Consider the following 288,358-nt stretch of genomic DNA (forward strand, 5'->3'; position numbering starts at 1 on the left):
CACTGACTACAGTAAATAATGTAGCCAACAGATGCACAGTTACATTTCACATTTGTTTACTTTCACTGTTCACAACCCCCCAATAAAACACAGTTATATATGGCCAGTGCTGTATTGTTTAGCTTTCAATAAGCCTCATTAATAGATTGCAGGTGAACATCCACATACTGCTACAATAGTTTACTACTGAATATCTACAATTAGTAAAAACCAACCTAACAACATAGTTCTTGAAGAATAACAAGCTACTTATGGAACAGACACTGTCATTGTTTTAACACATGGCCTCATTGTGTTACACTTATTTCACGGATGCTTTGTTGTTGATCTAACCAACACGGTTCCTCATCTGAAACTCAACTGTGGACTGACTATCTCCGCACCAAAACTCAAGCCCTTATATATCCTGACAATAACAGGTGCTGAAACTACACATTGTTTGAAGTTAAATTTATAGAAATTACAATTAAAACTTAACTCATTCGAAACTGAATACATCGAAAAACTGGTTCTTTTTACCATTTTCTTCTGCTACACGGGTTAAGCCAAATTAATTTTTTAAATCATGAAATTAATATATATAGTAACACAAGCAAGGGCTGGCTTTGCTAATATGTTTTGCACTAGGGCCAAGTAGATACTTTATGAATATTATTAGTTGTCCCTCCAAATGTTTATAATTAGACAGAATTTATATTTGTTTATAATTCAACAATAGAATTTAAGTTATGAAACAATTACTGTTTCACCCTATAACAAAAGATACTAACTAGGAATAGTCGAAATAAATTAAAAATCAATTACATACATAAAACTAAGCACAAAATTAGATTTGGTGTTATATTCTTTAAAACTGAGGGTCAACCTTTCTATTTTATGGAAATGCGGATTATACTCACGCCTGTTAATAGTAAATAGTGAAAAATTAAAAAAAATTTAAGGATGCAGATGGCAAAACAAGTGGGGAAGTAAAAATATCCCAGCTTGCTTCGTCACAATTCATGGTGTCGATTCCCTCCAGCACTATGTCAGACATTAGTCGAGTCCACACCATGTCGTGTTGTGACACTTCTGTGTGCTCACGGGGGTCCTGTACAATATTAGGCAGGTGTACCAGTTTCTTTGGCTCTTCAGGGTAGTTCAGTATAGCTATATTAATATGTGAGATACGTATAAATTTGTTTTAGTTTGGAAGTAATATGATGGCACACATAGATAACAGCATGACCGTGCAAGAGTTAATGCAGTCAGTTTTACAACAGTTAGCTCACTTGAATACTACAGTTATGGATATAAATGCATTTTCACACAGGTAGAAAACAGATTGATGCAAATTAACAACAGCCTAATGAATTTGGGAACACGATTTAATGCATTCACTACCCAATTTAACAGCAAGAGATATGTGTTGGAAACAAGATTGAACATGGGTTTCGATCATGTTTCCAAAATAGATAGGCACTTCGAAATAATGGAAACAAAACAAGATGGACCTTAGAGCATGTACACACTATCAAAGCAGAAAATGACAAATTAGCAAGGATAATTGAGAAATTAGAAAAGGAAGTGACGAATACAAAACACTGTTATAAACTTACACTAAGTAAAAATATTGACGTTTTGTCTGTAATAATTAACGAATTGGAACCAAGGACACAAAAATTGGAATTTAGTAAGGATGTACATTGTACACAATTGGTAGACAATAAATCAACCTCTGGAAAGACTACATCTGCAGTGTCGGGAACACCCAACTTTTCACAATAATGAAATTTTACGTTCAAACACAAAGTCAGTGATACATAACTCTCTGAGCTTGGGGAAGACAAAGAAAGAACTAAGAAAAAGAAGTAGAAGACTTGTTATTAAAGAACAGGACAGTAACTAATAACTGCAATGACTTCACCACAACACTAAGCAAAGGATTAAATCATAAATTCTCCTGAGTTTTCACCTTCGTGTGATATTCACCCCGTTTTCTTTCTAATGTCATTTTAGAGAATGTTACCTGATTCCCAATCAGATTTTAATCAGATATGATTTGCGATAAGTCATTTGACAGGTGATGCTGCACAGTGGGGTATGTTAAGCTAGAAGAATTCACAGCCTACAGTGATATCAAAACAACATTTAAGTCAAGGTACAGGAGTGAGGTAGCCCAAAAAGAAATTGAGATTAGAACTTTTAGCATCGAAACCATACAATAGTAGTTCACGGAATGGGTAAAGAGATTTTGTGGAATAGCATCTTAGCAAAGCAAAATATCTAGACAATTCCATAAGAGAGGAACATTTATTATAAGTCATCATTAGCCGATTACTATGGTGTGTAAGGGACAAATTGTTAGGGAAGTATTGGGAAAAAGTGAACAACTTATTGGAATATCTATAAAAAGTGCAACAGTGAAAGGCAATCAGAAAAAATGGCATACGAGCAGCAATACCAACACTAATAATCAACAGAGTAATGTTAACAGAGGATCTCGATCCACTAGTGCTAAGACTGGAGGAAAGAGGGTACACAATGGACATGATTGTAACCATACAGGGGACAGTAACAGAAATGGGAACAATAACAGATTTAACAGCACAAATATGACAGAGAGGGAAAATTAATACACTTCCAGGCAGATGTTCAGTCCTCTGAAACAGCTGAAAACCAGCCACAACAAATCTATTCTAGCTTCATTAGGTATGATTACAAGCAGAGTTTCACAGATGTCTTACTACATGAAGAAAATGTTGTTGTTGTTGTGGTCTTCAGTCCTGGAACAGGTTTGATGCAGCTCTCCATGCTACTCTATCCTGTGCAAGCATCTTCATCTCCCAGTACTTACTGCAACCTACATCCTTCTGAATCTCGTTAGTGTATTCATCTCTTCATCTCCCTCTATGATTTTTACCCTCCACGCTGCCCTCCAATGCTAAATTTGTGATCCCTTGATGCCTCAGAACATGTCCTACCAACTAGTCCCTTCTTCTTGTCAAGTTGTGCCACAAACTCCTCTTCTCCCAAATTCTATTCAATACCTCCTCATTAGTTATGTGATCTACCCATCTAATCTTCAGCATTCTTCTGTAGCACCACATTTCGAAAGCTTCTATTCTCTTCTTGTCCAAACTATTTATCGTCCATGTTTCACTTCCACACATGGCTACATTCCATACAAATATTTTCAGGACCGACTTTCTGAGATTTAAATCTATACTCGATGTTAACAAATTTCTCTTCTTCAGAAACACTTTCCTTGCCATTGCCAGTCTACATTTTATATCCTCTCTACTTCGACCATCATCAGTTATTTTGCTACCCAAATAGCAATACTCCTTTACTACTTTAAATGACTCATTTCCTAATCTAATTCCCTCAGCATCACCTGACTTAATTCGACTACATTCCATTATACTCATTTTGCTTTTGTTGATGTTCATCTTATACCCTCCTTTCAAAACACTGTCCATCCCGTTCAACTGCTCTTCCAAGTCCTTTGCTGTCTCTGACAGAATTACAAAGTCATCGGCAAACCTTAAAGTTTTTATTTCTTCTCCATGGATTTTAAAACCTACTCCAAACTTTTCTTTTGTTTCCTTTATTGCTTGCTCAATATACAGATTGAATAAAATCAGGGATAGGCTACAACCCTGTCTCACTCCCTTCCCAACCACTGCTTCCCTTTCATGTCCCTCGACTCTTATAACTGCCATCTGCTTTCTGTATAAGTTGTAAATAGCCTTTCGCTCTCTCTATTTTACCTCTGCCACCTCCAGAATTTGAAATAGAGTATTCCAATCAACATTGTCAAAAGCTATCTCTAAGTCTACAAATGCTAGAAACGTAGGTTTGCCTTTCCTTAATCTTTCTTCTAAGATAAGTCGTAGGGTCAGTATTGCCTCACGTATTCCAACATTTCTACAGAATCCAAACAGATCTTCCCCGAGGTCGGCTTCTATCAGTCTTTCCATTCGTCTGTAAAGAATTCGCGTTAGTATTTTGCAGCTGTGACTTATTAAACTGATAGTTCGGTAATTTTCACATCTGTCGACACCTGCTTATTTTGGGATTGGAATTATTATATTCTTCTTGAAGTCTGAGGGAATTTCGCCTGTGTCATACATCTTGCTCACCAGATGGTAGAGTTTTGTCAGAACTGGCTCTCCCAAAGACGTCAGTAGTTCTAATGGAATGTTGTCTACTCCCGGGTCCTTGTTTCGACTCGGGTCTTTCAGTGCTCTGTCAAACTCTTCACGCAGTATCATATCTCCCATTTCATCTTCATCTAAATCCTCTTCCATTTCCATAATATTGTCCTCAAGTACATTGCCTGTGTATAGACCCTCTATATACTCCTTCGACCTTTCTGCTTTTCCTTCTTTGCTTAGAACTGGGTTTCCATCAAAGCTTTTGATATTCATACAAGTGGTTCTCTTTTCTTCAAAGGTCTCTTTAATTTTCCTGTAGGCAGTATCTATCTTACTCCTAGTGAGATAAGCCTCTACATCCTTACATTTGTCCTCTAGCCATGCCTGCTTAGCCATTTTGCACTTCCTGTCGATCTCATTTTTGAGTCGTTTGTATTCCTTTTTGCCTGCTGCATTTACTGCATTTTATATTTTCTCCTTTCATCAATTAAATTCAATATTTCTTGTGTTACCCAAGGGTTTCTACTAGCCCTTGTCTTTTTACCTGTTTGATCCTCTGCTGCCTTCACTATTTCATCCCTCAAAGCTACCATTTCTTCTTCTACAGTATTTCTTTCCCCCATTCCTGTCAATTGTTCCCTTATGCTCTCCCTGAAACTCTGTACAACCTCTAGTTCTTTCAGTTTATCCAGGTCCCATCTCCTTAAATTCCCACCTTTTTGCAGTTTCTGCAGTTTTAATCTACAGTTCATAACCAGTAGATTGTGGTCAGAGTCCACATTTGCCCCTGGAAATGTCTTACAATTTAAAACCTGGTTCCTAAATCTCTGTCTTACCATTATATAATGTATCTGATACCTTTTAGTATCTCCGGGACTCTTCCATGTATACAACCTTCTTTTATGGTTCTTGAACCAAGTGTTAGCTATGATTAAGTTATGCTCTGCGCAAAATTCTACGAGGTGGCTTCCTCTTTCATTTCTTAGCCCCAATCCATATTCACCTACTACGTTTCCTTCTCTTCCTTTTCCTACTGGCGAATTCCAGTCACCCATGACTATTAAATTTTCATCTCCCTTCACTACCTGAATAATTTCTTTCATCTCATCATACATTTCACCAATTTCTTCATTATCTGCAGAGCTAGTTGGCATATAAACTTGTACTGCTGTAGTAGACGTAGGCTTCGTATCTATCTTGGCGACAATAATGCGTTCACTATACTGTTTGTAGTAGCTTACCCGTACTCCTATTTTTTTATTCATTGTTAAACCTACTCCTGCATTACCCCTATTTGATTTTGTATTTATAACCCTGTATTCACTTGACTGAAAGTCTTGTTCCTCTTGCCACCGAACTTCACTAATTCTCACTATATCTAATTTTAACCTATCCATTTCCCTTTTTAAATTTTCTAACCTACCTGCCCAATTAAAGGATCTGACATTCCACGCTCCGATCCGTAGAACGTCAGTTTTCTTTCTCCTGATAATGACGTCCTATTGAGTAGTTCCCGCCCAGAGATCCGAATGGGGGACTATTTTACCTCCGGAATATTTTACCCAAGAGGACGCCATCATCATTTAATCATACAGTAAAGCTGCATGCTCTCGGGAAAAGTTATGGCTGTAGTTTCCCCTTGCTTTCAGCCGTTCGCAGTACCAGAACAGCAAGGCCGTTTTGGTTAGTGTTACAAGGCCAGATCAGTCAATCATCCAGACTGTTGCCCCTGCAACTACTGAAAAGACTGCTGCCCCTCTTCAGGAACCACATGTTTGTCTGGCCTCTCAATAGATACCCCTCCATTGTGGTTGCACCTATGGTACGGCTATCTTTATCGTTGAGGCAGGCAAGCCTCCCCACCAACGGCAAGGTCCATGGTTCATGGGGGGGATGAACAAAATACACAAACAAAAGAATATATGAAACCAAAATTGACTTGCATTGTAAATAACATAATCGTGGAAGTTATTTTAGACACTGGTAGTGACAGATCAGTAAAAGAACACTGTTTCTTACAGCAATATAATTTGTTAAATGCGTTCCCTCAGGTACTGTCACAGGAATACAGATAACAGGTATGACAAGCAAAGCAGTATATGCAGAACTGTTTATCGAATTCACATTAAAAACCCACACATTTCAAAAAGCAATGTTTGTAGTGGGAAGTTCAACTTCACCTACGATTTTAGACATAGACTGGTTGTCGGACAAGAAAGTATCGTTAAACTTCCAACAGGTTAGCAACCTTCCCATGCGGGGAACAAGACGACTTGGCTGTCATTCATTTCGAGCAAAGCAACACAAGGAGATTAGGACTCGCTTTATAGATAAAAACTACATTAGAACAGAATGGCAGGTACCAATTAGGGGCAGACATGATACAAGGGAATGAAGCAGACATAATTAATAACATAAACAAATCACAGAATCTACACATTAAAAAAAGGAAGATACAACTTCTTTATTATGTAGACATGTAAAGTATTTTCAACATGCCCAGGTGTTATAAAGACTTCATTTGTAGATTGAAGATTAAACCACATAATCCATTTAATGTGAGACCCTACTCCATACCAGTACTGATGATGCCACTAGTGCAAAAAAACTGAAAGAATGTTACAATGGAATATTATAGAAATGTCTGACAGCTGTTATAACAATCCATTAGTTGTTGTTACAAAACCAGATGGTAATGTACGTATAGTGTTGGATGCACAAACTGTAAATAGAAAATAGAGCCAGAGAGAGACAGACCCCCTATAATAGAGGAACTGCTTGCGAAGTTTGAAAGAGTAAAATACATCATCACTATGGATCTGATGTTGAGTTATTGGCAGATTGTCCTCTACAAAGATTCACAGAAGTATATAGCATTCCTGTTTGAAGGAAGGTCATATCAACTCAAAGTGCTACCATTTGGCCTAAATGTATCAGTCTCAGTTTTCATAAGAGCTCTGGAAAGAGCAATGGGAAACCAGCTTAGAAGTAAAGTATTGTTATATGTTGATGACAGGTTGTAATATAAATACTAACAAAGAGATAGAGAGGCTGGCCACCACTTACCCCAGCTCAGTACAGCCGATAGATACACAAAACAGAAAATTTTTATCCTAGCTTTCGGAACTCTGTTCCTTCGTCAGGGAGGAGAGAGGGGGAAAAAAGGGGGAAGAAGGGAAAGTGGATTCAGTTACTCACAACGCACGTTATGAAGCAACAGGGGAAAGGTAAACAGGGAGGGTAGCAAAGAAGGAGGCATGGGTGTCAGAGGGAAGCCAAAGATATTCTATTGTAAGTACTGTGCCAGCATCAAACCAAAGAGGATGCATACAGAAGTGAAGAGGTATATAGTATAAAGATAAACACAACTATGTAAGATGAAAAGATGTGTGAATGGCTAAAGACGAGAGGGAAAGAGGAGAAGACTGAAGAGTAAATGGGAGTGAGGTTGGTTAACGTAGGTTCAGTCCAGGGGGATGGCGGGATGGAAGGATGTGTTGGAGTGCAAGTTCCCATCTCCGCAATTCCAAGGGACTGGTGTTGGGATGGGAGAAGCCAAATGGCACGTACGGTGTAGCAGGCTCCTAGGTCCCTAGAATTATGCTGGAGGGCATGCTCTGCTACCGGCTATTTGACATCTCCTAGGCGGACAGTTCGTCTGTGCCCGTTCATGCGCTTAGCCAGTTTAGTTGTCATCATACCAATGTAAAAGGCTGTGCAGGCATGTCAGCTGATAAATGACATGTGTTGTTTCACATGTGGCCCTGCCTTGAGTTGTTTATGTTTTACCAGCAGCAGAACTGGAGTAGGTGGTTGTGGGGGGATGCATGAGGCAGGTTTTGCAGTGGGGTCGGTTAGAGGGGGAGGAACCGCTGGGTAGAGAAGGTGGTCTGGGAATATTGTAGGGTTTGACAAGGATGTATTCAAGGCCAGGATAATATTGGGTGACAAGGGGGATGCTTCTGTGTGGTCTGGGGTAGGAACATTATTGTTGGATGGGGAAGAATGTATTGCTTGGGAGATCTGTTTGTGGACAAGGTCTGCAGAATAGTTGCGGTAGAGGAAAGCACTGGTTAGGTTATTGGTGTAATTGTTGAGGATTTTGTCACTGGAGCAGATACGTTTGCCACGAATACCTAGGCTGTAGGGAAGGGAGCGTTTGATGTGGAATGGATGGCAGCTATCAAAGTGAAGGTACTGCTGCTTGTTTGTGGGTTTGATATGGACAGAGGTGTGGATGTGAGCATCAACAAGATGAAGGTCAACATCCAGGAAGGTGGCTTGGGTTGTGAAGAAGGACCAGGTGAAATTCAGATTTGAAAATGAGTTGAGGTTATGGAGGAAATTAAGGAGTGTTTCTTCACCATGAGTCCAGACCACAAAGATGTCATCTATAAACCAATACCAGGCCAGGGGAAGCAGCTGTTGGGTCTTCAGGAAAGCCTCTTCCACGTGGCCCATGAAGAGGTTGGCATAGGACGGAGCCATCCTGGTTCCCATGGCCGTTCCCCTGATTTGTTTGTAGGTCTGGCCTTCAAAAGTGAAGTAATTATGGGTGAGGATGAGGTTGGTAAGTTTGATAAGAATCACATTACCAACTTCATTTCATGTACTGAACTTATGAACAGGGGTCGACAAGAGGTTTGTGAACTGACACCACTTATTGCTCGAACCGCCCGTTTCTGAGCCAAAAATATCCTTTTAGAATGGGAAGAGTTACCCCAAAATATAATACCATATGACACAAACGAATGAAAATAAGCAAGGTAGACTGATTCTTGTGTCGAATGATCACTCGCTTCTGATGCCGTTCGAATAGTAAAAATGGCAGTATTAAGTCTTTGAACAAGATCCCGAACGTGGGCTTTCCATGACAGCTTACTATCTATCTAAACACCTAGAAATTTGAACTGTTCAGTATCACTAGTCATATGCCCATTCTGTGAAATTAAAATGTCAGGTTTTGTTGAATTATGTGTTAGAAACTGCAAAAACTGAGTCTTACTGTGATTTAGTGTCAGTTTATCCTCTACAAGCCATGAACTTACGTCATGTACTGCACTATTTGAAACCAAGCCAACGTTGCACACAACATCCTTTACTACGAAGCTAGTGTCATCAGCAAACAGAAATATTTTAGAGTTTCCAGTAATACTGGAGGGCATATCATTTATATAAATAAGGAACAGGAGTGGCCCCAACACCGATCTCTGCCCCCCCCCCCCCCACCCCTCGCACTTGACAGTACCCCACTCAGACCCCACATCACAGCCATTATCAACAATGTGAATAATTACCTTTTGCTGCCTGTTGCTAAAGTAACCAATGGTGAGCTACTCCTTGTATTCTGTAATGGTCCAACTTCTGGGCAACATTTTGTGATCAACAGAATCAAATACCTTAGTTAAATAAAAAAAAAAAGTCGAGCATTCGAAACCTTTTGTTTAGCACATCCCGTACATCAGAGAGAAAAGAGAATCTAGCATTTTCAGTTGTTAAATGACTTGTGTAAAGCCGAACCGTACATTTGATAGCAAATCATGTGATATGAAATGATCAATTATCCTTACATACACAGCCTTTTGAATAACTTTTGCAAACACTGATGGCATAGAAATAGGTCTAAAATTATCTACATTATCCCTTTCTCCCTTTTTATAAAGCAGCTTTACTACTCAGGAAACTGATCATTCCTAAAGGAAAAACTACAATTATGGCTAAATACAGGGCTAACATGTACAGCACAGTACTTTAATATTCTGCTAGACACTGCATCATAACCACGAGAGTCCTTAGTCATCAGTGATTTAATTATTGACTCAATCTCCCAATTTTGCACAATATACATATCTTTTCAAAATCGTTTTGCAATTTATATTCATCTTCTGATGATTTCACTAGACGATAAACGACAGCATCACCTGCAAACAACCTAAGACGGCTGCTCAGATTGTCTCCTAAATTATTTATAACAGCAGAGGGCCTATAACACTACCTTGGGGAATGCCAGCAATCACTTCTGTTTTACTCAATGACTTTCCATCAGTTATTAGGAACTGTGACCTGTCTGACAACAAATCACAAATCCAGTCACATATCTGAGATAATATTCCATAAGCTCGCAATTTCACTACAAGCCACTTGTCAACTTGTGCAGTACAATGTCAAAAGCCTTCTGGAAATCTAGAAATACGGAATCAATTTGAAATCCCTTGTCAATAGCACTCAACACTTCGTGTGAGCAAAGAGCCAGTTGTATGTTGCAAGAACAACGTTTTCTAAATCTGTGTTGACTGTGTATCAATAGACCATTTTCTTTGAGGTAATTCACACTGGTTTATTATAGGTGGAAACTACTTAGTACCCAAACACTTGGTTATTTATAAGGGGCATCAGGTATGAGGGTATGAGATTTTCCAAATATTTTGTAGCCAAAGTTTGGAAATAAATAATTTCACTGAGTGGAAGTGAAATCTCATACTAATTTTGAACATAAATGAACGAGCTTTTTTAGCAGAATTATATGTATTTTTGTCATCCAGAATAATCAATCAGAATATGAAATTCTAATCACTTTGTAAGAAGATTTATTAGGGGGCAAGTCGTGTTTTGCGTTTTTTTTTTTTATTTGAATGAGGTATTCCGCTGGTCTTTGTGCCACTCCAAGAGTGTTGAAGATGTATTTGGACTCTTGACAGGCAAAACAGTCAAAGGCAGCAAAGAGTCTTCTGCCAAAATACCAATGACCAGAAGTTTATATCAACAATGTATATATGTATGTTATCAAAAAACATCTGTTATTCATAATCCAGAAGGTCTACTGCAACATAATACTTACCATCTAATACTGGAGTTACCAAGTCTTGGTTTTCAGTAAAAAATAAGTTATGGTACAGTTAAGAAGAATATTTAATAAGTTTGCAGATGACTCCTGGCTGAAGATCACAACAAGGTACCTTAAAATATAAATGAACCCTCACAAGATAAATTCTTAAACAGAATTAAGACCAGCGATGAAACTTGGGTTTGTCATGTCACTCCAAAATAAAAACAACAGAGGATGGAATGGAAGCAGCACTCTCACAATCCCTCAAAAACCAAAAATTCAAAGCAACATTGTCAGCACAAAAAATCATGTGCATAGTGTTCTGGGACAGACAGAGCATTCTGCTAGTTGAGTTCCTTCTCAAAGATGAAATCATCAAAGTGGTAAGATACTACGAAACACTGAGAAAATGTCAGTGCACAATTCAAAACAAAAGACATGGAATTCTCAGTCAAGGCATTGTGTTGTTTCAAGTAACACAGTGCCCATTCTGTTGACATCACTCAAAACCCTATTCAGTTGGGAGCAGTTTGATCGTCCACCATATACAGCCCTGATCTCACACCTTCTGACTGCCACTTACTCTTGAACTTTAAGCATGATTCTGGAGGAAGGCACTTGGACACAATGACAATGCAAAAAACAGTGTTCAGCAGTGAAGACGACATAGAAAAGTTGGTCTCTCACTATGACAAATATCTGAAGAATGGTGGCAACTGCGTAGAAAAATATTTTAAGAAATGCTCTTCTTGTGAAAATAAATTTTGGTTTGGAAAATCTTTCTATGAGTTTTTTCGCCGTAAAAACACTTAGTGTCCCAACATGCCCAATATTCAACAGTTTCTCTTCATTTTCACAACACCGATGACCCTTTTTTTTCCATCAACATCAAATGTGCAATTTCCCTGTTCCCTTGCACAGCTGATAATTTGAAGTTTAAATTTCACTGTGTAACAAGCATGCTCCTTTCCCATTGTCACAAACCAAATGATCAAATTTGGGCACTACTTCTTCAGAAGATACCATGGTATAATATTGTTGCTCTGCATTGCTCAATTGTTATGTATGGTTGCCAACATTATTCAGTGATTTCCTGTTGCAGAGCATACTCTGCAATATGACAGTCGAGATCTTGGTGCCTGTTTTACCATAAGTGCCACCTGGATTTTTCACATAGACACCAGTTTCTCACAACTCCGCAGGTGAGAACTGACATTACAACATGTCCTTGGTTCTTGCCACCCATGTGGCCTTAATTTACATTAATTTCTTAGGCCTCAGCATTTCTTCACAGTAACTATCCTTTTTTCCACTCCCTTTTAGTTTTCTATGTCTTTCATTTTCTGACTTTTCTATTGCCCCCCCCCCCCCCCCCCCCACCTCTATCACATATAATGCATTTAGCTTTTTGCTCTTATTAACTCATGCACAATGTTTTGGCAGTAATCTCTGTCTTGTGTAGTATCCTATCTTCCACCATTAAGCTCTCAGGTTTTCAGATCTCATCTGGTGCAGTCGCCAACACTTCCTTCTTCTTTAACCCTTCTGCCAGAAGGAGGAACCACTGGTTCCAAAAGCTTGCAAAATTTAAATAACTTTGTATGTGTTCTCCTGCTACCGTTTGATGAGTAGATTTTTTTACCTATACAATTACATTACACTTTAATTTAGTGTCTGTCTGCATCATGTACTGTTTGTCCCGGATGAGTTGACAATTCGCACGGTGGCTGTTGGCAATGGCAAGAGGGGCATTTTGCCTGCCTAGGGGAAAGGAGCGATGAGAGGAAGACAGCACTGGCTGCTTGCCATAGCCCTGGCACCGTTACCCTTAACAATGTGCAGCTTTCGAGACTAGGGGCAGCTTAATGTTGGCAGTGCTCTGAGATAAATGAATGTCACATATTTGTGTCCACGTGATAAGTCAGCCTTAGTTATGCAGAATTTGATGAAAGGGTGGCAAAACATGCAACTAAAAGCACTGTCTAAGTGCACTTTTTCATAAATTTAGTAGTGCAACCTACATTCAAGGTTCACTTTTTACTGTAATCTCACAGCAAAAGTTTAGATTCAACCTATAGCTCCATGGGGCCTATATTCATGCAAATATGATAAGCAGCTAGTTACACAAAGATACATAGCATGCACAGAATAGGCTAGCATGGAGAGCTGCATTAAACCAGTCTTTGGAATGAAAACCACAATGCCACCACTTAAGAGTCATATATTACATACAGTATTATGATGACATGCCAAGAGATACTCCTCATCTTTGCTAGACACAGGCTAATAATTTAATTATGTGTGCAGGTAGTTAAGTTATTTTACAACTGTAGATTTCTTATCTCATTTTTTAATCCCAAAATAACTGGATCATCTTCAGTATAGTTTCCTGTACTGAGAAGTGTGTCCATCTCTTCTATTAGTCTTGAAGCATCACGCTGCACATCTTCGTGACAACTTATAAAGGTTGTAGGTGACTTCTGGTGCTGTGGAGTAAAGATGTTGTACATATTACTTTCAAATTACACATAAGGTAAGACATAATGGTTACACATGGGGATGCAAAACATCTATTTTCTGTCTAGCAGTGAAGTGCAGCATGTGGTGATTTAATTTACATAGATGCTGTTTGTATATATTCCTTGTATCAGTTATATTCATTTAGTCAATTCAGTTAGTTGTATTTATATATTCTGTGAGTTTCTTAATTATTTAGTTAGGCAAAGTGATAGGTAAGCTTAGGCAAAGTGTAGCTAAGCTCACTACATCATAAGAAAATGTGCATGTCATAGTGAAAACATAAACCTTCTGAGATATATACAAGAAAATGTCATTAAAAAAGTCAATGTTTTATCAGTATCTACATAACCTACACCAAGAGTAATAACATGACAACTTCATAACAAATTTCATTATGTTTATCAATAGAATATGTTTCCATGGTGTAAAACCTTTGCTAATTATGGAACATGGAGAAAAAGATCCCAGGAGCTGTGAAAAAAGATACTTTGAGACTGACATTAGATCTTTATCTCCATTACCTGTCAGCCAGTTCTATAATAAATCAAGCTTAAAGCTTTCTGCAGTAGTTGTGCTATACAATGTGAAATTTCTGTTGAAATTCATGTACCAATTCTTGAATTATATGTGAAAATGTTTGAGATGTAGAACTGGTGCTTTCCAATGCATCTTGTGAAAGAAAATATCTGTCTCTCACAAATAACACACCTAACCTTTTTTTAATTAAGAAAAGGTCTTAATTTCTTTGGGGTAGCTGCTCTATATTGTGCTGGAAATCTTACTGACATCCATTTAGGAGTAGATAGTGGATGTTAATGCATTTAGACATTCTGGTTGACAGGCATTTCATTCATTTTTGAAATTAATTTCCGGACTGCGGATTACTTGACATCAGCGGTTATACGGATCTACTATCCCAATGCCGACATATGAAAATTTGTGCCCGACTGGGACTCAAACCTAGATTTCCCGCTTATTGTGAGTGTTCACCTTAACCGGATCAGCTATCCATGAACATTCCCCAGACTGAGAGAAGCTTTCATATCGCACTGCCTACAGCCTCATATTGTAGTCTACTTAATTCACCATCTGGGTTAGCAGGTCTATACCTAATACAGCTGATGTCAAGGAATTCACAGAAAGTGAATTACGAGGCTCATCCACAAAATAAGTTCCATTTCTATTTCTATCCGTGGCAGCGATACGATCGCAGTTCCGAGCATGCACGGCAGTTACTCTGACTCAAGGAGAAGACATGTGCATCATTTTCAGATCACTGCTGCCAATGTGTGCTTTACAGTGCTTCTTTATAATGTCAGCCGTAATCGAAAATGCTGCCACATGTGAAAGAAAGTTAAAGAAAGTCTGTTAATTATTGTTCAGTGCTGTATTAAGTAGAACGTTGTGTCGCACAGTTTGCAAAACATTGAAACAGCAAAGTTAGAGGAGTAGTGCATCTGCATTCAGTTTTGCATGAAACTCAAGAAAACTTTTACAGAGACACACCAAATGATGCACAAAGCCTACAGTGATGAGTGCTGAAGCCCTACTCGGTGTCAGATGGTTGACATGGTTTAAAACTGACCAGACAGAAGTTAAAGATGATCCTCATTCAGGATACCCTTCGATGTCTACTGACTACGCTCATGACAGGAACATCAACGAAATTGTGCGTGCCAATCGAAGAATGACTGACTGAGATATTGTAGAAGAATGTAACATTTCAGTTGGATCATGTCATGAAATCCTGACACTGCATCTTGGAATGCATCGTGTTGCCGCCAAGTTCATCCCACGGCTCATGAACCAAGACCAGAAAGACCTTCGCCTCGCAATCTGTGAAAAGCAAATTATATGTTCTTTAAGAAAATCATAATTGGTGATGAGACATGGGTCTATAGTTATAATGTTGAGAACAAGGTTCAATCTTCACAATGGGTAGCAAAGGTTCTCCAAAACTAAAAAAGTTCATCAGGTCAGGTCAAATGTCAAAGTCATGCTGACAGTTTTCTTTGACTCTGAAAGATTAGTTCATCATGAATTCATGCCACACGACAACTGTTAATCAATGGTACTATTGGGACGTGTCGGGACTCCTGCAAGAAAATGTGAAAAGGAAACAGCCTGAAATGTGGTGAGTCAATTCATGGTTCTTGCATCACGATATCGAACCTGCACATTCAGCCCTTTTGATGAGCGACTATTGCATAAAAAATGAAATCATTGTGGAGCCTCATCCTCCATACTCACCAGACCTGGCCCTTCCAGACTTTTCTTTATTTCCAAAGTTCAGAACCCCATTGAAAAGACGAGGATTTGCAATGGTACGTGAGAGGAAAAAAATCTGCAGACGCTGCTTCGCGTGATTCAGCAAGAGGCATTCCAAGACTACTTCCAGAAGTGAAAATGGCACTGGGAGCAGTGTATCAATTGTGGAGAAGAGTATTTCAAAGGAGACCATGCACAATAACTAAAAAGCAAGCACAGAAAAATTTTGTGGACAAAGTTACGGAATTTTTTCAACCGACTTTGTATAATGCAATTCTCAGGATAGCCCTCAAAAATTAGAGGCATATGGTCATTGCAGGTTATAGCTGCTCACATTATGCTGCCCATAGTGTCTCTGTATGTTCCTGCCTGACACCCTTCAGTTAATGCTTCTCTACCAACATCAAGCTAGAGTCTGCTCTAGCTGTGAAACATAAGTACTCCCTTTGTCACAACAGTTCCAGGACAGTTTTTTTTTTGCAATACAAAAAGGAACAGGTGTTTTTATGTTACCTGGTATGTGTGCCTCCACAAAATGACCTCGGCCATGGTTCGAGGCAAACTCACTAGATGGCAGGGCTATGCTTAGCAACACACTGTTTGGGATTTTGGTGCATTAGTTACGTTGACACAACGGATGCTGATTGTGAGCACAGAGATAACATCAAGTTCTGTTTTAAGCTGAGGAAAACCCCAAGTAAAATGTAGACAATGAATAAGTGAGAAAAAGCAGGCGAGGTACTTTCAAGAAGTCATGTTTTTGAGCGAAGCAAAAGATTTCATGAAGGTAGAGATTCAGTGAAACGTGATCCCAGAGCAGGTCAAACATCTACAGCACATACAGATGCAAACACGGAGCATATAAGGCAGTTAGCGGAAGAAGACCTTCATGTAACTGTGCGTGTGATATAAGAAAAATTTAAATAGAATTGTGATGTGAGTCTTAAGAATATAAGCAAAGACTTACAGAAACAGTAGCTTAAGGCAAAACTCCTCCCTCACACATTAAAAGACGAACATGAAGAGGAGAGACAAAGAATTTCTGCAGAGCTACTGGATAGAGTCAGACAGACATGATCCCAAATTTCTGGCAAAGATTATTGCTGGAGATGAAAGTTGGTGCTACCAGTATAATCCTCACTCGAAGCATCAATGTACTGAATGGCAGAGTCACGGATCACAAACCCCGAAAAATGTCTAATGACAACCTTTGCGAACAAAGACAATGTTGACTGCATTAATGTTGACTGCATTCTTTGATAACAAAGGATTAGTTCACCATGAGTATGGTCCTCCAGGTCATACAGTGAACCAAACTCTTTACATCGAAGTCTTGAAACATTTGTGACAAGCAATTCTACATCACCGTGCTGATTTGTGACAAACTCAGGACTGGTTCTTACTGCACAACAATGCAAGAACCCATGCTGCTTTATATATTACCAAGTACCTGGCCAGACATTCTGATATTAACATTCCACATCTGCTGTATTAGCCCAACCTCTTGCCAGACAATTTTCTCATGTTTCCGTGAGTGAAAATGCAACTGAAAAGAAAGCTCCATCAAGATATTGCATATATCCAACACACTGTGACAAACTAGCTTACAAGCATTACAGTAGAAAATTTCCCTGCTTGCTTCCAGTACCTCTAGAAATGTTGGAAAATGTGTGCGGATGGCCAAGGGGACTACTTTGATAGGAGCTACCATCATTACTTGGTAAGTGCTATTTCCTATTTTTTTTTTTTTTAAATAGTCTGTCCTGGAACTTTTCTGACAAAGGAAGAATTTGTCATTCATCTTTTCGGCCATGCATATCAGTTCACCAAAGGAGGCATGTTCTGTGGTGAAAAGATTCAAGAGGAAGCCTGGGCAGTGGCACCCTTGTATGTAGCTCTGGATCCTGATAGTCCTATTTTGTGCTGCAACTGACATGTGACCCACAGGTTCTTATCTGATATGCTGGTTCAGGTGCGCTCTGGTATACTTTTGTCATCCGGAGCCAGGATGGCAAGCAAGTATACATTCCCTTGACCACAGCTTCATCATTGATAATCGACTGACCTCTTGCATCCAGTATGCTGATAAATTCTTAGGGCAGATCATTTTACATCTAACTAGCTCATACTGAAGTTAAATTAACCACACGAACAGAGCTTGTCGACACTTCTCTGGCGTGTCTGCAAAGTTTACTGACCTGGTACAATCTCTAAAATAGATCAGCTTTTCAGCAAGTTGCGTATAAATACACTTCTCTGGTGTGTCTGGAAAGTTTACTGATCCGGTGTAATCTCTAAAATAGATCAGCTTTTCAGCAAGTTGCATAGAAATGTCATGGGCACAGTGTTTTAATAGTCAGTATAAAGGTTCTCAGTTCACAGAATGATATTTGTTCTTGGAAAATGTATCAGATACAGGGAACAGAATGTAATGCAAAAGTTCAACATAGACGCTCCGTTGCAGTAAAAAAGGTAGTTGTTTAGTTACATTAAACTTACAGTTACGACTATACTGTTGAATACTCACAACAGGAATGGAAAGTCGTGGTGCAGCTGCAATGAGATCTTGATCCTTTTGCAAATCTTGCATTTCCCGGTGTAACAGTTGCTCCAAGCTGAAACAAGTGGAATATTACAAGAAACACACATGATTATGCCACCAAAACTTGGTAAAGAACTGATGCATTAAGAGACAAAGTAGCCAGTAAACTGAAAGAATTGCAAGGTAATGGTGTAATTGCTCCCATTCAAGCTAATCAATGGGCAAGTCCTCTTGTTTTGTTGCCTAAGCCTTCTGGTCGCATTCGCATTTGTGTTGACTTCAAGTGTACTGTCAACCCACTGACAATAGTTGAGACTTATCTGTTAGCTCACTCTGAGGAACTCATGGACAGGTTTGGTACAGGATGTTGCTTCTGTAAGATAGATTTGCAGGATGCCTACTTGCAAATTCCATTGGCTGAAGAATCACAGAAAGTGTTTGTTGTAAATACACACTTAGGACTGTTGAAGTATTTGCATTTGCCCTTTGGCAGTGCTTCCACACCAACCATTTTTCATTGTTACTTGGGATAGCTGACTGCGGAAGTACCATTTTGTTCAAACTACCTTGACGATATTGTCATCTCAGGTTGTACACCAAAGGAACACATTGCCAATTTGCATACCGTTTTTTCAAGTGTTGTCAGAAGCAGGACTCAAGTGTCATCTTCAAAAGTGTGACTATTTCCGTCAAGTGATAAATAGTCAAGGCATGCACCCCCTCCAATCTCATTTGCTTGCAATCCGTGACCAGCCTGTTCCTCGCAATGTGTCTGAACTGCAGTCAGTATTAGGCAAAATAATATACTGTAAGGGTCTATGGGTTGCACGCAGCCATACGGTACGGACACGCGCTCACCAGCCAGCCTGTCTGGAATGCTGACAATTTGCTTGGTCAGTAGACGCGCATCCGGCCGCACTGCGATGGAGAGTACGCGACTGGCTGCAGTCCACAGTGCAGCCTCGGGTGTGAGTATGCCTCTTTTCTTAGCTCACCATGGAGCCTTTCGATACGAACGTAATTAGCCGGTGTTAGGATATCAGACACAGTGATGATGGGTGCGCATAGCATGCATGTTTTATAATCCGCCTTTGTTAATAAAACTGTTTAAACTTACTTCTCATGTTCGCGTATTGCCGTACCTCAAGGACCCACCACTTACAAATCCTGACAAAATATTCATGTAGTCATTATCTGGGGCAACAACACACACAAACTACCCCCTTATAGAAGTGGTGTCAGCATGGGGATAATTATGGAAAATCTACAATCCTGAAGAGGTGCAGTACAACATGAACTTCGAGCAGCAGCAGTGTGAACATTTTCCGACTATGCGGGGACATCCAACGCTGGAATTCAGATTGGTCTACTCCAGTTCGGCTAGAATACGAAAGGCAGTGATGGATTTTTATTTTACATTTGAGTGACTCATTGGCGTTAAATTAGACAAAATGTCGCAATCCAGTCAGAGTAACGTTGTCGATCTACAAACTCTTATTAATGAACTGAAAGAAGATATTTGGCAGTTAAAAGCAGAAAGAAGTGATCGCAACATTCCGAGAGACTTGTCGAATGATAGTTCATGCAGTACAAGTACAACTACGATAAAGAATTTTTCATTATTGCCATCAGTACCAGTGCTTAGGGAAAACCCAAAGATGATGTGAAAGTGTTTTTTCATAAACTTGAAGGTGCCACCCTGTTAGGATCATGGGCAGATTCCGATAAGCTAGTGGTTGCCAAATTAAGAATTCAGGGAGCAGCACAAGATTTCATTTGCGCGGAGCCTACTTGCGTAAAAACAGAAGATTACAATGAGTTTAGAACGATTGTTGTTCAGAGATTTAACAGAGATTTAAACGTAAAAATGCGATCCGATTTTACAGAGAGCAGCTTAACAGTTTGCGAATGCGACGAGACGAATCTATCAAGCAGTTTGCTGACAGAATTCGAAACATCAATGCTCAAACGTACGAGTTAGTAAAAGATGAAAATGATAATCGCATTCAGTTGTTCAAAGCCAACCAGAGAGCCTTGGACACATTCATTCATGGGTTGCACGGAGAGGAAGTAAGCGAAGCTGTTTGATTGGCATGATGTAAAACATTTCAGGAAGCAGTAGAATCAGCTGTTGGTTTCGCTGAAGCACTAAGACGACCGAATGAGATGCAGAAACAAGAACACAGAGTTTTCAACAGAACAGTAACAATGCTACAGATGCAAAAAGCCGGGTCACAAGGATAAGGATTGTAAAGAGAATCAAGAGAATCGAATCGACTATCATTCGGGATGCAGGGTCATGTTTCGAGAGATTGTCGCAACAAGAAGAAAGGTAATGTGAACAACAGACAATCTGCCAGATCTTTAAACGAGTATGGGGATGTATAGGCCACCACTCCATCTGCCCCTTGCCAGAGAAAGTGATTCCTGTTAGTTCCAGCAAAAATCAGACTGAAAATGACTTCGTGATAGGTGCTGTATATTATGGGAGAAACATCAAACTACTTATTGACACAGGAGCACAGACCTCATTAATGTCGCTTTGCATAGATAAACAGGATAAATTGAAACTGCCGTTAATAAAAGTGCGAGGGTTAAACGGAGGAAGGCTACATAACTATGGAGAAGTTGATGTAGAATTCATTCTTGGTCAAGGCCAAGATAAAGGTGAAAATAAAGATAAACACACAGCAAGGGTGCAAGTAGTTTCAAATAACGAAACACGTTACGGTGGTGTACTTGGATTTGATTTCTTGTCCGCTAACGAGGCAGAGATATTTGTCGCAGAACGAAGGATCGGACTAGGCCATAGCAACTACAGCCTAGGAAATCGTTCTTCAGATCATACTCAAAGGAGCAGCAATACTGACGTCATGGGAATGGGCCACACAAATGATGGATCAGTTCACACTGTCTGAGTCGATGTTCAAATTGATCAGCCTCAGCAAATTCCCAAGGGAGCAGGAAAGACAATCTACGTTGAAGTTAAGTCACCCTGATGCAAGGAAGGAACTTTGTTATTAATTGAGCAATCCCAGAAAAGTGAGTTATTGGATACAAAGCATTGTTATGTTGTTAGACGTGTGGGTTTTGTACAATGGTGAGACAGGATGTCGCAAAAGTCCCGGTTACAATAACAAATATGAGCAATGAGGATGTTGTTTTGCCACGAGGAACGAAAGTTGCTGAAGTGTCAAGCGTAAGTAAAAGTGACGAAATACAGATTCCAGATGAGTAACAAATGCTGCAGTTATAAACACATATTTTTGTAATAGTACCGCAAAATTGCAATGAGGAGATGAAGTTAATAATGAACTGAAGCACAAGATTTCGAAAAAGATACAGCATTTGACGGCTGATGAACAGAAGATTTTCGCGCCTGTTTTGTTGGAGTATGCAGACTTATTCCGAGAACACACAAATTTACCTGTCACTCATTTAGTTCAGCATCGTATTCATACAGGGACTGCAGCCCCAATCACACAGAAACCTTACAAAATACCATTCAGTCAAAGAGAGTTAGTAGAAGACATGGTTAAAGAACAATTAGAAGCCGGAATTATAAAACCAAGAGATCCTTCAGACCCACCATGGCGTTCGCCTCTTGTAATTGTAAAGAAGAAATCAATTTCTGGAGAACCACAGTTCCGCTTTTGTGTTGATTACCGATCTTTGAATGCTGTGACCACACCCTACATTTACCCCTTACCAAATTTAGTGGAAACCTTGGATTATTTGGGCAGATGTCGAATTTTTTCAGTATGTGATTTAACAAGTGGTTATCACCAGTTAACACTGCATCCAGATGATCAAGCAAAAACTTCATTTGTAACCGCAACAGGAGTATACAAGTATCTTCGTATGCCATTTGGACTTTGTAATGCTCCAGCTACATTTCAACGCCTTCAGTTTTACGAGGGCTCACCCCAAAACAAGCACTTTTTTACCTTGATGATGTAATAATTTTTGGTGAAAACATGAAGCAGCATACTGAGAGACTACAAGCTGTTTTTGAGCATATAAGGAGCGCAAACCTGTATTTATCAATAGATAAATGTCATTTTGCACAAAGTACAGTTAACTATCTTGGTCATGTTATAACCAGTGAAGGTGTTTGACCTGATCCAAAATTAATTGAAGATATAAAGAATTTTCTTGAGCCACAGAATTTGAAAGAACTACAATCATTCTTGGGATTGTCAAATTTCTACAGACGACTTATAGCTGGTTATGCGAATATAGCACATCCAATGACACAGCTACTGAAGAAAGGAGCAACATTTAATTGGTCAACAGAATGCAAAAAGGCAATGCAAGAATTTAAAACTGCTCTAACCACAGCCCCAGTGTTAGCCTATCTGGACCGATCTGGTAAACAACATGTGAATGCTGATGCAATGAGTCGAAAAGTCAATGTTTGTGTTACAATAAGTCAAGAAGAAGAGTTAAAGGCAGCTCAAGAAGAAGATCCACAATGCAAATTATGGAAAAATGATCAATGCTTTGTCGAAATAGATGGCTCTGAGCACTATGGGACTTAACATCTATGGTCATCAGTCCCCTGAAATAGATGGATTATTGTACAAAATCACTAGTAAAGGAAACCGCCTAGTTATTACAGAAAGCATGAAAGAGCAAATCAAGGGAGAGCTACATGATTCTTTATTATGAGGACAGTGCGGGAAAAAAGCAACAAACATTAAAATAGCTAAAATGTTTTGGTGGCTGAGCTGCAAAGCTGACGTTTTTGAGTTTGTTTCACAATGTGATTCCTGTAACAGACAGAATAATGTAGAAAAAGTAGAACTGCCAGAAACAAGTGAACCATTTGAACAAGTAGGACTAGATGTCGTAGGACCATTGCCTAAGACTAAAGATGGAAACAAATGCATATTGACAATGTTAGATCATTTCTCTAGATACCTTCTCACGATACCAATACCTGATCAGAGCACTGAGACTATAGCTAAAGTTTTTGTAAAAGAATGGATTCTTAAGTCTGGATCACCATTAAGTATAATTAGTGATCAAGGAACGATTTTTATGAGTGAATTGCTTAAACAGACTTATAAGCTCATGTAAATAACTCAGTTAAGGATTACACCAGCACACCCTGAAGGAAATGGAAGAGTTGAGCGAGTCTACAGAACAATTATTAAAATGGTCAGCCATTACGTGAGCAGCAAAACACGACAATTGGGATGTTTGTTTACCGTACTTGGTAAGTTGTTACAATGCCAAAATGCACATCTCAACTGGCCTAAGTCCATATGAGATTGTCTATGGAAGAAGAATACATTCACCCTTGGACTTTGCATGATCGACTGCTGGAATCAGCAATGAACACGTAAGGGATCTAGCACGCAAGCTAAAGGAAGCACAGAGGGGAGTGAAACAGTGGAATCATCAATCCTTTCTTCAACAAGCAAGACAACATGACCGCCAAGCAACAGTGCCACAGTATCGAGTTGGAGATCTTGTGTATCTGAGCAATGTGATGTTAAAGAAGAGTCACGTCAAAAAGTTTAAGACTTTTAAAAAGGACCATATCCAATCTTGGAGATGTTGCTAGTCACTCTTAAGCCCCAGCTGCCCTTTCGTTTGATTGTCATTCATGTCAATCGTGTAAAGGCATTTCTGGGTAGATTTCCTGTAGTATCGCAAGACGATGAGGACTGACCGAGAGACAGACCAACTGTTCTCAAACCCAGGAAGCAAGAATCACGAGGTCGCAGTCCAGATTTCGAGGCGAGGCATTGCCACGTTCCAAGCAATCCTGTTCCAGACACCCCTACAATCTGCGTAAACATGTGTAGTGTATGAGAGTGCAATGCGTGTGTTTATTTCAGCCATGTGCTTATGTGAATGTGTTGTGAAAATTTAGTATTGAAGCTATTACACGAGTGCAGAAGTAGAGCTAAACCTTTTATTCCACAGGTTACCGCAAGCAATTCATTTATTTTACGTTCATGGTTAACTCTAGTATTCAGAACTAATTAATCATGTTCGTTTTTATTCTAATGCTTGCTATGATAGCGTATTCTACTAATGCTGTAGTAACAGTACCACAGAATACAGGTGTTTTGTTTGATCAGACATGGTAGTTTCAACAACTAATACAAAACTTGTCCTCAAGTACAATCTGAGTGAAGTCCAGCAAGAGTTCAATTCTGTAAAGAATCAAATTGACATAAATTGTTCTGTTAAGGGTAATGATACAATTTTGGAAATGGGTACATCTTGGTATAATAACTGGATCACAGCCAAAATGTAGGTAGAGTCTACATTTGCTAATTATGAACAAGAGATTTACTGTTTTTTAAAGTTTTTCCCACACAAAACTTTAATTAGGCATAAACATGCCTGGTTTGATTTTGAAGGGAGTATCCTTCGTACTGTATTTGGTACTTTAACTAGTCAAGATCTGGAAGTTAAAGGCAAAATATTAGCTCTTGAACAATAGTCCAGTACAGATTCAACTGACCTCTCTAATGAAATTATCGTATTAAAGAATATGCAAAGAACCATTACTAACCACAGTTTTCATTGAACAGATTGTAAAGCAATTTATCTCACATTTCCACGTACTTCGTAACGAAACAAATGCAAATATCCAAGAACTATTCCAGGGATTAAATGCTGTGAGTGCACACTTAGATTTAAACACTCTTCTGTTAAGGATTACTGATAGTTTACCAAATGCTAGAATTGATGCCCTTAACTTAAGAACAGTCTTAAAAAGTAGTTCAAATGATTGTTTGAGCAGTGTGCTACTACATTCAGAACAATTTTTACAGGTCCTACAATCAATTGAACGAAAGCTAGATGCAACATATACTGTGATTTACCCTAGAATTTTAAGGCATCTTTATCAACCATTTCTTAACGATGTTCTGAAGGTATAATTTTCTCATTTAACTCCACCCTTGATGTCACATTTACATGTAAAAACTATGATACACCTGAGCTACCCTTTACCCTAAAATTGAACAATAGTGGATTAATCTTGAATGCCACACATTGTGATTTATCACGTGAACTATTTGATATGCCTAGTATATTGCCAACTACATTTCATGCAACTGGACTTTTGCCATTAACTAGAATGTTATCTGTTTATTACAATGATTCATACATATTAACATATGGAAAGCATTCCTGATCAATTTTTTCTGAAGACAATAATTTAATTACAGACATCCATGAAAATGTAATCTCTTCAAATAATGAGTTAAATTTCATTGAAGCAGCAAATAGAATTAAGTCCTTCGATTCCTCCAGTAATATTATTGCATACTTGATTGTCAGTATTGTGTTTTTATTGCTTTTATTAATTTGTCTTTTGTCAACAGCATTTGTCATGTATGAAATTGTCATCTTGAAGGCATGCCTCTCTGTACCGAACATTACTTTGTTTGCAAATGATACACTTATTGCAATGCCTTCTGATGCCACAAATGGCAAAATAGATTCGTAATGCCCAGGAGGTCGCTTTGAGCCACCTATGGTTGCTCTTTTTCTCTGGGGAGAGTGATGTAAGGGTCTACGGGTTGTACGCAGTCATACGGTACGGACACGCGCTCACCGGCCGGCCTGTCTGTCTGGAATGCTGACAATTTGCTTGGTCAGTAGACAGGCATCCGGCCGCACTGCGATGGAGAGTACACGACTGGCCGCCATCCGCAGTGTGCAGTATTAACTAGCGCGGCCTTGGGCATGAGTATGTCTCTTTTCTTAGCTCACCATGGAGCCTTTCGATACGACCGTAATTAGCTGGTGTTAGGATGTCAGACACAGTGATGATGGGTGCGTGTAGCATGCGTGTTTTATAATCCGCCTTTGTCAATAAAACTGTTTAAACTACTTCTCGCGTTCGCGTATTGCCATACCTCAAGGACCCACCGCTTACAAATCATGACAACATATTCATGTTATCATCATCCGGGGCAACAACACACACTAAACCCCCTTATAATACTAAATGCCGCACAAATTGCGGTTCCATTGCATCACTTGCATCACAAAAATTTACCTTTTGTGTGGACTAAAGACTGTCATGACACATTTCAAAAACTCAAAAATGTTTTACATAATGACAGACGTTTAGTGCCAAGCCGGTAGTTTTGCAAGTCAACGCTTTTTCTGACAGAATCAGCATTGTGCTTCTGCACAGAATTGGTCCACAAGACAGTCCCAGTGCTTTTGCTTCAATGTTGTTAACTCAAACTCCATGCAGTTATTCTCAAATAGGAAAAGAAGCTCTCGCTATGTGTATGGTGTAACAAAATTCCATCACTATTTGTGTGGTTGCAGGTTCTATTTAGTGACAGGTCACAAGCTTTTGCAGTATTTGTTTCATCTGTCAAAGATGGTTCCTACATGCACTGTTCAAGAATTGCAACGTTGTGCTTTGTTGTATCAGTATGAAATTGTGTACATACCTACAGCAAAACATGACAATGTAGATGCCCTACCTTGGCCCAGACTCTGGTTTTGATGAATCTGCCGCATCTTGTTGCCAAATCGATGCGCAGGACTCTGAATTGCTGGACTCTTTTCCCTTGCACTACAGAGAAATTGCACAGGCCATGGAAGCAGACCCAGATCTCAAGATTTTGTTGCATTACATTTACACATTTGGCCTATTCATTGAACAGTATCCAGAACTCAGCTGTGTACCGATATTTTGCTCTTCAGCATAACCTTACAATTCAACAGGGTAACAGGGTGTGTTTCTAGTTCAAAATGACAGTGGACAGTCATGTGTGCTTACTCCCATAGTGTTGCAAAAGGATATGTTGTGATTGCTCCACCAAGGACATTAGGGACTTGTTCGCACTATTAGCGCGATGGCTCTATACCTGGCAGGGCATGGACGCCCACGCTGAACAGATGATTTCACAGTGCCTCGCATGCGAGGAAAACCAATCCACTCCACCACAGACATTCACAGCTTGGCCTAAGACTCAATCACTATGGCAACGAGTGCACACTGACTTTGCAGGACCATTTTGGAATGCTTGTTGGCTCATAGTGGTAGACTCTTTTAGCAAGTTTCCACTTGCGGTGCCTATGAACTCTACCATGTCATGTAGCACTTTCAAGTGTTGTCCTCCATATTTCGCATAGAAGGTTTGCCAGAAGTAGTTGTGTTGGACAACAGGCCACAGTTTATGTCGCATGATTTTGAATAGTTTTGTGAACGATATGGCATTCGTCATCTAACAATTGCTCGTTTCAGCCGCAGTCCAATGGAAAAGCAGAACACTTTGTACGTACTTTTAAGCAAAGATGGCCAAGCTTCACACCACCCACACACAGAAACAAGTGCTGCAACTCCTTCTCACCACTCATCACCCCCACCCATGAGACGGACCATCACTGGCAGAATTTCTGCATGGCCGCCGCCACCAGATGCTGCTACACTTGCTACACCCATCACAGCATCCGGTGCTGCCAATGGTCCACAGATATCGCTTTGCACCATGCGATCTTTTTAGTTTCATGGTTTATGGCAACTGAGCGCACAAAGAAAGAGGTGTGATCCAGGAATGCATTGGCTCTTCTATGTATTTGATTGCAGGTCCTGATGGTTTGCAGTGTTGCCACCACAACCAAATTCGCATATGTCATTTGCCCCCCCCCCCCCCTATTCTGCTACTTTTCTCTCCCCCCCCCCCCTCCCTCCCCCAGGTTCATGGCCTCATGGGACTGCACAGCATTTGCACCAGGGCACCCAAGGAAGAGTGGATGGACAATGTGTCCCTCACTCCCGCTGTCCTTGCTCAAAGACCCGATGGACCTGGACCCACCATCGCTGTTGCCGTCATCACCCCACAACACTCCCTCAGGCCTTGACACATGCCCTGGCAGCAGCTTTCTGGAAAATCGTCCTGTTGTCTCACAAGCCAGATGGCGGGGTGCAGATAGGAGTACACCATCCTCCACAGTCGCAGCTCCCGGCTCATCTCTACGTCCATCGTCCTGCCTCCCTCCACGTTGTCATTCAGAGTCTCCCTACACGACAATGGTGCGGCATTTCCAGGCGGAGGAATGTGCTGACATAAGCTGTTGCCAGCACACTGGTTGGGAAAGAGTTTGCAAGATTGATCACGGGCACTGGATCAAGCATGCCTATCACAAGAGGGGCCAAAGACAGACTCGCAAACAATGCGCTGCTACCACCCTCTTGACCACAAGTATTTAGATTGCTGCCGCGGACCACAACGCCCACTCACCCAGTCTCAGTCAAACAGTCTCAAAAGCCAAATCAGTCTCAGTTACTAGTTCAGTCACTATTCTAGTCGGTATCTGTCAGTTCAAGTCAACGGCTACGAGAGTGTAGTGCTTATAGCGGGACTTGTACTTTACCAGCAGTGAGGCCAACGTGGACTATTACGGAAGAGCTTGTACCACAACACCTGGAATAGCTTAAAGATAACTAGCTTTCTGTTCTGGTACATAAAGAACCCTATAAACACACGTGTTGTAGAAAGAGAATACCAGCCACCAAACAACGTCCTCTCCCTTGCTTCCCCTGGTACAAGACTGTACAGTGGCAACAGCGACACAAAAAATACACTCCTGGAAATGGAAAAAAGAACACATTGACACCGGTGTGTCAGACCCACCATACTTGCTCCGGACACTGCGAGAGGGCTGTACAAGCAATAATCACACGCACGGCACAGCGGACACACCAGGTACCGCGGTGTTGGCCGTCGAATGGCGCTAGCTGCGCAGCATTTGTGCACCGCCGCCGTCAGTGTCAGCCAGTTTGCCGTGGCTTACGGAGCTCCATCGCAGTCTTTAACACTGGTAGCATGCCGCGACAGCGTGGACGTGAACCGTATGTGCAGTTGACGGACTTTGAGCGAGGGCGTATAGTGGGCATGCGGGAGGCCGGGTGGACGTACCGCCGAATTGCTCAACACGTGGGGCGTGAGGTCTCCACAGTACATCGATGTTGTCGCCAGTGGTCGGCGGAAGGTGCACGTGCCCGTCGACCTGGGACCGGACCGCAGCGACGCACGGATGCACGCCAAGACCGTAGGATCCTACGCAGTGCCGTAGGGGACCGCACCGCCACTTCCCAGCAAATTAGGGACACTGTTGCTCCTGGGATATCGGCGAGGACCATTCGCAACCGTCTCCATGAAGCTGGGCTACGGTCCCGCACACCGTTAGGCCGTCTTCCGCTCATGCCCCAACATCGTGCAGCCCGCCTCCAGGGGTGTCGCGACAGGCGTGAATGGAGGGACGAATGGAGACGTGTCGTTTTCAGCGATGAGAGTCGCCTCTGCCTTGGTGCCAATGATGGTCGTATGCGTGTTTGGCGCCGTGCAGGTGAGCGCCACAATCAGGACTGCATACGACCGAGGCACACAGGGCCAACACCCGGCATCATGGTGTGGGGAGCGATCTCCTACACTGGCCGTACACCACTGGTGATCGTCGAGGGGACACTGAATAGTGCACGGTACATCCAAACCGTCATCGAACCCATCGTTCTACCATTCCTAGACCGGCAAGGGAACTTGCTGTTCCAACAGGACAATGCACGTCCGCATGTATCCCGTGCCACCCAACGTGCTCTAGAAGGTGTAAGTCAACTACCCTGGCCAGCAAGATCTCCGGATCTGTCCCCCATTGAGCATGTTTGGGACTGGATGAAGCATCGTCTCACGCGGTCTGCACGTCCAGCACAAACGCTGGTCCAACTGAGGCGCCAGGTGGAAATGGCATGGCAAGCCGTTCCACAGGACTACATCCAGCATCTCTACGATCGTCTCCATGGGAGAATAGCAGCCTGCATAGCTGCGAAAGGTGGATATACACTGTACTAGTGCCGACAATGTGCATGCTCTGTTGCCTGTGTCTATGTGCCTGTGGTTCTGTCAGTGTGATCATGTGATGTATCTGACCCCAGGAATGTGTCAATAAAGTTTCCCCTTCCTGGGACAATGAATTCACGGTGTTCTTATTTCAATTTCCAGGAGTGTAGATTATTTTGTCATTTGCCTTTTAACTGATACATCAATATTTTCAAGTATTTACACTGTATGATAGATAAATAAAAAGTAATTTAAATCCCATGTGCAAAAATGAGAATGATAAGACAAAAAAATTAGAGCAATTATAAAAGTTAATTCAATGATTAAAATGATGTGGAAAGGAATACAAATATCAAAAATTGCATTTACACCAATTAACTAAATAAAAGTAATGATTAATGTTTTTTTTATAAAAAGTGGAAAAAAATAATAATCTCAAAGCACCTGACAGGATTCAAATCCATCACCTTAAGTATGTCAGAAATATATCTTAACCACTACACTGTGCCACTAACCTGGATAATTCTGTAATTTTTAAGGCTCTAGAGCATCACATGAAATCCTTTTTCATCCATTACTCACAAATGAGGGCCCACTTGGGTGAATGGCTGGGACTCTAACTGACAACCACCACCACCATATAGATGGTTTCAAAAAGTCAGTCCCATCCCTGGGGACCTCTCATTTAAGACTGAGTACCATTAATGAAAGTTATGTTGAGTCACCACCTCAACAATGAATTAAAAGCTGTATCTAATATTTACATGCAAATGAATCACTACTCTTCAAATACAGGAAGCAGTGTGTAATTGACAGACAAATTGAAAAGAGGGAAAAAATGTGCCAGTGGACTTGTTTATTTTCACACTGTTTTCAAGATGAAGACTTTACCTTTGTGCAAGTGATTTTTATATTCTGTGGTGAATTTTTCTGGACAGTGGAGCAGCATCACTAAGGAATTTTAATGTTAAAGTATATCTGGGACAGGGATATTGGTTCTGCTTTCACAGTAGCTAACGAAACTGAGGAACTGCCTAGGTTTATTCAGTATTCAGGCAATCTTAACTGCACTAAGCTATGTTTAGCCCACCCAGCTAGCTGCGCAGTCTAATGCACTGCTTCCCAAGCAGGAAGGTGTGCCGGTCCCCAGCCACGAATCCGCCCAGCGGATTAGTGTCGAAATCCAGTTTGCTAGCCAGCCTGTGGATGGTTTTTAAGGTGGTTTTCCATCTACCTCAGTGAATGCAGGTTGTTTCCCCTTACTCTGCCTCAGTTACACTGTGTTGGTGATTGCTGCACAAACACCATTACCACATATGCGTACACCATAATTATTCTACCACGCAAACATTTGGGTTTACACTTGTCTGGTATGAGAAGCTCCCAGAAGAGGGGGTTCCACTGGAGGCCAAACCACACAATAACCCTCGGTTTGGTGTGGGGTGGCAGTGGGGTGGGTGGACTGCTGTGGCCTGTTGTGGGGTTGTGAACTACTGAGGGCTATGGCGGGATGAGGCTCTCCGTCATTTCTAGGTTCCCGGTTTAATACAATACAATACAAGCTATGTTTTCATTTCTCTAATTTTTAATTACGTGATTAAGGCCATCATGTCTTGTGTGTTTCAAGCTGAACAGATATAAAATTTTAATTTTAATTAAAATGATGTGTGGCCATAATATTTTGTGTGTTTCATGCTAAACAATATATACAATATACATTTAAATTTGCCACGGTGACAACTACATTTATTTATTTGTTTCCACAAACTTATTTATTCACTTTTTTGCAACATATACTAAATTTTATGTGTGTAATTGGAGATTGCCAATAAAGACTATTTTAGACAGCCCATGCTGCAAAAGTATAGCAATTTATGATCCACCCCTAAGACTATAGAGCCACACCTTGTCATCAGGGTCATCCACTAGCCTGAACTGCAATAAATTTCTATAATCAGTTTCAGAACATTGACATATATTTCTCAAAACAGAGGGGTAAGCTTGCAGTTTGTCACGACGTGAAAGTTTCAGTGTTAGACAGCAGTTTACAGATTACTTCGCAAGTGAGGGTTTGCTCTTCTGGCAATACAATCTACACTTACACATATACTCTGCAAACCACTGTGAAGGACATGGCTGCTGCACATAGTGTGGTGCTACATTAGTGATTGTTCCAGTTCCAATCATGTATGTAGCACAGGAAGAAGGACAGCTTAATTATCTCTACATTCTTCACTTAATACTGGAACTTGATAAGTAGCCTGTCTTCACAAGTTTGACAATTTGGGGTTTTCAACATTTCCGTAATGCTCTCCTATGGTTTTCTGGTTGGTTGATTTGGGAGGAGGGGACCAAACGGTGAGGTCATCGGTCCCAATGGATTAGGGAAGGTTGGGGAAGCAAGTTGGTCAGGTCCTTTCAAAGGAACCATTGTGGCATTTGCCTGAAGCGATTTAGGGAAATCATGGAAAACCGAAATCAGGATGGCCAGACATGGGTTTGAACCATTGTCCTCCCGAGTGTGAATCCAGTGTGCTAACCACTGCACCACCTCACTTGGTATGCTTTTCCTTGAGTCAAACATATGGCCATATGTGTTGGCCTTCCTTGTTCAAGTTTAATGTCATCTTTTAGTCCTATCTGTTATGGGTTGCACGAACTTGAGAATTATTCTATGATGGGATGCACAAGTAATTTATCAACAGTCTCATTTGTGGACAGACTGCATTTTCGCAGAATCCTTCCAATGACCCAGAATGTGCCATGTGCTTTATCCATGATGAGCTTGTGTGATTATTTCATTTAATATCCCCCATGGACCAAGGACCTCGCTGAGGTGGGGTGCCCTGAGAGCCTCTGCAACACAGATAGCCATATCCCAGGTGCAACCACAATGGAGGGATATCTGTGGAGAGGCCAGACAAATACATGGTTCCTGAAGTCGAGCAGCAGCCTTTTTAGTAGTTGCAGGGGCAACAGCCTGGACAATTGACTGATCCGATCTTGTAACATTAGCCAATGTGGGCTTGCTCTGCTGGTTCTGCAAGCAGCTGAAAGTAATAGGAAACTAAAGCCATGATTTCTCCTGAGGGCATGCAGCTCTTCCGTACAGTTAGATGATGATGGCATCCTTTTGGGTAAAGTATTTCAGAGATACTACTCAGGATGATATTAATATCAGGAAAAGCAAAATGCATTCTACAGATCAGAGCGTGGAATGTCACATCCCTTAATCAGGTAGGAAGGCCAGGGAATTTAAAAGGGGAAATGGATAGGTTGAAGTTAAATATAGTGGGAATTAGTAAACTGCAGTGTCAGAAAGAGCAGGACTTCTGGTCAGGTGAGTACACGGTTATAAATACAAAATAAAATATGGGTATTACCAGAGTTCCCAAAAGTTAACGAATAAGAAAGTAGGAATATGGGTAAGACACTGTGAACAGCATAGTGAACTTATAGACACAAAGTCAAAACTCACCACAGCAGTACAAACTTACTACTCTATGAAAACTAGCTCCACAGATGTGGAGATATTGAAAGACTGTATTATGAAATAAAAGAAATCATTCAGATAGTTATGGAAGATGAAATTTTAAGGTAATGCACGAGTGGAATGTGACACTGGGGAAAGGAAGGGAAGGAAACGTAGTAACAGAACATGGACTGAGGGAAAGGAATGAATGAGGGAGCTTCCTGGTAGAATTTTGCACAGCACATGAATTAACCACTGCTAACACTTGGTTTAAGAATCATAAAAGATGGTTTTGTAAATGCAAGAGACCTACGGATAGTGAAAGGTTTCTGACTGAGTAACAGTAGACAGAGATTTCCTAACCAGATTTTAAACTGTGACATTTCCAATGGCAGATATGCACTCTGACCCTAATTTACTGGTTATGAACTGTAAGTTAGAACTTAAGAAATTTCAAACAGGTAGGAAATTAAGGAGATGGTACTTAGATGAAAGAACCAAAGATTGCTGAGAGTTTCAGAGAGAGCACTAGGCAATGCTTGACTGAAGCACAGGAAGGGAATACAGTACAAGAATAATGGGTAACTTTGGCACATGAAATAGCGAGAGCCATGAAGGATCAAACAGGTAAAAGGAAATAGAAATGAGCGTATGGCATTGTTGGCTGGGAGGTCCCATTCAGGGAAGTTTGGCCACCAAGTGCAAGTTTTATTTCATTCAACGCCACATTGGGCGACTTGCGCACCAGTGATGAGGATGAAATGATGATGAGGATGAAATGATGACGAGGACAACACAACACCCAGTCCACAAGTGGAGAAAATCTCCAACCTGGCTGGGAATCGAACAAAGGCTCACTTGCATGGGAGGCATGCACATTACCACCCAACTAACCAGGCAGACAGGTGAAAGGACAAGACCTAGTATAAATCCTTGAATGACACGGGAGATATTTAATTTAAATAGTGAAAGGAAAAAAAATAATTAAAATGCAGCAAAAGAAAAAGGCAAAAGAGAAAACAGTCACCTGAGAAAATGAGACTGACAGAAAGTGCAAACTGGCTATGCAGGAATGGCTAGAGGAGAAATAAAGAACTTTAGAGGCATATACAGATAGAGGAAAGACAGATGCCATCAACATGAAGATTAAACAGACCTTCAAAGAAAAGAGAAGCAACTGTGTGACAATCAAGGGCTCAGATGGAAAGTGAGTACTAAACAACTGTGGCATCGATAGGTTGTATCGGCCACGATTAACACCATCTTTGGACTCTGATTCCTCTGCTGAGCCTCCATGTTAGTTTTTAGTTCTGTTCTGTATCTCAAGCTGTGTACATATATATGACTTCCTGCAAAATATATCTCTATGTGGAATTTAATGGGGATAGTTATTGCATTCAACCGATAATCATATCCTGTTCCCATACTGGTGACCCTGAAGTTTCTACGTCTTCCGCGATTTCCGCACCGGGTGTTGTAAATCAACAGGTTATGCGCATAACGCCATGACTACCTCACCCAATGCTTTGTTCGGAGATTTGGAAGCACAACAACAATCACCGGACGTCTTCATTCCTTTGCCAACAACCGGTTCTACATTAATTCATAGTAATTTGTGATCTCCAGCCACGTTAACTTCAAACTTTGTCGCTCTACAACGGTCGAGTGCTACGCCGCTAACACAAACAATGGACTTGGGTTTCATGTCGCCAGACTGTGCTCGCCAACATGTGAAGTGTGATGTGAATAATACTCAGAACTGTGTACCTAATGATTGATTGTATAATGCTCAAAGTGATCTACATTTGCACACATACTCTGACTCTCAACGGACCGCAACAACAGTTACTGTTGTGCCGTGTGCAGCACTGCCATTATTGCAAAATGCATCCAGCCACTATCAAACATGACCTGTTCCAGTTTTGCCTCATTGGCAAACTAATCAAGAACATTTTAGCGCACAAAACTCTCTGTGCTCACTTAAGAAGAACTTAAACTTTGCAGGACCTAAAAGATGTAGAGTCCTGCAGGGAACCTCATAGGCGTCCCCTTACATTGCACTCCATCCACTTGTCCGCCCGGCTGTTTATACGTGAGTGACATTTCGTCACAGCCCGTTTTCCTAGTCGACACAGATACTGACATGTCTATCATACCTACTTCGATGGCTCTCCCCCCATCTTTTCACTGACGAGGTCACTTCTGCGAGCTGTCAACGCATCAATGTTACAAACCTCAGGCTCTGTCAAGGTTCGGTGCACCTATCTCCTTCTCTGTGTTTTCCGTGGACTTTCTACATTGCCAACATTGATGAACTAATTCTCGCTACAGATTTTTTGTCCCATTACAAACTCTCCCTGAATGTGGTTCAGGGCTCAGTGTTACACCATCCCACTAACACTCAAATACTGTGCTCTCACACTTATGTTCCACGTTCTTTTTCTCTCACGACATGTGAGTTAGTACGCAAGTGCTCCGCCCTCGCGGGCGACATTGTGACCTGCGTCACTAACCTACCGTCAGAATATGACTTGGCAGCACAACTCCATTGGGGAGGACAACGGTTCAATCCCGTCTCCAGCCTTCCTGATTTAGGTTTTCCGTGATTTCCCTAAATCGTTTCAGGCAAATGCCGGGATGGTTCCTTTGAAAGGGCACGGCCTATTTCCTTCCTAATCCTTCCCTAACCCGAGCTTGTGCTCCGTTTCTAATGACCTCGATGTCGACGGGACGTTAAACACTAATGACCACCACCACCACCACAACTGCATTGGGAAAACGAAGAGCTGAAACAATGAATAGCACACACTTACAACGAGATTGTCACAACTCGTACCTCACTGCTGAAACTGCAGTCCACAGTGCCGCCACCTAACTTGTTTCTCCAGCAGTCACCAGCTCAGACACTCAGCAGGTTAGTTCAAAAACATTAATTGCATGTGACGATTCACATCTGGTAGACACTGCACCCCTGACGCGCTCGCCATGTCCAGTGTCATGCATTTCAAACAGTGCGTGATAGGATCACACACACCGCACAGGCAGCCATCCAGTCTGTTGATAAACATTCCCCCTCTCTCGCGCGTTAACCATGTGACTCGGCGGCCATCGCTGTTCCCCATGCAACACCAACGCCCCTCTCACCCGCGCCAGTTACCCAAGGCAAGGCTGACAACAGACAGTCACTGTGCATCCCTACCCACTCCGTGCTGCGTGCGCAGCCGACCTCTCCAAACAAGCACACGCCGCACTCACATAATAGGCATGTGACATTCGTGCTGCCTTTTACCACCCGCGCTAACGGTTACGCCTCGTCATGCCCCGCTCGTCCAAAAGCTTCACGTCAGGACAGTGCTCAGTCTCATGTGCAGTTCTCAGTTTCTTCCATCACTGACGGAACAACACACACAAGATAATTACCACTGCTGGCCCTCCTATTAGGCACAGGGTTAGACGCCTCAACCCCATTAAGTGGGGCGTGGGCCGGTAGCAAATTAACGAACTTTTGGAGGCAGGTATTCTACAGCGGTTGGACGGCAATTGGTTTTCACTGATTCACCTCGTCCCAAAACATGATGGTTCTTTTCAAATGTGCGGTGATTACAGACACTTAAACGCTCATACCATCATAGACAATTACCCCGTGCCGAACATAAACGATTTCACTCATATGTTATCGGACGCCACAATCTTCAGTGTGACTGACTGTAAACATGCCTATCACCCGATCCCCATAGCGATGGAAGACATTCCAACGATAGCTATTATCACGCCGCTTGGTTTGTTCTAATACAACTTCATGCCATTCGGCCTGAAAAATGCGGCACAAACATGTCAACGTGTCATCAATTCAATCTTACGACAGTTCAAGTTTTGGTTTGCATACCTAGATGACATACTTATTTTCAGCAACTCGGCTGAGGAACACAAAAATCATTTATACAAGGTCCTCCAGACCTTGAACTTGAGGTCAACAAGGACAAATTCCAATTGCGCCAGTCTTCTGTCACATTTTTGGGTTACACTGTCTCCACAGATGGAATACTGCCTTCCAAATCCCAATAAATTACTACATTGGCATCTGCCTTCTGCTGCTGCCGTGCAGGCCCCACTGACACAATCGCTGTTGGGCAAACAGACTTCAGGCCTTAAACCAGTTTGCTGGACTGAACCTATGCTGGAGGCCTTCAAGGCTCTAAAAACTTCCTTAGCTCACACTGTGACACTCACCCATCCCGACCGGTTGGCCCAGTTGTTCATCACTACGGACACCAGCGATATCGCGGTGGGGGCACTACTACAGCAACGCAAGGGCAACATGGTTTATCCCCTTCATTTCTTCTCTAAAAAACTGTCTACAGCTCAGAAGAAATATTCCACTTTTGACAGGGAACTTCTGGTGGTCTATGAAGCCGTCAAACACCTTCGCCCTGACGTCGAGGGTTGCTTTTTCTTCATTCTCACCAATGGCAAACTACTAGCAAACACTTTCTGCAACCCTTCCGAGGACCCATCCCCTCGTCGTTTCCACCACTTTGATTTAGTCTCTCAATTCACAACAGACATTCGCTACATCAAAGGCACGGAAAACATCCCCGCTGATTTTTTCTCGCGGATCAATACTGTCTCTCGCATTATCGACTTATCCAACCTGGCCGCTCTCCAGGCCTCTGACCGGGAATCTCAAGCTCTCCTCATGGATCCTCAAACATCTCTTGAGTTTACCAACGCCAAGTCCCCCAGCATTTTGGATGAGGTGTGGTGCAATTCTTCAACTAGCACCCTGCGGCCGTTGCTCCTGCCCACATTGCACCGGCAAGCCTTCGACGCCTTGCATAACCTCACTCACCCTGGTGTCTGTGCCACTACATGGCTCATATCTGAGTGTTTCGTTTGGAAAAATATTCAACAGGACTGTCAGACCTGGGCACACAGCTGCGTCCCCTGTCAACGCAACAAAATCGGCCACCACACCACGCCTCCACAAGGCAAGTTCGGCATTCCGCACGGATGATTTTGTCATGTGCATATCAACCTTATCAGTCCACTACCACTGTCGGAGGGCCACAGAAATATTCTCTCCATAATCGACAGCATGTCTCGCTGGGTGGAAGCTGTTCCTTTACCCAACATCACTGCTGAAACCATGACCAAGGGTTTCGTGTCCTCATGGATTGCCAGGTTCGGTTGCCCAACTACCATCACCACTGACCAAGATCGCCAGTTTGAGTCTGCCCTGTTCACCATTTTATGTAACATCTGTGGCATTTTGATTCATACAACAGCCTAGCACCCAAAAATCAATGGGTTAGTTGAACGGTGGCACCGCACCCTCAAAACTGCCCTCAGGTGCCACGACTGCCTGTGGTCTGAGGCGCTTCCATGGGTGTTACTCGGTCTCCGTTCGACCTTTAAACCAGACTTACAGGGAACCATCTCTGAATTCATTTTCGGGGAGAACCCAGTCCTACCAGGGGAACTTATCCTGCCTCAAGCACCCGAGTATATTCCCCCGCTCCCCAGATTTCATTAGTCGCATGCGCCCTCACTTCAAACATGCATGGCTACACCTGCCTATCAGCCATTCCCCACCAGACACTTACGTGCCAACCGCACTCAACACTTGCTCCCATGTTATGCTCAGGGATGATTCTGTTAGACAACCCTTGCAATCACCCTACCTTGGCCCCTTTAAAGTACTCCAGCGTGGCGAGACATCATTTGACATTATGGTTAAAGATCGTCCTCAAACGGTTTCATTGCACAGGTTCAAACCTGCTTTTGTGGACTCCGAAGCCCCTCTGACATCTCAGTTAGACCCTCCTCACGGCTTCTCCACTGCGGAGCCTGAAAATGCTTTGTCTCATCCCATGGTGCTGTTTCCTCTAACCCATGATTCAGCGTCACCATTCGCAAGTTCTCCAGGCACGTCGCCATCCACCCCATGTGCAGGTTTCGCAGCCACTTCACCATCTGTGGAGACTCAGTCTCCCGCACTCAACCTGTGCTGCAACGTGCCACCACACCGCGTGGACGACGTGTCATTCGTCACCTTCAATGACCGAGTGCTCGTGCTCCTAACAGACACTGCGGCCTCGCCATCCAACACGCAGTTAAATGTCAGTGTCATGCATAGCATGTCTCTCCCCCGCGAGTGCGACCCGTCAGAAATGCGCATGTTCATCTCATCGGATGGCTCGATCTGCATACGGGGTGGACATGCCTGCACCATGCCGCAGGCTGTTCCACATGCCTGCTCTCTGGCCGGTTGACACATCGTCCGTCCCTGATGGTTAATCGACTACGAGGTGGACCTGCCTCCAGTCACTCCACCTCCGCACCTTGCCTCGACCGAGGTGGGAATCCCGGCCGTGCGCCTGCTGACCCGTACGACTACTACCGACGCCCACATGACCTCCGCTCAAGCCTCACTGGTAGTAATCCGTACTGGGTCCGTAATGAGAGGGGGGGTAGGGGGGGTTGTGTGGCATTGATAGGTCGTATTGACCACAATTAACACCATCTTTGGACTCTGATTGCTCTGCCGAGCCTCCATGTTCGTTTTTAGTTCTATTCTGTACCTCAAGCTGTGTACATATATATGACTTACTGCAAAATATATCTCTATGTGGAATCACTGCATTCAACCGATACATCTACATCTACATCTACATTTATACTCCGCAAGTCACCCAACGGTGTGTGGCGGAGGGCACTTTACGTGCCACTGTCATTACCTCCTTTTCCTGTTCCAGTCGCGTATGGTTCGCGAGAAGAACAACTGCTGGAACACCCCCGTGCATGCTCGAATCTCTCTAATTTTACATTCATGATCTCCTCGGGAGGTATAAGTAGGGGGAAGCAATATATTCGATACCTCATCCAGAAACGCACCCTCTCAAAACCTGCACAGCAAGCTACACCACGATGCAGAGCGCCTTTCTTGCAGAGTCTGCCACTTGAGTTTGCTAAACATATCCGTAACGCTATCACGCTTACCAAATAACCCTGTGACGAAACGCGCCACTCTTCTTTGGATCTTCTCTATCTCCTCCATCAACCCGACCTGGTAGGGATCCCACACTAATGAGCAATACTCAAGTATAGGTCGAACAAGTGTTTTGTAAGCCACCTCCTTTGTTAAGGACTACATTTTCTAAGGACTCTCCCAATGAATCTCAACTTGGTACCCACCTTACCAACAATTAATTTTATATGATCATTCCACTTCAAATCGTTCCGCACGCATACTCCCAGATATTTTACAGAAGTAACTGCTACCAGTGTTTGTTCTGCTATCACATAATCATACAATAAAGGATCCTTCTTTCTATGTATTTGCAATACATTACATTTGCCTATGTTAAGGGTCAGTTGCCACTCCCTGCACCAAGTGCTTATCTGCTGCAGATCTTCCTGCATTTCGCTGCAATTTTCTAATGCTGCAACTTCTCTGTATACTACAGCATCATCCGCGAAAAGCCGCATGGAACTTCCGACACTATCTACTAGGTCATTTATATATATTGTGAAAAACAATGGTCCCATAACAGTCCCCTGTGGCATGCCAGAGGTTACCTTAACGTCTGTAGACGTCTCTCCATTGAGAACAACATGCTGTGTTCTGTTTGCTAAAAACTCTTCAATCCAGCCACACAGCTGGTCTGATATTCCGTAGGCTCTTACTTTGTTTATCAGGCGACAGTGCGGAACTGTATCGAATGCCTTCCGGAATTCAAGGAAAACAGCATTTACCTGGGAGCCTGCATGTAATATTTTCTGGGTCTCATGAACAAATAAAGCGAGTTGGGTCTCACACGATCGCTGTTTCCGGAATCCATGTTGATTCCTACAAAGTAGATTCTATGTTTCCAGGAACGACATGATACGTGAACAATCGTATCCTGTTCCCACACAATGAAAGAAAAGCTCCTGAAAATTGGAATGAATATATATAGAAGTCTACAAGTGAAATGAACTTGAAGCCAATATTAAAGAAAGGGAAGAGGAAGATGAGATAGGAGATATGATACTGCAAGAAGAATCTGCCAGAGCACTGATATATCTAAGTCAAAACAAGGACCCTGGAGCAGACAACATTCTCTAACAGTTATTGAGATCGTTGGGAGATCCAGCCATGACAAAACTATTCCACATGGTGTGCAAGATGTATGAGACAGGCAAAATACTTCCAGACTTCAAGAACTATGTAAGCATTGGAATTCCAATTCCAAAGAGAGCAGGTGTGAGTATTAACAAATTATCAGTTTAACAGCTCATGGCTGAAAATAATGACACAAATTGTTTACAGAAGAATAGAGAAACTGGTAGAAGTCAACCTCAGAGAAGACCACTTTGGGGTTCCAGAGAAATGTAGGAACATGTGAGGCAACACAGACTCTACTACTTATGTTAGAACAGGTTAAAGAAAGACAAATGTACACTTACACAGGGTGTATACAAGGACAAGGAAAAAAAATTCCCGGATTTCCCGGTTAAAAACACACTCCCTCCCGGGTGAAAAAACACTCTTTCCGTGTTAAGTGACAGTATACTATTCCTTGGAACTGTAAAACTAATCAATCCTTTGAATGGTTATGGTTTTATACACTGGTGTAGAATTTCTGAGCCCTTTTGAAAACGAAACACAGAAAAAAGACCATTTACGCTGCATATTTTCGTATTACGAAAGTATAAATTCGTATTCCACCAAACACCGCATGTTACTTTCCGAAGCATTGAAATTGAGATTGCGATGCGCTTTTGTAAGCCAGTCATAGCTCATGTCACGTGATTTCGCCAGCCAATACAGCGGATATTCAGAGCTTAGGACACATGATGTAGTCAGCCAATAGCATTACCATTGTTAAGTAGCGCGTGCACACAATAGGAAAAGTGTGGTGTACATTAATATGCATAGTGTTGCTACAAGAAAAGCAGAGCTTTCACATATAATATTGGTCTCTACGATTAATAAGCTGCAAGAGAAGTTAAACTTTCACGTATAATGTTGATCTCTTTTTGCGACTGTTAGACTTTATGATACATCACACAGATGTCCCAGTAAAAGTTTTAATACCGACATAAATGTCTGATATTCTGGGCTCGAAATTTTTTCTGTATGGTCGTCCTCAAGTACTTGATTTTTAAACAAGAGTCAAACGCTCTGTGATTTAAGAAATTCATTGCACATTCTCGCACTTCGTTCATCTTGCATAAAAGGAAATTTACTTTGAAAGTAATGCTTTTCAATCAATCATTTGCAATATTTTCCTGGGACCTGTTAGAAAGAGGTTCGTTTCAGCAGTTGCAGAGAGCACCAGATAACAGGCATCACCGCGCTTGCGCAGCTATGATGACACAGTAAGCCTGTATGTTCGTACATGTAAAACATTAAACGATCTTACGTTATGTCATAAAAGAAACAAGGCATCAGAGGAATTCCGTGAACCATAGTAAAACGCATAATTCAGCTTAAAGTCCACATTCGTATGTCCAGATTCGGTTGTAAATTTTCTTGGAGTACCAGTACTGTATTGCCTCATTTTTTGTTTTTTATTGTGGCATAATGCCATACGTGCTATAAGTTGAAAACATGCTCTTCTGAAATACAGCAAACACTTGAAACTACCCAACAGTGTGGAATTGAACACTTCGTTTCAAATAAATTAACTGACTCAGCGGAAAAGATTAATAAAGCCATATTTCTTTAGCAAACCGACAAAAATAACTTCATAGATCTCCAAGGCGATTAATGCCTGACTGAAATTGCCTCCCGAGGCAGATACCCCGGTTTGCTCCCAGTGAATATGGCAGCTTGCGCGTGCCAGTAAAATTTTTCCAGGTAGCATATTGCTGCTTGCTTTTACAGCTAACAGCCAAACTTTTGTAGCCAGAAGCGGGAGAAGGTACATGCACGACACAACTGCGCATGCGCATGGGTCCGCTCGCAACTGCTCACATGAATCTAATGTAAACAGTTTTGACGTCATGCTCATCGGAGGCAATTCGTTGTTATGAAGCATTGCATAGTCTTCCTAAAGCTTTTGACACATTTTTCTACTGGCAGACACTTGTATGAGCACTGTGTTATGTTGTGTACATGGCACATTTCCTTTGCAACTTAAGTTTTACTTTAGTTTTTTTCTCTCGTTCTTGTTTTATTGCTGTAGTATTATTCTGCAGTAGCGGGATGCAGTAATATACTTTGTTAGAGTATTATTTCATACCAGTCAAAAGTCCAAAAAATTAACTGAAAACTAAAACAAAACAAAAATATCCCAGAATTCTAAAAAATTCCCGGGCTTTTCCCGGTTTTCTCCCAGATGAAAAATTCCCTCGTTTTTCCCGGATCTCCCGGTTGTCCCGGGTCGTATACACCGTTATAGCATTTGTAGACTGAAAGAAAGATTTTGACAATGTAGACTGGAATACACTCTTTGAAATTCTTAAGGTACCACGGATAAAAACAGGGAGCAAAATGCTATTTAAAACTTGTACAGGAACTAGATGGCAGTTATAAGAGTCGAGAGGCATGAAAGGAAAGCAGTGGTTGAGACGGCAATTATGAAGTTTGTACCCATCTCCAATGTTATTAAGCCTTTATATTGAGCATGCAGTAAAGGAAACCAAAGAAAAATTTGGCGAAGCAATTAAAGCTCAGTGAGGATAAATAAATACTTTGAGGCTTGCTGGTGACATTGTAATTCTGTTAGAGACAGCAAAGGGCCTGGAAGAGCAGTTGAATAGAATGAGTAATGTAGATGGGTTTTGCTATTTGGCAGTAAAATTGATGATGATCGCACTAAAGAGTAAACAAAATGCAGAAAAGTTAAGCCTTGAAATAATTTCTAGAAAGAGGAATTAGTTAACACTGTACATAAATTTAAATTTAAGGTGGTGGTGGTGGTGGTGGTAGTAGTAGTAGTAGTAGTAGTAGTAGTAGTAGCAGCAGCAGCAGCTTTATTCCTCCGTAGATCTCTTTTTATAAGGATATAGGTCATGTCAAAGTATTTACAAATTTATATAATAGAGGGAAACATTCCACGTGGGAAAAATCTATCTAAAAACCAAGATGATGTAACTTACCAAACGAAAGCGTTGGTATGTTGATAGACACACAAACAGACACAAACACACACGCACAAAATTCAAGCTTTCGCAACCAACAGTTGCTTCATCAGGAAAGTGGGAAGGAGAGGGAAAGACGAAAGGATGTGGGTTTTAAGGGAGAGGGTAAGGAGTCATTCCAATCCCCGGGAGCGGGAAGACATACCTTAGGGCGAAAAAAGGACAGGTATACACTCTCACACACACACACACACACACACACACACATGCATCCGCATATATACAGACACTACCAGACACATGTAAAGGCAAAGAGTTTGGGCAGAGATGTCAGTCGAGGCGGAAGTACAGAGGCAAAGATGTTGTTGAATGACAGGTGAGGTATGAGCAGCAGCAACTTGAAATTAGCAGATGCTGAGGTCTGGTGGGTAGCAGGAAGAGAGGAGATATTGAAGGGCAAGTTCCCATCTCCAGAGTTCTGATAGGTTGGTGTTAGTGGGAAGTATCCACATAACCCAGACGGTGCAACACTGTGCCAAGATGTGCTGGCCGTGCACCAAGGCATGTTTAGCCACAGGGTGATCCTCATTACCAACAAACACTGTCTGCCTGTGTCCATTCACGAGAATGGACAGTTTGTTGCTGGTCATTCCCACATAGAAAGCTTCACAGTGTAGGCAGGTCAGTTGGTAAATCACTTGGGTGCTTTCACATGTGGCTCTACCTTTGATCGTGTACACCTTCCGGGTTACAGGACTGGAGAAGTGGTGGTGGGAGGGTGCATGGGACAGGTTTTACACCGGGGACAGTTACAAGGGTAGGAGCCAGAGGGTAGGGAAGGTGGTTTGGGGATTTCATAGGGATGAACCAAGAGGTTACGAAGTGCAGATGGATATGTGTGTGTGTGTGTGTGTGTGTGTGTGTGTGTGTGCGCGCGAGTGTATACCTGTCCTTTTTTCCCCCTAAGGTAAGTCTTTCCGCTCCCGGGATAGGAATGACTCCTTACCCTCTCCCTTAAAACCCACATCCTTTCGTCTTTCCCTCTCCTTCCCTCTTTCCTGATGAAGCAACCGTGGGTTGTGAAAGCTTGAATTTTTTGTGTGTGTTTGTGTCTGTTTGTGTGTCTATCAACATACCAACACTTTCGTTTGGTAAGTTACATCATCTTTGTTTTTAGATATATTTACAAATTTAGATCAATTTAAAATAAGCTAATTCATACACACATATATTTACAGACTTCTAGTTAGACACAATCATTAGATTTGCTCCTGGTATACAATACTTTTTTTACAAATTACTTATTAAATAATGTAATGCCACACTGTTCACCCATATCTCACTATCACTGTCAGTCACTGCACACACTATACACACACTGTTTCATAACACCTCACTCACTACACCCACCCACCCACACACACACACACACACACACACACACACACTGGTGATCTCTGGGACATTTTCTGTACTGCAACTTCCTATTTGCTATCCTGAAAAACTGAGACAGCAGCCCTCCATAATGAGTGAGATGTTGAGCTCAGAAAGAGGAAGAGGTGTTAGTATTATGCTAAGCGTAGCTTGGGGGTAAGTATTTCTAGAAAGGAAAAAAGAAGGAAAAAACATAAAGTGAAAGTGTGATGTGGAATGTTGGATATTTTATAATCATTATTATTATTATTATTATTTATCTGTATAACATTTTTTTATCAAACACCTACTCTGTTTTAGCTAAGTAATCCTTCAATGTATAAAATGTATTGCATAACAGGTACTATTTAGCTGCCTTTTTAAATAAGTGTATTTTTGCAATCTCTTTAATCTCTTTTGGTAATTTATTGTACAGTTTATTCCTTGGTAGAAAATGCTGTTTTGAGTTTTATGTTTATTTTTTCTTGGTAAATGTAAGTTGAGTCTATCTCTTGTTGCATGGTCATGGACAGAGCTGTTTATGCAGTAATTATCAGCACTATTTTTGATGTGTACAGCTGACTGGTAAATGTATTCACATAGAGCAGTTAAAGTCCCCAGTGTTTTGAACAGATCTTTACAATGAGCTCAAGTAGAATTTTTAGTTATTATTCTTATGGCTCTTTTCTGGAGTTTGAAAATTGTGTTCATATTTTGTGCATTTGTTCCCCAAAAATGAATGCCATAGCTAAGAATTGAGAGTACATATGAATAATATGTAACTAAAAGACACTGCATGTTACACACTGATGATAGGATTCTAAGGGCATAACATGCTGATGACATTCTGTTTGCAAATACCTTTGTGTGTTCACACCACTTCAACTGCAAATCAATATTCATTCCTAGAAATTTTGTATTTGTTACATAGTCTATAGAGGTGCCATCTACATTTAATTTAGCATTGTCATTTTTCCTCTTCAAACTGAAATTCATGTCATTTAGTTTTCTTTATGTTCAATGTCACTTTATTGCTTATTGATCAATCATAAACTTCCTTTAGAGTTTCATTTGACTTCTCAGCAAGAAGTTCTCTAGTTTCCTCAGTGACTATAACACTGCTGTCATCAGGAAAGAGAATTTTTTCACCATGAGTAACACTACTGGGAAAGTCATTGATGTATATCAGGAACAGTATTGGTCCTAATATGCTACCTTGCGGAACCCCTACATTATTGTTTTTTGGTTCTGATAAGTGTTTTACTAGATGTTTAGATCTATTTGAAGTATGTGTTATCTCTGCTCTTTGTACCCTATCTGTTAGGTATGATCGAAACCAGTCATTAGCTACCCCTCCTATTCCTAATTGTGGACGACTGTATCAAATACCTTAGAAAGATCCAAAAGTATGCCTGTGACACACTCATCTTTATCAAGAGCATCAAGTACAACTTTTGTGAATTCTACCATGGCTGACTCCACATTTTTGCCACTTCGGACACCAAACTGTGATTCGCTTAAAAGTTTGTATTTATTCAGGTAATTCATTAATCTGTCTTTCATAATTGCTTCTACTATTTTTGAGAATGGTGACAGCAGGGAAATTGGCTGGTAATTTTCTATGTCTTCTGCATTACCTTTCTTAAGCAAAGGTACAACTCTTAGCTGTTTTAACTGCTCTGGAAATGTCCCTGATGTGAAGGATTCGTTTACTATGTTTGTTAAGGGGCCTTATGTAATTCCTATGCATTGTTTCAGTACACAAATTGGTACTTCATCTAAGCCTGCTGACTTTTTATTTTTTAGTTTTTGAACAGTGTTATTGACTTCCTGCTCTGTGGTTAGAAGTAACATCATTGTATTTAGTGCAACATTATTTATAGGTGTTATATTTGTTTTGGGGAATTTTTGCTGTAATTTCTCTGCAATACTTGAAAAATGCTCATCTCATAGTTTGCTAAGTCTTGTGGATCATTCATTACCTTATCCTTCTCCCTTGGCAGTATCTTATTCTGCATTTGTTTGCCTCTCCCCATTTCCTTTTATATAACATCCCAGACTGCTTTACTTTTATTCTCTGCATTATACATTATTTTGTTGTTAAATGACTTTTTTGTAGCAATCAGCACTTTCCTATAGATATTTTAGTATCTATGACAGAAATTTAAGAATTCTGGATCATTGCGAATATTCTTCATGGAACTGAGGTGTTTAAGTGTTTGGGAGGACTTCTTAATACCTGCTGTTATCCATCTGTTTTTGTGAGATGTTGATACAGACATGCATACTTTTGGAAATGCCTTTTCAAAGTTCAATTTAAATAAGGTGGAGAATTTAGAGAATTTCGTATTCACATTGGTTTCCCTATACACTTCATCCCAGCTTTGTTTTGCTAGTTCTTTTGAAAAATCTTTTATTCTTATTTCTGATAGATGTCGTTTGTAGGCTTGTAGTTTAGGGAATGATTCAATGCCTGATTTTACTGTTGTTATTTAACAGAGATGATCTGATAGTCCGAGACCTTTGACAGCTACATCATATTTTTCCCTATCCATATTTGTGGCCACATGGTCAATCACTGATGAAGTCATCGTAGTAATCCTTGTTGCACTATTGACCAATAGGGACATGCCAAAACTTTGAAGGATGTTTATGAAGGTGCTGCTGGATTCATTTACGATATTAGTGTTGATGTTAATGTCCCCACACAGAATTATGCTGACCTTTGCACTTGAGACTTTATCTAGAACTTCTGTTAATTTATTACACACTACCACTGAAAGATCTATACACAGACAAAATGATTAATTTCTTGGTAATATCAAGCCCTGTTAATTCAACAGCTGGTATTTCAAAGTGTTTGTCTTCACTTACTGTACTGAGGTCACCTCTTGATTTGAACTGTGTTCCTTTTCTGATATAAATGCATGGTCCTCCACCTCTTGAAGTAATTCTGCAGTAAGTGTTTGCCTTTTCATACAACGATAATACTACATGTTGGATTTCTGTGTCTCTACACCAGTGCTCCGTAATACAAACTACTGTGCAGTTCAAAGGCTGGAGCTCAACTTCTTTATTTATTTTTTATTGCAGTTTTGATGGAGGGTTGTTAAGTCTGTGAAATGTCCCGTGTTACTCTTTCCAGTGGTTTGTTTTTCTTTGTGACATCTGGTATATGTGATATTTGAGGTGTTAAAATCTGTCTTGCGAGTGATTGTTTCAGTATTTTTTAAAGTGCTGGAGATACTCTTTAGGCAGGGCAACCTATTGTCTGGATTTATCCTAAAAAAAACCTACTTTTCCTACCTATGACAACAAGTATTTGACCATGTGTGGCCCAGGATCCACCCCCTATATTTTCATGAATCAGCTGTACCAATCTTCCCTTCCCAGTCCTGTTTAGGTGTGGGCCACGTCTAGTGAAACCCCATCTGTTGATATTCCAGACGGGCACCAGGGAAACATGAGCAAAGTTGGCTGTCCTCAGAGCCATCCCTAACCCCACATTGATTCACCTCACATGACCATCAAGGTGTGGTCATCATGATGCCAGAACAGCTCAACAAAGTGTACGTTGGTGCCATAAGTCAGGGAAGATATCCTGTCCAGGTCACCACCTATGTCATCTGCCCTATCAATGTCCAAACTGTTTCCTGCCCCACCCACTATCACTACATGGTCCTCTTTTGTAAAGTCCTTACATAAAGACCCTAGGTCCTCTATTACATGACTTAGCCCTGCATTTGGCTTGAAGATACTGGTGGCCTGGTACACTGCCCCTAAACTTTCCTGTAACTGAGGGCCTACACCTCGCCCATGGCTACTACCTAGCAGCACACTTTCTTCTTCCTAAGACTTTGTACATTTCTAGGCTTCTTGGCCTCGGTTGAAGTGTGCTACACAGTTCCTGCTCCTCGTTCTACCTGAGGTTCTTCTCCACTTAACTCTGGCAGTGGTAGATATCTGTTTTTGGTGTTGATGATAAAACTGTCAGATCACATCTCTTTCTTCCTTTCCTCCTACCAGCTGCCAGTTCCCAACCACCCTCCTCCCCCCTATCTCCTTTGATCCTTATCAGTTCCTTCCTTGCTTCCTCAAACTCCGCCTGAAGGGAACAGATTTTCCTTTCCTGTTCCGCAATCAAAAAGTTCCTACGTTCCTACTGCATAATCTGCTGTTCTCCCAACATTCTACCCACTGCATCCCCCCCCCAATCACAGTGAAAATATTTCCTACAAGATTGGCAACAAATCCCTCTAATCACTACCCTATAACAGCTCCCACATTTCTCACTCATGGTCAGTTTCAAAAGAATAATTAAGTTTAAAGAATGTTTTAAATTTGTCAAGGATGCGAGATTGGTTGTGTGTAAACAACAAACAACACAAAGGTCTTATGTGTGGTGGTTGTTGTTTTTGTACTGATTTAGAAATACAATGACAGAAGAATGAATTTGTAATTAATTTGCTTTTAGAGAATTTACCTTATCAGGCATGTTTAGTCAGGTTTTTAAACGTTTATAACTCGGAAAATTTAGGCCTAGATCGCATCTATCTAACTAGTAAACAATATGAAATGTGTTCGTTAAATACAATTTAGAAATGTTAGCCTTTTCTGAAGTTATTTGTCGGTAGTGAAATGTGGACAATAAGCAGTTTAGACACGAAGACAACAGAAGCTTTTAAAATGTGGTGTTACAGAAGAATGCTGAAGATTAGATGGATAGGCCGTGTAACTAATGAGGAGGCACTGAACTGTGCACAGAAAAGAAATTTATGGCACAACGTATTTAAAAGATTGGTCAGTTGGTAGGACATATCCTGAGGCACCAAGGAATAGCCAATTTCTCAATGGAAGAAAGAGCGGGGGGTAAACGTTGCAGAGGAAGACCAAGGGATGAATACAGTATGCAAGTTCAAACTGACGCAGACTGTAGTTGTCATGCAGATATGAAGACTTTTCGCATGACAATAGAATGGAGAACTGCATCAAACCAGTCATCAGATTGCAGACCACAACAACAACATCCTTACAAACTGTTACACGTACGTATTTGTATGGGTTGACTGCCTCCAATCACGACAACAATACTGCATTCATGTCTGCATTTTGTGAAGAGTATAGTTTTAGATTTCTGAACATTTAAAACAAGTTGCCAGTTTATGAACCACTTGGAAATCTTATCGACCTCTGACTGCATTCACATCTTTTTTTCAGATAGTATGTCATTTCAGATAATTGTATCATCTGCAAAATGTTACCATTAATATTGTCTGGCAGGTCATTTATACATATATTGTGAACAATAAGGTCTCTACAAACTTCTCTGGGGCACTCCTGATGTTCTACATCTACATTTACACTCCGCAAGCCACCCAACGGTGTGTGGCGGAGGGCACTTTACGTGCCACTGTCATTACCTCCCTTTCCTGTTCCAGTCACGTATGGTTCGCGGGAAGAACGACTGTCTGAAAGCCTCCGTGCGCGCTCTAATCTCTCTAATTTTACATTCGTGATCTCCTCGGGCAGTATAAGTAGGGGGAAGCAATATATTCGATACCTCATCCAGAAACGCACCCTCTCGAAACCTGGCGAGCAAGCTACACTGCGATGCAGAGCGCCTCTCTTGCAGAGTCTGCCACTTGAGTTTATTAAACATCTCCGTAATGCTATCACGGTTACCAAATAACCCTGTGACGAAACGCGCTGCTCTTCTTTGGATCTTCTCTATCTCCTCCGTCAAACCGATCTGGTACGGATCCCACGCTGATGAGCAATACTCAAGTATAGGTCGAACGAGTGTTTTGTAAGCCACCTCCTTTGTTGATGGACTACATTTTCTAAGGACTCTCCCAATGAATCTCAACTTGGTACCCGCCTTACCAACAATTAATTTTATATGGTCATTCCACTTCAAATCGTTCCGCACGCATACTCCCAGATATTTTACAGAAGTAAGTGCTACCAGTGTTTGTTCCGCTATCATATAAGAAGTATGTTACTTCTATACCTCCAACTCTCCACCTGAGACAACATGCTGCATCCTCACTACTAAGAAATCCACAATCCAGTCACTAATTTTGTTTGATATCCCACATAATTATACTTTTGTTAATAATCATTTGTATGGCAAAAGGTCAAATGCTTGCTGAAAGTCAAGAAATACTTCATCCACCTGATTCCTTTAATCTAAGGCCTTCAGTACATTGTCTGATAAAAGATGAGTTTTCATGATCCAAGTTTTCAGAATCCATCTTGGTTGGCATGGAGGAGGCCACCCTGTTCGATATATCTCATTATGTTTAAGCACACAATATGTTCTGATATTCTAAAACAGAATGAGAATGAAACAGGATGGCAGTTTGTTTCACAGAGTGTACAGTTCAGAAATGAGAGGTCGTTCAACCCGGTATCTATAGAGCACTTCAGAGAAAGCTTAAGAAATGTTAATTGGGGAGATGTATATAATGAGCCAAATTCTAATGATAAATGCAACATATTTCTTGATAAAGTTATATCCCTTTTTGAAAATTGTTTCCCAAAGAAAATTACTAAATGTAACACCACATACTTTTCAAAGAAACCTTGGATTACTACAGGTATTAAAGTGTCTTCAGAAAGAAAAAGAAAACTGTGTGAGACAACAAGAACTAGTAAAGATCCAGAAGTAGTTTTACACTATAAAAATTATTGTAACATACTGAGAAAAGTTGTAAGGAAAACAATAAATATGTATGTTATAGAAGAAATTAACAACTCTGGCAATAAAATCAAATCAATATGGAATGTTGTTAGAAGGGAGACAGAAAAAGTAACCACTGGGAGTAGGTAGTATTACTATTAAGGAGAACGAGACCATCCTAACCAACAGTACACTAGTAGCTAATGTATTTAACAACCATTTCTTAAGTGAAGGAGAAAAAATTGGTGAGAACTGTTCAAAAGAAAAAGCCAGGCAGTGCATGGAAGAGTCTGTTCTGAAAAAAATTTGTCCGATTAAGTTTCATCTAACAAACTCTTGTGAAATAAGGAAAATTATTAAATCTTTGAAAAATAAATGTTCTGTTGGAGTAGATGACATCTCTAATAAGATATTAAAACAATGTGGAGCAATTATAGCTGATGTTCTGAGTCACATATGTAATGCATCACTAACTCAAGGTATTTTCCCAGCTACTTAGTAAATCACAATTCAGGTTTCAGAAATGCTGTTCCACTGAGACAGCAATATACAATTTCACTATCCACATAAGAGTCTTTAAATAGTAAAATGTCACCAACAGGAATTTTCTGTGACTTGTCCAAAGCATTTGATTGTGTGAACCATGACTTCATGTTACAGAAATTACAATTCTATGGTATCAATAGAATAGTATATGACTGGTTTAAGTCATACCTGCAGAACAGGAAGCAAAACGTTTCCTTATATGGGTCAAGTGATTTAAATAAGTTTGCTACTTCAGCTAACTGGGGTGAAATTACATTAGGTGTTCCACAAGGTTCAATCATTGGTCCCCTTTTGTTCTTGATATATGCGAACGACCTCCCTTCCTATCTGAAAGAGGAAGCTGAACTGACACCATTTGTTGATGATACTAGCATAATTATCAATCCAGTACAAGAAACTCCAATTGAAAATGATACAAATAAGGTCCTTGGAAAAGTCATTAATTGGTTTTCTGCAAATGGGCTTGCTCTAAACTTTGAAAAAACACAATACATCCAATTTTCTGCTGCAAAAAGTACAGTTCCTTCAATAAATATAACACATCAACAGAATTCAGTAGACAGGATAGAGCATACAAAGTTTTTGGGTGTACACATAGATGAGAATCTTAGTTGGAAAATTCATATTTTGGATCTTCTAAAGTGACTAGGTTCAGCAACTTTTGCAATCAGAATAAATGCCAATTTTGAGGATACACAAATTAGTGAGCTAACATACTTTCACTCTCTGATGTCATATGGAATAATATTTTGGGGTAACTCAACATTTAGACAAAAAGTATTCATTGCTCAAAAGAAAGTGGTTAGAATAATGTGTGGGGTTCACAGTCGCACATCTTGTAGGCATCTTTTTAAAAGATTGGGAAGTCTTACAACAGCCTCACAGTACATTTACTTTCTAATGAAATTTGTTCTCAACAACATGGAGCAGTTTTAAAACAACAGTGACATTCATGATTATAATACCAGAAAAAAAAAGACTTACACTATCCTTTACTCAACCTATCTTTGGCACAGAAAGGGGTAAAATATGATGCTATAAAATTTTTTGACAAATTACCAGATGAAATAAAATGTCTGGCAGACAGCAGTAATAGCTTCAAAAATAAATTGAAATCATATCTCCTTGACAACTACTTCTATACCATAGATGAATTCTTGAACAAGAATAAATATAACTATAAATACAGTATATGCATTTTGTGCCGTTTAAGGGAATGGGGTAAATAATAGAAATATTAATCTTTAACTCTGTATTGTTTGACTTACCAAACGAAAGCGCTGGCAGGTCGATAGACACACAAACAATCACAAACATACACACAAAAATCAAGCTTTCGCAACCAACGGTTGCTTCATCAGGAAAGAGTAAAGGAGAGGGAAAGACAAAAGGATGTGGGTTTTAAGGGAGAGGGTAAGGAGTCATTCCAATCCCGGGAGCGGAAAGACTTACCTTAGGGGGAAAAAGGACAGGTATACACTCGCACACACACACATATCCATCCGCACATACACACACAAGCAGACATTTACAAATTAGAACAGCATGCCACCCTCCACCTTAAAAAACTATCCAATCTCCTGGTTTCCCACCTCCGGAAAGGCAACTCACTCACCCTTCACAACCTTTCCAGCAAACCTCAACCTCCTCTCATTGCACACAAACCCAGTCTCTCCCATCTACTCAATCTCCCACTTCCAGCTCCACCCCCTCCAAAACCTCAAAATTCCAATCAACACAATCAGGAACCACAACACCCTAATTCAGTAGTTAACCTTTCCTCCAAACCTCTCTCCCAATCCAAAACCTCTGTCCTATCCAAAGGCCTCACCTTCAGCCCCACTCCCAGATTCAACCAAACAGCCCTCGTCAAAGATTTACTGTCCTACACTCGTACTCTCTGCTGTGAATATCACTTTGCCACGAAGAAAAACAATCCTAATCCTACTCCTAATGATCCAACTCCCCAAGACACTATCCAAATTGAACCCTGCCTGGAACAGTTCCGTCCTCCGTCACAGCGGGACCCACCTCCTCTTCCTCAAAATCACCCCCTCCAAACCTTCCAGGAATTTCTGACTTCCAGCCTTGCCTCTCAATCCTTCATAAAAAACCTTAATCCTACTCCCAACATCACCACTGCTGAAGCCCAAGCTATCCGTGATCTGAAGGCTGACCGTTCCATCGTCATTCTTCCGGCGGACACGGGTTCCACGACAGTGGTACTTGATCATCGGGAGTATGTGGCTGAGGGACTGCGTCAGCTTTCACACAACACCACATACAAAGTTTGCCAAGGTAATCCCATTCCTGAAGTCCAGGCGGAGCTTCAAGGAATCCTCAGAACCTTAGGCCCCCTACAAAACCTTTCACCTGACTCCATCAACCTCCTGACCCCACCGACACCTCGCACCCCTACCTTCTACCTTCTTCCTAAAATTCACAAACCCAATCATCCCGGCCGCCCCATTGTAGCTGGTTACCAAGCCCCCACAGAACGTATCTCTGCCTACATAGATCAACACCTTCAACCCATTACATGCAGTCTCCCATCCTTCATCAAAGACACCAACCACTTTCTTGAACGCCTGGAATCCTCACCCAGTCTGTTACTCCTGGAAACCATCCTTGTAACCATTGATGCCACTTCCTTATACACAAATATTCCCCACGTCCAGGGCCTCGCTGCGATGGAGCACTTCCTTTCACGCCAATCACCTGCCACCCTACCTAAAACCTCTTTCCTCATTACCTTAGCCAGCTTCATCCTGACACACAACTTCTTCACTTTGAAGGCCAGACATACCAACAATTAAAGGGAACAGCCATGGGTACCAGGATGGCCCCCTCGTACGCCAACCTATTCATGGGTCACTTAGAGGAAGCCTTCTTGATTACCCAGGCCTGCAAACCCAAAGTTTGGTACAAATTTATTAATGACATCTTCATGATCTGGACTCACAGTGAAGAAGAACTCCAGAATTTCCTCTCCAACCTCAACTCCTTTGGTTCCATCAGATTCACCTGGCCCTACTCTAAATCCCATGCCACTTTCCTTGATGTTGACCTCCACCTGTCCAATGGCCAGCTTCACACGTCCGTCCACATCAAACCCACCAACAAGCAACAGTACTTCCATTATGACATCTGCCACCCATTCCACATCAAACGGTTCCTCCCCTACAGCCTAGGTCTTCGTGGCAAACGAATCTGCTCCAGTCTGGAATCCCTGAACCATTACACCAACAACTTGAAAACAGCTTTCGCATCCCGCAACTACCCTCCCAACCTGGTACAGAAGCAAATAACCAGAGCCACTTCCTCATCCCTTCAAACCCAGAACCTCCCACAGAAGAACCCCAAAAGTGCCCCATTTGTGACAGGATACTTTCCGGGACTGGATCAGACTCTGAATGTGGGTCTCCAGCAGGGATACGACTTCCTCAAATCCTGCCCTGAAATGAGATCCATCCTTCATGAAATCCTCCCCACTCCACCAAGAGTGTCCTTCCGCCGTCCACCTAACCTTCGTAACCTCTTAGTTCATCCCTATGAAATCCCCAAACCACCTTCCATACCCTCTGGCTCCTACCCTTGTAATTGGCTCCGGTGTAAAACCTGTCCCATGCACCCTCCCACCACCACCTACTCCAGTCCTGTAACCCGGAAGGTGTACACGATCAAAGGCAGAGCCACGTGTGAAAGCACCCACGTGATTTACCAACTAACCTGCCTACACTGTGAAGCTTTCTATGTGGGAATGACCAGCAACAAACTGTCCATTCACATGACTGGACACAGGCAGACAGTGTTTGTTGATAATGAGGATCACCCTGTGGCTAAACATGCCTTGGTGCACGGCCAGCACATCTTGACACAGTGTTATACCATCCGGGTTATCTGGATACTTCCCACTAACACCAACCTGTCAGAACTCCGTAGATGGGAACTTGCCCTTCAGTATATCCTCTCTTCTCGTTATCCGCCAGGCCTCAACCTCCGCTAATTTCAAGTTGCCGCCACTCATACCTCACCTGTCTTTCAACAACATCTTTGCCTCTTTACTTCCACCTCGACTGACATCTCTGCCCAAACTCTTTGCTTTTACAAATGTCTGCTTGTGTCTGTGTATGTGCGGATGGATATGTGTGTGTGAGCGAGTGTATACCTGTCCTTTTTCCCCCTAAGGTAAGTCTTTCCGCTCCCGGGATTGGAATGACTCCTTACCCTCTCCCTTAAAACCCAAATCCTTTTGTCTTTCCCTCTCCTTTACTCTTTCCTGATGAAGCAACCGTTTGTTGCGAAAGCTTGAATTTTGTGTGTATGTTTGTGTTTGTTCGTGACATATACAGAGACAAGCAGACATATTAAAAGGCACACACACACACACACATATATATATATATATATATATATATATATATATATATATATATATATATATATATATATATATATCTTGTTTCATAAGTGCATTTCTTGTGCACTTGACACATTCCATATTATAATGGCTACCGTACTGTGTGACTGATCAATGGAACACGCAACCAACCAACTAACTCACTCACTTCTGCTACCGTTCTTGTAGACAATTGTGCCCTATGGCGTCTTCCAATCACTGGGCAGTTTTTTGTTTAAGTGAGCTATGGTGTATCATGGTTAAAATGGGAGCTAACTCAGCTGCAAATTCTATATATAATCTGACAGAGATGCTATCCAAACCTGTAGCCTTTCTTAATTTTAGTGATTTTTGTTATTTCTCAACATTACTGACACTAGGCCTAACATCCTTCTGTCTCATCAAATAAATAAATGCAGAAAATTAATATTTGTGATTACAACAAACAATTATTCAAGTTGTACAGTGTAACTGACTTGTTTCATTTAGACAGTTCATTTCATAAAATACTTGTCTGTCTTATTTTACATTCCTCGTACTCTTGACACCGTAAATCACACAGACACTGTTGTTATAAGTGACTCACTGTACTCCTGATTTCTTGTGATACACAACTCATGGAAAGACTTCCTTCAAAGCTTCATTTGCACAGTCACAGCATTATGCAACGGTCCAGTGCTGCTGCATCAAGACTGCACATCTGCTGTGTATTGAATCCTAAAGTCAAAATTTACACATGCAGTTTGATAGCCACTGTTGCATCGGAGAGGGAGTTGCATTGCAGCTGGAGGCAAGAGTCCTGTATTATGAGATGCACCTTTAGACCACAGCATTGGGAGACGTGTCTGAGACTGTATGAGTTGGGTGTATGTCTACTAGCTTTGAAGAAATACTTTGTCCAAAAGCTAAGTGATTTTCTCTCTTTTCAATGCGGACGTCAGATGCTCAGAACCTACTCTATTTGGCAAAGAGAGATATATGTCCATACACATTCTATATTAAATTCTGAATTTTCCATTAATATAAAAACTAGAGCTGTAAGCATGTGGAGTTCAAGCACTACAAAAATACAAAGGGATGAATACAGTAAGCTAGTTCAAATTGACACAGACTGCAGAAGTTAAGCAAGGATGAAGAGGTTTTCATAGGATAGACCAGCATGGAGAACTGCATCAAACCAGTCATCAGACAGAAGACCACAACAACAACATCCTTACAAATTGTTACACGTACGCATTTTTACGAGTCAAGTGCCTCCAATCATGACTCAACAATATTGCAATCACGTCTGCATTTTGTGAAGAGATAAGAATGTAAGAATCATTTAAAGCCATTTCTTGAAACTTTTTAAATAGACTTTCTCAGGATAATCAAATACGGTCCAGAAGCTCCGTGGCCGGCTGCAAAGAGTAATGTAGCTTTGTATTGTTGAAAAACAAATGGAGTGACTCGAGATAATGACTGTTTAGTAGACGTTGAACTGCTGTTGTTTGTACGTGGACTGGACGGGGATTGTCAGCCACGATAAAAGCTTATGTATTAATTGTGTTCAAAACTGATTCTGGGTGCCCGGAAATGTGTGGGCTTACGTCATAAAGTTTAGTCTTTTCTTTTTCTTTTTTTTTTTTTTTTTTTTTTTTACCAAGTGGAAATAAATATGTTCTGAAGCATTGAATGATATTCCAAGAGTAGCATATTTTTTAAATAAGAAGAGAGAGAGAGAGAGAGAGAGAGGGAGAGAGAGAGAGAGAGGGAGAGAGAGAGAGAGAGAGAGAGCGAGAGAGTGAAAATTTCCCCTTCCTAGCAGTGATATCTTCAGAGAAGCGTCCGGTGCTAGCAGAAGACATTGGCGCTGCAAGAAAAGCAGAACCAGCATTCTTCAACAAGCAAGTCCACGAAAACGCTTAACGTTACACTGGGCCACCGCAACACACTCCCACAGATTAAACAAATCTGTGCTCATTCATGCTTCCCTGCTCTGTATACGTTCAATATCCCCTGTCAGTCCTATCTGGTAAGGGTCCCACATACTTGAGCGAAATTCCAGAAATGGTCACACAAGTGTTTTGTAAGTAATCCCCTTTTTAGATTGATTGCACTTCCGCAGTATTCTACCAATAAACTGAAGACTAACAAAGGCTTTACCCATGACTGAACCTACATGATCATTCTTCTTCATATCCCTACAAAGTGTTACACCCAGGTATTTGTACGAGTTGGCTGATTCAATCAGTGACTCACTAATATGATAGTCATAGGATACTATGTTATTTCATTTAGTGAAATGAAAAATTTTACATTTCTGAAAGCAAGTTGCTCATCTCTGCACCACTTTGAAATCTTATCAAGAACTGACTAGATAACTGCATCTGCAAAAAGCCTGATTTTACTATTCTTATTGTCTGCAAGGCTATTAATATACAACATGAACAGCAAGAGTTCCAACACACTTCCGAAGTTACTTCTACATCTGGTGATGACTCTCCATCCAAGATGACATGTTGCATCCTACCTACCAAAAAGTCCTCAATCCAGTCACAAATTTCACTTGATAGCCCACACAACCATGCTTTTGACAATAAGCACAGGTGTATACTGAGTCAAATTCTTTTCAGAAATCAAGAAATACAGCATCTACCTGATTGCCTTGAACCAAAGCTATCAGTAAGTCATGTGAGAAAAATGTGGCTTGGGATCCACATGATTGATGTTTTTGAAATCCATGCTGGCTGACACTGAAGAGGTCATTCTGTTCAAGATACCTCATTATGTTTAAGCTCAGAATATGTTCTAAGATTCTACAATAAATCGATGTCAAGGATACTGGACAGTAGTTTTGCGGATCACTTTTACTACCCTACTTGCAGACAGGTGTATCCTTTTTCCAAGAACTGGGCAAATTTTTTGGTTTGAGGGATCTACAATAGGGCTAACTCAGCCACAAACACAGATATGACAGGGATTCCATCGGGCCCTGGAGCTTTGTTCAGTTTTAATGATTTTAGCTGTTTCTCAGCACCACCAACACTAGTAGTTATTTCATTCACTTTTTCATTGGTACAAGGATTAAATTGGGCCAATTCTCCTGGGTTTTCCTTTGTAAAGGAACATTCGAAAATGCAGTTAAGGGTTTCAGTTTTGCTTTGCTACCCTCAATTTTAGTTCCTGTCTCATTCACTATGGACTGGACACTAACTTTGGTTCCACTAAAGACCTCTACATATGACCAGAATTTCTTTGGATTTCATAAAACATCACTTGATAATATGCTGCTACACTAGTCACTGAAGGCATCATACATTGTTCTCTTGACAGCCAAATGTGTTTCATTCAGCATCTCTCCATCTATAGCTCTACGCTTTGTTTTATAAGTATTATGCAGTAATCTCTGTTTCTTCAGTAGTTTCTTTACAGTGACTGTATACCATGGAGGTTCCCTCTCACTTGAACTGTTCTATCGGGTATATATCTGTCCAGTGCGTGGCCAACTATTCTTTTCAACTTGAACCAGAGTTCCTCTACATGCTCATGCCCTGTGCTGAAAGTTTTGAGTTCCTCATTGAGATATGACACTACTGACTTTTTATCTACTTTACTGAACATATACATCTTTCTGCTTGTTTAGGTTGTCCTTCGCAGTTTGGTGATAATTGTTGCCATAACTGCGTCATGGTCACTGATTCCAGTTTTGATGTGGACATCCTCAAAGACGTCAGGTCTATTTGACACCATTAGATCCAATATATTTACATCATGAGTGGGGTTCATAACTATCTTGTTGGATGATTAAAGTCTCACCAATGATTACAGTATGATTGGGGAACTTACAAACAGCTGAACTGAGATTTTCCATAAAGTTTTCGGTTACATCAGGATATGAATCTGTTGGGTGACAGAAGGACTCAATTATCATTATGCCCACCCCTGATACTGAGTTTTGCCCAAACAATCTCAGATGCACCTTGAGTTTCTGTCTTGGTGAATTTGAGTTTCTTGCTTACTGTGACAAATACATTACCTCTATTTCCCATTTGCCTATCCTTTAGATATACACTTAAATTTCCCCAAAAATCTCACTGCTACCCATTTCAGGTTTCAGCAAGCTTTCTGTGTCTAGTATTATGTGAGCTTCATTGCTTTTCATGAGTACTTCAAATTCTGACACTTTGTTGGGAGTGCTTTGGCAAATTACCATTAGGATTTTAATACTCTCACCTGTGGGAGGCATTTCTTTCAATCTCTCACTGATACTTCGGGGTTTCCTACAGCTATTGTTATCTGGATTGGATGAAGAGTCATCTAATCTAAGAAAAATCCTTGTGTGAACCCCACACACAGTCATCTACCCAAGTAGCAGCCTCAGATATGTAGTGCACACCAGCTTAGGGGGACCCTACAGTAATCAACTCTATGGCACAACTCCAGGAAGTTTCAGTCTAGCTTGTCACAGAACTTTTGAAGTCTTTGGTTCAGTCCTTCCACTCAACTCAGAACCAAAGGGCCACAATCAGTTCTGGGGATAATGTTGCAAATTGTGTGTTTCGTTGAAACTCCATGCACAAGGCTGGTCATCTCGACCTTCTCTGTCAGTCACTGGAATGACCCAAAAATGATCTTGGAGAGCAGGCAACAGGCATCATTTGGTCCAGTTGGTTGCTGCCATTTCCCTAAGGGTACCATCATTCGCCGTACATTTGAACTGCTGACAATTAATAGACCCCTATCCTTTTACAACTGCCTCCTTCTGACACTGGACAAAACAGGTTTCTCCAAAACAGGTGAAGTGAGTCCCACTGGCTCAGTTTCTGTCAAAGACAGCACCTCAGACTTGTTGGTTTTGGGATTGGTACAACACCCTGAGTCCTTCCTGGTCCCCATCCACTCTTTACAGGATGCCTAGATCTGCCACTGAAATGCCACTTGCACTCAAGCGGATGTATAATGACAGATCCGGTACTTTCTGCAGAGGAGACAGGATCCATGAGAGAGGATAGTACCTGAGATACCTCAGGTACAGCTAACACAAGTACATGACACTTGGGAGTTCTTCCAACACACCAGCAGCAGCTGAGAACCATTTGACAGTAGTCATGGTGATTTCCAGCTGCTTACAAACATCAGTCATCTCATGCCATGTTCAAGAACAGCACTCACAATGGGGCTGCAATTTGGCTGGTGCAACGTCTTTATAAGGCAGTGAACAAATAACTTTAAATTAAGCCCATTGATTATCTTTTAATTTGTTGTGCTAAAAAGTTGGTAATTTTCTATAAGAATTGAAGCAAATATACCAAATGAGATTTCTATTAATGCAACACAAAAACCTGTGGTGAAAACTAGCAGTGTCATGAAACATTTTGAGATTAATTATAGTTATTTGCAAACTCGAAAACAGAGTTAATTTATGATAAATGCAGATAATACACAGGGCTACTCCTCTTTAGGGGAAAACTAGATGTAACACAATATGTTAGTTAGAAAATCTGCTACAGTAACTATATCATAATCTCTGATTTGCTAAAAATTGCTTGTAGTTTATGCAAAGGACAATGTTAGCTTGCAAAAATTCCCAAAACACACACTTACTTATGTCAATATACAATGAAATTTAGGTGTGATGCATTCTTTGGGAGAACCACAAATGCTGATTTGCTACGAAATAAATTACATACCCACAACTCTCAGACCGATGACTTACAAAAATACAATTTTGCAAACATCCAAAAATTCTCAAGATAACCTGCTTTTTCACATAACTGTACAATGAAATTAGAGAACAATGATTTTGAATGGGGATATGCCTACTGTTCTCAAAAATTTTAAAAGAGCACAATTAAGTTTAAGCCTACAATTAATGATAACAGTACGAGTTTATCGCCCACTCAAGAATGTTTGATATTTTACAATGTATCACAGAACAAATTACACACGGGTATTGATACAATCAATGAAAGATATGCAGAAACAATGCGAACAGTAAAATATGCAAATCTACAACTTTCAAGTTGGCACGTGAACCTGTACATGCAGTCTTACGAAAAAGGAATATGAAAAATCTGTGCAATATGCACTTTTCAGTTAACTGATTCTGTAAACACTTCTACACTGGCATGCCAAAGACAAACACTGCAGCTTGAGTTCATCTCAATCAAAATTGCTAAAATGTGCAGCACCAACAAAGCACATCTTCTGCCTGTTGCAGCTAAGAATTGATTTATGAGTGCACCAAGTACATTCACAGTGCTAAGGCCTGAACAACTGGCCAACTTACAGATGAAAATACCCACATTCCAGTGACACCACTCACTTCACACACAATGTTTTCCCATTATCACCATCTGATATGAAAGAGATGAATGGGCAACTGTGCTAAAATAATGATTATAAAGTGTGTGATCTTACTCTGCTCCAAATGATAAAACAGATACTCTAAAGCAGTGGTAGCCAACCCAGTCCCTACCGCCCACTAATGGGCAACCTAGTTTTCATGTTGGGTACTACGGGTTTAAAAAAAAATTTTCATTACTTTGTCATAAAATTTTGAAATAAAGTATTTGGTAAGTAACTGTTATATGCTGTAACCTGATGTAACTCTTCATTATAAATGTTATAATGTAAAGTTACTTCCCTACTTTATAAACAGTCCTGTCACATGAAGGTGACCACCACCTATGTTTGACATCAACGTGCAATAACCACTCAAAGACAGCAGATGGCAGAACTAGCAGGGGAAGGTATATTAAGGGTGTCAGGTGGGAGGCAGATGCAGAGTGTATGGGTGAACAGACTTGCAACTGCTGAGCAGCTGATCACCCAGATGAACAAAGGGGCTACCAACAGTGTCTCCTCAATATCCGTTCAGAGAATGTTGTTCCATATGAGCCTCCACAGCAGGTGCCTATTTCACAAATCGATGTGACCACTGTTCAGTGGTAATGAAGGCTGGAATTTGAATGCCAATACCACAAATGGGTGTCCACAGAGTGGCAACAGGTGAATTTTTCTGATGAATTACATTTTATGTTCCATCGAAATGAAACATCTGAAATCAAACACCCTGCAACAATCACTGGATGGGTCCAGGCCGAGCAGGGAGTGTTATGGTCTGGAGTATGTTTTTGTGGCATTCCATGGGTGATCTTGTCATTCTGGATGGCACAATGGATCAACACAAGTCTGCATCTACCATTGGGGAGCATGTCCACCCCTACATGAAGTTTCTTTTTTCCTCAGCAGGATCATATCTTCCAGCAGGACAATACAATACGTCACACAGCTCACAGTGTGTATGTGTGGTTTGAAGAGCACCACAGTGAGTTTATCACACACCTCTGACCACCACACTCTTCAAATTTAAACCAAATCGAGAATTTGTGGGACCACCTCAATTGGGATCTTCGCACCATGAGTTCTTATCAGAGAAACATAGTGCAGCTGGCCATGGCACTGGAGTCAGGATGGTTCCATATCCCTGTTGAACCTTAAAGAACCTCACTCTCTCTCTCTTCCTGCACTGCAAAAGGTTTTTATTCAGACTTTCGGCAGATAGTCACATTAATGTGACTGGACATTGTATATCACCATTAATGTGGAACCAGTGGGCAGTTAGAAAATTTTTCTACTAACAGACATTATAAAATGGTTGGCAGGCAACAAAGGTTGACACCACTGCAACAAACTCTTTCCAAGTTGAAACTTAGACAGAATCACGAAAACTGATTTATTTGTACACAGAAATACCAGAAACATACAATACCACTGAAGATTCATTGAAAACATGTGTTAAATATGGTAACAACTTGTAATATGAAAACCACAATATATATATTGTTTCTTTGTGATCTACAACTGATCTATGATTGTGTCCAAATGAGTAACACATAAAGTGACAATTTAAATGCAGGAAAAATGTTAATTCATAGAAAACTGCTTCTTTTAAGTCAACATATTGCGAGCATTCTATGGCTGATGCCACTTCTCGCTTCCCACATTCCACAGCCCCTGATCATGCCAATCTCCTCCTTGTAGTCCTCGTGCTACCGTCGTGTCCCATTCATCTCAACCCTAGCTCTCCTAGGTTGCCCACACTTCCGTCTTTCTGCTGGGGCACAAGGCCACACTTTCTTTGGCTACTGCCTAATGTCCGTTCTTCCAAGATGTCCAGTCATTTTAGACATTCCACCTCTATAGAGTCTATTACTGATTTATCAACACTCTTAGCCACTCTTATGTTAGTATCTGGCGCATAGTCCAGCTTGGAAATGCCACAACTTTGCCTCCAAAAGTCAATATCTAGTGCAAGCAACTTGCTTCTCTGGAGCTTATTTATTACCGATGTTTCTGCTCTGTTCATAGTGATGTTTTCAACAACTGAACAATACATCACTTTTAGGTACATAGTTAATATGTCCACTAAAAAGTTTATTCCAGTCACAACTGATATCACAGAAGAATTATATCCATCTGTACATGACACTAACATGGCTGGTACATTTATATGCTTGTGAAGCCTGCACAACTTCAGCAAGAACTGAAGATGCAACTTGCACCTTCGAGAGGAAGATAATTCAAAAGATCTATGGATCCGTCTACAATACCATTAAAGGTAAATGGGAACAAAAAATGAATGAAGGCCTATACCAGTAGTTTGAAATTCCACACACTGACCGAATATTAGGGCACAAGAGGCTACAGTGGTTTCATCCATCAAACTGATAGATCACTCCCATACCAAGTCCTTGATTCTCAACCTGCTGGAAAATGCCCTAGGGGACACCCAGGGACCTGATGGAAGGATTGAGTACTAACAAGTGGAACCAAAGGCAGTGGAAGACGAAGCCAAAGTCCAGCAATGATGGACTACCATCTGTAGTAGGTAACTCCTCTGTTGCAACAGACTGACCTCCTTTTTTGTTGTGCTTTTTATGATGTGTTTTTTTATGATTTTTTATAGTGTGCTGCTTTCTTTTTCTTTTTGAAGTGTGGTTATTTCTTTTGTTTTTCATCTGTAGGCCTTGAAGGTCCATTAATGCCATAAATGATAATGATGGTGATGGTGATGAATGAGAAATACAAAGTGCAATAAAAAGCAAATGATACTGCTTCATTACTAAGGTACTATCTGTCCTGTGTAATAGTACAACTGGATTTTAATCTTGAACTGTATACTTAGGCTGTGACAACTTTCACTGAAACAGATCAACTCACTGGCTTTAAATGAACGATTTACTACAGAAGTATTCTTGAATTCTGCAAGGAAAAAGTGCAGCACTAAAACAAATATCCCTGAGAAACCCCATTCTCTCACAAATATTGACCAAAAAATATACAATTCACTCAAAATCTGAAGAACAATGCAGCGAGGGAAGCTTTCTATATAATAGCGAGATAACCACAAAACCCCCAATTGTATATCTGCTGTAGGCTGTTATACCACCAGATAGTACAATAGAATTTTTTAACATAAATAAATATGCCATTATACAAAAGCCTCCCATGTATCACCATCTAATGTAGAGTCAGTACATATCCCTGAGTCAAGAAAGTTATTAATCATTGTCCAGTGTGGGTTCAGGAGACATTACTCAACACTCGACAACCTAAGTCATAGTTTATTATGTACTCAGGTGTCTTCACTGTACAGATGAAAAGAACCACATTATGAAAACTTTGTGTGGTACGTGGCAGCCCTTCTTTGATTTTCAACAGGGAGAACAACTGGATAAAAAGTTCTCATTTAACTTGCCACTTTAAATTCAGATAAAATCCCAAGCTTTTGATGACTGCCTCAGTAACCATCATCAGGGGCTAACTATGACCGTTGTGAAACTGGCAAAGATCCCACTTCTATTTCCAAAGAACAGTATCTGCAAGTGCACAGTTCCATGTGTTGCTAAGTGTATGGTCAGTGTCTCTATTGAAGTTGTTCTCACACACAGTTCAATTTACACTGCTTCCCTAATCACAAAGTCCCAATTCGTAAACTGACATATGGCCAGGAGAATGGTGTGCTGACCCCATGGCCCTCCATATCCACATCCACATCCACATCCACATCCAGATCCAGTGACGGCTGTGAGCTGAGGATGATATGGCGGCCAGCCGGTGCTGTCGAGCCTTCATGGCCTATTTGGGTGGAGTTTAGTTTAGTTCCAGTAGTTCAAAGTGTGAACTAGAAATATTGTATGTTCAAATACAATCTCGTGTTTATTTATTAGAGTGAGATAAGCCATTGCTGATTTTTCAGAATTTTTGTATTTTAGCTGTCGTTCAACACAGCAATCGACAATAGTCTGTACAGACTATCCAACGCAACTGCTGCCATACTCAAAAAAGAGTACAAGGGGTATTCGTAAAGTAATTTCTGATCAGCCGCGAAATGGGAACCACTGTGAAGCTCAAAAATGTTTTATTTGAAACAGTTAGCTACAAGTTCCAGCATCTTATCTATATAGTCACCACTCCAACTTAGACTTTAGTTGTAGCATTGTACCAGCTTTCCAATACTCTCATCGTAGAAGGCAGCCACCAGTGCTTTCTGCTACTTCTCTATACTGGTCTACAGTTCGCTGTCTGTGCCAAAATGTTCTCTTCATAACCAGTGGTTCATGTGAGCATAGATGAAATTCACAGGGCTGTATTGTGGGTGATCAAACACTTCCTATAAAAAATGCTGCAGGAGCATCTTCATTGCCCTGCAGAATACAGCTTAGAATTGTCTCGTAGAAGGAAACACATGACAGTTATGTTATGTGCGCTGCACAGATTCAGGTAAAATTTCTCACGTGGCTGTCGTACCTAGTGGGAAACACTATTTTCTAGGCATCTTTACATGCTCACTGTGCGTTCAGAACTCAAAAGAGCAATGTGATATATTCAATGGGTGTACTAGAGATGCTGACCAACAAATACGTGCAAAGCTTCATCAGATTTTCACAGTGGTTTCCATTTTGCAACGAACTGAAACTTACTTTCTGAATAGCCCACACATTATAAATCCCTGGTACTCTGAGGCCAAGATTGGCTTTAACAAGTTACAATTGGCTTTCCTACAACTCTGTCATGATGAGGGAGTCATACTAAAGTTCACAGTGGTCAAACACCACATAAGAACTACTGCAGTGAACCAGATTTTATAGAAGACAAGCGATGCTACAGTTAAGGTGCGGATATGTCATACAAGATAGGAATTGGATGCAAATACTCATTTGTTATTTAGATGTCCCCAATTTCTGTCAGCAGATCACTAATCATGGGACTGGGAATGGCTACTACTAGTGTTGTTTAAATTGCAGCCTACTGACACTAGGTGCCAGTTTAGACTGTAACATATTAATAATGAGTTACACAACTCTTCAAAAGCCAAGGTGGCAGGACACTTCAGTAAAAACAGTCTTTGGTAAATCAAACCATACAGACCTAGTCCATGATAAGAAGTAAAAATTCCATTATTGGTGTTTAAAGGCTATTTACCTTGTCTCCAGCTTTCAAAATTTTTTCATTCTTAAACTTACATTGGACCAAGCTCGTGTCAGTCTCATGTAGGTGCAGGTCCTGATACAGTAAAAATCTGCTTGACAGTATCTTTAGGTTCACAGAGATCCACAACCCTTACAAAAAGCTCATTATTCTGAAAGTGGCAACTTTCACAGTACACAAAATGAACTACAGAAACTATCTTGTAAAAATGCAATATACTTAACATTTTCTAATGAATATTTGCATTCTCCCAAAATTAAAATAAATTTAAAGGTAATTCAACTGAAGTGGACAGCAAATAAAAATGTCAAAATAGTTTTTCTTATGAAATATCAAAACTGTAGATTTATGGTGTGTTTAAGGAGGCATTTACCACAAATGGTTCTTGAACACCAAGAACTTCTCCTTGTGTAAGAAATGAATTTCATTGAACAGGAGCTGACAGAGACAATATTCACATTAAAAACATGTATTTCATTACAAATTCTCAGCCTGAAAACAACACATCGGATGGCTCTTACCCCAGGGCTTTAAGTTCCTCCTTATTGTGTTTCATCTGTGATTGTATTTCTTCCCTGTGTTCATGGAGCAGTAAGGCCAGCTCTTCTTTAAAAAACTTTTTTGCACGGAGGGCATCTTGATATTTGGCTTCCATTTCCTTCTGAAATGTGAACAAAACATGATATTTAAAAAAAACTTAATCTTTACCAATTTCTCATTCTGAATGTCATATGAATACAAACTTACAAGTTCTGCTACTATGTTTGAGGTTTCACCACTGGGATTAAATATTAAGATTGTATCTTTCAATTTATTAAGTTCTTCCTCAAGACTTTGGTTTTTCTGTTTCAATGTGGCCTTTTCTTTCTCCCATTCCTGTCTTGCAAGTTCGTGACTGGTTCGCTAAAAATCACACCAATCAGGGCATTGCAAGAATTTCACAAATATTCCTTTTTTTTAACTTCAAAGAATTGAAAATAAAATACTTACCTCAATTTTCAGTTCATCTTGAGTTTTTCTGTACATTTCCTTTAATTCTTGCAGCTGAAAAGAAAATCAGTGTTGGTAACAATAGAGCCAACTTACAAAAAAACAGATTACACACTTTTGGTAACAAAACAAAAGCAGTTTTTGTCACTGCCCACGAGAGTAGCACAATTCCAGTTATTTTTAAAGGTCGTTATGTCTGGCACCAAAATTACTTATAAAAGGAATGATGGATTACAGAATGCTGTAAAATAATAACACACGAAAAGTATTCTACATATACGGATTCTACGTATACAGATCTTCTACCTGGAGATACTGTGCTACATTTTTTTCTGGTTCCAATGAAATGACCATACTAAAATGCTGCAGCTCTCTGTAACCTGCAGAGGACAAGACACAGAATGTATAGTACATTATGCCCAACAATGCATACCAGGAAGACTTGATGCTAGCCCTTGCATTTCATATGTTGTTTTACGAGATACCCAACATTTCAGTTTGTTTAGAATCTAATAGCTTTGTAGACCAGTCCACGCATGTGATTTCTCTTGCATGTTCCTCATATCAAGCAGTGGCTTAGCCCGATAGTCAGATGAATTGCCATTTGGAAGTCAAAGATTCTTAAGATCATACTAGCAGAAGCGTAGATATCCACAGTACCACCCTTGTCAGACAGGCCTGAATGGAGGAGCCAGTCAAAGTATGTCTCACAACGATCTGTCCAATGCTAGACCAAGTCCTATTATCCTCACTGGGGTGTAACTTTTGAGCCATGGTGAAGGCAACCATCTAAGCAACAGCCCCTTACAGAAAACAAACAGGTCAGATGGCTTCAAACTGGCAGCACCAACCTCTGACAACCTTAGCTAGGGCACTATGAATTAAGATAGATTACTACTCATTACATAGGTCATGGGGTCCCGCATTCAATTCCCAGCAGGGAACGTTTTGAAACAGTTCTTTTAGTGGTACCCACACAAACATATCCACACCTGTTTCAAAACGTTTAGAAGAGCACAACAGCAATTGTAGAAGAGGAGAAACAGAACGATCAGCTGTTGCAGAGTATGCTTTCCAGCCAAGTAACCACCATATTCGTTTCGTGGAGACGCAAGTACTAGCGGCCACAAGCGGATATTACAAAAGGCTCTACAGGGAGGCAATCGAAATCGCCAAACACCCTAATAATTTCAAGCAAAAGGAGGAGGGCATGAAGTTAAATGGTATATGGATGCTGGTGTTGAAGAAGATGTGTACCACCCGTCCACTACTGGGTGATGGCAATGGCGATCGACGGCAGCGGACAGCGGCCAATTGCACTGACGTTTTCAAAACACATGACGTCACGCCTCGGCACGGGAGCGCATGAGCACGGAATTTAGCGGCAGTCAGTAGCGAGCCAGTGGGTGTGTTGGACCTTCAATCGAGCTACAGACACCCTTGAAGATGTCCTCTGCAGACGGGGACGAAACGTTGGGAATTGACAGAGAATTCATCAACCGACCACGGCATAACAGCCCGGATAATTATAATGGACATGACATTTCTGGCCATGAAAGTCTACATCTTAGTATCATGCTGCCTCTATAGCCATTCATAATTGCAAAAGCATTGCCAGTGCAAGATTCTGTGCATGAACTGACCTCCCATTATATCCCATAAATGTTCAGTGGGAGTCTTTTCAGGTGATCTGTGTGGCCAAATCATTTGCTTGTATTGTCCAGAGTGTTCTTCAAACCAATTGCTCACAGTTGTGGCCTGGTGACATGGCAGATTGTCATCCATAAAAATTTCATCATCGTATGGGAACATAAAATCCAAAATCCATGAATGGCTGCAAATGGTCACCATGTAACCAAACATAACCATTTCCAGTCAATGATCAGCTTTGTTGGACCAGAGGACCCAGTGTGTTCCATGTAAATGCAGCCCACATCATTATGGAGCCACCACCAGCTTGACAGTGCCTTGTTGGCAACTTGGATCCATGGTCATGGAGTCAGTGGCACACTCAAACCCTACATCAGCTTTTATCAACTGAAATCAGGATTCATCTGATCAGGTCACAGTTTTCCCATTGTCTATGGTCTAACTGATATGGTCACAATCCCCGGGGGAGGCACTGCAGACGATGTGTGGTTGGCAAAGACACTTGCATCGGTCATCTGCTACTATAGACCGTTAATGCCAAATTTTGCTGCACTGGCCAAATGGATATGTTTACTGTATGTCCCACATCGATTTCTGTGGTAATCTCATGCAGTGTTGTTTGTCGTTATCAAAAACAACTCTAGGCAAATGAAGCTGCTCTTGGTCATTAAGTGAAGGCCATCGGCCATTATGTTGCCTGTGGTGATAGGTAATGACTGAAATTTGGTGATCTTGGCACACTCTTGATTCTGTGGATCTCGGAATACTGAATTGCCTAACGCTTTCCAAAATGGAATGTCCCATGCGTCCAGCTCGAACTATCATTCCACGTTCAAAATTTGTAATTCCCATAGTGTGGCCATAATAACATCAGAAATCTTTTGACATAAATTACCTAAGTACAAATGACAGCTCTGCCAAGGCACTACCCTTTTTTACCTTGTGAACATGATACTACTGCCACATGTATATGTGTGTATTCCTACCCCATAACTCTTGTCACCTCAGTGAACCCCCCACCATAGCTGATTACTGTGTTCCAGCTGAAAGAACCTCCTCTCTAGTTGATAAACACTTCAAATCAATTGTTCATACCCCAGCCCCTCATATTAAAATTATGAAACACATCCTACACTGAGTCTCAACTATCCCCACCCAATTACCACCTAGATCACTACTTGTAAGTGTTGATATCACCTCCCTAAACACCAACATCCCCTATACCCATGGTCTTGCTGTTATCAAACACTACACCCCCCAACATCCTTCCAACTCCAAAACTCACCACCTCATTCCTTAGACTTCTAATTACATCCTCATATGTAACTATCTCTCCTTTGAGGGAAAGATAACAGACAAATCCATAACAGAGCTATGGCCACCTGCATAGTACCCTCCTACACCAATATGTTTATGTTATATCTGGAACAAACCTTCCTTGCCTCCCAAAACCTCTTGTCTAGTTCACTGATGATATGATATATACATGATATGAACCCAGGGCCGAGATACCCTATCTTCATCCCTCTCACATCAGTGTCTTATCTCCCATTTGCTTCATCTGGTCCTCCTCAGCCCAGTCTGCCACCTTCCTGGACATTGACCTACCCTCTCTGACGGCTCCATCCACACTTCTGTCCATATCAAGTACCTTACCCATCAACAGTACCTGAATTTTGACAACTGTCATCCCTTCCACACGAAAAATCCACTCCCCTATAGTCTTTTCCACCCACGGACAGTGTGTCTGCAATGACAAAAATTCCCTTGCCAGTATGTTGACAGTCTAAAATTCCCTTGCCAGTATGTTGACAGTCTCAGTAAGGCCTTCACTGACAGGTAATATCCTCCATATCTAATAAGCAAACAGACTTCCTTCACCGTATCCTCACACATCCACACTCCTCCCTGAACTAGCTGCAAAAGAGCAACCTCCTCTTCATCCAATACCATCTTGGCTTGGAACAACGGAACCATAGCCTTTTACTTACTGTGTATATACAGTATAGTAGGAAGAATACATGATTAAATTTGTAGGGGATTAGGGGATGTACAAGGTGCAGAATTTAGTACACAAAGTTGACACCTCTGGCAGCAACAATGACTCTAACCCAGCTGATCAAGCCAAACTGAGTTTGGATTCAGATACGGGTAGGTCATTTCATGCTCCTTCAACTCTATGCCAGAATTCATCAACTGCTGTGGCTGGCAAGTAATCACGTGCCAATCTCTTGGTAATACGTGACCAGGAGTTTTCAATGGGTGACAGAAACAGAAAACAAACTGACAAGGACAACAGCGCAGGTTAGGAGAAATATGTGGTCTTGTGTTATTTTGTTGGAAGATAATGTCACAGAGACCTGGAAGACAGTGCACATCATTGACCATAACAATCAGAAAAGCAACAGGTGGTGTCCAAAGGTCAGCACCAGAATGGTCACCTTGTGTACCCAGTTGCACCACATCACCACCATCCAAGTGCTGGACCTGTATGCCAATGACAAATGGAATGTGACAACATTTGTTTTCCTCGGATGCATCCACTGTGATGCAGTATGCAGAACTAAGGTATCTGAAAAGATGAAATGGTGCCAATGTTGTTGTTTGGTGCACCACTCTTGGCACCTCAGTTCTTGGTGGTCTATTGAGCGAAGTCACAACAACCACCCATGATACTGTCAGCACACTGACCATGTTGATACCTGCCTTGCTGCAAACAAGCCCATTTCTTGGCCAAGGTATGTGCCATGTTTGCACAGCTGAGCAGACAAAAATACTTTGGTCCTCTCTAGTGCTAGTTGTGTAGGGCCATGGTCCTATGACATTTGAATTCTAACACACATGCTGGTAGGCATTTCTCCTTCTTACACAAACAACTGACATCCAAATATCATTTCTGAATGACAAACCCACCGTGTAATCTTTCCTTAAGTACAGAATGTAGATGGTGTCACTCCTACCCACTATGTGCAGCTGTGCAGAAATGCTGATGAACATTTGCTCCATGCCACCTTCACAATGTTGCAATTTTAATAGCCAGCAGCATAAATAAGAGTATCAATTATACAGAAGGATCTGATTCACACTGTGAGATTTAAGATTTACAAGACTGCAAGAACTGTTTGTGACCACAAATTGTGAGGCTGCATAAAATATTTTTTAATAATTCTAATGAAAAATGGAATTCAAAGCACGTTTATGATTATTAATTATTATAAAAATGTAATTAGTACGCAGGTCTGTTTAAGAAAAATATTGAGTCACATTACCACAAGGCACATTTACATACACAACATCCTAACAAGTGAATAGCAAATAATCCAAATACGAAAAAAATGATCTCATTTTTGGTAAGCTGTAAAGGGTATTTACGTAACTCAAATTCACCACCTGAGACAACCAAAGAAAAACCATGAAGAAGATAAAAGAAAGGAAAATACAAGAGAATGGAAATTTCGGAAAGATTACATACTGTCATCTAGACTCTGAGGGGATTTGCATCCAAAAAAAGTGGAACTAAAAAGAAAAGCAATACTGAAGAAAGGGACCATATCACTCAGTCATTACAAAAACAAAGAAGAAACTTCAAAGAATGTATGAAATTTATAAGTACATAATGATTTATAGTGGTGTTACACAGAAAGCACACCCAAAAGCAGGAATTGCCACATTCATTCATTAAGGCTGAAACTGAGGATTCAAAATTACCACTTCCTTAAGGGGAGCCATATCTAGGACAGCGAGACTAAGTGGAGTTGCCAGAAAGAAATATTGACTCTTTAACAGAGTGTGTGCTGATATGAAACTTCCTGGAAGATTAAAACAGTGTGTCACACTCAGACTCGAAATAGAGTTACCTGCTCATATAAAAAATTTTCTCCTGAAGAAGGAAATAAAGAAAAAGTTGAAAAGTTTTATCAATAACTATATAACACACTGATGAAATTAATAAAAATAATCATATGTAATAAGTTTAAAGCAAGAGTAAGTAACACCATAACACAATGAGTTATCACTTCATTTGGGGGATGAGACAGAAATAATAATTCAGACAAAGTAATTTACCTGCAAAAACAAATTTAAAAATTACAAAGTTTTTCTTTAAAAATACACATTGTGTGCATAAGCCCTTGGTAAAACAATAATCAGATAAGAATAACAAATAGCTTGGGACTGAGAGGGGAACAGTAAGAATTAATATGATATGTAAATAGAAACAAATGAAGCACTACAATGGCCTATGGTACCAACAGAGAGAATAGGAAGACTTGTCTGAAGAAGGAGATGAACTTCAGACCCAAATTAGAACAAATGAGATTTCAACAGAGAGCCCTGTGTGTTAAAGCACACGCTTCTGGGACGAGGAGACTCAACTGCCTCAGTCTGAATCTGCCCGACAGATGTGGTTGATGCGCCAGTCAGCCTGGATGTCGTTTTTAGAGTGTTTCCTCTCATCCAACTAGGTGACATACACAAGCCATATCCAGCCTCAGATACATGCTAGGCAAACATTCAGAAAATTTCCTCATGCTTGCACATGGAATTTACTCTATGTGCAGACAAGTAGGATTCACTGATTCTATTCTGAGTGGGGGGAATAGGAAACTGATCTTAGATTCTTGATCTTGAACCCACAATCAGCAGCAACAATAAAAGAGCTTCAAAAATATGAAAAACCAATTATGTGAAATAAAGGAAAGGCAACCACTCACTTGCTGCTGACTGACATGTGGCACATAGAAACATGCAACAGAAAACTATTTACATTAGCTTTTCAGCTCTTGATTTTCTCTATTCGAAGTACACATATTCACACACACACAACCACACAGATACCCAAATGCAAACATCTGTGGGCACAGCATGACTGACTACTTATCACTGATAACAGTTGCCTGGGCAGTTGGAGGTGAGGCAGGAATAGGGAAAGGATGCACGAGGCTTGGAGGGGGTAGTGGGATAGGGTGAGGCAAATGAGTCAGTATGGCACAACAAGATGAAGGCAGCTCAGGAGTTAGGGTGTATAAGAAACAGGAAGAGAGGGGGGAGGGGAAAAGGGAGGAGATGAAAGGAGAAGAAGGTGGAGATGAAGAGGGAGGAAGGGAGAGAGGGAAGAGAGAAAGAAGGGAAAAGGGAAGGTGAGGCAGTGGGAAACAGTCAGGCAGGGATTTAGGTCAGGAGGATTGTGAGAGCTAAGGATATGCTGGAAATTCCGACCTGCTTACAAATAACATACTGGAATTCAGCTGGGTGATGTCGTCGACAACCACCGATATTTTGGCAGGAACACACCCTGCCATTTTCAAGGCAAAACAGCAGCAGGTAAGCACTGTGCAAGCAAATTTAAAACCTCAGTCTTCATTGAAAATCTGTAAAGGTAACACACAGACACACTGTAAACAATAGTGCCATCACAAACTGAAAATGGCCGACATCAGCAGTTACTGGTAGAGACAGAAATAATTAATGGGTAAAGTAGCATAAACTCTGTCTCTCTGTTTTTTGACAAATGAGAGAGCATGATTCCATACAGAAATCAATCAAAAACCACCTTCTCTATTTATAAGGTTACTTGCTAATTTAATTTTACAGCTTCCTTAATAACATTACCCCAATAGCTGTAAGTGCATGCTAGAGTCTTCATGTTGTTATATTCCATAGGATAACTGGTGCCAAGACAATGTTCTGCAATGGCAGATTTGCCCAGCTACTGTAACCGTGTGCTGCTTATGCTTCGTACACAAGTTCTCCACAGTGCTGATAGTCTGACTGATACATGACATGCCACAACTGCAAAGAATATGGTAGACACCCACCTTACGCAAACTAGGATAATTCTTTACACAACCAAAAAGATGGTGGTCGAAAAACACACTTCATGTTTCTGCAAAATATGACCAATCCTGTTTGAAATGCTCCCTGCAGAAGGCAAAAACGTCATAGACTTTGGTGCCACCTTGGTATAATTGTCATTCACCCAGTGCACAGCTGGTCAATAACACAACACACATCTACTCTGTCTTTCGTTATAACCATTCTGATGAAAGGTAACTTTGTGATGGGCTAACTTGGCTGACAAGCTCTCAGGGTCCAGGACAACATTAGCCCTTTGAGCCAAGGTATAAAATACCCCTTCACGCTAAGCTGGATGGTGACAACTATCAGCCCGCAGATACAAGTCTGTGTGAGTAGGCTTCCTTTAAATGACATGCCTCAATGTACCATTCACTTTGCTCCTGACCAGCACATTGAGGAAGGGAAGACAGCCATCCTTTTCCACCTTCATCATGAAACAAATATTCAGGTTGGTTGAATTAAGATGTTCTAAAAAGCCATTCAAAGTCTCACTGCCATGACGCCAAACAACAAAACTATCTTCTACATACCTGAAAAAACATGCAGGTTTCAAAGCCACCAACTCAATGACTCCAAGGCATGTTCCTCGAAATCTTCTGTAAACAAATTGGCAATAATAAGTGACAATAGGCTTCCCACCGCAACTCTATCTGTCTGCTTGTAGTACTGGTCATTCAATGAAGTAAGTGGACGTCAACACATGTTAAAACAAGTTCATTAATACCCTCAATCGACTTAATGAATCAGACAGAGAGATACAAGTGAAGAGAGAGACCACATCAAAAGTTACTAGAATATCGGAGTCATTCAAATGAATCCTCTCTAATTGACATAAGATATCCACTGAGTTCTTAATATGGTGCTCACGCCAACTTACTATAGGCCGCAACAGAGTAGCAAGGTGTTTTGCTACACAATGCGCCAAAGCACCAATGTTACTCACAATTGAAGGAAGAGGAACCCCTTGCTTGTGGACCTTAGGGAGGCCATGTAACCTAGGGGGAACAGTACAATAAGAACTGAGATTCTCAATAATCTTCTGCAATAAGGAACTTTTCTTCAGATAGCTGTTAATTCTTCTCTCAATACTGTTTGTGCGGTCAGCACCGATCCTGTGATAACTGAATCACACAGTAAACACTGCATCTTTTGTCCAAAACAACAATGTCAGTGCCACTGCGTGTGTGTGTGTGTGTGTGTGTGTGTGTGTGTGTGTGTGTGTGTGTTTGTTTTTTATCTTTACGGAGATTCTCTGAAAACCGAGGTTTTACATTTGCTTGCTCAGTGCTTATAATGCTTACTTTCCTTGAAAATGGCATAGTGTGCTCCTGTCAAAATATTGGTAGTTATTGATGACGTCACCCGGTTGCAGTCCTATAAGTTATTTGAACACTGTATATGCCAGGAGAAATTAAGGTCCTCCTGCGTCCAGTGTATGCTTGATGGTTCACAATTCTTGAAAATAGAAGAAAGTGTGAAAGGAAGGGAAGTGTAAACCATTCAAAAAATCTTGAGAAAGGACAATCTAGTATGATTACCTCACTTTTTTTTATAATTCCTAAGAAAAAGCAGTCCAAAAATATTCTGTTATCTTTTTCCAGTACTAATCTGTAGAATTTCATTAGTTGTAAAAATGTGATATATATTTTGTTTGTGGATGATGATACCAACACTGAATTACCAATATATGAGCATGCATTAATAAACTTGTATGACTGAAAAGAAGGCCATATTCCATCCATGATCATAATAGAGAAATTTATTACGGTCTACACTGGCCTTTTTGGCAGAACATTACCAAAAATAAAAACAATTCATTTGTGCCATATTTGTTTATTGAAGTAATTTGTCATCTTTTAATCAACTTTTAAAAATATTTTATCACCTTTCTCACCTTTTCAAGTGCCACTATGGCTCCTCACCCTGTATCATGCACCCATCTACACACAGTACCTCTGCTTTGACAGCTGCACATGTTCCATGTCAGAAGCCTCTGCCTTACTGCTCCCAAGGACACTACATCTGTAGCGGAAAGCAGGAGCTATAGAAATTTACCGATAACCTTGCAAGAGCCTTTATTGACATACAGTATCCTATCCAGCTCATCTATAAACAGATCTCCCCACCTATGACACAAAGAACCCTGATAACCAGTCACCAACCAACACACCTCTGATAACCCTGTATCACCCAGACCTTGAAAAACTCAACCACGTCCTTTGCCAGGGCTTCAATTACCTCTCATCATGCCCTGAGATGAGGGATGTCTCCATCACCCAAAGTTGTGTCCCATCACCAAAGTTGTCTTCTGCCACTCAGCCAACCTACAGAATATCCTTACGCACCCCTATTACAATCCTACTCCCAACCCTGCATACCATGTGTCATTACCTTTTGGTCGACCCAGCTGCAAGACCTGTCCCCTATACCAAACCACCATCTCCTTCCAAGGCCAGTATGATTCATTTCCTACCTTACAAAAGGCAGGGCCACATGTGAAAACAGCCATGTTATGTATCAGCTATGCTGCAATTACTCTTCCTCCCCCTATGTGGCCATTCTCCCTCTCTCTTTCACTCTCCTCGCCCTCCCTCTTTTCCTTCTCTCCCCCCTCTACCCTTCTCTCACCCCTCTACCCCTCCCTTTCTTCTTCCCCCCCTTTCCCGTCTCTCCCCTTTTTCTACCTCTCTCCCACTCTCCCTTTCTCTCCTCCCCTCTTCCCCCCATTTTCCCCTCCTCATTCCACCTTCTTCTCCTTTCCTCCCCTCCCCTCCATTTTCTCCTCTTACTCCCTCTCCCTACCTCTTATATGCTCCACCCTCTGAAGTCCTTTCATCTTGTTGTGCAGACGCTAAGTCATCTGTGGAAAGACCTTCCTCACACTATCTTACTACCCCCTTCTTGCCTTTTGCGTCTTTCTCTGCCTCCTCCCCACCTCCATCTGCCCAGGCAACCACTATTGATAATTCTGTGGGTATGGGTGTGTGCTTTTGGATGTATGTGTTGTTGTGTGTATGAATGTGTGAACTTCTACTAGAGAAAGAGAAAGAGCTTGAAAGCTATTATAAGTAGTTTTCTGTTGTGTATTTCTATGCGAGACATAAGTCAACTATAGGTCAGTGGTTGTCTTTCCTTTATTAATGTATTTTTCCATCCAGGGATTTCCATTCTTGAAAAACAAATTAAAAAACAGAAAGTAACTGAAGCAGATGACATAAATGCAGAATATATAAATAATAGTTCAGGGTTTATTACAAATGCAAATTATAGAGTTACAGTTCCTTTGTGGTCCTGTAAGTCTTTTTTGCAACACCTCTGGCAATGTTGTGCTACAGTGAAAAATGGAAAGTTGCATTATGCCAGAATGAGATTTTCACTCTGCAGCGGAGTGTGCGCTGATATGAAACTTCCTGGCAGATTAAAACTGTGTGCCCGACCGAGACTCGAACTTGGGACCTTTGCCTTTCGCGGGCACGTGCTCTACCAATGAGCTACCGAAGCACGACTCACGCCCGGTACTCACAGCTTTACTTCTGCCAGCTCAATGGTAGAGCACGTGCCCGCGAAAGGCAAAGGTCCCGAGTTCGAGTCTCGGTCGGGCACACAGTTTTAATCTGCCAGGAAGTTTCATATCAGCGCACACTCCGCTGCAGAGTGAAAATCTCATTCTGGAAACATCCCCCAGGCTGTGGCTAAGCCATGTCTCCGCAATATCCTTTCTTTCAGAAGTGCTAGTTCTGCAAGGTTCGCAGTAGAGCTTCTGTAAAGTTTGGAAGGTAGGAGACGAGGTACTGGCAGAAGTAAAGCTGTGAGTACCGGGCGTGAGTCGTGCTTCGGTAGCTCAATGGTAGAGCACGTGCCCGCGAAAGGCAAAGGTCCCGAGTTCGAGTCTCGGTCGGGCACACAGTTTTAATCTGCCAGGAAGTTTCAGTTGCATTATGGTTTGCATTCATCTTAAGCTACACACCAGGCAATAAATGACTTTGCTGACCAGTTTTCAAGTCAGAGGGTGGCAAGATTATACCATCTTGTGTCCACAAAAGTTGTCATATTTATGAAAGCATTTTTTAAATTGATCTCATTTTATCTAATGAATTTACTTATGAAACAAAATTTATAAAATTATTTTGTAACATATAATATTCCAATTGAATGTAAAGTATATATTTAGATAAATCTTGTGGCTTACTTGAATTTCTTCTTCCCTGGCTCGTGTACACTGTCCATAAAGTTCGGTAGCTGAGACTTCTAGCGACTGTGCTAAAGCACTAAATTTCTGTATGTTACTGTTAATAGCTTTTTCAAGTTCTTCCTTTTTTAATTCCCAGTTTGCTGATAAAACAGTCAAATAATAATTTTCTTTCCTCTGTAGCTGAAAGTATATTAACTACATGAATATGAATAGTCAATAAGAAAAGTTAATTTAAATACAATATATAAAGCTCAAACCTGCTCCCTAAAAATTTCTTTCTGTTTTGCTTTCCATTCTTCCAATTCCTTCACAGCTTTTGAGGTCAACTGGTTATTACACACCAATGGGCTCATACCCTGCTCTATAACATAAAAGGTTACAAAACTGTATATTGTCAATAGCCGTTGTTAATTTATGAAGTAAGATAATGTTTGTACATCTATTTGGTACATGAAATAGTCAATGATTTTAATAAATTCCTCCACTCTTTACTTTTTTAAAAGTCTGTATGATGTATTTAAGACCGTTTTCTCAGAGATTAAATAATACAATGCTGCTTTACATATACAAGCAACATGATAATCATTTGATAATACTTGCAGAATATTCCATCAGCTCTTGGAGAAACATAGACATATTAAAAACTGAATACACAGTATTGATATTCCACATACTATTAAATAGATGTTACTGCGGAACATTAAAACTGTGTATTCAAGTTATTAATAAGAGAACCACATTTCTTTGTTAGTTTACAGCCATGGTTTGGATTTGCCTGGGATATGGCCCAGCAACACTGCAGCAAGACAGCCCAGCACGTGTGCTTACAAACGGGTTAGGTGACAGCAAATGGCAGGTAAAGCCCACGAGTTAGGGGAGACTTGTGCACCAATGATACTTTCCAGCTACTTAATATAACTTGGAAATATATGAAAAATACTGAAACTGAGTCTAGTGGTGACTCAAAAAATATGAAGATATCAAACTGTGGAGTGTGAGTCCACAAGTACATTGCAGCTTTGCACTTTCTCTATATCTTCTAGTGCACAGCTTTTCATTAACTATGATTTAACAAACATTTTAAATTAAACTAGTGACAAATCAATGTAGCTACATTCTTCATATATATGTCAAATTGAAGCTCATGTATACGGCAAACAGAAAAAAAAAAAGAAACTTGCTTTATCTGAAACTCAAATGATACAAGAGTAACAACAATAGTAATTAATACAATTCAATCAAATGAACCCAAACTCCTGGTAATCTGCAGAAACTCAAAGCATGATGTCAGCATGTGCCCCTCATAGCATTAACCTTTCCTTTAATATGTTCAGCAACGTTAGTTATAACTAACATTTGTGTGGGATACCATGTGCAGGGAAATTGTCCTAGAGAAACCAAACATTTTTGGCATGAGCAATTTGCAAGCTCTTTCGTACAATGCAACATGATTTCACTAGTGCTGTGTTTAATACAGAGTATTCTAGTGATCCAGGTGTGTTATCTCTATCTGTCGCTTACTACCAGCTTAATATCCCACTTCCTTCATTGGTCGCTCCATGTCATCCGCAAATGCACACAAATTGGTCTCCAAACACAATTGTGTTTACTGCACAGTGACAATATGGCCATTGTACACCACAACACTGGCAATGTACCTACATCAATGGCCACAGCACATTGGAATACCATGCAAGATCAGTGTGAACAGTGTGTGAATCCAACCGTGGAAACTGAGTGCGTGAATAATCTGTTTTCAATATCAGTAGCCAATAGTGGTACGCCACTGCAACAATGGAGGCATATGATGAACCTCTTAACCGACTTAAATCCAACAAATTCCATAGACACCTTCTAGTGCCTTCTCGATTCTAATTATCTCTGCAGTGCCATGTTCGTCTCATCCCTGTCTTCCATACTGGACTACATATTGGCCATGCAACAACCAACTATGCATGAACGATCAGCAATCATCTTGCCTCACACACTTCACAGACATAGTGTGACCACTGGTAAACTGGCATCTTCAGGTGCTGCTCAGCTCGAAGTACCACTTTTCGATGCCAAGCTTTTGGTTCACGATCATTGAGTGCATTTTTCAGACAACTGGCATTTTTGATGCCCAACTGAAGTATATGCATCTGATCGGCTACCTGGCAGGCCACTGGGAATCAGTTGACAATATCATCAAATTGCCTCCAGCAGAAAATAGATACAAGACGGCCAAGGTGGTGCTGTTACAGAGACAATCATGCATGGCAAACAGCATTGTCAAGAGATCATGTACGAGATCAAATTGGGTGATAGTACACTGTCACATCTTTGGCGCTACCTCTGTACCTCGGCCGATCCAGCTCTTATATCGGACGCCACGCTGTGCGTCCTGTGGTTGATCACACTACCGACAGACCTAAAGCCCACCATGATCCCTAATGAGACAGCCAAAAGACAGCTGATACAATGTTCACTGTCATTCACCATAGCCAAAAAGCAACAGCATCCCAAGATTTGACTCGGCAGTGTATGTGGCAAACCTCACTCACACACCGCATGAACACAGCCAATGAGACACAAAGGGCCATGATCATGGCAGACCGCAACACTCATCGCTGCCTGCACAGCAGTGCACATCCACACCCACAGCTACACAGAGCAAAAACGTCATGCAACCCATCCCAGCTCCAGGACCTGCTCTCTGCTGCCAAGGGGTGGAGCAGTTAAAAGTATTTTGCCTCCCCTTTGAATGTGAATGTAATATTTTAGCTTCTGAAATAAACAGCTACAACAATGGACAGTTTTATGCAATAATTGATTGTTAACATTCTTTCATCATTTCAGTTTATTTCATCAGTGAAGTTACATGTTTCGCTTTGCAGTCTGCAAAACAACTTGCTTGACAGCAGAAAGAATTGAAAATGTGGAAGCATACGCAAAAACAGGTTCGATTAAGGAAACTCATGAAATTTTCAGAGTCAAGTATCCAGATAGAGGACTCCCAGCAAAGAGAGCAATACAGAATATGTATAAAAACTGGTGCACCAACAGATCTGTGCAAAATGTAAAATGACAATGAATTCCTTCAGTTCACACGCCAGAAGTTATTGCAGATATTCGTCAAAGAAATATTCAGAACCCAAAGAAGTCTGCATGTAGACTGGCCCAAAAGGTGTATGTAAGGAGGAGGATTTATCAGTTAATATTAAAAAGTCTTAATTTGAAGTCATTTCAAGTGATGATTGTGCAGGGATTATGAGAGGATGACAGTCTGAAATGTGTAGCTTATAGCACATGACTTTTGCATAACATCAATGATGATTTGTTAGACTTTTTCCATTACATTGTGAGTGATGACATGGTTTCTTCCTTCTGGTCATGTTAATTCAATGACCACAAGGTACTGTGCAAAGGAGGACCCTAACACTGTGTGTCAGCAACCACTCCATGATAAAAAAAAATCAGAATTTGGTGTAGTATAACAGGAACATGTATCACTGGACTGATATTTTTTGACACTGTCCTCAACACAGCTGCATATATGGAAATTTTTGATAAATTTTGTGCTCAACTCACTGAATATGAAAGACCATACTGCTTTTTCCTGCAAAGATGGGGCAACATGCCACACATCTTAAGGTATTCCTGGAATGAGTCCATGATGTCTTCAATGAGGAACGAACTGTCAGAAAACATTGATGGCCTCCACGTTTGCTGCATCTAATGACATTTGATTTTTTTCATGTGAGGACACTTGAAGAGCGAGGTCTATGAAACAAGTCCACCCAAAATACAGGAACAGAAAGACAACATTGCCATGAAGTTGCCGCCATTGACACCCGAACTTTACGCTGGGTGTATCTGAATGTGCATAGACATGCACAGCTGTGTATTGATGTTGTTGGAAGTCACTATCAACATCTTCTATAAATGTTTTTTTTTCACAGTATTTTTCATTGCAAAAAAATGGTACATCCATCTCAGCTCTTCATTTCTGTAATTTCACTGCACTTCCTTTACAAATACATTGGCTACTTTTATCCTGATCACCCTGCATCATACACAATTTGGCAACAAAGCATGCAGACTCCGTGAGTGGGTTGCAGTAGGCACTCCAGCCCATGACACCTCACCAAGTTACCTCCAAACCACTAAATACCTAACAAACCCACCTCCACTGTTGCTCATGGATGTCTCTTCACCTTGGGCAAAGCATCAAACCAATGTCTACTAACAGACATGGCCTCTGATGTTAGCTCACTTCCACTCTCATCTGTTTCAACTTTTGAGCCTACAACCGCCCTCACACTCCAGGATACCAATGACACCAACATTTGTCTATACGGCACAGTCACATGCACTGTGCACCTGTCAGGCACACCCTGTATCCATAGGCAATCGGAATTGACTTTTTATGACATCACCAGCTGACCCTGATGTCTTAGAGCCCATGCATATTCACCACATCTCAGGCAACTGATTGCAAGTTACCTCCACATCTTCCATGCCTTCACAATCAGTGCCCCCTGTTCCCCTCCTAAAACGCAATGCCCATGACATTCTCTGCAAATGTGGCCAACTTTCAGAGAACATGCTCCACACACATCGACCATCGACGCTATACTGCTTGTAATGTGTGGATGCAATAACTCCATACCGAAAACGATGAGCTTCAATGTCGCATCACTGCTGCCTCCTGCCTCTGTGGCCCTAGCAGCAACACGAACAGCTCTGCATGGCAGGCAACAAACAGCTGGACATGGCCCCACACCCTCACATGGGCAAGACCCTCCCCCCTCCCCCCCCCTCCCCACTCCAGCACACATCATGCCAATACAGACGCCACTGGCTGCTGAAAACCATCCCAAAGTCAGCAAACTGCAGTGTCTGTTAACAGTGCTCCTGACCTCACGTATATGTTCATGTACCCGTACTGTTCGTGATGGAACCATGGATCACATAATGACCATGGATGGACCCCCAGTTCGACACAATCCACACGGTTAGTCCCAGCAGATTTACAATTTGTTGAAGTTGTAGTTAAATAACTCCTTCAGGCAGTAGTTGTTTGCCCGTCAGACAATCCTTGGGCCTCCAGAATCTAGATCAATCCTAAGAAAAAATGGCCCTACCAGATTTTGTGGTGATAACAGAGTCCCCAATTCTCGAACAGCACATGGCAGCTACCCCAATCCCAACATACAAGACTTTGTGCACACCCTCAAAGGTGCTAAAATTATCAGCACAATTGACTGCAAGTGTGCCCACCTGCAAATATCTATGGACCCCAATCACATCCAAAAGACTGCCATTTTAACTCCATTCAGACTGTTTGAGTATCTCTTTATGCCATAAGGGCCTTAGCCACATTGCCCGAGAGTCATTAACAAGATGAAATCACAACTTCAGCAGACGGAAGGCACTCTTAATGCCAATGGCATCAAACTGACAACTGAATGTGTGCTGCTGGTGTGGAACCTTCCTCACTTAGAAACATTTCACTACCTGTGACAATTCCTCAGGATTCTGAACTTTTACCGTCGAAACCTCTCACAGACATCAAAGTTGCAGATTCTGCTAACAAATGCACTGAAAGGCAAAGACAAACTCAGGAAAAAGAAAATTATCCTGACCCCAAGAAATGATTCAAGAGTATGCCATGCCAAAAATTGCAGGGTTCAAAGAGTTATGTTGGCACACCCACAACCAGAGGTGCAACTGACACTTACAATGGACACAAGCAACACAACAAATGTAGCAATTCTTCACCAGATTAATAATGGTGTGCCACAACTACTTTGATTTTTCTCTGCGAAACTCTCGGACATGCAATACAAAAGGTCAGCACTCAACTGCAAGCTGCTCACAGTTTACTCCTCTGTGCATTATTTCAATGAAGACGTCAAAGTTCATCATGTAACAATATTCACAGATCATGGTCAACACCATTTGCAATCTGTCCACAGATGCTAGCCCCTAAATTTCCATCACTTGGATTTTATTGGACAACACACAACCATCATCCGACAAGTGCATGGAGCCGATAATATCATCACCAATTATTTCTCACATATTTCTGAAATCTCTCTGTAATGCAACTACGAACAAATGGCACAAGCTGAAATCTCCCTGTAATACAACAATGAACGAGTGGCACAAGAACAAACAAATGATCTCACCATCACTCAACTAGTCACTGATGGATATATGAGCCTTCAGACTAAACTATGCAATTTGCCTTCAGTGACCACCACGTTACTCTGTGATGTGTCAGGAGGGAAAGCATGGCCACTGGTACCCCTCAACATGTGATGCAAAGTATTTGACAGACTTCACAACCTCAATCACCCTGGTGCCAGGTAATGACACAGCTCATAACAGACCACTTTGTGTGGTCTAATGTAAAACATGACTCACCACTGGGCACAATGCTGTTTACCCTGAAACTTCCTGGCAGATTAAAACTGGGTGCTGGACCGAGACAAGAACTCGGGAGTCTCGGTCCAGCCTACAGTTTTAATCTGCCAGGAAGTTTCATATCAGCGCACACTCCACCGCAAAGTGAAAATCTCATTCTGTTTACCCTGCCAACAAAGAAAAACTGGGCAACACACTTCAACCTATAATAGGCAACTTTCCCATCTCGATAGCACGTTTCAAAACATCCACACTGACATCACTGGGCCATTGCCTGAGTGCAAAGGATTCTGTTATATTCTCTCTCCCATTGATAAAATGACTCACTGGGCGGAGGCAGGCCCCTTCACGATATCACAGAAGACACCATCGCATGGGCTTTAGTAGAACTACAGATTGTGTCCTTTGGCGTACCTGACCATATTAAGACCAACTTGGGCAGACAGATTGAGTCAGCCATTTTCAACGCTCATTGCTGCCTCTGTGGAACTGTTCACATATGCACCACTGCTTACCTCTCACAAAGCAATGGTTTGGTGGAGAGGGAGCATAGAACAATGAAAGTGGTGCTCATGTGCCCCAACGGTTCACGGACCGAGGTACTTCCATGGGTCCTACTAGGCATACAGATTGTGTATGACGATGATACTTGCCAAAACAGTGTATGCACAATCCCTTGCACTCCCTGCTGATTATACTCTGTCCACAACCAACATCGAAGAGTTCACTCTTCCTCAATTGGTATGACATTTCAAAAATCACATCCACCACACATGGATCACTCTACTGTCACCATACTCCACATCAAAGGAACTTATTCCTAGAGGTCTTGAACAATGTCACCAACTGATGTTCCATGATGACATCATATGTCCCACATTGCACCTTTCTTATTCAGAACCCTACAAAGTGCTGAAATGTGGAACCCATATCTTCAACATTTTTATTAATGACAAACCAACTCTTGTCTCCCTTAACCACCTCAAAGCAGCATGGATACTGCAAAACAGACCTCCTCCACTGTTGGTGAACCATGGCGATCCTCACCTCTGCAATTAGAACACCAACACACACAGCTCAACAATTCATCTGCCATGTGAGCTACGCGACAATGCTGCATCTCCACATGAGCCAACCAACCTGCCCACACCTCCAATGTCACCTGCCATATATGGTCCAATGGACTTACTCATTGTCATAACACTTTTGAGTATTGTGTTTTTCTTATGACTGAAGGACATTAGTTTGGCGTATGTGATCGTATATTCATGACAATAGTTTGCGAATAATGATGCAGTATAAATGAGGCAATTTAACTGTACAGTTTCATCAAAATTTTTACTTTGATAGCACAGCTGGGTTTGCTGAATTGCTGGGGACTCTGCCAAATAGTTCACTATTTTACACAACTTAACTGCACTTGCTACAGTTTTCATCATTCAACTTGAGGGAGAACAGACTTGCTTTTAATATACTCTTGTAAGGCCATCATCATATTTTTGTGACCTTTCATTTTAAACTCATCACTGAAATTACTACGTTATTCAGTCATCTTTTCCATTTACTTCCCCCATTCTATTTAGAGGGTTTTATCAATTATTTATTTATTTATTTATTTACATTATTGCCTAACTTAAGTTATGTATGATCGGTGCTTGCTATAAAATCTTTTGATTAAGCAGTGGGTGCTGTTAAGAAGGTAAAAAGTGTAGCACCATTCATTCCACCCATCAGTCCACTCATACCTTGCCATAGTAAACTGCATCTAACGTGAAAACTGAAATTTCTGTCACAACCAGGGCTCAGCTACTGAACACTACCAATGTCACTCAATGTATTATCTATGTTTACAACACATGTACACGTTAGTTCTTCGATCATAGGGATAACACCATGGCAAAGAAACAGGGCAGAAGACTATGGATGACACCTCATCAGGGTATGTTATTGTGTCTGTTGTGGTCTTCAGTCTAAAGACAGATGCTAGTCTAACCTGGAAGCCTCTTCAGTTGTGCAAAATTACGGCAACCTAAATCAATTGGAACCTACTTACTGAGACTGGGAAAATACCCCCAGATTTCAAGAAGAAAGTGATAATTCCAATCCTGAGGACCATCCTAGTAACAGGGGTGAATAATGCAGAACCATCATATCGATGTCTTTGTTGCAAAAAAAACTAACACAAATTGTTTATAGAAGCATGGCTGCTTCACCGTTTTTGCCATCTGGATCCTTCCCACTAAGCAACAGGTTTTCTTAACTATGTAGATAGGAGCTATTCTTGTGACACATCCTTGATTCCTGTAATCCTCCTGGTCTCTGTCTCTATTAGCCCCTGCCCTATGACCCTAACTTCACTCATCCTATACCCACACTATCTTCTCCTGTCTCCTCTTCCACTGCTGACAACATTTACCAATCCACTCCTCCATATCACCATCACTGTGCTCTACACAAATTAATTGCTTCTAGTGCCCGTGTTGCACTCCTATCCCATGCACCCACTGCCTCTCTTTCTCACATTCCTATCTTGTGCACTTCCTGCCTTGCACCAAGCCATTAGCACCCTTTCCCCTTCTCCACTGCTCCCTCCCACTTCTCACTCCCCCCCGCCCCGCCCCCAACCCCCCACCACATGCACAATCACACTCCAGTCAAGCTGCAGAGCTAAGGACCCTAGTTGTTGACAGCCTTTAATACCCCTGGACTTTGTTTTACTAGTCTGTCAGTAGCATGAGACAAATTTTTATCACTTTAAGCTGATGATTTTCATGGTATTCTGATATCTGCATATATTCACATGGCATCAGTGATTCACATTTTTAATCTTTTGGTGCTAATGTACACTGTTAGTATAAAACAAGATAAAGTGGTCATCAACCTGAAGGTTGATCTGAACACCACACTGCTTTAATAGGTATGTTCCTACAGGAGGCAGTATGCCATAGCCTTCCTCTGACCTCTGAATTGGCTTCACCAGGCAGTTACAGGGGACCTATACTTTTAACATGGACTTCGAACCATGATGTAAACTCAGCATTTTTCAAATTAATAAACACTGCTGCAGGTGAAAGAAGTGATAAGTGACAGATTAAAAATCCTAGATGTGACCAGGGATCAAACTGGTGACCTCTGAATTTGTAGTCCGCAACTTTAACATTAACACTGATCAGCTGAGACACCCACTGTTTGTATGTTGCACACTAAAGGATTCAACCAAGCAGAAGTAAAAAAGAATGCAGCTTTTCAAGTTTTTACCTAACGAAGTATATTTAGCTTTCACATCCATGGGCAGCTGAAGACCATAATCCTTGAGTGCCACTGAGACTGTCAAAATGCCAACAATTTCACCCTTGTTCAGTGCTGATATTAATGCAGATGACGTAGAGAGCTTCTGTAAAAAATTATCAACAATGTAGCATTATCATGAATACAATAGAAACAAAATTAAAAGTTTACAGAATGAGATTTCTGAAACTACCTCTTTGTTTAAGAACAAGAGTGCCACATCTAATTGTGCTTCCGCAAATTTAATATTTTCTCCATTTATCTTATTGTAAATTGATATTGTTGGTGGTTCCGTCAGAAGCTGCTTATCAATCTCCTGAACAGGTGCTTCAAAATGCATTTTGCACCCAAAGCCTTGTAAATGTATATATTTGTTCATTTCATGTACACAAATTTCATCAAGAGCAGTTGTTAAAATTTGTGCCTTTGAGTGGTTAAATCTGTAAAAACACACTCATAAATGTTTAACTTCAAGTTACAGCTTTCATCTCTAACTGTGGAATAAATACATAAGATATTCCCTGAATTCAAAGTTTTATCTAGTAGCAATGGCATATTCTGATTTCATCAAACTAAATATTTATCAATATCAATGGAAACTTACATAAAAAAGAAATTTTCCTGTGGTGGATACTTGTAAAAAATGATCTCTTGTAACTCTATCTGCAGGCAGTAGATATGATATGGCTCAACATTATCACTTGTTTTGACAGACCAGCAGAAACTTCCAGGTCCCACAGCTGTGTTCAGAGTGCCTGGAGTTGGTGTAATAAAATCATCATTAATTTCAGCAGTCTTTTCCATGAGTGACAAATCTGGTATATTAACACTGGTTGCAACATCCTTAAGTTCAAGAGTTTCAACTGGTAGTTTTTTCCGTGGTGTTCTAGCTAGCTCTGTATCTTCAGTGTTCAGTAACAAAACTTCTCCACCTGTGCCAAGATATTTTAGTTTCACCAAAATATCAACAAATGGTTCATGTGCAACTTCCTGTGGCACTTCTGTGGCTGATGTACATAAAATGCAATGCTTCTTACGTTTTACACACTTGCTGAATGATTCATTATTAAATTCTAGTATTCTGTCAGCAGGAATGAGCGCAGAGAGATCGACATCTGAAGAAGCACATTCTTTTTCCCCTTTCATCAGGCATATTTTCATAACAGGTTTACTTAAAAAATAGTTCTGTAATATTTTTAGAGAACTTCTGATGCGAAAAACGCTTCTCTCTTTCATTGTAACAACTGGTTCAGATATGTTTACTAATGGATTTGTCCTTACTGTTACTCCCAACACATTAAAACTAAAGTGCATTTCTGCTGAATTCTGATCTTCTGTATCAGTTACAAGCTGAAACAGAAAAATAAACTAACTTATATGCACAAAATCACTTAATTATCACCAAGAACAAAATTATGTACTTTATCCACATGACAATAAACAAGCATCTGTTGTGTGCAATAGCAACAAGAAATCAATAAATGTGTGATTCACCCAGTACCAAATTGTGCCTGCAATGTAATTGAACAGAATATAAGTGAAACAGTTTTATGTCCAGAATGAATCTTTCAGTTTGTAGTGGAGTTAGGCAAAACTGGCACTTATATAAATAAATACTAAAATTGCACACAGAGTCAAAATGAAGCATAATATACAATTGTCTGTAATAAATGACACTTTTTTTTAGTTATTTAAACCACATAACATGACTCTTTCTAATTTTTGTCTTAGTTACAGTGAAACACTACAATCTACATATTTGCTGTCTTAATAGAAAATTTTATGTGAAAAGAGTCTCAGCATAATTTGACTCAACAGCACTTTCTGCACTGAATATAGCTGTAACGAGTTTTCTTCATGATAAGTAATCTAGCAATGAGGTGTCAGTTGTGGTAAACAATATCGCAAGTTGTTGTTGTTGTTGTTGTTGTGGTCTTCAGTCCTGAGACTGGTTTGATGCAGCTCTCCTTGCTACTCTATCCTGTGCAAGCTTCTTCATCTCCCAGTAAGAACTGCAGCCTATATCCTTCTGAATCTGCTTAGTGTATTCATCTCTTGGTCTCCCTCTATGATTTTTACCCTCCACGCTGCCTTCCAATACTAAATTGGTAATCCCTTGATGCCTCAGAACATGTCCTACCAACCGATCATTCCTTCTAGTCAAGTTGTGCCACAAACTCCTCTTCTCCCTAATCCTATATTATACCTCCTCATTAGTTATGTGATCTACCCATCTAGTCTTCAGCATTCTTCTGTAGCACCACATTTCGAAAGCTTCTATTCTCTTCTTGTCCAAACCATTTATCGTCCATGATTCACTTCCATACATGGCAACACTCCATGCAAATACTTTCAGAGACAACTTCCTGACACTTAAATCAATACTCGATGTTAACAAATTTCTCTACTTCAGAAACGCTTTCCTTGCCATTGCCAGCCTACATTTTATATCCTCTCTACTTCGACCATCATCAGTTATTTTGCTCCCCAAACAGCAAAACTCCTTTACTACTTTAAGTGTCTCATTTCCTAATCTAATTCCCTCAGCATCACCTGGCTTAATTCGACTACATTCCATTATCCTCATTTTGCTTTTGTTGATGTTCATCTTATACCTCCCTTCAAGACACTGTCCATTCCATTCAACTGCTCTTCCAAGTCCTTTGCTGTCTCTGACAGAATTACAATGCCATCGGCGAACCTTACAGTTTTTATTTCTTCTCAATGGATTTTAATACCTACTCCAAATTTTTCTTTTGTTTCCTTTACTGCTTGCTCAATATACAGATTGAATAACATCGGGGAGAGGCTACAACCCTGTCTCACTCCCTTCCCAACCACTGCTTCCCTTTCGTGTCCCTCGACCCTTATAACTGCCATCTGGTTTCTGTACAAATTGTAAATAGCCTTTCGCTCTCTGTATTTTACCCCTGCCACCTTCAGAATTTGAAAGAGAGTATTCCAGTCAACATTGTCAAAAGCTTTCTCCAAGTCTACAAACGCTAGAAACGTAGGTTTGCCTTTTCTTAATCTAGCTTCTAAGGTAAGTCGTAGGGTCAGTATTGCCTCACGTGTTCCAGCATTTCTACGGAATCTAAACTGATCTTCCCTGAGGTCGGCTTCTACAGTTTTTCCATTTGTCTTGAAAGAATTCACGTTAGTATTTTGCAGCTGTGACTTATTAAACTGATAGTTCGGTAATTTTCACATCTGTCAACACCTGCTTATTTTGGGATTGGAATTATTATATTCTTCTTGAAGTCTGAGGGTATTTTGCCTGTCTCATACATTTTGCTCATCAGATGGTATAATTTTGTCAGGACTGGCTCTCCAAAGGCCGTCAGTAGTTCTAATGAAATGTTATCTACTCCCGGGGCCTTGTTTCGACTTAGGTCTTTCAGTGCTCTATCAAACTCTTCATGCAGTATCATATCTCCCATTTCATCTTCATCTACATCCTCTTCCCTTTCTATAACATTGCCCTCAAGTACATTGCCCTTGTATAGTCCATCTATATACTCCTTTCACCTTTCTCTTTCCATCCTTTGCTTAGAACTAGGTTTCCATCTGAGCTCTTGATATTCATACAAGTGGTTCTCTTTTCTCCAAAGGTCTCTTTAATTTTCCTGTAGGCAGTATCTATCTTGGCCCTAGTGAGATAAGCCTCTACATCCTTACATTTGTCCTCTAGCCATGCCTGCTTAGCCATTTTGCACTTCCTGCCGATCTCATTTTTGAGACATTTGTATTCCTTTTTGCCTGCTTCATTTATTGCATTTTTATATTTTCTCCTTTCATCAATTAAATTCAGTATTTCTTCCGTCACCCAAGGGTTTCTACTAGCCCTCATCTTTTTCCCTACTTGATCATCTGCTGCCTTCACTACTTCATCCCTCAAAGCTACCCATTCTTCTTCTACTGTATTTCTTTCCCCCATTCTTGTCAATTGTTCCCTTATGCTCTCCCTGAAACTCTGTACAACCTCTGGTTTAGTCAGTTTATCCAGGTCCCATCTCCTTAAATTCCCACCTTTTAGCAGTTTCTTCAGTTTTAATCTACAGTTCATAACCAATAGATTGTGGTCAGAGTCCACATCTGCCCCTGGAAATGTCTTACAATTTAAAATCTGGTTCCTAAATCTCTGTCTTGCCATTATATAATATATCTGACACCTGTCAGTATCTCTAGGCTTCTTCCAGGTATACAAGAAGTAAGTGACAGCAATTATTATCAATCCAAAGTATGAAAACAATCAATGTTGTTTCCAAAGCCATGCAGGTTTCAATTTGTTTTATCATGATTTTCTTTGCATTAGAAGGTCTCTTCATTGATATACTGCCAGTGGACTATTTTGATAGGAAGAAATAACACTTTTCACAACACCAGGTCAGTTGATGGTCCAGTTTTGAGCTCTTCTGTGCATCCACTTGCACTAACCATAAATAGCTAGTGAGATTTAGTATCTTTCTGGTAACCTAGCCATGAGGAATGCTGTATCACAACAGTTGCTCTCCTCCACATTTCACCATAGCTACACTCAGTGCACGACTGTTTTTTGACAGTGAAATGTGTTCTTATTTTGCAACAAGTGTCAATGAAACTGATTAGCTCCACGTTAAATTGATGAATAGTGAAAGGAATAAACACAAAAGTTTTGTGTACTCAATAGGATCCTACCACGAAGGCTACCACCCCTACCTGAATATATTTGGTAAGTACACAAATCTGCAGCAATACTCACATGTGAGATTTTTATTCTCACAGGTGACAAGAACATACCCATAAACTGATCACTCACTTTCATCAAGCTAACTGATTTTAATTAAACTAGTCACGGAGTATAGACACATCTCTATGTTGAATGACACGTATGCACAAATACTGTACAGCACAACAAATAGTTCTTTAGTAACATGAATAGTCCCTCTTCTTTTATTTTTAGATACTCATTGTTCAGTCATGAAGAAAATGACGATTATGGTGGTAGAACTGTTTCAGAGCATGGGGTCAAGATCTTCAGTGAAAATAGTGAAACCTGATGAGACTACTGTGGTTAAAAATGACTAAATACATTGAAAAGTTTTACTACAGTAAAAAAAATTATCACCCTAAAACATCTTACACAACAACCAGAAACAGAATCTCTCTGCTTTCCCCTCCCCTCCCCTCACACAAACAAACTAAACTTACCATATCTCCATATCTCAGTTCTCTAAACAAACTGAGATAAAACTAGGCTTACTATATGTCTGGCCTAATACCGGTCAGTCCTTGTTTTTTAGTGTTGCCTGCGGTTTGAGAATTTTATGACTGGCGAGAAATTTTTTAATTTTTTTATTTAGATCTATATGTTCAACATCACATTTTTAAACAGTAGCAGTAAAGACCATGCCTCTGTCAGTGAAACTTTGAGCAAGCACTGATGTCAGTGGAGAGGTATAGCTATCAGTTCTGCCATAACTTTCCACTTAATGTTATCATCTGGCAACACAACGGCAGCAATTATGTTTTTTTCATGTGTGAAGTAACTCATCTACCCTTTTTTGATCACCTTATCTCTGTTTGTTTTTTGTTTCATCATTTAGCAGTGCACAAAAGAAAGTGTTTAATGTTAACCTGCAACAGAATACAAACTTCTGAAATTGTGTAATGACAGTAACAATAAACGTGTTTATTGCACACTCTGCAATGGAGAATTTTCTGTTGCACATAAAACAACAGGTGATATTAAAGACCATATTAATACTATTTAAGCTAATGCTCCACCAAAGATACATGATTTTATTAAAGCCAAAGACAGAGATTGTGATGTGGAGTGTGCTGTTAAAAAGGCTACATTTAAGTATCACATTGCCGGATACAAACTCAGTTTGAAAATATCAGACTGCACATATAAACTGGTTAAAAAGCCAAATGACCCAATATTTTCATCTGCTAGAACCAAAACCAAAGCAAGTATTGTTACTGTTATTTTGCCATTCATATCTGATAATATGTTGTGTTCTTTGGAAAGCTTAAATTATGTAACAGTATTTGTATTTGTATGTTTATTGATCCACTCAATCATTCAATGTACAGAAGTGTATGACATGGCATGGGCATGACATGGGTATGACATGGGTATGACATGGCATGGCATATGTTGTGTTCTTTGGAAAGCTTACATTATGTAACAGTATTTGTATTTGTATGTTTATTGATCCACTCAATCATTCAATGTACAGAAGTGTACGACATGACATGGGACAAGCCAATCAAATGATATGAGAACATACACGTATGTAGGTACAGCACTGTCTCTTATAGTATAACTAATATATTAAATATATTACATATATATCTAAAAACAAAGATGATGTGACTTACCAAATGAAAGTGCTGGCAGGTCGACAGACACACAAACAAACACAAACATACACACAAAATTCAAGCTTTCGCAACAAACTGTTGCCTCATCAGGAAAGAGGGAAGGAGAGGGGAAGACGAAAGGAAGTGGTTTTAAAGGAGAGGGTAAGGAGTCATTCCAATCCCGGGAGCGGAAAGACTTACCTTAGGGGGAAAAAAGAACAGGTATACACTCGCACACACGCACATATCCATCCACACATACAGACACAAGCAGACATATTTAAATATGTCTGCTTGTGTCTGTATGTGTGGATGGATATGTGCGTGTGTGCGAGTGTATACCTGTCCTTTTTTCCCCCTAAGGTAAGTCTTTCCGCTCCCGGGATTGGAATGACTCCTTACCCTCTCCTTTAAAACCACTTCCTTTCGTCTTCCCCTCTCCTTCCCTCTTTCCTGATGAGGCAACAGTTTGTTGCGAAAGCTTGAATTTTGTGTGTATGTTTGTGTTTGTTTGTGTGTCTGTCGACCTGCCAGCACTTTCATTTGGTAAGTCACATCATCTTTGTTTTTAGATATATATTTCCTACGTGGAATGTTTCCCTCTATTATAACCATATCAAATATATTACATACGTATTTATAATAATACCAGGGTAAGAACAAGTTCAAATAATAATACTGGCCATAATCAACCATCAAAAGTTTATTAATGGACAAAAGGTTATTTTTAATGAAACAATTTGATTTTGAAACATAATAAAAATGTATAATTTAATTTACGATAGAACACATTCGAGAAAGTCTTGTATGCTGTAAAAGCAATGCTTTGTTATGAGTGCTCTTAAGATTTTTTAAAATTTTGTTGATCTTGAATACTTTCTACTTGGGAGATGGTTGTAGAGTTTGATTCCCATATGTTTAACACTGTTACTATACAGTTTGGTAGAATGGGGAGCTAGTCTTTACAATTTTTTTGACCTTGTGTCATGAAGGTGGCTGTCCAGTCTCCTGTGCAATCTGTTGATGTTTTGTTTAATAAAACAGAGAAGTTCAAATATATATTGGCTAGACAAAGGCAAAATGTTTAATTTTTTAAAGAGCAGTTTACATTTTCTCTTTCCTTTCCATTCAGGATTATTCTGACTCCTTTTTCATCATCATCATCATCATCATCATCATCATCCATCCCTCACTGAGTGGAGCATAAAGCAAACTGCTTAGCCTGGAAATGATCATGTCAATGTGGCTTTTCTATGTGAATGTATCAGTGATGTCAATCCCTAAGAACTTTGTTTCACTGACAAATACTACATTGCTGCCACTTTGTGTTACTGTTGGAACCTGGGGAGTTCTGATGTGAATGGTGTGGAATGTTGGGCATACCGTCCTTTTTCCATTTAGAAGTAGTCTATTTTATGCAAGCCTTGAGTCTAGTTGGCTTGTATTTCTATAAACTGCTGACTGAAGAGATTCAACTCATTTCGATATAAGGATATTTGTATTATCAGTGAAGAGAAATACTTTGCTAGTGGCTAAGTGGAAGGGAGGTCATTTATATAAGTAGAAATAACAAAGGATCTAGAACACAACCCTGTATGTGACTTGTATAGATGAGTGCACCCCATTTAGAATCCTGATTGCTTGAATTTATTTGTACGAATGTTCTGTGCTCAGTCTTTAATATAGTTGCTGAGCCAGCCGTGGATAGTTCCCCTTATCCCACACGAATGCAACTTTTGCAACAGTATGTTGTGATTTGACAACAAGATGTATAGTAGTATCAAGAAATCCCTAGAGTGCATCAGTAGTGGTTTTATTTTCTTGGAACCCATACCGAGCAGAAGAAAGAATGTTATTTTTTCTAGTAAATGATTTTAGTCTGGCATCCACTGCATATTCCAATATACGGACAGCTCAAACAGAAGAGAAGTAAAACTTGTAGCCACTGTTGTAAGATATTTCAGTCTGGAGAAGGAAATTTAAGTTAACCTTTTACATTTTGCCAAAGTGTCATGTGAAACTGCTCAAATTATGACTTAATAACTTTTGCAGTGTGTGAAAAAATACAAACTCAAAGAAAAGTTGCTTTGTTAAACCACTAATAATATTAACAGTCATTTTAGTGATGTGAAAAGAAAGGGGAATGAAAAAGTGTCCAGAAAAGTTCAAAGTGGTTTAAGTAATTTCAAAAATGTGCCCAGCATTGGACCTAAGAAAATATGATATTATGTCCTGGGTTGAACCCAAAAGAAATATGGCAAGCCTATATAAAACACAAAAAACAAAGCTCAAAGATAATGGTATTAAACTGTTACCGCAGATATAGATGACTGGCTGATTATGAAACTAAAAATGGATGAACAAGTCACTATAGAACATACTAAACCCTCAAATCTAAGAGTTTGGGCTAGAATTTGAAAAATTTAAAAACTATTGAAACACATCCCACACACAGCTTGTCATCAGCTAAAATATACTGCTGCACTTTCAAAAGAATATGAAATGTACTCTTTTAAAATGTGACATATTTAAATAAGATCACCAGACATAATAGTAGCAACCTCCTTAAAAGAGCCTACTGGTCACTTTGCAGTGTAGGAATGGTGCAGAACTAGTACCAGGATGCCATGCAAAACTCCACCAGTGACATAGCTCACGGCAGTGGAACGATGTGTATGTGCCAGTCAGTCATATGGAATCAGTGAAGTAAGATGGGTTGACATGAGGACGTGCCAGAAAGACACAAAGGAGCTGTCATGTTAGGCCATGTTCATGACCACATTGAGAATGAAATTACCTGATATGATGGTGTATCAATATCGACAGTCCAACACAAATGTGAAGTAATGGCATTGTACAAACAAGTCATCTTAGTTGTGCCATCACATCAGGCACAAAATATCATTGGGATACGTACATTTTCGTCTTCTGTGTTATGTTGTTTATGAAACTTCCTGGCAGATTAAAACTGTGTGCCGGACCGAGACTCGAACTCAGAACCTTTGCCTTTCGCGGGCAAGTGCTCTACCAACTGAGCTACCCAAGCACGACTCACGCCCCGTCCTCACAGCCTTACTTCCGCCAGTACCTCGCCTCCTACCTTCTATGTTGTTTATTTTCTACATGCTCTCAAGATGTTTGGGTCAAAAAGGACTCAGTTTTTTTCTGTCTCCTGTAGGTATACTTTTACACTTTTGTGTACTGAAATCATAAATAAAGCTATAATTTAGATAGTTTAAAACAAACTGGGTAACAGAATAGCACAATAATACAATAATAAAATATTAACCCTTTCTCTGCAACAAATGTGCTCTTTGCATTTCATGCTGAGATAGCTCTTGTTGTGGATGTACTGTTCACCAAATCCTGGTGCCTGTGCTGAGAGATGGTGTTCCAGCCAATATGAAATACTTCTCATCCTATTTTTCAAAAACTACTAGGTGAAAAAAAATTGATTTTTGCACATCTTACGATTTGACATCTGCATCTGAATAAAGAACTCAATTTCTTTTCATTGTCCATCATACTTACTGCTCTGCATCAAATTAAGTAAAACATTGCATGAAATTTTGAAGAGTTCACAGAGGTACAAATGCACTGACAAAACTTTACATATGGTCAGTTTTGGCTCATGCAGTGCAGTAAATGAAACATAGGTAAGCTATCAAAATATCATTTAAAATTGAGAGCAGAATGGTATCTCATTCTGTTCTTGAGTTATTGGGTTTGATAACGGATGGATGGTCAGACACGACGCGCCCAGTTCCATCCATGCGGACATGCCGGCTGCTATGAAATACTAATCATCCATTTATCCATTTCAAAGAAAACTATTAGGTGAAAAAAAAACTGATTTTTCCTATCTTACAGTCTGATATCTTCACTTGATACAGGACTTAATTGCTTTTAATTACACGCTATAGTTACAGTGCTGCATTAAATTAAGTAAAACGTTACACCCGATTTTAAAAATCTTGTAGAGGTAAAAATGCATTGTGTATGGTTGATCTACATCTATATATCTACGTCTACATATATACTCTGCTAGCCACCAAGCGGTGTGTGGCGGAGGGCACAATTCGTGCCAAAGTCATATTTTCCCCCCTCTGTTCCACTCGCGGATCGCGGGAGGGAAAAACGACTGTCTGAACACCTCAGTACGAGCTCTAATTTCCCTTATCTTTCAATGGTGATCATAGCGTGATTTGAAAGTTGGTGGTAATAATATATGCTCTGCATCCTCGGTGAAGATCGGATTTTGGAATTTAGTGAGCAGCCCCTTCCGTTTAGTGTGCTGTCTATCTGCAAGTGTGTCCCACTTCAAACTTTCTATGAGATTTGTAATGCTCTTGTGATGGCTAAATGTACCAGTCACAAATCTTGCCACTCTTCTTTGGACCTTCTCATTATCTTGAATCAGACCCAACTGGTAAGGGCCCCATAGAGATGAACAATGCTCCAAGACTAGATGAACTAACGTAATGTAAGCTATTTCCTTTCTTGAAGGACTGCATCGCTTCAGGATTCTACCAATAAACTGCAATCTAGAGTTTGCCTTACCTGTTACTTGTGCAATCTGATCATTTCATTTTAGATCGATTCGAAAAGTCACACCCATATACTTGACGGATGTTACCGCTTCCAAAGACTGGGCATTTATTTTGTACTTGTACATTAATGGGGATTTTTGCCTTGTTATATGCAGTAGGTTACATTTACTAATATTGGGAGATAACTGCCAGTCACTACACCAAGCATTTATTTTCTGCAAATCCTCACTGATTTGATCACAACTTTCGTGTGATATTAGTTTACTGTAGACTACAGCATCATCGGCAGTCTAATGCCGCTGGCAATGCTATCAACCAGATCGTTTATGTAAATCATAAAAAGCAGTGGACTGATTACGCTGCCCTGGGGCACACCTGAAGTTACGCTTGTTTCTGTTGAAGTCACCCCATTCAGGACAACATACTGCTCCCTGTCTGTTAGAAAACTTTCTATCCAACTGCGTATGTCATCGGATAGACCGTAAGCACGCACTTTTTGGAGCAAGCGACATTGCAGAACTGAGTCGAACACCTTTCAAAAGTCAAGGAATATGGCATCAACCTGGGAGATGGTATCTAGAGTCTGTTGTATATTATGCACAAAGAGGGCCAGCTGTGTCTCGCATGACCGCTGTTTCCTAAAATCGTGCTCGTTTCTGCAGATGAGCTTCTCACAAGGGAACCTCCCCATCGCACCCCCCTCAGATTTAGTTATAAGTTGGCACAGTGGACAGTCCTTGAAAAACTGAACACAGATCACTCGAGAAAACAGGAAGAAGTTGTGTGGAACTATGAAAAAAATAAGCAAAACATACAAACTGAGTAGTCCATGCACAAGATAGGCAACATCAAGGATAGTGTGAGCTCAGGAGCACCATGGTCTCGTGGTTAGCATCTGCGGAACGAGAGGTCCTTGGTTCAAGTCTTCCCTCAAGTGAAAAGTTTACTTTCTTTATTTTCTCGCAAAGTTATGATCTGTCCGTTCGCTCATTGATGTTTCTGTTCACTGTAATAAGTTTAGTGCCTGTGTTTTGCGACTGCACCGCAAAACCGTGCGATTAGGAGACGAAAGGACGTGCCTCTCCAATGGGAACCGAAAACATTTGATCGCAAGGTCATAGGTCAACTGATTCCTCCACAGGAAAACACGTCTAATATATTCTATACGACACTGGTGACGGCATGTGCGTCACATGACAGGAATATAATATTTTGGAGAGTGAAGTTGATTATGTGTGAGTGCTTGAACTTTGATAATTGACACACGATCACGTAAACAATACTGCTCTATGTACCTGTGCAGCTTCATAAAATCACAGAATCTTTTCACAAAGTATTTCACTTGCCAAAAACCAAACACATCTAACGGTTGCACAAGAGGTGTACAACCTGGAGGAATGGTAAACACGTTATACCATACAATATGCTCTGAACAAAGCAGGATTTCTTTTACCTACATTTTATTTATGTTTGCAGGAAAAAAATGGTGTATTTGGACCGCAAGTTCAGCAACAGGTGAATAGGGTACTTGCAGGCATTGTACAATTTTAGTGTGGGAGTAGACGTGTTTACCATTCCTCCAGGTTGTACACCTCTTGTGCAACCGTTAGATGTGTTTGGTTTTTGGCAAGTGAAATACTTTGTGAAAAGATTCTATGATTTTGCAAAGCTGCACAGGTACATAGAGCAGTATTGTTTACATGATCGTGTGTCAATTATCAAAGAATCGGAAACTTCCTTAAGGGATCGAACAATTGTCGAACATTTGTATGACTATTTCCTACATTTGTTGATAAACAGTATGTGTGGTGATGATGATACCTTGCTGTTTGCAGCTGGTCTACAGTACATTCTGTGTCGCCTTCTCCAACTAACGATAACGTGCAAATCGAATTCATTTCATAGTTAAAACTGGACTGATCTGTGTTGATAATATATGCGTCTTCATACTGTTGGAATCTGACATTAGTTTCTGTAACAAACATCTTGGAACACTCTAAAAGTTCTTCCAGTTTATTCGAGTAGTTCTTACTTACATATTTCGTAATCTTCCTGCTCGTAATTTTGTATTTTCTTTTGAACATGACAAGCCAATGAGATGAAGCCTTGAAGTCCAGGCCGATTTGTTTAGCGTAATGCAATCCCCAAATCTGTAAGATTGTATCATGCACTGCACTTAATTCATTTCTGGCTTTAATAAATTGTTGGTATACATGGTTTTCTAGTTCACTGAACTTCTATCTTCGAATTCCACCTCGTTCCATGACTTCTTTGCAATATTTAATTGTGCTTTTCTTCTCCATCCCTTTAAATTTCTTAAATTTATTTGTTACTTCACTCCATAATCTATATTTGCGTCTTTAAATTGGTTTGGACAGTACCCTGTATTGGAGCATTTCCTACATGTAACCCAAAGAAATACCATCAGATTGAAGTCGCAGTATTTCCTCTTTGTGTTCTTCATACAGATCGTCAACAATCTCATCATCTGGTACATACAACCCCGCAGCAATCAGCAAGGTATCATCATCACCACACGTACTGTTTATCAACAAATGTAGGAAATAGTCATACAAATGTTCGACAATCGTTCGATCCCTTAAGGAACTTTCCGATTCCTTACAGTTTGGGAAATATTCATTGACCTTGTTATTGAAGTCGCGAGCTATATTTGCTGGATTCATATTGCCCATGGAATACATCTCACGTATTTAATGCACTCTTGTCCAAAGTAGCGAACAGTCAACTGCCAGCCAGGGAGCCTCATTAGCAGGAATACTCTCTCTATCCTTGATGTTGCATATCTTGGGCATGGACTACTCACTTTGTGTATTTTGCTTATTTTTTTCATAGTTCCATACAACTTCTTCCTGTTTTCTTGAGTGATCTGTGTTCAGTTTTTCAAGGCCTACCCACTGTGCCAACTTATAACTAAATCTGAGGGGGGTGTGATGGGGATGTTCCCTTGTCAGAGTCTAGAAAGGTCATTATGTCTGAACACAAAATATGTTCCATGATTCAACAACAAATTGATGTCAGTGAAACTGGCCGGTAATTATGTGCATCCGATTTTCTACCCTTTTCATAGATTGCTATGACCTGGGCCTTCTTCCAGTCCCATGGAACTTTCCACTGTTCAATGATCTCTGACAGAAATGGATAAGAATGGTGGTAGCATAGTCAACATATAATCTTACGGGGATACCATCTGGGCCAGATGCCTTCCTGGCGGCAAAGGATCTTAACTGTTTTACAATCCCAGATACTATGTCAGCCATCTTTGCATTTGTTCGATAATTGAAAGGGGGAATGGTGCTGCAGTCCTCTACTGTAAACAAGTTCTTGAAAGCTAGGTTTAGAATTTTGGCCTTCTGTTTATCATCATCAGTTACATCACCCGTACTGTCAGCAAGAGAAGGTATTGAATTATTTGTAGCGTTCATAGATTTTACATATGACCCAAATTTTTTGGGGTTATTTTTAGAATCTGCAGATAAAATATTGCTTTCAAATTCATTAAAAGAATCTATCATTGTCCTTCTGACAGCTGCTTTCATTTCACACAATTTCTGTTTGTCAGCAGGGCAGTGACTATGTTTAAAACGACTGTGCAAAATTCTCTGCTTTCTCAGCAACTTCCTAATATGTTTGTTGTACCAAGGTGGATCCATTCCCTTCCCTATATTTTTGCTAGGCACATACTTCTCTAGCACATGGTGGACAATACCCTTAAATTCTAACCAAAGATGCTTAATATCTTTGTGTCCCACAGTGAATGCTTGGAGCTGACAATGAAGATATTCATTAATGACACTTTTATTTGCTTTCCCAAACAAGAAAACTCTATGCTGTTGCTTTGGTGTTTTTTTCAAGTACCACTGACATAGAAGCCACAATGACATTATGGTCGCTAATACCTTCTCCTAGATAAACTTTCTCAAAAATATCAGGTCTGTTTGTCGCCAAGATATCTAACATGTTCCAATCTCGAATTGGTTTTCTAACCAATTGCTCAAGGTTGTATGTTGAGAGTGCTCCTAGAATAACTTCACACGAATCTTTGCTTCTGCCCCCTGTGATAAACATGTAATTTTCCCCGTCAATTGATGCCAGATTAAAGTCTCCACCTATAACTAATGGATAATTTGGATATTTATTTCCTATGTACTCAAGTCTTTCCCTGAAACGTTCTGTGACATCTGTTGCGGATGCTGGTGGTCTATAAAAACATCCTAATACAATGGTCAGTCCCTGTCTGATTGACAGCTTTATCCAGACTATTTCACGGTCCAACCCAGTATCGACCTCCACTGCGTTTAAACAGCTTTTAATTGCAATGAACACACCACCTCCCATAGCATCAGTCCTATCCTTCCTAAACATTGTCCAATCCAAGTTCAAAATTTCACTGCTTTTTATGTCTGGTTTCAACCAGCTTTCAGTACCTAACACAATATTGGCATCACTACTGTTTATTTCAGAGAGTAACTCGAGGATCTTGCTACAGACACTTCGACAATTTACTAACATGAGATTAAGCATATTTAAATCCTTTGGAATGAACTGCTTAGGCGAACTAACAATTTTTACAGTTGGCGCACCCACATCACTGACATGAAATGGTAATTTTTCAGGCCAACGGTTTGCTTCCCGTGGGGAGGGACCTAATCTAAAAAAAAACCATGTGCATGCCACAAGTACTGTGCTACCCATGTAGCTGCTTCCTGTGTTGATTTTAGTTCATACAATGCTGTGAATGAAATGTAGATAAGATATCAAACTTTTATTTAAAACTGCGGAAAGAAGGCTATCTCATTTCTTCTTGAGTTATTGGGTTTAATGTCTGAAGGATGGTCATGCGCAACATGCCTATTCACATCCTTGCACATCACAAATCCTGTGATCATAACAACCTTCATATCTTGTAAATGATTCAAGATAATGAAACAAGGTTTTCTGCAAATAATAACATGCTATGAGGAACATATGTTGTATGATAAAAACTTGGAACTTTTTTTATTCACAGAGATATGGAAGTAACTCATTTGCAGTTGTGAGAGGTTGCCGGCTCAGGATGCACTTAAGATGTCCGTAGTAGTTACGGAAACCCAAGCAGTGTGTGTTTACATGTCCACAACACATGAGGATGGCCGTAGCAAGATGTGTATACATGTATACATGCCCACAGCAATGAAAGTGTTAAAATGATATGTGTCAAGTTGCAGACAACCACAGTTAAATGACTCTCACATAACTCTTTTGGTCACAGCTTTCATCAGTAAAATACTCACACACACACACACACACACACACACACACACACACACACACACACACACACACACACACACACACACCTCAACTCCAGCATCCCCGGCCTGAGATGTTGGAGTTGGCAGTCGTGTGTGTGCAAGGTGTGCTTGCTTGCTTGTGTGTGTGTGTGTGTGTGTGTGTGTGTGTGTGTGTGTGTGTGTGTGTGTCTGTGTGTGTGTTGTCTGCAATTTGACGTGTCTTCTTTAGAGCAAGTAGCAATCTGTCTTTTCCTGCATTGTTGATATTCCTATCTGGGGTTTCCATTGTTTGAAAATGATACATGTGTTGATTTTATTATTCTATGCCTAACCTTAACTAAAATGTTTTACATGTGTGTGTAAGATGTTTCTTGCAAGTGAATTTTTACACATAGCACAGTTCACTGAACTTCGTTATTAGTTTGTCCACATAGACGACATCTGCATCTCTTCTTACTCCTCGAATCATTTTCTTCCAATGTGGAGTGTGCATGTGCATACATAATTATTACATCATCATATACTATGCAGCATAGGATTGTTTAAAATTTTGATTATCATATACCAACTGACACTTGTGAGTCAGCTCTTTGAGATGCTATGCAGCATATGATCGATGCGACTTCTTGCAACAATGAAAAAAATGCAAGCCTAGCTGCTACAAAATGTGCTTGCTGCTTTAATGTTTAGGGAGCAAACTATGGATTTTAGACAAACCCAAGCACTCAAGTTTATCAAGACGACATAATTTTTGTAGAAGACACAATATTTTGAGGGTTAGTAGCTATCAGAAAAGCACTCTGTTTAGCAATGTCGGTATGCTACTCGCTTGGAAGTGGAGCTGTAGATGGCTGCAGTGTAAGTCCCAGTCTTTGACTTCTGGATGAAATGGCATAAAAGGTGGTGATGGTCATGGGATGCTGTTCTAGCTTCATGAGTTGCAGCAATACAAGCTGCTGCTGTTGCTCCAGAATTGCCTTTTGAAATTGCAGCTGTTACTTTCATTGTTCTTGTTGTGCCTGCTGTTGCATTTGAAGTTGCAGCTGTTACTCCGTAGTTTCATGAGTTCAAGATTCATGATCACTGATACTCTGTTTTCCTCACACATGTGCTAAGTTTGAATCCCTGTCACCAATATTACACCTGCTATGGTGCAACACACTCTTTATTGCACATAAAATATTGGTACACTAAAAAGTAGATACACTGTAATCACTGGATAGTACACAATTCTAGTCCACACTAGGTCATTGTAAATTGTCAAATACACCAACAAAATAAACTAGATTGTCCACAGCAAACAAATCTGTCAATAATCTGTAGTATAGCAATAAAAAACATAGTCCAGCTGAAATCCACCATACAACCAAGTCATGAAAGAATAGTGCAAGCGAATTGGAGACTTTAACACAGTGGAATTTGATGTGCCTTGCATTCAACTGGGAGCACGGTTTTATCTCTGGCTGGATGTCAGCAGCCAGGTCCTTGTGACATCCTGGCACCTCGTACTGGATGCTAATAGTGGACATAGCAGGGTACTAACCTCACTATCAAATAAAAGAGAAACAGAAACTATTGCAGGCTGTATTAAAATGTAATTCATGACCTAACATTCCTCTATGACAACAGAAACAAAGCAACTCATTCCCTAAAAAAATTCTTAAAATGGAAGTCAAAACTGGCATCCAAGTACCTTATATAAAGATTCAGCACATGGGAAATAGTTTTGCAGTATCTTGATGGACTACTCAGTTTGCCAAAATATCCGAAGTACCTCACTCAAATACCTAGGAGTAATTATCTAATCTTCAGGATTAAATCTTGAACCAAACAGAGAGATAACCTCTGCATTACAAAATGCCTACAAAACCATTTGAAACAGATAACAAAAATCATTATCTAAGAATGCAAAACTAAGACATTAAAACACATTAATCATGTCACAAGGATTACAAAAATGGGTAATCTTAATGAATAGAGGCCGATCAAGGCACAGAAAAGCAAGAAAGAAAAATTCCAATGAAAATACGAGGGTCATTTCAAAAACCATGGCAAATATTTTATGTCTCAAAAATGGCAAAACAAATTAAAAAATTCCAAATATGCAAATGGAGGGTTGGGTTGTTGGGGGGAAGAGACCAAACAGCGAGGTCATCGGCCTCATCGGATTAGGGAAGGATGGGGAAGGAAGTCAGCTATGCCCCTTCAAAGGAACCATCCCAGCACTTGCCTGGAGCAATTTAGGGAAATCACGGAAAACCTAAATCAGGATGGCCAGACACGGGATTGAACCGTCATCCTCCCGAATGCGAGTCCAGTGTGCTACCACTGCACCACTTTGCTCGGTATGCAAATGGAAAGTTAGTTCATATGTAAATATTGTGTGTAGGAAGATGTATGAACACACACACACACTTCCATAAAGATATAGCATGAGAAAAATGATGAAACAAGTTTGATCTTTTGAAATGTGTCTTATTGTCATTTGCAACGGTATACAATAGTACAGGGCAGGAACATGAACCTGTGACATCTCAGAGTCCCTCAAAATAATCTCCCAACAAATCCGTCACACACTGCCAATGCTGTAGAAGATGCTGAATACCCATGGCCTCACCACGAGTGAATCATCGCATCTCACATGTCATTGTTGTGGCAATGTTGTCATGTTTGAAAGTGTTTTCCACACAATGGCTCTTTCAGTTTTGGTATAAGGTCATAATCACAAGGTGATAAATCTGGTGAATATGGTGGATGATCCAGTACTTCTCATCCTCATCGCTTGAGCACATTCCACACACACATTGCTGTATGTGCTCTCATGTTGTCCTGAAGAATTAATGCATTGTGTAGCCATTCAGGACATTTCTCCTGAATAGCCTGTCATAGGTTTCATTGCAGGGAAGTGCAGCAGTAGTACAGTGCATTAACAGTTTGTCCACGTGGAACAAAATGGCACAAAAACCACTCCTCTAATGTCACAAGCTATAATGACCATTAACTTCACAGAAGAGCACTGTGATGAAATTTCTGTCTGTGTGGTGAACCTGGATGACACCATTAAGGAACTGGTGTTTCAGTTCTGGCTGATAGGCTCTGGCCCAGAATTCATCCATGGTGATGATTCTTGCAAGCATATTGTCTCTCTCCTCCTCACAATGTGCTAGATCCACATGAGAAGTTTTGTAATGTTTTCACTTTTCTACTTCACATAGTGCATGAGACACCCACTTTATAGCAACTTTATGTATGTGTAGCTCATTGTGTAAAATCCTGTAGATTGTTATCTTCTCAGTACCTGTACACAAGCTCTGGATGATCTGGGTGAGCACAGCCATATGCACACTGACAGGCCGCTTGGATTGGTGCATGTCGCCCATTGCACCTCTGCCAAGCTTGACAGCATCTACCCACTGAGCAACCATTCAGTATGGTACAGCAGTATTTCCTGCCACTTTCAGAAGCTACTTGTGTCTTTATCATGCATTCATTCCATGGTGAACTGCAATCTTTACGTAAGAGCACTGTTCAAGTTGGGTAACATCCCTACTGAATAGCTGCTCAACTCACACTGTGGTCTCTTTTCATGCTTCATTCTCCTGGAAAGAACTACCATCTAGTATCACATTATGTTACTGTGGATTCTTGGGGAGACTCCTGATGCCATGGAATGCACATAGTTTGTAATGTACTAGGGTGTGTTGTTGCAACTGATGGTAAAATATGTTTGAAACGACAAAATTTGTTTCATCTTTCTTCTCATGTTACATCTTTATGGCAATATGTATGTTCATCTATCTCCCTACAAGTAATGTTTACATATGAACTAACTTTCCATCTGCATATTTCAGAAGTTTTTTATTTGTTACCATTTTCGAGACAACAAATAGTTGCCATGACTTTTGCAATGACCCTCACATTTGGCTGTGTCTGAATAGGCGAATTCAGATGTAAAGGGAATCTCAGGAATAATATCAGAATTTTGAGAAAATATCTCACACTTTCAGAAAAAGATGATTAAATACTGAAGTTACATTCTAACAATGAGTAATATCAGGCTGATCAAAGGAATCCTTAAGTCTTGCCATCACAATGAAAGGCGAGATCAATGAGCTGCTTGGAACACTGGCATTACAAGTGACACAGCACAGAATAAATCTGCATTCAAAACACTTGTTGAGGATCATAAATTTTCTGAATGAATTTTCTCTCTGCAGCCATTCAAGCATGACTCACAGCTTTGCATCTGCCAGTACATTTCTCCAATCTTCGAAAATCCACCTGCGTACCTTGCTGGACTAGCATTCCTGTAAGAAAAAATGTAGCACAGAAATGGCATGGATAGTTAACTCAGTACAGCACTTGCCCCTGAAAGGGAAAAGTTTCCCTTTTCAAATCCCAGTCCAGTACAGTTTTGATCTGCCAGGAAGTTTCAAATTAACAGACATTCTGCAGCTGAGTGGAAATTCATCCCGGCAACAATGCTCTTCTTTCAAATTCAGATACGACAGAGCTACTGGTGGGAGCAAAATTTTGAGGGAAACACGAGTCACGATCAGATAGATCAGTCATTTGAGAACTTGTCCACAAAATGCAAAGGTAGAGGTTCAAGTTCTGGTCCATCATGCAGTTTTGATCTGCCAGAAAGTTTTAATCATACGTTTGCAGACAAAGCAAAAGCTGGAACCAAAAGGACCTGGTCAGAGGAATGGAAGACAAACTTCATCAAGGACACGAAGAGGTTGTGGGAGAAGAGGATAGCAAAGTTACATAAATTCAATCATGTTTCTCATTCTGGCATAATGACGGAAACAAAAATATATGGAACATTCCTTTCTTAAATTCTTACATACTAACAAAACATTTCCATTTATCAGTTCTCATATGCTATGAATATTTACAAATGGTATTACACAATAAATGTAAACACACAAATCAACTGCACAAAAATCAAATTTCACAGTTGTTTAACCAATCTCTTTATAGTAAAATATGTTTGCCATACACACTTACTGAGCTCAAATGTCCAGAGTCGCCAATAAATACTGTGAACAAAAATATATCTCTTGTTTCTTCTTGAGGACCAATCTGTATAAAACCTTCAGCCTCACACAATTCCGGAAAATATAGTTGGGAATTTTGACATGTATATTCTGAATTAAACGATGTCTGGCTACCAGACTCTTGTAACAACGATTCACAACTCTGGAAGGAAAATAAGACATTTATGAATAACCAATTTGAAGTATCTAATAAAAAAAATGAAAAAAAGCAAACTTCTTAATACAAATATATTGTTTAATTTTCAATTGTTTTATGGTTTCTGGTTTCCTTGGAGTAATAAAGCACAATTCTGAAAAAATATGGGCTCAAAATAATAGAAATCTATTTAAGAGGAGCAAAAGTAAAAGACGTCATAAGAGGAATGTTCGCCATTGTAGGTGTGTTGATGAAAATATCACAACAGTGAAAGATTTGGAAATAAAATACAAATTTAAAAAAATAAGTATCTTTAATGTTTCTTGAAAGACACTAAAATAACTTAGGGATTTGTAATTACCAATTTCCAGTTACCAATTTCTAAATATTATCTAGTAACAAATCACCAACAAAATGGCCACACTTTTTAAATTCATCATTTAACTTTTACAATCATAAGCATCTGCAAATGGACAGTGGCTGTAAAACACAAAGGGGCACTCTTTAATGATTTAAGAGAGTATCTTGTCTCAACCATACTTCTAATGTTAATCTATGGGCTGGGATGAAATTCCAAAAAAATAATGAATTATCACAAAATTGCACCCCATCTCTGCCACATAATAAATCAATCATTTCTTGCTTCCTTGACACGATGAAATATGCCGAAGTTCAACCTATACATAAAAGGGGGAGACAAGGTGAGATAGGATATTTCTGCCCAGTGGCTATACTACAAATTTTTTAAATAAAATATCTGCGCAAACAGCATGTAATCGATCAGAAAAGTGAAACAGAATTCATAAAATTATCCTGAACAATCAATATGGATTTAAGAAATGGTGAAGTACTGTGCACTACAGTGTAGCAGAATATCGGAAGTTGTCATACTGATGTTCTTACTGGCTTAGTGAATACACATAAAAAATGTTAATTAAATTAAAGCATTGATATTTTAATTGAAAGAAAAAGAATCAAACTGTACTTGTAATAAAATTCTAATGACGTAAAGAGACAGTCTATCAGCTGTTGTGTCCCTTTAAGAAGACAGTAAAAATGTTTAGAATTGAATGTTAATTTTATGTCATATTTACTTCTGAAGTAAAGAAGCTAATTTATGTTCAGACAAAAAATCATGATCTCATCTGTGATAACCGAATTTTGGTGCAATTTTCACCAACATACTGCATATTTGACTGGTCAATATCGGAATAACAAATTTTCAAGAGAACAAGTTGTAAGGCCCTGTCACTCTTTTCTTTACTAAATGTCTCTTCACGATTTTGCTGATATCAGACTATCAGGCTCAAGTATGGGAGCTTCACATAAAGATCATGCTTCATTATGAAAATAGCTTGACTATGTGTCTGATATGAAAATGTGTCTCTTTTAGGTTGCACACATACTGAAGTTATTTAATTAAAGAATGAAAAACGTCAGTCTGAAATAATAACAGTACAATTTAAATCACTTCCTTTTATTGTCTGTTTTGCATGTGACATACTTCCCTAACAATACTTACACTTATCCAGTCCCATTTAGCAATTATTGTTGTTTCACTTTCACACTGAAGTGAGCATTACTATGTTGTGTTTCCACATTAATTGAGCAGGTATTCACTGATCACAGAAAGCCTTTTAACCCTTTCGTGGGCTGTGGGAGATATACTTCCCACTAATACTATTCCTTTACTGCATTCAAGGAAATATGTGTTCCCACTCCCGAATGCTCCTGGCCCCTAGTGGAAGTCCGCTGCACTAGCTCTGGTTTCTGTTTGTTGCTAAACATAGCTTTTAGGACTGTGGGAAGTATATATCCCACCAGATAATGGTGGTCCCAGGGTTCTTGGGAAGTATGCTTACCACCAAAAGTTGTTTCTGAAAGGAGCTCTGGAAATATATATACCACAATGTCTTTTGTGGTCCTTAGGAAGCATACTTACCACAAACGTCGAGGTACTACAATGCTTCTGGAAATAAGTCTTACCACCGCTGTATTTGCCTGACATTGTGTGATAGTACACTGTACCAGGTGTATGAAAACTGCTACAACAATCAGTTTGTGTGTATCGCGGGATCACTACTGTCGTCGAAAGAGTTTGCTTCGCTTCTGAAGTATATGTCAGTGTCACTATTATCAGCTCATAGCTTTACTGTTTTCACATTGTGGTAAGTAAATTTTAATATTGGTGGCAAATATAACTGGAATATCATATTATCACTTATTGTTCGCCTCTCAATCTTTCTTTGCTTTTCGTAGCAAAAATGTCAAGGAAGCACGCCTATACTAAGAAATACACACCAGAAGAAGCATTGGAGTTGCTATTTTCACTACCTAGCAATCCTGAGGATTCTGAAATAGAATGTGATGAAGCATCATAAGATGAATTTGCTTCAGACGTTGATCTGTGTTTGCTTCCACAACCTAATATCAATAACAGTGCAAACAATTCTTGCTCCACGGACGTCGATATTTCTAGTGACAGTACCATAAGTGCAGAAGAGCCATTGGCAGAAGAGGAATGGTCCAATGACACTGCTGTTTTCGACTTTCTTTGTGTTGATACAAAAGGAGAACCAGTTGTCAACCACCCATTGACAAAACACAGCACAGAGAGAGACTACACCCTTTCTTCATTTACCAATGAGATGCTGGAGTATGTGATTCAGCAGACAAATCTGTATGCAGAATGACAGAAACAAAAATGGCAATCTGGTCAGACTGTGAGTGAGTCAACAAATAACTGGACAAATTTATCTGTAGAGGAGTTACAGGCCTGGATTGGAATGAATATCTTCATGGGTGTGGTTGTGTTGCCAAGTGTAGTGCACTACTGGAGTTCAGAACCTGCCTTAGCTCAGCCTTACATATCGAAACCTATGACATGCAAACGTTTCAAAAAGATGTGTGAAACTATTCACATAAATGACAACAGGCTGAATCCTCCAGGAGGGCATCCAAACCACGATAAACTTCACAAGGTCAGACCTCTTATAACCTTCCTGAACAACACAATTCGTAAGCCATACACTGCTAGTAAGGTATTAGCTGTGGATGAAAGCATGATACCTTTCAAGGGATGGTCTTCGCTCAAGCAGTATATGCCTCTCAAGCCAGTAAAACGAGGATACAAGGTATGGTGTTTAGCAGATTCAAAGGCTGGCTATGTCATAAAATATGACATTTACACAGGAAAATCAAATGACGGATGTACAGAAAATTCCCTGGGAGAGCATGTGGTCATTAGCCTCACCCAAGACCTGAAATACAGTAACAGTTTAGTAGCATTTGACAACTTCTTCACCACAGTGAATCTAATGCAAATGCTTTGAACAATGGAATCTACTCCATAGGGACTGTCAGAGCAAACCGGAAAGGGCTTCCTTCAATGATGAAAGATAAATGTACCTTGAAAAGAGGAGAATTTCAGTTTCAATTCAAACGTGGCATTGCAGCTATCAAATGGATGGACAACAAACCTGTCACTATTTTGAAAACTTCAGACAATCCTAGAGATACCACACTTGTCTCAAGAAAGAATAAGGATGGCACAACCAACATGGTTACGTGTCCCACAGCTGTGGCAACATACAATACCATAATGGGAAGTGTAGATCACTTTGATGAACTTAGAGAACGTTATGCAATAGGTCGACGTTCTCTTAAGTGGTGGCATCCGATTCTCTATTTCCTATTAGACATGGCAGTTGTAAATGCCTTTATATTGTACAAAACTAATAAAGGACATGAGGGATATGATGATCAATTGAACTTTCGATTATGACTCGCAAAACAATTGATAGACTGCTACGTCCAGTAACCATTCTAACCAAGAAGAACACCGTACCAGATCATGTTCAACTGGCAAAAGTAGGCGATCATATGCCTGTTTTAGAAACAACCAACAGACGGTGCCGAAAGTGTTCAACAAAAGCTTGCGACAAGAGAACAAAATATGTATGTTGCTCCTGCAACGTACCTCTGTGTATTGAACTATGCTTCCGTCAGTTTCACAGAAAATAAAAAGAAAATGTAACAATCATTTGAACATTTTGTTGAAAAAGAATTATTACTTGTAAATTTGTAATGTAAATGTTTTTGAAATAAAGTAAAATAAAAAGAAATCACCGCCTTCTTAAAATTTTTTTACACGTAATGCCAACATGTTACAGCTTATAAAATGGAAATGGGATATCTTCTTCCCACCAAAGTGTAAAGCTCGCAAGAGGGAAATCGGTTTACCACTGAAAATGTAAGGTTTAAAAAAGTGCTGTGTGATATACTTACCACCATAATTTTTAGACCTAAATCACAAAAATAAAATTATCAAAAAATAAAATATAATAAATTGATCAAAATTCTAATTCGATGCAAAAAAAATTAGCTTCGCTGAGTCACCACAAAAAATGCGCCCGTTAAAGGGTTAATTTATGTTCTGGTGTCAATATGTGTCTCTACGACAATTATAAATTCTCAAACATAAAACTGTATCAACTTTTCTCCATGACAATTACTGATATTTCTACATGACACTGTACCAACCACAAATCTTAACGAATACAGAATGCCTTTCCCCGAAATACTTTTCTTCTACTAACTGACATAACACTTTTTAACTATTAATTCCACTGTCTATCAAATTCTGCACATTACTGATTAGTGGTGACATGTGATCACTCCTCACAGTAGCCCATTGCTGACTCTTCTCCCTCCAAAAGTCAGCAATTATTAAGGAGTACAATATCAATACATTATGACATCAAAGAACTCCTTACAAGGTGAATGAATTATTTTTCCAGTCACGTCTCTTTCTCATACAACAGATATCCAGGTTTATTAAAAAAATCTTTCATTACTGTAGTTCAAAGCTGTCATGTGGCCTACACTCTGGTTAAATGAAATTAGAGCATGATTAAACTAAAGTCAACTACCCTAACATAGTTCTTCCGACCAGAAGCATAACACAGCACTTGGTGACATGCTCACAGGACAGCGGAGAGACTAAAAGAGATAGGTGAATCCACTGAAGAGGGCTCAACTGAGCTGATGGAGAGTGGGTGCACAAGAGTATCGTGCCACTGCCAATAACTTTGGAAAGATATGAGGATGAGTGGAGCTGATACTGCTGTTCCAAGGACAAGTGGACCTGGACACTGTTATTCCAAGACCAGCCAGCTGATTACGTGTGCTGCTGACGACCACGATGCAGATGCCAATGAAAGATCACAGATGGTTTGACAGCTGTGTGCAGTTTTCTGTCTGGGGGGGGGGGGGGGGGGGGGAGGAGGGTGGCAGTCTACATCATGTTCAAACCCACAGTCTACAATTAAATTTATCCAGTGAATTCAATTCTCATTCACAATCATCAAAGAACTGTGCAGTGTGGTGTGTCAGTGATCGAAATGGCTGAGAAAGACAATCAGACGTCTACAAAAGGGTAACATATTAATAAGTTTATTTACAATATTTACACCTAAATATTGAAATATATGTAACTTTAATAGGTGTGAGTTCTTCTTGGTGCTGAGTTATATAAAGGAGAGTAATGTTCTTGACAGAGACAAACTAATGCTACCCAGTAGTCTCTAAGTGCTAGTAACACTTCATAGCACTGAAATACATCGACACATTTTCTGACTGTTGTATTTCATACTATGGTTAATAATAGTATGAAGAGTCACTGAATCTGGGTCAAAACTCTGAGTGTGGCTGTTCAAAAAATCAGAGTTGCAGGCAGTGATGTCTTGTGAATTCAGTACCCTCTGGTGGCACATATATGTGGCGCCCCCCACAGGAGACAGCGAGCAATGAAAGAGCGAGCTTGCTGGTGGAAGGTGTACATACACTGTCTCCCTTATAGCTGCATGCCATCAATGAAGATGATGATACCATTCTATACTGAAAACTGCATCTCCTGCCTATCACCAATCACCGCACCAACATTGCGTCCATTCATTGCATAGTGGGATTGTCAACGATGACGAGGGGGAGGTTTGTGTCTGTGCTGTGGTGTTGCTGATGGGGTTGGCTGTGGCGTTGTGGCGAATGGTGTCAATCAACCTGCATCCCAACTTTCATATTGCTAACCACCATGAACATTTCCCAAAAAACAGAAGGTAGGACATCCATTCAATGGCACAGGTGGTTACAGCATTGATACTGAACTGTGACTGCAGGAAGGCTCGTTATCTGTGACTGCCATCACTACAAACAGCAAAGGGTGCAGCAGTGGCTGCAGCAATGTCTGTGGAGGTAGCACTAGCTGCATAGACAGGCAGGGATCAATCATGACAGAGCCATCGGAAGACCCATGTACCCTGATCAGGAACCAGCAAAGGTTGCTTCATAGCAGCAGGCTGGATTGGAGGCAGGGTGTCTGAAAAATTAAAACCTACATCAGGATCACTACAATCACAGAAACAATGTAGGCTTTGGTGCCAATGATGGGTGCCCAATGCACTGTCAATAATGTATGAGCACAGCTAAATCTCCGGGTGATGACCCCAGACTCTCAGTTGTGAAGCTTGTTATGGACATTACAGAAAATTTTGTCCTTCACGCAGAAGTTCATTGGAAGTTAATGGCAAAGGTGAAAGAGAAACAGCAGAGTGTGGTGGCAATGAACATCTGCAGCCATGTCTACATGATTAATCTTGAATGAACATCTGCAGCCATGTCTACACGATTAATCTTCAATTCACACCCTGACAGAGGGTTCATTGAAACATCCTACAAAAGTTATGATGGGGAAGCATTGTGAGCAGGCATAATGCAATAGGAGTAACACTGACTGTCAATACTTGCCATATGCTTCCATACTTCCTGTCTCTTTTTCTCTTTTGATTGTTTGTCCCATCAGTAACTTCAGTAACCATTTCCCTTTGGTCTTTTAGCTCCCTTCCAGCCGGCCGGAGTGGCCGAGCGGTTCTAGGCGCTATAGTCTGGAACCGCGTGACCACTACGGTCGCAGGTTCAAATCCTGCCTCAGGCACGGATGTGTGTGATATCCTCAGGTTAGTTAGGTTTAAGTAGTTCTAAGTTCTAGGGGACTGATGACCTCAGCAGTTAAGTCCCATAGTGCTCAGATCCATTTGAACCATTTCCTCAGAAAAAACAACAAAGCATCATCCCTCGAGTTCAAAGCATGACGTTTGGACATCAGGGCATTCAAAGTGTGAAAGAAATGTTCAACTTCACTGTTCAATTGAGGAGAGAATAATATCATTAGGATATGTTGAATTCCATTTTGTTAGCAAAATTGTGGAAATTCCAGAGAAGAAAACTGCAGACTATTGTCCGAAACCATTGCCTGTGACAATCTTCTAGACACAAGACAGAACTGAGTGCTCCGATAGCGATAGTGCTAGTGCTAGCACTAGATGCCAAATGCACTGGAATGACAAAAGGATGTTTGTTTAATGCACTGACTATAATGAGCCCTCTTACATTCCAGAAAGGATCAGCAAAATCAACATGAATATTAAAAAGAAAAAATAATTCTTGGTGCAGCACTGGCTAGTTATTACGGCAGTCATATCTTCTATCTGTTTATCTAGTCTGAGATACGAACAATGCTGGCACACTAGCTGCTTCATTCTAATGATTCCCCAATACCCTCTATGTAATAGTTTCAGCATATGTTGTTGCACAAATGCGAGAATTGGGTCTCATGTTTGTTCATTACGAGAATGCAATAAAATTACCTCATTCTGAAGAGAAAGGCTGTTGCAAAGAGCTTGGTATTTGTTAACTAATGCATCTGAGATTGATTTCTGATTATGAGTCTACCTCATCCAAATGAAGTGCTTGAGCAAGTGATGGACCATGTTCAGAAGCAAAAAAATGGGTCAAATGGCTCTGAGCACTATGGGACTCAACTGCTGAGGTCATTAGTCCCCTAGAACTTAGAACTAGTTAAACCTAACTAACCTAAGGACATCACAAACATCCATGCCCAAGGCAGGATTCGAACCTGCGACCGTAGCGGTCTTGCAGTTCCAGACTGCAGCGCCTTTAACCGCACGGCCACTTCGGCCGGCTGTTCAGTAGCCTGTGCAATCTGCCAAGGATCAATAGGAAAAGCTTTCAGTGCTTGTGAATCAGAATGAGGAATCTGAAGACAAGAAATGTCTGATGTGTCAAAATTAGAATCATTTCCCATAGGCAAATGAGACAGAATGTCTGTGTTTGCACTGCTGTGCCATAGGGCAATAAAAACACTTTCATACTGATAATTGGAAAGATGTAGTGACCAACATGGTAGCCTCTGTGCTGTATGATCAGGAACATCATTTGCTGAACAAAAATCAGCACTCATCAGCTTATGATCAGTCACAAGAAAATATTTTCTACCATGCAGATATTGAGGAAATTTTGTGACAGCATAAATTGTGACTAAAGCTTCCTTTTCCAGCTGACTGTAGTTGACTTGGGCCTTGTTCAGTGTCTTAAGACACGAATGCTACAAGGTGTTCCATATTGCCAACCTATTGAGACAAAACTTCCTCTATTCCCTGTAATGAGGCATCATCTACAAGCACTTCTAGTTTTACTTGGTGTTTAGACCATACAGTGTTTCAAGTAAATATTAGTTCATTTAGGCAGATATCATTTGACCCTGGCATTCATAAAATGCACTGGACGTACAGATCACTGATGGAGCAGTTCTTTGCTACTTTATTCGTAGGGGCTCTGGTTTTAAGTAACTTGCGCATTAATGTTTTGTTCGTACCATAGTGTTTCAGCAATGTTACAGTTATCTGCATATATTATTGTCATGACTAATTTGCACTTTTTTCTAATTTTTCAAGGTTTCGACCTACTATCATCTTGCTCTTTTTTTTATACATTACTTGTTTCATGCTAGTACCCATTACTACAAATACTTTATTCTTTTCATTTGCATTTTATTTTAGCTCTTTCTGTAACTGAGTGGCACATTTTGATTATGAAGTCTCCCCAGTATTGAAGGTTTTGCACTGATATGTCTTCTCTGTAGTCTTCAAATTTACATGATTTAAATCGGAACTATCGTGTGTTTTCTTCTGTATGGTGAACACAGATTCTTTCAGTCTTTAGACTTCTGCATTTAAGAATCAGTTATCCTTGACCATAGTATCAAATTTGTCTTTTAAGTATCTCATCAAGCAACTGAGAAAAATTTCACTTGCATAGGACTGTAGACGTAATTCTTTTTCGTGGCAATTATGACACAACCAAATGTTTTGGCTTGGGATGGTGTGGGTACAACTGCAAAGGTGTATCCTTTGCATTGTAGACACATTACACCTTTTGCAATTTGGTTTTTGCAATAGCAGTGGTTGAAGTTTACTATTTCTGGCAAAAGCAGAAATACTGGCAAGAGACGTTGTGAACCACACACTGTCATCAGAGTGACATACATCTGAGAGACATATGTAGAAATTAATTATGAAAGTATGGAGCAATGAATGTGTACTGTAAAATGACGCTGAACAGCTTGTTATTTCACTAAATTCAGATAGTGGGTCTCACGGGCACACAAGTTGACTGCAGAAGTGAGTCTGATATGAAGACCTTGGCTGTAAACTAAGGTAAGGCACAGATGATGACAAGAAACAGAGTTATTGCTCGTAAAATATGGTATATGATGATTAGATATTAATATTAGTTGATAATTCCACAATAAACTGATAAAAGGCACCCCAATTTTAACTGCCATTACCAAGGGAGACAGTAGTAGTAATGTGCATAGTGTTTGTCCAGGAAAATCATTTTGAGAGATTATTTGCACAAATGTGAGGAAGATGTGATAACTCCAATTCACATAAACATCCTGAATATGTTTATGAATGCAAATGCACTTCAAAAGTTGTTGCTAATCAGGTAATTGCAAATAATTATTTAAGCAAGCAAACAACGTAAAGTTTCGTCCCTTGCCTTTATTCATGTGAATCTACATAACAGTGTAATGGCAGAAATGCTAAGGGCCATCCTTAACATTGTTTACATGGTGTTGTAAGGTAACAATAAAATTAATGTTATAGTGTGATAAATCGCAGAGAAATTTTTGCAGTAACTTTGCTTTATTCTCACATGAATTGTTACTGAAAATCTTAGTATTGTAAACTGAAACAATTATGAACTTTTGTATTTATTTTGTGAAGCTTCTCAGTAGTGTTTTGTTAACTCACTCAGCATGTAAACAGTGGTAAGTCACTGCTAACCCACGTTAACTGCACCCAGTTCACCAGTAAACAATGTTATGTGGACACTATGTATTTTTAAGATTTAATTTTTGGGTGCTCTTTAAAATTTTAAAAATATATTAGTACTTCAAAATATATCTGAAAACAATGTCTTATCTGAATAACAAAATTACAATGGGTGAACTTGAAATACCTTACTTATGAGATTTCATTGACATTTTACTGTGTAATTTCTCAAAACAACCAACACATCCTTTACCATTGTTTACAGCAGAGATTTTTATACAGCAAGTATCCACGAGTGTGTTTTACCAAATACCACTTGTGTTCATATCTAACAATTTTTTCTATTAAATTGAATAATTACTTACTTTGCAACATTTATTATGTATGGCTGAACACTCATCTTATTGCTACCATACATCTTCCAAAGTGCAATTAAGTCGCATGTCCCCATGCAACTAAAGTGATGCTACAACAAGTGGTATGATGGCTCAAACTATGGCAGCACCCTGAGTTGCCATTTCAAAATGCTGTATTAATCATTACAGTGGCATAGCTTTCAATATGGCTTCAACGGAAATCATATGAGTGAGAATGAATATCGCTGTGCAGGTTATGGCAGTAAAGCTCTATCAAAGGAATGCACAAGAGACATAAAAAATATAAATGTTGGGTTCAAATGTGGGTAACATATGGGTATGAAATACACTGATCCGCACAGAGATTCATGTATATCCTGTAGCAAATTTTAAGCTACCAAGCTTTATGAAAACTAGTAAAAATTGAATTTCACTTACTAAGTCTGTCACTAAGCACGTAGTATCAATTACAGTTGGTGTTTAGACTTTCATGTCCAACAACATGATTAATTACATGGAGGTCTTATCCATGGACTAGATCATATGAAACTAGTATACATTCAACACATAAACTTGATATGGTGTGCTCATAAAAGAAATGGCAGAATTTTTAGCTGTCAGCAAGAGAATATCAACTTCTGTTAATTTACAAACCATTATTTTGTTGCCATGACTGCTGGTTGTTATGTCACATGACTAACTCACAAGTTTATGTATCTGTAGCAAGTACAGTAAGGATAAATAAATGGTTTTCCCAGCTCTCACAGTTTATCTCACTTGCATCTTCATCTACATGAGTTTTCTGCAACTCATACTTAAGTGTTTGGAAAACCATTTTCAGGTTATTTCTCTACCATTCCAGGCTTCAATAGCATGTGAGAAAAATCTTCTACGGGTATTAATAATTTTCTATTACAGAAGGGAGAAACAGTGCAAAGCATTTCCGAAAAATATAATTTACTCTGCATGCACGAAATGAGCTTTACAGTATCATCAATATGCATAGTAGTTCCTGTAGCATGCACCACCACTCGCCCCAATACCAACGAAGCCAGCAACAATGACACCAGTTGGCCAAATGGGCACCGCTCCCCACCACTAACATCTAATTCTCACAAAGTAACTTTATTCAAACCTTGGAGACGTTGTTGTACAGGTCTTGCTCAAGCACAGTGCATCCCCTTTTTTGTAATTTGGTTTAGCAAGACTGTGAGGGAAAAGCAAACAAGCTTGGTGCTACACTCAATACGCCACATGGAGAGTGTTGTAGAACCTGTTCACTGCCAGGAAAAGTACTATCGCCAAGACCATCATCTATGAGAATAGTAACTTGCAACTGTAACAAATCCTTAAATATTCTGTACAACTGAGGATGTATGGGTGCGGGGTGTTAAAAAGAAAAGATATGAAACAAGACTGTCGGTGTAATTGAAGTCTTTATTCAAAAGTAATTACCAGATGCCTGAGCACACAACTATCCCACTGTTTCACGAGTTGAAGGAGACTCTATTCCCAGAATTCCTGTGGCAGTGACGTGAGCCAGTGCTCCACTATGACCTTCAGTTCATTGTCTCATATGAAGCACTTCCCTTTGAGATTTTTTTTAGCAGGCCAAACATACGGAAGACACAGAGTAACATGTACTTGCTGTAGGCCACATGTTCAAGCTACTCCAACTTGAACTTGGCCATTTCACTTTGTGTGACCTTGGAGACATGTGAACACACATTATCAGGGATTAGTAACCCTTGTCTGTGAGCAGCCCAAGCTGTTTGCTCTCTATGGACTTCCATAGGCTACGGAGTGTCTGACATTACATGTCACTGTTAATGGTTTCATTAGGCTCATGGAATTCGATGAGTATTGGACCTCAGGCATTGAAAAAGACTGAGAGCATTGCTTTGCCTGCTGAGGGCAAAGTTTAAACTTTTTGGGAGAGGTGACGACACTACATTTGCATCGATAGATGTCCCACTACTTTATCTGAAAGCATTATATGCAAATTTTGATCGATTTGGTTGTTATTATATTTCGTACCTTCCCATTTGAGCACTCCTTACAATTACTTTATAAAGAGGTGTGTAATTGGAAATTGTATATTACTACATCATGAATATCAGCTTTCACAAAAATATATAGGTTCAACAATAACTTGTCCAATCTGCTAAGAAATTTCAAATCAGAACAAACTCCACTTTAGAGTGAAAATTCATTCTGGAAACATTCCTCCTGGTTGTAGTTACGCAATATCCTTTCTTCCAGGAATGCTAGTCCCTTGAAGTATTCAGGAGAATTCTGCAAAGTTTGGAAACCAGGATTTGAGGTACGGGAGGAAGTAAGTAAAGCTGTGGGACAGTGGTGAGTCATTCTTGGATAACTCAGATGATAGAGCACTTGTCTCCAAAAGGCAAAGATTCCAGGTTCAAGTTCCAGTTTGGCACACGGTTTTAATTTGCAGGTTTCTGGACCTGTGTTATCAGGTCAAGAACTGTAGGACTCCAATTGGTAGGTTGGGAGTGCATTACAAAAAGGAAGCAGTTAGTCAGATACCAGAGTACTTGTGGAGTACTTTTTTAGGCTAGGCAGTAGTTGGAGGTACTCTAATGAACACTCACAAGATGACACACAGATACCGAACTCAGACCATGTTCAGACACACTGACTGTCAAAATTTTATCAGTAAACTCTCAAAGTATTCGTAACAGAGTTCTCAAATTTACTGGCCTCCAGGAAATTTTTCACACTCAAATTATTCTCAGGGCTAAGAACAAGCTGAAACCTGAAGTAGAAAGTTCTAACATTCATTCAACGAGTCATGGAGCATTAACTCTGAAAGACAGATTAGATGCCATAGGAGGGGGAGTGTTCATTGCAATTAACAAAAATTTTGCCTCTAATGAAGTCAATTTTGAGTGTGACTATGAAGTTATCTGGATGGGTATAACAGGTCTAGGTGAAATCAAGGTAATTGTTGGATGTTTTTACTGGCCACTCAATTCCACAGTGGCAGTTTTAGAACCACTTAAAGATAGTCTACGCTCAGTAGTGCGAAAACAACCAGATCTTGCAATATTAGTTGGAGGCAACTTTAACCTACTGAGTATAGACTGGAATGTCTACGAATTCATTGCAGGGGGATACAGATAGGCAGTTTTGCAAAGTACTGTTTTCTGAAAACTGTCTTGAGTAGCGAGTTTGAAAGCCCACATGCAGTGGAAATATTTTAGACCTCACAGCTACAGACATACCCAACCTTATTGCTGGCATCAGTATGAAGACATGGATTATTGATCATAATGTCATCACTGTAGCAATGGTTACTTTAGTTAATCAAAATGGCTACATAAATATTTTTGTGAGAAAGAGCAGATAACAAGTTGCTAGCATCTGATTTAGACAATGAAAGGAGACCATTTAGTTTCAAAATGATAGAAGTAGAGGAATTATGTGCAAAGTTTAAATGGATTGTAAATCATGCTCTGGAGAAATATGTATGAGTAAGTGGATTAAAGGACTGATACGACCCACCGTGGTTTAATAACAAAATTTGGATAGTGCTGAGGAAGCAAACACAGAGGCACTCTTGGTACAAAAGAGAATGTACAAAAGACAACAGGGATAACTTTGCAGAGATTCATGCGCCTGTGAAAAGATTGACATGCAAAGTGTACAACTACCACAGTCATACCTTAGCAAAGAATCTAGCTAAGAACTCAAGAAAATTCTGGTCCTACATAAAATTGCTAAGCAGGTCAAAGGCCTCTATCCAACCACTCACTGACCAATTTGGTATGGCAACAGAAGACAGCAAAAAGAAAGATGAAGTTTTAGATTAAGTTTTAAATTTCACATTTAAGAAATCATTCATATGGGAGGAGCACACAGACACACAATTCTTTGGCCACTGTACGTACTCACATATGTAGGACATAGTAAGAGGCATCCCTGACGTAGAGTAGCAACTGAAAGAGTTGAAAACAATTTAAGTTCCAGGGTCTATGACGCTGGCCATATCCAAATATGGAATAGTTAGTTTGGTTTTGTAATTTCTCAGTACGGATAAGTCATGAAGAGAGCTGTTAACAAGCCATCAAATGTCTTTTGCCATTACTTGCTAAGTGAATGGAAATGAGTTGTCAGCAGGAAGGAGTCACATAAAAATCATCACAAGATTTCTGGGAGACTCAAATCAAATTACCTCTTGTAAAGAGACATCCTCCTCTAGTATTACTTTTCCTCAACAGTAGTAGTCGATACCAGTATTATTATTTGAATTTAAGACAGGTCAATATTATCTCAGCTGTTTTTCTGAGAAATTTCATATAATTTTATACACGATATGTTATATTTCAAGCTTAAATCTATGAACAAGGCATTACTTTATTTTCGATATGACAATCGATAAGTACTAGCATTGAATGTACAGTCAAAATTATTATTTTTTTTAGAAACATTTGAAATTACAAATTATTTGGTACACTTAAAATTTCTATAATCAATTATGCAATCTAGTACTGTTTATATGTTTATTTCTGGACTCATTTATGAAAAAATAATCGACACTAATAGAAATTCATTTGTCAAGAAAAATTGTAAATCCTTTGGAATATTATTATTACTGCAGAGTGAAGTAGTTGTAAGCATGCCTCTGATGTAATCGGATGTATTTTTGTATTTTGGGCAAACAATGTAATTTTGGCTTTGTTAATAAGAAAATTCAAAAGACTGTGTGTTACACAAAAATGTGACAAAATAAATTAATGTAAAAACAAAAATATTGCAACGACAATCTTCATAATTATTTAGAATGATGAGAACCTAAAATGTGAGAATTTCAGCTTCAAGACTCAGACCCTTAGACAAGAACAACTGGAGCCAATTCCACAAGAAAAGATAAGTAAACTAAAAAGTTTATTGTAATGTTACTCCTGTCAAATCGTCAGAAAAGACTTTTGCACATTGGTGAACAATAGCAGCAACTGGGAAGGAGGGGGTAGATTACACACTGACTACTTATTTTATTAATTGTCATTGAGGTTTTAGTTATGATGGTATGCACTTAAATAGGAATGATGGATCTGGTGATCTGGGGACATGCCTGCTACAAGGTCAACACCATTTCATGCCCCTACTAAGAAAGTTTGCAGCTTCAGCTTCATTACCTGGGGACAAATTGCACACTGCGGAGTCCCTCCGACTGTTCACTAACCTGTGATCACAGGAGCTGCTGCCTCACCTCGACCATCTGTAAAGACTTCTGAACTAAATCATAAGCTAATTCTGAAAATTCAACTTAAACATCTAACCTCACTAATAATCATAACAACAAAAAATAGCATAAGGAATAAGTCATCCTGAATATAAGAAGGCTGAAAGAAATGACCTGCAAAGTCACAGATCAATAATCTTAACGTGGTTTTCTGCAGAATTCTTGAACATATTCTCAGTTCAAATATAATAATGTTTCTTGAGACAGAAAAGCTTCTGTCCACAAATCAGCACAGGTTTGGAAATCATTGTTTGTGCAAAACTCAGCTTGTCAATTTTTCACTCGATGTTCTGTGAGCTATGGATAAATGGCAACAGGCAGATTCCATATTCCTAGATTTCCAAAAAAACATTTCACATGGTGTCCCATTGCAGATTGTTAACAAAGGTACAAGAATATGGATTAAATTCCCAGATATGTGAGTGGTCCTATGACAAAGCATGATAGCTTCCATCATTAGTACACTTCATTAGTACACTCCTATATCCAATAGTAAGGTCCACACAAAATTTTCAAAAGTCGAAGGTTTAAGTTTGTACATTAAGCAGATGTTATGTGAATTATCAAAACTGTAGAAACAAATCCCCACATACACACACAAATTTTTATTACTCACATCATTCAGTTTGTTATTCTGGTTGCAATCAGCTAATTAGTTTTGTGAAAAATCATGGCAATCAAAAGTTATTGCAATTATAAAACTTTGTAGATCTAGCAATATGGAAAACCTTATATGCTAAAAGGTAGATTTGGAAAGACAATTTTCAAATTAAAGAACTATTTTTCCTCTTTTCAGTGACAGATTTATATTAGTCCTAACTTAATTAGTTGAAAAGATATTGATAATTTAAGATTTCACTTGATCCAAATTTTCAGTGCTACTTATAGCAAAAACCACTGTAAACTCCTGAGATCTATTGATATACTTTTACTGCCCTATTTTTCTGAATCAAGAGTTGCTAATTAAAAATTGCTAAGTTTTCAATAAACAAACTTTAATATAACAAGACAAATCGCACCATCATAAACCCTGAATTCCTATTGCGTAAGTATAAATTAGTACTGCATACTTTATCAGCTGCTGCTCATGGTATATAATATACAAACAAAATAAACTGACAGATGCAATAGCCAATATAAGATGAACTCAGATCTATACTCTTTAAAAACTATTATAAATTAACAAAGGTCAGTAATATCATGGAGCAAATCTTCATGAGACCAACGCTCAAGCTATTTCAGTCAGTCTGCTTTCAGTCTTCATTTAGCTCGCTTGTCGGCATAATAGCCAAGTCTTGGGTTACGTTTGTGCAACTCTCTTTTTGTTTAAATCAGGCTGAGAGAGCATATTTTCTTGTTATGAGCAGTAGACTTTAAAATGTGTGTGTTTTGGTTCAGTCGAATAATACTTGTGACTGCAGTAACAATCTGTGACTTCTTAACTTAACCACGTGTGAAGCAACTTCTGATCACTTCATTTGTACTGTGCGCGCTTTTACAGTATGAAGAGATTAGAACTACCTGTTTGTAAACACTATTAGAGACTGTGAGAGACCTGGTCATCACCAGCAGGATCTCAGTGAAGCAATTAAAGACTGGTGAACTATCAATTTGAACTTATAAAGGAGGCTTTTGGCTCTCCATTTAGGTGAAGATCCTACATCATTTTATTTCAAGTCATAATTCAGTGAAACAGTGCAGATACCAGAGGCCTGTAAAACAGCACCTAGGTCTACTAATGTGACAGCTGAAAGACCTCTCAAGAAATAGAACACAGTACGTTGTCCTCAACTAGTGTGCATTCATCCAAAACGGAGTATCATTAGTAGTGCCCCGAGGACATATGATAGGACTACTCTTATTCTCTAGGTACATATATGATCTGATAGACAGGGTGAGCAGCAATCTTTGGTTGTTTGATGATGATGCTGAGGTGTATGGGAAAGTGTCATTGTTGAGTGACTGTTGGAGGATATAATACAACTTTCAAAAATTTCTAGTTCTTGTGATGAATGGCAGCTAGCTCTAAATGTAGTCTTCTTAAATTTCCTTTTCCCAGAACTTGCTGTATCAGAAAACATCTAGTTGTAGACCCACAAATTCGTCTTTTATCTGCCACTGTCTTTATCCTTATTAATGTCACAATTGTTGTCATTATTATTATCATCATAACCATCATCATCATCATTATTATCAATACTACTGTCACTTTTAGTGGCTGCAGCTGCAGTACTACAAGTAAGGCCATTGTTAACTTTGTCAGTTCACAGTCAGTATAATTTACTCACATTGCCACTTTAGACTCTCACATCATTGTAACACTAGTTGTCATATTAAAATTATAATTTTCTAAGGTAACTATGATGCAGTAGATACTTTAAGTGGGAAACCCTGGTCCAATGTAAGAGAGGACCTGGTGGCAAAAATATCCTGTTATGTTTGAATACAACATTAATAGTATGCTACTTGACACATTAAGCTTTACTAAATATCTAGACATAATGTTGCAGAGTGATGTAAAATGGAATGAGCATGTGAGGATTGTAGTGCGGAAGGCGAATGTTCGACTTCAATTTATTGGGAGAGTTTTAGGAAAGTGTGGCTCATCTGTGAAGGAACACTAGAGTACTGAGCAATCCAAGCATGACTTACTACACATCCTTATGCCGTTACTTCCTCCAGTACCAGTGCTTGAGTACTGCTTGAGTATTTGGGATCCACACCAGGTCAGATTAAAGGAAGACAATGAAGCAATTCAGAGGCGGGTTTCTAGATTTGTTACCAGTAAGTTTAATCAACATGCATTTATTAACAGTGATGCTTTGGGAACTCAAATGGGAATCCCTAGAGGGAAGGAGACATTCTTTTCCAGGAACACTACTGAGAAAATTCAGAGAACAGGCTTTAAGCTGACTGCAGAACGATCCTCCTGGCGCCAACGTACACTTTACTTAAGGACCACAAACCTAAGATAAGAGACATAGGTCTCACGTGGAGGCATAAAGACAGTCGTTTTTCCCTCTCTATTTAAGAGTGGAATGGGAAGTGATATGAATAGTGGCAATGCAACATACCTTCCACCATGCACCCTAAGGTGGCCTGTGGAGTACATATGCAGATGTAGAAGTTTTGAATTCATGCACACTCTGCTGCTGAGTGGAAATTTGTTCTGGAAACAATCCTCCATGCTGTGGCTAAGCCATGTCTCTGTCATACCCTTTCTTCCACAAGTGCTAGTCTATCACAAGGCATACAAGAGGACTTCACTGAAGTTTTGAAGGTAGGCGCTAAGGTACTGGAGGAAGTAAAGGCATAAGGATGTGTAGTAAGTCGCGCTTGGATTGCTCAGTTGGTACAGCACTTGCCCCTGAAAAGCACAGGTCCCAGATTTGAGTCTCAATCTGGCACACAGGTTTAATCTGCTAGGATGTTTCATGGGTCTACACAAGTACTGAAGCATTGTCCGACCACAAAATTGGTGGTTGCTAATAAACATTACCATTTTCCTGAAGTTAAGTGAATTCAGACAACTGATTACCTGGGAATCATCGTGTCAAGGAACACTGCACAAACTCTATTTCAGAGTGAATAACAGCACATATCCCAAGATACACAAAATTCTTACCTCGATGTTGGTTTCAGACTGAGATATTTCTGTGTCCACTTGTATTCTCTCTCGTTCTTCAATTCGTAAGCTTATTAAAAGTTCTGGTTTATGTGGTTTACAAAACCCTGCATCGATTAACTTGTACCATTTGTCTTCAACCTGTAAAGATTTTTGTGAGTTTCAGAAAATAATTCACCATGCAATCATGTGTAATATATACATCAAATAAATAGCAGAGGCACTTTTCATTTCAGAGCATTCTATTTTTAACACAATATACAAAAAAGCTCTTTTATAAAATCTTATTGCAGTATCAATTTTTGTCAACTTGCATTTACATTACCACATTCATTAATTGTGTTCCATAAATCCCACTGAGAAGGAGAAGCTTTAGGATCACGGAACAAGTTAAGAAATACACTAACAAAACAAGTGACTCACACAAAATTGACTTGTATATTGTATCTGCAGAATATAATTCCTGTACTGCTTAATTTTCTAAGCTTACACCAGCTAAATTTAACCAAGTAAAATAGTACAAAAGAAAATCCATTATCCTGAAAAACATGCTGCTTTCTCTGCCATATTAAATATCTGCTATAAGTGGCTATTAAAAAGTTTCCATTTTACGGCATTGCTGCAGCATATATGCAACATAGGATGACTCTGATGAGGGTATATAACCACCTACATGCAGGCAATGGATCAGTGTGCCATTTGTATCTTTCCAAGATGCTTGAGGTACATGCAGACATGGGAACTATGACGATGTTATTATCAAATGCATGCAGACAGGACCAACATGCTGTTATTCTTTTCTTGGCTGCCAAAGGATAAACACCAGTAGACAACTATTGGAGAGTGAAGAATGTGTATGGGGCAGCACATCTGTCCAAAAACCATTGTTGTGGAATGTTGCACCAAGATGAAGGCAACGCATTCCTTGGGCATGTTATTGCAAGCGATGAAAGCTGGTGCCACCACTGGAAGTGGAGTCAAAAGTGTTGACAATGGTGTCATCCATCATTTCTTTGTCCCAAGAAGTTCAAGAGCTAACCATCTGCTGGAAAGGTAATGCTCACCTTCTTCTTTGATTACTTGGACCTATTGCTAACTAATTTCAAAGAACCTGGTGTCTCCATCATTGGAGAACAGTACTACACAATGCTGGAGAAATTATTGCATGTAATTAAGGTGAAACGTCTGGAAAATTGCGACAGGAGTAGCTGCTGCTTTATGATAATCTAAATCCCCATACCGCAAATGTAATAGTGCAGAAGTTTCACCAACTCAAGTGGGAAACACTTGAGCACCCGCCCTATAGTCCTGATCTCTACCCATGCAATTATCACATCATTGATCGCTTTAATGGGCCTTGAAGGATTGATGATTCTAGCCAGATGAGGATGAGTGGCAAGCAGTTATGGACTTTTTCATGTGGTAGGACAAGGTGTTCTATCAAACTCGTATCTTCAACCTAGTGCATTGGTGGGGCGATTGACTCAAATGCTCACAGTAATTTTGCCTAGTTGGCATACCAATTCTGGACTGTACAGCCTTGGAACAGAAACTTTTTGATCACCCCTTATATTTATCTTCTAATGATATCTTAATAATTACATGTTTATAATAGAGGGAAACATTCCACGTGGGGAAAAAGTATCTAAAAACAAAGATGATGTAACTTACCAAATGAAAGCATTGGTATGTTGATAGACACACAAACAAACACAAACACACACACAAAATTCAAGCTTTCGTAATCCACGGTTGCTTCATCAGGAAAGAGGGAAGGAGAGGGAAAGACAAAAGGATTTGGGTTTTAAGGGAGAGGGTAAGGAATCATTCCAATCCCGGGAGCGGAAAGATTTACCTTAGGGGGAAAAAAGGACAGGTATACACTCGCGCACGCACACGCACACACACACACACACACACACACACACACACATATATACAGACACAAGCATAGCGCATTATTGTTCACATGCAGCATCCTGAATATAGCAAAAAATCTGTCTCATGACATTAGCTGAGAAGCAAATGATGGAGCAAGCACAGGGTCTTCAGACCAATAATCCCTAAGTTTAGGTTTCTTTACAACACACATATGCAAAACAATTGAAAAAAAATGATATACTGTGTGCATCCTCACTGCTCTCCATTTCTTCCATAAAGATTTTGGTTTGGTTCTGTTCTGGCGGCGAAGTTCAGAAATAGTATCAGTAGCATATATATTTCTCTTACTTTAGTTTTAGAAACATGCTACGATCAAAAAATTGCAACAAACAGTCTAGTTCTGTTGATAATGTATCAACATGTACCTGAATTCCACTTGTTTCTTCAAATAGAGGTAATTCAGGGAATGCATCAAAAATGACACCATTCATTATGAAGGGCAGACTGTTGAACTGAATGACAAATCTGACTAATCGAAACTTGGGCTTTAGCTTCTTCATACTCACTAACATCATTCCTATCAGCAGCACAGATTACACTCTCCAGCTCACGTGTCATCATTGTCTTCTGAAAAACCACCAATGTCGTCTGAAAGATCATCAAGCTCTGTGCCATTGTTCAAGAGTTCTTCAATCTCTAAGTTTGACAAGTGATGTCTGTTAGCCATATTCACTATTTATATGTTTTTACACATGGGAAGGATGCACACAATAGCACAACATGGCAGCCGACATAGAACAAAACAACCTTCAACAATATTCTGGGCGTGCACACACAGTTCTTATAACACTGGTACCATTCACGAGAGACTGGCACACATTAGCAATCAACAATGCACTTATGACAAGCCAAACAGTTTCACCACTTACAAATGTAAAACATGTGTTTAAATCACAAATAAATAAGTCAGAAAAGAAGAACTTATGACCTTCATCCAAAGGATTTTATGGTTAAAACATAGTGAACATATCTAGTACGTCCGTAAAGAAACCATTTCATGACTACTGACACATCTAGTGACAATTACTTTTATTAATTTTACATCTAAATTATAACTCTGCAGACCTGAATACCGACAGATGGCACGCAGGTAGGATTGTTATTATGAATGCATCTGTGTGCCATACATCAACATCTACATCTACATTTATACTCCGCAAGCCACCCAACGGTGTGTGGCGGAGGGCACTTTACGTGCCACTGTCATTACCTCCCTTTCCTGTTCCAGTCGCGTATGGTTCGCGGGAAGAACGACTGCTGGAAAGCCTCCGTGCACGCTCGAATCTCTCTAATTTTACATTCGTGATTTCCTCGGGAAGTATAAGTAGGGGGAAGCAATATATTCGATACCTCATCCAGAAATGTACCCTCTCGAAACCTGGACAGCAAGCTACACCGTGATGCAGAGCGCCTCTCTTGCAGAGTCTGCCACTTGAGTTTGCTAAACAGCTCTGTAACACTATCACACTTACCAAATAACCCTGTGATGAAATGCGCTGCTCTTCTTTGGATCTTCTCTATCTCCTCTGTCAACCTGACCTGGTACGGATCCAACACTGATGAGCAATACTCAAGTATAGGTCAAACAAGTTGTTTTGTAAGCCACCTCCTTTGTTGATGGACTGCATTTTCTAAGGACTCTCCCAATGAATCTCAACCTGGCACCCACCTTCCCAACAATGAATTTTATATGATCATTCCACTTCGAATCGTTCCGTATGCATACTCCCAGATATTTTACAGAAGTAACTAGTACCAGTATTTGTTCCACTATCATATAATCATACAATAAAAGATCCTTCTTCCTATGTATTCGCAATACATTACATTTGTCCATGTTAAGGGTCAGTTGCCACTCCCTACACCAAGTGCCTATCCGCTGCAGATCTTCCTGTATTTTGCTGCAATTTTCTAATGCTGTAACTTCTCTGTATACTACAGCATCATCCGCGAAAAGCCGCATGGAACTTCCGACACTATCTACTAGGTCATTTATATATATTGTAAAAAAACAATGGTCCCATAACACTCCCCTGTGGCACGCCAGAGGTTACTTTAATGTCTGTAGACATCTCTCCATTGAGAACAACATGCTGTGTTCTGTTTGCTAAAAACTCTTCAATCCAGCCACACAGCTGGTCTGATATTCCGTAGGCTCTTATTTTGTTTATCAGGCGACAGTGCGGAACTGTATCGAACACCTTCCGGAAGTTATGGAAAATGGCATCTACCTGGAGCCTGTATCTAATATTTTTTGGGTCTCATGAACAAATAAAGCGAGTTGGGTCTCACACGATCGCTGTTTCTGGAATCCATGTTGATTCCTACTGAGTAGATTCTGGGTTCCAGAAATGACACGATACGCAAGCAAAAAACATGTTCTAAAATTCTACAACAGATCGACATCAGAGATATAGGCCTATAGTTTTGCGCCTCTGCTCGACAACCCTTCTTGAAAACTGGGACTACCTGTGTTCTTTTCCAATCATTTGGAACCTTCCGTTCCTCTAGAGACTTGCGGTACATGGCTGTTAGGAGGGGGGTAAGTTCTTTCGTGTACTCTGTGTAGAATTGAATTGGTATCACGCCAGGTCCATAGATGGAACAATACTCGAAGAGGATGCTAAACTCAATAAAAGGGTGCTAATATAGCAGCTATCTTTGCTCATGCACCTCCTTGCCAATTTTTGGTATAAAATTAACGACTTGCACCAGCAATCTTCAGTGTAAAACATTCACCTGAAGATGGCTGAATGGTCAGCTAAAATGTCATGGCAAAACATTAGCATTGTCTGGCTGCAATGCCGAAACTTCATGGAATAAGGATTTATGTATTCTACATACTGTCGATAACCTGAAAAGGATTGTGCACTTCTTCAGCTCTGATAGCAACAATTGTGCCAATTTCAAATGATGATGGCTCAATGGCTGTCAGCCAAATCATCATGGCAAGATGTTGATGATGTCCAGCCGCAATCCTGAAACTTCATGGAATGTGTCCAACATATTGTTGACAACCAGAGATGGCTGTGCACTTCTTCAGTTCCAACTGCAGCCACCATGCCATCCTGCCATCTGGAACCACCATGCCATACAACACACTGTTGACAACCTGATATGGCTGTGCAGTTCTTCAGTTCCAACTGCAGCCACCATGCCAACTTCATGCAACTTCAGCTGTTACAGAAACTGTGGCATCAAGCCAATGTATGCCACAACCACAAACACAACATTCATGTTCAGTGCTGCCGCAAGAAGGCAATACGAGGGCGCATGCTTCAGTCAATGGCAGCACCACTGCCAGACGAGCGTTGCTGGTGGCACATCACCAATGCGGCCTTGCTCTCCTGCACATCAGCTGCGCTAGGTGAAGTTTTAACCCACAGACTTGAGCATTTATGTGTCATAATAGAATGACATAGCATGTGATCAGATTCTACCTGCACTTGTGTTCTTTCCAATTGTTCTCTCATGCATGTGTAATTTCAATGCTTGGCTCACCACCATTGACATAATTGTATGTTGTTGTTGTTGTTGTTTTTGTTGTCAGTAAGGAACTAAAGAAATAACACACAGCAGTAACACTACCTCCATCAATGTTGGTAAATGTTCCAATTCTGAAATATCAGACGACTGCTACATCTACTTGTAGCACCCACAGCAAGACTTTTATACCTTCCAGCAACCATTCCTCTAGTTATGTTTGCTTGCAGACATTCTGTATCTGTTTTGTAAGCTGAATTCCTTGGTTGAGCCCAACTCATTTCTCTTTTGAGATCAATACAATTAACTTTGAGAATATCATACAAGCAAGACACATGTGGTCACATGCTTCAAATTTAACCACCAATAGAAACTTTCAATACAGTATCATCAAGTGAGGGTCACAGATCTACACACTCACAGTGACCAGTAACCAGTACTAATTCAAAGAATCAACAGTCCTTAGAAAGTTATCTAGTAAATCATAGGCAGCTAGGGCTTTATAATGGAGTCTAGAGTCCACTCTGTAGTGTTTAACATTAAAGAAAGTCTTTTTCACCTTACAAGCCTTTGAAATTGTGCAAGTAATGGAAATTAGCAAAACACTGTAGTAATAATAACCCAACCACTCTGACCAACATAACAAGCCATCAAAAACCACACCAAAATCACATGAATGGGCACTCAACCATGCCAGTCACGCAGCCACAACACATGAGGCAAACAAAGCATCCTACGAATGATGCCTCATGCACAGCCACTCCCATGATGATGAGTGAAATGTTCCAACTCTGTGGTTAGCACATGACATTAAGTCACTGTCACAGCCACAAACAGCTACTCCATATGTAGTTACATGGTTATGTGGCTGCCTATGATACAGTCTCAGTATCTGGAGCCACACAACAAACTTTATTTTACTCCCTGGACTAGAACGGCTTGCTCTCTTGGACTAATATAATCTTTCTTTACTGCTGTATCAGTTAACTTGAGTGTAAACAGTTTTGTACTTGATTATTCTCCAGTGATGGCAGCAAAGCTATTTCACCTGGAATCACTGACAGAATATGTAAAGCATGGAATAACAGTGCGGACTGAAAAGCCCAATACAGTGAGATGATAAAAGTCATGGGATACCACCTAATATCATGTTGTACATCCTTTTGTCCTGGGTAGTGCAGCAACTTAGTGTGGCATGGACTCAACAAGTTGTTGGAAGTCCTCTGCAAAAATATTGAGCCATGCTGCCTCTATAACCACCCATGATTGCAAAAGTGTTGCTGCTGCAGAACTGTGTGCACAAATTGAGCTCCCAATTATGTCCCATAAATGTTCAATAGAATTCATGTTGGGTGATCTGGGTCACCAAACCATTCACCCAAATTGTCCAGAATGTTCTTCAAATGAATCACAAATGATTGTGGCACAGTGACATGGCGCAGTCTCATCTATAAAAATCCATCGTTGTTTGGGAAAATGATGTCCATGAATGACGACAAATGGTCTCCAAGTAGCTGAACATCCAAAGGACCTAGACCATTCCATGTAAACACAGCCCATACCTTTATGGAACCACCATCATCTGGAACAGTGACTTGTTGACAGCTTAGATCCATGGCTTTGTGGGTCTGTCCCACACTCAAACCCTAACACCAGCTCTTACCAACTGAAATCGGGACTCATCTCACCAGGACACAGTTTTCCAGTTGTCTATGGGGCAACCAATATGGTCACGAGCCCAGGAGAGGTGCTGCACGTGATGTGCTGTTAGCTAAGGCACTCCCATCAGTTATCTGCTGCCACAGCCCATTAACACCAAATTTCGCCTCACCGTCTTAACGGATAAGTTCATCGCACGTCCCACATTGATTTGTGTGGTTATTTTGTGCAGTGTTGCTTGTCTCTTAGCACTGAAAACTCTTCACCAACACCGTGCCCTCGGTCATTAAGTGAAGGCAGTCAGACACTGCATTGTCTGTGGTCAGAGGTAATACCTGAAATATGGTATTCTCAGTATGCTCTCGACACTGTAGATAACAGAACGCTGAATTCCCTAATGATCTCCGAACTGTAATGTCCCATGCATTGAGTTCCATACATAATTTTGCATTCAAAAGTCTATTAATTCCCATAGTGCAGCCATAATCATGCTGGAAACCTTTTCACATGAATCAACTGAGTAAAAATGACAGCTCTGCCGATGCACTGCCCCTTTTATATCATTTGCACACTGTACCACCACCATCTGTGCATGTACATATCACTATCCCATAGCTTTTGTCACCTCAGTGTACGTATCAAAGGGCACAGTGGGCACCAGGAGTCAAACTCTGCTATAAATAGCAGCGTGACGTTAATGATGTTTCATAATACAGTTGGTATAAAGATAACAAGCAAGTATAACAACAAAACTCAGAGCACATGGAAAAGATGACTGGGTTGGTTGTCAAAATATAGTGTGGGATACCAAAAAGCACACTATTAATCCAACATAATCATAATTTCAATATTATGAAATGGATAGAGTGCTGTTCACCATATAGTGGAGATGTTGAGCCACAGCTGGACCACCCAGTTGCTGAGCACACTCCCTAAAACAAAATCCTTCACTTCAATGACTGCTTCACAACCTGTGCCATCTGGATGCTTCCTACCAACACCAGTTTTTGAACTGCACTGGCAGGAACTCTCCCTGCAACATATCCTACATTCCTGTCACCCCCTTGCCCTCAATCTACATTAGTCACCGTCCTTCACCCACCTGTCCCCTTCCCTGTTCCCACTCCAGCATTCCCACTCCAGCACTATGCAGCATTCTATTCCACAAGTGCACAAACAGTCTTTTTACTTCTTTCCTTTTCTGTTCCTCCCACCCCACCCCTCCACTATCTGTGTAACCTCCCAAATGCACACAGCTGCCCTAACCCCCCTCCCCCACACCAAGATTGCTTTTTCCATCATGCTCTGTTGCTCACAGTCTGGCCTCAACAGCGAGAGACAGTGATAATGTGTGTATGAGTTGTTGTTGCGTGAATATGTGTGTGTGTGTGTGTGTGTGTGTTTTGCCTAACTAATTCAGAAGAAGGCCTTTTGGCCAAAAGCTTACGTGCTTAGCTGTCCGCGACTCTACATCTCCACTACATGGTAAGTAGCAATCTATCGTTTTCATAATATTGTCATTAGCAGCCCTTAATTTTCCACTGTTTGATAATTGCAAATTGTTTATTAAAAGTTTTCTTCACACAAAGATCTGGCAACAATTTTTTGTGTTTGGATGTTTCACATTTTTGTATTTTGTGCTATAGTCTTGACTGCTTCTCAATCAATGTGCAGTATTTTAGCCATGCTTATATGTTCTTTAACTTTTGATTATTTTCAAATAATACTCTGAGTAGAGAATTAATAGCTATTACATTACATCCATAAAGGTGTGTATGCATTTGTGTGTTTCTATACCACTGAATTATTTATAATAGAGGGAAACATTCCACGTAGGAAAAATATATCTAAAAACAAAGATGATGTGACTTACCAAATGAAAGTGCTGGCAGGTCGACAGACACACAAACAAACACAAACATACACACAAAATTCAAGCTTTCACAACAAACTGTTGCCTCATCAGGAAAGAAGGAAGGAGAGGGAAAGACGAAAGGATGTGGGTTTTAAGGGAGAGGGTAAGGAGTCATTCCAATCCCGGGAGCGGAAAGACTTACCTTAGGGGGAAAAAAGGACGGGTATACACTCGCTCACACACACATATCCATCCACACATATACAGTATGCAGTCTTGTACTGTTCAAATAATTAGTCAAAATATTAAGGAGTGAAATTTTGTGTTATTATGCAGACACCAACAGCAAAATTTGAAGCATGTGTTAAAAGAAATGGAGCATTCAAAAATCTGGATGGGCCAACACTAGAACTATGTTTAGAGTGGTTTTGGGTTTTTAGAGCATCTTTTTGCATTCTGTCGACCAATTGAATGAGGCCACTTTTTTCTGTAGCTGGGTCATTGGAAGTGCTAAATTTGCATAATTGGCTGTGGATCTTTTGTAGAAATTTGATAAATCTAGGAATGACAGTAGATCCTTTAAATTCAGTGGTTCGGGAAAATGCCTAACAACTTCAACTAATTTTGGATCAGGGTGGTTCAGGAAACTGCATAACAGCTTCAACTAATTTTGGATCGGGGCAGATGCCTTCACTGGTTATAATGTGTCCAAAGTTGTTTACTTAACTTTGCGCAAAATGACGTTTATCTATCAAAGAAGACTAGTTCATGCTCCCCATATGTTTGAAAAGTGCTTGAAGTCTGGGGTGTGATAGGTTGTTCTACCTCTTCCTTGCAATCAGGTGAAAGATGTTTGTGTAAAAACATTGTTTATATAGTTAGCATGTAAAAAATAACCACTGTGCATGCTTCAATTTTGGTTTCTGCAAAAACAATGCAAGAAGTGTGAGCACACAACATCGGCAAAGCACAAAGCTGTTAAAGAGTCTCTACCTGCTCTGGAGGTGGCATTTATACTTGAGATCATGGCTTGGTACTGTTTTGGAAGGCACAGAGGAAGCACATCTGCTGACAATGTAAACAACTAAAAACAATTGATAAAAGCTGTCGAGAAATGTCATTCTCTTGTGTACACTTCTGAAATTCATTTCAGATATGCTGTTCTGAGTAATAAGAGATTTGTCACCAAACATTGTAAAGACTGAATACAAGGACAACCAAATGCAGAAGAGTTCACTAAAAAGGCATTTACATCACTTTGTAGTGAGTTGGTGTAGATGTGAGTTCTCTTAGCCTTCGACCCTATGCAGATGGTTAGTGGCACGGAATAATTGCTCCACTGCATCAAGAAAAACATGAGAAGATGACTGTTAATCTTCAATAAGGGATGACTGTAAATATACAATAAGGTAAAAGTGCTCATGAAGAACATCGAGGTGACAGATCGCGTGTGAAGTTGTTGGTTTAGTTACAAACTATAACAGAACCTTCTTAAACTCTTCACTTTATCTTAGTCCCACAACATGAGGGGTACATAAGCACTTAATGCCTTCTGCTGAAGGCATCAGTGATCACATTGTCAGAACCCCTGATGTGACTGACCTTAAACTGAAATGCAGATATCCTGATGGTCCACCTCGCAATCCTACCAGTCTTGCTGCTTGGTTGTCTATGTCCAACACAAACGACTGATGCTTGAGGTAGAATTGAAATTTTTTGGTACCAATGAGGACCGCTAGCACCTTGAACTCATAGGTGAAATATTTGGCCCCAGCACTGGTAAGAGCATGTGACGCATAAGCTGCAAGATGTCGCTGACTATCCTGCTCTTGCAGCGACATTGCTGCGCCCCAGAGTTTGATGCGTCAATTTGAAAGATGAAGGTCAAGTCAGAATTAGGGACCATTAAAGCTGGAGTGTTGCTCAACATGTGCTTAAGTGCATCAGAGAATGCCTGTCGGGTATCAGTCAACATCTCAACATGTGCTTTAGGGCATCGGAGGCCGCCTGTTGGTTATCAGTCAACATAAATTCCTGATTTTTCCACCGCAGCGTGTTCAGAGGAGCTGCTATTTCAGCAAATTTGGGAATTTAATTCCTAAAAAAATTAATCATTTCCACAAACCAGGCTATCCCCTTCTTACTCTTTGGAGGAAAGAGATTCAAAATGGCTTGTGTGCGGTAACGATCTATTTGTGCCCTGTCTACTATATTAAATGCTCTAAAAACGAAATTTCTGGATGGACCAAATCAACCTCGGATGACTTTACAGTTAAACCTGCCTCCCCCAACCTAGTCAAAACCTGGCAGAGGTGATCCAGGTGTTTGGAAATGGTTTTACTGTATTACTGTATATGAGGATATCATCTAAATAGTTGTATAACAACTAGAGTTTCATGTCACCCAAGATGGAATCCAACAGATGTGAAAGGACTGCAACTCCCATGGATAAACAAAAGGGGCATGGTTGAATTCGTATAAATTCCAGTCCATAGCAAAGGCAGTAAGAGCCTTAGAAGTCTCTGACAGCAGAATCTGATAATAGGTTAGTTGGAGATCCAGGACCATGAAGCACCTCGCACCAGCGAGCCAAGTAAAACAGTGGTGGAGGTCTGGGAAAGGAACAGATTCTAACACCACCTTCTTTTCTAACAAACATTGATCCACCATAGGTCTAACCCCTGATCCATTACGTTTCTTAACTAAAAATATTGGAGACGCATAGGGAAAGCTGAATGGCCGGATAACACCCTTGCCCAACATCTTCTCAAAGGCCCAACATCTTCTCAATCTCGGCACACAAGGCCTTCATTTTCGGGGGAGAGGGGGAGGGAGGTAATGATATGGTGACTGTCTAACAGGAATATCATTGATAAGTTGGATATGGTATTCCACCTTATGCCCCAGGTTTATTAGTCCACAAGTGAGGAAACTGTTTTAATATTCTCCACACACCTATCGTGGCTCCACCTCCGACAGGTGGTGCAAATTAAACTCCCCATAACTAGTGGGCATCAAATGTATCCTGTGGTTGTGCCTACAGTGACAAAATACCAACTTAGTTGTGGGCGCAAACTTGAAATGGAATGACCTTCTCCTATAATCCAATACTAATCCAGTTCTATCCATAAAGCCACAGCCCAAAATTAATTCAAGATGCAAATCCTTAATCACAATGATCCAAAGTGGCCAAGAAAATTTCCCAATACTGCGACTGACTTGCAGGGCTCCGACAGTAACCAGTTGCTGACCATTGGCAGGGGTCAGGAGCAAACGCCCAAAACTACAAATATTTTGATGTCTAGTATACCAGTCATAACTGAGTAGTGGTGTGGAGCTTCCCAAATCCACTAACCCACATACGGGTTCCTCACTAATATGGGTACAGGCAAACAGCAAGATTCAGTCACTAGCTGCACTGAGATGATTACAAGCACGTGGTATCTTATTTCGGCCATTCTGCCTGACCCTACTCTCGTGCCACCTGTTCGCCACCACACGTTATGAGCGATTGCACTGCCAGGCAAAACCACAATAAAAACATCTGCTGGACTGATTAGCAATACTGGCGCCAGATTTTGAATTAATTCCACATTCAGTTTGCTTATCATCATCACAATCCCTTCGCCTTGCATCGACTTGGGCAATGCCAATAACATTGGACGATAATGATTCTAATTCTTGAAATGTGGAGGGTTTGCTCGTAAACAAAATATGTTATTTATCTTCTGGATTTATTCTCTGAACAATGCTAGAAACTATCTTGGCTTCAGATAAAGCCATTTCAAGGGCTTAAGATGCCATATGCACTTCCCAGATGTAGCACGAAGAGGTTCCCTTTCCTGTTGGATATGAAAGAAATGTTCGTTTACCTATCTCTCCCTCCTGCTGCATGGCATCACTGACAAACTTGAGCAGTGAACCTTTACACTACCTGCAAAAGAATTTTAAAAATCCTAACCTGTTTCTCCAAATCAACTGAAAACCACAGGAATTTTACAAGACACTCCACACCACGAAGCATACTTAAAAATGAGTTGGGTAACTTAGCAAAACTAGGGAAACATCCATCTAAACCTTGCACAGTATCAATCAAAACTTGCTGTACTCTTCCCCTCGCCTGCACTTCTCCATCAACCTCACACAATGCTCATCCCATTCCACAGAACTCAATTTTCTTTGTGCACTCATTGAAGCAAATATTACCTCATCTACCTTTTCTTTATTAACCCCATTGTCGACCACCACCTTCAGGTCCTCTACTCTATGTAACCAGTGTGAGATCTAGGCTCACATTCAAAGTATCTGAGTGTAGGTAGGAGTCCCTCCAGAAAGAAACTCAATACTCTTGTCTATTTTGGCTAATGCACTGGCACACAAAGCTTTTGCATGCAAGACACCTTAAACAATGCAAACAAAGATAAACATGTTGCCCAGCAAGAGGCCTTGGTGGCTGTGGTTCTGAGTGGAGTGCCTGAACTCTTTGGGGATCTGGGGCAACAGCAGGAATCGGACCCTGATTTAGGAAAGATTAAGCAGTGAATCCAGTCCAGAGAAAATGTACTGTGTACCAAGTTAGGAAAGGCATTCTGTGCACAGAAATCCAAGGAGGTGGGGTCTGGAAACTGTGTCTTTCTAGGGAGCTAAATCCTGCTGTCTTAAATATTACCATCATTCAATGTTGGGGACAGGGGGGCACCTTGGCCTTTACAAGACTCTTCATAAGATCAGGCCTTCCCTGTGTAAAGATGTTAACTAGTTAGGGTTAGACAGTTCCTGAATGAGAAAGGTCCAAACCTAGTTTGGGACATCAGTGCAGCCTTCTTAACTCCACACAACAGAATTTCCCAAGCAGAGACTTGTCGACTATGTTGGCCCTCTTTCCCACAAAGGATATGGTTATGGGTATACTTTTATCATTGTTGATGCATTTACTGTACTAGTTTCATGTAGTTGATGCCCATTACTGATATCACAGCAGGAGCTAGTTCAAACCTCCTAAGTAAAATCATTTCATGGTTTGGTCTTCCTGTTACCTTGCTGAGCAATAATGCCTCAGCTTTTGTTTCCCAGGAATTTCATGGGTTTTGTTTTAAGAATGGCTTTAAGCACATGACTATGACATCTTATTACTCACAGCAGCCCTTTGTGAAGAGGATGAATAGGAATTTGAAGGCTGCAGTTATTGCTTTTCAAACTAATTGTCCAGCAGTGTGGGACCAGTCTTTGCCATTTTAAATTTCGTATTTAACATGGCAAGACACAAGTCGCACCAATCTACCCTGGTTTAGTTGATGTTTACTTATCAGGTTAACTCCCCATCTGCTAACGTGTGTGTGTGGGGGGGGGGGGTATCTGAACTGTTGCCCGAGGTGGTTAGTCCGGATATAATTCAGGAGAACTGGCAACAGGCTATATGCTCATATTTCTACGGCAATCCATTATAACTAGGGATGCAGAGTGGTGAGTTTCAAAGTCAGCCAGCTTATTTAAGTGCATTATGTCACAGAGTGTGACAGGATGTCGCAGAGTGTGACAGGAAGGGCAGGACCCCAACAAGTTTACCCCACCCTTTGTGGGATAATGGAGTGTCATCGAGGTGTCCTCCTCGGTCACGCTGTGGGTGCGAGATGAGGTCTCAGATGTTGTGCACAGGTCAAGTACGGCAATATGGGGTAAGGTCTGTTTAACCTACTGTCTCCCCTCCCCAGGGTCCAGTTTGTGGCAAGGAGCCTGAGCCAGTGGGGCTCAGATGTTGCAGTAAATTCTTATTTTGATATCTTTGGTGTTGTCCTATCTTCATGGTCCTGCATCCTTGGCCAGTTTTGCTTTTTAAATCGGTGAGGGAAGGAGTGATGAGGAAGCGCTTGTACAGCAGGCAGTATATGTGTTTGTGGCAGCGAATGTGTAAAGAGTGTACAGAGTTGGTGGCCATTGAGTGCTGCATGTGGAAGCTTGCTGATTTTCTGGACCGAGTTGTGACTGTGTGGCATTAGTTGGCTGCCTTATGCTGGAATCATCAGTTCTGCATGACTCAGCGAGGACTGCCGACTCAACCGGAATGGTCTTCTACTGTTATCACCTGCAGACATAAAGCTGCAACTAAGGATATTGACAGAGTGTTTCCGTCTACAGCAACTCAGTGGTATTGTGTTGCTACGTGCAGTTATCTTTGGCATTTCTGAATGTCTGAAATCAATTAGCAGTTAAGCTTGCTAGTTATATGTTTTGCATCACACGTGTTGCTTTGGTGATCCAGTAGTAGCTCAATCTCTCAGTGTTAATGCTAAGTCACTTTTATAAAGTTTGAGTTTCAAGTTATTATCAGTTAAAACTGTGGTCTGTACCCTTTCTTACTTAAGGGGAATATTTTGTGTTTTACGCTAGTCTATTTGTAGTTGAGCTGTGATCAGAACATTGTTTTAATCAGTAAGCTGCACGGTTGTTTCTCCTCACTTCTTCCAAGGAGCTATAAATTCTCTCTAATGTCTAAAAGTTACTTGGACATATTTATTGTTATTCTCACTGATAGTTTTAAAATGAGTGTAAGCAAGTTATCATTTACTTATTTACTCATTTCAAAATAATTTTCTCCTTATTTGTGGAGATCTGTACATATGTATATATGTGCAGGCTGCTTTATTACTAGGAAATTCTTGTAGGCTACCCCTTATGTATATGCAGGTTATGGTGTGTCAGTTGATTATGCATTCATCTGTGCAGTGTATCATCCTTATTATGATCCACAAAGAAACTAACTGGTGGTATGGTGTGTGTGTGTGTGTGTGTGTGTGTGTGTGTGTGTTGCAGAGTTCGACTGTAATCTGGTTTGTGGCTTTTCTGACTTGGTGTTTGTGTGGGGTCCTACTTGGCCTGTCCCTGGTCCCATGCCGGCAGGTCCGCGGCACGGGTGTGGTTGGTGGTTGTACCAGCTAGTGTGGCCCCCATCAACTCAGGTTGGCTGTGGAATGAATGCTTGTGGGTGCACCTTTAAGCACAGCCTTATTAATCTATGTTATTCACTTATATTGTTTTCTTATTGCAGTCTTAAAGTTTTGCTTGAGTATTAACTCCTGTAACTACTGCAATTTTGTTGTTCTGACGTTCAGCGGGTGCCCGATTTTATGTTTTCACTTCATCTACTGCCTTTCCCCGAAGGTAAAGGTGTCTCCGATCAACAGAAAACAGTTATCTGGTTCCTGCTCTGTGTGTGGATTTGTATTACTGTTTTAATTTAAACTATTTCCTTATTGTTTTTTCCGTTTAATACTTTGTTGTTGTTGTTGTGGTCTTCAGTCCTGAGACTGGTTTGATGCAGCTCTCCATGCCACTCTATCCTGTGCAAGCTTTTTCATCTCCCAGTACCTACTGCAACCTACATCCTTCTGAACCTGCTTAGTGTATTCATCTCTTGGTCTCCCTCTACGATTTTTACCCTCCACGCTGCCCTCCAATACTAAATTGGTGATCCCTTGATGCCTCAGAACATGTCCTACCAACCGATCCCTTCTTCTGGTCAAGTTGTGCCACAAACTTCTCTTCTCCCCAATCCTATTCAATACTTCCTCATTAGTTATGTGATCTACCCATCTAATCTTCAGCATTCTTCTGTAGCACCACATTTCGAAAGCTTCTATTCCCTTCTTGTCCAAACTATTTATCGTCCATGTTTCACTTCCATACATGGCTACACTCCATACGAATACTTTCAGAAATGACTTCCTGACACTTAAATCAATACTGGATGTTAACAAATTTCTCTTCTTCAGAAACGCTTCCCTTGCCATTGCCAGCCTACATTTTATATCCTCTCTACTTCGACCATCATCAGTTATTTTGCTCCCCAAATAGCAAAACTCCTTTACTACTTTAAGTGCCTCATTTCCTAATCTAATTCCCTCAGCATCACCCGACTTAATTAGACTACATTCCATTATCCTTGTTTTGCCTTTGTTGATGTTCATCTTATATCCTCCTTTCAAGACACTGTCCATTCCATTCAACTGCTCTTCCAAGTCCTTTGCTGTCTCTGACAGAATTACAATGTCATCGGCGAACCTCAAAGTTTTTATTTCTTCTCCATGAATTTTAATACCTACCCCGAATTTTTCTTTTGTTTCCTTTACTGCTTGCTCAATATACAGATTGAACAACATCGGGGAAAGGCTACAACCCTGTCTTACTCCCTTCCCAACCACTGCTTCCCTTTCATGTCCCTCGACTCTTATAATTGCCATCTGGTTTCTGTACAAATTGTAAATAGCCTTTCGCTCCCTGTATTTTACCCCTGCCACCTTTAGAATTTGAAAGAGAGTATTCCAGTCAACATTGTCAAAAGCTTTCTCTAAGTCTACAAATGCTAGAAACGTAGGTTTGCCTTTCCTTAATCTTTCTTCTAAGATAAGTCGTCAGGTCAGTATTGCCTCACGTGTTCCAGTGTTTCTACGGAATCCAAACTGATCTTCCCCGAGGTTGGCTTCTACTAGTTTTTCCATTCGTCTGTAAAGAATTCGTGTTAGTATTTTGCAGCTGTGACTTATTAAGTTGATAGTTCGGTAATTTTCACATCTGTCAACACCTGCTTTCTTTGGGATTGGAATTATTATATTCTTCTTGAAGTCTAAGGGTATTTCGCCTGTTTCATACATCTTGCTCACCAGATGGTAGAGTTTTGTCAGGACTGGCTCTCCCACGGCCGTCAGTAGTTCCAATGGAATATTGTCTACTCCGGGGGCCTTGTTTCGACTCAGGTCTTTCAGTGCTCTGTCAAACTCTTCACGCAGTATCGTATCTCCCATTTCATCTTCATCTACATCCTCTTCCATTTCCATAATATTGTCCTCAAGTACATCATCCTTGTATAGACCCGCTATATACTCCTTCCACCTTTCTGCTTTCCCTTCTTTGCTTAGAACTGGGTTTCCATCTGAGCTCTTGATATTCATACCAGTCGTTCTCTTATCTCCAAAGGTCTCTTTAATTTTCCTGTAGGCGGTATCTATCTTACCCCTAGTGAGATAGGCCTCTACATCCTTACATTTGTCCTCTAGCCATCCCTGCTTAGCCATTTTGCACTTCCTGTCGATCTCATTTTTGAGACGTTTGTATTCCTTTTTGCCTGTTTCACTTACTGCATTTTTATATTTTCTCCTTTCATCAATTAAATTCAATATTTCTTCTGTTATCCAAGGATTTCTACTAGCCCTCGTCTTTTTACCTACTTGATCCTCTGCTGCCTTCACTACTTCATCCCTCAAAGCTACCCATTCTTCTTCTACTGTATTTATTTCCCCCATTCCTGTCAATTGCTCCCTTATGCTCTCCCTGAATCTCTGTACAACCTCTGGTTCTTTCAGTTTATCCAGGTCCCATCTCCTTAAATTCCCACCTTTTTGCAGTTTCTTCAGTTTTAATCTACAGGTCATAACCAATAGATTGTGGTCAGAGTCCACATCTGCCCCTGGAAATGTCTTACAATTTAAAACCTGGTTCCTAAATCTCTGTCTTACCATTATATAATCTATCTGATACCTTTTAGTATCTCCAGGGTTCTTCCATGTATACAACCTTCTTTCATGATTCTTAAACCAAGTGTTAGTTATGATTATGTTGTGCTCTGTGCAAAATTCTACCAGGCGGCTTCCTCTTTCATTTCTGTCCCCCAATCCATATTCACCTACTATGTTTCCTTCTCTCCCTTTTCCTACACTCGAATTCCAGTCACCCATGACTATTAAATTTTCATCTCCCTTCACAATCTGAATAATTTCTTTTATTTCATCATACATTTCTTCAATTTCTTCATCATCTGCAGAGCTAGTTGGCATATAAACTTGTACTACTGTAGTAGGTGTGGGCTTCATATCTATCTTGGCCACAATAATGCGTTCACTATGCTGTTTGTAGTAGCTTACCTGCATTCCTATTTTCCTATTCATTATTAAACCTACTCCTGCATTCCCCCTATTTGATTTTGTGTTTATAACCCTGTAGTCACCTGACCAGAAGTCTTGTTCCTCCTGCCACCGAACTTCACTAATTCCCACTATATCTAACTTTAACCTATCCATTTCCCTTTTTAAATTTTCTAACCTACCTGCCCGATTAAGGGATCTGACATTCCACGCTCCGATCCGTAGAACGCCAGTTTTCTTTCTCCTGATAACGACATCCTCCTGAGTAGTCCCTGCCCGGAGATCCGAATGGGGGACTATTTTACCTCCGGAATATTTTACCCAAGAGGACGCCATCATCATGTAATCATACAGTAAAGCTGCATGCCCTCGGGAAAAATTACGGCTGTAGTTTCCCCTTGCTTTCAGCCGTTCGCAGTACCAGCACAGCAAGGCCGTTTTGGTTATTGTTACAAGGCCAGATCAGTCAATCATCCAGACTGTTGCCCTTGCAACTACTGAAAAGGCTGCTGCCCCTCTTCAGGAACCACATGTTTGTCTGGCCTCTCAACAGATACCCCTCCGTTGCGGTTGTACCTACGGTACGGCTATCTGTATCGCTGAGGCACGCAAGCCTCCCCACCAACGGCAAGGTGCATGGTTCATGGGGGGGGTTTAATACTTATTGTTGTTAAAACAAGGATTGTACTTCACTTGCACGTTTAATACTTATTGTTGTTAAAACAAGGATTGTACTTCACTTGCACGTTCAGTATAGTTATATCAATTTACAATACTTGTGTTAATAAAATGTCATGGTAAATGATTTTCAATTAAAACATTTTGGCCAGTCCCTGCGTCTCAGACACAACCACTGCTGGTTACTGGTGAGGTGTGAATCACTACTGTTTTCGTTTTCATGCTTCTCTAAGAAAGTGGTACCATTGAAGTATCAGTTTCATAACTCATTTGGGATTGGGATTACATCACTTATAGTTATGCTCAATACTCCAGCAACCTTCATAGCTTGTGGTAATACAACCTCTAATTTGCTCATGTTCATTATTTTTGTTGGGATTCTTGCTGCATTCAGCCTCACCAATGTAGCCACACCTACACTCCTGGTGATATATCAATGTACCTCGCATGGTAATTCACATTTATGTGATTGCTCAGCCAATATGAGTTCTTTCTTTGCATCAGAGTGACATGACTACAATGGATATTTTTTTTCCTGTTCCCTGGGGAATTTTCTGGGACTGATCAATTTGCACATTGTCTCTGTGGGTTAGAACCGATACATCACCGAGGTGGTCCAACAGCACAATGTCTGTGTTGCCACCCTTTTGAGTACGATTTGAAGAATGAGGTCCTCGGTTATAGTTAATGCGGTCTAGTCAAATCTTTCTATGTGCTACAAATACTCTGCCCTATTACCAAACAAGAAATTAAATCCATATACACTGTCGTATTACATTGTGGTAGCCCATGCATCCACCTACTCTTAACGATCTGCAAAATTGTCTATTGCCAACATTACTTTTTATTTTGTTGTGGCAACCTCGCAATACATTACCTGTAGCCCACAATTGTAGCACATTCATTTTTCTTTACAGTCCTTACATTTGTGGCCACGCTTCGTATATCTGTTAATGTTCCACAGCTGTGTTGAATATGCAACAGCTCTCTCTACTGCTTCCTAAAAGGCCTTATATCATGCCAGCCTTTGCTGCTTTTCTTACTTTCTGTCCATACAACCCATGGATGAATGTGCCCAAAGCTCAATGACAAGACTTGAAAAGCTAAATGCCATTCTCAGCATCATCATCTACCAGCTCATCTGAGCATTAATTTTTCAAATTCTGTCAGCAAATTGCTTAATACATTCATCCTGCTGCAAAAGCAGGCTATAAAACTATTCCATCTAGAATTTGATTTCATTTTTGCATTTAAACCTCTGAACAACAATCATTTTGAACTAATTCAGAGTGTATGCAACCAGGACAATCAGAAAATCTGGGAAAACCCAGGATTCTTTCATATGAGAAAAACCCAGGATTTTTTAGAATTCTGGGAATTTTTCATTGTTTTGGTTTTCAGTTAAACTTTTGTTATTTTGACTAACAAGAATTGATACTCTGACAAAGAATTTTTATTTAGGCCACTACTGCAGAATAATACTGCAGCAATAAAACATAAACTACAGAACACCACCAAAATAAAACTACAGTTAAAAGAAAATTCGCCATTTACAACAACAAAACAAAATGCACACACAAGCATCTACCAACAGCAAAACGTCTAAAAAGCTTTATGACAAAGATACTTCATAACAACAAGCTGCTTTCGATGAGCCGGACGTCACAACTGTTTACATTTCTAGCAGGCCACAGGTAAATATTGTGAATGGTGGTTTGAGAAGTGTTACTTCCAAAGCAAATTTACTTTTACGCAAGATGAATTATGTTGCATGTGAGATTATGTGATGTATTTCTTAAATCATGGAGCATCTGAATTTCATTCAAAACTTAAGACTTTGAGGACAAGCCACTTAGAAAAATATCAGGGCCAGAAGAAAAGCTACTTATGTCATTATTTAAAATTTTACTGGCACATTTTTGTTTAATATACCTTGACAGGTAACACAAGCTAAAAAAGATCAAGCATCAAGGTTAGTTTTTCATATTTAGTTTAGTTCCTTCATAGATTACAAAATGTGAAATAACAATGGCAAAAACATTATTATCCTCCAACAAGAGTGCGAAGTGAGTTCTTGAGCAATTTCACACATATGGAAAAGTCAAAGTGCTTGACAGAACATTTATTCAGCCAGGTAACACATGAAATATTCAGTGCACAGCAGTGAAATTTATAATCATGCTTGTCAGAAATATTTCAGCTGCTGCAATTTAAGCTGTGCTCTTAGGATATTGCATAACCACACCCTTCGAAAAAAAAAAAAAAAAAAAAAACAGCAAAAAATTTTTGACAACCAATATTATATGTGAAAACTAAGCTTTTCTTGTAGCTAAACTGGATGAATATTAATTGAAACCATTAATTTTTTTCTATTTGTGTGTTCGCACTACTTAACAGTGATGCTGCTATTGGCTGACATCATCACATATCCTGAATATCTGCTGTCATTGGCTAGTGAATCATGTAGCATGATCTATGATTGGCTGACAGAAGCACATCACAATCTTGATTCCAAGGCTTCGGAAACTACTGTTCTGTATCTGGTGGAATTTGCATTCATACTTTCATAATACAAAAATATGCAGCGTATGCTGCCACTCATCACACGTTTCCAAAATGCATCATTTTTTGCTGGGTTTCATTAACTAAAATGCCGAGAAGTTCTACACTGGTGTATAAAACCTTTACCATTCAAAGGATTTGTACGTGTTATGGCTCCAAGGGAAAGTACGTTGTCACTTAACATGGAAAAAATATACTTTCATCTGAGATATGGTGTATTTTCATCCGGGAAAAAGTATATTTTCATCTCAGAAAAAGTATTATAACCAGGAAATCTGGGAAGAACCCATTACTACCACTTTTTTTTTTTTTTTTTTTTTTTTTTTTTTTTTTTTTTTTTTTTTTTTTTTTTTTTTTTAGTCCCTGTAATTATAATTTTCCGATTTCATGTAAGTGAGCTTAGCACTAATGAATTCTTGTGCAGCTCCCTGTATTCTAAATTTCAGATAAATTCTTGAAAACATCGTGGTCTTCAGTACAGAGACTGGTTTGATGCAGCTCTCCCTGCTACTCTATCCTGTGCAAGCTTCTTCATCTCCCAGTACCTACTGCAACCTAAATCCTTCTGAATCTGCTCACTGTATTCATCTCTTGGTCTCCCTCTACGATTTTTACCCTCCATGCTGCCCTCCAATACTAAACTGGTGATCCCTTAAAGCCTCAGAACATGTCCTACCAACCTATCCCTTCTTCTAGTCAAGTTGTGCCACAAACTCCTCTTCTCCCCAATTCTATTCAGTATCTCCTCATTAGTTACATGATCTACCCATCTAATCTTCAGCATTCTTCTGTAGCACCACATTTTGAAAGCTTCTATTCACTTCTTGTCTAAACTATTTATCCATGTTTCACTTCCATACACTGCTACACTACATACAAATACTTTCAGAAAAGACTTCCTAACCATTAAATCTATACTCAATGTTAACAAACTTCTCTTCTTCAGAAATGGTTTCCTTGCCATTGCAAGTCTACATGTTATATCTTCTCTACTTCGACCATCATCAGTTACTTTGCTCCCCAAATAGCAAAACTCATTTACTACTTTAAGTGTCTCATTTCATAATCCAATTCCCTAAGCATCACCTGATTTAATTCGACTACATTGCATTATCCTACTTTTGATTTTGTTGATGTTCATCTTATATCCTCCTTTCAAGACACTGTCCATTCCGTTCAACTGTTCTTCCAGGTCCTTTGCTGTGTCTGACAGAATTACAATGTCATCAGTGAGCCTCAAAGTTTTTATTTCTTCTCCATGGATTTTAATTCCTACTCCAAATGTTTCTTTTGTTTCCTTTACTGCTTGCTCAGTATATAGATTAAATAACATCAGGGATAGGCTACAATCCTGTCTCATTCCCTTCCCAACCACTGCTTCCCTTTCATGCCCCTCGACTCTTATAACCGCCATCTGGTTACTGTACAAATTGCAAATAGCCTTCTCTCCCAGTATTTGACTCCTGCCACTTTCCTCTCAGTTATTCATTGCATTTCCTGTACTATACTGCCCATGTACTTGAAGACTTCACTGTTCTCAGGTGCTTTGCTTCCAGTGTCATGTTTACTGTAGGTCTATCTTTTTTCCTTATTGTGGCCACACACTCACAGTTCATTAGATAAAATTTCAGGTCAAACTCTTGCACAACTTCTTCTCAAAGATCTGTTTCTGTACTTCATCCTCGTTGTTCCCCCACACCATCAAATCATTAATAACCAACACTGTTGTCATCCTGCATTCTATCTTCCTTGCCACTTGTGTCCCACTATGAAAAGTAATGGAGATAATGCACTTCCTTGTTTCAGACTGCTTCTCTGCATCAGCCATCATGTTCTCTTTCTTCCCACTCTCAAATGATTTACACTCACCATTACAATCTGCTGTTATAACCATTTCCTTCTTAGTGTTTCACACACTTTACTTCTGTATATAGTGCTGTATGTTTTCTCTAAACCCAGGAATACCATCAGCAGATCTCTCCCAAACCATAGTGGTGTTTCTGCAACTGTCTCCCTGCAAATATGAGATCTACTGCGGACCTTGCTGGCCTCAGGGTGTCTTGTTGTTCTATCAGCTGTTTTTGCACTGTCCCTTGAATTCTTCCCATAAATTTTTGTAGTGGCACATAAGGATGATGTCCCAACAGCATTGTTACATCCTTTCAGCTTCCCTTCTTGAAGGCAAGTACAGTTATTCCCTTCTAATCTTCTGGGTTTCTCAGTTTCCTTCCATACAGCACTCATAACTCTGTATCACCACAGCACCCCCAACTCTTCTGATCCTCTGATCATTTTTACACCCAACCCATCCAACCCCAGTGCGCCTCTACTTCTCAAGTTCTTTAGTGCCACCTCCATGTCTATCTGTTAGATGTTTTTCCACACCCAGTTCGCCATCTACCTTCTCAACATCTCTACCTACCGCCAATGCTCTGTCTAGATTAAGCAATTCATCAAATAAGTCCTCCACAGCTCTTTTAGGTACCCTTGTCAGCCACTTTTATGTTACCTGACATTCCTCTTAAAGTGAACGGAATCTGATAAGATCAGGAACAACTTGCCACCCTTCTGAGTCTGGCCAGCTGGCTGAGGATGTTGACAGTAAGCCACTGAAAGCAAACAGGACAGCACCAAAGAAGGACAAACAACAGTGGCAATACAGCAGAAGAAAAAGTCCAGCAAGTAAACCATGATCAAAACCTAAAACTTGGTGAATTCAGTACCAATCAATGATGTGTAGCAAGATCAATCCTATAGCACAGTGAAATAAGAATTGACTGACTGAGAGGCTGTGCTGCTCGCTTTAAAAGGTGGCCACGAGCACCGATTGGCTGACAGGACGGGTGTGTCTCCATGTCCATGCTGCAACAGCACGCAGGGCCAGAAGTGTGCAGGGAGATGCATGGGAATATGAACTGGCAGCACAGCAAGAGCCCTGGCACTGAAGCCCATCGGCTGGCTGGGAGAACCTGGGGCATCTGGCAACACACTGGGTCCCGTGATGTGGGCAACAACAACTGAGGGGGTGGAGGCTGCAGTGAGGTTCCACATCCATGAATGCATCCATGGGAAACACTACAGGAGCCCTCGAGAGCAAGTTGTACCAGTTCAAGTGGGAGATCAGTAAGGGTGAGTGTTCCAGGTCTAACTGAGCCATCGATGCTGAGACAGTCGGTAGGTATGGATGGAGTTGATTGGTATCATGGCATTACAATCACCTCACAGTGTCAACCACAGTAAGGCACTGCCCATGGCCAGCAAGGGCCAGGACATTGAGGTGGGTAAGCAGCTGCCACACATGGACAAGCTCTGCTGGGCTACAGATGTTGACGTGGTTGGTCCTGTAGTTGCTCAGAAACATTGTGAGCACAGCAGTGGTGGTGGAAGTGCCCCACACCTTTAACATTTATTGTTTAAACCTCCACACCATACACTCTGCTACAGCATTGGAGGATGAATGAAATGGCAGACTAAACAGGTGTTTGATTGTTAGAAAGCTGTCGCCATGAATTGATGTCCATTGTCTGACATGATGGTGTAGGGAAGCCCTTCAATGAGTAGAAACTGGATGAAAACATTGAATGTAGGATCACTGGTGGTGGTCACAATGCTGACACAAAGGAGTAGTTAGAATAAGCATCCACGACAGTGAGCCACATGGAGGACAGAAAGGGACCAGCAAACTTTAGGTGAATTTGATCCCTGGGGTGACAGGGAGCAGGCCAGGATGTGGAAAATGTTGGAGTAGGAGCCTGGTTCTGGGCACAAGAAGAACAGCTGCACACCATGGCCTCCACATCTCCATTCAGTCCTGGCCAGTAGGTACATCACCTCCCGAGGGTTTTCATCTATACATTTCCCAATGTCCACAATGGAGCAGTTGCAAAATCTGAGGATGCAGGGTAGACGGGATGATAACAGTGAGATTTTGTCTCTGTGTCAAGCAGGAGAAAATCGCAGGCATGGACAAATGTTGCGAGAGGTGAGCCCAGGCCAGCAGTTCTGGGTCGGTAGACTTCAAAAAACAATGAGCCATCCATGGAGCACAAACTGCATGATACACTGTAAGACAGGGTCACGGTGTGTGTCTGCAGTGATGCGAGAAGCTGTAATGGGAAACCTGTCCGAGGTCTGCTGTCATTCAATGTTGACATGGAAACAAGATTTCCTGTTGGTCAAATGCTGAGTCAAGCTCCAAGCACAGACGAGAGAAGGCAGCTGCATTTATGTGTGGTGCCATGGGCTTGTAATTAATGACATAACTGAACAAGCTGAGGAAAAGTTCCCAATGCTGGAACCATTGTACCGTCCACTCTGGAAGCCAAGAGTGAGACCCAAAGAGTGCTACCAATGGTTTATGATCCATAATGAAGGTAAACTTGTTCCCAAACAGACAACCATGGAACTTCTTAATGGCAAAGATGATCACCAAAGTTTCTTTTTCATTCCACTAATAGTTCTTTTGAGCATGTGTCAGTATCTTTGATGCATATGCAATTGGTTGCTCAGTACCATCATCATTTCTATGTGCCAGCACTGCACTTATGCCATAGGGAGAAGCATCAGCAGCCAAACCAGTGGACATTATGGAGAAAAGGGTGTGAGGCAGGGTGCCGAGCACAGCAGATGCTTCAGCTGTGTGAAAACATGCTCACACACAGCTGTCCACCTCTACTGAGTGCCCTCTTTTTGGAACTGGTTCAGCAGGTGCATAATGTGGGCTGCTTGTAGAAGGAACTTAGAATAATAATTCACATTTCTCAAAAAAAGCCTGCAGCTTCTGTAGGTTTAGGGAATGGGGCAGAGAGCCAATGGTAAAAACATTGTGATCAGTGGGTTGAACCCCATCTTTGTTGAGCAAGTTCTGAGATATTCCACTTGCCCCTAAGATGTGGCAATGTGGTATCGGCACTTGTGATGTGCATCACACAAAGTTGTGAAGAGGATACAAAGGTTGCACAGGTGGTTCTGACAAGTTGTGCCTGTGATAATTGAGCCATCAAGACAGTACAAGCAAGGATGGACATGGTTAACTATTGCAGATATCTCTGGTAGATTGCCAGAGCAGAAGAGATCCCAAAGGGCAAGTGCTTGTATTTGTATAATCCAAATGGAGTGCTGATGATCATAATTCATTGTGATTCCAGTGGGGTCTGCAAATGTGTGTCGGCAAGGTCAATGTAAGAAAAATATTCACCTCCAACATGCTTCTTGAGGAAAAAGGAAGGAAGAATGTCTGGGATTAATGTCCCATCAACATTGAGGTCATTAGAGATGGAGTACAAGCTCAGACTGTAGCAAGGCAAGGATAGGGAAGGAAATCGGGATGTACCCTTTCAAAGGAACTATCCCAGCATTTACCTGGAACAACTTAGGCCATCATCATCTCGACTTTGAGTCCAGTGTGCTAACTACAGTGCCACCTCGCTCTGTGCTTATTGAGGAGGTCCTCTGGATGTAACATGGTGTTAGGGTTGCACCTGTGTCTGAGCACTGGTTGTTGATTTAAATCTCCACATAGCTGGAGGGAGCCATTAGACTTCTTGACCACTACCACAGTTGTAACCCAAGCACTGGTTTTAACTGGTGCATTTGCCCCAGTGATCGCGTTCTTGCTTAATGGCTGCCCAGAAGGAGACAGGAATAGGGCATGCCCAGCAGAAATGGGACACTGCATCTGGACCTAAGGAGAATTGAGCCTGGAAATCTGACACACAACCCAGGCCAGGTTCAAATGAGGCACAATGTAACCGTGTGGAATCATTATGAATAATAACTGGACAACAACACACACATCTCCTCAAAAATGAGAGCCTCAGGACTTGAGAGTGAAGCCAACTTCTTAACTAAGAAAAATGTCTCTGGGAACCACAAGAAAGAAACAGTGATCATTGGAGAGTGTCATTCATAACTCAAAAAGTGTTGGGGTGCTGTTCCAGTTGCTGCACATACGTGTCCCAGTCCTCTTTGGCACTGTTAAATGGAGGAAGCACAGTTAGGCGGCTCTCTGCCTGGGAAATGACCAAAGCCTGGATGCTTTGGGAACTCTGAACCTGTAAGTGATTCAACAAAAACTGAATTTCCAGATGAAAAAATTCAGTCTTTTGAAACTGCTGTTGCAATTGCTGCTGCAGGAACAGCTGTTGCAGTCCCATGAGCCGCATGGGCTTTGCGTTCATGAGACGCCACTATCCTTTTACCTCAATGTCAGTTATAGTGACCAGAGCCTGACAAGACCAGGAATGACTTGCAAAACTTCTGAGTCTGGCCATTTGGGTGAGGGCACCAAGAGTGAGGCGCCAAAAGCAAATAGAAAGGCAACAACAGAGAAGGACAAACAATGGTGACGATACAGCAGAGGAACAAGTCCAGCAAGTAAATCAAGATCAAAATCGAAGATGCAGCAAATTCGGAACCAATCAATGATGTGTGTGAAATAAATACTATAGTATCATGAAATCATGACTGACTGACTGTGGATCTGTGCTTCTGCCTTTAAAGGGCGGCCACGAGCACTGATATGGCAGCAGGACAAGCACGTCTCCACTGCAGCAGAGAGAGCTGTGCCTGCAGATTATGGCACAACCTTCCAGCAGTCTTCATCGAGATCCGTACCTTCCGGCAAGCTTTCAAACTTGCTAGGCCGAGACACCAGACTTCTCCCCCAGTATTTTATTATTTCTTTTGCTATTCTGTTCCATCATCATAGTCCACCTGTGTATTCACTTTTTTCTTTTCCTCTGCAGCCACTTTTCCGTGCCTCCCTCTCACATTCTTCTGTTGCTTCTGTTTTCTTTTGTTGAAATCACACTTTAAACACCTTATTCTTCTCCAAAATTCCTTATTCAACTTTAGAATTCCACTGAAGTGTTCCTCTCCACTTCCTCTGTAGCTTCTACCAGTATGCTCTTAAAACACATCCAGTGTTTCTCCACTGCTTGTAGCACACACAGGTAAATTTTAGTTCTTACTCTCCTGTGATGGTGTTCCTTCAAGTCTGCATTCTTTTAGTTTCAGTGCTCTTATTTACGGTTCTTGTTTTTTTTTTCTTCTTTTTTTCTCCTTTAATTCTCTCTTGTTGGTTGATATCAGCTGATGGTCATTTTCTCTGGCCTCTTGATGGTATTACTTTGATATCTGCTATGCCTGTCAACATTCATCATCTACTAACATATAATCAACCTCTGACTTTTAGACCAATCTCTGCTATACTACATTAACCTTATGACTTTCTCTCCTATCAGTACGTGAGTTCCCAACTTTCAATTGACTCCTTTTTGCAAAAGCTGAATAAAATTTCACCTTCCTTGTTTTTGCTTCCCAAGCCATTTGTTCCAAGTACATTTTCATATTCATATTTCTCTACATTAACAAATGCACTCACATCTCACTACAACTGCGTTCTCCTTAGTCATCTGCTTCTGTAATTCTTCTCAAATCTCCTCTTTTTGCTCCGATGTGCATTACATCTGTAATACCACCCACAATGATATTTTGGTCTTTATCATTCTCTCATTCATTTCAATTACTTCTTCTGTTAGTCAAACCCTCATAACTATGCCCATTCCACTTTTGGTACCCTCATTGCTCTTCCTGGACAGTCTAGACCAGTTACTCTGTTTACATCTTCCTTAACCCATCCACCACATTTCTGCCATCCCTGACATGCCAGTTTTTGTCTCCCTGGGTGACACCCTTAAGCTGTACTCACACAGAGTGAGTTAGCTAATGATGACATGGAAATGTAAGAGTTTTATAAAGTCGTTTCCTGTTATTTCATGTTGAGGAGTAACTGTTGTGCATGCAACACAAAATAAATTTTGCAATATCTCAGTAATGTGTCACAAAACATTGAACCAAAAAAGAGGCAAGAATGCTCTCTACGTCACAAGTAGAACTTGGGAGATGCCATATTGATTTCATTGTTTACAGTTTAAGCCCATATTTGGTGGGTTTTATAATACAGGGTGTACATAAAGCCCGGGAGCACTTTCAATTATTTGTTGCACAAGAACCAAACATTGTACAGATATCATACATATGTCAGTTTGAAGGGAAACCCTGAAAGTTTTTTTTGTGTGTACTGCCACAGCATAGTTTGGTAATTTGCCGATAGTCAGTGATAGTCGCAAACATGGTGAGTTCAGGTGCGGAGCGAGCTTTCTGTGTGTTGGAGTCCGACAAAAACAAGTGTGCTACAGCTGTTCAACAACTGTTTAGAGCCAAGTACGATATGAAGCCACCAACAAGGAAGGCCATTTACCACTGGCACAACAAATTGGTTATGATGGGTTGCCTGTGCCCAGCAAAGAGAAGCAAAAACTGTCACGTCGAAAACTGTACGGGCCATTCTTCTTCACCGAGAGCACTGCCACTGGATATTCCCACTTGGACATGTTGCAGCAATGGCGGCCTCAAATGCAATCGGGCTCTCTGTTCTTCTTTCAGCAGGATGGAGCTCCACCCCATTTTCATTGTGAAGTTTGTGGGTACTTGAAAACGGAGCTGCCGCATCGATGGATCGGCCGTGCTACAGAAGGGGACAGCTGTTTCATGTAATGGCCTCCCTAATCACCAGATATCACTCCGTGTGACTTTTTTCCATGGGGACACATTAAAGATCTGGTGTATGTACTGTCACTAACATGTGATGTAGCAGAGCTCCGGGAGAGAATACAGAAAGCAACTGCTCCGGTCAACGATGCCATGCTGATTACCATATTGACATCTGCCTGGTCGCTCATGTTTCGCATATGTTTGTAAAAAAAAATTTCTGAGTTTCTCTTCAAAATGCAATATGTTTGACATCTGTACAATGTTTAGTTCTTGTGCAATAATAATTGAAAGCGTCCCCAGACTTTATGTACACTCTGTATAACCTACATCCTGTGAATATATGCTGTTTTAAAGAGTCAGAACATTAAGCATCTCTCAAAAATGTACCATTACTAGTATGGTTTGTTGTATACAGTGACAGGATAAGTCCTATTGGTGGTTACAGAATTTCATATTTGGTTATTTTCATATTATAAATCGCATGTTATGACAGTATGTTGTTTTACAGCAACAGTACACTGAACATTCATTAAAAACACTTTCTCATTAGGATTTGTTATAATTAAAAGAAAGCTAATAACATATAAGAAGTTAAAGCCTTCAGGAGATTTATGATAAAATATATGCTTGTATGTTACACAAAGATAGTGTAGGATAGCAGATGAAGACGCTGAGTTATGAAGTTATGTGTAGCCATAGTAGGTTTGGGTTTTGCTGCATCCATTTTCTTAAAATTCACATTCACATTTTCTTAAAGGCTGTGGAAATTTCTTGGTAATTTAATATAAATATTTTCTGCGACAACTGATATTATGTAAACTTTTATAAGCTGATGTCCTTACTGACTGGTCATCGAACTTTACTTTTTGTCTTATAGTATGTTCCTGGATACTGAAGTTTTTATTTATGGATACTACAGACAGAACAACAGTACTAGGATATGACAAGGGAGGAAATGTGAGCTACTGTAGGCAGTTTTACACATGACCATTTTTGTAAGCAAACTGTGTGGCTTGCGAGCCAGACACAACCGACAGCTGCCACTGGAGAGTTTTCAGTCACAAACCTTGTTAACTAGCATGTCCTATGTAACACCAACAATGTGTCATGTGTGGATGGACTTCCCGTCCATCTCTATGACTGCTTTAGTAATTCTCGGAAAAACATAATAGTGTCCTCCATTTGTGCAGCAACTTTTAAGTAATGATAAACATCCATACACAAACAGATAACTTCAAGTATTTTTAAACCCCGATGTAAACACAAGGGTGTTGTAAGTTTAAAATATGTAACTGTGTATCTGTCTGAAGCATCATAGCTCCCAAACAAAAGTCTAGTTTTAATACAGTTCTTTTACTTGAAACCCGGTTTAATTGGGATGGTTCTTAGCTATGTTCCATGAAAGTCTGTTCAGATGATTAAATTTCATCAGCTAAATTAAGTAAAAATGTTTTCTGCCAGTGTGCTCTCTTGACATACACCATGTAATGTATAAGAGTTACATCAAGTTATGGAATTCCAGACTGTAGAGCTCAGAAAGATCTAAATGAAAGTCTGAGAGAATATATGTTTGTCTTTACAGTTGAACAATACTGATGATTTCTGGTTTCAGAAGTCGCCTGTTTCAGCACCTACAAAGCAGAAAAAGGGCGAGTACGACCCAATTGTAAAATATAAACATATGTTTTTGTAGACTTTTTTGTAGTTCTTTTTGAGGTTTACAATTCAGTACTAAATCAAATGATTTTGCCCTAATAATTTATGCAGCCTCTTGCAAGAGAGCACAATGGCAACCCACTTCTCGATTTAGAATTATCGCCACTGCTTATTGTTTATGTTGCATAAATTAGCTAAATGTGTACTAAAACATACTCAATAAATACATGTGTGAACTAAAAAAAGAAACACATAAATCACATAAGTGAAAAAGATCTTGCATCACAATTTCATGTTTCATCCCGGAAAGTATTTGTGTGAATGTGGGTAAAGTGTATCAATCATAGTGTGTGTGTTCTAGAAAAACATGAAGTTTAAAAACAAAACTTAAATAAAAAATTTAAAAAAGTCTATAAAGTAAAAAAATAACATATATTGCCCATCTAAGTTTAAGATAAGCTGCAAAATTTTGATTCAAGAACCGTGGCATTGGGACACCACTAAGTAAATACAAAAAGCAGAATACATTTAAAAATGATAAAGTATGAAATTTAAATACAAGTCAGCTACCTAGGCAATGCAGGTAAATACCAAAAGAACAATATCAAATCACTGAGACAAAGTCTTAATTAATTAACTCCGAAAAATTCACAATATAGATACAACAGTCAGTGGCATCCGCCCTCATATGACCGCCTGTTCAGCCGCCACAGTTGGTTACACCCCACATGCCATGTACTATGCGACTTGTGTTCACAGTTTAATGAGGCATGAGTTAGTACACTATCATCAAACCACTACAGAATATAGGTCTCATAAGTTTGATTAATGAATGAAACTAAGTTTGTATGCAACCATGTTAAACTAGTATATAACATAAATAGATTCTTTAACAATCTTAGGCTAATTAAAGATGAACTGGTTTCCATATTTTATATAATAAGTAATTACAACTTCACTAAATATTTTGAGGTGTGGATGAGAAAGACACAGGGCTGGAAGAGATGACGCCAAAAAGAAGAGGCTTATACCCAGCAATAATGAAAGTAATAATTCAAGTTTTTGTAAAATTGATCTAGCTGATGCATACCTTCAGTTAGCATGAGACAAAGCATCACAAAAGTTAGTTGTGGCTAAAATTCCACGTGGATTATACAGGCGCAAGAGGTTATCATTTGGCATAGTCAGCATTTCTACAATAATGAGATGTTTCTTATACTAGGTAATATAATTAAGTCTTGCATGTGAAAACTTTCTTGACAATATAGTGGTTAAATGATTTGCAAAGAACAATTAATTTGTCTCTGATCGCAAATATTTGATTTTCCAATCAAATTTGAGACTGTTGTGATAGCTACAAAATGTCATAACACTGGATCTCTGTCACCTTCATAGTGACTTTGTAACTCCTTATCTATGTACAGTATTTGACATAAAACTTGGACATTGGATGGCCATACCATAGACTAAGCCCAAGTCATTCACTAACCAGGCAAGAAAAATGGCTGTCACTCAAAATAATAAGTATGGTTTTCTGCAATATCTAGTAACACTGTACAATGCAGAATTTTCTGGAGGAACTTATGTCTTCCACTTGAGTTGTATCTCTCGATTCAAAAAACTTTACCAACAGCCATATGTTTTGGGTTATTTTATTTTAAATATCAAATGCTACCAGTTTCGGCAACTCAATATTGCCATCTTCAGACCCCATAAACTTTTTTCATATTAACAAGCTTATCATGCGGTGCCATAAAACTGGAACCGTAAATCCGAACTATTATGCAACTGATTCCTATGAAAGGGTAATACTGGATAATTCCACCAGACATACGTACCAGCCGATGCCCCTGGCCATAATGGATCAACAGAGACCGAGTTGTATCTGTTCGTAGTCCAAGGCTAAATGCCATGCGGTGTCATGAGTTCAAAGTGCCTCATTACTTGACTTTTTCAAAACCACAATTCGCCTGTTTGGGTAAAATATCAGTCTGATGGAAGCAAAAAGAAAATTTGTTTCATTTTCTGACCCATTAGTAATAGTGTGAGCTCCCTTCTCACTTTTAACTAATAAAATTAGTTATTCCAAATCAGTTTTCAACAACCTTTCACCTAGAATTTACGATATATGTATCATACTCATGTGGTAAAAACCTTTATAAATGGATGATTTAAATAAATTCAAAATTACTATTAAAACACAAAATACTGTAGAATCACTTAGTAAATAGGTAATGGAAAGGCAGCACTGTACTGACTTCATAATATGTGTTACTGTAGAGAGCTGCACATTCTGCCTTAATTTGTTAAGCTGCAAAATTATTTGTACAGTGTTTGTAGCCTATTAAAGGATGGTGCTCAAAGGTTATACTATAAACAAGTATATTTAATTTGTCACCTCATTTGAGTGTGTAGTACCTTAGAGTAAATGGCAATTACAAAGACTGATGTAACTTGCAAAGAATTTGATGTATAAAAACATTCTAAGCAGCAATGGACTCACCTCTTTGGCACTCTTGGTTTGGTACCTTTAGAATTAACACAGTGTTACTGGATCTTGTGACATTAAATATCGAATATTTTTAAATACACAGATTTTATTTTAGTGAGAATTCTTGCCATGACACTCCTTTCATACCACACATGCAGGTATGACATATCTTTGCAGCAAGGAAATCCACATGTTCAGCATCTCTCATGCATTGCGATTTACCAGGTAGCCAGGAGCCATGCTGAAGCTCCGCTTCCACTGACAGGAGAGCGCTTTAAAACGGGCACTCCTGAGTCTGTCCTCAGCATCTGTTATGTTACAATGGCAAAAAATTGTGAAAACATTTCCACAAAAGAGCTTGTCACCATCTTTTCAGCTCAAATGCCTCTTGTTCAATAGTTTGCCCTTCATGCAATAGACACCGGTCAGCAGAAACCACCTGATGGCAACTGCCATCTGCCCAGGTGGTCACAATGCATCGTATCTCATTCTATAATCTACAGAGCAAGTTGCTTCCATCACTATAGCAAGTATAAGGGGCAGTCAAATGAAAACAAGACAAATGGAAAAAGTAATTAGACTGCTGATCATTTCAAAAGTAATCACCATAATTGTCAAAACATTTATCCCACTGTGAGACAAGATGTCAGTGCCTTCATGGAAAAATATTTGTAGTTGCCTACAGAACTATTATTGCACTAGGCATGTACCTTTTTTTCCAAAGCCTTTCTTCAAGGCTCCAAAAATTTGCAAATCGCATAAGGAGAGATTGGGACTGTACGGAGGGTGTTTCAGGTCTTTCCAGCGAAACTTATGCAGCACTGGCAAAACAATCTTCTCAACATGTGAAGCATGCCATCCAGTCCAAATAATCATTAATACTGGCAGAAGGCATCATCTGCTGCAGGATTATGCCCATCAACACGATGCTGAGGCTGTTTTGACTATGCTGCACTAGTTTCTTTAGGAAGCCTCCTGATCTCTCCCCGCACAATTTCCATATTTTGGAACTCTGGAGGAAGACATTTGTGGCCATCAGTTTGCTTTGGACAAAGAGGTGCATGCCTGGGTACAATCATAGTTCCAAGGACAACCGCAGACATTTTCCCCACGAAGGTATTGACCATCCTGTCTCACAGTGGGATAAATGTATTAACAGATTTGGTGATTACTTTTGAAATAATGAACAGTTCACTTATTTTTTTCCTATCTGTCTTGTTTTCATTTGACTGCCCAATATATAAAATGATTTATTATTGTTGTGTGAGTTTCCACAAAAAATATCTTTTTAAAACTGAGAGAACACTGTGCAGTAAGAATGCTATTGCCATTGCCATTTCCATTGCCCATGCACAATACCACTTGAAGAATATTAATGTAATTATTCTACTACAATGATTAAAATATACCTTGGAGAAGAAAAAAGAAATCATATGGTGATTCACTGTCTTGGGCATGTTTGAGTATAGGTTGTTATGAGGGTGTTTACCTATGTTCATCTTTTTATTTGAAGTTCTAGCATTGCTTTTGAGATTACACATTGACCTTCGCATAGTTGTAGGTTATGGTTGTTATTTGGTGTTACGAAATGCAGTATCATCTGGAGAAAGTCTAACATTTGTGAGGTATTGTTCACTTTGGGATCAACAGAAGGGAGGAAGCTAGAAACATTTGTGCTATATATGGGATGATGACAGTGGAGAAAATCATGTCAGAAAATGATTTTTTTTCTTTCTTTTTCTCTTTTTTTTTTTGCTGAGAATGATTATTCAAATTCAGAAACCTACAAGCTATGATGAATAATGTTTAGGTTTAATCCATGATGAAACTCATCAATGAACCCTATTTCAGTAAATGTGATCAATTGCAAACATTTAACCTCTGTGTAAAATTTGCATTCAACAGGCAAGATTCAAGGTTAGGTGTAGAGATACTGCAGGCTGTAAATCAAAGAAACAAACATCTAATATACGCATTTTTGCTTGAACATTATCGATTGATCCTCGATAATTCCTATCCAATATCATTATTGGCAACGAGATATAGTGCCTTTAGGTTAACTTCATAAAAAACAAATTAATGGCTGAGGCCTAACAAAAATATTTTCCTCTAGAAAAGCTCACAAAACATAATGTTTTGCTTCTGGTGACAAAAGAAAGTATTTTGTAGTATGAACTGTTTCCCAGGTGTGTGTCCATCACAGCTGCTGACAATAACTGAGCCTAAGGAAAAGAAACATGATGATTGCATCAACTACCCACACATTGTCGATATGGCAAAAGAAGATATCCAGGATCGTCACTGGGAAGTCATCACACTTAATCTCCTACTTTTGTGCCCTCAAATGTTTCCATTTTTCACTCCATATCGGCCATCTTGAAAAGTCCTTTCCATATGAAAATGTGAGTCAAACTCGACAATATTACGAAAAGATTAGATTGCTACTCACCATACAATAGAGATGTTGAGTCGCATACAGGCACAACAAAAAGCCGACAAAACAACTAAACACATAAGCTTTCGGCAGAAGGCCTTCTTCCAAAATAGTCATCATTCACGCATATGTAGCTCGCACACATATGACCACTGTCTCTGGCTGCTGGGGCCAGAGCTGGTGTCTGCATGAATGTACGTGTATGTTGTCCATTTCGGAAGAAGGCCTCCTGGCCAAAAGCTTGCTTGTTTAGCACTCTTTTTGTTGTGCCTGTCTGCGACTCAACATCTCCGCTATATGGTGAGTACCAATCTATCCTTTTCATAATATTGTCATTATTCCATCCAGGATTTTCCATTGTTTGAATCAAACTTGGTTTGATGATTACCTGAGCCACTAACCATTAACTCTATACAGGCACAAAATTAAAAAACTATACAAGCAATGTTGGACTGTAGATTATGTGAGAAAAAATATTGTTGGTGATAATTAGAGTCTTATGTTTATCTGTTAGGTTAAAAAAATGAGCAAAAAGATATAAAATATGCACTTTAGTACTACAAATGAAATACAAGTTATCATGAAAACTGTATGTCCACACTCTATTTTCATAAAACAAAAAGTATCTGTAAATAAGACTGCCAGAAACTTTATGAATAAGTACAACAATTTGTGTCTACATGAAGCCCTATGTCCCATACTCAAACACCATTTCACAACCTCCACAAAAGTGAGGAAAATGACGCTGATACATAAAATAAAGCAAAGACAACCATTCACCTATAGCTGACTGATGTATGGTGCATACATACACAACAGAAGACAATATTCACATAAGCTTTCAAGTTTTTGCTCTCTCTCTAGAAAAACTACACACATTCACACATACAACAGCACAGACACCCAAATTCAAACACCTGCGGCAAGACTAATGAGCCACTGGCAATGAGATAAGATGCATAAAGAAACCCAGTTTACAAATTATTCACTGCCACGAATAAACAAAATGAAATAGTCTATTCACAAAATACTAAAAATTACATCAGTGGAAGCAGAAGTAGTAACAACTGCAAAATCCTGCAAGTTTATAAGGTTTTCATTTTCAGATGTAAAGGGTACTGAATAAAGATTACGAAAAGACTTATGATGGAAAAGTTCTCTTAAGAACTTCTTACTGATTTTTGGGGGTTGGGTTGTTTGGGGAAGGAGATCAAACAACGAGATCATCAGTCTCATAGGATTAGGGAAGGATGGGGAAGGAAGTCAACCGTGCCCTGTCAAAGAAACCATTCCAGCATTTGCCTGGAGCAATTTAGGGAAATCATGGAAAACCTTAATCAGGATGCCCGGACACGGGATTGAACCATTGTCCTCCCAAATGTGAGTCCAGAGTGCTAGCCACTGTGCCACCTCGCTCAGTACTGATTTCTGAATTGACTGCTTGCAGCAAAGGTAAGGGAGGGGGTGAGAAGGCGATGTATCATTGTAAGTCTCCAGAGAGATTGAAACAGACAAAGAAGGTAGTTTCCAGAATGAGATTTTCACTCTGCAGCGGAGTGTGCGCTGATATGAAACTTCCTGGCAGATTAAAACTGTGTGCCCGACCGAGACTCGAACTCGGGACCTTTGACTTTCGCGGGCAAGTGCTCTACCATCTGAGCTACCGAAGCACGACTCACGCCCGGTACTCACAGCTTTACTTCTGCCAGTATCTCATCTCCTACCTTCCAAAGTTTACAGAAGCTCTCCTGCGAACCTGCAGAACTAGCACTCCTGAAAGAAAGGATATAGCGGAGACATGGCTTAGCCACAGCCTGGGGGATGTTTCCAGAATGAGATTTTCACTCTGCAGCGGAGTGTGCGCCCGACCGAGACTCGAACTCGGGACCTTTGCCTTTCGCGGGCAAGTGCTCTACCATCTGAGCTACCGAAGCACGACTCACACCCGGTACTCACAGCTTTACTTCTGCCAGTATCTCGTCTCCTACCTTCCAAACTTTACAGAAGCTCACACAGTTTTAATCTGCCAGGAAGTTTCAAAGAAGGTAGTGTTTGCTTCCCAAAGCAACTATTTGAGAACAGTCTAACAAGCTACTTGTGATGAAGCAAGCTGGGATAATTTTACTTCCCCCCTTGTTTTGCCATCTGCCTCCTTAAAATTAATTTTTTCAGTTTTAACTGTTTACCATTAACATATGTAAGTATAATCTGCATTTACATAAAAGTGAAAGGTTGACCTTCAGTTTTAAAGAATACAACACCAGATCCAATTTTGTGCTTAGTTTTATGTATGTAATTGATTTTCTAATTTATTTTGACTATTACAGACTACAAGATGGCCGGCTGCTAAAAGAACTTATTTAAGAGGAAATAGTGTCAAATTTAAATTTTCTTTGTTTCTTATATTTGCTGTAGTGTCCATTCTTTCCATTCTTGTCACACAACTGAATATTAGTGTCCCAGCAGAGCCTATTCTTGAAAAATCTTCGTGTTATCTGAAGTCCCGATAATTGAGACATAACCCGAAATTTTGCGTGACATAAAAACAAAAAATTCTATCCAAGTTTTCTTGATAGTGCAAATTTCTTGTAGGAAATATTTTCACTGGGGGGGGGGGGGGGGGGGGGGGGATTCAGTGGGTAGAATGTTGGGAGAACAGAAGAGGCTCTCTCCCGGGACTGCAGAGTACGAAGTAGTAACATTTCAATTGGGGAACAGGAAAGGAAAATCTGTGTGCCCTTCAGGCACAGTTGGAGGAAGCAAGGAAAGAATTGATAAGGATCACAGGAGATAAGGGGGAGGAGGGTGGTTGGGAACTGGCAGCTGGTAGGAGGAAAGGAAGAAAGAGAATATGATCTGACAATTTTATCATCAACACCAAAAACAGGTATCTACCACTGTCAGAGTTAAGTGGAGAAGAACCTCAGGTAGAGGTTCTTAGGAAGAAGAAAGTGTGCTGCTAGGTAGTAGCCACGAGCGAGGTGTAGGCCCTCAGTTAAAGGAAAGTTTAGGGGCAGTGTACCACCAGTATCTTCAAGCCAAATGCAGGGCTAAGTCATGTGATAGAGGACATAGGGCAGGCTGTTCCAACCGAGCTCCAGGGAGCCAGAGCGCTCCGGAGCGCTCACTGCGGCAGCTCGGAGTCCGCGTGGAGGGGGAAAGCGAACTCACTGCCCCCTGGCCGCATGCAGCCGTAACTGACGCAATAATCCTTGTTCAATGACAGCTATGACTAGCCGCGGGAGCCCTGTACCTCTGTTGGAGGATACCTTTCTATTCATTGAGAGGGATGGTCGTCCGCAAGGTCTTGTATGTCATAAAGTATTCAATTCTGCGAAGAGGTACAATGTACAATGACATTATACACGTCTTCACGCTGCGCACTACGATCAGGTAGAAGGCGTTGCACGCAGAGAACTGGTAGCCAGGCTTAAGAACAACATAGCAGGAGACGTAAGTTCAAAAACAGTTTCGTAATACGGAGGGTATCAAAACATGCAACATAGTTCGTGTTCTGTAATGCGTTTATAATTTTCAGGTGAATGAGAGTGGAGAAAACACTACTGAATCTGCACTTCGAGCAAGCTACAGGGTCGCTCACATCATTGCGACAAGTGGCAAGCCATTTTCGGTGGGACCACTTGTAAAATTGTGCATGGTAGCTGTTGCAGAATGTTTGTTTGCAATGGAGGTGCAGGCAATTGAAGGGGTTTGCCTGTCGAAGCAAACAATGTCTCGTCGAATCCTGGACATGGCAGTGGATTTAGAGACACAGCTCAGGAGAAAGGCGGAGAGCTTTGTTGCATTTTCGCTAGCGCTTGACGAAAGCACCGACATATCGGACTGTGCTCAACTTGCAGTCTTTGTGCGTGGTGTCGACATGGAGCTGCAAGTAACTGAAGAACTCTTGGATGTGGTACCACTCGATTACACCGCAACAGGACATGACATTTTTGAAGCTGTTTGTGAATCAGTGGACAATATGAATTTGCCGTGGGATAAGCTCCATTCTGTAGCAACAGACGGTGCTCCACAAATGATCGGGCATCACCAAGGTTTTGCTTCTCGTTTGAAAAATAAACTCAGGGATGAATTCGGGAAAGACATTTTGATTCTTCATTGTTTTATTCACCAAGAGGCACTGTGTGCTGAAACAATAGAGCTAGGTGGCGTAATGAAAGATGTCGTGAAGTGTGTGAATTTTGTGCGGCGTCACGGTATGAATCATTGCCAATTCAAAGGATTCCTGAAAGATATCGAAGCGGAGTATGGGGATATACCTTACAACAGTACAGTTGGATATACCTTACAACAGTACAGTTCGTTGGCTGAGTCGGGGAAAAGTTCTTGATGTTTTCTTTGCCATTCGTGAGGAAATATCCCTTTTTCTCGAAATGAAAGGGGAAGAAATGTGTTGTCTGAAAGATATAAAATGGATATCAGACCTAGCGTTCCTAGCTGATGTAACCATGCATCTGAATAATTTAAATCTGTCACTGCAGGGCAAAGGGCAGCTAATCGTCGACATGCACGACCAGATCAAAGCGTTCATGGAAAATTTATGTTTATTTGAGAGGCAGATGAGTAATGGACATTTAACGTTCTTCAGTCGTCTTGCTTCTTTAGAACTACCTGAAGTTACTACTTTCGGCGATTACCAAGCAAAGTTAAAGCAGCTCATCACGTCGTTTGAAACACGATTCCGAGACCTCACTAGTTTGGAAATGGAACTTAAGGTGTTCAGCACTCCTTTTTCAGTTTCCCCCGATGACTTGTCACCGTCATTTCAATTGGAGATAATTGATTTGCAAAATTCAACTTTGTTGAAAGATAGGTACTACAACACGTTGGATTTGTCACGATGGTATCATTCATTACAGCAAAAAACATTTCTCAAGCTTCACAACAATGCCGCTCAGATCATGTGCATGTTTGGATCTACGTATTGTTGTGAGCAGCTTTTCTCAGAAATGAAAAGAGTAAAAAGTAAGGAACGATTGTTTCTTCAGGATGCAACAATGAAGGCCATCCTCCGCATTAAGTCTGCGAACACTTTGACGCCTGATATTTCCGATCTTGTAATGAAAAGAAAATGTCAAGCTACAGAGACCCAATAAAGTTAGTATGCAATTTCTTGTAAAACAGTTGTTTCTTATTTATTTCCTGAACATCGTATTTCCTGGTGTAGCATGTCACCACGTCTTAGCAGCTAAGAGTATGAGGTTGTCGATCTTGTAAGACGCAGCTGGCACATCAAAACACTTGCCTTGCCGCCTGCCTCAGCCAGCCGTGCCACGTGCCGGCCCACTTGACTGGTTACAGCGAGCGACACGGCTCCCTGGAGCAGGGAGCGCTCCACAGTTCACAATGGAGCCGACGAGCTGGAACAGCCTGGCATAGGGTCTTTATGTAAGGACTTTATAAAAGAGGACCATGTAGTGATAGTGGGTGGGGTGGGAAACAGTTTGGACAGGGATGGGGCATATGAAATAGGTGGTGACCTGGACAAGATAGCTTCCCTGACTCATGGCAGCAACGTAAACTTTGTTGAGCTGTTCCGGCGTCATGATCAACTACAACTTTGATGAACCGGTGAGGTGAATTGATGTGGGGTTAGGGATGGCTCTGATGACAGCCAACTATGCTCATGTTTCTCTGGTAACTGTCGGTACTATCAACAGATGAGGTTTCACTAGGCATGGCCTAGACCTAAACAGGACTGGGAAGGGAAGATTGGTACAGCTGATTCATGAAAGTATAGGGGGTGGATCTCAGGCCACACATGGTCAAATACCTGTTGTCATGGGTAGGAGAAGTAGGTCTTTTTTTAGGATAAATCCAGACAACATGTTCCCCTGCCTAAAGAAATGTCCAGCAGTTTAAAAAATATTGAAACAACCACTCACAAGACAGATTTTAACACTTCAAATATCACACATACCAGATGTCACAAAGAAAAACAAACATTGGAAAGAGTAACCTGGAGCATTTCACAGACTTAACAATCCTTCATCAAAACTGCAATCAATAAAAAATAAAGAAGTTGAGCTCCAATCTTTGAACTGCACAGTAGTTTGTGTTACTGAGCACCGGTGAAGAAATCCAACAAGTAGTATTATCATTGTATGAAATGGCAAACTTTTACAGCAGAACTGCTTCAAGGGGCGGAGGATCATGCAATTATATCAGAAAAGGAACACAGTTCAAATGAAGACATGACCTCAGTAGTAAGTGAAGACAAACACTTTGAAATATCAGCTGTTGAATTAACAGGGCTTGATATCACCAAGAAATTAATCATTTTGTCTGTGTACAGATCTCCCAGTGGAAGTGTGGACAGTTTTTTCAATAAATTAACAGAAGTTCTAGATAAAGTCTCAAGTATAAACCTCAGCAAAATTCTGTGTGGGGACATTAACATCAACACTAATATCATAAATGAATCCAGCAGCACCCTCATAAATATCCTTCAAAGTTTTGACATGTCCCCATTGGTCAACAGTGCAACAAGGGTTACTACAATGACTAACTGACCATGTGGCCACAAATATGGACAGGGAAAAATGTGATGTAGTTGTAAAATATCTCGGACTATCAGACCATCTCTGTCAAATAACAACAGTAAAATCAGGCATTGAATCATTCCCTAAACTACAAGCCTACAAACGACATCTATCAGAAATCAAAATAAAAGATTTTTCAAAAGAACTAGCAAAACAAAACTGGGATGAAGTGTATAAGGAAACCAATGTGAATAAGAAAGTCTCTAAATTCTCCACATTATTTAAATTGAACTTTGAAATGGCATTTCCAAAAGTATGCACGTCTGTATCAACATCTCACAAAAACAGATGGATAAAAGCAGGTATTCAGAAGTCCTCTCAAACACTTTAATACCTCAGTTCCATGAAAGAGTCGCAATGATCCGGAATTCTTAAATTTATATCATACATACTAAAAGATCTATTGGAAGGTGCTGATTGCTGCAAAAAAGTCATTTAATGACAAAATAATATACAATGCAGAGAATAAAAGCAAAGCAGTCTGGGATGTTATAAAAAAGGAAACGGGGAGAGGCAAACAAACGCAGAGTAACATAATGCTAAGGGAGGGGCATAAGGTAATAAATGATCCACAACACTTAGCAAACTATGTAAATGAGCATTTTTCAAGTATTGCAGAGAAGTTACAGCAAAAATTCCCCCAAACTAATATAACACCTATAAATAATGTTGCAATAAATACAATGATGTTTCTTCCAACCACAGAGAATGAAGTCAATAAAACTGTTCAAAAACTAAAAAATAAAAATTGAAGTAGGCTTAGATGAAGTACCAATGTATGTACTGAAACAATGCATAGGAATTATACAAGGCCCCTTAAAAAATATAATAAATGAATCTTTCACATCAGGGACGTTTCCAGAGCAGTTAAAACAGGCAAGAGTTGTACCTTTGCTTAAGAAAGGTAATGCAGAAGACATAGAAAATTACCGGCCCATTTCCCTGCTGTCACCATTCTCAAAAATAATAGAAGCAATTACAAAAGACAGATTAATGAATTACCTTAATAAATACACTCTTTTAAGCAAATCACAGTTTGGTTTCCAAAGCGGCAAAAATATGGAGTCAGCCACAGTCTCGCGTCCCAAGTGTGGGTTTTGCTGGGGATTGAGCGACATGGTTCGTGGAAGGGATTTAGCCGGTTGACCTTAGTGAGAGGGGAGACTTTTGATCTGGCTACGAGGTTGAAATCCCTGGTGTGAATGTACAAGGCAATGAAGTGGGTGGCAATAAACTACTCCGAACATTACACAAGTTCTAGTTTATTCAGAAGGAATACAGCTTACCCAAGCTTCGTTGGTGAGTGTACCCACGGAATGGCCAAGTCTTTCACAGAGATGGTGACTAACTACCACCGTTCTGACTGCCTGATGGTAGCTCTTCAGTGGAAGTGCAACCCACACTAGGGCCCTACATCAGAGTCCCACAGCTACTGCCTAAATGCTCATCAGTGACTCCAGTGATCTCCAGCGGCCTGCCCACAGCCCGTTCCTCAGCCCAAGTCAGCTGCTGCTATCCACACTGACTACTGTTACTGCCGGGAGCCTAACATCGAGAGCTGGAGCAGTGTGCTCCCGAGTTTTGTTAGCTTTTGCCCTTCGACCCCGCCAGTGCTTGGCATGATGTAGCATAGAGTGCAACTTGTTCTTATTTGGAATTGTTTAAGTGTTACTTTCATTATTTTCCTTCAGAAGCTTACTTAGTGCTGACCCCACCAAGGGCCCCTCTTTCTTTCTCTCTCCGCTCCCAGACTTCTCTCACTAACCAGAAGTGCTCTCAGCTGATACTCCTAATTGACTGCTTACCACAGGTCCCTACAAAGAGCTTCTTTTGTCTCTTTATAACTTGGTGGCTCTTTACTTTCTTATCACGCACAGCTCCCCGACAGTCTGGACTTCCGCCATGGCTATCCAGCTGCTTTGTGTTTCTTTATGACCCCTCTGTCACGCTCTGCGTCCAGTTTTACATTTTAACTCGCCAAATGTTTACGTACTATTTCCTTCGTACTGCCTGAAAACGACTGTAATTAGACTTGGCTTCTTCCTGCGGTTACAACAACAGTAGAATTCACAAAAGTTGTACTTGATGGTCTAGATAAAGATGAGTGTGTCATGCGCATATTTTTGGATCTTTCTAAGGCCTTTGATACAGTCAACCACAAGATTCTGTTAAATAAATTAGAAGCATTGGGAATAAGAGGAGTAGCTTATGACTTGCTTTGATCATACCTAGCAGATAGGGTACAAAGAGCAGAGATAACACATACTTCAAATAGATCCAAACATTTAGGAAAACACTTATCAGAACCAAAATACATTAATATAGGGGTTCCGCAAGGTAGCATATTAGGACCAATACTGTTCCTGATATACATCAATGACTTTCGCAGTAGTGATACTCATGGTGAAAAAATTCTCTTTGCTGAAGACAGCAATATTATAGTCGCTGAGAAAACAAAAGAATTCATGGCAGAGAAAGCAAACGAAACTCTCAAGGAAGTTCATGACTGGTCAATACGCAACAAAGTGACATTGAACATAAAGAAAACTAATGCCATGAATTTCAGTTTGAAGAGGAAAAATGACAATGTCAAATTAAATATAGATGGCACCTCTATAGCCTATGTAACAAATGCAAAATTTCTAGGAATGAATATTGATTCTCAGTTGAAGTGGTGTGAACGCACAAAGGTACTTGCAAACAGAATATCATCAGCATGTTATGCTTCTAGAATCCTATCATCAATGTGTAACATGCAGTGTCTTTTAGTTACATACTATTACTATGTGCACTCAATTCTTAGCTATGGCATTCTTTTTTGGGGAACAAATGCACAAAATATTAGCACGAGTATTAATTCCAGAAAAGAGCCATTAGAATAATAACCAAAAATTGTAGTCGAACTCATTGTAAAGATCTGTTCAAAATAATGGGGATTTTAACTGCTCTATGTGAATACATTTACCAGTCAGTTGTACACATCAAAAATAATGTTGGTAATTACTGCATAAACAGCTCTGTCCATGACCATGCAACAAGAGATAGACTCAACTTACATTTACCAAGATAAAATAAACATAAAACTAAAAACAGCATTTTTCTACCAAGGAATATAACTGTATAATAAATTACCAAAAGAGATTAAAGAAACTGCAAAAATACACTTATTTTAAAAGGCAGCTAAAAAGTACCTGTTATGCGATACATTTTATGCATTGAAGGATTACTTAGATAAAACAGAGTAGGAGTTTGCTAAAAAAAAATAGCTATACAAATAAATAATAATAATAATGGTTATAAAACATCCAACATTCCACACAACACCTTCAACTATGTTTCTTTCCTTCTTTTTTCCTTTTCTATAAATACTTATCCCCAAGCTATGCATAGCACAATACTAACACCTCTTCCTCTTTCTAAGCTCAACATCTCGCTCATGATAGAGGGATGTTGACTCAGTTTTTCAGGATAGCAAATGGGAAGCTGCGGTGCAGAAAGTGGTCCAGAAATCACCAGTGAGTGTGTGTGTGTGTGTGTGTGTGTGTGTGTGTGTGTGTGTGTGTGTAGAGAGTGTTACGAAACAATGTATGTATAGTGTGTGTAGTGACTGATAGTGAGATATGAGTGAACAGTGTGGCATTACATTATTTAATAAGTTATTTGTAAAAAATGTATTGTATAACAGGAGTAAATCTACTGATTGTCTCTAACTAGAAGTCTGTAAATGTATGTGTATACGAATTAGCATATTTTAAATTGGTCTAAACTTGTAAATACTTTGAAATGTGCTATATCCTTGTAAAAAGTGATCTACGGTGAATAAAGCTACTAGTACTAGTATCTTTGATTATAGGGTGAAATTAGTAATTGTTCTGTAACTTTAATTCTGTTGTTGACGTATAAACAAATATAAATTCTATAATAGTTAATAAACATTTGGAGGAAAAACTAATTGTATTCTTATAGGATCTAATTGACTCTATTCAAAAACATGTTAGCAAAGCCAGCCCTTAATTAATTCCAAAATAATTAACAGTTTTGTAAAAAGTATTGTTTGCATAACAATATACGTTAATTTCTTCACTTAAACAAATAATTCGGCCTAAACCTTGCAGTAGAACAAACGGTTAAAAAGAACGGAGTTTTTGATGTATTCAGTTAACTTAATGAGTTAAGTTTTAATTGTAATTTCTGTAAATTTAACTTTGAACAATGTGTAGTTTCGGCCCCTATTATCATGAGAAAATATAAGGGCCTTGTAGTCAGTCCACAGCCGAGTTTCAGACGAGGAACCTGTGAAGGTTAGAACGACAACAAGGCATCAACTTAATAGTGAAATAAGTGTTATACAATTAAGCTGTGTGATAAAACAATGACAGTGTCTGTTCCATATGTACCCGATTACTCCGAAAGAACTGTGAATTATCTGGTTATGTTTTACTGCTCGTAGATGTTCAACAGTAAACTATTGTAACAGTATGTGGATGTTTGCCCGCAAACTATTAATGAGGATTATGGGAAGTTAGAATAATAGTGCACTGGCCATATATAACTGTGTATTATTGGGGGGTTGTGAAAAGTGAAAGTAAAAGACTGTGAAATGCAACTGTGCATCAGTCGGCTATGTGATTTACAGTAGACAGTACTGCATGTCCACCCCCTATTTTTTCAGCCAGTACGTCGACACCGAGGACAACAAATGAAGAAACAAAGTAGGCAAATGGCTACACACTGTTGCATTTACCTCTGTCTCATCACTACAGTGATGGCTAAGACAGCTAATTCACGATGTGGAAGACGATATTAGTTGTACCTGCTGTGTGAAATGGCTTCCTGGCGTCAAAGATTCAAATTTTCTAACTCAGTTCCTACCTTAAGTAAGGATAATTCCGAAAATTTAATCAAAATTATAAGAAAAACATAACCTGCTACTGAAGTTCATTTAACGCTCAACAACCACCCTGTGATGTCATCACAAATAGCAGCAAAGAGCACCTGACCTGCTAACAAGGTGAAAATAAGCATTAATGGCTTGCTCTTGCCAAATGTGCTTGGAGATACTAACCAACCTATAGACATAATACGCCCGACAGCTATAATTATTACTCTGCAACTGACATAAATGCTGACGTAATGTTGTTCAGTAAACCATACCCATTCACTAATAGAAATATCTGTACATATACCCTTTACACCATGTATAATCTGATAATCTAGTGCCAAAGACTGCAGATTCCCATTCACTTTACAACAAAAGCAATGTTCATTTAAATAGCTTGTTTCATTTTCTATAACAATTTTAATCTCTGCCAAACATTATACATTATTTCATTTGCTTTTAATGATGCAAATATTAGTTTCCTCTACCTTTACATCCTCTCCATGCTTTATAATCCATGCAGTTGTGAGAGGTACCAGAAAATAACCAATACGTTTGAGTGATTGTGTCAAACATTCCAGTCTTAACTGAGTTCTTAGTGTTCGTAACCTGAAAAAAGAAATGCATTTTGAAAACTAAAGTAAAAACTGTAAGCATGCAATGCAAAAATGAGAAAAATCCATAATTTCTCTCAATATTTTTATCCAAAATCTATATAGCCACCTGGAAACAATGCCACAGTATACCGCAAGTTTGTGGCTCCCTGAAAATACATTGATCCCTTTGTATCAAAATATGGGCTTGGACCACGAGCAATCTTCATAAAGCACTAGGATTTGTCAGTTTACTTGTTGTTTTGCAATTTACTTTATAGCAACAACTCTTAGGAATAGTTTCCATCACTGCAGTTTGTATGTATGTAGTTTTCCCAAGCAGCTTCAAACATGAGTCAGACAAAACCTGTCACTAAGTGGAACTTCCAGGAAATATACAAAAGTGTGGAATTTCTCATGTCCAAAAATTTTTGCTAAAGTCGGTCTGTCTGCCTCTCAATTTGGAGATAGCTTGTTTGGGGCACATTTGGTATTTTCAAGACATAAGCTATCAGTTGTTCAGTCATGTTCGTTTTTATCTTAAAAGTGCTGTGTCAATCCAGATATGAGAGGTGTCAACTGTTAAGAATAAATGAGTCACTGATAAACGCGGTGGTCATCACAAATTAGACTTTAAATGCAAAACACTTACAGCAGTCTTGCTGAACATTACAATTTAAAGATTTGCAAAAATGGTTCAAATGGCTCTGAGCACTATGGGACTCAACTGCTGTGGTCATCAGTCCCCTAGAACTTAGAACTACTTAAACCTAACTAACCTAAGGACATCACATACACCCATGCCCGAGGCAGGATTAGAACCTGCGACCGTAGCAACAGCGCGGCTCCGGACTGGAGCCCCTAGAACCGCACGGCCACCGCGGCCGGCAAAGATTTGCATTAGGAATGAATTTTCCACAATAGTTTGCTTTTCCCCACAAATGCTAACAGTTCCTTAAGGTTACTAAGTGAAGACAATTTGGTAGCCTCTACAGGCTTCTTCCTAGCCCTTAACCTGTCTACTTAGTAAGTGAAATAAAACCAAAGTTTACATAAACTGCTACTTACACTCTGCATAACAAGTACATAAGTGAAATTCCAGTAACAATCATTTATTTAATTCATTTGGAAACATAAAGTAAAATAATTTCATCTCTGGATTGATAATGCTTATATCCTCACCTGCATGCATACGACAGGTAAATGGTGACAAGTGATTGAAACACAAGCTCAGACTAAAAAAAGATAGGGTAGAAAACCTGACATGTCCTTTTCAATGAATCATTCTTGTGCTTAGCTTACACAATTTGAGGAACTCACAGCAAACTTAAGTCTGGGTGGCTGGGCCATGTAGGCACTACAAATTGCAAGCAGCAATCTGCAGAAGCTAAAGAACTGAAAATGCCAAAAACAATCCAAAGGAAAGAAGACATTCACTTTCCAGAGTCTGCATGCATAGTGTTCATCATGATGTGCTAACAGATTTAAAAAGTATAATTTTAGCTAGGGAGCTGTTGGTGTTGTTGGGTGAAAATTATCTTTTGAGACCCCATTTCAATAAATTTACCTGATTTGTCATTGAGTGAATTTTTTATCCCGCTTGCAGTAAATAGTTCGTGTCAGAAAACATTATGAAACCTTACAAGAGACTTGGACATATACTAGATTGTATTAAATAGAAGATTCCATGATTGACTTTGGTGTGTGTGGGCGGGGGGTGGGGGCGTAAAGTTCTTAGTTTTGTCATACAGAATTACAGACTTCAGTCGTGTGTGTGCGAGTTGCGTGTGAGTGAGTGAGTGTGTGTGTGTGTGTGTGTTGTGTGTGTGTGTGTGTGTGTGTCAGTCATCTATTTTTGATGGAGGCCTTGCTGGCCAAAAGCTTATTTGTGACTCTTTGTGGTGCTTATCTATGACTCTGCATCTCCTTTACATGATGAGTAGCATCTTTCCGTTTCATAACAGAATTACAGGGGCATCCACTTATATGCTACTGTCATGACTGCATGACTTTTAAGGAGTTCTCCGATAAGGTATTCAGAATTCTTTAAGTATGGTGAAAACACATAGCATCCACATTTCTCTAATGTGATACATAACTGTTAAGTTCTCATTCAGACAATCCTGATTTTTTATTTCTGACCAATGTATGCTCTAATGTTCTTTATACTCGTAACATCACATATGTTGTAAATTTCCTTCCAATGAAATGTTTGTAATGAAAACTCAATCTTGTATTATATCCTCAAATGCTAGCTTTTAATTAATGAAGGGGGTGAATTTATCCAAACACAGTTTTGGCCATTTTTTTTTTTTTTTTTTTTTGAGGTTTTTTGCAGATTAAAAGTCATTTCTGAATATGATCTAATTTCATACATACCTAATTTATACTTTTGAAACTACAATTGTGGTATTGTTACTCTCCTCATTTCTCCAAAGTTGATCTATTTTTGCTTGTTTTTAGAAAACAATATGTAACCAGACTTCTGCGGGTCCAAAATCAATCCAAATGGAATACAAAAACTTGTCTGTGATTTAATAATGTGGTGATACTTTTCTTGTTCATAACTTAAGTTTGTTGTACTTTAATAGAAGACGCAACTGCAATTTCATGATAGCGTTATAGTGTTACAAAGGTATTCAAATTACCTCTTAACCACCTTCTTTTCCGTGTCCCAGTGTAACTCAACATCCAGAATAGGTTCTTCTGACGGCTGACATAATTCTGTCTCGTGTACAGTTCCAGCTAATGATGCTCTAATGAGGATTGGCTCTTCCAGGAAACCAAATCCAGACCCTGAAACAAAATAATTACAATAATACTGAATATAAGGATGCTTATTATACTTCCATAATCATGCATTCATAAAGTGTTCTGCAGAATCCATCATCCAGAAGATGCTTCATAAATATACAATGAATTAAGGCATAACAAAGAAGAATCTGTCATAAATTATTTCTGTAGGCTGTGCTAACTATCAGCTATTATTTACACTGCCCGAGAAACAATTGAAGCACCCAGAAAGGGCAGAGGAAACAAAATGAAACTTCATAGGTTGAGAGGGTAAGTAATATTATTTCAATGATTACAAAATAAAGTCAAATTTACAAATAACTTGGCAGTATGAGTCCAGTTATCAGTATGGCATTCCTTCTAGCCTGGATGCTGACACTAATGTGATTGGGAAGAGTGTCAAGAAGCTGTTGTATCCTCTCCTGAGGCAAGACGGCCCATAACTGTTGTTACCAGTCTTTGATATCATGGATACTGGATGTCTCTCGGAACGGTGCGTAAAGTTTTGTACTGGTCACGATTTGACACAAGAATCCAGTTGATCTGGGAGGGCAACCTTACCCATTGGTTTCAACGAACCTGGTGACTCCGACACTGGGGAATGGTACTGTGCAATGCTGGAGAAACTACAGCATGCAATTAAGAGAAAAGTCTGGGAAAACTGTGACAAGGGGTGCCACTGCTTCATGATATTGCATGTCGCCATATCGCACATGTCGTAACACAGAAGTTACGCCAACTCAAGCCGGAGACACTCTAGCACCTGCCCTATAGTCCTGATCTCTCCCCATGTGATTATTGTACCTTCAGTCCATTAAAAAGGCCTTGAAGTGCCGACAATTCCTATCAGACAAGGATGTGCAGTATGTAGTTGCAAATTTCTTCATGCAGCAGGACACAGTGTTTTACCAAACAGGTACCTTCAACCTGACGTGTCGGTGCGATGGTTGCCTCAACGCTCGTGGCATTTCTGCCTGATTGAAATACCAATTCTGGAATGTGTGGCCCTCAAACGGAAACTTTTTGATCACCCTTCATATAATACAATTAGCAATAGGGTTTCTCCTATGAGAAAATCTACTGCTTTCTCTTATTCAGATGGATGCTTGTTTGGTAGTCTCATCTACATAAAAGAATGTGTAGAAGTGCCAAGAAAGCCGGCATTTGATATGACTGCTTTCAAAGACGACCCAGCATCTGATAAGATAGCATGACCATGACAGGACTGGAAAGGACTGGAATAAGATGTGCCTCGCACCTGAGTCTTTCACAGGGGTTTGACCCAAGAAGCATGAATGAATCACCACTAATAAACTGTGACCCAGAGCAGAGTTGATCATCAGTCAGTGGCAGGACAAACTGCTGAATACAATATTCTTGACTTCGATGGCTGCTTCACAACTGATGCCATCTGGATTTGCCCCCTCCCTCAATATTAGGTTCTCTGAACTGCATAAATGGGAACTGTTCATACAAGACATCCACGATAATGAAATCCTCTTTGTCTCTATCACTATCCCCAGGCCCATGCCCACCTCTATAGCTGTTCCTATGGTCCTCAAGTTGCAGTATTTTTTCTGTTTTGTTTATGTGCCTACTGATTACTCTATGGGAACGGGATACGATTATCGGTTGAATGCAAAAACTATCCCCATTAAATTCCACATGGAATGGCGACGAATCATGGGTTGGAGAAAACAGCGCCATGGGATGAGACAAAGTATTTTCAGACTCTGCAGCGGAAAAGTCATCAGGAGGGTCCGATTATGACGCAGAGGGGCATAGGAGACCACGAAAGCAGGTTTGAGCCTGTGCAATGAAACAGTCTAAGGACGATCTTTAACCATAATATCGAACGTTGTCTCGTCCCGCCGGAGTACTTTAAAGGGGCCGAGGTAGGATGACTGCAGGGGTTGTCTAACGGAATCATCCCTGAGCATAACGTGCGAGCAAGTGTTGAGTGCTGTTGGCACGTAAGTGTCCAGTAGGGAATGGCTGATAGGCGGGTGTAGCCATGCATGTTTGAAGTGAAAGCGCATGCAACTAATGAAACCTGGGGAGGGGGGAAAATCCTCGGGTGCTTGAGGCAGGATAAGTTCCCCTGGTAGGACTGGGTTCTCCCCGGAAATGAATTCAGAGATGGTTCCCTGTAAGTCTGGTTTAAAGGTCAAATGGAGACCGATCAATACCCATGGAAGCACCTTGGACCAGAGGCAGTCATGGCACACGAGGGCAGTTTTGAGGGTGCAGTGCCACCATTCAACTAACCCGTTGCTTTGCGGGTGGAAGGCTGTTGTATGAAATGTTTTAATGCCACAGATGTTACATAAAATGGTGAACAGGGCAGACTCAACCTGCCGACCTTGGTCGGTGGTGATGGTGGTCAGCCAACAGAACCTGGCAATCCATGAGGAGACAAAACCCTTGGTCACGGTTTCAGCGGTGACGTTGGGTAAAGGAACAGCTTCCACCCAGCAAGACATGCAGTTGATTGTGGAGACTATATATCTGTGGCCCTCCAATGGTGGTAGTGGACTGATAAGGTCGATATGTATATGACGAAATCTTCCTTTCAGAATGTCGAACCTACCTAGTGGAGGGGTGGTGTGGTGGCCGATTTTGTTGCTGTTGACAGGAGACCCAGCTGTATGCCCAGGTCTGACAGTCTCATTTAATATTTTTCCAAATGAAACGCTCGGATACAAGATGTGTGGTGGTGCTGACGTCAGGGTGAGCGAGGTTATGCAATGCGTCGAAGGCTTGCTGACACAATGTGGGCAGGAGCAACAGCCGCAGGGTGCTGGTAGAAGAATCACACCACACCTCGTCCTAAATGCCGGGGAACTTGGCTTTGGTAAACACAAGAGATGTTTGAGGATCTGCGAGGAGAGCTTGAGATTCCTCATCAGAGGCCTGGAGAGTGGCCACATTGGATAAGTCAATGATGCGTGAGACAGTATTGATCCTCAAGAAAAAATCAGCGGGGATGTGTCCTGTGCCTTTGATGTAGTGAACATGTGTTGTGAATTGAGAGACTAAATCAAAGTGGCGGAGATGCCAGGGGAAGGGGGGGGGGGGGGGGGGGGTCCTTGGGAGTGTTGCAAAATGCGTCCACTAGTGGTTTGTGATAAGTAAGGATGAAGAACGAACGGCCCCCGATGTCGGGGCAAAAGTGTTAAAAGTGTTTGACAGCTTCATAGACCACCAGAAGTTCCCTATCAAAAGCAAAATATTTCTTCTGAGCTGTAGACAGTTTCTTAGAGAAGAAATGAAGGGGAGAAACCACGTTGCCTTTGCGTTGCTGTAGTATTGCCCCCACCGTGATGTCGCTGGCGTCCGTAGTGATGAACAACTTGGCCGACGGGTCAGGTTGGGTGAGTGTCACAGCGTGTGCTAAGGAAGTTTTTAGAGCCTTGAAGGCCTCCAGCATAGGTTCAGTCCAGCGAACTGGTTTTAAGGCCTGAAAACTGTTTGCCTGACAGCGAGTCTGTCAGTGGGGCCTGCATGGCAGCGGCAGAAGGCAGATGCCGATGGTAGTAATTTATTGTACCCAAGAAACGTCTGAGTTCTTTGTAAGTAGCCGGAGGCAGCAGTGACGAGATGGCCTGCACGTGGGATTTGGGAGGCTGTATTCCGTCAGTGGATATGGTGTAACCCGAAAATGTGACAGAAGACTGGTGCAATTGGAATTTGTCCTTGTTGACCTCGATGCCGTTGGAGCTCAAGGTCTGGAGGACCTCGGATAAATGATTTTCGTGTTCCTCCACCAAGTTGCTGAAAATGAGTATGTCATCCAGATATGCAAAGCAAAACTTGAACTGTTATAAGATTGAGTCGATGAAACGTTGCCATGTTTGCGCCGCATTTTTCAGGCCGAACGGCACAAAGTTGTATTGGAATAAACCGAGCAGCGTGATAATAGCTGTCTTTGGAATGTCTTCCGGTGCTACAGGAATCTGGTGATAGGCACATTTACAGTTAATAACACTGAAGATTGTGGTGCGCGATAACATATGAGTGAAGTCATTTATGTTCGGCACTGGGTAACTGTCCATGACAGTACAAGCGTTTAAGCATCCCTAGTCGCCGCACATTCGGAAAGAACCGTCATGCTTGGTGACTAAGTGAATCGGTCAAGACCAGTTGCTGTCCAACGGTTGCAGGATACCTGCCTCCAGAAGTTAATTAATTTACTGCCGGGCTGCGGGCTACTTAATGGGGTTGAGGCTTCTAACCTTGTGCTATTAGGAGGGCCAGCAGTGGTAAGTATCTTGTGTGTTGTTCCGCCAGTGACGGAAGAAACTGAGAACTGCACATGAGACTGAGCAATGTCCTGACATGAAGTTTTTGGAAGAGTGAGGCGCAATGAGATGTAACCATTAGCACGAGTGGGAAAAGGCAGCACGAAAGTCACATGTCTATTACGTGAGTGCAGCGTGCGCCCGTTTGGAGAGGTCGGATGCACATGCAGTGCGGAGTGGGTCAGGACATGCAGTGACTATCTGTTGTCAGCCTTGCCTTGGGTAACCGGTGCAGGCGAAAGAAGCGTTGGCATCGCACAGGGAACAGTGATGGCTGCCGAGTCATGCGGCTGGCGCGCGAGAGAGGGGGGGGGGAATGTTTATCAACACGCGGGGCAGCTACCTGCACAGTGGGCGTGGTCATATCACGCATGTGACTGTCATTAGAAGCACTGTTCGAAACACATGGCACCGAATGTGGCGAACGCGTCGGGGATGCGGTGTCTACCAGATGCGAATCTTCACATGCGATTAATGTTTTTGGACTAACCTTCTGAGTGCCCGAGCTGGTGTCTGCTGGAGAAACTCAATTAGGTGGCGGCAATGTGGACTGCAGTTTCATCAGCAAGGTACAAGCTGCGACGAGCTCGCTGTGAGTGTGTGCTATTCGTTGTTTCAGCTTGTCAGTTTCCTGGCGCAGTTGTGTCGCTGTGTCACACTCTGACAGTAAGTTAGTGACACAGGTCACAATGTTGCCCGCGAGGGCGGAGCACTCGCGTACTAACTCACATGTCGCAAGAGAAACAGAATGTGGAACATAAGTGCGGGAGCGTGGTATCTGAGTGTTAGTGGGATGATGTAGTACTGAGCCCTGTACCACGTTCGGAGAGAGTTTGTAATGTGACAAAAAAAATCTATACTGAGAATTGGTTCATCGATGTCAGCAATGTAGAAAGTCCACGGAAAACACAGAGGAGGAGATAAGTGCACTGTAACTTTGACAGAGCCTGAGGTTTGTAACGTTGATGCGTTGACAGATTGTAGAAGTGACCTTGTCAGTGAAAAGGCAGGAGGAGCCAACGATGTGGGTATGATAGACACGACAGCACCTGTGTTAACCAGGAAGACAAGCCGTGACAAAAAATCGGTCATGTATAAACGACCACTCGACCCGGTGGACAAGTGGACGGAGTGCAATGTATGAGGATGTCTGTTAGGTTCCCTGCAGGACTTGGTGTCTTCTAGATCCTGCAGTCGGTGTTTGGGTGCTGGCAAGGTAATCGAAACATCTTGGCATCATCGCCAAAAATCTTGTGGTACCAACAATACGGATGAGCCAGATGTGGTGGTGGCGGCGATTGTGGCAGTGGAGGAGGCTTGTCCTCATTGATTTGTTCTGGGATGTATACTGGCACATATGGTGTGTGGGCGATTCTTGAGTGCTCCGACGGAGGAGAGAGCGAGAGGATGCTTTCTGGCGATGTAGATGCCACAGAGGTAGATCGAGCTCTGCCTCTGCCCACAGACGACCGGTAAACAGGAACAGTTGTGCCAACCAGTGGTGAGTGGTGTGCTGGTTGGTGTTATCGTAGCAGTGTATACAGCTGGTGTGCGATGCGAAGACGAGAGCCAATTGACTCAAAGGAGTGTGGCAGCAGGTGAATCTGCAGGTCAGTAGGTAACTTGGCGGACCATACCACCCACAGAGTAACGTTCGGCATCATATGTTCACTCAGAAGTAATCGAAGGAGGCGCTAGAGTTGTGATAGAGTTCGGTCCCCCAGGTGCTCCTTGTACAAGATCTTGATGATTAATTCTTGTGGTGAGCAGGCGAGTCAGTCCAATATTATTTTCTTTGTGAACCCGTACGTCGGTGGGGGCAGGGGCGAGAGGAGTAGATCACAAGTCCGAATGATCGTGGAGGCGCATGACGAGTCATAGGAATGTAGAGTTGTTGTCGGACACATGATGTAACTTGAAAAGATGCTCCACACAAGTGCAAACCACGATACGGTGTTGTCCTCGTATAAAGGGGGCAGCTTTGGCAGACGGCCGGGGGATGGGGGCACAAAGACGGCTTCGGAGTATCTGGGAAGGCCTGCTGGTCCGTGGTAGGAGGGGCCGTACTGCAGCCCGGCATCATAGGCGAAGGTGTGTTATTGGCAGGCACGTCTGAAGCAACGGCAGGTTACATTGTCCTAGACATGTCACAAAAACACGACACGGTCAGTACCGTGGTACAGATTTGGAATTGTCCACCTCGGAAATGACGCGTAAGGCAGGCGCGGCAGACCCTGGCAGAACTGTGTGAGAGGCGAGTGGCTGAATGGTCGGAATCGGGGGCCCCCATGCACGTGGGGGGGGGGGGGGGGGGGGGTTTAGGGAGCAGGGGATGCTGGTACTTCCTGTGACAACAGAATGAGTTTTCTGTGCACATCGGGAACACACCCCATGTGGTCGGACTATAAATTACCAGTGAAACTTGCTGAAGATCGCACTGTTGCGGTAAAACGTTCCTGGAAGGCGAAGCGCCGTAAGATGTGCTCGAGCCCACTTGGTCGAAAAACTGAGCAACAGGTCTGGTCGGTGAGCAGGGGAATTTGGTGCATGAAAATGTCCATTGTTAGTTTGTGAGTGAGGCAAAACCAGAATAGGTTGATAGTGTGTGCATTTTGCACAAATGGCGGCATTGCACACAGCACGACTGTAACCAACATTGCAGCCTGTTGAGAGTCAAAGTACATGTGCAAATGTAGATCACTCTGAACATTACACGATCGATTGGTATGAGGGTCAGTCAAAAAGTAATGCCTCCTATTTTTTTTCTACGTTTAATTGTCAGGAAATTTAAATGCAATTACATAGGTTGAAAACCACAACATTGAGGATCATTTTGTCATTTTTCAATGTAATCTCCGCCCATCTCTACAGTTTTGGTCCATCTTTGAACAAGGGCATGTATCCCAGCACGGTAAAAATCACAGCTCTGCTTCCTAAGCCATTGACGCACGGATGTTTTGACGGCCTCCTCATCTTCAAAATGAATCCCACGATGAGCTTCTTTTAGTGGCCCGAACAGATGGAAGTCTGATGGTGCCAGGTCAGGGCTGTATGGGGGATGAGGCAAAACTTCCCATCCAATTTTGACAATCTCCTCAGAGGTGTGACGACTGGTGTGTGGTCTTGCATTGTCATGCAAAAGAAGAACATCTGCCATTGATTTTGTTGGGCGAACTCGCTGAAGACGTGCTTTAAGTTTGTTGAGGGTTGTGACGTATTGAACAGAATTTATTGTGCATCCCTGCTCCAAAAAATCAACCAGAATCACACCCTCTGTATCCCAGAAAACTGTTGCCATAACTTTCCCTGCCGATCGCACAGTTTTGAATTTTTTCTTCCTCGGCGAGCTTGTGTGACGCCACTCCATTGACTGCCTCTTTGATTCGGGTTCAAAAAAATGCACCCATGTTTCGTCCCCGGTCACAATTTTTTTCAGAAACTCATCTCCCTCCAAACGGAAGCGCTGCAAGTGTTGGGAGGCTATTGTTTTCCTTGCCTCTTTATTCTGATCGGTTAACATTCTTGGAACCCACCGTGCACAAACTTTTGAGTACCCCAATTGTTTAATAATCGTGATCACACTGCCTTTACTAAGAGAAATAATGCGACACACTTCATCTGCAGTCACCCGACGGTCACCACGAATGATGTCATCAACTTGCTGAATGTTGTGTGGAGTCACTGCACTCACCGGCCTGCTGCTCCGCTTTTCGTCAGTCAACGGTGTTTGCCCTTCAGCTTCCTTACAACGACGAACCCATCGTCTAACAGTGCTGACATCCACTGTCACAACACCATACACCTTCTTCAGTCTTTCATGAATGCGTATGGGCGTTTCACCTTCTGCATTCAAGAATTCAATCACACAACGCTGTCTCAAACGAACATCGATGTCGGCCATCTTACAAACTTCTGCTGTGCTGCCACCTGTTGACACAGAAAGTTACTACTGCAGTGGATTGCAGAAGAAGGTTTGAGGAATGGCGCCAAATTCAAATTTTTCACTTAACTTAATTTCTTTAAGTAGAAAAAAAATGGGAGGCATTACTTTTTGACCGACCCTCGTAGTTACAGAGTTCTGAAAATTATACACTTCACATTTCACATGTTAACGAGCACAGTCCGACAACACAAAACCTGAGTCCATTGTCTGAGTTAATGGTGTAGCACTCTACCGTTGTAGAACAACAAAGTTTGAGGTTAACTTGGTTGATGGAGATCGCGAATCACTGTCGATTAGTGGAGAGCCGGCCGTTGGCAAAGGATTGGAGTGGTCTGGTTGTCGTAGTCGGGCCTTCAAATCTTTGAACAAAGCATTGGGTGAGGTAGCTACGGCGTTGTGTGGATAACCTGTTGATTTAAAACACCCAGTGCAGAAGCCGTGGAAGACGTAGAAACTTCGGTGTCAACAGTATGGGAGCAGGATACGATTATCGGTCGAATGCAATAACTATCCCCATTAAATTCCACATAGAGATATATTTCATAGTTAGTCATAAAGATACAGAACAGAACTAAAAACTAACATGGAGGCTCGACAGTGCAATAAGAGTCCAAAGATGGTGTTAATAATAGTTGATACAACCTAACGATGCCACAACTCAATGCCTCAACTTTACAGTGAGTAGTTAGTTTTACTCTTCCCATTATTTATAACCAAAGTAGTTGCAATTTATAAATTACTTCTTCCTTAATATTTATGTGACTTCAATGAAAACTTCATGTACTCTGAATCTTTTGTGGGGGCAAAACTGCATAAAACATCCTCTGTTAGGAAACTGAGGACATTTTGTTCAACAATGAAAACTGTCAAAGAATGGCAGTTATTTACACTATAAAAAATTGAGATTTACTGACAAGTAGCTGAGAAACTTGGCATTGCTATTTATTTATAGCAGTGCCTGACACATTGTACATGTGAAATTTATTTTTAAATATAAGGCTTCTTGGTATTCATCACTTGAAGTAGCGCAATTGGGGACATGAACAAAGAGGTTGCTTGCTTCACTAACACAGTGCACCTTTGACTGAGATAATTAAGAGCAGCAACTCACTTAATGAGCTATCTAAGACTGATGCCGTCATAGTCATGGGTGGAAGTAATGATGTATACAGAAATGAGAGTAAACATGCGACCCAGTGTTTAAAAACTACATTACTTGATCTTAAAGTTCCGAACATCATTGTTACTAGTTTGCCTCACAGATACGACCTGCAAGACAATTCCATCGTAAATCTGGAGCTTGCAAAAGTAAACAGACAATTCTACAAAATATGCAAGTCCCAACAAAATGTAACATTTCTTGATCTTCCAGATGCAAGAGATTTGTTTACGAAACATGGACTACATTATAATAACGCTGGCAAGTCATACGTTGGCAAAATGCTAGCGAAATTAATACAAAAAGACGACGACGTTGCAAGAAAACCAATTGCTGTGCAACCAGTTTCGACCAAGGAAATGGATAAACGAGAAAACAATTTCAAAATCGCAGCCACAGCGCCAGCTCAAACAGGAACATCACGTCCAGAAGATGAGAAGGTGCCAGAACCAGCCTCAGAACATACAGCAAAGACTGAAATTATCGTCAAGAAAACTGTACCTACTCATCATCCAGATGCTCACACACAGGGAAACTGATGAAGGGGGCCAGTTCTATCCGAATTTGGCCCAATACAACGAATCCAGAACAAGTAGTCAACACTCAGGTGGACGTTCTGTTACTTTATAGTCAAATTAGTTTTAAAGACCCTCTACCTAATAATATATGCAGTAGTAATTTCGTTATGCACTTGAACATAAGAGGTCTGTCTGAAGGAATGATCAGGAAGCTTTATGATATAGAAATTTTGCTAGAAAGTGTGAAACAATCTGTGAAAGTAATATGCCTTAATGAACATTGGCTAAAATCTGAAAATATCAGTCTCCTAAATAAACTTACAGGTTATAAACTGGCTACCAGCTTTTGTAGGACCAATGGGTATGGAGGCTCTTGCATATTAGTTCATTCCACGGTAGACTATGATATCAGACAGAATTTTAGCCATCTGAATGAAGAATGCACATTTGAAAGTTGTTGTATAGAACTTAAAGAGTATAACACACTAATTATCAGCATATATCGCACCCCTGGGTACCATATAAGCTCTGTATTCTTAGATAAGTTTGATACATTGCTACATAAATTAAAATGTGAGAAACTGTACAAGAAAGTGGTTATATGTGCTGACTTCAACATAGATGTAAGGACTGATGACAAATTTTCTTCACACTTAAAGAACCTGGTAGCCACAAATGGGCTAAATCTCAATTTCGATCAGTATACAAGAATTACAGCAAGTTCTGCAACATGTATTGACAATATGTATTAAAACCCACTTCCTTTCGTCTTTCCCTCTCCTTCCCTCTCTCCTGATGAGGCAACAGTTTGTTGCGAAAGCTTGAATTTTGTGTGTATGTTTGTGTTTGTTTGTGTCTGTCGACCCGCCAGCACTTTCATTTGGTAAGTCACATCATCTTTGTTTTTAGATATATATTTCCTATGTGGAATGTTTCCCTCTATTATAACAATATTGTAAGTAGTTATAATTATTATGTAAAAGAAAAATTTCTTCTAGATTTAGGAGTATCAGACCAAAAAGCACTATTTGTATCACTACCGAAGCAAAATTCAGTCTGCACAACAAAAAGATGTAGGAATTTCAGTCAAGAAAATGTGGAAGTATTTTGCAAAAAACTAAGCCAAACCAAGTGGACAGTCAGCAAACACACTTCCACAAGTGACAATTACAATAACTTTTTAACTGAATTCTTGGGTGTATTCAATGAATGCTTCCCTTTTGTAACAGTGAGGACCAGGTCCCAAAAAAGTAGATCCTGGGTAACAAAAGGAATTAGAGTGTCTAGTGCTACTAAGAGGAAACTGCATATGGAGGCAAAAGTAAATCGAAGCCCTCAATTTCTTAAGTATGTAAGCACATACAAAAAAACATTTGACAAAATAGTTAAACTAACAAAACGTACTGCAAATAACGACTTCATTACAAATGCAAAAAACAAATCAAAAGCTGTTTGGTCTGTTATAAGAAGTGAAGTTGGCAGTGAGGCAGAGAGAAAATGCCCTTCTAAAATAGTGATTAATGGTAGAGCTGTTACAGAACCCAGTGCCATTTGTGAATCATTCAATGACTTTTTCATAAATTGTAACAAATTTGGTGACTGTTCACCACCAAATACAAAGCCCAATATGACAGATAGCAATTGCACATGTTTTAAGTTTTCTCATGTTTCCATCTCAGATGTCATCAAAATCATAATGTCCCTAAAAAATTCAAAATCTGCGGGGTGGGATGAGGTCCCCACTGAAATAATAAAAATAGTCCGTCACAGTATTGCATATCCACTCTCTTTCATAATCAACCAATCATTTGATGAGGGATGTTTCCCAGATTGATTAAAATATGCAGAAGTTCGGCCCATACACAAAAAAGGCAAACAAGATGAATTGGGCAACTATAGGCCAATCTCACTGTTACCAATTTTCTCAAAAATATTTGAAAGAGCTGCATGTGATCAGATTGAAAATCACAATTCATCTAACAGCATTATCTTAGGCAATCAATATGGTTTCAGAAAAGGCCGCAGCACAATCCATGCAATAAATGAATTAGTCGCAAAAGTCAGCAGATGTCTTGATGATAGAATGTGTGTGTCAGGCATCTTTTGTGACCTGTCCAAAGCCTTCGACACAGTAAATCATGACCTGCTTCTCCAAAAATTGGCACGCTATGGTTTTCAAGGCAAATCTCTTAGCTGGATGTCATCATACTTGGCAAACAGAAAACAAAGAGTACTTATTAACATCAACGGCAAGAAATTTCTCTCTGGCTGGAAAAACACTCAATTAGGTGTTCCACAAGGCTCAATATTAGGGCCACTGCTTTTTCTATATTATATTAATGATATGCCATGTCAGGTCCAGTCTGATACTATCCTCTATGCAGATGACTCAACAGCTGTAGTCTGTTGTAAAAATGAGGTAGACCTAATTCGTCATATTGAACAAACACTTGGGGAAGTGGAGGCATGGGTCAAAAACAATAACTTGACATTAAATTTTACGAAAACAGAAATTGTTCATTTTACCACAAAACAATCTGCACAGTCTATAAGTGAAATAAGGTATATGGACAAAAAATTAGAGACTGCAGACTGTGTCAAATTCCTTGGCGTGTTAGTCAATAAAAACCTGTTATGGAGTCGCCATGTGGATAACATACTGGGTCGACTGAATAGCCTTGTATATATTATGAATATCTTGTATAGTATTACTGATTTAGCTGTAAGAAAAACTGTATATAATGCATATTTTGTTTCAGTCATTAGGTATAGTATAATTTTCTGGGGGTCTGAAAAAACAAATTTACTTAGAGCTTTTAGACTACAAAAAAGAATCATCCGAGCAATGGTGGGAGCAAAACCAAATCAACACTGCAAACCTTTATTTGTAAAACTGGATCTAATGAGCATTCCAAGCATATACATCTATGAAACTCTCACTTTCACGAAAAGAAACCCACAACTTTTTGAGGGCAACTTCTTCTTGCATCAATATGATACAAGACATAGAACGAGCTACATGTTACCTACCCACCGTTTAAAATCATATGAAAAAACCCCATACTATATGGGCATGAAATTTGTAAATAAAATATGGAAAGATATGGATGACCCAAATATAAAAGGCACCAAAAGAGACCTGGAAAAATATCTGAAAGATAAATGTTACTATAGTGTAGAAGATTTCATGAATGGTAACAATGCATTATAATTGTAATTAAAATACCTCTTTGAAGATGTTACACCATGTATATTATTAGTTTATTGTCTATTTTTAGTATTGTTATATATAGTGTAAAAACTGACAAGTCACCTATGTCACAATCTTTGATTGTATAAGGCATGTTATGTGATAATAAAAATTGAATTGAATTGAACAGAGAGAGCCATATAAAGCTGCCCATCAAAAAGCAATTGACACTGAGATCCACACCCACAACATATAAAAAGTGGGATGTATAAAGGAAGAGGAGAAGACTGAAATGACAGAGACAATGGCTTTTAGAAAAGAACAGGATACAAGTACAGAATTCTGCTGACAAAGGATAAATACAAGTTCTGGGGGATGAGGACTGACAAGAATGAGCTGCACAGAATGTAGGAGAGACAGCTATATTGATACAAGGTTGACCTTTAATTGCCTTTTTATGCCTGGAAAGAATTTAATTTCTCTTATATTTTGTGGAAGATTGTTCCAAAGACTGGTTTCTGACACCGAAAATGATTTAGAGAAGATTACAATGTTAAGTCTGGTGCAGAGAGGATTTTACTTTGTTGGTAATGAGTATTTCTGTTATGGTGTGATATGATTGAAAATGCTATGTCACAAATGCTTTGTACACAAGCATACATTTCCAATTCCAGCCTGTGTGAGCTATTGAACGGAAGTCCTTGGAGAATGGTATCACCTCAAATATGGGGAGTATTAGTGTCTCTACGAGCTTCTTTTTAAGCTCGAAAGGAAATTTCCCCCCCCCCCCCCCCCCCCCCCCCAGTTTTGTGTTCAGTCCACTCTAAATAAAATAAAACAAAGCTTATAGAAAGAAGTAAAATTATTAATACAAAAACAAAATCAGTAAATCCATATATCCAACCCAAGTAAATTCATAGCCAGTTTGTATTTGTAAAGATAAGATTGCAGCACTTAATTCTGTCACTGATGTAAACTCCCAAACATGTTTAAACATCTGAATTATGAGTTCAGATAAAACTTTAAATTATGATATCTTTTTTTCCGTATTCTGATTTTGATGAAATAAAGCCTATATGTTACCTGTGAAAATCCCATGGAAATTTGTCTAGTAGTTTTGAAGATTAGTGTGTTCAAACAGACAGACAGGGGTGATGGTTTTACAGTTTTGTTATTAGTATAGAACAGCAAGGTCTCTTATCAAGTTGCTAATAGAATTTTTAATGTTCAACATTATATAATTAGATAATCTAAAAAAAGAAAAAGGTAGCTAAGCCCAATGGGTAAGTATTCAAAGGTCTGAGGTTCAATCCTCTGTCAGTCTAAGGATTGTTTTCTGATACTTAATGCTTCTTCCACCTTCAGCTATCATTTGTATATGTGAAAATGCTGAGTAACAGTGAGATTCAGAGTCCATGACAAACTGTGTGTCGTGCCCCAATAACTGACTGGAAAGTCAATTCAGAGGTTGGAAGAACAAGTGCACACCATCTCTTCTCCAACAAAAAAGGAAGAAAGATTAGAGTTCAACACCATGGCAGCATCGAGATCATTAGAGATGGCCATCTCCAAGAGGACAGTGCCTGGTAAAGCACTGTGACGCTCAAAAGAACCTTCAAGTTGATGACGATTTTACCATTCCACAAGATATGGTTTTAATTTTCTTTTGAATTTTCAGAGGCTGAGAATACATTCCTCACCACGTGACAGAAGATACAACTGCTGAGGAATGATAACATGTTTATACAGAATTGCGCACCCCCTTAATTTCTACATACTTTGTGCTTGATAAGAAATATGTATAGGGGCGACAATTCACTGCTCAGCAACATGTACAGAAGAGGAGAGTGGCTGAATTTATGAAGGAAGGAAGATTATGGTTTAACACACTGTCAACATCTAGGTCACTACAGATAGGCTGAAAGTACAGATCTGTGATATCTTTCTGACAGAAACATTCTTAGTAAGTAAAATTTTACTCATTGCTTACCAAAATCTATTCACTTACAAAGATCAAGTTTAGAGACTTAATTTCACTACCTTCTTCCCAAGTTCTCCTTATGACAACAGTGTGTTTTTGTTCTTTTCTGGTGCACAAATAGTCATTATTTTTGGGACCCAGTACCTTGAATTTAGATGAATTCTGCATTACTATGGTGACTTTGCCTATGTTTTAACAGACAGAAATTCAATCTGTATGCACAAAAAGTCAATGACCATAAGCAGCATGGGCTGTAGATATTCAGCTTTCCAATGTAATTTCCTTTGTAATCAATGTGGCATTTTCTATTCATGCTCCGTAGCTCACAATGGTAAACATGGATTACATAGGTCAGAGCTAAGGCTTTGAGATCATTTCAACAAAATCCTGATGCTGTATCAAAAAGTGCACAAACATTTTTAGTAGCACTTGGCTGTGCAACATCTGTTTGAGAACAGATGACACATACATGGAATAGTTCACAATCAATGTTATCATCAGTGTTATGTGGAACACAGACTGTGGTAGCAGGCACAAGCAAGTTCTCACTGTGACACCCCATGTATCGCCTGTAACAAAACAGTACAGTTAGCAATTGTGTGCTTCAGTTGTTGTACATCACCCTCACCCCATGCTATTATGCTCAAGTCCACACAGGACTCTAAGCAAGTTGACATTTACCCCAAGCATTAACAACTGTGCTGCAGATTCCAAATTAGACACATGAGCCATAGTGTCTCTGATGAATACGGATGACTGCAGGCAGATTGGTTTTCCATGGAAGTGGAAGTTTCAGTAGGCAAGTGTAACAAAACTGACTCAGAAACAAATTTTTGGTCACTTCAAACATAGCAGTTAAAATTTTTGGACATTGTGGGCTTAGTCTTTTTGCATTTCTGATTCAAGATCATGCGGATTAAATTTCTACCATCAACCCATTTCGCGATCTATGAAGTTTTTATACAGTTCTTACCTTCATAAAGTAGTAATAGTAGTAGTAGTAGTAGTAGTAGTAGTAGCAGCTTTATTCATCTGTAGTTCTATTTTTACAAGGATATAGGACATGTCAAAGTATTTACAAGTTTAGACCAATTTAAAATAAGCTAATTCGTACACACATATATTTACAGACTTCTAGTTAGAGACAATCATTAGATTTACTACTGGTATACAAGACTTTTTTTACAAATAACATATTAAATAATGTAATTCCACACTGTTCACTCATATCGCATTATCAGTCACTGCACACACTATACACGCATTGTTTCAGAACACTTCACTCACCACACACACACACACACACACACACACACACACACACACACACACTCACACACTGGTGATTTTTGGACCACTTTCTGCACCGCAACTTCCCATTTGCTATCCTGAAAAACTGAGTCAACATCCCTCCATAATGAATATAATAGAGGGAAACATTCCAGGTGGGAAAAATATATCTAAAAACACAGATGATGTGACTTACCGAACGAAAGTGCTGGCAGGTCGATAGACACACAAACAAACACAAATATACACACGAAATTCCAGCTTTCACAACCAACGGTTGCTTCGTCAGGAAAGAGGGAAGGAGAGGGAAAGACGAAAGGATGTGGGTTTTAAGGGAGAGGGTAAGGAGTCATTCCAATCCCGGGAGTGGAAAGACTTACCTTAGGGGGAAAAAAGAACGGGAATACACTCGCACACACACACACACACACACACACACACACACACATATATCCATCCGCACATACACAGACACAAGCAGACATTGTCTGTTTGTGTGTCTACCGACCTGCCAGCACTTTCGTTCGGTAAGTCACATCATCTGTGTTTTTAGATATATCCCTCCATAATGAGTGAGATGTTGAGCTCAGAAAGAGGAAGAGGTGTTAGTGTTGTGTTATGCATAGCTTGGCGGTAAATATTTATAGAAAACGAAAAAAAGAAGGGAGAAAACATGGTGTGAAGGTGTTGTGTGGAATGTTGGATGTTTCATAATCATTATTATTATTATTTATTTGTATAGCATTGTTTTTACCAAACTCCTACTCTGTTTTATCTAAGTAATCCTTCAATGTATATAATGTATTGCATAACAGGTACTTTTTAGCTTTCTTTTAAAATAAGTGTATTTTTGCAGTTTCTTAAATCCCTTTTGGTAATTTATTGTACAGTTATATTCCTTGGTAGAAAATGCTGTTTTTAGTTTTATGTTTATTTTATCTTGGTAAATGTAAGTTGAGTCTATCTCTTGTTGCATGGTCATGAACATAGCTGTTTATGCAGTAATTAGTTACACTATTTCTGATGTGTACAACTGACTGGTAAATGTATTCACATAGAGCAGTTAAAATCCCCATTGTTTTGAACAGATCTTTACAATGAGCTCGACTACAATTTTTGGTTATTATTCTAATGGCTCTTTTCTGGAATTAATAATTGCGTTCATATTTTGTGCATTTGTTCCCCAAAAACGAATGCCACAGCTAAGAATTGAGTGTACATATTAATAGTATGTAACTAAAAGACACTGCATGACACACACTGATGATAGGATTCTAAGGGCATAACATGCTGATGACATTCTGTTTGCAAGTACCTTTGTGTATTCACACCACTTCAACTGAGAATCAATATTCATTCCTAGAAATTTTGCATTTGTTACACAGTCTATAGAGGTGCCATCTATATTTAATTTAACATTGTCATTTTCCCTCTTCAAACTGAAATTCATGGCATTAGTTTTCTTTGTGTTCAATGTCACTTTGCTGCGTACTGACCAGTCATAAACTTCCTTGAGAGTTTCGTTTGCTTTCTCTGCCATGAGTTCTCTTGTTTTCTCAGCAACTATAATATTGCTATCTTCATAAAAGAAAATTTTTTCACTATGAGTAACACTACTGGGAAAGTCATTGATGTATATCAGGAATAGTATTGATCCTAATATGTTACCTTGCGGAATCCGTACATTAATGTATTTTGGTTCTGATAAGTGATTTATTAGAAGTTTAGATGTATTTGAGTATGTGATATCTCTACTCTTTGTACCCTATCTGCTAGGTATGATCGAAGCAAGTCATAAGCAAGTCCTCTTATTCATAATGCTTCTAATTTATTTAATAGAATCTTGTGGCTGACTGTATCAAACGCCTCAGAAAGATCCAACAGTATGCCTATGACACACTCATCTTCATCAAGAGCATCATGTACAACTTGTGAATTCTACTATGGCTGACTCCAAATTTTTGCCACTGCAGAAACCAAAAACTGTGATTCGCTTAAAAGATTGTATGTATTCCGGTAATCATTAATCTCTGTTTCATAATTGCTTCTATTATTTTTGAGAATGGTGACAGCAGGGAAATAGGCCGGTAATTTTCTATGTCTTCTGCATTACCGTTCTTAGGCAAAGGTACAACTCTTGAACATTTTAACTGCTCTGGAAATGTCCCTGATGTGAAGGAATCATTTATTATATTTGTTAAGGGGCGTTGTATTATCCCTATGCATTGTTTCAGTACACACATTCATCTAAGCCTACTGAATTTTTATGAACAGTTTTATTGACTTCATTCTCTTTGGTTGGAAGAAACATCATTGTATTTAGTGCAACATTATTTATAGGTGTTATATTTGTTTTGGGGGATTTTTGCTGTAACTTCTCTGCAATTCTTGAAAAATACTCATTTACCTAGTTTGTTAAGTGTTGTGGACCATTTATTACCTTATCCCCCTCCCTTAGAAGTAGGCCTATGTTATTCTGCATTTGTTTGCTTCTCCCTGTTTCCTTTTTTATAACATCCCAGACTGCTTTGCTGTTATTCTCTACATTATATATTATTTTGTCATTAAATAACTTTTTGCAGCAGTCAGCACTTTCCTACAGATCTTTTTGTATCTATGATAAAAGTTTAAGAATTCTGGACCATTGCAAATCTTTTTCAAAGTTTAAGAATTCTGGACCATTGCAAATCTTTTTCATGGAACTGAGGCGTTTAAGTGTTTGGGAGGACTTTGTAATAGCTGCTGTTATCCATCTGTTTTTGTGAGATGTTGATACAGACATGCACACTTTTGGAAATGCTTTTTCAAAGTTCAATTTAAATAAGGTGGAGAATTTAGAGAATTTCGTATTCACATTGGTTTCCCTATACACTTCATCCCAGCTTTGTTTTGCTAGTTCTTTTGAAAAATCTTTTATTCTTATTTCTGATAGATGTCGTTTGTAGGCTTGTAGTTTAGGGAATGATTCAATGCCTGATTTTACTTTTGTTATTTGACAGAGATGGTCTGATAGTCCGAGCTCTTTTACAACTACATCACATTTTTCCCTGTCCATATTTGTGGCCACATGGTCAATTACTGATGCAGTCACTGTAGTAACCCTTGTTGCACTATTGACCAATAGGGACACGTCAAAACTTTGAAGGATATTTATGAGGGTGCTGTTGGGTTCATTTATGATATTAGTGTTGATGTTAATGTCCCCACACAGAATTATGTTGACCTTTGTACTTGATACTTTATCTAGAACTTCTGTTAATTTATTGAAAAAAGTGTCCACACTCCCACTGGGAGATCTATACACTCATAAAATGATTAATTTCTTGGTGATATCAAGCCCTGTTAATTCTATAGCTGATATTTCAAAGTGTTTGTCTTCACTTACTATACTGAGGTCATATCTTGATTTGAACTGTGTTCCTTTCCTGATATAAATGCATGATCCTCCACCCCTTGAAGTAGTTCTGCAGTAAGAGTTTGCCATTTCATATAATGATAATACTACATGTTGGATTTCTGTTTCCCTACACCAGTGCTCAGTAATGCAAACTACTGGGCAGTTCAAAGATTGGAGCTCCCATGTTACTCTTTACAATGGTTTGTTTTCCTTTGTGACATATGGTATGTGTGATATTTGAAGTGTTACAATCTGTCTTGTGAATGGTTGTTTCAGTATTTTTTTTTTTTTTTCCTTTAGGCAGGGGAACCTGCTGTCTGGATTTATCCCAAAAAATACCTACTTTTTCTACCTATGACAACAGGTATTTGACCATCTGTGGCCTGAGATCCACCCCCTATACTTTCATGAATCAGCTGTACCAATCTTCCCTTCACAGTCCTGTTTAGGTGTAGGCAATGCCTTGTGAAACTACATCAGTTTATACCACAATAAATTTTTATTTTTTACTTCCAGTTACCAGTATTAGTCTACGGAACCATTTTCGAACCAAGGCTCCTGCTAAACAGTGCCACTGCGTAGCCCTGACCGATACCCATCACAAACTAACTAAAGCTAAAAGCTTGAGTTTGTGTTATGAATATTGATATAGATGTTGATGATGAAATTAGTAATAATTTCCTAAACATTCTGAGCACTTCTGGCATGGTATCAAAAAGTTCAGCATCAATCTTAGACCATGTGCTGATATATAGCCACAAGAAACCTCGTAAACAAACAATGGAAAATCCAGAATGGAATGTAACAATACCAGAGAAGGAAAGTTGCTACTCACCATATAGCAGAGATGCTGAGTCACTATAGGCACAATAATAAGATTCACACACTCATAGCTATCAGCCATTAAGGCCTTTGTCAGCAGTAGACACACATAAAATGTCTGACAGACAGCAGTAATAGCTTCAAAAATAAACTGAAATCATATCTCCTTGACAACTCCTTCTATACCATAGATGAATTCTTGGATATGAATAAATAAATCTATAAATATAGTATGTCCATTTTGTGCCATTTAAGGGAATGGGGTAAATAATAGAAATATTAATCCTTAACTCTGTATTGTAAAATATATATATATTTTTAAAAATCTTGTTTCATATGTGCATTTCTTGTGCACTTGACACGTTCCACATCATAACGGCTATTACTGCAGTCTTTCAGACATTTTATTTCATCTGGTAATTTGTCAAAAATTTTACAGCAGCATATTTTACCCCTTTCTGTGGCAAAGATAGGTTGAGTAAAGGATAGTGTAAGTCTTTCTTTTTTCTGGTATTATAATCATGAATGTCACTGTTCTTTTTAAACTGGTCCATATTGTTGAGAACAAATGTCATTAGTGAGTAAATGTATTGTGAGGCTGTTGTAAGAATTCCCAATCTTTTAAAAAGATGCCTACAAGATGTGCGACTATCAACCCCACACATTATTCTTACCACTTTCTTTTGAGGAGTGAATACTCTTTGTCTAAATGTTGAGTTACCCCAAAATATTATTCCGTATGATATCAGAGAGTGAAAGTATGCAAAGTATGTTAGCTTACTAATTTCTATATCCTGAAAATTGGCAATTATTCTGACTGCAAAAGTTGCTGAACCTAGTCACTTTAGAAGATAAAAAATATGAATTTTCCAACTATGATTCTCATCTATGTGTACACCCAAAAACTTAGGTGCTCTACCCTGTCTACTGACTTCTGTTGATGTGCTATATTTATTGAAGGAACTGTACTTTTTGCAGCAGAAAATTGGTTTACTGTTCCCCCCCCCCCCCCCCCCCAAAGTTTAGAGCAAGCACATTTGCAGAAAACCAATTAATGACTTTTCCAAAGACCTTATTTGTATCATTTTCAATTGGAGTTTCTTTTACCAGATTAATAATGATGTTTGTACCACCAGCAAACAGTGTCAGTTCAGACAAACCCTCTGCCAGGCACATAAATGTGATTTGCAGAGTATCAATGTAGATGTAGATATTTTGCATATCAGGATAACATTACTAAGTATTTCACAAATAGTTCTGTACATAATCAAGCTTGTAATTTCCAAAGAAAACAAACAACTCACTCCAAACAGGATTTTCTCTAAGAGAATAAAAAAGTATGACAAACTGTGAAAGAAAATCAAAAAGATTACTAAAATGTGTGTCTGAAATGGCAGCTAAAACACACTTCAAAAGTGATGCATACTAAACAATTAAAGATCATTTAGATGACTCAGAGTAGTGGTTAACAATGGAAGGGGACAACACCACAATCTTGTCACATTATAACGGTTTTATGAGAAATTAATGTGCCAAGATGTACTATGCATAACAGTAACATCAACATTCCACTCATCACAGGAAGATGTCAAGTCTGCTGGACTGACGGGAGGACATTAAAAATGAGTTCGGGTAATTGTGACATGTTTTGTGGGCTTGGTGTCAATTTTCCAAAGAGACTGGAGTCTGTGTAAGGGGTATAACAGCATGTTCATTGTCCAGGAGTCACCAGCATGTGCCCTTTGCCGTGTGCAGTGATGAAGAGCAAAACTATGTTTATATTACTTTAATTTATTAAACTATGCCAAATTACCAGCAGAGATAAAAAAACAATTTATAGTTTTTGCCAAACCATACAGATTAAGTAGTTGTCGTTGATTTTTGGTTTCTATCTTCGGGATCAGTTGCATACCAGAAAATGGGCTCATAATCCGAAACACTGGTCGTACAGAAATGATAAATTCTGTGAAACAAGGCTAAAAAAAATGTTTCGTTTAGTCAATACTTTAGTTACATTATAAAATTTTGTACATCAGAGGCCAACCGGATGGGATAGTGCAGTTGTTAACACAATGACCTGATATTTAGTATTCTGGAGTTAGCTCTGTCCGTTATAGGGATAAAGTTTCCCTAACTAGTTTTACGCAAATACTGTGATGGTTCCTTTATCTAGATCACAGCCCACCAACTGTCCATCCTCATAAAAACATAATTGTATTCTGTCTGTGTATATTTTTTGAGCTACCAGTACAATTTTTTCATTATTATTAAGATTAAAAAATTAATCCTATGTCACTATGAGATGATTTCTGAATGAATAAATAAATTTAGATGCCCAACTTAAAATTAGATATTGCATAAAAACGTCTAAATATCGGTACCTTTCCTTATACGCAAAATAACCGACGACTCCATTCTCAGTATATAAACACACGCCGCAACTGCAATGCCTAGCTTGGCATCATGTCACTTGTCACCATGGCAACAGCACAACAAGTGGCAGGTGTGCCATAATACGAACATTTTGTACATCTGATATTTGCCTAATTACATTCGTATTTTACCTTAAACCACAGATGTATCTATAACCTAAGCATTTTACCATTGGCTTAAGTACTTAATTTTTTTCGGTTTGTAAATCATCAACATTTTGGCTATTTATAAAAGGACAATACACACTTGGTCGATGGGGGTTTCAAAACATACCACAATTGATTCGTTCAAGCAGCTGCTAGAGAATTACCTTAAAGCACTAGAAACAGGAGTCACTACGCATGCGCAGAAACGATGACGTAAAAAACATGTTTCCTTTGCTTATACTTGGATGAAATCATAGGTATTACGTCGAGATAGTAAAAGCATTCAGCAAAATGTGTTACGAGAGCTGCTAATGGAGGACGTAAATTACATACGAATGGGTGAGAGTGTATTTCAGTATTTGCTCAGTAAAGTGGCTTCTCAAATTACAAAAGAGAATACTCTTTTGAGAAATGATTTACGTGCAGAAGACAGGCAAACTGTGACACTGGGATATCTTGACACAGGAGAGAGCTACTCTAGTTTACAACACAGTACTCGACTATCACATTGCACATTAACCAAAATAATTCCAGAAAGGTGTGAAGCGATTTATAAAGCACTGAAGGGGTAATATGTGAATGTAAATAAATGTTTAGTACACTACATGGGCAATAAGAACTATTTCTATTTTTGAATAATGGAATTAGTGTTCCAACAACTACAAAATTAATAAAAAGTACGAAACAGATGAAGCGCTCTTGTGGCAACTAGAGTTTAAGGATAAACAAAGTGGAATGGAACGCTAAGAAAGAATTTTTTTATTTTTTGCTCTCTATTCCGGCTTGCTGGAAAGCGGCCTGGATGGTTCCAGATGAAGATGTGGATGCCTGTAGCTGTGATTGTGGTCATGAAGTCGCCTACAGCATGTTCCACTTGCCCATCAACACACAATTAATAGCATGCACTGTGCCCCTTGCTCAACCCCAACCTCGTCCAGGCAAGTTTATTAAAAATATGGATTTACTCCATAGATGTACATCATAAGCTGCTAAACTAATAAATAAACCATTTTTTACCTCCATGAAATAAACAAATTACAGATTCGTCAAATAGCTGTAGCGGCACCAGCGCTCAAAGCGGTTACATTTCATATTGCAGTGAACAGAACTCTTATGATCAAATCTACGACAACGCCCTAGATCTGACCATATTTACTTGACGACAGGCGACGTTTGACAAAGTTCCCTATTACACCATCAAATTTCTTTGACATAAATATTTGACATATCAACTTTGACAAGGAAATTTTATAGTGTAATACCGGCCTGAAACGTTTCTTGTCCTATTTCTGGTTTGGTTCCCGCGCGTAGTGATGGTTGAACACCGGACATGTGTAGTACCAGCAACTGCGTACATTGTTGGGAAGTTGTGTCGGAAGATACGCAAACATTCCTCGGCAGGTGGCCACTTCATAACGACTCCTAACTAAACCACTAACGAAATAAGCCACTCTTTAATCTGTCTGCTACGTCTTTAAAACTTGGCGCTTCGTGGTCGGCAAACCACAGAAGATCCGAGTGTGCAGTAGTGGAAGCAGCTTCCCATTTCCCCCTGCCTGATACTTATAATGCGAGAATTCCTGAATTTTTCATTAAGCTCGCCTACCACATGACGCCGCACACGAAAATGTTCCATAAATTCAGCGTCGCTGTACTGCGGTATCACATTTGAACGACTTAAAACTACCAACTACTCATCACTCGGCAGAAAATCCGATTTCCGTTCGCTGGACACCTGAAATAAACGGCAGTTGTGTGATTCATGATTCAGCCAGTTGCTATTCTTTTGCACTTCTACAAGAAAAGGTGATTTTATATGAGTAAGGAAAATGCTTACCTTATATTTATTGATGAAGCGTGAGCACGAAATAGTCGATCACGGAAACTACAACAGCTTTCAAAATAAGGCCTAAATCGATATTATTAAAACACTCTTTTTATAACTTACATGAATATTTTGAATGTGATTTTTCCATGTAATATATTTGCACATTTATCTTTCCCTACTATAATATTCAATAAGGCCTAACCGACTGTCAAAAATTGATCTACTTGTACGTCCTTATTATATTTCTCTAGTAAATATTTACTGTTGTATAAATTACGTGATGATTATCTGTACTTAATTTCATTTTAAATGTATCCACAAATTTTAATTTTAATTAGGCCTTGTTGACCTTAGTTTTGAACAACTTGTGAATACACTAATACAATATCCTGTAATCTATAACTATCATACAACTGTGTAAGTCTAGGCGTATTGAGTTTGGAGTTATGTATTTTTTAAATGTTTAACAAGTTAATGACTTGTTTCATATCATGTAATAAATACTCTCTGTACACAAAATGATTCAGTGGATCAATAAAGAATGAATGAATGAATGAATTGAAGAACCCGCGCATCAGCGCGCTAGCAGCTGCTTGAACGAACCTAACGCATTCAAATTGCGGTAACAGGCCGTCTATGGAACTGAAATGGGTGGGACGTTAACATCATGTGTTAGTCTTTATTGCATAAACAACGCAATGTAAATACACTATCTATATAGTGCATACGTAAAGCGCATTGCTCCCGGCTTCGTTTGGAATCTTTGTACTTCTTAGCAGACAGGTAGCTGTGATCCATTTGTGTTTGGTGGTGTAGTATGTTGTGGCAATGCTGCGAAGGAATTCATGTGCAATAATGCCTATCGACTCCACAGGAAACACGCTTAAACTTATAGATGATTACAAAGATAAGCCATATGGAATGCCGCTTCTAAGGCTAGGCGCGCACAGGCGATTTTTCAGTCGGCGCGACTTAACAATCGCTGTCGCGGAAGTACATTGTGGTGCGCACACAGCGGCAGGAAAATCGCAACTACTCTCAGTACCAGCATGGATTTCATCGAAACAGCTTGTTTGGTGGCGCTTTTACTACGAAGAAGAGCGAGAAAACAGCGCGAATGTCGTTACTGGGTGCATCCGATTGTAAGTCAAAGACTAGTGAAAGGGCAGTTTTACAAATTACACGAAGAGTTACAAAATCACCCAGATATATTCTTTCAATACTATCGAATGAGTAAGAATACTTTTGATGCACTGCTTCAGACAGTAGGACCGAATATAACAAAACAAGATACGACATGGAGGAAGTGTATACCACCTGAGGAGGGCTTATCAGTGACTTTGAGGTGAGCACACATTACCTCATTCAACAGCTTTTATTGCCCTTTTACATTATTGATTAGATGCAGCAAGAGAATCATTGCATTCAACAATTATTGTTGCCATTTTACATTACTGATCAGATACATAAAGAAAATTACTACTGCAAGTCGAAACTGGCGAACTTGTTTCATGAGAAAACTGCAAAACCATGTTGCGCATAGAGGTTTCTGTGGTCTTGTTGCGGTAGTCAGCAGAGGGGCATACGAACAAATTTTGTGGAGGTTCCGTTTCATTTAGGAAATTTGAAGAATACGGTTGAACGAATGAAGATGCTGGAGAATAAGTTGCTTGAGTTGTTTTATAACACATGTTCGGTCGGATGCTGTGGAAAAATCGGTGAAAGCTGATAATATCTGGCATTCCTCATCACATTCAGTATTTCTATTTTCGGGTAATGTTTCTGTTCTTCGTTTAACTTCACCAGCATGGGGACAAGCATTAATGCAAAATTCTTATCCTCGTTAACATCTTCTTTTTGTCTGTCTTTTAAAATATTTAATAGAGATTCCTTGTAGGACGTAACCTTCTTGGCTTCTCTTTTCGTAGGATGTCGTACTCTTGTGCTTTGTGCAGTGTGCTCTTGTTGTTTTGTGAAGACAAACTGGGGGGAGAACCTACTTCCTTGTTTCCTGTGCTACTGGGTATAATTTCGAAGTTGCTGGTGGTCGGTCTGTCTTCCATTTGAGGGAGCAGAAATAACATTGCATCGAAGCATAGATACTTCCTCCGTTTCCTTGTAGCCTCGCCAGACGAAGATTTTTTCTGTGATGCCAGTTCTCTCGCGAAGCAGTCCTTCAGGTTTTTCCACTTCCTTTGAATTTCTTTACCTGTCATAAATGAAATTATCGCTATATATAATTTATTGTAAGTATTTACCTTAATACTTTTATGAATAAATATTATTGCTGTTACTGAATATTATTTCTTCCAGATACCTTGCAACTGGAAATAGCTTTCGCTCATTACACTACGAATATCTATTGGGAGCCACTACAATCACAGAAATTGTGAAGAATATATGTGAGCAGTTGTGGGAATGTCTACAGCCTATTCATATGGCAGAAAAACTGAAGATTATTGCCAAATAGGTTTTAGACAGAACTGACTTTCCAAATTGCATTGGTGCTGTGGACGGGAAACATGTGAGACTGAAGAAGTCTGCTGACAGTGGCTCAGAGTTTTATAATTACAAGAATTATTTTTCGACAGTGCTTTTGGCCATAGTGGACGCTGACTATTGTTTCACTGTGGTAGACGTGGGCTCGTATGGAGCCAATGGGGATTCTAATGTGTTCAAGAAATCCAACTTCTATCAAAAACTGAAATCTAATCAGTTAAACATTCCAAATCCTCAAAAATTACCACACGACGAGGAAGGAGAGCCTCAACCTTTTAATTTTGTAGGAGATGAAGCATTTTCATTGTCTAGACATATTCTCCAGCCGTACTCGAAGAAAATCCTGACAATGAAACAGCAGCGTGTTTTTAATTATAGACACTGTTGTGCTCGTAGAATGGTGGAATGTACTTTGGCGATTTTGGCTAACAAATGGAGAATATTTCATCGACCTATGGATGTGGATGTTGGTTTTTGAGACACAATCATAAAAGCATGTTGTATTCTGCATAATTTCGTAAGACGAAATGACGGTGTACGAACTGAGGACGAGTCGTACGAATGCCTTCTGCAAGGCTGGAAGCCTGTAGGAATAAGAGCTAATGCGTGTGGTATACAGATAAGGGACTATTTTGCAAACTGCTTTGTGACTCCACAAGGATCAGTATCTTGGCAATTTGAAAAAAATTAAATTGTTGTAACTGTGATGTCTACATGAATGAATAAAATAAGTGAACCATGAAATACCTTTGTTAGTCTTTTCTAGTCCAGGCAGTTCAGTCCAGTTCCGAATTAGGCTGTAGCATACTTCTCCCCATAGTCACTCTTTCAAATTGCGATCACTGTATTCTTTTAATATCCTGTTGTAGAGAGCTGGTCGCTTTTCTACTTCTGCAATTAGTCTTCCTGAATCGACAACACAACTTACAATGTCATCCGTGGCGCAATTCCCGTTATCAGACATGCTGCTGGCGCACTGAACTTGTGTGTCTGCAACACAGAGCGTGAGCGACTGACCGAGAAATCGCGTCGCTAGTGCGCGCGGACCCATGCCAGTGCCTGTGAAACATTCCACACCTGCGACAATCGCGTCGCGCGTGAAATAGGGCCGGTTGCGTCTTTTAAATCGCCGCTACTTTTTTGTCACACGTGTGCGCGCTCCTATTCGAGCCACTGTATTTCAATCTTGCGACAAATAAATCGCGCGACGGAAAATCGCCAGTGCGCGCCTAGCCTAAGATTTAATGTTAAAAATTTTGAGATGAGATGCCCTGAGTGCAAGGATTAGGTAGAAACCCCCCGATTATATTACTGTAAAGAAAAAGTTACCATAAGCTTCAAAATAGGAAAACAGAGAAGAATAATTCATGCTATGACGACTTTATAGGAAAACAGGGAATAATAATTCATGCTATGATGACTTTATAGCACAACAACTGTGGAGCCTGATATCTGAACAAAAGAAATGATGGAGTATGTGTAGCTCCTCAACAAAGTAGTAGAAATAGAAAAAAAATACACTGATTATGCAAAAGGTATCAAATTGGAAAACACACTCTCCATTCTAGTAGTTTCACAAATTTGTCAAGTCCCAGGTTGTTAATCTGCATGTAATCTTTCGTAATCAAAGTTGTGTGAACAACTTTTGATATAAAATAAAATATAAATGTTGTTGTTGTTGTGGTCTTCAGCCCTGAGACTGGTTTGATGCAGCTCTCTATGCTACTCTATCCTGTGTAAGCTTCTTCGTCGCCCAGTACCTACTGCAACTTACATTCTTCTGAATCTGCTTGGTGTATTCATCTCTTGGTCTCCCTCTACGATTTTTACCCTCCACGCTACCCTCCAATACTAAATTGGTGATTCCTTGATGCCTCAGAACATGTCCTACCAACCGATTCCTTCTTCTAGTCAAGTTGTGCCACAAACTCCTTTTCTTTCCAATTCTACACAATACCTCCTCATTAGTTATGTGATCTACCCATCTAATCTTCAGCATTCTTCTGCAGCACCACATTTCGAAAGCTTCTAGTCTCTTCTTGTCTAAACTATTTATCGTCCACGTTTCACTTCCATGCAAGGCTACACCCCACACAAATACTTTCAGAAATGACTTCCTGACACTTAAATCTATACTCAATGTTAACAAATTTCTCTTCTTCAGAAACGCTTTCCTTGCCATTGCCAGCCTACATTTTATATCCTCTCTACTTCGACTATCATCAGTTATTTTGCTCCCCAAATAGCAAAACTCCTTTACTATTTTAAGTTTCTCATTCCCTAATGTAATTGCCTCAGCATCACCCGAGTTAACTCGACTACATGCCATTATTCTCGTTTTGCTTTTGTTGATGTTCATCTTATATCCTCCTTTCAAGACACTTTCCATTCCGTTCAACTGCTCTTCCAAGTCCTTTGGTGTCTCTGACAGAATTACAATGTCATCGGCGAACCTCAAAGTTTTTATTTCTTCTCCATGGATTTTAGTGCCTACTCCGAATTTTTCTTTTGTTTCCTTTATTGCTTGCTCAATATACAGATTGAATAACATCAGTGAGAGGCTACAACCCTGTCTCACTCCCTTCCCAACCACTGCTTCGCTAATGTGCTCCACGACTCTTATAACTGCCATCTGGTTTCTGTACAAATTGTAAATAGCCTTTCGCTCCCTGTATTTTACCCCTATCACCTTCAGAATTTGAAAGAGAGTATTCCAGTCAACATTGTCAAAAGCTTTCTCTAAGTCTACAAACGCTACGAACGTAGGTTTGTCTTTTCTTAATCTTGCTTCTAAGATAAGTCGTAGGGTCAGCATTGCCTCGCGTGTTCCAATATTTCTACGGAATCCACACTGATCTTCCCCGAGGTCGGCTTCTACCAGTTTTTCCATTCGTCTGTAAAGAATTCGCATTAGTATTTTGCAGCCGTGACTTATTAAACTGATAGTTCGATAATTTTCACATCTGTCAACACTTGCTTTCTTTGGGATTGGAATTATTATATTCTTCTTGAAGTCTGAGGGTATTCCGCCTGTCTCATACATTTTGCTCGCCAGATGGTAGAGTTTTGTCAGGACTGGCTCTCTCAAGGCTGTCAGTAGTTGTAATCGAATGTTGTCTATTCCCGGGGCCTTGTTTCGACTCAGGTCTTTCAGTGCTCTGTCAAACTCTTCACGCAGTATCATATCGCCCATTTCATCCTCATCTACATCCTCTTCCATTTCCATAATATTGTCCTCAAGAACATCGCCCTTGTATAGACCCTCTATATACTCCTTCCACCTTTCTGCTTTCCCTTCTTTGCTTGGAACTGGATTCCCATCTGAGCTCTTGATAATCATACAGGTGGTTCTCTTTTCTCCGAAGGTCTCCTTAATTTTCCTGTAGGCAGTATCTATCTTACCCCTAGTAAGATAAGCCTCTACATCCTTACATTTGTCCTCTAGCCATCCCTGCTTAGTCATTTTGCACTTCCTGTCGATATCATTTTTGAGACGTTTGTATTCCTTTTTGCCTGTTTCATTTACTGCATTTTTATATTTTATATAAATAACGCACTGAAAGTTAATTAATTTTCAATGCAATACTGGCAGTATATTTAGGTAAATAGATTGTGGTACTCGCAACTTTAACACACTTTGAACATTTGCCCAGTGGATTTGAGAAAGGAAGTAACAAGCATTCTGATGGCAGTATTATTTCAGATTGAGTCTAGCATTTAATAAAGTAAATCAGCTATATTACAGTGTCTTTCAGGGCACTTGCACGAAACATAACTCTGAAATTCGGTATAGAAAAAATTTAATATTTTGTGTTATTTGGGGGTAAAATAAAAATATTAGGATTTAAATAAGCTTTTAGTACATTGTAAATAGCGGCCAACATATCACACAAAAACTTTGAAATTGTACTTTCCAGAACTTAATATAGTGGAAAGGTATAATCATCAAATGTCAAATATCAACGTGTCACATTCAGTTTTACTTGAGCCAGAACTGCATCTTTAGTATGAGTATCGGATTTTTTTAACAAATCTCGAATCATATCTCTACAATTACTCGCCATTAGCTTTCATTATCCGAAAGTTTCATGTATGGGTCATCGGCTTTATATACTCGAGATGGTTCATGGCGACCTTTAAAAAGCAAGATTACAAACACTCTGTTGTGCTACATTTATTTGAAGTTGTGCAGATGTAGGTCAGTTAACCTACAATGACTGTCATTCAGCTTATGTGTGAAAGACAAATGTGAAGTTTAGAAGAAGACACTCTGAACACCTAAAGCATTGAAAAGTAGAAAGACATACACCACATTTCCAAACCAATTCATGTAACAGAAACGGAATCACCACTCTGCGGGCATCAAAACACGAGTAAGCAGTAATAACAATTTTTATACCTAACACAGCCAAAAAAAGAACCAACACAGTCACTTTAAGCATATGATTCGCCATCCTTCTCACCTGAACAAATTATTTTTTGAAATTATAATTTACGCCAAAATTTCCGATATAGATTTTATCTAATTGTGGTTTGCAACAAATTATATCCTAATTACGATATCTTCATCCTCAGGGTACCACAAATTCCTCCTTTCACTAAACTTATTAGTTTCTCACAGTCAATGGGTCCTACGGATAAAAAAAGAGAACATTCACCCGACAAGAATCTCAGAGCAAAAGAGTATTCTCTGAGAAAGTTCCCAATTTTCACAGAGATCAGAATATTTATTCTTACCTCCATGTCAATTTTATATGAGTAAAAAATTCGAATGTATTCTCTGATGAGGGAGTTCTATGTCACTACCTCCCCTCCTTCTTGAGAAGGTTCTCGGTGTGTGTTGTCTGCCACGCCCTGCATAGAAGACTCGTGTAATATTACATTTCATTCTACTCGCTCAAAAAGGCAAACGAATTCAGTTTACAAATGTGGAACTGGCATCAGTATGTCCTGGAAGAGTTGCACTACCTTTCTGTTTTACTTTTATGTGCGATAACAAATTATTAAGACGATTACGGACAGTCTATGAAAAAGCATTTCTGGCGATGTTATCGAATTTTCGACATGTGGGAAACTTTTCTGTTATTGGAGTTAGGTGGACACACTATGTGAACGAAATCTTAAGATTACATGACCTTTTTTGTCTACTCCAACCTGGAATCTGTCCGATTTTTCTAACACGAGATAATTTTGGTTAAATGCAATGCATAATGTTCCGCTTGTATGTCAAGTACATAAGCAGTCGCCCTTGTGTTTCGTTACGAAAAACGGCACTCATAGTATTTACCAGTGATGTTGCAGGTAACAGGACCGGAAGCACCTGTCTCTTCGAAAAAATATGGACCTATGATAAATATTTTTATAAGTGTTGTATGTTAATGCCCTTGCCCGATAAAAGTGACTATTACATGATGTTGACATAAAGACTGTGCATTTATTCGCATGTTTCCCATTTCAAAATCACAGCTATTAAAAAAATCGTAATATGCTGTCACGAGGCAAGATTTCTGACTAACAGATAATTATTTTCTGTGCTCTGAGTATTTGTAATCCATATTTTAAGTGTAGAACTTTTAAAGATACTGAGATGCAAGCAACAGGAGATTTGGTTAGCGGGCTTTTTTATAGTTATAAAGTACAACTGGCTATATACAACTTCCCACGACAGAGCTGCATTGTGATTTCTTTCTACCACGAATTTTATTACATCACTGTCTCACAAAGTTGGCAAGAGAGAGAGAGAGAGAGAGAGGGGGGGCGGGAGGGTAGAGAGAGCTAGGTCCACTACCACGATTGAACAAGAAATGGCAGCAAAACCCATAAAAAGTACTGGTAGTGTTAAGGGGGGACGTACATGAAAATGACCAAATTTGTGAAAAAAATTTTATTGGCTCTTCATTTACTACATGGTATTGAAATTTCAATTACCAAATATTACGTTCCAATTCCGCTTCTAAGGGGGAAAAAAATAATAATTTGTAATAGCTTGCACAGGGCGACGCCCCCCCATCTTGGTCTTCATCCTCTCGTATATCTATTTATACTGCGTTTTTTTCCAGTTTTGTGCAGTCACAATGCAGGGAACGTTTGTGTACTACATCAAGAAGGCTGTGGAATAATATCTCTGCCGCTGGTTTTATATTCTTTGATTTATAGCGTTTGTTTACGAGTGTTTGTTTGGAATACATTTTTACGAAAGTTGTAAGTAGACTTGTTATTATATTTTGCAGCATGCCGCGTTCTAGTAAGGTGTTTAAAAAGGTTAGAAAGTGTCAAGCTTCTCGATGTAGTAAAGACAACTTGAAAACCAGCCCCATAATAACAAATGGAAACGATACTTCAACCAAGAAAGCGAGTGCTTCGAGAAGGAAAATTGACAGCTGTCAATCACTTGATGATTGTGGCTCAGACACTCAAGCTACTAGTGGTTTTAGGCTTATTGATTTGAAAATACTATCTGATATTATATCATCTGCTTGTGTATGTGCTGACTGTGGTGCAAAAAGTTTGAGATTATATGACGAAGAAAACAGAATTGGAATAGTGTGTATGTTGCATCTTACTTGTGAAAGCTGTCATTCAGACACTGCTTTTAGAACTTCGGCATCAAGTAACCGGATATATGAAGCAAATATGCGTTTAATATATGGCATGAGATGTTTGGGCATAGGCAGGGAAGGTACCAGACTGTTTTGTGGGATCATGAACATGCCACAACCAAGTGCTAGGTACACCACTGGAAATAAAACACTGCTAAGTGCTCTTCAAGAGGAAGTGGAAGAAAACTTGAAGTCCTCTGCAAAGGAAGCTGTGAAGATGAATAGTGAACTAAAGACAGAAGCAGATAACACGCCAGACACCGATTTGTGTGTGTCATGTGATGGAACGTGGATGAAGCGTGGACATACATCACTGTATGGAGTATCATCTGTCATTAGTGTTGATACTGGAAAAATTCTTGACGTTCAGGTAATGAGCAAATATTGCTATAGCTGTGTACTCGGAAAGAGAGCTGGTGAAGTGGAAGAAAATAAGTGGCAGGTTGAACACAAGAAAGTGTGCTGTAGAAATTATTCTGGTTCTAGTGGTGGAATGGAACCTGCAGCTATGAAACTTATGTTCCATCGAAGTGTGGAAAAGTACGGTGTTAGATACACAAAATACCTTGGTGATGGTGACTCCAGCTCCTTCAAAACTGTTTTGGAAAGTGAACCTTATGGTCCCCATTGTGCTATAGAAAAGTTGGAATGTGTTGGACATGTGCAAAAACGAATGGGAGGCAGACTTTTAAAATTGAAACGTGAATTGAAGGGCAGGAAACTTGAGGATGGAAAACTTTTAGGTGGTCCCAACAGACTCACAGACAAAGAAATTCATTCTTTACAAGTGTACTATGGCAAGGCAATAAGGGACAACAGTGGAAATTTGAATAACATGCAGAAGGCTGTGTGGTCTATTTATTTTCATAAACTATCCACAGATGACAAACCTGTACATAATTTGTGTGACATATCGTGGTGCAAATTCAAGCAGGCTGAGCGTGATGGCATGAACTATTCACACAAGCACAGTTTACCTGTGGCTGTTTTAAGTGCTATAAAACCAACATTTAGGTGTTTAGCAGAGCCAGACCTCCTACGAAAGTGTGTGCATGGAAAGACACAAAACCCTAATGAAAGTTACAACTCACTGATTTGGAAACGTTGCCCAAAAACAACATTTGTTTCAACAATTATTGTTGAAATTGCTGCATATGATGCTTGTTTAGTTTTTAACAATGGTAATCTTGGAAGAATAAAAACTCTACAGAGGCTAGGATTTCATCCAGGAGCTTTCACCTATTCAATATTGAAGGACATCGATGACAAAAGAGTTGCTGCGGCTGATATTACAGCCAATAAAATTGAACAGCAGGTTAACCAAAGAAGACAAGCAAAGAAGAGACTGCTTGCAGATGAAGAGGAGTATGCATATGGCTTGCACTAGTTCACACAGAGACGGTAAGACCTAATACAAACACTATCAAATCATTGATTCAGTTTTCCCGTAACTTACATTTTTATAACTTTATGTACCTTTTTCTCAAAAACCACAAAAGGTAGAGAAGTGAAATTTGGTATATGACTAGTCAGTACTATAGTGAAAAATTCTGTGGAAGGAATTTTCATTTAATAAAATAGTAAGGTATTTATGGTAGAAAATATTCCTTAAATTTGATATATTATTTTTCAGGGAAATTGGGAGACCCGTAAAAACTGAACAAAAGAAGATATAAAAATTCTGCTCCACAGAGTTTTGTAATTATTTGGTATGAAAGTGTGTACAAAAATTCATTAACATTGCTCTCACAGTTTTCTCAAAAAAGGAACATTTGTAATTACATTGTTGAAAAAAAATTAATTGTTAATAATTAAAGATGTAAAAGGTCAATAAAAATGAAAATTTAGGTTCATATGCGCATAACATTTCTTAATAACTGTACCAAATTTGGATTGATTATCTTAAAAAATTAGAGTTTTATAAAATACTTTTAAAATTACTGCAGTTTCGTGTACGTCCCCCCTTAACAATAACCACATATATTCACTGCAAAAAAAAAAGGCCAAGGACAGCGCAGTGAAATTACCGAAAAGAAGGATTGTGTGATTAGGACCATACAAAAACAATTGTGTGCAAAGAAAGTGAAATGTGAAAGACAAGGAGGTGTTTAAAGGAGCTTGTATCTGATTTACAAACTAAAAACCTAATCAGTGACAGAACTGTAGGCCTCATTGATGAGACCCTGCAAGATGTGTCTTTAGAAATATTTATGAGAATTTTGTCTCACAAGAACGGTGAATACTCTGACACATTGAAACAATTTTCATTAACACAGCAATTTTTTCGCTGTGGGCTTATGAATGTATGTGTAACTCCTTAGCTTTAGCTTTGCCATATTAGAGTAGTTTGAGACACTAGTACAACTCTGCAGATGGAAAGTCAGTATTTACTGTTGAAGCATTTTTAGCAATTTCAAAAAGACCAATGCAGGTAAATAGTGATGTTAATGTCTGTTTAACATATAATGAAAATTCATTTAAAAAAGATTAGACTGGTATGGGAAAAAGTTTGTTGGTTATGTTGATAGAGGTTTTGCAATACAAAATGGGGAATTAGAGGAAGCCAAGAAAACATTAGTGCTTCGTGTTGTGGGCAAAAAAACTAACTGGAAGATACCAATATTTTAGTTTATAGCGTGTCCTCTGATGAATAGTTTGGTGTGGTGCAAAATGCTCTTCCTCCTGTATGAAGTTAACATGAAGTATGTGGGCCTGAGATTTGATGATCTAAACACTAACTTGACACTTGCCTCAAAACTGGGAGCCATTACAAATGTTAAACATATGTAGCCTTACTTTTTATGTCTCAGTATTTCAGAAAAAGTATTCATATGGGCTGATGGTTGAAATTGGTGAGCAATTTATTCTGATATGAAAGTGATGATAGATGTTAATGGAAATGTCATCAGGTGGGAATACATAGTTGCACTAGAAAAATTACTGCGCCAGGATGGACTAGTTTTGGGTAACAGACTGAAAAGAAATCATGTCACATATCAGAGACAAAAAATAAACGTGAAATCAGCTGTACAAGTGTCTAGTTCTTCAGTCTGCACAAGTCTATGGTACTTAACTGAAGACCTACAACTTGATACTTCTAAAGGTTCTAAAGGTACAGCAGATTTTTGTGAAATGTTTGACATTTGCAATTGCAAAAGTCCATTTGCAGTTAATCACAAATCTGCTTTATGGGTCTCAAACAATCCCAACTGGGAGCCTTTTTAACAGAGGCAGAATCTCATTTGTTGGGTTTGACAGATACTACTGGCAAAGGAATCTGTAGAAGACAGTGCATAACTCCAATAATTGATTCCTTTGCATCATTCAAATTATCGAGGGATGTTTGTTGACCTCGTTGAGATTGGTTATAAGAAGTATTTGTTAATGTATAAATTCAGCCAGGATCATGTAGAGATGTTTTTCTGCAACTATTAGCGAGGGAGGAAATTAAATGCAAAGGAACTGGGAACTGTTGGTTTGTAGGTCATGAGTTGCATGATTTTCTTCTGAAAAAGCATCATAGAGAGAAGATTTCTTTCCTTTCTTCATTAACACTTCATTAAAGAGAGAGACAATGATAATGGAGATAATTCATATTCCATAAGCTTTGCAACATCCTCATCACCCTTTTTTGCATTGGCTGTTCTTTGGAAAATTGTCAGATGACCCACACCGTGCACCTTTATGGTATGTTTCATACTAGCCAAAGATGTCATCACATTCTTCTTAGACTGTTTTATGTCACCAAAATTACAACCAATATAACTGTGCACGGTTCTGGGACCAATTTCTAGGACTTAGTAACTATTTAGTTTTGAGTTTCCGATAATGCCTGTCAAGAGAGATATTAGTGAATTCAATTTTGGAAAAGGAGGACGGTTGCTGAACCACTCGTAGATCTTTGTCTGGTCTCGTCTATCCCTAATTTGCCGTGACACCTGGAAATCAACATGCTGGTCCCCACTCGAAAAAATCACTCCAGTAGACTCTTCCAGTCATGAGCAGATGGCGGTTGCTCCAGGAGATCATCCACCACATTTTTCTAGAACGGAGTTAGTTGTGCCTCCTCCTTGTGCCAGACGACCTGAGCTTTTAATGGAGCTCATTAGAGTCTGTTATATGGTCACGTCTGATCAAATCCTTCCACAAGAAGATGAAGTTCTGTGCATCTTCACGTTTTCACGGCACAAAGACTGTTCCATAAAATATCGGGCGTGCAGCCGCATAAATTCCGATTCTTCTTTGGACGCATACGCAGTGGTTTGGTCCTCAGGTGTAAAAGGATGGAGCAAGTGCTGGAGCGTAAGTCACCTGGGCTCACTCTGAAGATGGCTCGACGGTATTCAGCCGAAATATTAGGAGAAGAAGCTGAATTTATGCGGCTGCACGCCCTAAATTTTATGGAACAGATGCAGTTCTATTTATGGTGAAATAACCCTTAGTTGAAAAATACTTGAACACATCTGGCCAGCTAATTTTTAATAATATCGTATCTTAGATGCAAAGATGGCCACATTTTGCATACTGAAAATGACCAGTTGCATGGAAGAATGGTATCATTTTCTGAACATATGCCAAATGGCCATTCCAATCACCACGACATTCAAAATCTATGAACTTCTTCATTAATGAAACCATATCAAAATATTGCACCCACAAAACAGCAGTAGGTCCATTCCCCTTGAAACGCCCCAGCTCATTCTTACATTTTTTTAAATTGATGCCAAACAATCATCTCCCTCAATTTTTTGTGCAGTAAGAGGATCTTTATTACTCAAAATGCTGATAACTCTTCTTTTCTTCCTTGGAGACACTGGCATCTTCCAGAATGATCCCAGTTAAAACAGCTGGAACAAGTTAGTTCCTCTAACACCCCTGCCGGAACCATGTTCAGTTAACATCTTTTCAACAGAATTTGCACCACAAACTAAGCTTAACACTTCCTCCAGCCCAAACCCTGACATTGTGTGACCAATGCACTCCATGAACGACATGAGTGTATGAAATTCTCCCAATCTCACGGATACTATCCCACAATGGACTTTTCGAGCCTTTATGTACAGTGGATGTTCGAAAGTAACGAAACAAATTGCGGCACCTTGCTGCTGGCCTTCGTTAGCAGCAGATTGTAAAGCTGCGTATACTGTATTGTAATCATTTCATGGTGAATTAATGAATGATAGGAAATTTACTGCACTTCTTTCGACATTATTTGCGTTACTGAGAGACTGCATAAATCCCTTCCACTCAGGAACTGCTGACACTTGTGGAATGTTCTGCACAGAATGAAGCCATTTAACACACATCCACAGCATATCTGGAATAGTGAGTGTTAATATGTCAGATGGAATGGGATAATTATGTTCAAGTCAAGGACAGTAATGTATCATAATGCATTGTTTCACTGGTGTACAAGTACCTCAAGTTCCATGACACCCAGTTTGCCTGCTTCTGCGGCAGAGGGAGCCGATTTAACCTTCTGAACCTGTTCAGAGGGTGAGAGAGCTAGGCTGGGGTGATGCATTTGATGCCCCCCATACTGTGGAACGTATACCAGCTGTCGATAGTGGGGACATTGAAATCGACATTGTCGAATTCATACTGACAAAATGTTCCACTTGGGACAGGCTTTTCAGTGAGGCAGACAGCTGAGAGCTCCAGCTGTTGTGCTTTGTAATATGTTCCACTGAATCCCAAATCAGCAAGTAGACTGATCAAAGTTTTTGATCCAAACTTCCTGTGAATGAAGAGTGCAACAGCATGTAGTGTAGTTATGCTACCCACGGTTGAGAAGTAGAATGGAGGCCACAGGGCCGTCGAACCGCTGAAAGAGTAAACACAGCGGGTTGCATGGCCCAAGTTACAGGCAGAAGGGGCCCACTGGCCTACCTAGGTGTTATGAGTACATGACTCGAAGTGGCACATCAGCAAAACAGAGGCACACAGCCGCGTATAAATAGGCGCCGGTTCACTAACAAGGCATTCAAGTGCGACAGCTCTCCTGGACGACAAGGCATGTCACACCACTGGCTACACGCAGTAGTAGATGGGGCGCCAGCATTAAAGTCCATGGCAGTTCATTGGTTTGACCCTCTGAGACCAACGCAGGGGCCGGAGGCAGCCACTGGCGGTCCACGCCATGGCTCGCTACTGCAGGCAGTCTTGTTGGCTCCCAACACATGCTGGAGGCATCACGTGGCGAGGGCCACAGATTTGGCTGTCGGATCACAGCTGCTTGTTGTCGCTGCAATCCTAACCACGACGGCGAAGAAGCATGCAGCGGGGCACCCTGTAGCTTCCCACATGCAGCACTGAGACATCAGGGACAAAGGCCACTGACTTGGCTGCCGGCGCATCCTGACGTCATCACAGCTCTGCGGCTGTACAACGCCGACACACAGCAGTGCGTTGCATAGGTCACTGAGGCAGCCATTCTGCACCAAGCCATTTCACAGACAGCAAAAGGGTGTCCTCAGCATTGCGGGACACAGTGGCACAGACTGAGAGGAACGGGGGCACTGTAGCTGAAAATAATAAATCACTTGGGAAACTCGGACGAGTTTTAATACAGCATATCCTGACAGCCCATCCTCGCCCAACAATACCTCAACATTTGGTGTCAGAATAGCGGGTGTATAGTATGACTTTCGAATCAACCACCTGCATTACAGTCATAAAACGTGGTGAATGTTGACCAATTTTTCTTTTTGAGTATTTGACGTTTTGTTTCTTTTTTTGTTTATGTTTTCAGTATGACTCCTGGCAGGCCATTTTAGATGTTTTCCATAGGCATAAACTTTTTTTTTGTCAGAATAAATGTTAGTGTGTTTGGGGCAATAAGATGTTGTTTTTTATGGCATTTGATTACTTTTGTATTTGTGTACGATGATACTGAGTATGAAGATACGGAGCTGTAGGAAGTCAGGTTATTCTTGAACTTAAATGTTTTCTTTTGGGACTAACTGGGAACGAAAGCAACACAATGGCAGTGTCAGGGACACAAGGTGTGTCACAACCAGAAGCGGTACGTATTTTGTTGGGGAAGGTAACACAATTGACAGCGGACAATATGCAGTTGAGAAGTGAATTAACAGCTAGAAATGAGCGGGAAACAGCGTCAGATCAGTCGTTGTTGCCTAGGGTGCCGCAGCAGGAGATTGATCCAGCTGCCACGAGTTTGATTATTCCGTTTCCTGGTAAGGAATCTGAGGAGGTGCATTCGTTTGTGGAGGGCTTGGAAACTTCAGCTGTGATGAATGGTTGGTCTGATGAGCAGTTGTTACATGTAGCCAAGATTAGATTAACGGGTCAAGTGAAGACATATGTAAGGTATTCTGATGCCTTAAGGAAGGCTGGACAGTTTAAGCAGCTGAAGGAGGGGCTTTTACAGAGGTACAAGAAACAGAATAACGCTCGGTACTCCAAGGAGAGGTTGAGTACAATGACAAAGAGGCAGGGGGAGACGGTAGAGAAATTTGCAGACAGGATAAGAGAAATTAACGAGTATACTTACGAGTTGTGTTAGAGTGATGAGGTGAGTGGTGTTCTGTTGCAAGAGGCTGAGAAAAGGGCACTTGATGTATTTTTGAGGAGGTTACCAGCGCATATGGCGCGTGAAGTGCATGAAGGGACTCTGAAAGATTTGTATTCAGCCAATCAGCTGGCAACTCAACGTGAGGAAATAGATGTGGCAATGAGGGTATGCGACAGACAAGCAGAGTTTACAGCAGGTATAAAATGTTATAAGTGTGGTGGTACGGGACACATGCAGTGGCAATGTACCCAGTCACCGAGGAATATAGAGGAAGGGGTGGAAATCAGCAGCGTGGAGGATGGAGAAGTGGAGTTAGAAGAGGTGGACAATCGTTAAACAACAGAGGGGGCCCAAGACTCACTTAAGGGAGTTCCTGTTTAATTTCGATGCAACAAATACGGATGCAGAGATGGAATGTTCAGTGGTAGGACCCATAGGAACTAAAACGTTTAAGATTTTGTTGGACACAGGGGTTCAAATGGCTCTGAGCACTATGGGACTTAACTTCTGAGGTCATCAGTCCCCTAGAACTTAGAACTACTTAAACTAACTAACCTAAGGACATCACACACATCCATGCCCGAGGCAGGATTCGAACCTGCGACCGTAGCGGTCGCGCGGAGGACACATGGGCACAAGTTTCAGTGGCTACTAAGAGTTAAATGGGACGAAGGAAGTTAGACCCACCACTTTATAGGTTGCGTGGAGTGGGGGATAAGGAGGTCACACCTTTGGGGTCAGTGACAGTTGACTTTCGCATATGGGAAGTCCAATTTGATGCATGCTTGGAGGTAGTACCATGGGTAAGCGAGGGCTACGACATGATCCTAGGAGTAGATTTCTTGCATCAACAACAGGCCAAAATTGATCTTGGACAACGAACTGTGGTACTTGGCGGAATGTTATTTCAGTTAGGGGAAACTGCTGTCGATCCAGAGCTGTCGCGAGGGGCGTTCAACGTAATGAACAAACCAACTGAAACACGTACGTTAGCGTTAAGGCTTAATACGCATGAGTGTATGTCTAGTGGTACTGGGAAGTCGCTTCGGGTAAGTGTAGAGTCAAATCTACCTGTGGGTACAGTATGTGTTATTGAACCACTGGAGGATAATGAAGTTTTGGATCCATTAGGTTGTTTTGTGAAATGTAGTACTGTAAGCGTACAAGAGAGAAACGACAGGCGAGTAGTCCCTTTGAACGTGGATAATTTTAGCGCTGTAGACGTGAATTTGATAAAAGGAGTTTTAGTAGCGAATTTGGATGTACCAGATGATGAAGACTAGTGTTCGAGAGGTAGGCATAGCGATCAACTGCATTATGCAACAATGTTAAGCATTTGAAAGGAGGAGAGAAAGAGCAATGCAAGAATTGTAGAGGGAAATTAAGGATTTGCTTGTTCCACGAGGGCCATTACCAGCAACTCCATTAATCCAACATAGGATACCAACAGGGAACGAAGCATCTGTTTACCGTAAATCATACAGAGTACCAAGGTATTTGCAGCCGATTGTGGAGGATTTCATTGATCAGCAGCTTGCGAATGGTATTATAGAGCATAGTAATAGTTGCTGCGGAGCGTGCATTGTCGTTGTCCCTAAAAAATCTATGGATGGAACTAAGAAATGCAGGTTCTGTTGTGACTACCTATACCTCAATAAGATAGTAACGGACAGATACCCCATTCCAAACATATCGGAGACTTTGGATCACTTAGGACAGTGCCAGTACTTTTCTATGATGGATTTGACAAGTGGTTATCATCAGTTAGAGGTGGCACCAGAGGATCGTCCAGAAACTGCTTTCTCTAATCCTGGAGGGCATTGCAAGTACATCGGAATGCCATTCGGTTTGAAAAACGCTCCAGCAACGTTTCAGAGGTTGCTAGACAGTGTGTTGACGGGTTTGAAACCACAGCAGTGTCTTGCCTGTTTGGATGACATTATAGTGTTTTCAAGCAGTATGGAGCAGCATAGACAGCGGTTAAGGGAACTCTTTATGAGGTTAAGAGCAGCTCATTTGACGTTGAGCCTGGAGAAATGTCATTTTGCATTGTAATAAGTGAAATATTTAGGTCATATCATCAGTAAGGACGGAGTGTGAACAGATCCGAGGTTGGTACAGGCTGTGTAAGGTAATTTCGGGAGCCGAAAACAGTTAAGGAAGTGCAATCATTCGTCGGGATTTGCAATTTCTATCGAGAGTTCGTGAAGGGTTTTGGAGACTTAACACAGCTATCGACGCGATTGTTACGGAAGGGTGTGAAATTTTAGTGGTCAGAAGAGTGTCAGAAGGCGTTTGACAAACTGAAAGAAGTGTTAACAACAAGTTTTCAAGAAGGGACGTCGAACAGATGTGCAGAACTATAGACCTATATCTCTAACGTCGATCAGTTGTAGAATTTTGGAACACGTATTATGTTCGAGTATAATGACTTTTCTGGAGACTAGAAATCTACTCTATAGGTATCAGCATGTGTTTCGAAAAAGACAATCGTGTGAAACCTAGCTCGCGCTATTCGTCCACGAGACTCAGAGGGCCATAGACACGGGTTCCCAGGTAGATGCCGTGTTTCTTGACTTCCGCAAGGCGTTCGATATAGTTCCCCACAGTCGTTTAATGATCAATGTAAGAGCATATGGACTATCATACCAATTGTGTGATTGGATTGAAGAGTTCCTTGATAACAGAACGCAGCATGTCATTCTCAATGGAGAGAAGTCTTCCGAAGTAGGAGTGATTTCGGATGTGCCGCAGGGGAGTGTCGTAGGACTGTTACTGTTCACAATATACATAAATGGCCTTATGGATAACATCGGAAGTTCACTGAGGCTTTTTGCGGATGATGCAGTAGTATATCGAGAGGTTGTAATAATGGAAAATTGCACTGATATGCAGGAGGATCTGCAACGAATTGCCTCATGGTGCAGGGAATGGCAATTGAATCTCAATGTGGACAAGAGTAATGTGCTGCGAACACATAGAAAGAAAGATCCTTTATCATTTAACTACAATGTAGCAAGTCAGCAACTAGAAGCAGTTAATTCCATAAATTATCTGGGAGTAGGCATTAGGAGTGATTTAAAATGGAATGATCATATAAAGTTGATCGTCGGTAAAGCAGATGCCAGACTGAGATTCATTGGAAGAATTCTAAGGAAATGCAATGCGAAAACAAAGGAAGTAGGTTACAGTACACTTGTTCGCCCACTGCTTGAATACTGCTCACCGGTGTGGGATCCATACCACATAGGGTTGATAAAAGAAATAGAGAAGATCCAACGGAGAGCAGCGCGCTTCGTTACAGGATCATTTAGTAATCGCGAAAGCGTTACGGAGATGATAGATAAACTCCAGTGGAAGACTCTGCAAGAGAGATGCTCAGTAGCTCGGTATAGGCTTTTGTTGATGTTTTGAGAACATACCTTCACCAATGAGTCAAGCAGTATATTGCTCCCTCCTACGTATATCTCACGAAGAGACCATGAGAATAAACGAGAGAGATTAGAGCCCATACAGAGGCATACCGACAATCTTTCTCTCCACTAATAATACGAGACTGGAATAGAAGGGAGAACCGATAGAGGTACTCAAGGAACCCTCCGCCACAAACTGTCAGGTGGCTTGCGGAATATGGATGTAGATGTAGAAGACCGGTTCTTGTGTTTCCAGATTTTGAAAAAGGATTTATTCTAGCATGTGATGCATCGAATCAAGCATTAGGGTGTGTTCTTAGTCAGGAAATTGATGGGAAAGAACATCCTGTAGCCTATGCATCTAGGCAGTTGAATGCAGTGGAAAGGAATTATTCAACAACAGAGAGGGAGATGCCTAGCATAATCTATGAAATCACGTATTTTAAATGTTATTTATGTGGTAGAAGATTTCAGGTAGTGACATATCACGCTGCGTTGAAGTGGTTGTTGGCGTTGAAGGATCCATCCACTACACTCGCTAGGTGGGCTGTGGGGCTTAGTGAACTTGAATACTATGTGGTGCACAAGCCTGGGAAGAAGCACGGTAATGCAGATGCACTAAGTAGAAATGTGGCAAAAGGAGAAGTCATAGGTTGTGACCTAGCAGTATGGCAAGAATTACAGGACGCTGACAACGATTGTAAATTGTATCGCACACAGCCACAACTTAATATGTACAAGGGTCATCTGAACAGGGAAACGAAGTTAGAGCCAAGGGTAGTAGTGCCAGCGATGCTGAGAGATGAGGTTTTAAAGAACCACATGATCACATTGTTAGAGGTCCGAGCAGATGTAATTTCGATGTATTGCTCATGCGCTGCCTGCGATATGCAAGGTCTCTGACCAGAGAGCAGTGTTGACTGCAGTAGGAACTGCGTAGCTGTAGCAGTAAGTTGTTGCTAGTCTGGAGTCTGCTCTGGTCTGGTATGGTGTATCGTGTTGGCTGGCCCGGTCGCAGTGCAGCGATGCCGGAGCCTGAGTATTATTGTATAAGGTAAAAAAGCAGCCTCGCGCAGATGTAGTAATGTTATCTCAAGTCGCATGTAAATGTTTTAAAACTCTTGTAATAATAATCTTCCTCATAAAAAGTAACTTTTAACAACCATCCAGTTCAATTTAAAGAATTTACTAATTTCTCCCATCCATGATCATCCCGATTATTGCAATAGAAAAATCAGTTGCTTCCTTTCATAAATGACAGATAGGTCGGCCAGCATTGCACAGAGCTGTGCCGGAAAAATTTATCTGGGGACTTCATTGAAGTAAGAATTTTTCCTTTTTTTATTCAGAAGATTTTTCAGGGCCATGACGCAGCACTGCTGTCGTCCAAAATTTACCAGGTTAAATTCACAGTGAAGTATTGAAAGGTTGTAAGTGAGCGACAATTTAATTGAGAGGTTAGTTACAATGTTTTATTACCAGGTTACTGAATTTTTTTTTTATTGGCACGTTACACTGAATGTGAACGACATAATTATAATTTTTACTGTTGAGAGGTTTAGGAATTTTTCTGTTGTGAGGTTACGCTAAATGTGAATGAATTTTGAGCTTAGATTAAATCAGAAAGAATTTTGTGTGGAGGTTAATGTGAAAAGAATTTTGTGGGGAGGTTACACTAGATTAGAATCATACTCATATTATTTATTTAAAATATTTTGTGGGGAGGTTACACTTGGCAACAACCGGCCAGAATCGTATTTCTTTGTGAATCTCTGAGAAGTAGTCATATATCTGCTCTTATTTACTTAAATGTAGTTTGTATCTGGCGCAACGCATTTACTAATTTGTCACTCTTTCTTTCACAGATCATCGGCAATTTATTGCTCTTTGTTGTAATTGTGTTTGTTCCATTTTTGCTTCGTCTTTGTTTCATTTTGTGCTTAATTTTTATTTGTGAAAAATGCCGCGAAAAACTGTTAACAGTACATCACGATGTGCAATGAGTGAAATAGCCGACTCGAATAATTTGACCGGTCATACTAGCGACACTCAGTCTAATAGTGATAATCCCCTAATTATAGATAATCAGTGCGTGCCGATCACTATTATTGATTTTGATCCTAATGATGAGCAAACAAATGCAATTATGTCCACAGTAAATGTAACAATTGATGACGCAGCACGTTCCGTTACAATGAACGCTGTCCAGTTTGACACGCCTAATTTGCAAAATTTACGTAGTGAATAGATAATTATTTCTAACGAAGGTGAACAATGTGCTCAAAGTACGTCAGATTTATTTGATTCCGAGGTAGTGACTAACAGTACACATCCAATTGGCGAACCTTTTCAAGCATCAGAAAATGACCAAATGATTACACAAAACGTGACAAATGCACATACACCATTACACAGCATAGAAAATAGAGTCGCTAATTTTGGCTTGGATCAAGTTATGGCAGTATTGCTACAACAGAATGAAAGACAAGACAACAACTTCAAACAACTTAATGAAAATCTTAAACAATTGAACGAAAAATACGACGACCTTAATGAATCCAACAAGAAACTTAATGAAAAACAAGACAACCTTAATGAACAGAGCAAACAACTTAGTGAACAGATTACAGCCATTGCCGCGCAATGTCATGATATTAAAGAACAATTACGTTAGGAAATTAAGGCTTGTGCTAGGAGCAATAGTGAAGAAATTAGATCTGTGGCTCAAGAATTTAGTAATACACATGCAGCCACAACTAAATTACTTAGAGATGAAATTAGTGCAGTCGCTAAACAATGTTCTGAAAACGCAACACAGTTACGCGACGAGTTTAAATTAATGTCAGCAGAACTTTCACGCACACTGGATCCAAAAGTAGACGCGAAATTTGGCCAACAGAACAGCCAAATTGACGAATGTTTTAATCACCACCTACAAAACAGTGAAACGCGTTACAGTAAATTTATACAGGAACAGAATAAAGTAAAGCAACAAGTCATGGAAACAATTACTGCACAGAGACAGGAAGATAAGCGTAAATTGTTTACGAAAGCAAAAACATACGTAGACAACAATATTGCTACAGTATCAGACGAAATCAAACAGTTGAATACCGAATTGCATGATGAAATCTCCGATCTTAAAACAAAAACAGACACACACACATTAGACTTTCAGACAATGACCAACAGACTTGAAAATTTGGAATTAATACAGGATTCCGATGCCATCAAAGCAGACGTTAAAAAATTGAACAAAACCACACATAAAATACAAAAACAGATTAATGTTTGTGATACTAAAAACGATGATCACGTAAAAGCACTGACTGAAAAATATGATGAATTGGCCAGTCGTGTTGATGTTATCGAAAATAATGATGACACCAAACCAGATGATACGTCACCAGTTTCGCTTAATCAAACACCCAAATTCCAAAATTTACAGCAGACGATCAGTGAGATAGGTTCGTCCAATAATACATTACGTAGAAAATTGTCATCTTTACAGCAAGAAGTGACGGAGATAAAAAATATTTCAGCCTTTAACACGACACAGCATACGCCACTCTCCGAACATTTCTCACACTCAGACAGCCAGTATAACTTAAGTAATTTACAGATACCACGCAACTTAGAATCCGAAGAGACACAGACAAACAGATTCTCATGAAATCCTGAACCTGCTAAGACATACAGAGACGATAATTTTTATTACAAACACTTTCTATCCGTGAGAAAATTTAAGGTATTTAAAAATGACAGAGCACAGGTACACGCTTTGGACTCGATACGACAATTTGCTTTTGTATTTTCTCCAGCTTGGCCTGTAATGCAGAAACTAGAATTGGACTGGATACAACAATTTGCTTTTGAATTTTCACCGGTATTGCCTGTAACGCAGAAACTAAAATTTATTTGCAGCGCATAATAGACCTCAGGGGATTCATTACGCTTCAATGAATATGTGCCGTAGTGTGCACAGGGCCCCGAGCCGTAGTAGTGCTATTTCATCTTTAGTTTTCTGCACTGCTGCCTTCTCTTCTACTATCCTTTATATCTGTCAAAGCAACTCTTCAACTATCGATCTATCTAGAATTAGGAATGAATAAAGAAAACCCGATATGACAAGTTTTACCCGAAAGTAACAGCTTTCATTAGACGCTCCCAAAATGACCAGAAATACCAGTATTATTTTTAATAAGTGACAAAATTTTAATCATCAGTATCGTCAAAATTTTCAGCTATCGCAAACGCATTTTGACAACAATAGAAGTTTTTCCCAACAACAGGAACAAAACCAGCCGGTTAGCATACTTAACCAACAATGTAATGTGCAAGGTCAACCAAGCTTTAATGTTTCGCCGCCTACACGTATAGCGTCGGCTCCGCCAAATAGTAACGCACAGCAACAAGGAAATCAGTACGTACCGAAAACACACCATTTCAACTCATATCGCAATGCACCGTACAGAAATGACTACCATGACAGACGTAAAAGTAATGAGCACAATTTTCAGCGTACGTTTAATAACAGTCGGTCTTACCAGCAGCAAAATCATCCGCAATAACAGATTATCATGAATGAAACAGACAGTCGGTATCATCCCGAACGTAATACGTAAGGAAGAAATAACAGAACAATACAATCCTCCCGCGAGTAACAGCACGTCAGAAAGAATTTGACTAGATACAGTGCTGAATGAATCTTTCAGCAACGCAAGCAATACTTTTGACACAGAGAATTTTGTTCACGAAAATGTTATTACTTTTGACGACATCTGAGACACTCTTTTGCAGGAAAAACCAGTTATTCAGGAAACCATTTTCCACCCTGTCATTGAAGTAAAGATTGGATCATCCAAATTTTCAGCAGTAATCGATTCTGGATCACCTATGTCAGTTATAAATGAGGAAACTTTCAACGAGTGTAACAAAGAGAATACCTTTCCTACGCTACCATTAGGCAAAATTAAAGTAAAAGGAGCAGCATCTGGTAAAGGAGTAGATGTAAAATTACGGACACACTTATCATTTTGCATTGCAGGTCATACGTTTCACTCACATTTTTGGATTGTTCCCTTATTGACAACAGACGTTATTTTCGGTACGAGTTTTTTGGTACAACATGACGCAATTATTGACTTTCAAAATTCCTATTTAATGTTAAAGGATGAATATGTACAACTGGCATTAGAATTTCAGCACTCTTTATCTGCAGAAGAACAAACAATTAATCGTACAGAGGTCATTTCTATATCGCATTACATAGACTGTCATTTGACATTGTTCACAGATACGTACGTACACAACTATAATTCTCTAGACGAAGGCGACTATGACGTTATACAGATGATTTCTGATAGAGTTAAACAGAGCAATGCAAATACAGACGACGAACGTACTCAACTACACAAAATTCATTTACAGCAAGCTCCAGTTTTTGACAACGTCCCTGGTACTATGTCCGGTTTTATGTATGAATTTCAAGTTAAACAGCACGATACATTTAAAGCCAAACATTATCCCATTCCGTATATTCACAGAGAACAAGTTACGAAAGAATTGCAAGCTATGCTTGACCAAGGAATTATTGAACCGGCAGCTAGTCCGTACATAAACCCACTCCATATTGTTAAGAAAAAGGATGGTTCACTTCGCCTCGTACTTGATTCGCGTCACATCAGTGACATTATTATTAATGAAACACTTGAAGAACCCCAGATCACGTAAGAAACAGATTGCCCGATCGCTTGGTCTAGCAGGCAACCCTTGTCAGGAACGGCCACCAGGCGGCAACAGCGTCACACCCTTACTTCTGGAATCAACCACTAGATGGTACTCCGTTCTGTGAAATATGTGGCAACATCGGCCGAACGCGTGCAGCTTTCCACTATTTAGCGTCTGTGAAGTACAGCTGTTTCTGACATACCGGTGGGCGGCGGTGGTAGTGGATCGAGTCGTCATACCGAGGACCTACAAGTATATCAATTGTGGAGGGAGTATACGAACAAATCCTGAACTAAAAATGTTCAGATTTCCCGTCAAAGATAAAGAAAGGTTACGCGAGTGGATTTTAAATTCAGGTAAATCAATAAATTAGTTACGAGTAAGACTTAATAAAGAGCCAAAATAATTCGATCCTCTTTAAATTTTGTCGATGTTATATTCGATATAACGTGGCAGCCCTTCCTGTACAAGAATCATATCATATGATTTTTAAATGAAATCTTTGCTGCAATTTGGACTTTTTAAAACTGTTTATTCACTTCACCATTGTAATTTTGGATGCAGAGGCATTTTTGTGTGCAATGTGAAAACTGAAACCAATATAACATATGGATAACAAAATGCAAAGAATAGTGTGGTAACATTTGGTAAACAATTTAAGAAGCATTACCTTACAAGACCTTTCCCTTGGTACTTGAAAATGGCTCTAGAGCTGAAATCGCAACAGTGAAATAAATGAATAATAGCCGTCATCTAACTGCTAGATCATCGGTCCCTCTAAATCCTCGTATATACTAGAGCGAACGAAGTGAACAAGTGTAAAACCTCGTTTACACTGCTGCAAACGAGTATTCATAGATAATTCGTCAATGTTCACTACCATTCGTTTATACTTGTGAACAAGCGTTTATACTGGAATGAAGGGAGGAGAATAGAAGAGAACGAGCATAACATGCAAACTATAGACGCTGCCTATTTTAATTTTTTTTTATCTGTGCGCTAATAATCCTCACACAGCTTTCACTTGAAAACAACACTACTTATAGTAACAGGTCTGCGCGAGTGCGGATATCCCCAGTAATAACTATGTTGCAGATAAAAGCGTACGTCTGTTGCGAATATTTCCGGGTTATCTTTAAACTGTACAAAGTAAATTTTTAACATAATTAATGGTTTGCCGTCTGTGGCTCTTCAAAGTTGACACCGCCAGAATATGCTCGAAAACCACGCTTTCACTTGTATATTACCGCGTTTGCAGCCCCTTTTCAACAACAATCCAAAAGTCATCGTTTTGTGCCACTCTTGTATCATTTACGCTAAGTTACATGCAAAGTAAAAGAATTTAAATTTGAAATGGCTGTCACTGAAATATGTCCAGCCCTAATTCGCATCATAACCGAGTGCGGATTTTGAAAACTTTCTAGTGTTAACCTGCATGTGGAGATCTTTTTTACCACCATAATCCGTATCATAAGAGCTGTATAGCAAAGAGAAAGAGACGGCTTGGAAGGCGAGTGTAACACCCTTGCGACTGCAATACAGTCTGCATTTAAACAGTAACTCACGAGAAATGTTTGTATGTTACTTTTGATTTATTTCATTTCGCATATGATTGTGAGCAATAAACTTGGTTTGTAGAATTACAGGAGCTAATCTACATTCTTAGATTGAAAACTCGGGAAAAACCACAGCCGATCATGAGCTACAGTCACCAGTGTGACAAATGCATTTCGCATGCAGCGCTCTAGCCGAACGCAAATCAGCGTCATTCACGCCACCGAAGATACAGCGTTGCCAATTCCGCGACATGGACAGGTCAGTTAGCATTGTAGCGTCGCCTGTGACATCTGTTGACCGACGGGGAAACTATTTTTACGGTTGCCTGCTCCGCCGTAAGGACGGTCAATCTGTTTCTTACGTGATCTGGGGAAGAACTTCTACAGAAATTTCATGGTACTGCTATTTATTCCACGTTAGATTTGAAATCGGGATTTTGGCAAATTCAGCTCCATCCGAACTGCAGAAAGTACACGGCTTTTCTCTGTTTTGGTGACTGTTAACAGTTTTGCAAATTACCGTTCGGTTTAACTATTTCTTCAGCAGCATTTATTCGCGGTTTGAATACTATACTTCCGACAGAATTAAAAGACAGAATAACAACGTATGTAGACGACATTCTTATTGCAGAAGCTAACTGGCCTGAACACAATTTGATTCTTGAACAACTGTTACGAACTTTTCGTGCACAAGGACTCACAGCTAATCTCAGTAAATCGCATTTTGGCAAAACTTCTATAAAATTTCTTGAACATGTAATTTCAGCAGAAGGCATTGCGCCTGACGCGGAAAAACTTCAAGCTTTACGTAACATTACTGTTCCTACGACGAAGAAACAACTACGCAGCTTTTTGGGTTTAATTAACTTTTTCGTAAATTTATTCATTACTCTGCTTTAGACACCCCTAGATTATGTCAGTTGACGGGTAAAAACACTATTTGGTTCTGGGATAGTCAAGCGCAGTCTGAATTTGTCAATCTGAAACAAGCTTTGTTGAATGCACCACTTTTATCACGTCCAGATCTTACTAGAAATTTTTCCATTGCCACCGACAGTTCTAACACCGCTTGAGGCGTACACATTTTTCAGGAAATTGAAGTAGACGGTACTACAGTAACTAAAAACATCGCCTTTGCAGGTCGCATTCTGTCACCTGCTGAACGCAATTATTCTGTTACAGAACTTGAGACATTATGTGTTGTATGGGCATTTACGACATTTAGGCATTTTCTTTATGGAAGACACACTACCGTTTACACAGATCATACAGCTATACAGTTTTTACTTTCCGCAAAATTTACACACGACGGGTTAAGCAGATGGAAACTTTATTTACAGGAATTTAATTTTACAATTGTTCACATTCCCGGTACACAAAATATTGTAGCAGACGCACTATCCCGTTCTCTCAGCAACAATCAGCAAGACATCGCAACCAACTTCAGCCAAGCAAATTTTAGCGTCATGTATATTCAACAAGTTGCATTCGAAAATTTTATTTCGGCATCATTACGAGACATAGCACAAGAGCAGAGCAAAGACAACGTGTGGAAAGAAATTAAACACCTTTGGCAAGATAGGAATAACGTTACCATCAGAAACCATTACACTGTACGCAATAACATTCTGTTTCGCCGCCCTCACCCTGACAGCAACAATTGATTACTATGCATTCCTGACGAGCTTGTTAACAAATTAATTTGGTATACTCATTTAAGTTACGCACATTACGGAGCCAGAAAATGTTTTCTTATACTGAGACAGAACTGTTATTTTGCCAACATGGAGAAACGTATACGACGAGTTTTAGCGTCGTGTAAAATCTGCCAGAAAGCTATGTCAGACACGACTTCACATATTCCTCCGTTACATCCTATTGTACGTGTTAAATTAAGACACATGGCCGCTGTAGACATTTTTGGTCCGATTCCCAGATCTAATAGAGGTTTTTGTTACATCTTTGTCGCTGTTGAACTCACTTCGAAATTAGTTACCTTCATTTCGTTACGCAAAGCTACTGCTAAATCTGTTTCGAAAGCATTTGTAAAACATTTTCTATTTAATGTAGGGCATGTATTGAAAGTAATTTCCGACAATGGACCACAGTTTCGATCTGCTATATGGATACGTATGTTACGAGCTAGAAACATTTCTCCGATCTATATATCCAAGTATCACGCTTTTTCGAGCCATTGTGAACGACTAATGAAAGAAATTGGTAAACTATGTAGAATATACTGCTATAAAAAGCATATTGATTGGGATACACACATACTGTCATTCCAGGATGTAATTAACTCCATACCAAATGAATCTACTATGTTATCTCCGACTGTTATACTGAAAAATGATGAACCACCTAACAAAATTAAAGAATTAGTATCCTTTCCTACATCTCGTCGACTACGACACCATGAAATAATTGGCATTGCGCTGAACAACATCAAACGTGCCGCAGAGCGCCGCAGAAGACAGCAAAAACAGGTTTGTACACGCCGTGACTTTCACATTGGACAGAAGATATTAGTACGCACACATTATTTATCCAACAGAGGAAAGAGTAGATGCAGTAAATTTGAGCTTTTACACGCAGGTCCATATCGAATTCGCAGCATTCCTCACCCCAATGTAATACACGTCGAAACTTTGAGAACCAGAAAAAGCAGGGGCAATCATCATGCCTCCAATATTAAACCCTTTATTGAATGAACATACTTTATGATTTATCACACTGTAATGCCATTTTCTGATTTTTATATGACCACTTATGCAATTATATTTAAATGAACAATTACTGATGATTATCATATTTTTTCTTGGCAAGTGCCCGGCAAGGTAAGGTTAGCAGGTCGCTTTTCTTGTCATTACACATCAGACCGTGCACATTTTTCCAGATAAACTTACATATTTTATGACCAATTATGCAATTCTATCTATGTGACTACTTACTGATGATTATCGTATTTTTTCTTGGCAAGTGCCGGGCAAGATAAGGTTAGCAGGTCGCTTCTCCTGTCGTTATATATCAGACCGTGCACATTTTCCATTTTTCGTGTATGTATGATTGTTTTCCTGTTTTGTTTGTATGCACTACGAAATCTTTAAGATATAACAAACACCAGTTGACTTTGACATTTTGCCTTATGATATCTCAACATCGTGGCTATTTTACATTTTTTTTTTTTTTTTTTTTTTGCTACTACATTATGATACTCTGTGTACATTTTTTGCACTTGAAAACTGTCTATGTTTTTGACATAATACGTTTTCTGTCATGCTATGCTGTATGCTTAATTATATCACTAGAAACCGGTTTTTATTTAATGGGTATATGATTTAAATGCAAGATATTAATCCTTTTTCATCATTTTCAGAAAGCAATAACGTGTAAAAGAAATAACTTAAACAAACCACAGTGGATTACTATGAAATGGGAATTTGACCTTCGGAATGAACGAAAGAAAATGGAATACCTTGTGATGAAGAGTAAATGGATCAGAATTAACAAGCATTCACAAGAATATGCTATACACATCGTATGATAGCAGTCTTAACTAATTATTTTTCTTTCAGAATACGAGGCGATTGATGCAGGCTGTCAGACAGAACTACACATCTTAGTTTTAGTGATGAAATACGTTAGAAATAAGAAACTCTATACTATGAATAGTTGTATGAAGTAAATGGTAATATGAGTAATGAAGAGTCTTTTTTGCAGATGATAATGAATGATGATGAATAGTTATATGAAGAATATGCTAATATGAATAATGAAGTTTCTCTTTGCAGCTGATGATAGTGATGAAGTTATGGTAATATGAATAATGAAGTTTTTCTTTGCAGATGAGGATAATGATGACGTTCATATATTTACTGTTAGTTAAGAAATGCTATGTAGTTATTTAAATATTTGTTGCAGTTCGTTTTGACAGTATGTCATGGTATAATGACTGAATGTTTTGGAAAGGACAGCTAGAGTACATACATATTGAGTACACATTTCATTACCTGTTAATTCGAATTTCACTACTTTTCAGCATAATATGCGTTTCTTCTTTCAGATTAATAATCCATTTTGTATTTTTTTTAGGAGAAGCTATTCATGAAAATTAATGTGCTATAAGCAGTTAGCTATTAAACCTGTTCTAGTACTTGATTTTTTTTTACCCATTTGTGTGTGTCATTCATGAATGTGATCACATATACTCTACTTGTTTCATAACCTTGCTACAGCTGACTCATGACGAATGACGTTACTAGTCCTTATTTGCAGCAATACATCAAAAGCAAATATTTTTATGCCCCAGCAATTAATTATCGATCCCAACGCAATGCATTGCTAGCACAAAAAATGTATTACCAGTCCCAAATAACGCTACTACTTTAAGAGATATTTATAGTACTAAATATAATGCAGATTTGTCAGATGTATTGAATCCATTACATCTATGTATTATTGGAACACAGATCTTGAGTAACAGTTACAGTGTGTTACATTTTAAATATGTCCTATGTCACTTGAATGATGAGTTCTGAGTAATACTGAATAATGTTTTGTAATAATGCATAAATGCTATGCCAATAATTTCTGTAAATAATATTTTTGTTATACTCTATAAATGCTATGCCAATAATTAACTCTCATTTTGAATGATGACTTCTGAATAATACTGAATAATGTTTTATAAAACTATATGAATACTTTGTAACTGGCCAATGAATGCCACTGTTTCTTATATTTTAAATTTGTCTTATGTCACTTACATGCTATTATATATGAATACCAGTAGCTTGATCCTACACTCATTAACAATTGTTTTGAATGATGACTTCTGAACAATGCATAAAAATGGTTTGTAACTGGCCAATGAGTGCCAATGATTACTATAATTAGATGAATTATGTAAATGGTATGCCATTAATTAACTCTTGTTTTGAATGATCACTTCTGAATAATGCATAAAAATGGTTTGTAACTGGCCAATGAGTGCCAATATTTAGTGTAATCAGATGACTTATGAATAATGTTCTGTAATACTCCATACACAGTACAGAAATGTTTAGTAACTAGGCAATGAGTGCCAACAATTACTCAAATCGGTTAATAGACTAGTGTAATTCTCTATGATGATTAGCATAAGACTTCACCTTCTGACGTAATTACCAGAAATTACTGCAATATCCTTTTGTCCTGTCTATCCTCGTGATCATGGAGCACTATATTTGGTTTTTGCACTAATTCTACGTTGGTGTACTTTACAAGAATGTGGTGTTGACACATCATGCTGTCCACCACCTTGAACGATGGAGATGTTATTATGGTCCCACTGTTTGGTGTACCTAATGTACTACCAAAATGATAACATTGAATATTAATACGACATTTCAGTGTCTTGGCTACACTGATTAATACTTCAGGGAAGAGAACTTCAGTTTGTCTCACTTGGTGTTGTGCTTCTGTAGAAAGATATGGACTTTCAGTGCAGCTACGTGCAACCTACTGTGCTACAACCATGACGCAATCCTTCCCTTTCCTTTCCTAGTTCTTGTAAAATGGTAAATATATATACAGTGGGTGTGCACTTTATGTCATTTGTTAATATGTTTTGTACTCATTGCGTATCCTAGTTCTTGTAAAATGGTAGAGATATATACAGTGCATATGCACTTTATGTCATTTGTTAATATGTTTTGTACTCATTGCGTATACATTTTGTCATTTCTTGATATGTTCTGTACTCAGTGCATGTGCACTCGATTTCATTTCATGTTCTGCACTTATATATATATATGTATATACTCTGTGACTGTAAACTTATGTAATTAAGTAGATTTTAGAAAAATTTGTTGCTCATGGCAAGTCCAATTGACTCACCATCGCTGCCAAATTTTTGCCCCCCCCCCCCCTCCCAGTGGAGGGTTATGTAAGAGGTCTGAGCAGATGTAATTTCGATGTATTGCTCATGTGCTGCCTGCGATATGCAAGGTCTCTGACCAGAGAGCAGTGTTGACTGCAGTAGGGACTGCGTATCTGTAGCAGTAAGTTGTTGCTAGTCTGGAGTCTGCTCTGGTCTGGTATGGTGTATCGTGTTGGCTGGCCCGGTCACGGTGCAGCAATGCCAGAGCCTGAGTATTATTGTATAAGGTAAAAAAGCAGCCTTGCGCATAAGTAGTAATGTTATCTCAAGTCGCATGTAAATGTTTTAAAACTCTCCTAATAATAATCTTCCTCATAAAAAGTAACTTTTAACAACCATTCAGTTGAATTTAAAGAATTTACTAATATCTCCCATCCGTGATCATCCCGATTATTGCAATAGAAAAATCAGTTGCTTCCTTTCATAAATGACAGATAGGTCGGCCAGCATTGCACAGAGCTGTGCCGGAAAAATTTATTGTAAGAGCAGATATATCCAGGGACTTCATTGAGGTAAGAATTTTTCCTTTTTTTATTCAGAAGATTTTTCAGGGCCATGACGCAGCACTGCTGTCATCCAAAATTTACCAGGTTAAATTCACAGTGAATTATTGAAAGGTTGTAAGTGAGCGACAATTTAATTGAGAGGTTAGTTACATTGTTTTATTACCAGGTTACTGAATTTATTTATTTTTTATTGGGACGTTACACTGAATGTGAACGACATAATTATAATTTTTACTGTTGAGAGGTTTAGGAATTTTTCTGTTGTGAGGTTACGCTAAATGTGAATGAATTTTGAGCTTAGATTAAATCAGAAAGAATTTTGTGTGGAGGTTAATGTGAAAAGAATTTTGTGGGGAGGTTACACTAGATTAGAATCATACTCATATTATTTATTATAAATTATTGTGGGGAGGTTTCAACGTATTATCTGGTCATAGTGGGTGTAGAGCGACGAATAGGAGAGTGGCGGAGAAGTATTGGTGGAGAGGTAGGAAGGTGGTTCTGGATCAGTATGTCAAGAATTGTATACCATGTGCGCAGAGAACAGATTTGAGTCAGAAACAGATACAGCTACTTCGATTGCCGTAAGCAACATGTCCATTTTCTATGTTGGGAACTGATGTCTTAGGACCTTTCAGTCGAACATCATCGTGGAACAGATTCGTTCTGATAATAAAAGACCATTTTTCGAGGTATGTGGAGATGCTGGCTGTGCCAAATTAACAGGCAGCTAAGGTCAGAAAGGTGTTAATATATAACTGGATTTTGAAGTCGGTGCACGGGAGACAATAATTACTGAAAAAGGGACCAATTTCATGTCAGATTTAATGAAGGAACTGTGTAAATTATTGATGGTAAAGAAGTTGAGGATGAGCACGTTGCACCCACAGGATGCAGAACGGGTACACAGAACAATCGGGAAGATGCTGAGTTTTTATGTGGATTCTCATCACTGTTAGTGGGACAAGCATTTGAAGCATATTGTATGCACATACAATGCAAAAGTCCATACCAATACCGTTTTGTCTCCGTATGAGGTAGTGTACAGGCGAAAAATGCCATCACAGTTTGATTTAGTGAAACTACAGAAGGGAAGGATTACTTAATCTGTACATCAATTCTACATCCATCTACATCCATACTCCGCAAGCCACCTGACGGTGTGTGGCGAAGGGTGTCTTGAGTACCTCTATCAGCTCTCTCTTCTATTCCAGTCCCATATTGTTTGTGGAAAGAATGATTGTCGGTGTGCTCCTATGTGGGGTCTAATCTCTCTGATATTATCCTCATTGTCTCTTTGCGAGATATACGTAGGACGGAGCAATATACTGCTTGACTCCTCGGTGAATGTATGGTCTCTAAACTTCAACAAAAGCCCATACCGAGCTACTGAGCGTCTCTCTTGCAGAGTCTCCCACTGGAGTTTATCTATCATCTCTGTAACGCTTTCGCGATTACTAAATGATCCTGTAACAAAGCACGCTGCTCTCCGTTGGATCTTCTCTATCTCTTCTATCAACCCCATCTGGTACAGATCCCACACCGGTGAGCAGTATTCAAGCAGTGGGCGAACAAGTGTACTGTAACCTACTTCCTTTGTTTTCGGACTGCATTTCCTTAGGATTCTTCCAATGAATCTCAGTCTGGAATCTGCTTTACCGACGATTAATTTTATATGGTCATTCCATTTTAAATCACTCCTAATGCCTACTCCCAGATAATTTATGGAATTAACTGCTTCCAGTTGCTGACCTGCTATATTGTAGCTAATTTGATAAAGGATCTTTCTTTCTATGTGTTTGCAGCACGTTACATTTGTCGACATTGGGATTCAATTGCCATTCCTTGCAACATGTGTCAATTCGTTGCAGATCATCCTGCATTTCAGTGCAATTTTCTGTTGTTACAACCTGTTGATATACGACAGCATCATCCGCAAAAAGGCTAAGTGAATCCAGAATGAGATTTTCACTCTGAAGCGAAGTGTGTGCTGATATGAAACTTCCTGGCAGATTAAAACTGTGTGCCCGACCGAGACTCGAACTCGGGACCTTTGCCTTTCGCGGGCAAGTTGGTAGAGCACTTGCCCGCGAAAGGCAAAGGTCCCGAGTTCGAGTCTCGGTTGAGCACACAGTTTTAATCTGCCAGGAAGTTTCAGCCTAAGTGAACTTCCGATGTTATGCACAAGGTCATTTATATATATTGTGAATAGCAACAGTCATATGACACTCCCCTGCGGCACACCTGAAATCACTCTTACTTCGGAAGACTTCTCTCCATTGAGAATGGCATGCTGCGTTCTGTTATCTAGGAACTCTTCAATCCAATCACATAATTGGTATGATAGTCCATATACTCTTACTTTGTTCATTAAACGACTGTGGGGAACTGTAACAAACGCCTTGCAGAAGTCAAGAAACACAGCATCTACCTGGGAACCGTCTATGGCTCTCTGAGTCTTGTGGACGAATAATGCGAGCTGGGTTTCAGACCATTGTCTTTTTTGAAACCCATGCTGATTCCTACAGAGTAGATTTCTTGTCTCTAGAAAAGTCATCATGGTCGAACATAATACGTGTTCCAAAATTCTACAACTGATCGATGATAGAGATATAGGTCTATAGTTCTGCACATCTGTTCGACATCCTTTCTTGAAAAAGAGGATGACCTGTGCCCTTTCCCAATCTTTTGGAACGCTACGCTCTTCTAGAGGCCTACGGTACACCGCTGCAAGAATGGGGTCAAGTTCCTTCGAGTACTCTGTGTGAAATATAACTGGTATCCCATCAGGTCCAGAGGCCTTTCCTCTTTTGAGCGATTTTAATTGTTTTTCTATCCCTCTGTCATCTATTTTGATATCTACTATTTTGTCATCTGTGCGACAACTAGAGTAGGAACTACAGTGCAGTCTTCCTCTGTGAAACTGCTTTGGAAAAAGACATTTAGTGTTTCGGTCTTTAGTCTGTCGTCCTCTGTTTCAATACCATTTTGGTCACAGAGTGTCTGGACATTTTGTTTTGATCCTTCTACTGCTTTGATATAAGACCAAAATTTCTTAGGATTTTCTGCTGAGTCAGTATACAGAACTTTATTTTCGAATTCGTAGAATGCCTCTTGCATAGCCCTCCTCATACTACATTTTTGTTTGTCTGCAAGGCTTTGGCTACGTTTATGTTTGCTGTGAAGTTCCCTTTGCTTCTGTAGCAGTTTTCTAACTTGGTTGTTGTACCACGGTGGCTCTTTTCCATCTCTTACGATCTTGCTTGGCACATACTCATCTAATGCATATTGTACGATGGTTTTGAACTTTGTCCACTGATCCTCAACACTGTCTGTACTTGAGATAAAACTTTTGTGTTGAGCCTCAAGTACTCTGAAATCGACTTTTTGTCACTTTTGGTAAACAGAAAAATCTTCCTACCTTTTTTAATATTTCTATTTACGGCTCAAATCACCGATGCTGTAACCGCTTTATGATCGCTGATTTCCTGTTCTGAGTTAACTGTTTCAAACAGTTTGGGTCTGTTTGACACCAGAAGATCTAATATGTTTTCGCCACAAGTCGGTTCTCTGTTTAACTGCCCAAGGTAGTTTTCAGATAAAGCACTTAAAAAAATGTCACTGGTTTCTGTAACTCTGCCACCTGTTATAAACGTTTGAGTCTCCCAGTCTATATCTGGCAAATTAAAATCTCCACCCAAAATTATAACATGGTCGGGAAATCTACTCGAAATATTTTCCAAATTTTCCTTCAGGTGTTCTGCCACAACAGCTGCTGAGCCAGGGGGCCTATAGAGGCATCTTATTACCATGTCTGAGCCTGCTTTAACCGTAACCTTTATTATTTCACATTTAGGATCTCCGTCAATTTCCTTCGATACTATCGCACATTTTATCCCTATAAACACGCCTCCCCCTTCACTGACCAGCCTGTCTCTATGGTATACATTCCAATCTGAGTTTAGAATTTCGTTACCGTTACATCTGGTTTCAGCCAACTTTCCATCCCTAGTACTATGCGGGCACTGTGATAGTTTATTAATGAGAGCAGTTCTGGGTCCTTTCTGTAGAGGCTCGTGCAGTTTACTATTATCACATTAATATTGTCATTCCCTGCTGCGTTTTGCCTACTGCTACCTTGTTGTGTCTCAGGAGGCGTCTTGTCAGGCCTAGGGAGGGAATTCTCTAACCTAAAAAGCCCACATGTGCACTCCACACATACTCTGCTACCCTTGTAGCCGCTTCCTGCGTGTAGTGCACGCCTGATCTATTCAGCGGGACCCGACATTTCTCCACCCAATAACAGAGGTCGAGAAATTTGCACTTCAGATCTCCGAAGAATCGTCTGCGCCTCTGGTTTAAGCCTCCCACTTGAGTCCAAACCAGAGGATCGTGATCGGTTCTGGGAACGGCACTACGAATAGTTAGCTCAGATTCCACCCCACGAGCGAGGCTTTCTGCCTTCACCTACTCCGCCAACCACCAGTATGAACTGAGGATGCCCTCTGAACCCAGACGGTAGGAGTCATTGGTGCTGACATGAGCAACAATTTGCAGTCGGGTGCACCCAGTGCTCTCTATCGCCGCTGGCAGGGCCTCCTCAACATCTCGAATGAGACCCCCCCGGCAAGCAGAGTGAACACTGGCTTTCTTCCCTGACCTTTCCGCTATTTCCCTAAGGGGCTACATCACCCGCTGAACATTGGAGCTCCCAATCACTAATAAAACCCTCCCCCCATGTTCCTCCTCAGATCTTGCTGAAGGAGAGGCCACATGTCCACTCACAAGCAGCGCGGGTGATGCCACATGGGCAGCCTCCACATTGACCCTCCGCCTCGTGCGATGTGAATGCCGTTGAATCTGCCACTCTCCTTGGGGAGAGGGTGATCCAACCATGCCTGGTACCCGCAAAGATGTCTCAACAGCAGGAACCGTGGGTGAAGCATGTAACACCTGGGGTGTACCATGCAATGCACCAGAGTTCCCACTGCCGCTACACTCTGAAGCAGCAACCTGAAGACGGCTGACCGTCGCCATCAGCACGTTCAGCTGTTCGCGAACAGTGGCCAGCTCCTCCTGTGTCCATACACAGGAGCCACACATCCTATCCATCCTAAGAAATCAACAATTTACTGTAGAGAGTTAAGTAATCAACTTTTAATTAGACTGCTAATTCACTAAAAGCGGCTGATAGCTGACTAAACTGTGGTTACTAGACACTTCTTGTTGTAAACAATGAAAATAAGCACTAACTGTCTCTGGACTGTAATTAAAAAAACACGTAATCTATGGAACACTATTACTAGTACTCAAAAATTAAAGCTTCCTAAAATCAAAAACACACGGAAAAACAGGTGACAAGTAAGAAAAACACAGTTAATACTTAAATTTACATAGCTTGCTGCACAGGAGATGTGAAGCAGATGGCAGTTCGTGAGAAATAGATACAAAAGGCTTTAGAAAGACAGGAAGACGCAGTGAAGCAGAAAGGAAGTTTACCCCAGTATAGAGTAGGGCAATGGGTAATGCTAGTCAGCCCTAATACACCAAAAGGGAAAAACGAGGAAGTTCGTCACTAGGTATCAAGGGCCACACCAAGTAGTTGATATCACATCCCTCATTAATGTTGAGCTTCAGCTGTCAACTAGAACAATGATAGTATACATTGGGCAGTTGCAGCCATTCAAAGATTGTCCGGATATGGTTCCAGGCATGTCACAGGAAGGGAAGAGGAAGAAAGGGAGATTGGAGAGGGGTGTTAAGCGCAGGGAAAACCAGGAAGATAGAGTACAACATGATGTACCGCATGCTTTTCGATCCAGAAAGTAGTAGAGTATTTGTAGTTTTTTGTTTTCTTGTTACGTATCATTGGGTTTGCGTAGATTAATTAGGTATTGTATTTTCATTTGTTGTATGTGTTTTCGAGTGTTGTGAGCCTGCTGGGGACAACAGTCTTTTTGAAGAGGGAGGAAGGGTGATGGTGATCCCTGTCCTTAGCCAGTGAAATGGGGAGCGTTGAGCAAATTTGTAGAAGTAAAAACTGAGGAGGTATTGCTGATCTCAGCGGTTAACAGCTGGTATGCCGAGATGACAAGGGAGGAATTACGGAGCTGCCATAGAGGGAAGGTAACAGTATGTCCAGCCATGGTGATAAGCACATATCCGGACACGTGCACAGTGCAGTTATTTTTAGCCAGGAGGAAAGAAACAGACTGTCTAAGGGACATCGTGGAGCCAAAATTGAGCTTGCAATGGGTCGGGATGCATTGGATCTTCTCCACTTACGAAAATTTGGAAGTAGTAGCAAGTAGTTTTGAGCAGGGAGTATTTGCAGAAGCAAAATGTATAGAGCTCGAAGGGAGCAGAATTTTAATCAGTGGAACTGCATGTAACTTAATAGGAGCAAGCTTCCATCTGTCAGCATCAATTTCAGGAGTCACGCAATTGAATGTTACACAGCCACAGCTGTACTGGCCAGAAGCAACTTTAGAGTTTTGCCAAGGCAGAATCTGACCTTGTTAAATCAAACTCGGAAGTGAGGTCTGTTGAGATCCATAAACCAGTTCATTTCAGAGCAAGAGGGGTGCATATCAGCCGAACAGCTTGTGCAGCATGTTGCTCAGTGTAGGGAAAGGCAACGACATGTAACGATCGGTATGAGCACCTCTGTGCCAAGTGCCATTGCATCCTGTACTTTGTTGTGTGTTGTTTTCATTCTGATCAGGCAGAGAACCAATTCCAAGACAGAACCGACGGTAGTCCAAATCCCAGTGGATTGGATATCAAGGGTGTAAGACAGATAGGTAAGGGATTGATCGAGCATTAAGTGGAATGGTCATCCAGTAAGGAATTTTTACGTTTTTTCTCATGTCATATGTTTTAAGAGGGCTAGGGCACATCTAAGTTTTCTAATAGTAGTAATAAATATGTCATAAGTACGGGTTGACCCAAACAAGTTTAAGAGTACTCAGAGGTCGACCCAGGGACCGGGTCTTTCTGAATACTGTAGTTGCACCACCATTTAAGATAGGATAAAGTTAGATATGGTGCAATATTTCTGAGCACAATAGCTAGAGCCAGGTGCAGGCCTGTTCACAGTAAGTTGCGCTACCCGCGATTGTGAAGTAGAATGCAGGCCACAGGGCTGTGGAACCGCTGAAAAGAGTAAACACAGCGGTATGCATTGCACATGTTACAGGCAGAAGGGGGCCATTGGCCTACCCAGGTCTTATGAGTACATGACTCGGAGCAGTGCACCAGCAAATCAGAGGCGCACAGCCATGTATAACTAGGTGCCGGTTCACTAACAAGGCTTTCAAGTGTGACAGCTCTCCTGGATGGCAGGCTGGTCACACCACCGGCTACACGTAGCAACAGATGGGGCACCAGCGTTCCAGTCCACGGCGGGCTGCTGGTTCGACTCTCTGAGGCCAGTGCAGGGTCCGCAGCCAGCCACCGGTGGGCCATGCCGCAGCTCGCTACCACATGCAGTCTTTTTGGCTTTCAACACATGCCGGAGGCATCCTGAGGTGAGGGCTGCAGATTTGGCTCTTGGGTCGCAGACGCTTCCTGTCGCCGCAATCCCAACCACGCCAGCAAAGAAGCACACAGTGGGCCGCCCAGTGGCTTATCATGAGTGGCGCTGAGACAACGGGGATGAAGGCCGTTGAGTCAGCTGCCGGCGCATCCTGACATTGTCACAACTCTGCGGCCATAAATTCCGACACACAGCAGTGCACTGCACAGGTCTCTGAGGCAGCCATTCCACACCAAGCTGTTTTGCAGACAGCAAAGTGGTGTCCTCAGCATTGCAGGACCCGGTGGCACAGACTGAGAGAAACGGGGGCACTGTAGCTGGAAATAATAAATCACTTGGAAGAGTTTTAATACGGTGCATCCTGACAGTTTCCATCCTTGCCCAACACTCCAACACACTGCAAATAACTAATAACTTAATAAAATTATTTCAAAATATAAGACAGTCTCTGCTGCAATGGTTAATAATTAAAAACGCATTTTGTTCTCTTAGACCACCATCATATAAACTGCAACAAATGATGGAGTAATCATTACATGAAACTTTTGAGTCATGAACTTATCTAAACCATTAGAGGCAGAATAAACAATAAGCACGAGGTACAAACATGCCTTATAAAGGTAGAGGGAACCACTGAACTAAATCAACAGTAAAGTTGTTTTGTCTACTCACATAACAGATCTGGACAGAAAATGCTGTCTGCAAATTGAAGAGCGAGTAGTTCCCAGAAAAAAAGCTGCAACAAACAGCCTACCGGTTCAAGGTGGTGTGTAGAGATGTATGTAGATGCTGTTCATAAGCGTAGTTCTATTAATAACTAATATCTAAATACTAATATCAATACTAAATGGATTTAGTGTTAAAGCATTTGTGAAAAATAAACACTTCTAACATGTTTCCACATACAACGCATTTCGTGAAATATAAAAAATCTCCAGGTGTGTCTGTACACTGCGTCACCAGTTGTTTACGAGGTGCACTGTGGAAGGGCTGGTATAACTTGGTGAAACATCCTATAGTTGCTTCTTGCGACATAAAGGGGTAGGTAGAGTGAAGACTCACTAACTCGCTCTTCGTTTTGCAGATGCACAAATAAGGGAAGTGTTTGACATAGTTACGCATCATGCCTTCCATCGTCGTCTATGTTCCACTGCCCCCCCCCCATCCCCCCAAACTCCACCCTCACCCACTGCCACCTGTCACATACTCAGAACAAAATTTATCCCTCAGTGCTGTTCTACTGTACATAAAAGAGTTATAGCCATTTAATATTTGGTTTTAATCAACTTCATTTAACAATAAACATTAATTTTATACCATTAAAACATTGTTTTCATGGATTTGCTATCTTTCCACCCCTTGTGGATGAACCTTTTTTGTAGGAAATTCAGCGTACTTTAATTCTGTACTGGGAAACATTTTCGTTAGAGGCCACGGTTTTCGAGTTATTCAAGAAAAACGCAAAAGTGACCTTTAAAGGCCCAACGGCCACACCTTATAGGTCAGGATTTTTAGTATGACGTTCATGACACTCCCGCTACCACTATACAAAAATTTGTGGCTATACGAATTTTTTCCCCTAATCGCCATTTTTTTGTCTTTGTTGACTGGGCTAATTTGCCCGCTATAATGACTGATTTTTCGACACCACACAACTTTCCCAGGCACAGTAGGATACACTGGATGGGGAGATCCAACAGTTGTCCAAACAACCACCACCACTGATGTACTCCCCATTGCCGCTGATGACGACAACAATAACAATAATCTGGATGTACGTTTTGCTCCATTTCTAGCTATTGATGTTGTATAACACCAACAATCCTGCTCCACCATGCATGTTTGTCGGCCAGAAAGTTATTTTAATCGAAATTTAGAAGAAAACATAATAATTTATCACTAAATCTGCCAATGGCTAACGAAAGCGTTCAACAATAGCCACAGAAGTTTTCTATTATCTTACTGGTAACAACACAATTTTTAAAACTTTAAGGTCTATCCATTATAGTTGTGGGACACTGTGACTGTGACGAATACAAGTTGCCAGAAATCATTGCGATCAGTCACCTTTTGTTTTATTTTTCAATTTTTATTTATCATGACCAGATTCAAATAACTGTCATCAGACGGTATATATTTATTGCACGTTTGCGGCATTGGAGTTGTGCAGCTGTGGCCAGACGTGAACTGTATACAGGGTGGTCCATTGATAGTGACTGGGCCAAATATCCCAAGAGATAAGCATCAAACGAAAAAGCTACAAAGAAAGAAACTCGTCTAGCTTGAAGGGGGAAACCAGTTGGCGTATGGTTGGCCCACTAGATGGCGCTGCCATAGGTCAAACAAATATCAACTGCATTTTTTTAAATGGAAACCCCCATTTTTATCACATATTCGTTTAGTACCTAAAGAAATATGAATGTTTTAGTTGGACCACTTTTTTCGCTTTGTGATAGATGGTGCTGTAATAGTCACAAACATATGGCTCCCAATTTTAGACGAACAGTTGGTAACAGGTAAGTTTTTTTAAATTAAAATACAGAACGTAGGTACATTTGAACATTTTATTTCGGTGGTTCCAATGTGATACATGTACTGTACCTTTGTGAACTTATTTCTGAGAACACATGCTGTTTCAGTGTGGTTACCTGTAAATACCACATTAATGCAATAAATGCTCAAAATGATGTCCGTCAACCTCAATGCATTTGGCAAGACGTGTAACAACATTCCTCTCAACAGCGAGTAGTTCGCCTTCCGTAATGTTCACACATGCATTGACAATGCGCTGACGCGTGTTGTCAGGCATTGTCGGTGGATCACGATAGCAAATATCCTTCAACTTTCCCCACTGAAAGAAATCCGAGGATGTCAGATCCAGTGAACGTGCGGGCCATGGTATGGTGCTTCGACGACCAATCCACCTGTCATGAAATTTGCAATTCAATACCGCTTCAACTCCACATGAGCCATGTGCCGGACATCCATCATGTTGGAAGTACATCGGATTCTGTCATGCAGTGAGACATCTGGTAGTAACATCGGTAGAACATTAAGTAGGAAATCAGCATACAGTGAACCATTTAGACTGCCATCGATAAAATGGGGGCCAATTATCCTTCCTCCCATAATGCCGCACCATTCATTAACCCGCCAAGGTCACTGATGTTCCACTTGTCGCAGCCATCGTGGATTTTCCGTTGCCCAATAGTGCATATTATGCCAGTTTACGTTACCGCTGTTGGTGAATGACGCTTCGTCGCTAAATAGAACGCCTGCAAAAAATCTGTCATCATCCCGTAATTTCTCTTGTGCCCAGTGGCAGAACTGTAACGATGTTCAAAGTTGTCGCCATGCAATTCCTGGTGCATAGAAATATGGTACGGGTGAAATCGATGTTGATGTAGCTTTCTCAACACCGACGTTTTTGAGATTCCCGATTCTCGCGCAATTTGTCTGCTACTGATGAGTGGATTAGCCGCGACAGTAGCTAAAACACCTACGTGGGCATCATCATTTGTTGCAGGTCGTGGTTGGCGTTTCACATGTGGCTGAATACTTCCTGTTTCCTTAAATAACGTAACTATCTGGCGAACGGTCCGAACACTTGGATGATGTCGTCCGTGATACCGAGCAGCATACATAGCACACGCCCGTTGGGCATTTTGATCACAATAGCCATACATCAACACGATATCGGCCTTTTCCGCAATTGGTAAACGGTCCATTTTAACACAGCTAATGTATCAAGAAGCAAATACCGTCCGCACTGGCGCTATGTTACGTGATACCACATACTTAATACGTTTGTGACTATTACAGCGCCATCTATCACAAAGTGAAGAAAGTGGTCCATCTAAAACATTCATTTTTCTTTACACTTTCTACTACATGGATATGTAATAAAAAATGGGGGTTCCTATTTTTAAAAACGCAGTTGATATCCGTTTGACCTATGGCAGCGCCATCTAGCGGGCCAACCATAGCGCCATCTGGTTTCCCCCTTCAAGCTAGGCGTGTTCTGTTCTTTGTAGTTTTTTCGTTTGATGCTTATTTCGTGAGATATTTGCCCCAGTCACTATCAATGAACCGCCCTATATAATTCTTACCACATTTTGTGCATACGTGTATCGTTTTTACATCTTGCCATTGCTACATACATGACTCCCAAAATACTGCAAATATACAATAAATATGCACCATCTGATGATAAATAGGGGTTCAACTCAAAACCAGTCATGGTAAATAAAAATTGAAGAAGAAAACAAAAGGCCAGTAGTCGCAGTAATTTCTGCAAAGCTTTACACAATTTCGAATCGGAACTTACATTGCTCTGAAGATAAATATTTAACTAAAACTCGTAGCATAAAACACTAGAATAATTGTTTTTCCTATTAAGAAGTAGGTGTAAATATTCCTTAACAGTGACATGAGCAATGACAGAGACTAATATGTTCATTATTATTGTGACTTCGTAAGTTTTCCTGGTGTCTCTTTGGGTTTGCTGCCAGATCCTAAAATCAACTGTATTCAATATTTTGGCAATCCAACTGTTCACCATCTTCAGGAGAACGCTGCTGCTGATGAATCACGTTGAAAACCGATGCCAAGGCTGCAAATCGACGTCCTATAGTAATTATGTAATTACTTTTAAGCCAAGGAGCTAGTCAACTATCTGCAAATGGCTAGTATGTAGCCATAAACGCAAAAAACACAGAGTGAAAGTGTGAAACCAATGTAATCTACACCATTTTGATAGAAATAGACCAATGATGCTTGGAATATGGCATTATTTTTAACTAATCAAATCACACACAAACTATATCAGAAGAACAAAATCAGTCTGTATAAAGGGATCTACTGCTGAAACAGTTATAAAAGATAGACTGGCATAATTAAAAGTTGTGATTACACAAACCTGTCTTGATCAGTGATGTCATCATGATGGCATACACATCTATTTCAAGCACATAAACTATGGCGACCACGACGTCATTCGTTAGACATGTGAACAAAAATAAATAAGATGTGAAGTATTTAACTACAGCAACAGAATGAAACTAACAGGACAGCTACTTAAAAAGGGAGATTTCGGATGGGGACAAACTAAATATACGACAGTAAGAATAATGATATCAATGCAAAACAAATATGCATCCAAAAATAAAGCGCACAAAATTCTCAAAAGTTAACACAATAACAAAAAAATTGCAAAAATAAAAACTATTGGTATTGTAAAATCCATGTGACCTATGTATCTCAAATGAAGACCACAATACCAGTAGCCCACACACAGCTCAAAAACTCAATACCGCAATTTTCAGTTGACCTGCACGGCTCCAACAAAGCCCTCGAAACCAGAAACCAACAAATGACTCTAAAACATGGTGTTGCAAATTTCCCTTCACCCAAATAGCTAAAACGAAGCTCTAGACACCATGAACTCACACAACTCCAAAGCCCAACGCCACAAGTTTCACTTGACCTATGTAGCAGCAAAAAGCAAAGCTCATAACAGAACCTCAATGAGTAGCAGTATCTGTAGCTGAGCATACAGACATGAACTTGCAGTAGTCTCATGCAAGTAAACAGTTGTAAAAGGAACACTATTGCCAAAGTTATTAAGATGAGGCACAGCAGTAACATTCTAAAACGGATAACAGGTACCAGATTCTTTGGGCATACCATCACTCTAAATGTAGCCTTGCTTCAGGGAGACTACTTACTTCTGTGACATTTAATAGTTGAGCTACAAGCACTGCCTAAAGTGTGACCCAAAATAGAAATACTACGACCACCAACAGCATCAGCACCTGATCCTGTGAAAATAAAATAACGTTAGCCTCAAGCAGAAAATGGTGTTGAGACAAGTATTAAGAAATGGCAAGAAAACAGGACTCAATTATATAGAATGAACCTTTAGTACTATTGAAACATTTGTCCAGAGTGGGTGTGTTTTTGGTGCTGCCTAAAAAGGTCAGATCTGCTTGCCTTGCACTTAGAAATCTCTCTCATTGCGTTGAACCACAGACAGGACTGCCATCATACTTTTATTCAATCTGTGCCGCAGCAGAATCTTTTTAAGCAATGCACGTAAGATGTAAAAACTGTCCATTCTAAATTGAAAGTCTTTTACTTACATCCCAGAGTATTTACTCCATAATGGTCTTATGGTTAACAATGAAGAGTGAATTTAGTAGGCACTGATTTGATTTACGAATTTTCTTAATATCAACCGAGACGTTCTAATAAACTCTTACCTTCCATTTCAGCATCTTGTTTTGCAAATGCAAATTTACAAAAATATCTCCAGTTTTGTAACATGTCTCCTTTTAGATCTAGCAATGTTCAAGAACTCCGTTACTTAACAACACAAAATCTTTAGATGATAATTAAATTTGAAGAAGCCTTCCAATAGTCATAATAGTTGTGAAACTAAAGCTGCAGTTTATAACATTCATCAGTACAACATTGCACTTGCAGCTTTAATACATACGTCACAGTGTTAAATTAATTATATATTCTACGGGAAAATACGGTATTCTGAAACTTCCTGGCAGATTAAAACTGTGTGCCCGACCGAGACTCGAACTCGGGACCTTTGCCTTTCGCGGGCAAGTGCTCTACCAACTGAGCTACCGAAGCACGACTCACGCCCGGTACTCACAGCTTTACTTCTGCCAGTATCTCGTCTCCTACCTTCCAAACTTTACAGAAGCTCTCCTGCGAACCTTGCAGAACTAGCACTCCTGAAAGAAAGGATATAGCGGAGACATGGCTTAGCCACAGCCTGGGGGATGTTTCCAGAATGAGATTTTCACTCTGCAGCGGAGGTTCGCAGGAGAGCTTCTGTAAAATTTGGAAGGTAGGAGACGAGATACTGGCAGAAGTAAAGCTGTGAGTACCGGGCGTGAGTCGTGCTTCGGTAGCTCAGTTGGTAGAGCACTTGCCCGCGAAAGGCAAAGGTCCCGAGTTCGAGTCTCGGTCGGGCACACAGTTTTAATCTGCCAGGAAGTTTCATATCAGCGCACACTCCGCTGCAGAGTGAAAATCTCATTCTGGAAACATCCCCCAGGCTGTGGCTAAGCCATGTCTCCGCTATATCCTTTCTTTCAGGAGTGCTAGTTCTGCAAGGTTCGCAGGAGAGCTTCTGCAAAGTTTGGAAGGTAGGAGACGAGATACTGGCAGAAGTAAAGCTGTGAGTACCGGGCGTGAGTCGTGCTTCGGTAGCTCAGTTGGTAGAGCACTTGCCCGCGAAAGGCAAAGGTCCCGAGTTCGAGTCTCGGTCGGGCACACAGTTTTAATCTGCCAGGAAGTTTCATATCAGCGCACACTCCGCTGCAGAGTGAAAATCTCATTCTGAAATACGGTATTCTAGCTGCAACCATTATAATCAATCAATTTACTTGCCTCCCAGGATGTGAATATATGTCACGTTTCCTATTCTCTCTCCAACAACTTGCAACCATTCTGCGTTCCGATTTTCGTCTCTTAGAAATCAGAACACAGACTCTCTGCCCGCCAAGAAGTTGCGAAACGACAGAGGGTTTTGCACTATCCCCACCACATGGTGCCAGCTCTAACCACGTGACCGACGAAATGTCAGAACTGAAACGCCAATCGGAAAACACTATGTTTAACCCGTGTGCAGGTTTATATTCGTTTTCTTACTAAAGTTGTTTTTGGCGCATTGAAGATTTCTCACAAACATGTCACTCTTGAAAGGATTTCTTACAATGAATTGTTAACTAACGACATATCGACGGAAAGAGTTATCAGGAGATCCTAACGTGACAACTAACTTCATTCCTTTGCATCCAACGTTCCGTTTGGAAGCGTACTTAGGTTAGCTGGTTGTCAACGCATGAACCTGTGTTCAGTGTATGCCGCCTTTAGGTATGAGCTATATGTATTTCGCAAAAATTCAGTCAGATTACTAATAAGCCTGGTTAAATATTGCACTTATTTTTAGGTTTTAATATAAATTTTCTTTTGTATTGTTTTAGAATCTGAAGAGGGTCATTGTATGGCCGAAACTGGTTATGACAGTGTCATAAGAATGTGATTGCGTCTATAAATAAACAAAAAAATTTCACAAAATAATCACTCATTCACTCCATTGAGAAAATGTCGTTTTTTTCCAAAAAAGTTTAAGGCATTAATTTCTCACCTGTCAGCAGTAGAGTTTATGAAAAATACAGAGAAGGATTACGGAATGGGACTCAAATTTAATAATTTATTTCAAACAAGTAACTTCAAAAACTACTCTTCAGCTGTAGGTGACTTGACTTCTGCAGCTGTAGGTGCAACCACAAGTTTATATAATTCTATTTTCAAAACAATCAAAAAATCACTGATCACTAAACAAAACTATTTTTGTGTGGGCACCTCTGATCAGAGCATGGTAAAGCTTCTTGCTGTAGTGTCTCACTTCATCATGTAGGTTTATTTCACAGTAGTCGATCAGTACAGCTTTTTTACAGTTGATGTATGTGATTATCACCCTCCCGGGGGACACCGCCTTATAGTAGGCACCTTCAGTGCCGGGCGGGAGGGTTTGCGTGCTTCGGTGAAGTCGAGAGCTATGCCAGCGGTAGCATAGCTACTGGCAGGGTCTCCCAAGCCGGACTGGACTCGACAGAGGAGCCAGACAGAGTGTGTCCCACAACATAGGGCAGGGAGGGCTCTAGAGGCGTAGTGAAGCCAGCTTCCCTAGAGGAGTAAACCTCATACAAATCCTGGTCCTCCAGGTTGGGGGTTGGGCATGGGGCTAATAACCCCATACTGTAAAAAAAAGAATATTACGGAAATTCAACAGAAGCCTCGGAAACTGGATGGAAAGCTTGTATCACGACACCAGCAAAGGAAACGGATAAAGGATCTAACAGTAGCATCAGGGAATGTGAGGACAATGCTTCAGCCTGGAAAAATGAAAGAAATAGCCATTGAAATTTTAAAATTCAAATATGATATCGTAGGGCTACAGGAAATAAGATGGCAGGGGAATGGGCAGATAGATAAACCTGAGTACTCATTGGTATATAGTGGATCAGAAGAAAGAACAGGCCAACTTGGAACAGGGTTTATAATAACTAGGGAAGTTAGGAAAAGCCATCTAGAATTTGAACCCATAAATGAAAGGATGTGCACACTCAGACTACAAGGTAAATTTAGGAATATATCAATAGTTAATGCACATGCACCAACAGAGGAAAAAGAGGATATAATTAAAGAACAGTTCTAAGAAGACTTGGAAAAAGTATACTGTGCAGTACCTAAATATGACCTGATGCTAGTAATAGGAGATTTTAATGCAAAAATAGGGAGGAATGAACATCCGTATGGAGTTTCTGGAAAATATTCACTACATGAAGAAAACAATGAGAATGGAGACTTACTATGCCAATTCGCAGCAAGGAATAATATGATTATTAAAAGTACCTGCTTTCCGCATAAAAGGATCCATCTGGGTACTTGGAAGTCTGCAGCCAGTGGAGTAGTCAATCAGATTGACCATATTTTAGTGATTGCACGCCACTCCACGTCAGTTACAGATGTACGGAGCTGCAGAGGACCAAACTGTGATTCAGACCACTTTTTGATAAAATCAGTCTTGAGAGAGAAACTGTCACTAACAAATGGCAACAGAATGGGAAAGATGATGAAATGGAATACAGACAAACTGAACATCCCTGATGAAGTAAAAAAAATACCAAGTAACACTAAGCAGAAAGTTGAGCAATGAAGAGACCACAGTAGGAGTAGATGAAAGGTGGAACAGGTTTGAAAAAGCCATTAAGAATGCTGCAGAGGAAATAATAGGCATAAGAAGGAACAAAAGAACCCAGGAGTGGTTTGATGAAGATTGCAGGTCAGCAATAGAGGAAAAGAACAGGGCAAGAACAAAAGTGCTACAGAGAGAAACCAGAAATAATGTGGAACAATATAGAGAATTAAGGAGAAGAGCTAACAGACTGTGCAAGAGAAAGAAAAGAGAGTGGAATAAGAAGAAATTTCAAGAACTAGTAGAACTAAAGGAACAGAGTGAAATAAGAAAGTTCTATCATGCCATAGGCAAAATGAAGAATAGATTCCAACCAAAAACAATGACCTGTTCCAGTAAAGATGGGAAAATGATAAGGGAGGAAGAACAGATAGTGGGAAGATGGGCAGAGTATTTCAAAGATACACTAAGCACCAGCCTAGAAGATGAAGAGACAGCTGCACAGGAGGGAAGAGTGGAGCTGGAAGTAGACAATGTAACTAATGAGGCAAGAAAACCAACACTACAAGAGGTCCCCCAGGCTGTGCACAAGTCAAAAAACAATTGAACCCCTGGGGAAGACAGCATAATTGCTGAATTAATAAAAACTGGTGGTGAGGCTGTAATAAAGGAACTGCACACATTAATATCAGATACATGGGAAACAGAAACTATGCCAGATAATTGGAAAATTGGAATAATAGTCCCCATTTATAAGAAAGGGGACCGAACAGCATGTGAAAACTATAGAGGTGTAACACTCCTAAGTACAGCTTATAAGATCTTCACAAATATATAAAACGAAAGGATACGGAAGTGTGCAGAAGGCATACTAGGGGAATATCAGTGTGGCTTTCGACCAGGCAGAGGAACAACTGATCAAACATTTGTGATAAGGTAAATGATGGAAAAGTTCTATGAATATGATATAGATCTGCATTTCTTATTCATCGATTTCAAACAAGCGTTTGACAGCATAAATCGGCAAGAACTATACAGATTACTGAAAGAAGTTGGTATATGTGCTAAATTAATAAGACTAATCAGAATGACAATGACAGAGACAAGAGCAAAAGTAAAGGTCCTTAGCAGAACAAGTGAAAGCTTTGACTTTAATAAAGGTGTGAAGCAAGGGGATAGTCTCTCCACTGTCGTATTCAACATAGCCCTGCATAGTGCAGTAAATAAAATCAACAAAAGAGGCACCATATTTATGAAAACTAGCCAGTTATGTGCATACGCTGATGACATTGCTATAGTAGGAAGAAATACCAATACACTCCTAGAAACATACCGGGCAATGGAAGCAGAAGCCTTAAAAATTGGCCTCATAGTAAATGAAAACAAAACAAAATATATGGTAATGTCACAATCTGAGGCCAGAAGAACCCCTAAAAACTTAAACATCAATGGGAAATGCTTCAATGGAGTGTCCTCTTTTAACTACTTGGAAGCCCTAATAACAAATGATAACAGTACTGGAAAGGCTATAAGGGAAAGAACACAAGCAGGAAACAGAGCTTACTTTGGAAATATGCAGCTTTTCAAAAGTAGCCTTGTTACAAGAAAAACTAAATTGCTAATATATAATTCCATAGTCCCGCCCAGTTATCACATACGGCTCAGAGGTATGGACGTTGACAGAACACGATAAAAATGCTCTAAGAAGCATTGAGCGGAAAATACTACGCAAAATCTATGGGCCAATAAGGGAGGAAGAAGACTGGAGAATACGCTACAATGCCTAATTACAAGAGTTAATACAAGGAAGGGACATACTAAAATTTGTGAAATCTCAGCGAATACGATGGCTAGGACACTTGGAGAGAATGGCAGAGGATAGAATTCCAAAGAAAATGATGAAAGGTATGATCCATTCAGTTAGGCGAAAGGGAGACCCTGAAGAAGATGGATCGACGAGGTAATAATGGATATCACCAATATGGGAGTCTTGGGGTGGAAGAGAGCTGCAAATAACCGAGAAGTGTGGAGGAAGATTGTTGAAGAAGCCAAGGCTCACCAAGGGCTGTAGAGCTACTGAAGAAGAAGTATGTGATTATCAACGGGAGGACTGTTTGAAATATGTTTATTCAGATGAAGGAAAACATCATCCCTTATGTCCTGCAACGATGAGATAACTGATTTCTTAAAAAGGGTTTTTCACATTAAAAATGGAAATCTGTTTAATACTTTCTGGCCTATTTTGCACAAATAAACATGATCATGGGATATAATAGATGAGCCACCTCTGTTTTTCCTGGTCAAGATACTGGTACTAGAAATTTTAGAACATGGTGAATTTGCCAGATGCGGCACTCCAGTTTTCGATCAGTTTCGTAGATAAATGCAAAGGGTAAGAAACTGGAAGCGGTATGTACACATAGTCGTTATTTATTAAAATGGCAGAGCAATCAGCACTAGCAGATGTACCAATCTGAATGTGTACCAAAATTGTCTTGGAAGTAGCTTCAGACTGCTGGATTGATATTCTGCACCTCCACGACTTATCACTGCATTAAAAAACAGTTCCATCAGGTCTTAATTGATTTTCTACCCCAGTACGAAAGTCCTTCGTGGAGTAGATCTGCTTGTGACACCGTCATACGCAACCGAAGATGAGTGTAGACTTTAATTACACCTGTAACTCCTGTTCTTGTTGAGGGAACGGTTAAGTTCCATCAGGAGTTTCTTTTACCGTAAACTAGCATTCTTTCACTTGCTTTACATACCGGCATTACTAAGTAGGATAAGTCATAAAATATAAACGCATATTTTGCATAAAAATCGGACCTTTTGGTTATAAATGGATTTCATTTCATATAAAAATGTACCTATCTAAACATTTCGCACGTTTTGTTGACGAATCGTCAGAAAAGTAATGTTGCCTCCCTGACTGCTGCTTTGTGTTCCATTCCTGTGGAAACGGTGTACTAAAAGATGCACAGGGCAACAAAAGCCAGTATTCACTGAAGAACTGTAATTTTGTTGCTTGTAAACAGAACTGTCAGTACATTTCATCTGGCCCTATGTAAAGACGATAATCATCGCATTAACATTAGGAATTGCACTACTACATGTGTAATAGCAATAAGGCAAATTGTTTTCTTGCTAAAATCAATGCTTCATTTCAGCTATAAATGAGCTGTCGAGTCCAATCCGCACAGTGGCTAATAACAGAAACTTAGCCCTGCCCCGAGTCACGTAACTTGTTGGCTTCAGCTTAATGACGTCACACGCAGTCTATGCCATCTGTGTCCTATGGAGACATGCGCGGTCTATGTTATGTAATAGTGTATGCTCTAAAGTATGGAGGTAAAAAAAGAGGGGACGTGGCATTACGTCACATACTTCAAGCCGATGTCCGCCATCTTAACTAGCCCAAAACATTAGGTTCACCACATTCGTACCCCCATAAGTTCACCGCAGTGACACTTCCCCGTGACGTCACTCTGTGTTGTATTACTAGAGCACATACCCATTCAAGAACAGAAAGCTTTCGAAATTTCCTTCTTGGCACTATGTTATTCGCGTAAGCTTTATAATTTTTAGTATTTAACAGTTACTGTGCGCACACGACATAAATAATGAACAAAAATCACTCGTTAATAGTAGTATTCTAATGTTTTTGGCTACATAAAATGCGCCCACTCTGGCTTCAAAATAACGTACAGTGTAAGTCTGTAGTGCCACCTCCCTTCTCTTTTTGCCTTCATGCGCTAAAGTCTTGTTAATTTCTGCAAACTACGTTACTTCCCGTGTTTCGCTGTCGCTAAAGTCTTGTCTAAAACGATAATAATCGCGTTAATATTAGGAATTGCACTACTACATATGTAATAGCAATAAGGCAAATTGTTTTCTTGTTAAAATCAATGCTTCATTTCAGCTGTAAATGAGCTGTCAGGTCTGTGTACCCAGAGTATACGCAGAAAGCATGTTAAGTTTTTATCTGGGCGAGTGATACGTTTTCTACAAATTTCCTGTGTAGGTGCGGTCTCCCTGGCAGGACTTGGGTGTGTGCATGTCGGCTCTGAGAGGAAGACAAGGCAACTCGTTCGGATTTTTTGGTAGCGGAAGGTGAGAGATATGGACACAAGTGTGTATAGATTATATGAGATTTGTGCATATTTTGCTGACTAGCAAATACAGTCTAAATTTACGTTACAGTAGTATTTGACATTAGCTAGTAACTCGAGAAAAACGTCACAAATTGAAAGTATAGCAAAATCTGGAAGTCATCTAGCATTTACAGCTGCAAGGAAAAAAAAAAGCGAAAAAGGTTTGTGATTTCATGACTAGCAGCTCTGGTGTACTAATCAAAAATCCATTACTTGTTCTGGCTTTCTTCAAACTGATGCAGATTTAATGCAGCTATGTAGCAGGGTACGATTCCAATCAGGTTTTCGGGGATAACAATTTTTTTCTCCACTTTCTAAATGGGATGGGGAGGTAGGGGGAATGGCGGCAGCAGTGGTAAGTTACCCTCGCTGTGACCACATTATCGCCCAATACTCCCATTTGTTGTGCTTTTAGTTAATTATTTTGCAATCTGTGGTGATACTACTTTCTCCTTATGTTGTGGTTGGGTTGTTTGGGGGAAGAGACCAAACAGCGAGGTCATCGGTCTCATCGGATTAGGGAAGGAAGTCGGCCGTGCCCTTTCGAAGGAACCATCCCGGCATTTGCCTGGAGCGATTTAGGGAAATCACGGAAAACCTAAATCAGGATGGCCGGACGCTCTCCTTATCTGATTGGTGCAACCGTTCCTGGTAAACAAGATACTGCACACTTCAGGAGGAGTAGTAGCATTTACCTGTGTGGTCTGAAGCGTATTGACTACAGTTGCTTTCACGCAACATTAAATGTTTGAAAACAGTCATGTTTCAACATCGCAAAGGCTGATGACAGAATAATTTACTATCGGTACCGATTTCGATCTTCTGGTGTGTGAAAGTGTTGGCATTACAAAAGGTTTGTGCCAGGAGGGTTCCCAGGATCACAAAACTCGGATGGACAACACTGGAACACCCGCCTTACAGTCCTGACCTGGCTCCATGTGTCTATCATCTCTTTGGGATACTGAAAGACTCTCTTCGTGGAACAAGGTTTGAAGATGATGACTCCCTTGTGCACGCTGCCAAACAGTGGTTCCAACAGGTTGGTCCAGAATTTTACTGTGCGGGTATACAGGCGCTAGTTCTAAGATGGCTTAAGGCAGTTGAGAGGGATGGAAATTAAGTGGAGAAATGAAAATATTGTTCCTGAAGGATGTATCCACACACTGTAAACTTTCAAAGATATAGAATAAAAGATGGATTTAAAAAAATACTGTGCATTTCTTTTGGGGTGATTTTGAGGTTACAGGGAAACACAGACTAAAATTACCAAACTTCGGTGTCAGCCTGTAATGAAGCCTTTAATTTTTCTTCATCCTCGCTTGCCAACAATTCGCTGTGCCTCAGCATAGTCCTGTTGGAGTTGGTAAGCCCTAGTTTTCCTCTGACTTTCGAACAGGAGGTAGTCCAGTTTAATGTGGACTCCGAACATCGGCGTAAGTAGCATTATCCATATTGAAAAATCATTGCCAGTGAAGATAGAAGCAGCAGGTGACAGGAAAAAATTAACAGATGACTCTGACGTGGAACAATGACTTAGTATTATCCCAGCCTGTAGTCAGCCTAATTTTATAACTTGCACCATCGTCCACCTGCTTACTCAGATTAAGATATGGTGAGCCAACAGGAATGGGCGACGTTTGTAATATCAGCAAGCGAAATTTGTTCTTGAACGATATGCCCATTAACAGTTCCTAGGCTTTGTAATGGAAGCAAGATGGCATTACTGTGTAATGAAAACAAATCAAAGAAATTTTTGATCATACATACACCACACAATCAATTTCCCACCCAGTTACCTTAAAAGCTATTTTTGGAATCGATCATTTTGACTCTCAAGGCAGTGTAAGGGCACTTGTTACTTTACGTTGAACGACGAAATAGCATTGAGATTTCACAAGTGGCTTCAGATACACTTGTTTCATGTAAATAGCCATGACATGTTCTGGCTTTCTTGAGACTGATACTAAATTAAAACATCTGCGGGAAGGGGGGAGGGATGCGAATTCTCTTTGTGTAAAGTTTTTGTTGTCCGTTAGAGGGAGAGCAGAATCGTGTGCAACTGCTTTTCGCTGGGAATGCCCTTGCCCTCACTGACTGCAGTTGGTAGCGAAAGTTGCATTAAGCAATCAGTCATGGGGTAAAAGGAATAGTATTGTTCACAAATAGATTTCTGTAACAAATTAGCATTAATTGCCGATGAGAGACTCAAGTACATAGGCCGTATGCTACCATTACTTTACTTAGAACGTAAAATACCCAGTGCCGGATTAAGTAAGTGCGGGAACAGTAGCAAATTCTGACAAGGGACCCTTGGTTTGTTTAGGTCGTATGGTTTATGATATAAAATGAAACAAGATTGTTACAAGTAAACTCTTCTCGAATTAATTTCGGCAAATTTAAAAATAATACAAGTGAGATCAATGTCTCTGGGCAAATCGTATTCAATGTTCATTATACTGAGGTCATTGAGACGGCCCTGTCCCATCGTATTTCTCAATTCATTTTTAATGCGCTTTAACGTTCAAAAAGAACGTTCTCCACTGCAGTTGATCGTTAAAGGTAAGTAAATGCGTAAGGCTGTTTTTACATTTGGAAAACACGATCCTAACGAATTTTCCATTAAAAATTTGTAAATTTGTAGTTCCAAAGCTTCGTTCTTTTTTCTATCAATGGCAGCAGCGATATTCGCTTGCAGCAGCTCAGCGAACTGCACCAGTTCGTCGCCTAGCGACTCGTCTGAAGGCATCTGGGTAAGCATTCACGATATTAGGAGTTCTTTTCGAGATCTCTTCTGCTATAACAGATTTAAAGTCCAGTAATATTCCAAAAACATTAGTCAGGTGATAATATTTTTCCATGTGTTTAGCTAATGCAACCAGTTCATTGTCAATTACCACAATAAACACCTGAAATTCAAAATGTTCTGCAGATATTTGATTTTCTTCAACTTCATTGAGTGTAGTAGACCCATTAAAATGGTAATACTTTGTATTCGCTTGTATCGTCTTGAAGTTTGTTGCTGATATTTTTCACAGCTAGCCAGGGATTTGGCTTTTGCCTCAATTTCTGAAAATGTGAACCTCATTGCTTGTTTATATTCATGTAAGGATTTATAAACTGCATATCCGGTGCTCAGATCTTGATCAGACGACTGTAGCGAAACCCTAGTCACTTGCAAGTGTTCTACGACTCTGTTCCATGCGACACACATTATTCCCATTTCCCAGTTGCTCATTTTCAAAACCATTCTGTAAGCCTGATTGCGGCACGCTGCCTTTTGATGCATATTAGTAGCTATGACATTCAAAACTTGTCTGATCGTATGAAAACCAAATAAAAGCGCCTTTGTAGCATCAGCTCTGGCCGACCACCTAGAGTCCGATAACCTTTTCAGAATCGGAATTTTAGTACTATCATTTTTCAGTGCTTTCAAAAGAAGGCCCCATCGATAGGTAGAAACGGAAAAAATGTATAGAGGCTTTCAAGAAAATCAAAGACGATGGATGTTTCTGTACAACATTCTGCAGAACACTTGGCGACCAAATATAGCGAATGTGAAAAAACAGGGAATATATTTAGTGTACTTACTTAGATCGTTAATTCGTGCTTGTAAGTCTGTGTACCTGTCACTCATGTTACTGGAATTGTCATAGCTTTGACCACGACATTCTTTGGTGTCACTGCCATTCTCTGTTAAAAAAGATAGTAAGCTTTGGGAGAGTTGTTCAGCAGTATGACCTTCCATATCCAAAAACTGGTCCGGATGGTAGGACAGCGCATTATCAGAGTCAGTTGATCTACGTGAGATATATCAGGTGTAGAAACCAAAGAGAATGAATAGTATTTGAATTCTTAATTTCGCAAATAATATGCTCCGGTATGGCTGATGCAATTATATGGATAAATTTCTCACACGTTCTTTTTGACAAATATGACGTATGTCCCATTTCTTTATTTGCGTGAATACGTATATGTTGTGCCAGAAACACATCAAATTTGGCTAGTAAATCTAAATAACCCCAAATAATTTCTATTGCGGTGTGAACCAACAATTTCATCACTAACTCAGCTAAAAAACTTATAACTGCAACGATTCCTTCTAAGAATGTTCGCCAATACTTTTCTTCGCTCTCAATTTCGCTTACAAGTTGAGAATCGACACGTGCATCCTTGTTTTTTAGAACTAACAGGGAAACAATCGTTTTTCTATGCGAACTACTTCGTGTCTCTTCAGCAAAATATTTGTGTTCTTCCAGTCATCTAATCCGTCTTTCGTAAACAAAACATTTTAGTCGCCCTTTGCTTTCTGAATAGCACAACCAATCTCTCATGTAAGTTTTATTTGTTAGTTTATGTTTATATGTGGAAAACGACTTTCTACAGAACCTTGGGCTATTTTCTATCTCATATATTTTCATTGAAGACAAAAAAGTACTGTTCATATGCTGAACTTAGCTATTTCTTTTCCAGTGGCGAACTTAGATATAGGTCCACTAGGCATGGGCCTAGGGGCGACGCCTTAAGGGGGGCGGCATTTTTTGCTCTGTGCTCATTTTAATCTTGTACGTTTTAAAATCACTGCGCTTACAAACGACAAAAAATTTTAATATTATTAAACAACTTGCTAGTTTAAATAAGCCTTAAGAACGAAATTCGACAATACAAGCTAGGAAATTTACATAGTTTACTTGGTGACAGCATGGAAATTTAACAATTGGTTTCTGTCCGATATCATCTTCATGACTGTTCAAAATATTTTGAAGTAAGCTGTCACGACGGCAAACTACAGTACAATGTTTGAAACGTTATTTTTCCGAAAATGTTGTCGACTTCTACTTAACCCGACCGTATTTTCCCCATGAAAATACCAGGACCCCTGAAAAGCGTTGATAAACTAATCAGCAGTTTCTTAAATACTGTAACATGTGTGGGCCTCAGTACATAAAACCCGACTCTGCTTAAATTTCTTGTAGAAATTACAGTGAAGTATCAAGTCAACCCTACATTACTGTAATTAATGTGAAAGCTTTGTGGTCTTTAATATCTGAGATTTGATTTAATTACACCCGTTCAACAAAACATGTTGATACTGGGAATGTTTTACATTTTTAAACACATGTTTATACGAAAAGAACATAAGCAGAATATCTAATAATGTGTGAAATACACTTCACAACAGTTTCAAAATTGTATTTATTTATTTACTTAGTTACTTTTTTGGCGAAAAAAGAAGAAGAAACCAACTTCCATTTGTCTCATGTACTGTGCTGCACCGTGCACGATATCAAAGTTACCACTCTGTGCTATCGTATAGTACGTGGCATTGTAAATTTTATATTAAACTTCTTAACTAAGCTTTTTTTCTTCGAGAAGAGGTTATTTTTATTTTATGTTGGAACAAAAGGTGCAGTTGCGTGTAGACATAACAGCAGTGTTCACATAAATTACAACACACCACATCAACTGCCAACAAGACTAATTAAACTTTGTAGTCTGTCTTCTCTGCCCACAGAAACCGCTAAAACGTTATAAGAATAAGTGGGATAAGAGTCTCTGCAAGAAATTGCAAAAATTATTTGCTTTTTAAATTAGAAAGACAGTGTCAAGAATATTCAGAGCATATTTGCGTCCCAGCTAAAATTCCGGCGACGTGGGAAACAGAAGTCAAAAAAGGGACTGTCCCGTTTTCTTTATGAGACGAATTCCAGCCGGCAGGTGTGCTTCTACTGTTCACTGACAACAGAGAAACAGGCGACAATGAAATTAAATTACTCTGCATTAGAGATGGGCAAACTGAAACACGTAACTGTTTCGAAACAAATGAAACAGTACAACGTAATGTTTCGATACGCTGTTTCGAAACAGTGAAACAGTTTGTGTTTTGTAATCTAATAAATCTACACATTTTATCATCTTGAATGTCTACTGTATAAGTATGTCCATATAAACACAAATGAGGTGCGAGAGCGCTAATCATGTCGCTGAAAGTATGAAACTATCACTTTGGTGTCTTGGCAGTTTCGTATTTCCTGCAGCAAATGCTCTGCTTTCGTGTCGTGTGACTTTCATGCTTTTCAATTGGCTGAGGACAGCCACAGCTGAAGACAGAAGAACCACCACGAACGGAACTGGAGGTGGGAGCAAACTGCAGAAACAACGGATATGCTATTGGAATTCCCAAATTCCATTAGTATGGGTAATATACCCATCCTGCTAATTTCCATGCACACAAAGGGAATCATTGTGGATAATAGGCACAGTGACTATAGACTCACAAATAACACCAAATAATTCGAATAATCAACAAAATATTACAGAAAAAAATTTTGTCTTTCAAGGTGTTTCGAACCGTTACAATAAATTCACCATGCTACCCAGCCCCTCCTGTTCACCATTACACTATCAGTGACATGTCAGACAGATTGCTTGCAATTATACCTACATCAAATTTATTTATATGTCTAATAACTGTCACTCTACGCCTTTTTTTATTCAAAATGTTGTAGGCTTACTTGCGTTTCTTAATATGGTTACTGTACATGAACAGAGAAATGTATGTTATTAAAAAAGTGTAATTTAACTGAATGATTTTCACATATTTATTACTTCGAATGTGAATAGTATGCATTGTTTTATTGTTCGGTTAGTGTTTATAAAGCAGATGTTACGCCATTTCGGAATAGGGCAGTTAGCTAGAGACGAAGCTTTATTTTCGGATGTCTTAAGCTTCATGCTATTGCTTGTCAAAAAGATTTCGACACTCTTGAAACTGTTTCATGAAGTGGTATGTTGTGTTTCAGTACCTGTGCCGAGCCCGAATCTCGTCCGGCACAGAGCGGAATGAAACATCACTGTTTCGATACAATTAGTCCGTTCCAAGCACAGGTGGACTGAAACAGCCTTATTTTGAAACAACGATACAGTTTCTGTGTCTGGCTCGAGATCGAATCTGGTCCGGTTATCCGAGACAGGGGCGGAATGAAACACCACTGTTTCGAAACAGTGAACCACAGCCGTTCCGAAACACTGAAACAGTTCCACGTATCGATACACTGTATCGAAACATAGAAACAGTGGCCAAGTCTAGTCGGCATTGTCGTTCTTTCATAGCACAGTTACGTCGAGTAATCCGAATTGGTCAGCTCGTCGCTTCGTGGTTAAAGGAAAAATCTGTGCTCGTGTGCCGTGCGCGGTGTAGTAAGATTGGAAATGGAGGCAGTCTTTATTCTTTCCTTTTACAAATTTTTCTTTTTGTTTTGAGTGCTGGTTGACAATTTTGAAAGTGCCTGAACATGAATAACAGTGAAAAAACCAAACGTACAAAATTAGATAGGGCGGAATTTCGAAATTATCACACGAAAGGCGAGGACGAGAAGACAATGTTCTTAAACCGCTTGGCAGACTAGATAAATTTTTCGCAAAATATGTTGCTGGTTCGACTCGAGTTCAAGTAGTACGGATGATATTTCTGGCTCTGCAGCTGTTGTAAAAGAAGTAAATACAGACGAAACAAAAGTTAAAAATGGAGAAAAGCAAATTGTTCCCGATTTCGAGTTTCTCGAAAAACTAAGTGTTGAGTCAGAAATTACAAAAAGAAATAACCTCGTTAGTGATGATCCTACAGAATGGTGTGTCAATGAATCAACAATCGACATTATCTTACAACGTGGCATTAATCAAAATTGTAAAGATGACTTTTCTAATTCAAGACGATCGTTGTTGCTGTTGTGGTCTTCAGTCCTGAGACTGGTTTGATGCAGCTCTCCATGCTACTCTATCCTGTGCAAGCTTCTTCATCTCCCAGTACCTACTGCAACCTACATCCTTCTGAATCTGCTTAGTGTATTCATCTCTTGGTCTCCCCCTACGATTTTTACCCTCCACGCTGCCCTCCAATACTAAATTGGTGATCCCTTGATGCCTCAGAACATGTCCTACCAACCGATCCCTTCTTCTGGTCAAGTTGTGCCACAAACTTCTCTTCTCCCCAATCCTATTCAATACTTCCTCATTAGTTATGTGATCTACCCATCTAATCTTCAGCATTCTTCTGTAGCACCACATTTCGAAAGCTTCTATTCTCTTCTTGTCCAAACTATTTATCGTCCATGTTTCACTTCCATACATGGCTACACTCCATACGAATACTTTCAGAAATGACTTCCTGACACTTAAATCAATACTGGATGTTAACAAATTTCTCTTCTCAAGAAGATCAATAGGCGATAAAACCAGATATTTGAACAAAACTGTATTTTACCGAAAACTTTTGAATGGTGAATTAACTTTGCGTTATTTTCTAATATACTCCTGTAGTATCAGTGCTGTTTTTTGTGCACCATGAAGATTTTTCGGAGTAAGACCGCGATTGCTGCTAATGGTACTGCAAACTGGAAAAAATATTTCTAATATTTTATCTCGTCATGAGAATTCACTTGAACCTAAAAATTCTGAGTTATCACTCTTAACAAGAAAAAAGTCACTTGGAACAATAAGACTACCGTTTCGAGTCATATGTTGTGACAGAAAAAATGTACTGGCGCTGTGTGTTGAAAAGGGTGTTTCCAGTAGTGAAGAAGCTAACAAATCGTGGACTTCCCCTACGTGGACACGTTGAAAGATTCCATCCATTACGTAACGGTCAATTTATGATGTCTCTAGAACTTATAGCCGAGTTTGGTCCTTTTTTCGCAGAGCACATTGAACGATATGGAAATCCAGGGCAGGGATATACAAATTATCTTTCTTCAACAATATGTGATGAAATAATAGAGCTTCTTTCTGAACAAAAAGAATTATCATAAGTGAAATAAAAGAGGCCAAATATTTCTCTATAATAGTAGATTCTACTATTCACACGTTGATCAGTTATCTTTCATATTAAGATATGTGAACGAGAATGGTGAACCTGTTGAACGTTTCCTTCTGTATTTACCAAACCCGGGACACAAGTCCGGAAACGTGGCTGAGGCCGTACTTAAAGGCCTGTCTACAAATTCCATTGATATTATTGACTGTAGATGCCAGTCATATGACAACGCAAGCAACTGTCAGGAACCTACACTTGTTTGCAAGCACGCATTGAAGAACGAAATCCGAAAGCGCATTATGTGCCTTGTGCAGCACATTCTTTGAATTTAGTGGCACTAGTGCTGCAAGCTGTTGTCGGGAAGCATGTTCATTTTTCAATGCAGTGCAAAACCTTTATAATTTTTTCTCTGCTTCTACACAGCTCTGGGATAAACTTCTTTCTTTCATGAAACCAGGAAGCAAAATGGTAAAAAGTTTATGAAAAACACGTTAGTCAGTAAGAGAGGTAGCGTGTGTAAGTCTATATGAAAACTGTCAGCGCATTATCAGTGCCCTCACACATATTGCCAGTAATAATTTTGAAAAACCACTTGTGCGAAATGAGGCTTCAGCTTTAATGAATCTACTCAGCGGACTAGAAACAGTATTCATGATGACTATCTGGAAGGACGTACTCCAGAGATTCAATAGTGTAAATCTGAAATTGCAAAGAGTAAATATTGATACTAAAATAGTGCATGAGTTATATGAATCTATTCGTGGCATGTTCGACTATTATGAAGATAAATCCATGGAGATTGTGACTGATATAGACTATGACTGCACCTATAAAAGATCACGAGAACGCAAACTTCATGATGACGAAGAGGCGGACTCTGAAGAAGTTTTTCTGACTGGAAGGGAAAAATTTAGCGTCGAAACATTTCTCCCAGTACTCGCCAACTTGTACGTCGAATTAGTGAGGAGGGAGGAAAGCTATAGAATACTGTTGGACCCCTTCACAGTTTTCAGTAACCTTAGGAACAGTTCACCTGACGATATTGCTGAAAGTGCAGCAAATTCCCTAGTGAATGTGTACATTTCGCGGAACTTTTGAAATCTTTTGAGATTAGTCATGTACCAGTCGAAATGAGTAAATTTTTACGAAAAGAGGGGTTACAGTCGGTGTTTCCGAATTTTGATATTGCTCTTAGAATATTTCTAGGTATGGCACTTACAAATTGTTCAGCAGAACGCTCGTTTTCGGCTCTTAAGAGACTGAAATCATACCTACGTTCTACGTTGTCTGAGGAGAGGTTGAACGCCTTGTCCATTCTTCACATCGAAACCGACCTCCTAACTGATAACCGTCTGAACTCTGAAGATATGATCAATCAGTTTTCTGCTGCCAAAGCCAGACTAAAACTTTGCTGACTGGTGAGTTTGTTTATTTATTAATATTAGTTTTAAAAATGTAAGATTATAATGTGATTTTTATTATAACTTGAAGCACATTCACTGGATTTACAAACTACGTATTACCTGTTTATTTTACAATTGCCGATGGCAGAATGCGGAACTGAACCTCGTTTACGTGCAGACGTGACCGAAGGCGCCCGGAACTATTAAACAATACCCGAATGACCCATGCCGCTCGGCGCTCTACAGTCAAGTCATACTGATACTTTAATATATTACAACCCGTGCGTATTCTTGTCATCTGCTGAAATGTATAGTTGTCGCGGAAATATACGTTATCGGAGAGTACGCTCAGATGAAAAAGTGTTAATAAATAACGTAGTTCAGTTCTGTCGATCCCTAAAAGCTTTGCTAATACCGTTAGAAAGAGCTATCATGAGAGCAGTAGCTGCAGTACAAAACTATTCGGCCTTTACATGGATGAAAGGTATTGTGTACACTTATTATGCAGCACCTAGCTGCGCAGACCCTAATCCTTTACGCATTAACTATTAGATTATAAAACAAATTTGATTTTTCCACACTAGTCTGTAAAATTATGTAATAGCAAATCCAGTTCTGTGTTTGTTCGTCTGTATTTAGCTATTAGTTCGTGCACCGAAATATCTATTTCATTTTCATTTCTTAAGCTTTTCTATAGATTCATGTATTAATACCGAACGTGTTTTTTTTTATCTGCTACTCATTCAAGTTATTAGATCATAAAACGACACTTTAATTTTAATTTTGAACGCACCTCTGTAAAAGTACGTATTAATTTCTGATGTATGACACGTTCGCTTCAATTTTTAGATCGTAACACAACTTTTTTATTTTCATTTTCAACGGTTTCGTGTAAATGAACATCTTAAAAGTGAATGTATAACAAAAATCCGTTGTCTCCTACACGCTTTGCTGAAGGAGGAGGAGATTAGTGTTTAACGTCCCGTCGACAGCGAGGTCATTAGTGATGGAGCACAAGCTCGGATTAGGAAGGGATGGGGAAGGAGAGCGGCCATGCCCTTTCAGAGGAACCATCCCGGCATTTGCCTGAAACAATTTAGGGATACCACGAAAGACCTAGATCAGGATGGCCGGAGACGGGTTTGAACCGTCGTCCTCCCGAATGCGAGTTCAGTGTGTACTGCGCCACCTCGCTCGGTACTCTGCTGAATTTTTAGGACATAAAAGAAAAGTTATTTTTTGTGTTCGTTTCTGTTGTCTTTCGACAGAAGAATGTGTTAACACAATGCAGATTTAAGTTTGTTTCATCTGCTGCCGTACACCAAGTACAGTTCAGAAACCATATTACATTTTGATTGAGCGCGACTAGACCGCTGACGCGTCCTTCAGAACAACAAATAGCTGAGTACGGGAAAAGTTTACAGCGCTCCCACCCAAAACGGCAATTGTGAAGTGATCGGCTAATAGTCATTGTTTAAAACATGTTTTTTTTTTGGGGGGGGGGGGGGGTTGCATATATAAGGGGCGTTCAAAAAGAAACGAGCCAGAGGCATAATTACAGAAACCAGTACCTGTATGTTAGAAGTATTGACTCTCGCTGTTGAGACACTTGTCCCACTGTGACACAAGGCAGTGAATGGCTGTCTCATACAATTCCCGGGGCTGCGATGTTAACCCGTTCTGCAAGTACAGCTGGACGTCATCGTCCGAGGTGAATTGTTATGCTGATGATCTTCTTTTACCAAGATGGCCCCCTACTGATTCACTTCCTGCAGCACGGAACATCAGTGCATGCCCAGCGTTACTCGCAAACCTTGACCACCCTCTGCCAAGCGATCAAATCAAAATGACCAGGCAATCTCACCTGTGGGATCATTCTGCTCTACGACAGTGCAAATCCTCATACGGCCAATTCAAATGCGAGGTTCTCGGCCATCCTACATACAGTCCGGACCTCTCTCCCTGCCGGCCGAAGTGGCCGTGCGGTTAAAGGCGCTGCAGTCTGGAACCGCCAGACCGCTACGGTCGCAGGTTCGAATCCTGCCTCGGGCATGGCTGTTTGTGATGTCCTTAGGTTAGTTAGGTTTAACTAGTTCTAAGTTCTAGGGGACTAATGACCTCAGCAGTTGAGTCCCATAGTGCTCAGAGCCAGCCTCTCTCCCTGTGATTACGCCATTTTTGGTCCCCCTAAAAAGGCTCTGATGGACAAACGATTCACCTCGGACGACGACGTCCAGCTGTACGTGCAGAACTGGTTAACATTGCAGCCCTGGGAATTTTATGAGACAGCCCTTCATCGCCCTGTGTCACAGTGGGACAAGTGACTCAACAGCCAGGGCCAATACTTCTAACAAACGGGTACTGGTTTCTGTGATTATGCCTCCGCCCGTTTCTTTTTGAACGCCCATTATAATATGTTGTGCCTAGGGGCGCAAAACTTTTTAAGTCCACCACTGTTCCTTTCATAATCCAATAATCCCTGTCAAAGTTGTTTGGCCACTCACCAGTATCGTTATATTACATTCTACTTTCACTTTGTGTTCCACTTGTACAAGATGCAGCAACATCAGAAGCCTGCAACATTTTTTCGACTTCTCTTTGTCTTGAAGACAAGGTCTCTGGGCTGATGGGATTTCCTATGCTTTTCAGTTCATTTTGGCTTGGAGGCGATATGGCTGAACTGGAAAGACTAGCCATCGGAAAAAAAGTTACATATTCTGATTAATCTTCTCTAGCATAACAATCATCTTTACAATCAACTACAGCTTTTGTATTTTGTACTTCAGTTTCTGTATATTCGGCGAAATCATTCTACATCTACATCTACATGGATACTCTGCAAATCACAGCCGGCCGGAGTGGCTGTGCGGTTCTAGGCGCTACAGTCTGGAGCCGAGCGACCGCTACGGTCGCAGGTTCGAATCCTGCCTCGGGCATGAATGTGTGTGATGTCCTTAGATTAGTTAGGTTTAATTAGTTCTAAGTTCTAGGCGACTGATGACCTCAGTAGTTAAGTCGCATAGTGCTCAGAGCCATTTGAACCATTTTGTAAATCACATTCAAGTGCCTGACAGAGGGTTCATCGAATCACCTTCAAAATTCTCTATTATTCCAATCTCGTATAGCGCGTGGAAGGAGTGAACACCTTTATCTTTCTGTACGAGCTCTGATTTCCCTTATTTTATCGTGGTGATCGTTCCTCCCTATGTAGGTAGGTGTCAACAAAATATTTTCGCATTCGGAAGAGAAGGTTGGTGATTTGAATTTCGTGAGCGGATTCCGTCACAACGAAAAACGCCTTTCTTTTCATGATTTCCAGCCCAAATCCTGTACCATTTCTATGACACTCTCTTCCATATTTCGCGATAATACAAAAAGTGCTGCCTTTCTTTGAACTTTTTCGATGTACTCCGTCAGTCCTATCTGGTAAGGATCCCACACTGCGCAGCAGTATTCTAAAAGAGGACGGACAAGCATAGTGTAGGTAATCTCCTTAGTAGGTCTGTTACATTTTCTAAGTGTCCTGCCAATAAAATGCAGTCTCTGGTTAGCCTTCCCCACAACATTTTCTGTGTGTTCTTTCCAATTTAAGTTGTTCGTAATTGTAATACCTAGGTATTTAGTTGCATTTACGGCTTTTAGATAAGACTGATTTATCGTGTAACCGAAGTTTAACGAATTACTTTTAGCACTCATGTGGATGGCCTCACACTTTTCGTTATTTAGGGTCAATTGCCACTTTTCGCACCATTCAGATATTTTTTCTAAATCGTTTTGCAGTTTATTTCGATCTTCTGATGATTTTATTAGTCGATAAACGACAGCGTCATCTGCAAACAATCCAAGACGGCTGCTCAGATTCTCTCCAAAAACGTTTCAATAGATAAGGAAAGAACATTAAAAAACTCAGGCAGTTTACGTGTTTTAGATATAACAGTCTTTCTGTCCGTTTCATCTCTTGCTTTATGCTTTGCACTTCCAGAAGCGTGGTGGCGTCCAGTATCTCTCTGCCTGCTGCTCATGGCGGTTAGCTGGATCTGTGTAGAAGGGAAAATAAATCACAAAATGAAATGGAACACTACTATTTAATCGGATTGCGTAACGCATATCATAAATAATGTACGTCCATTTTCTACTGAAGCTAGTGCCTGTTGACTGCGCCAATGCTGTGATATACTACTGGCCATTAAAATTGCTACACCACGAAGATGACGTGCTACAGACGCGAAATTTAACCGACAGGAAGAAGATGCTGTGATATGCAAACGATTAGCTTTTTAGAGCATTCACACAGGTTGGCGCCGGTGGCGACACCTACAACGTGCTGACATGAGGAAAGTTTCCAACCGATTTCTCACACACAAATAGCAGTTGACCGGCGTTGCCTGGTGAAACGTTATTGCGATGCCTCGTGTAAGGAGGAGAAATGCGTTTCCGACTTTGATAATGGTCGGATTGTAGCCTATCGCGATTACGGTTTATCGTATCGCGACGTTGCTGCTCGCTTTGTTCGAGATCCAATGACTGTTAGCAGAATATCGAATCGGTGGGTTCAGGAAGGTAATACGGAACGCCGTGCTGAATCCCAACGGCTTCGTATCACTAGCAGTCGAGATGACAGGCATCTTATCCGCATGGCTGTAACGGATCGTGCAGCCACGTCTCGATCCCTGAGTCAACAGATGGGGACGTATGCATGACAACAACCATCTGCACCAACACTTCGACGACGTTTGCAGCAGCATGGACTATCAGCTCGGAGACCAAAGCTGCAGTTACTCTTGACACTGCATCACAGACAGGAGCGCCTGCGATGGTGTACTCAACGACGAACCTGGCTGCACGAATGGCAAAACGTCATTTTTTCGGATGAATCCAGGTCTGTTTACAGCACCATGATGCTCGCATCCGTGTTTGGCGACATCGCGGTGAACACACATTGGAAGCGTGTATTCGTCATCGCCATACTGGCGTATCACCCGGTGTGATAGTATGGGGTGCCATTGGTTACACGTACCGGTCACCTCTTGTTCGCATTGACGGAACTTTGAACAGTGGACGTTACATTTCAGATGTGTTACGACCCGTGGCTCTACCCTTCATTCGATCCTTGCGAAACCCAACATTTCAGCAGGATAATGCACGACCGCATGTTGCAGGTCCTGTACGGGCCTTTCTGGATACAGAAAATGTTCAACTGCTGCCCTGGCCAGCACATTCTCCGGATCTCACCAATTGAAAACGTCTGGTCAATGGTGGCCGAGCAACTGACTCTTCACAGTATGCCAGTCACTACTCTTGATGAACTGTGGTATCGTGTTGAAGCTGCACGGGCAGCTGTACCTGTACACACCATCCTACCTCTGTTTGACTCAATGGCCAGACGTATCAAGGCCGTTATTACTGCCAGAGGTGGTTGTTCTGGGTACTGATTTCTCAGGATCTATGTACCCAAATTGCGTGAAAATGTAATCACATGTCAGTTCTAGTATAATATATTTGTTCAATGAATACCCGTTTATCATCTGCATTTCTTCTTGGTGTAGCAATTTTAATGGCCAGTGGTGTATGTGAGTTTTTCACCCATAGAGCTTTTGAGAATGGCACGTGACATGTAAGCAGAAGCGAGCGTCAGCTCAGTAGCACTGTACGTGCTCGGGGCGAAACCGACAGTCGCCTTCCAAGAGTTTAGACTGCTACAGCTTCCCAACTATCGAGATCTGTTGAATCTCCGGCCATAAAAAGTATGCAGGAGGAAGAAGAAAACGAGTTGAGAGTGAGCTCTCAGCTATTATCTGCCCATCAACACAAACTCAGGAACATCTTTAAATTATCCGTAATTAGCACTCTCAACAAAACATCATTCACTTTGCTTCATGTTTTATATTAATAAGGAAGCACGTTGGTAAAATGCCGGCTCCCACAAACGACCTAGCTTGAGAACGTGGCCCATATAGTGAAAATACGCAGTTCAGACCTGACTATACCCGTGCACACTGGTTGTTTGTCACTCACTCTGCCACACTGCAGCCGTTTAAGCCTAAGGGCGAAGTACAGGGTGTTTATAAATGAATATCAGGGTTTTAACGCTTTATAATATTTATTATATTAAACTTACAGTTATAAATGATATGTCAAATGAAAGAGCAACTCAAACAGTTTTATCGAGCACTTTATAAATGTTCAATGTGAGTACCATTTGTCACACGGCACACATCAAGTCTATAGCCGAGTTCTTCCCAAACGTTGATAAGTGTGTCTTCAGTGATTGTAGTAGCAGCTGCTTCAATCTGGTTTCTTAATTCAAGGAGGTTTGCTGGTAGCGGAGGCACGTACACACGATCCTTGATGAGGCCCCAAAGGAAAAAATCGCATGGCGTTAGGCCTGGTGAACGTGGAGGCCATGCAAAGCTAGCCCTGTCAATGCGCCCCTTGCAGCGCTTGGGTACAGTGAAGTTCAATCACTCGCGTACTTCGCTATGCTAGTGAGGTGGCGCACCATCTTGCTGAAAAATGAAGTTCTCTGGCTCCTCCCAACTAAGGGAAGAACCATTGCTCTAGTGTATCAAGGTAAGAAGTGCCAGTTACAGTAGGTTCACCAAAAAAGAAAGGCCCATAAACTTTCCGCCGGGATACGGCACAAAAAACACTTGATATGTGCAGTGTGACAAATGGTGCTGACACTGAACATTTATAAGGTTCTTGGTGAAACTGAGTTGCTCTTTCATTTGACATATCATTTAATACTGTAAGTTTAATGTAATAAATATTATAAAGCGTTAAAACCCCGATATTCATTTATAAATACCCGGTATGTACGTAACCTCGACTTACCGGCTACCCACGAGCTACAGTGCAGCAGTTCCTGGATTTGAATGGAAAGACGGTCAAATGGAGACGGTTGAATGTAAAATAGCGAGAGTTAGTAAGGACATGATTAACTAAAATCATTTTTTTCCGGCTATTTCACATGCAAATGGAAATGTATAGGCGTTTGTTTGCGCTCTTACTTATATGTTTCACTTTAGTTGCAGATATCCTAGACAACTTTCCAAATAAAGATGCAGATAATGGACTGACGTTCGATGCTTCATTACAACCTCCAGTGGTTGAAATGATAATGAAGACTGTGCTGCATATTTAAAGATTTAAAATGATGATAGCGAAGGTGTACATGAAACTGTCTGTCACCTTCTGGAAGACAAAAAAGAAGAGAATCTCTGAGGGCCATTAAGAAGATATTTTAATTGTTAGAACAACAACCATCTGTTAATTAACAGTAAGCGATGTACGCGTGTGAAAATGTTTTTAAAGGTCAACATAATCGATCTACATAAATGTAATATCGTATGCTACAATAACGTGACGGTAGGTGACGTTAACGTATTGAGCAATGGTCGTTATAGCCACAATACAAGTTGGCCCAATTTGTTGAAATAATCCGTTACGTGGGTGTTCTGTTGTGGTGCGAAAGGTAACCCATCTTACGACAACAAAACAACTAGGTATCGTTACGAAACAGTCATATTTCCTGTGTGTGAAAAAATTTTCAAAGATACACTATGCCTATGTGAGTTTTCGATCGACAGAATATGTATAAGCTATTTTCATTTTAGAAAACACGTATGGTCGCCGTCCTATCAAAAAGTGACTAAAGACGACACACTCGTGCAGTCTGTACGACAGTAATACTATATAAAGCTACGGTATCTGCAGATCGACACTTGCTATCGCCTCTGTTTCTACTTTTAAAAGAAGCGACGTGCATACTAGGAGCAGGAGATGAGCAAAGTTTGTTTTATGCGGATCATATGACAGATGTCGCGAGAAGACGAGTTTTCTAAAATCACATAGGATTACAGTAGATTAGTTTTCATTTCGTAAAAGTTTTTGGGTCACAAAACCTTGTCTATGAATGAAGAACATGGAACTAAAGAGTCTGTCGTTTCCGGAATGACGACAAAACCAGGTGGGAGAAGATTGCCTACTGGTTTAGAGTTGTCACAAGTCTGGTTTTCTTCACGTTGACCGCATCCAAGGCTGTCCATTGCAGGGAGAAATTGTCTGAGATAAGCCGAGACTTGTTTGTGTTGTCGAAGAAATTAGAATGATTGAAAACAAAACATTAACAAACACTCTTTGCTAAAAATTTACTAAATGGTGACAGTTGCGTGCATAGTTTCGTTGAACAGACATTAAAAAAAAGCCAATGACACGCGCAAACTTAACCGCTCTCCTGTACACGTATTTTTTTCACCACTTCCCGCGAAATACAGTTTTGAGACTATTCACGTGCTTTGTTAGTCTGCAACTGGTGCCACAAACATCTTTACTTTGTACATTTTTGTTCTGCAACTATCTTTTACCCTACTTCGGCCGCGCATGAAAGGCGCCAGCACGGGCAGCTGCTCACAAAGCTTTGCCGCCCTGCCGGCACATTTGACTGTTCGCAGCAAGCGACAATGTTAGTATTGGGACAACCTGCGTTCTAGCGCAATGTACCGTTATCTAAGATGGAGGCCATGACGTCATCCAAGATGGCGGATTTTGGCGGGAAGTTTGAATTTTGGCGGGAAAGTGCCACGCCCCCTCCCCACAAAAATGGCGGGAAGTTCAAATTCCAACATGATAATGCGTCACACCTAGGAAAATGGCGGGAAAAATGGACATGTCTTTATTATGTAACCAGTTTCAAGCATGTGTGTTCGCCACAAGCTCTAGAGCCCAAATGGCTTAGTTGATATTGTCGCCAGCAGAGAGCGCCACAATGACGCCATCCAAGGTGGCGTATTTTGGCAGGGAGAAGGTCAATTGTGCTACCTCCACTAACCTAACCCCCACCACCCAGGAAATGGCGGGAAGTTCAAATTCCAACATGATAATACGTCACACCTAGCAAAATGGCGGAAAAATGGACTTGTTTTTATTGTTTACCGAATTTCAGGCAGGTGTGTTCTCCACTGCAGCTGCATTGCAAATGGCTTAGTTCATATCAGTGCCAGCAGAGCGCTCTCTCCTGACATCAGGTGATGACACAAGTACTGTCATGAAAGACAGCTGCACCCGATGTATCCACCACGAGCTCCATGGCTCAAGGCTTAGTTCATATCGTGACCACCAGAGGACGCTACCGTGATGTTACAGGATGACACAAGATCATCTGCTCTCTCTTGCGCATGCACGTTATAATGGGACATGCGCCGCGCCACCGGCCTCCGGGTGTCCTACTGCTTACGTCACACACCCTCGCCTGCCACCTCCATACACGTGCCGGACATAGTATTCTGTAAATATGCTAACTAAGGTAACACCCACATCACGCATCTAACCTATCAATTACCTAAGTACTTAATTTCATTTCAATTTTAATCATATTAAATAATTCAATTTACAATTTCAATATTCAATTATCAAATGAGAAGTTACACATTTTCCCACTATCAGTGCGGGGTTCATTCATGACCTAGCACCTCCGCCACCCCACACCTAGAATGCCGCAATGCTATTGGCCACGTGATTCGACTTCATATAGGTATGAAAAGGTGTTCACTATACTTTCAACTACCTAGTTTTAATTGCTTTTCAAGGACCAGACCGCCACCTCTTCCTAGGAACCGGTGCCGAGTTTGAATTCTTGCAGTAAAGAAAGGTCACTTGCGCTTTCGCTACCAGTGTAAGAAAATTGGTGCAAACAAAGCTCACAACCACCACTAACCTAAGTCGCAAAACCGCCACCTCTTCCTAGAGGCGGGTGGTAAAAGGACTCAGCCCATACTAGGCTGATGGAGAGAGGAAGGAGTGTACTTTATTTAATTGGGAGCAATTTATTTGTGGATGGAGTATATGTATCACAGAACACAAGCTCTGGCATGCCCCACAGCATACAGACCTGGAAACTACTACGACATAACTCATGTATAAAGCTCTACACACACTCTTGCTAATTGCAAACCATCAAAATAACACACTGCACAACCTACAGACATGCGAACCACTCATAAATAATGCAGAGCATTCACGTCGAGATAGCCAAACAACTCCTAAATTGTCAAAATAATAATAATCCATATAAAAGACTCTGCTTACTAATTGTCAACTGTCGAAATCATACATGATCCTTTATTTAAACAATTAAAGGCAGCACCACCACCGAGTATATTTGCCACTCAGTCCACAGCCCAACTGACTTAGTTAATATCGATGCCACTAGAGGACGCTGTAGTGACGTCTGTGATGACGCAAGTACCGTAATCTAAGATGGCGCCACATAGTGGGTTCACCACGAGCTCCAGACCCCAACTGGCTTAGTACCTTTCCACGCTGTCAGAGGACGCCACAGTGACACCAACTGATGACGCATGTACAGTTATCCATGATGGCGGCAAACAGTGTGTTCTCCACGAGGTCTACGACGCTGTCTCCGTTTGGTGACGTATATCAAGAACGTGAGGGAAAACGACTCAGCCTGCTCTGGGCTGCTGGGGAGAGTAAGGATTGACAGCACTCTATTTACTTTGAAACAACTTATTTAACGATAGAGTATATCTATCACACTATCACAAAACACCCACCCAGATGTGCCTGGGGTCATGTTGCACAGCCCACAGACGAGCAAACAACTCCTAATTTCAGTACACAATAGCAAACTGCTCCTAAATAACGCAGTACACATATCTGCCTACAGGACCACTCGCAAAATAATGCAATCAACGCGCGCAAGCACCCTCCGCCACACGCTGTTCACAGGATCGCGAAGTGACGCGTTCGTTAGCTGTCAAACCACGCACAGGCTCCCGCTCGGGTCCCGCAGGCATGAGGCGACTACATCCCTTTCATCCATCATTTCCGAGAAATAACTATCCAAATACGTGTTCACCTAGACACAGCTCCTGGCGCGACCGGCCAGGGGCGCGCAGAGCCGCGAGCCAACGTCTGACTCATCTGAAAGTTCCCCCTAAAGCCGTCGGCACACGGACCGTGCATCCGAACGTTGAGCGTTCAGCGTGCCAAGTTTCTGACGTCATAGCGTAGAACAGCACGTTCGGGAGTCTTTCCGAACGTGCAGGGCAATATCCAGCATGTCAGATATTCTGAGCGTGCGTCTGAGCGTTGACCAACGAGATCGCACAACGCCACCTACGTCACACGCACGCCGTCTCCCAGGAGTACAGAGTTGTGAGGCGCCATATTGGCATTCATTTCAAGCCTATATGTACAGGGTGTTTCAAAAATGACCGGTATATTTGAAACGGCAATAAAAACTAAACGAGCAGCGATAGAAATACACCGTTTGTTGCAATATGCTTGGGACAACAGTACATTTTCAGGCAGACAAACTTTCGAAATTACAGTAGTTACAATTTTCAACAACAGATGGCACTGCGGTCTGGGAAACTCTATAGTAGGATGTTTTCCATATATCCACCATGCGTAGCAATAATATGGCGTAGTCTCTGAATGAAATTACCCGAAACCTTTGACAACGTGTCTGGCGGAATGGCTTCACATGCAGATGAGATGTACTGCTTCAGCTGTTCGATTGTTTCTGGATTCTGGCGGTACACCTGGTCTTTCAAGTGTCCCCACAGAAAGAAGTCACAGGGGTTCATGTCTGGCGAATAGGGAGGCCAATCCACGCCGCCTCCTGTATGTTTCGGATAGCCCAAAGCAATCACACGATCATCGAAATATTCATTCAGGAAATTAAAGACTCGGCCGTTTGATGTGGCCGGGCACCATCTTGCATAAACCACGAGGTGTTCGCAGTGTCATCTAAGGCAGTTTGTACCGCCACAAATTCACGAAGAATGTCCAGATAGCGTGATGCAGTAATCGTTTCGGATCTGAAAAATGGGCCAATGATTCCTTTGGAAGAAATGGCGGCCCAGACCAGTACTTTTTGAGGATGCAGGGACGATGGGACTGCAACATGGGGCTTTTCGGTTCTCCATATGCGCCAGTTCTGTTTATTGACGAAGCCGTCCAGGTAAAAATAAGCTTCGTCAGTAAACCAAATGCTGCCCACATGCATATCGCCGTCATCAATCCTGTGCACTATATCGTTAGCGAATGTCTCTCGTGCAGCAATGGTAGCGGCGCTGAGGGGTTGCTGCGTTTGAATTTTGTATGGATAGAGGTGTAAACTCTGGCGCATGATACGTGGACGTTGGCGTCATTTGGACCGCAGCTGCAACACGGCGAACGGAAACCCGAGGCCGCTGTTGGATCACCTGCTGTACTAGCTGCACGTTGCCCTCTGTGGTTGCCGTACGCGGTCGCCCTACCTTTCCAGCACGTTCATCCGTCACGTTCCCAGTCCGTTGAACTTTTTCAAACAGATCCTTTATTGTATCGCTTTTCGGTCCTTTGGTTACATTAAACCTCCGTTGAAAACTTTGTCTTGTTGCAACAACACTGTGTTCTAGGCGGTGGAATTCCAACACCAGAAAAATCCTCTGTTCTAAGGAATAAACCATGTTGTCTACAGCACACTTGCACGTTGTGAACAGCACACGCTTACAGCAGAAAGACGACGTACAGAATGGCGCACCCACAGACTGTGTTGTCTTCTATATCTTTCACATCACTTGCAGCGCCATCTGTTGTTGAAAATTGTAACTACTGTAATTTCGAAAGTTTGTCTGCCTGAAAATGTACTGTTGTCCCAAGCATATTGCAACAAACGGTGTATGTCTATCGCTGCTCGTTTAGTTTTTATTGCCGTTTCAAATATACCGGTCATTTTTGAAACACTCTGTATATATGCCGTTTCTGAGCACCAGAAAGTTGAGAATCAGTGGAAAACCCGTTGTTAACTGTGTGATTCGTTCCAATAAAATAATGAGAAACATAATATTCGTGGCAAAAGAATTATAGTAACTGGCGTATTACGAGAGTAGGCTATTTGAAGGCAGCGAAACACTGAAGATTCACCCAAAACGCATTGTTCTTGGTACAATTTGTTATAATTAAATTTCAATTAGTAACATATCTACGATTAAGGTTACAACAAGGGGTAATATAATATGATTACAGGCTAAGGGTGTGTTGTTGGTTTTGCGTAATGAGTAGTGTCATGTTCCTATTTAAGTTGAATGTAGGGGCGGTGGTTCGCGTCTTGACAGGTGCAAATTTTTTTCCTAACATTCGCGTTTTTATTAGGTTCTGTTACTTTATTATTAGTTTAATATAAGTATATACTATAATATTTGATGTTACGTAAATATAAGTTCACCTTTTTTTGAGGGGCCGGCCTGTGTGACCGAGCGGTTCTAGGCGCTACAGTCTGGAACCGCGTGACCGCTATGGTCACAGGTTCGAATCCTGCCTCGGGCATGGATGTGTGTGATGTCCTTAGGTTAGTTAGGTTTAAGTAGTTCTAAGTTTTTGGGGACTGATGTTAACTCCCATAGTGCTCAGAGGATTTGAACCTTTTTTTTTTCAGGGGTGACTTTGTTCGATTAGTCTACAGGACAGCTTGCGCTACTTGTATAAAGATACTT

The 288,358-nt window shown here is 40.2% G+C and overlaps 1 protein-coding gene across 2 annotated transcripts; it reads right to left on the reverse strand.

Annotated features, from left to right (window-relative positions):
* Nucleotides 1-13,154: 13,154 nt before the first annotated feature.
* Nucleotides 13,155-207,572, reverse strand: LOC126416703 (centrosomal protein of 120 kDa-like). Of its 2 annotated transcripts, none has more exons than XM_050084511.1 (15): nt 207,447-207,572; nt 184,320-184,467; nt 181,567-181,687; nt 132,408-132,548; nt 112,779-112,970; nt 92,181-92,926; nt 91,770-92,016; nt 91,547-91,679; nt 82,135-82,238; nt 81,875-82,057; nt 70,180-70,233; nt 69,937-70,092; nt 69,711-69,850; nt 18,281-18,368; nt 13,155-13,451 (listed from the first exon to the last, which is right to left on the reverse strand). In XM_050084511.1, the coding sequence occupies exons 1-15, from the start codon at nt 207,478-207,480 to the stop codon at nt 13,287-13,289; spliced, it is 2,652 nt and encodes an 883-aa protein (XP_049940468.1). In that variant the 5' UTR covers nt 207,481-207,572; the 3' UTR covers nt 13,155-13,286. The 2 variants fall into 2 exon arrangements, with proteins under 2 accessions (XP_049940468.1, XP_049940467.1); XM_050084510.1 differs by having other exon boundaries at nt 13,156-13,451; nt 91,547-91,682.
* Between the last annotated feature and the right edge of the window lie 80,786 nt (nt 207,573-288,358).

This window comes from Schistocerca serialis, chromosome 8 (genome assembly GCF_023864345.2).
Source record: "Schistocerca serialis cubense isolate TAMUIC-IGC-003099 chromosome 8, iqSchSeri2.2, whole genome shotgun sequence".
NCBI classification, from domain to species: Eukaryota; Metazoa; Arthropoda; class Insecta; order Orthoptera; family Acrididae; genus Schistocerca; species Schistocerca serialis.

Coding starts and splice junctions, on each gene's coding strand:
- LOC126416703 (XM_050084510.1), bottom strand. CDS start 207,480: ATGGAGTCGTCGGTTATTTTGCGTATAAGGAAAG. Junction 70,234..81,874: donor CCAGGGAAGAAGAAATTCAA/GTAAGCCACAAG, acceptor TTTTCTTTTCAG/CTGCAAGAATTAAAGGAAAT. Junction 13,452..18,280: donor CACGACTTTCCATTCCTGTT/GTGAGTATTCAA, acceptor TTTACTCCACAG/CACCAGAAGTCACCTACAAC.